The following is a 288,358-nucleotide window of genomic DNA, read 5'->3' as shown; positions in this document are numbered from 1 at the left end:
AAGTGGCACCCCCAATTTTTTTTAAGCACCTTTCAGCGGCTGCTGTGCTGCGAGGGAAAGGGAGTCGGAGTCTGAGCCGCCGGCAGCCAGCCCAGGGGTTCCCCTGGGTCAGCACGCCGCTGCCAGCACCCAGCCCAGGGGTTTGGGCTGCTGGCAGTGCACTGACCCAGGGGAACCCCTGAGATGCCTGCCGGCAGCTCAGACTCCCTCTCCCTCCCAGCGCAGTGGCCGCTCCATCCCATGTGATTCTTCTTATTGCTAGCGGTGGCGCTGGTGGCTGGGCAGAGCTCTGCAGCTCTGCTTAGTACATGTGATATGAGCCTGGTGACAGGCGCAACAGCAGGGCTTCTGGAGCAGAGGTGAGCTGGGGTGGGGAGGTGCCGGATGGCTCCCCAAGGGGGGAGCTGCTGCGGGTGGGAGGGCATCTCAGGGCAGTGGAGGGGGAGCAGCCGCAGGAAGGTGCCTCAGGGTGGAGCTGCTGCAGGGCTTTGGGGGGGGTGCAAGGTGGCAGTTTCGCGTAGGGTGCAAAACTTCCTTGCACCGGCCCTGATACTTGACATCTATCAGAAACTCTCCAGCACTGGGAAGGGGATATAAGAACACCTTCTGAGGTGACTGGAGCAGTTCATACATCTCAGAGCTATTGTTTTAGGCTATATTCATCCCCATTGGGTATTCTTTCACTGAGAACATCTCATTGAGATGAATTGGCCATTTAAGACTTCTCTGAGCCTGCAACTTTGAAGTTTGAAACCCACCCTAGACAGAAATGGTCTAGATAATACTTAGTCCTGCCGTGAGTGCAGGAAACTGGACGAGATGACCTCTCATGGTCCCTTTCAGTCCTATGACTTTATGAAATCTGAGAATGACCTGGAAACAACTGGGAAAAAGCTGCCTCTGTCAAGGTTTTATTTTTATTTTGGAGAAATATAATCTGAGTACAGCAGAGTATTCGGAAGGCACTGAAACTGTTTTTGAAAAGAAAATAAGTTACGCATCCAAATGCTTACTAGGAGGGTGGAGTAAGTAGGGGTGCAAAAGAAGGTAGTAATAGGGGAGGAGGGGTTTAGGTCTGCAGTGATGGATGGAGGTTGTTGGGGAGGGGGTTAAATGGGAATGGATAGTAGGGGGAGGGAAGAGGGTTTGGGGGATTAAGGGAAGGGAGTGGGGATGAGTGGGAAGATGGGAGGGGTTGGAGAATGAGGGGTAACAGAGAAGGTTGGCCTTTGAGCCCTGAATTTCTCCTCTTCCATGTGCATGCTAGGATCTAGGGGAGCCCTAGGTTACTGCAGGGGTCTGAGCCCCTCTCCCTGCCCTCTGTTTGGAATCTGGGATGTAGGTAAGGCAAATGTAAACATTTGAAAACCCCATTAAATATATATCAGAGGGGTAGCCGTGTTATTCTGGATCTGTAAAAAGCGACAGAGTCCTGTGGCACCTTCTAGACTAACAGACATATTGGAGTATAAGCTTTAGTGGGTGAATACCCATTTCGTCAGACGCATGTAGTGGAAATATCCAGAGGCAGGTATAAATATGCAGGCAAGAATCAGTCTAGACAAAGACTGTGAATGGGTAGCCAACTACAAAAGCAGTTTCTCCTCCCTTGGCGTTCACACCTCAACTTCTAGAAGAGGGCCTCATCCTCCCTGATTGAACTAACCTCATTATCTCTAGACTGATTCTTGCCTGCATATTTATACCTGCCTCTGGATATTTCCGCTACATGCATCTGATGAAGTGGGTATTCACCCATGAAAGCTTATGCTCCAATACGTCTGTTAGTCTAGAAGGAGCCACAGGACTGTCATAAAATATATAGTTAAGACAGATCATTACCCATATGTGGAGTGGTGGAGCTATCCAGAATGTGTGTGAAGGAGGAGTGCACTGGGTGGAATTGGGACATGGCTGGGGAAGCCTATATGGAACAGAGGCAGGAGTCTCAGCTGGGGGTGGGTAGGAATTTGAAGGGCCCAGCTCAGTGTGCAGCTTGGGCAACATAACCAAGGTAGTGTGAAGTCCTCATATAAGCTGCTGCCTGTGAAATGTGTACCAAGCAGCACAAAGCAGGAGCAACTTGTTACATGTTAATGGCTTCTATAGTGCCAACTAATGGCTTAATGGGACGAGAAGGGGAGGGAGAGCTGGAAATGTTGGTGTGGGAACTATATGTTGTGGGGAATGGTGGGCAGGAGGTGGAGAAGGAGACAGAAACACCAATCTTTTCTCAGACACTTTAAAGTTACCGTAACAACCATGTAATAAAACTGTCAAAATGTTGGGGATATGCAGTGTTGTAGCCATGTTGGTCCCATGATATTAGAGAGACAAAGTGGGTGAGGTAATATATTTTATTGGACAAACTTCTGGGACACAGATCATAGATGAAATTTCTCTCCTCAGTCCTGTTAGCAATGACACATTGCAAACATTTCAAAGCACAACTATTATCCCATTCACTATAACAAAATGTACTGGAAAGGCGAGGAACACGGAGGAAATACATAAAAACTGTGTGGTCTACTGGAAAGGCCAGTGGACTGGGACTGTTCCTAGCTCTGCCACTGGCTAGCTGGGTGGCCCTGGGCTAACCACTTCACCGTTCTGTGCCTCAGTTTCCCCAATCTGTAAAATGGGGATAGTAATGTCAACTTTGAGATCTAATGATGATGAAAAGCATTATTTAAAAGCTAGGGCTTTTGGTTATTACCTACCTGCAATAGCATATCAACTGCAAACCTAGGTGAGAACTATAAGTGCTTTTTTAACAAACTTTTTTTTAATAGAGAAAACCTTAGGAAATTAGATGGTTAATAACTTAGTTAACACTGAGTTAAGGTTGCCCAGTGGTAGCTTGTGCCTTTTCAGAATGCTGAAGTCAGCAAAACTCAAACTTCTGAAAACAAGAAAATACAAAGTTAAGATAAATGCCCACATTTAACTTTGCCCTTGTGGAGCAATGCCTATAACACACATACTCCCACTCAACACCCATCCATTACAATGAAGAGGCAATCTGCACTTGCCCTGTGCTCAAACTCTGTGTTCGTTCCCATGACAGAATACCACATTTGTGAAGTGATTGTTAAATTTTATACCCTTTTGCAACCCCCTTTGCTCATGAACACAGGATACCATCTACCCCTATACTTCCCCTCTATCCATCATTACATCCTCAGACTGCTCTCATAGCCCACCTCATTAGTGACATTACCTACGGCAAGGAGCCCCCAGTGCTCTGCTACTGACATAACCTGAACAGATCTGTGCTGAAATGATGCAGATTGGAGCCTCAGGTACACATGCACCTCTTTCCTCATATCACAATTACAGCTGTTCCAAGCTGCTTCAACATTCAATACAGCTGCACATCTAGCATTCAGTACAGCTATACTTAACACACTGAGTGCATGCAGATAATTTCCAGCAGCTGTTGCCTGTTGCAATGGGCCAGTGTTAAGGTTGGGTGGGTCTTTACCTTAACTCTATACTTCCTGGTTTTCAGAAGAGTGAGTTTTCCTGAACTCAACTTTCTGGAAGAACTTGAGCTATCACTGGGCAACCTTAATGCTGTGTTAACAAAGCTAGTGGCCATTTAATATGACATGTTTACTAGTGTACTGCAATGCTATGGGACAGTTTAAGACAGGAAGCCATGAAGAATACTATAACCAGTTGAAACTGTAAGGGAATCTGGGAAGGAAGAAGGTAATTATCTGAGCTGGAATTTGGAGTGGTAGGTTAAGAAAAGTGCCATTGAATCTTTTCTGATGATAAGCAGTTAGGACATCAGAAAGGCAGCACTTGCAGCACTAGTGTTTCCTAGTAGCACCCTGGTGCTATGGTTTGGCAGTGATTCAGCAGGAAGAGGCTACCTACTAAATGCCAACACTGCTTTCTGCAGCACCCACCTGCTTGTCTTCTCTAGAGGTTTCCCATCTAAATAGTGATTCATCCTAATCTTTTTACGAGACTGGGGGTATGTCTACACTACCTGCCAGATTAGTGGGTAGTGACTGATGTATCGTGTCTTCTCTAGATGTGATACATCGATCCCTGAATGCAATCCCCCTCAACTGGAACTCCACCAAGGTGAGAGGTAGAAGCAGGGTTAATGGGGGGGTGCCCCAGGTCCTTAAATGGCCCCCTCAAGGATTGAACTCACAACCCTTGGTTTAGCAGGCCCATGCTCAAACCACTGAGCCATTCCTCCCCCTTAATAATAATAATGATGATAATATAGGGAGATATACCTATCTCATAGAGCTGGAAGGGACCCTGAAAGGTCATCAAGTCCATCAGCCCCCTGCTTTCACTAGCAGGACCAAGTACTGATTTTGCCCCAGATCCCTTGGTGGCCCCCTCAGGGACTGAACTCACAACCCTGGGTTTAATAGGCCAATGCTCAAAGCACTGAGCTATTCCTCCCCTCTGCACAGGTTATCATCTTCATCTATCTTCACCTAGCCAAGGATACATTGTCACCCCAGGAGAAAGTAGCAAAATGGAAGATAAATTCCTTGCCCTGCTTGGGGTTGGCTGGTATCCATGTGTTTGTACACAAGAGGCCAGATCCATTGGTATATTGGTGCCACTCCTCTGAGGTAAATGGAACTCTGCTGATTTGCACCAGCTGAGAACCTGGACCAGCAGTGTTCATTTTGGTCCATTGTTATGTATAAATACTCAACAATTCAAACCTAGATTTTTTATTTTATTTTATTTTTTGATTTACAACAGATCTGGAAGTTGTCTTCTGGGTCATCTAGTCCAGTGATTCTCAATCAGGGGTTCAGGGCCTCTTGGGGGCCGCAAGCAAGTTTCAGGGGATCCACCAAGCAGGACCAGTGTTTGGACTCACTGGGGCCCAGGGCAGAAAGCCTAACCCCTGCTGTGCAGGGCTGAAGCCTGGGGCCCTGAGCCCTCCTGCCCAGAGCTGAAGCAGAAGTATGAGCTACTTAGCTTTGCTGGGGCTCCAGGCAATTCCCTGCTTGCTACCCACTAACTCCAGCCCTGACTTTCATATGCAGAAAATAGTTGTGGCACAGGTGGGCCATAGAGTTTTTATAGCATGTTGGGGGGGGTGGGGGCTCAAAAAGGTTGAGAACCACTGGTCTAGTCCATCCCCTAATACAGTAGTTCAGGATTGCCCTCCGCACTAATCTCCTGTTTCACAGATTGGGCTTTTAGGTGCACTTAAATTCTTGATAATATTTGATTGGGCTTAAAACAAAAAGGAAAAGAGAGAGACATGAGTATCTTATTTCCAAATAAAAGCAGCAAAGAATCCTGTGGCACCTTATAGACTAACAGACGTTTTGTAGCATGAGCTTTCCAAATGTTATGGACTCTGTCCAGGTATATGTATGTAGGGAGATGTACTGAGGAGGTACATTTTTGTTCTGGAAGGAACTGGAATCTGGACAGCCAGTAGGCACTCACTTTATGGTGGTGTAGGCTGATATTTTTTGAGAACTATTGGTAAGGAAGAATTCCACCGGAGAAATTGATATTGATATTGCTCATTCTTCCAGTAGGTGTCGCCTGGACAACAGTTATAAGGAGGATTTAGTAAAAGGCAGAGGGGAGGATTCCCAACGTTAGACAGTATAGTTGGTGTTGCCCTAGGGAAGTCAGATAATAGAATTGTGTGTGTAATGTAAATAATACAAATATATGCAAACTAAAAACACAGTTTAAAGCAAAAATACCAGGGGCTAGAGTATTGTGATGATGATGATGTGATACTTTTTTCTGTTTTTTTTGTTTGTTCCCCCCACCGCACCCCCAAGTTTGAACCTCATCCCCAGAGATGCTGATCACTTGCATCTTTCATAGTCTTGTCAGTCTCTAGCTCTCTGGCTCAGGTATTTTATCTGCCTTTAAATGTAAATATAGATTGAAAGCTCTTTAGAGAAGAGACTGTCTTATGCTATGTCTTTGTACAGCTCCAAGCACAACTGGGCCCCAGTCCTGACTGTGATCTATAAGTACTACTGCTGTACTAACACTGTGAATGCTTTGCAATAGAGATGCAGGTAAACTCATGTTTATTTCTAAATATGCATTTAGAAGAATGCTAAATGCATGTAATTTTTGCCTTTGACAATCTGACTCAACTACCAAGTTATGGTATGTAAGTTAATCAGATTTTACCAACCCTGACATAGCAGTAAGAACACACATACCAATAATGTTTCAGGGTCCTGATCCTCCAATTGGATCCACTTGAATGGGCCTTTACATCTGTCTGGAGTGCATTTGACTTCCACAGTTTTTGTGCATGCATAAGGGTTCATCTGAGCAGGACTGAGGTCTGTATTTGTTGGTAGGAAACATATTGCTTAACTAGTAGAAAGTATGTATGTTATGCTTTGTTTTGCCTACTAATGAATGGAGCTGCATTTTAACTAGGGTGACCAGATGTCCTGTTTTTAAAGGGACAGTTCCATTTTTTGGGGACTTTTTCTTATATAGGCACCTATTACTCCCATCCCCTATCCAGTTTTTTCACAGTTGCTATCTGGTCACCCTAATTTTAACCCAACTTTAGCATTAAGTACCATTCATTTTTTCATTGTGCACCTGAATTTCTTTTTCTTTAAGCAAATATTTTATGAAATAATAAAGAGTTAATTTATGACCATATATTTTTACCTAGACCTTTTCTTTTAATTGGCTTTAATGTAATTTGCAGACTGTGGCTAATTTAATCTGAACCCTGAAATGCTATGTTTATATACCTGTAGAAAATAATGCTGTAGGTAAATCATTAGTTTGTTATGGCATTCTAACATCATTTTTTGGCAAAAAGGTAAAAACATAAATGTCATGTGGTATCCTAACTTAAATTAAGTATAAAGGTAAACTGTTATCTTCTTAAGGCATTTAAAAATTATTCAGAGTTTTTTAGAAAATAATTGAAAATATTGTTTTAGAAGTTTTATGATTATTTTTTTCAGTGTTTTAAAATCTCTTATCCTGTGCATAGATTTTGATATTTAGACACAGTGTCCTGCGAAAGAGCATTTCAATCTCCAGGGTAGAGCTGGTTGAAAAATTGAAACATTTCCTATTTACTTGGAAAAATTGTTATGAAAATCAATAATTTTTCATTATAAACAAACTTTTTTTGTAAAAATTCAGGATTTGCGTTTAATATTTTTTTGTAACAAACATTGAAATTGGGAACATTCCCATTTTTTTGTAACAAACATTGAAATTGGGAACATTCCTACTAGCTCCACTGTGAATCTGGTATATTTAATGAGCGCTAAAAAGTAAATACTACCAAGAGAGAGACATGGTCGGAGGAAATGCCAGGCACAGTGAAAAGCAAAGCATAATAGTAACACCTTTCTCCTTATGGTTAGAAATGCAGGTGTAAATCCTGCACACCACAGAAATGTGTTATTTCTCTGAATATTTACTTGATTATCTATGGGATCCACTGAGGGCGAAATCCATCCTACTGTGAAGGTCTGGTGCAAAGTACTCTGCACCAGTTCAGCTCCAGGTGGGCAGTGCTTGAGGAGAAAGGGATTGCACTGCCTTAGCTGCTGTGCCTCTGCATCTCTTAAGATGTGCTTAAGAAAAGGTTCCCGCACTGGAGCCATGCAAGCTAGTAAAGGTGGCCATGCTAAGGCAGGCTGATGGAAGACGCCCCGCATCCACTGGCTCTAGTACACTGCAGAAGTGATAAGGAGAAGCTGTGGTCACTATTCTGATCTATAGGAGCATTTTACATTGGGAGGGAAATTGTTTGCTAGGGGCTGTTGGAAGAGGGGAAGCACTGGATTGGGGACAGTTCTGTTTCTCATGAAGCAAGTGCTTCTCAGATACTGCAGTCTAGCCTTACAAAAGTCCCAAGAGGCTGTCTTTTCTGGCAGCTTGTCGCCAAGCCTTGCTTTGGAGAAAGGGAGGACCTCCAAAGGGGCTGTATTTTAACTAGCAGCTTGCTTACAAGCGTCACTTTTTTTTGGTTTGGGGACAAGAAGGAACTTGTTTACAGCCTGGCTAGAGGCTATAATTTCCTGCCCTTAGAGCAGTGGTGGGCAACCTGAGGCCTGCGGTCCGCACCCAGCCCATCAGGGTAATCCACTGGCGGGCCGCCAGACAATTTGTTTACATTTGCATGGCTGCCCCCATCTCCCAGTGGCTGTGGTTCGCCATTTCCAGCCAATGGGAGCTGTGGGAAGCGGCGGCCTGCATGTCCCTGCAGACCGCAGGTTGCCCACCACTGCCTTAGCAGAAGGAAGGAATCCCAAAGATTCTCTTATAGCCTGGATGCAGCTTTCCCTTTACTTAACATTGAAAGAGGGGAAATAATTCTTTTGGGAGGGCCACAGAAGGGTTTTGGGGATGCAAATGTAAAAAGAAAAGAGCCAAGTCCTGAGTTCCCAGGTGCAGGTTGGGCAGTCAGGAGCTGTCCTGAAGTAGTGATGCATGAGCACCTGAGGATGTGCTCCCCTAGATTCTGAAGGAGTCGGCCTTCTGCAGTGGCAGCTGCCAGCCTTCTGAGGTAGATACAAGCACCATCTTATAAGAGAGATGCACATACACTGTTCTAATGTGGAGACTTCCCTTTATGATTTTCTTGCCCTGAATCTAAGATAAGTAATTTACACTGGAAGTGTATTGTTCTTTGGGCATCATCAGGTGCTCATTTACTCTATTTAACTTGCATAGTGAGGCCAAGACTCTTAAAAATAGGAGTCCAATGTTAGGCTCCCTAGTCCATGTTTAGAATTCTAAATAAGTGGTCTGATTTTTTCAAAAGTGCTGAGCACCCACTGCCTTCTTTGGGAGGTACTGGATGCTCAGTACACTTGAAAATCAGACCATTTATTTAGGACTCTAGCCGCGGGCTTTTGCTTTGGAAGATCCTGGCATTAATCTATGTCAGCGCACATGCTGATTTTTTTTTTTTCTGTTCTCGGTAAAATAGTTAGAAACTTTTCTCAAATGGTATTTGAAAAGAATGGAGACTGAATGTCATGCTTTAAAAAAAATGACATGTGAATGTTAATTTAGCTTCACATTTTACAAAAGAATGAATGTCTAGGCTGGAGTGCAATCTTTGCATAACTAGAATCTGAAGTACTGTACACCCTGAAATACGGAAACATTTATTCCCACACGCCTTCCTGTTTACATATGCCTTAGCATGACTTCCTGTTCTTAAAAAATGCTGGTTATCTCTGACTTCAAGGGAAAACACTTTATCAGGGCTGAGAGTCTTGTATCCCTCATGCATCCATTTCTGTATGCCATATTGAAAAGATCTAGTGCTCAATGTCATTTATAAGGTGAAATATGACTGTACCTCTGTGTTTAAAGAGGAGCAGAGCATTTAGGGGTTCCTATTTTTTCAAAATTCATGTATTGATTTATTATGTTGCTTCCCGTCTTGTCAAATCATCACTCACAATGCATGTTCACAAGATCTGAATAGGTATTTGTTGAATTTTGCCTATGTTTTAGCAAAGGTGAGGGAGAGGTTCACACAGCTACAAAGCAATTAGTATTTTTGATGATTAATCTGTTTGTACAATTACAGTATCAGGAGGTTATCCTGAAGCCGATCAATTTGGTTTCAAAAAGCAGTAAACATTATGGTGCTACATGTAATATTTGGAATGTGCTAAAGAAACCACAGATTTCCTGCCTTGACTAGCTTATGATCTAAAGTCTTCATCCAAAGCCCATTCAACTCAATGGGTGTCTTTCTGTTGACATAATGGGCTTTGAATCAGGCACTAAAGGTATAAGAATACAGTGCAGACAATACAGAGTGATACCAGCCAGGCAGATAAGGTGGGCTGTGATGTTTGGAGCAGGAATGGTTTCAGTTGTATGTTGGAAGAGAGGGAGAACATTTGGATATGTTAATTGGGATGTTGATCCCAGGGAGTGGCATGAAAGAAAGTATAATGGTGGCAGTGGGCAAATCAAGGGAGCAACTGAATGAAGCATGGGCATAGTAAAGAGGACATAAGGGGAAGTAGGAGGAGTTGAAGGCAGGGAAGGGAATTATGGAGAGTTTTGAAGGTGATGAGCAGACACTTGGACTTTATTTGGAAGAAGTTAAGAGGCCAGTTCAGCACCGCCAGGGCGCTGGGGGGTGAAGAGCTGAGGCAGCGTTACTGGAGATGAGAGAAGGGGAGGACACAGCTCAGAGGTTGCAGTATTGATGTTGCAGAAAACAACCAGAGGCATTAAAAAAGTTTGGAGGGAGAGAATAGTACAACAAAAATGGCAGAAAATTCAAAACTCCTCCCTTCCACGTTTTATGAAATGTGCTGTGAATGCACATCTTTAGAAAAATCCAAACAGGCAGGAATTGGTAGGGAGGGGAAGCATTTGAGTCCCAGGGTTCAGCAGCAGACATTTGCTCCTCAGACTGGCGGAGACATGCATGTGCTAAAAGGTGATATGTACACTCTTTAAAAAAAATTGTGAAAAAGCATAGCTAGCATATTTTGGGGTAGGGTGGAATGTTTGCTCAATTAACTAGTCAAAACAAGACTTCTTTGTATTTCTCACAGCTCTGCTAAGGGAACTCATTTTTATTAGAATCAAGTTCTTGGTTAATAGCCTCATTACGCAGCACAGGAGCTTTAGTAGCATTAGCTGATCCTGCTCTCTGCGATGAGGTAGGTCGCTCTGCATTATCCTGACCTGACAAGGTGAGGAAACCTGAGGCAGAGGTCAAATGACATGGGAGTTAGCATCAGCCAAGATTAGAACTCATGAATTCCTGGTTCTGAGTCATGTTCCTGGGGCACTAGACCACATCTGTCTATTGCTGTAATAAGAGTAAATGAGAAAGCTCAGAAAAAAATAGTCAAGCTGGGGTGGTTTTGAGAGCAATGACAGCACTGAATACAAACTTCCAAAGAAATAATATCTGTTAAAGAAGCTGCCTATTCTCACTGTGTGATAATGTTAAAACAAGGAGTAAAGATAAACACAGGAGATGGGAGGGGATTAGCTGAGGCATAAGGAAACATTGAGAGTGACTGGAGGGAGAAGGAGCACAGGTGGACCAGGCACCAACAGGAAAGATGTTTAAGAAAGGATTAGATGGTGCTAGAAGGAAGCAATTATCGAAATATCCAGCATGATGGAAGAGCTGGAATGAAATGTCTAAAAGGGTAACTTCTGGCCCCAGGAGGGTGTTTATCTTGATTCCTTTTATAGGACTGAGAGTCATAATGGCAGCTGGTTTAGTTACAAAGCTGCAGCAGGTCTGAATGTTCTTGCCATTATTCTGGGTACCTTTCTAGACAGATGGAAGTGGAAATGTGACTTCCCTTGCACTGGTCATGTTGCATTGCCGGTCAGTAGGAGATGGTTATTTTATGATAAATGACAAAGGAGGTAAGAGCTATTCATTTCCTTGCCCCTTCTGTCCACTTCTGAGACTGAACTGGTGAGATTGTACCCCAGGATTACAGCAGGGGTACAATTATTGCTCCATTATTGCTACTGTCTCAGTTAACTGTGTGGCTACACTAGGAAAAAATGGGTCCTTCTTACAGCAATGCTGTGGCTACCCTGATGCGAAGTGTTTGTAGAGACGAAGGTGTTTACTACCATGTACTGAAAATTGTGCTCTGAGTAGGTTTTCATAAATTATAAAGCCAGAGGGTACCATCGTGATCATCTAGTCTGATCTTCTGCATAATCTAGGCCTCTTATAGGTATTTCCTGAGCTAATTCCTATTTGAACTAGAGCATATAGTTTAGAAAAACATCCAGTTTTGATTTAAAAATTTCTAATTATGAAGACTCCACCACAACCCTGGATTAATTGTTCCAAGAGATAATTCCCCTCACTTAAAAACGTGCACCTTATTTGTAGTCTAAATTTGTCTAACTTTGGCTTCCAGCCATTGGTTTTTGTTGTTATATCTTTGTCGACTTGATTGAAGATCCTTCTATTATCAAATTTCTGTTCCCTATGTAGGTGTTTTAAGAGGGACTTGATCAGTCTATAACTTTGTCTTTGCTAAACTAAACAGATTTAGCTTCTTGAGCCTTTCACTGTAAGGGATGTTTTTCCAATCCTTTAATTGTTCTCATGGCTCTTTGATTTGTCAACATCCTGCATGAATTGTGGACACCAGAACTGGACACACTATTCCAGTCCTGGTCACAGTAGTGTCAAATATAGAGGTAACTCTACTCCTACTCAATATTTCCCTGTTTATATACCCAAGAACTGCACTGACCATTTTGGGCCAGCATGTCATTGGGAGCTCATACTGAGCTGATTGTCTGCCCTGATTCCAAAGTCTTTTTCCAGAGTTGTTGCTGTCCAGGTCCCCCATCCTGTAAGTATAGCCAACTTTCTTTGTTTCTAAATATGACTACATTTGTCCATGTTAGAACACACATTGTTTGCATGCTTATTTGCTTACTGAGCGATCCAGGTTGTGCTGTATTAATTACCTGTCCTCTTCATTATTTATCACTTCCCCCAATTGTTGAGTCATCTGCAGACTTTATCAGTCATGATTTTATGGGTTTTTTTGCATGTCAGTGACAAAAATAGCATGAGGCCAAAAACTGACCCACGAGGGACCACACAAGAAACACACTGACCTGATGATTCCCTGCTCACGATTACATTGTGAGACTTCTGTTAGGATGGCTGAGACTTGTCTATGCTGGTGCTTGCAGTGTTACGATATTGCTGGAGCAGGGGTTACAAATTTCTCCAATGAATACAAGGTTGGAAAGATCAATTTCTCTGCCTGCTTCTCTTTCCTCTGGAGAACTTCTTACCTGTTACCTTTTACATTAATAAATACATTGCTTATTCCATGGCTTTTTACTAGGGATGGCACCTGGACCAAAACTGGATCAAAACCCCACTTAATCTTGGGGAAAGCTGGGATTGGGATCTGGATCTGGTCCCTGAAGCAACTGTTCAGATGTGCCCAGGCCCATGAATCCCATCTAGTTTGTTTTGAGTGCCTGCCCAAGCTTAGTCTGACATAATCACTTCTGCTTGATGATTAGGATAGGCCTGATTAGCTGTTTGGCTTTTTCACTGCTGAATGCTGATCACAGACTAGTGTATTTCTGAGGTGCAGGCTGTGTGCAAGTGGGTCTTTAACGGGCATGCAAAGTATGGGCTGGGCCAGAAGAGACAATCGACCTGCCCTTTCTAAGCACAATGAGCTTGTTGCTCGTAGCATGAATGTTCTGAAGAATTGGGGCCCTTTGGGTATAGAGGGGGTGAGTGACACTGGGTTATGTTTCTCTTCAGTAAAAATAGTCTTTAGATGCTAACAAAACAAAATACATTTACAGACACCACTTTCATCCAGAGATAGGTCCAAGTCACAAAATTCAGATCAAGTTATGAAGTTTGGGGGGTGTCTGATTCTCGAGTTTTGGTTTCATCCATTAGAGAGAGAGGGAGCAGCCATTAAATTAAGGGTTGGGGTCAGGGTTGGGTTGGAATCAGGAAGACCATAGAGCAATGGTTCTGAACCCATGAGCTGCATGCGTCCCAGTTAGCACACAGCTGCAGCCTAGGGTGGTGGGGTTCAGGGACGGGGCTGCCATGTGGCGGGGTCCAGGGTCGGAGCCGTTGCCCACTCCTGCATGGCAAGGTCTGGGGTTCCTGCCACCCAGCCCTGCCACTGGGGTTCTGCTCCTCGCCCCACTCTGTGGAGGGGTCTTTGGGCTGGGGGCACCGCATATAGCAGGGTGTGTGTGTGGAGGGGTGCTGTGGTTCTCAAGCTGTGGCCCAGATAACACATTGTGGGCTGCATATGTGGACCACAATGATTAATAGGTTGAGAACTGCTGCCTTAGAGGAAGGATGGTTGCAGTGGTTAGGATGCTAGCCGGGGAGTTGGGAGACTGGGTTTCCCTCTGTCCCACAGACATCCTGTGTGACCTTGGGCAAGTCACTTAATCTCTCTGTCCCTCAGCATCACATCTGTAAAGGAAGGTTAATTGTACTTCCCTCCCTCACTGGGATGTTCTCAGAGTAAATACATTAAAGGTTAAGATGCTCAGATACTACTGTGACGAGGGCCATGTAAGCACACGAGGGCTTAGCTACATGGCAAATTACTGCACAGCAAGTCAAGGTGTGAATCCACAGCACACTCACTTGCTGCTCAGTAATGTCCTGTGTGGCTGCTGCTACAGTGCACTGGAAGTCCTGGGGTGCAGTTTTGCACACACTGCTTTGTCATAGCATGCCAAGCCGCATACTGGGACTTTCACTCTGCTGTAGCAGTATCCACACAGGACGTTACTGTGTGGCTAGCTGGCGTGATGAAGATTCCCACCTTGGCTTTCCGTGCAGTAACGTCTTGTGCAGACAAGCACTTAGAGGGAGAGACCCTGTCAACCCTCCTTCAAAATTCTGCATTGTCTGGATCTGAAGTTTGGGGCTCGTCCTGCTTCTACAGGACAAAGTGCTGTCGGTCATAAAGTGCCTTCAGCTTCCGCCCTGTGCAACTACACTTCAATCTCTGTAGACCCCACGTAGATGTGTACTCAGTGGGGCTGCACAAGATGAGAGCGATAGGGCAATCTCCCCCTGCCTCTCCTCCCCCTAAAATAGCAATTTTTAGCACAGTTCATCAAATAGCTTTAGCTACCGTGGAACTGGAGCCAGGGCTGCATTCCAGATTTATCTTGATCTGAAATTGTTACCAATGCCATTTGAAACTATGAGGCTGAGGGCCATTGGTGGCTGCTGACTGACATGGTGATAATCTTGTTGCTGTGGTTACTACACATTAATAAAGAAACCAAGATATTTCTCAGTGTCACTTTTGACTACAAAGAGCCTAATGAGGTACAGTGCTGTTTGATGAAGCAGTGACTGGCTTGGGATAGGCAGAGCCCCCTGTTTGGCTTGTTTTTCATCAGCAATGTGGCTTTTGACTTTACATCAGTGAAAACATGGGTGCCTCTGCCAATAGCCAGGGAACAAAATGTGAGGCATCTGCAGTGGGAGCGTTGGAGCTTTGGGTTAACCCTGTGTTTCACCTTCATGCAGCATGGAAAGAGGGTTGAATAAAATAGAAGGGCTTGTCTAAGAGGGCATGTAAGGGGGAAATGCCCTGAAAAAGTAGGTGGGAGTCTGGAGAAAGAACAAATTCCCTTGCAAAAATGGTGTGTCATTTGTACCCCTCTCTGCTCTCCCTTTCCCTTCCTTGTGTTGCCTTTCTTGTTCCAGTTAATGAGTTTGCACCTTGCAATAGCGAGGTGCCCCTGGAATTCCACCTCCCACTCAGGCTGATCTTGTGCAATCTGGCTGGCTGTCAAGAGAACTGAGGGTCAGGAAAGAGCTAGCAAACTCTGCCTTGCCTAGGAACCTGTGCCAGATAAGGTGCAAGAGGGGCCAGTGGGTTTTTTACAATATTCTGAAGCCAGAGCCACTGCAATGAAGAAATTGTGTGAGTGACTTAGGCTGGTAGGGATAGAGGGTTTGTCACTTTGCTTAGCATAGCAAAACTCCTAAATCCAGCCTTGCTACCTATTCTTAGCAGATACCAGTGGGAACCAAGATGACCTTACCAGTATGTCTTATAGTGAAGCAATAAGGAAGTTGCATCAGAGGTTATCTGCTATTGTGCCAAAAAAGGTGCTGGTGCTTTTCATTTCCTATGACTGACAGAATCCCATCTGCGCGGAGCACTAGGTTTATTTGGCCCTGATAGTAACTCCATAGTTAAGGTAATAAGTTGCTTTCCACGCCAAACCTGATTCTAAGCACTTGCTAACTATGCCACTTTCAGTCTTCCACTGGGCTTGTGCTGGATGAGGCTGTCTTCTGGAAGTTTAGTGGGAACTGGAAAAGGAGAAACTGGAATGGGAATGTGAGAAAAGGAGTCTGAAAAATCATTTCCTTGGCTGAAAGCTTTCTATTTTTTTTTTAAATATCAGAGAGCTGGTTTTGAGACATGACTTCCAGTTTTGGTTTATTCTGGGGAACACAATGAGAAGTGAGGCCTCAACATGTTTAGGGAGTTTGGAGAGAGGGGCTAATTTAGAACTTTTTGATTTGTAACAAAGACAACCTTCCGAGCGCTCCCATGGCACAGCTCAGAGTATGGTATTTACAGAGACACCCACAAGCCTTTCGCGGAACTACAGGGAGCAGCTGGATCTGGGACACCTGCAGTGTTACTGATAAAGCTTCCATATACTAATTGCCCAAATAGCCCCTCTTTTCCAGCTTTGTGTTGGACTTCCAGGGAAATACTTCCTGCTACTCCAAAGCACTGTATGTAGATATAAGCCTATTTGACTTACAAATGGGTCAGTGTATTTACTGATTTTTTTTATTTTTTAATACCAAGAGTCAACGTACATGAGTTGACGCTTCTTAGGATTATGAAGTGGTTCCCCTCCACCCCCACTCCAAGAAATTTAATCCAGAACTTTCACTATACAAGGTAGAGTTTTATATTTTTAATTAATTGCTATATCAAGTTATGCTGGAAGGTGTTATGGCTGCCATCACCAAGGTCTTTTGATCTATAGATCAGTCACAGACTTCATTAAAGCTAATGGGTATGCTAAGCTCCTTTCTTTCAGGCTAAATGGAAGGAGCAATTAAATGTCCTTTTATATAGCGATAGCTGGAAATAATAGGAAACCACTGCTCAAGGCAATGTGCTTCAGGGCCAATAAAACGTTAAGCTGTGTGGGCTGAGGCTTTTCCCTGGACTGATTGTAAAACACAGGGGCTAAAGGATTGACTGCAGCAGTGTGGTCTGAGTGTGAGAGAGGCAGAAAGCTGCAGACAGGGACAGAAGCAGTCATAAGCATGGCCCTGAGAGGGAAGAGAGAGACTGAGCAATTTAGGGCACAGGATTTGCTGAAGAGGCAGGCTCGGAAATTATAAAATGGGAAACTGCCTGCTGTTTGTTTCTACTGTGTTCAGAGAAACAGGACTTTTTGTACATTCTTCATAAATAAACAAGATTGCACCAAAGAAGTACCTGACTCATTAATCAATTTCTCCTCCTAATGGAAACAACCCAACAAGACTCTGAAAACTGGCGAACGCTCAAGCCAAAAAGGGCAACAATAACTTCCAGATTTAAATAAGTTTTGCAAATAGAAATCTCTGAAATTAAAAACATCCCACAAATAAATCTTTTGAAAGATAAGCAATTAGAATATTGCACTTTGTTCTTCAGAAAAAAAGTCTTCATATCTGGAAATATTCTGTTAAGGTTCTAACATGAGATTTAACTATGTCCTCCCTCAAGGACTGCCATGTGTGCAGGGTTCCCTGGGTGTCCCTTTTTTGAGGAAGCTGTTCCGGGAAATCTGTAGGGATGCTCAGTACACACTGTCAGCTGTCCAGTTTTATGGGCTCAGGATCATTCTGGATGTCCCAATTTTTTGTACCTCAGAGGTGGCAACCCTCTTTCTCTCACCACCACCCACTCCGTGTGTGTGTGTACGTACACACATCTTATTTTTCACTTCTACAAACCCTATTAATTGTAACCTGAGAAATATGTAAGCTTTCCCCATAAAAATGGTTTTGTTTGTTATAAATATTATAATCTAATGTTTTAAAACACAGATGATATAGCATTGAAGTTGTAAGTAGGTAATAACTTTTTTCTCTGTATTTTAATTTCAAGGACCAATTTTAATACTCCAAAAGCACTGAAAATAATTTGCTTTTATTGTGAGGATTTAGTGGTTACTGCTCGTGTTGCCTGCAAGACCTTCTATTGTTTCTTATATTTGAAAAAACCTTTTAGACTAATTTGTATTGAAAAATCGTCACTTGTTTAGTGCATCTTGATTTCTTTCTGCTTTTTGCATTCCTTTTGATGCTGCCCTGGCTACCTTTACAAACAGCAGTTACTCTGTTTTCAAACACAAAGAACAATAGTACCTCATGCTCAGTGAAGGACACTATACCAAATATTGATCTCTGCCTTGAATGCCAGAAAAGCCCAGCAGGAGGTACATAAGATATTTCTGAAAAACTATAGCTTATCACCTGCAGGCCTGGAGTTTGCTGTCTATTATTACAATGATTTGTGCTGGGGGGTTTGCTTGAAGGCTCAAATGACCTCCAGCCTTGAGATATTGTGCCTCTTCTAAGGCAAGAAAAAAATGCGGTTTGACCCTTGTGCCCGGCAGTGAGCTCATTTCCTATATCTCCCACCTAAGTTTACAGAGGTGCATAAAAAATATACCACCCACGGTGATGCAACGTGATCAAAATTCCCAGGGTAATGGTGGGTATTAATGGATAAGCTGTTTTTAGCATAAAGAAATAGTGGGCCAAATTCTGTTCTCATTGCACCCTAAGAATAGCATTGGCGCCAGCAATAACTTTTTTAACTTAGGTGGGGTTGCAGAATATGACACTTAATGTGCTTTGCTACGTGCTTGGATTCACTTAAGAAAAACCACTATATTCTTTGTACTATGTTCTATTTTAGGCTAATTATTTTTAATAAAGAACCTTGTAAACAATACTTAAAGCCCCTCCACCTCCCTCCATCAGAGACACTAACGTTGTTATAGAAACGGAGTCAGAGTCATCCCTGGGGGCACAGACAGGGTATCACAGGAGTCCTTTCCATAGAAGCTGCTTGGGAGAGGTGTTGAGTTTTCTGGCTACCGGAGCTCCTGGATAGCCTGGCCCCATCCCCTCCTGGACCTGCCCCTGGCTCCAGACCCTTGGTATGGAGGGGGATTGTAGGTAGTTTGCATTGCTGTGTCCCCTTCCTGGCAGATTTACCACCACTGGGACCTGCAGCCTCAGGTGGAATGAATCTGGCCCAACGCTTTTGAATAAAAATACTGTAAAAGTTTAAATATGGACCCAAAGTTCAGGGGCCCTTGAATCCAAGTTATTATAAAAAGTCATCTGTAAAAGGGTAGGTCTGGATCCAAACGTGTCTACTGCAGGAATATTTGGTTCCAGGTGTTTTGGGGAAAACACCTCAAATTACGCTGAAAGTTTCTTCTGTAACATCTTTCAGAAGAATGCTTGCATGACTTGAGTCGTCTTATGTGAATGGAATAGATACCCAGAGGACAATGCAACAGCAATAGAATAGTACGCACAAGTGTGGACCTACGGCTAAACTAGCCTGTTAAATATAATAATGACTATACAGGGAGTTAAACTTTAAGCAGGCATTTGTAAGATCTTGCAGAAACCTTTGTGAGAATTCATAGAAGCTATGCAGTATCTCTGAGAGGTGTTTGGGTTTTTTAGCAGCATTTTGGTGGATGAATATTTATAACCAATTTCAGCCTCCACATTTGAAATCATTAATATATTTTGAACACATTACTTTTAATGAAACAATTCCCTGTCCCTGCTAGCCTCTTGGCCATTTCATACTAGAAAGCCTGAAAATATGAAAAACAAGCTATCCCTGTACAGTAATATATAAGTTCTAATTTTTAGTGCTAGTGAACATGGGTGAAAGCAAATCTCTGTTTTGTAGCCATATCTACTTTATAATATAGAGGAAGGAATGGAGATGAGCCAAAATGAATTGGAATATCCCAGGGGAGTTTTGAATATGGGAGAATGAAGGGTCAGATATATAGATCAATAGAGTTCAGTCTCCCTCTACCATATATATAAATATTATTTTTCTTTGTACATTAATATTGAGCAGTAAATCTTTTTGGAATCAATTTGACTGTCTTCTATTATACTCCATCCACTTTCACATTCATATCATTAACATCTGTATTACCTTCTACTTCCTTTATTATAGAATCCTGCTTTGCACATTAAGAGATTGCTTTAAAACATCAACCGAATTGCTACAGTTAACCTTGCAGTTGTTGGACTCTGCTGCTACTCTGGTTTCATTTACTCCAGTAAATCCAGGGTTGTCCTTAGCGTTCTTGGATCTTTAATCAAAGTAACATTTCACAGACTCATAATTTGATTGAATTGTCTGCTTAAGTCAAACTGTAACTTTGGGTCACACTTATCCTACTGACTCCATTGAGGTCAAGGGTAACCACAGGTGAATGTAGCCTATTACGCTTAGAATCTGTCACTGAGAAAGGGTGATGAAAGGTTGTTGAAAACTGCAAAAGGAAGATGCTTAGAGCAGCTTCTGAAGTACTTGTCTCTGAGCTTCCTTGCTGTAACTTTCTGAACTTCAAACAACCATACACTTATCTGAAAACAACCCATCTTACTCTCCCCTCTAAATTTTTTTTTCTGTTAAATGGATCTGTACATTTTGAATCACTTTCTTCCCCATAATCGTTATTTTCTTCTGTACAAAACCCTCTGATACAAAAGTTTCCCTTCTTTCATCTTCTGTTTCACTACAGAGAGAGCTTCAAAATAAACATCTCTTGCTGTAGAAGAGGCTTAAAAATCTTAAAAAATGCATAAAAACAAAAACATGTGTATAATTCTCCGTTGGCTTCTAGAACTACTGGTTTCCAGAACACTTCAACACCATCCTACAACAACTCTCCATGCAAATAGAAACATGTTTCAAAACAGGGTCAAGTCAGCCTGTGACTCCATGCCTTAAGCAACCTTTTTCTTTCATTGATTGACATTTGTAGGAGCTACTCAGTAACTTGCCCCGGTGCCTTTTCTGTGAGTGGGTTATTTTGGAAGAGCCATGATATCTCCTTTGAGAATGTTAGGGGGCACTAGTGCAGGTTCTTGCCCCCTAACCCCAGCTGGCTGATCATTGTTTACAAAGTTTAAAATGCCATCTGTGTTTAGGAGGACTCTTCTATCTGAGTCAGTGCTGAACCTAAAATTTTAATGGAAAGATTAATTCATGTTGACTTGGATAGGAATAATGTGATATGGGTTTAAAACTGGCTGAACATCTGGTGGTAATAAGCATCAATGAACACAGTTGGTGTTGATGAGTGTTTGACAGGTCATGGCACCGGTTGCACTGAGAGGAAGGCTGGTCCAGTGGTTAGGCTGGGATTTGGAAGATCTAAGTTAGCTTCCCTGTACTGCAACAGGCTTCCTATGTAGCCTGGGAAAATCAATCTTTGTGTTCCTCTGGGATAAAGCACTTCTCTACCTCAGTGGAGTGTGGTGAGAATAAAATATTTTAAAGATGGTGGAGTGCTGAGACACTAGAGTAATGGGGACCAAATAAGTACCCTGGATATGTTATATCTAATCTTATTTAGAATCACAGACTAGAGTATCAGGGTTGGAAGGGACCTCAGGAGGTCATCTAGTCCAGAGCAGGACCAATCCCCAGACAGATCTTTACCCCAGTTCCCTAAATAGCCCCCTCAAGGATTGAACTCACAACCTGGGGTTTAGCAGGCCAATGCTCAAACCACTGAGCTATCCCTCCCCCCTGAGGATTAGCATTCTCAAGAATGGATGACTTTACTACCTCTGTCAGCAGAGTTTTTTTTTTTTTTCAAGCATTTTCCTATTAGAGCTAGCTGAGTAATGTTATTGACAAATCCAAAAAACTGAAAAAAAAATTGTTTTGGGCTGAACCAAAAACATTAATTTTTTTTAATGAATTGAAAAGTCAAATTTTGATTTGGATTAACTGAAACATTTAATTTCTTTGATACCAAAATATTTCCAGTTGTTTCAACCAATAATAAACTATTTGGGGAATTTAGCATGGATTCATGTATAATTTTGGGTCAACTAAAACTGTATTTTTTTGGCAAATAAACTATTTGGTGTAAATTTTCACCAAGCTCTAGTTTTGAATGCTAAATCTGAACGAATTTGGCCCTGTGTTTGCAAAGATAAACTGGAAAAATGCATCATTATAGCTAACATTTTAAAACATGACTGTCTTTATCTATGTTATGTGTGAAAATCATGTTTGTTGTGTTAATTCAAACATGATTTAATAGAATTTCTAACGGTGCATTTTCCCAGTACAGACAAGTTCCCAAAGAATCTTACAGTAAGAGTTTGTTACATGGCAGATCTTAGAAATGCCAGGAAGGCCCATGGCCAGCACTCCAGTGGTGTTAGCCCTTAAGGTATTTTTTAGTATACTTAGGAAAACGGAAGGTATACTAGGATAGTTCTCTGCAGCGTCCCTTTAAATGTTGGGGGGGGCGGTTGTTCTGTTTTTTGTCTTATGTTCACACACATGCTATTCTCCACAGTACAAATGCCACTAAAATGAGATACGTGGATCTTGCCACAAGATGACAATTCCTCTTACCAAATAGCATCTTTGCTAAGCTACAATATCATGTATAACTGTATAATCTCTGTAGGCCATACTTGCTGTTTTTCCATACCTGAATTTATTTCCCAAGAACAAAATCAAGAACATCTTTATTAGAAGGCAAATTTGCATTCTTGTTGCACTGTGGTACCACCTCACCAGGAGTCTGGCACACTCCTCCTGTGCTTTGCTAGTGTTGGAGCTAGCAAGAGCAGGTTACCTGACCTTAAATGTCTGCCAGCTAGATGCTGTTATTGATAAATCCAATATGAAAAAAACCCTTCAGTTTTCTACTTTCTGGCACTCGCATGTACAAATACTAGTGTGGGGAAAAACTAAAGGCCACGCTTTGGAAATCTGACCTGCTGTGTATACTGAGTCACGTGAGTAGCAGAACGGCATTAATATAAAGTTTTGAGCTGGGTCTACATTAGAAACATTCACTGGTACAGTAATGTCTGTTGGGAGGCAGGGGGGATGATTTTTTGTAACACTTCAATATGGGTAAAAAGGCTAGAGTAGACACAGTTATACCAACATAAAAGTACTTTTGCCAGTATAGGTTATTTTTCCTTGGGAGGAGCTGGTATAAGCTATACTGGCCAGTACACTGCACTAGGAGGGTTTTGTCTGTATAGATTCCAAGGCCAGAAGGGCTCATTCTGATCATCTTGTCTGACTTCCTGTGTAACAGGCCATAGAACTGCCCCAAAAGAATTCCTAGAGCTGATTTTTTTAATTAAAACATCCAGTCTTGATCTGAAAATGGCCAATGATGGAGAATTCACCACAACACTTGGTAAATTAGTTCCAATTATCCTCACCGTTAAAAACGCACACCTTATTTCCAGTCCAAATTTGACTGGTTTCAGCTTCCAGCAATTGGATTGTGGTATTCCTTTCTCTGTGAGATTTATGAGCCCATTATCAAATAATTTTCCCCATATAAGTTCTTATAGACTGTGTAATCAAGTAATCCCTTAACCTTTTCTTTGTTAGGCTCAAGGAGCTTAGTCTATTTAGTCTATAGCTAGCTATGGCTCCCTGATTCTTAAGCTGCCCCACCCTCAGTGTATATTACTGCATCCTGGGCGCTACTCTAACTTATGTCAGCTGCCAATTGGCATAGCAGAGCTCATGTGATGCCAAAGGGCCTGCAGAGGGGCCTGTACAGGGAAAGAGAATCTGACTCAATATTTTCAGCTGCCCTTTGGCGCAAACTCAGATTTTAAATGTTTATAGTGTTCTACCCATTCTTGTTTGCTCATATTATATGAGGTTTTTCTGTATAGATTGTGTATAGGCCTTGTTCTAGCTGATATTTCCATGAAATTGTATATTGTGTTTATGACAAAAAATGTGAAAGGTTATAAAACGTCAGACTGTAGACCTTGGATTTATTATGTGGTTTTTTAAAAATGTTTGTCACCTGTAAGCCTGGTGATAGAGTCAGATCTATGGAAACTGAATAAATAATTAAGTAAATATCAATGATACGAAAGACTTTATGTAGCTATGTAACAAACATCTCTTTTTCACATGCAGGCAGATGGCTGCTGCTTTACTTGAGATTATCCTCTCTTGCAAAACACTTTTCATACCACTGCTGGCTGCTCTAGAGACTGCATTAGTGAACTGAAAGCCAAAATATCTACAATAAAGTTAAAAAGCCGTGTATTTAAAATATATAGTATGATATCATGTGGCATAACCATGATGGTCAGTTAATAATAAGCAGTCAAAAACCTCTCTTTAATGACACTAAGCCAGCCCTGAGGACAACTAGGGGGTGTTAGATGCTACAGTCTCTAGGCTTTGCAATTACGTTTATTTCTGAGTGACATACAGAAATGAAAGAAAGGGTATGTCTGCTTTTTTGCTATTAAAATGGCCGCTTAGATTTGTATTTTCTTGCCCAGTCAGGGTGAGTTTGTTTGGCTTAGATTTACTGTCCCCAATCAGCTCAGTTTGGCCTAGGTCAAGCATACATTATTTAACTGTAATGCTTTATGTTGGGTCACTGTAGTGCAGTGTAAATGCTTGTGTACACACTCTTGTTTGTTAAAAGGTATCTTGTACGCATAATCACACAGATGACTCACGAACATGCCAGACTTGTAAGTACAAAATATAGCAATTTCTAATCACTAAGGGCCAAATTCTGACCTCAGGCACAATATGGAATTCCCTCTGACTTCAAACAGGAGTGAATTTTTCTCTGGATAGGGCCCTAGAAGCCCAGTTCTTATTGTTATTAGACAATTAGACAGGGAGTTTTGTCACTGATTTCAATACATGTAAAATCAGCCCCAAAGGAATTTTGGAATGGTCTATAAGTAATGTGTATATATAGCGTAACATCTCATCTTTCTTTAGCAAGCAATTATAAAGTACTTGCTACTAGGTAATAAGTGGCTCTCAAAATAAGGGCTAGTTTACATTTAAAAGTTTTGCCAGTATCTCTAATAAGGATGTTGATAACTTGGAGAGAAGAAGCCACAAGAATGACTGAAGAATGAATCACGATTAATCACACTGTTAAACAATATGATACCAACTGAAATTTATTACATATTTTGGATGGTTTTTTTACATTTTCAAATGTATTGATTTCTATTACCACACAGAATACAAAGTGTACAGTGCTCACTTTATATTATTACAAATATTTGCACTGTAAAAATGATGAACAAAAGAAATAGTATTTTTCAATTCCCCTCAATGCAAGTAAACACAGTATCATTGGTAAAAAGCAAAGGAACGAACTTTAAATTCCTCCCATTCCAATAATTTAAGGTGTTACTAGTAAAACATGAACATCATTTTCCTTTTTTAAACTATGATTTTTATTCTGACCATGTCCCTTTAAACAACAGCAAACTTCAAGCTTTCTAGCCAGTCAAGTAACAGAGAGAGATATTTATCGTGCAATCTCTTTATCATGAAAGTGTAACTTACAAATGTAGACTTTTTTTGTTACATAAATGCACTCAAAAACAAAACAATGTAAAACTTTAGAGCCTACAAATCCACTCAGTCCTAGATCTTGTTCAGCCAATGGCTGAGACAAATAAGTTTGTTTACATTTGCAGGAGATAATGCTGCTTGCTTCTTGTTCACAATGTCACCTGAAAGTGAGAACAGGTGTTTGTATGGCACTTTTGTAGCCAGCATTGCAAGGTATTTATGTGCCAGATACGCTAAACATTTGTATGCCCCTTCATACTTTGACCACCCTTCCAGAGGACATGCTTCCATGCTCATTTTAAAAAAAATGTGTTATTGACTGAACTCCTTGGGGAAGAATTGTATGTTTCCTCTTCTATTTTACCCACATTCTGCCATATATTTAATGTTATTGCAGTCTCGGATGGTGACCCAGCACATTCGTTTTAAGAACCCTTTCACAGTAGATTTGACAAAACACAGAGAAGATGCCAATGTGAGATTTCTAAAAATAGTGACAGCACTCGACCCAAGGTTTAAGAATCTGAAGTGCCCTCCAAAAGCTGAGAGGGACGAGGTGTGGAGTTTGTTTTCAGAAGTCTTAAAAGAGCAGCACGCAGATGTGGAAACTGCAGAACCTGAACCACCAAAAAAGAAAATCAGCCTTCTGATGGTTGCATCTGATGAAAATAAACATGCATTGGTCCACTCTGCTTTGGATCGTTATCGAGCAGAACCTGTCATCAGCATGGCCGTGTGTCCTCTGGAATGGTGGCTGAAGTAATGAAGGGGCGTATGAATGTTTAGCATATCTGGCACGTAAATACCTTGCAACACTGGCTACAAAAGTGCCATGCAAACACCTGTTCTCATTTTCAGGTGACATTGTGAAGAAGCGGGCAACATTATCTCCTGCAAATATAAAAAAAACTTACTTGTCTGAGCAATTGGCTGAAGTAGGACCAAGTGAAGAAGTAGTAGGTTCTAAAGTTTTACGTTTGTTTTATTTTGAATGCAGTTATTTTTTGTAGATAATTCTACATTTATAAGTTCAACTTTCATGATAAAGGGATTGCACTACAGTACTTGTATTATATGAATTGAAAAATATGATTTCATTTGGTTTTTACAGTGCAAATATTTGTAATAAAAAATAAATATGAAGTGAGCACTATACCCTTTGTATTCTGTGCTGTAATTGAAATATATTTGAAAATGTAGAAAACTTTCAAAATATTTAAATAAATGGTATTCTATTATTGTTTAACAGCATGATTAATTGCTTGACAGCCCTATGAATTTTAAAAATTAAATCTGTTCTTTATAGTTTGCTGGGATGTTCAGAAGCACAATTTCAGGTCAAGTTTCTTTCTTCTCAGTGACCTTGGTATGTTGCTTCTTGTGTAGCAGCTTCTTTTGCTGACCCCACAAGAAGAAATATTTGTGAACCCTTTTCAGAGAAAGGTTTCAAACCTAAACACAGTGCAACTGTTTTCATTGTCTTCTCCTGTGGAAACACGTCCATTTCTAGTGTGAAGCTCTTCACATCCACAGATCATTTTTTTTTCTTGTAGACTATCCATCTTGAAGACTAATCACAAATAGGGAATGTCCACATTGCACTTCTCATTCCCAAAACCTGGTGTGGCAGTGAGCAGGAGTTGGGGGGTTGGGTGGCTCCAGCAGTCATCGACTAGTGAGGCAACACTGCCGACTAGGAAGGTCTGGTATCTGCGGACAGATCTGTCATGCATCTTCCTCGTGATATTGGGTGAGTCACTCCATCTCTCCTAACTCTGTTTAACCTCTCACCCTTTGTCTGTCCTGTCTGTTTACACTGTCAGCTGGGGCAAGGGCTGCCTCTTCTTATGTGTATGTACAGCACCTCGCACTATGGGGTCTCAGTCTCAGTTGGGGCCTCAAAGAACTACCATAATGTATACAAAATTATAGATAATGATAGACAAATCAAAGTAGAGGGTGATCTTCAGCCTTGGTGGGTAATCATTAAAGGAACAGACATGCTTCAGAAAGAGTGAGTGTAAACATTACTTCATCCCTTTGTATGAATGCTTGGTGGAGCTCTACTTCTTTTAAGAAAGGGGAAATGTTTTACTATGTGAATTGGTGTAAAGTATTTGCTTGTGCCAAGATGCCTGGTATTTGACCTTCACACATGCTTGAAGGACATGGGTTGCATGTAAAGCAGGAAATGTGTAGAAAACTGGGACAATGGGTATTGGGGAGGAATAGAAAGTCAGATTGAAAAGAGATCTGGGAGACACATATGCTAATAGAAAATAATGGTAAGGGAAGGTCGAGTGCCAAAGCTGTATTACGTAGGGCAACAGTTTGATTAAGCAGAGGGGACATCACCATGTAGCTGCCTGGAAAATACTAAATTAATTTTGATTTCCTGGGAGTATTACTATTGATACTCGATTTTGTAAATACTTATTGTTACAAAACCTACATTTTTGGGCTTAAATTGACCTTATAATGCTCTTTATCCTTCTGTTCCCTCTGTTTAATTTTCTGCAGTAAAGTGAACAGGGGGTGATCCTATATAAAGATGGCTCTTCTCTTTTTTTTTTTTCCACACTTGTTTAAAGATTGATATTTAAAATCCAGAGGGCATGTCCCACATGTTAAGAGAGCTCAAATTTGAGGCTAATTTGACACTGCACTTAAAAAGTTAACTACAACTATTTTGTAGCTTTCTGTAATAAACAAACATCACGTTTGCTGCCGCACTCTGCCTTCTACTGAATTCCATAAATACAGCCTCTCTCTCTGTTGCTTGGCATGGATTCAGATTGCTCTGAGACTTGTTGCCTCTTGTCACCTTTTGTGCCATTCCTTGGTATAGAGCCGAACAGCCTGGTATAGAATGAAGAAATGAGGTGTAACCCCAAAATAGGTGTTTTTAAAAATACAGTAAGCCTGGGGGGGAGATCAAGTAAATTGCTTTCCTGTATGATTATTTTTATAGCTAATTAAAAACATACAAAGGATATACACAGTGGAAAGATTAAAACCAAAGAAAAACCAGAGACATAATACAAATCAAATATGAGCATCAAACAGCAAACTACTTGGCTCATGACATAGATGTCAAATAGAGGTGTCTGGAAAATCTTTGTTGAAACATTTTCCATCAGGAAAATACCATGTCAACTAAACTGACTTTTGTGTGTGTGTGTGCAAAATGGTCAATTTTGATGACATTCCCCATGAAAGCAAATTATCTGAAACAGAAACATTTTGTTTAGAAAATTTTTTCAGGTTTAAAAAAAAATCTTCTTTTAGAAATTTTTGTTTTTTTTTTAATTTTTATATTTGTATTATTTTTTACCTTTCACTAGCATTTGTGCATTCTATAGTATAACACAATAGTAGGAATATTCTGTTTTGTTTAAAGAAAATATTAAGGGCAGCTGCTACTTATTACAGATTTGAAACATCTTATCTTATTTGTTAGATCAAAGTGTCTGTTTGTGGTGTTTGACAGTTTGATACAAAGATACAAGAAAATATGTTTCAATCTGTACTAAGCAACTGCTCCTTATGTTTTATTAATAAATAAAATAGTTTTTTCCCATTATTGTATGTCAGGATTTAACATGACATGACAACTACTGTTGACATGTCATGAAATAATGTAAAAATATTATACAAATAAAAGATATCTATACTTGAAAATGAAATTTTCACATGTGCATTTCATAGGAAATTTAAGAAGTATTTGTTTTCATACTAGTTAGGAGTGGAAACAAATGTCAAAAATTTCCTGCAAAGTGGAAATTCTCAATTTTGACAAGCTCCATGGGTAAATGCAGTAAACAAATGTTAGAGATAAACCAACTGCCTTCTTAAGCAATACTTTGGGAAACAGTTACAGAAGATTATCAGTAGAGACATGGTATCTAATAGAGGTTAGCAACAGAGATGTAGCTTTTTCTTTAAAGGTGACTATTTTGCCTAATAGGAATCAGGTTTATACAAATAAAGAATGAATGAGGGATTATGTGGTATTTAGGTGACAGCTGAAATTGGTATTAAAAAAAAAAAGCAGCAGCAGCTGATAGACTGAAATAAAGATGCAGAAAACGTACTTCCGTGCTCTTGGATGTAAGTGAGGGTAGATATTGGAGAAGCTTCAGCAACTATTTTTATAAACTCACTTAATTCATAGTCTTTAGGGGAGTTCCTCTGAAGTGGTTGACATAATGACATTGTTACCACAGCACCCAGGGACACACCAATACACTCCAGCCCACTTAGCTTGATATCTGCTGTGGGGAAGATCGTAGAAACTGGTTTTCAGAAATCAAATGTGAAACTACTTAGAAAAGCTCAGCTTGAATAAGGATGCTCAGCATCATGTCAGGAGATGAAGGTCACCAGCATGATGGAATTCTTTGAAGATATTAATGCTGGAGTAGACTTGTGGGAGAGAGCGCTGTAAAGAGGGCATCCCAATATTTGTGAAAAGCATATCTGGAAAATTAAGATGCACATAATATGCCTCTCAGGGCTCTGTGCATTTCCTTTTGCCTTCTATAAAGCTGCATAATACAAAACACAACAAAAGCTAGGGTTGCAGGGCTCACTGCTCAGGACTCTGCATTCATCAGGATTTATAAATATGACTAGGATGACGTGTTTAAAAGCAAATTTGCTCAACATATAATGGCAAATATTGGCAGGGATATTATGCCAATCAACAGGCCATTTAGATATAGGAGGACATAAGCCATTAGATACAGTAGCAAGTATAGTTTTTAGTGCCAATACAAACAGGGAGAAGAGTTGGAGTTAAGAAAAACAGGGAAAATAAAAGGTAAATAAAGCTTAAGCCACAGGGTGGATCCATCTTTTCTGCTGAGTGAATGGATAGCTGAATCATCATCTCTGGAAGATGTGGACATGGAAGAACCATGACTGTAATATCATCCCTCTTCCCCTTGACCTTGTGGGTGACCTTCAAGAGCTGCTCTGTTGTGATCATGCTTGAGAGTGGGAAGGGAGTGAGGCTATGCGGACAGCAACTCTCTACAGAATTGTCCCCTCAACAGTCTTCCCTGCAGGGTGTCTCAGCACAAGATAATGTGGACATAGGCCATTTTACATGGTATGGACACTAGGCCATCACACAGGGCCTCCAGTCCACCCTTATAGTCCAGACAGGGGTAGCTGCCAGTGGAGCGGCTCCAGGGAGCAGGATTCCTGCAGAAAGTGAGCTCTCCTAAGCAGTGAAAAGCTACATGGAGGCATATGGCCCCTATAGATCTTGGGATATAGGTAGGTTTAAGGGACCGATCCCACAGCCAGGTCCACAGGAACAAAGCCTGGTTGCCCACCTTCTCCAGGATGGGGTAATTGTGATGAAACTCTGCAAGTAAGGATTCTGAGATTTCTTTTTTCACTGTGTGCAGTTTTTCCGTGGCAAACGTGAAACAGTCTAGACTATCAATAGGATAAAAATTGGACTAGTGCAAAATTCAGAAAATGGGAAAGCAAGATGATGTCAGAAAGGGTCTGTCAAGCTCTGACCTTCCCTATTCTGCCCTATCTTCACTGGAATGCCATTGCCAGATATACTCAGGTGTCCTATCCTACATAGGATACAGTCAAAGGGGAAAGGCTTGGGCCAAAGGAGAACAGAAAGAGAAGTGAAGAAGAGAAAGGAGAAGAGGGAACTGCCTCTAATGCAAAAACTGCACCAGCCTATGCATTTTTCAGAGATACTAAATATAACCTGACACTTACACAGAACAAACTCCTTCATTCCAAAAGCATATTAAATATAGAATGAAATTGAAAACTATGATGTTTGTACACTGCATTTATTTAAATGGAAATTTTGAAGGCTGGCAAGCTGAGTGTGTGTGTGTTTTATATAGATATATAAAAACTTGTGTATTAAAAATGAGGGCTAGTGCTATGTCACAACTGAGAAATAAAACCTTAGTCAGGAAGAGCAGAGGTAAGGCTGAAGCTTAGCCTGAACTGCCTCCCTGTGCTTAAAATATGTCCCCTCTTTATATATAGTTTGCCAATTGAATATATACAAACTAGACTTTCTTATACAACTGTACACTCAGTAAGGGACAGTACAGGCAATCTTCAGACATGTCTTTTGTAGTCTCATTTCAGTAATTTTTGAAACTGTGAACACAGATACTATAAAGTACCTTGAGCCCAATCCTTCAAATGCTTACACGCACACTTAACTTTATTACTGTGACTAAACTCATTAGTTTCAATGGGACTACTTCTGGTAGTAAAGTTAAACACGTGTGTCAGTGTTTGCAGAATCAGAGCCTTTGTGAACCTTAAATTATATCATTTTTCATTTGTGTAAGACTGAAATGTAGAGCCCTAGAGGATGATGCACCACATCCTCACCTAAAGAGAAAAGAAAGGCAAGGATGTGGCAAAATTCACCCAGCACTTACTCCTGATCAGAGATTAGTGTAGATACCATTCCTAGAAAGGCTTATTGATCATCTGCTGATGGGTGATATAACTAGAAGGGAAAAAATTGTGAACAAATTAGAAGGGAATGAAATATATTTTATCAACTCTGGTAGGAAAAAAAGATTGAGAAATAAATTTCTCAATTGCAATTCTGGTTAAGTAATTAAAGAAACAGATAAGGTGAGTGTTCCCATGGTCAGTACCCAAAGGGACATGAGCTGAGTGGAACATGACAACCAATGCTGTGCCTGATTATCATAAAAATGTGAAAAAATACGTCCACTCTGATGTCCGACTGGCACCACTTTTAAGGTTTAAAATTAGCATTGAACAGACTGTTCTGGGAGCCCACGTTTTTTAGTATGATTTTTTTCCCACCACAGCCAGCACTGGATTTGCTAGTGTTGCTCTGCTTGCTTAAAGTACTGTAGCCATTAGGTTACCAATGTAAAATTGAAGCAGAACAACCACCATCAGGAGGAGTTATTGGGATTAGCGTAAGAGAACAGAGGTGTTGACAGTTATACTTTAAGAATGAGGCTACTGCAGCTGGATAAATATTTATTGGATATCTCAAGCCCCTTTTCCCCCACCCCAAAAAAGCAGAATGAATCAAATGCAAGTCCAGCATAATCTAAAAAGTAATAGGTTTTGTTGAAGGAGATTCTATTTATCTCTGAGGTCAAAAAGGCTTGGCCTGGTTACACTCCTAGTTAGTATGATGACATTGTCAAGAAAAGTCTATCGAAGAGGGCATGAGTTGTAGAGCTAAGGACCACCCAGAATTATTGCTCCCAGGGAGCAATGGTAATACTATAGTATAACTCTATTGCCTACAGACTCAGACTATTCTTTTTATAATTTGAGTAACCATGGGAAACAGATTTTTTTTAATTGATCTCTAGTCCCTGCTGGGGATTCAGCCACCAACAAAATCACAGTGGTTGATTATAAAAAAACCAAACAACTTCAGCTGAAGAAAACAATTAAACAAAGTGACTGCTGGCCTATTGGTGTGTAGAGACTATACCAGGTGTGCCTGTGGAGACTGTGTCAGGGGTGGCTGTGATTAGCAAATAAATTTTACCTTTTTTTGGGCCTCAGTTTGGCTGACAAAGTATAATGCTGTCAAACCCTTTAAAGGAGCAGCATCTCTACTCTTTCACTATGTGGAGAACAATTTGTCCTCCGAAACATGTTGGGGGCCCACCTTTCCAAAGGAGCCTCGACTCAGCCTCTAAAATTATAGGCACAATTTTCTTTGAGATTTGGGGGTATATGTCAGATTTATTAATACAAACAGCACTCAGCTATCCTTACTCGCATCAGCAGCACTGAGTAAAGGTTGCAGGATCAACCTCCATATATCTACCCATGTTGCAGGTATGAATGCAGATAGCAATCTCAGCATTCACAGGCACCCAGAGTTAGGTACAAAAATTATGCACTTTTAGAGGCATCTTTGTAATTTGGAGGTGCGCATTTTCAGGTGCAATGCTGCCATTTAAGTCAAAAGGAGTTGTGCCATTGACCTGAATGAGAACAAGATCAACCTAATGGTGTCTTAGTATAATGGGAAAAATGTGTACATTTATGCACATAAGTGTTTGTGCCAATGCTAATTTAGACACACAATTAACAGTGTGCATAAGTACATATGTTTGGGCACCGTGGTTTGCAAATATTGCCTGCTGTGTTTTATGCTTTGTGGGTTGTTTGAGTGGCTTTTTCCCCTTGTATCAAATGCATTTTTATCTTGGAATTGCAATATTATACTATCATCTCTCTCTAGTTACATTGTAACATCATCCTTAATGTCTCTTTACCAGGAAATCCCAGTGGTATGACTATAAAATGTAGAAACAGTTTCTGTCACTTCACGAAGTCACAAGCGAGATACCATCAGTGAATCTTTTGATGCCCATAGATGGATATAAAGGTAAATCAACTTTGTTTTCTATAGAGCTAAATAATTCATAGAAAATATATTTAATGGATTTACCTTCTTTCTGTTTATAAGTTATTTGACATGCCTGCAGGTGGTCAAAGACCCGATCCCTTTCCTAGCCGTTTACTACATTGCAGAGAGAAGTCTAGTGTTACAGAGAGGTTTCTATGGGTGCAAGAGTTAATAAAAAACCTAGAGAACAAAGTGGCTTCTTCTGTGCAAATGACCCTAATAGTAAAACACAGGGCAAGAAAAATAATGACCTATGAGAATATATGATACACTGTACAGGCATGAAAGCTTCTCTTTAAAGCTTTTCCAAGAGGCATCAGTGAGTCTCTAAAGAGTGAAATGTACTGCACCGTTTCCTGTATTCAAGGATAATAAACTCCTAGGTTTTGGTTCATAAAAAATAACGTGGGCACTGGATATTGCAGATCTTCCCATTGGACACTTAAACATAGATGGTGGGCTTTTCTTACTGTCCTACTCAAAGGAGAAAGCTTCCAGCTATGTCTTTGCTTTAAATTAAAAAGTGTATTAATTTTTAAGAGAAGTGGCTGTGTGTGACTTGACTTTTTTTTTCTTTTGAAGAAATTAGCATTTTAAATAGATAAATGTCTATTTGTTGTGAAATATTAATAGTATCAGTTTCTTACAATTTAATTCACACCCTCTTAGAGAGAGAGCGTACAGCTGACATAAGCCCTGGTATAGACACCACTAGGTCAATGGAAGGATTCTTCTACAAGCCTAACTACCACCTCTTGACAGGAAAACCCCCTTCCATCACTGTAGCGTCTACACTACAGCTGCGAAGCTGGAGCTGAGCTGCTATAGCACTGGTAGTGTAGACATAGCCTAAGCAATGGGACCACAGTGAGTGGGGAGAGAAGATGAATGTTAAGATCAAATTTCAGAATGTTTTCAACTAAATTACTTTTAATTGAGATATGCTGTTTGGAGTTTTTTTTGCATCCAGGGTGGTGAAGAAAGAGAGAGCGACTCATACTCTTCAACCTGGTATGTGGGAGACTGGTTTCAAGTCCTGCTCTGACTGGGATGGGATGTTCTAAATCAGGCAGAGCAGAGATTTGAACATGGGCCTCTCATTGCCAAGGCAAGTGCCCTCACCACCCACCCACACTCTGGCACACATTTTGACACTTCTTCCCAAATGGACATTTTAACTCAACTCTGTTTTATCAAAAATGCCCAGGAAGCCTGGTTTTCATTGTAAGACTGGACTAAAAAACAAATTTCGAAAGCTGCTGTGAAATGGAATTGTTGTCATCCGGGCAGCTCTAGTTCAGATTGAGCCAAAAGCATCATTAGCTCTCAAGTCAGCTCTTCATCTCTCAAGGAGAAACGCACTTCAGAATTTTGTTACCTAGACAACTTTCAAGTCTTGATTTTAGGTTTTAAGTGGGGACCCAATTGCTTTGTGTTTTGTGCACTAGAGCCAGCTGCCAATTCGTTGTTGTTGTGATTGTCTTTTGACTCCTGTGAACCACACCTTCTGGATCCAGGGCAAGCTTTTGGGAAGGAAAAGCTGATGGAACGTGTCACTGTCTGTGCTTAAATAATTTGATGATGTAACTAGTAAATGTGGACATCAAGGTTGTGGCTTCCCTGGGTAGTGTGGGCAGGCTCATTCTCATGAGTCTATAGCTTTTTCCCCATTTCCTCATGCTACTCTAATTCTGTCCCTTGCAGCATCACGTAGCGAATAGAAGTCCTTGCTCCCCTGAGCTCCTCCTCCCATCCTCTAGCCTGTCTACTTTCTCTGCTGGAGCCAGAAAAGGAAAAATAAATGCCAAACTCTTCCACTGCTCACTATGTTTTAATTCCACATCTTTTTAGATGATAAAAAAAAAAAAGGGCGGATGGTCTTCTGGCTGAAACATGGGTTTGGTAGCCAAGAAACCTGTATTCTATTCCTGACTCTGCCACAGATTTCCTGTTACCTTGATGGTGGTTGTTTGATTGCACAATCACCAGAAGGCCCCAACTGCATTGTACCAGGTATTATATAAACATGGTCCGAGCCACTTACAGTCGAAGACTATCTCCCTGTCTGCCCCAGCCACTCTGCTCTAACTGGGATTCCTTACTTTGTTTTTTCACACTCCCTCGACCTATCTCTTTTCCTGGGCCCTCACAGAAGAATTGGATCCTATTTCCTGAGACTCCCACTTTTCCCCATGCTTGTGCTATTCTCCCTGCAGCTTATCCAGGTACTTTCCGTCACTACTACATTGACAGGTATGACATCGCTAAACTTACTGGGTTAATTTGGGTTATCTGATCAGCCACTTTTGAATACCAAGGTGGGTATTTTGGTGGGGTAGATTGTAATGGCTTTCAGGGACGGGGAATCTCGACTGACTAAGATCAAATCTGTGTTCTAGGAATTTCGGAAGCAGTGTCCTTAATGTCAGTCTTGGCTGACTTCCTTTTTTTATCCTCCTCTCCATTCCCAGGAGAGGCGAGTCCAATGCAAAGAATTTCCCTCGATTTTTCCTGGAAACGTTGCTGTGGATAGCTTCTTGGAAAGTTTTTTTTTTTGTTTTGTTTTTTTTTTCCATTTCTGCAAAGGAACCACAGAAAACCATATACATGGTTTCCAAGAGATTGATGAATTATCTTTTTGCTGCATAGTTAAAGATTCTCTGTTGTACTAAAAATGGTTATATAACAATGCTTAGCATTTATATAGTTAATTTTGTGTTCAGAGTGCTTTTCAGACATTTATTTATAGGCCTTTCTATGGTGTTTATCACTGTGGTCTCAAAACACCTCACAAATATCAACAAATTAGTTTATCGCCGTACCCTTCTGAGGTTGGTATTGTTATTCCTCTTCTGCAGATGGGAAAACTGAGACACAGAGAAGATAAATGACTTGCCCAAGGTAACATGGTGAGACAGAGCCAGGCAGAGAACTTGGAAGCCTTGGGCTCAGGGCTCTGTTTCAAATCACATAATTCAAAGGAACTGTCTCCTCAGGTGGTAGGAATCCATTGTTCCTTATAACCCTCTGTGTCCTGTAGAAACCACAATCTGCATCCAGAGAGTAGGGCTACTTAGTAAGAAATTTACAACTAAAAGTCTTTTTGCCCCTTGAGCCTTACTAATAGCCCAAAACTAATCTTATGGAAATCTCCATCTGCTCTGAACAGAATTAGAGGTGGGCCAAAGATTAAAAATTCAGATCTGAATTTTGTACCTCTGAATCAAAGTTTGTCATTTGGATCTGTGGTTTTAGTTCTGGCTCATGTGCAACGATATTGCATTTGTAAAGTGGCTTAACCACATTTTCAGACCTTTGCAAAGTGCCTGTCTGCAAAACATTAGGCTTTTTCCTAAGTAAATTTGGTCAGTTATCTTTATTATGTGTATGTTAATCAGAGATGCCTAATGTTCATCACTTTTCATTCCATACCTAAAAGAGCTGCTGCTATCTTTTCATTTGTTTTCTCATAACATCATTGATATATATTTGTGAAACTGCCCTGCTTTTTACCCTACTGTAAATATCTTCTCTACCACTCCTTCCCACATAGTTACATACCTGTTACTTTTATCCCATTCAAACTCTGTTGCTGTTGAATATTAACATAATTAAAAATATAGTTGAAGCTATAGTTTATGAAAGACAGGCAGTTCAATGTTGATAGTTGCTCCTTTCTTCAACAAAAGCTCAGCTCTATATATTAAAAAAAAAATCATATGATGAGATCCTCAACTGATGTAAATTGTTTTCACTCTACCAAGGCCAAATGGCCCAATATTATGATCTGATCTGAAGAATCACTTGTCTCATTCAGTATGGTTCAGTTACTGAGGAAGATACTCTGTAAAGCTCTCGTTAAAGGAATACAATGTTCTGGGGGTACATTTTACAGAGGAGCTAGCAGAAAAGAGACTGGCCCAGAGAATACTTCTAAGTTTTACACCAAGAGCAGCACATGTTGGGGAAAGGACTTTAGAACTGCTGTGTGACTACCCATATAGTGTATACGTGATTTATAAAGTTAATCCTTTAATAGCTCTTTGCACAGTGCCTTGATTTAACTCCCAGTTTATCCAGATACAATGGCTTCATAAACAGTATTAAGGAAGTCTGATCACACTGCCTAATTGACCTGGAACTCTGGACATCAGTGCCTGCTCCTTGACATTACCTATGAGAATCTGGTATGTCTCCTCTGGCTATAGGCCTAGTGGCTCCAAGTATGGTATAGTACTGAATAGCCCGGTACCAGTGCATCTTTGTTTTTATAGAAGGCAAATAGGAAATTTAGGGTTTTTCCTTCTCCCAGTAGAAATTATCAAGATGGTTGAAATTTACAATCTTGATGTAGAAGAGGAAGAATGAGCCCCAAACTGAAGGTTTCACATATGATTCCAGGGGGCTTCAAATCACTGAAAGGAGGGTGCTTGTTTCTTACCTATGTTCTCCATTTTTCTCTGATTGATTTAGTAATGGGAGAGGTATATTTTACACCATTTGATCCCTCCCCCCCCCCGGGATTAACATTTAACGTGAAGCTTCATTCAGGCTTTTAGAATCTGAATCAGCAAAATGAATGTGCAAAGTGAATGGAGAGTGATCTTGGAAGTTATGAATTTGACTCCAAATTTATTCAGAGGAGGGAGGAGTAGAAATGGGGAAAACACAATCAGGAGTGAAATATGAATAGTCTTAGGAAGCAAAGGCGGGAGAGAACCTCTTTCAGGTATGTAACAGACTTTGTTTCCATGTGTGTCATCAGAAATGTGCAATCCGCAAAACAGTCATTTTAGTGATGACAGATTCTTGCTGTTTATAAAACATTTAATCACACTCTAGCCCTATAACAGGATGAGGCAAATATTGAATTCATAATTTTGTGCCCAATTCAGGAAGGACTCCCATGATCTTAATGAAGCAATTTGCATACAACTTGCTTTAAGGGATAGAAGTCCCTCTCCCACATGATGGGAACAAGATTTGTTTTTATGGCCTAGCTGATGAGACAATGTGCAGTGGAACCTGTCTATCTGCATAGGGGATTATATGCAAAACTACAAGCAGGAGGAGAACAATGGGAAAAGGAAAGAATCAGCTAAAATCAGCAAAGTATGCCAATCTGTCAGCCATAAACCTTTTGGAAAAATCAGGTGTGCAAGTTGCTGCAGCTCCGGCTGGTCGGACTCGTATGGCACTTACTGACTGGCACAGCTCCAGGGATTAACTCTTCTTGAAAAGTGTGTCAAATGTGCCATGAGAGGTACAAACAGGCTTTCTTTCCACATCAGGCATATGCTGCGTGTCGTCTTGTTTTTCTCTTGCGCACATTTGCGGCTAGTGCAAGGCGATGCCCTTTGGCTCAAGGTGGCAACACACACAAAATATTTAGGAATAAAAATAAGGAAGCGGTCATCTGTGCACGGGACCTTCTTGCTCTGAAGTCCTCATCTATTTCCAAAAATGCTGTCTAATTGTCTGGGCAACCAGTGCACATACATATTTTGCAACAGAAAAACACCCTTTAGCAGTGCAAATGGAGTGTTTGTGTGTGCAAGTGGCTGCACATGCAGCCACACGGCAGCTTTATATTCTACATGCATACTAAGTTTTTGAAAATGTAACCCTTAGTGTATAATCCTGAATCCCTTCCCACCTCCTTCTGGCAGGTCAAAAGGGTCGCAGGATGAAAGAACATAGGGCTTGATTTTTTTCCCAGTGTTAAACACCCACATCTCTAACTGAAGGGATCTTGTTGGTTTGAAAAATCAGGCTCTTAGCCTATTTTGAACCTTTTGTGAGGCTCCAAGATGACAAAAAACACCAGTGGAAAAGTAGCTTTGTAAATGCATGGTAGCAATTTGCACCTTTAGGGCTGTTGTTCTAGAAGCAAGTGTAAGTCCCTGCAGGGACTGAGAGGTAGGAGTGAAATTCTGCAGGGAATCAAGTACATCTTTGACATGTTTTCCTGCAGAGAGGTGCTTGTAACAGTGGCGGATTAGTCACTGTGCGGCCTATGGCCAGGACCCCCCACCAACTCAGCGGGGGCGCGACACTAGAAAAATGGGCCCTGACCTGCTCCACCTACCCTGTGCTCCATCTTTCCACTCTCACTGGCAAAAATACTTAACTCTAAGAGAGGACTAGATGTTGTCCTGAGGTCCCTTCCAACTCTAATAATCTATGATACTCATGTACAGAATTCTAGCCAAGTGACCTTGAAAACATGAAGTCTATCTTGGGCCCAATTCTGGTCTCCATTACACTGGTGTAAATCCAATGTCATGGCACTGAAAGCAGTGAAATAAATCCAGATTTATACCAGTGTAATGGAGATCAGCATTTAAACGGAGGTCAGAATCTGGTCCTGAGTGTTCTTGCAGTTTCACACTGCCTACGACAACAAGGCTATCTCCTTAAAACATTTCTGTCTATTTTTTTTTTAGGGGGTGTACTGGTGTGGATAAGCATGTTATCTGGCAATAAGAATGATTTTTTTTACACTTCTAGAGATGTTGGGAACAAGGCCTTATATACGCAGGGAAATTGACTGACTGGAATAGCTATTGAAGAATAAACTATTCCAGAATAGCTCCTCAAGTGTTCCCATGTGGATGCTAGTCCAGAAGAAAGTGTCCTCATGGGGCACTATTACAGAATGGTTTGTTCCATATATTCCTAGGCGCTACCATAATACAAATAGTAACTAGCTCTGGTGGTCAAATTCCCTGCATAGGCAAGGCCCTAAGGCTTTTCCTGAGTTGCTGGTGCAGGGATAGTGCTAGCTGTCCATATTCTTACTTATCCACAAGTACCTACAATGTAATGCCAATTGACATAGTTTTGTTATGGCTGTATTGGGTTTTAGCACTAAACTGAGAGGCTCCTGTTAGGGATGTTAGGACATTAGGTGTATAGGAATGTGGTTATTTATTCTATAAGTATTAGAAGAATCATACTAGTTGAATAGTTTCAGCCAACTTCAGCTGCATGAGGTGGGCTATTAGTTCAGACATGCACATTTTGGTCAGGGATAGTAGCACTGAGCTTTCCCAAGTTGGTACCTACCTCCTCTACCCAATTTACGGTTCTTCTGGTGAGCGACTCCATTTTTTTCAGATCTTATCATTTTGGAAGCAATGATCTAAAATTGTATCATGACTTCAGGGTCTGCTTCTGAGGCTGTAGTGTCATTGCCTTGATTCTGGAATATGAACAACGGGATATTCTCCAGCAACAGGCAAGGTGGGCCTCCAGCTGTCTATTGGCCTCCTGCTCTCTCTTCTATTCAGCCCATCTCTAGAGCACCTTTTGGGGAACAATTAAGGAAAGTGGAGTGATAATTCTAACAAGAACAGTGATATTCTTCAGACTTTCAAAATAGCAATGCCAGAGAGTTTCTCATCTGAGAATGGAAGGATTCCTCTGATACAGCCCTTCCAAAATTCGTTTTAAAACTATCCCTCTTCTTACTTTTTTCTAAAAGAGAGAAATCTAGATTGTTGGCAGTTGTACCTATTATGTAATCATATGTAGGAAATAGATTTTTTCCCCCCTGAACTAACCATTTAAAATAAATTAGGAAAATGCTGTAATTCCCGTGAGAGAACACTTGTGGGGATCTCTCCTTTTCTACTAACCCATTTAGAATGAGAACATCGGTACTGACATTTTCATTCATGTACCATAACATCTAACCATTGCTCTGAAATGTTTCTAATCCTTTATCTTATGGACTGAATGAAGTGAAACTATTACTGTAAACACTGAAAACATTCAGCAATGTTCCCAAGTACAGATTTTTTGGCAATGGGAAGCCCTCCCTAGATAGCAGCTTGGGAATTTACAGATTGGTCACATATGAATCCATTTTGTGAACTTTTACTCAGATCTGCACCTGCTTCCCAGAAACAGAGAGAGAGAGGGAAAGGGAAAGATTATAGGTGTATTATCCAACTCCTGTTGCCTCATTACAGCTGAAATGAAGCAGCCACATGGTAACATTCCGATTAGTCACGCTGGGTGGCAAAACATTTTCCTTGTCTACTGGAGGTTAAAGTGTTCAGTGATTCAGAGTGGGTTTTCTGTAGGATTGGAATTAATTTAGTTTAAAATTAAGAACATCTCTTTGCAGATTTTTTTTGGGGGGATAAATGTTCAAATAATGGAGCCTGAGTCACTGAGTGGGAACAATTCTTGGCCCTGTTCCTTTTCAGCTGAGTCACTGGGGCTGATGTTGGCATTAAGAGAGCACTAGTAAGTCATGGCTGAAGAAGAGGAACTTGCAGTAGACAGCACTAAGAGTGCACAAGGCAATGTCAATGTAAGTGTAATATTATGCAGGAAACCTTGGAAGGATTGAATTAATGCTTATTTTGTGGGATGAAGCAACAATCTCTTTTGTGTCCTAAACATCAGCAGTGTTATGTTTTCATATGAAAATAGAGTCTAACAGTTGATGTTCAATTCAGTGATGTGGTCACTTCTTTATAAACAATAAATGTTTATGGGTAAAACATTTTAATAGTTTTGCAGAAAATGTGCAGTAAGATTTTGGCCACCCACTTGTCTAGATACATCAGTAACCTCAGCTCCAACCCCTGAAACCAGACCATCCTTAGAATTTTCAAAGCGAGTATTAATTTTCTTAGCTCAGCCGCTCTGCAGATGGAAGGTGAAATGCTGGGAGTTTTCCCATTGACTTCACTGGGGCCGGATTCTTCTAGAGGCCTAGGCAGTGAGAATTCTGTATACCACTCTACTGATATGCATCAATGTTGTGAAATAAAGGTGATTGGTCTCCAGGCTCTTCAAGTTAATTACTTTGTAGTACTTGTTTGTTATGAGCACCTGCCCACAGGAAACTGTAGTTAATCAGCAACTAATTTCATAGTCCAATACCATTAAACAGCTGTTGTATGGGAATAACTTTTGGTAGCTACTAGCTACCAACCCGAGCTGCATTACAGTTGGAGATCCATGGGCCTGAATTCAGCAAACATTTGAGCATAGATAGTCCTGTTGGCTTCCATGGAATTAATCACCTTTATAAAGTTAAGCACAAGTGTACATGTCTGCAGGATCTGGGCAGTCAAGTTGAAAGGCACCATGGCTCAGTAGCAATCACTTGAAGCATCCAGTCCCTAAGGGATTTTATTTTTTTAAACTTTATACCCTAAAAGAATGTTTCCACCTGTTTTTTTATCTGAATTTTGGAACACTTTTATTAAGATTGGAAACAAGATGATGATGGAATTTCTTCTTTTCTTTGTTACTTGATCTGATTGATAACAGATAGATAGTCTCTAGTGGTAATGGAGATGACTTCAATTCCTTCAAGTTCTCTCCCCCTCTGCCCCCCCCAACACCTCCACCCATAATTTATGTATACAATTTCAAGGTTCACATGTTACTTTAAAAACACTTCATTTAACTGACTTATGGATTTTGTTTCTCAATAATTAATATACAGTCATGATTTTTCCCCCAAATAATTGCATGACTGTATTGGCTGCTATCCTGTTTTATGGGGTGAATATCTGTATGAAAAATGTTGACTCAGGAAAATGCTTCAGAACAATGAGTAACAGGGAATTTCCCTCTGCAATGTATTCTATCTGCATGGCAACCTACAACAACACCTTCTTTTTTCCTGTCCATTCTTGCTCAATTCTCCTGATAAAAGCCTGCGCCTATCTGGGAAGGTATGAATAGCATCTCTTTCACACCTCAACTAAATACTAGTTTGCATGGCACCTTTTAAAAGCCTCCGCGTTTATCGGTGAAAAAAAAATACTTGGATAGAAGAGACTTGGTACTTAAATCAGTTTTATCAGCACATTTTTTTGGCTGGGACTTGTTCTCACAGAACTATGAGCTGCGTTATTTGTGTTAAACTTCCTGACTGAATTCCAAACAAGTCATCTTTCTCCACAACTCTGACCTTTAACAAAAGGCCAAAATAATTCAAATATTGTTTCAAGTTTCTCTTGTAAGCAAGAAAGAGAAGTCCTCCTCCTGCCATTATACACTCAAACCTGGTTAACTGGAATCAACTGGTAAGCTCTGTTTTTACTCAAATTCTAGAGAAATAAAAATAAGGTCAATATTCTAAACTGATGTCCAAAGTGTGCACATCTGAAGATTGTTAACCCTTTTGGGCACCTAAACTAGAGCCAGGGAAAATAATCACATGAAAACTATTAGCTCACATGACTTAACTAGCATGATTTTAAACTGGACTTTGCACCTGGTATAGGCTGGTCAAGTCATGTGTAAAATCATGTTGACTGGTTGTGGGCAACTGTAGGTGGGATCCTTGGAATCAGGGCCCAGTGATCTGAGGGGGCCTGAAATGACAGAGTTGGTGAGAAATCAAGAGCCTTACTCAGAAGAAAATATTGAGGATTCCATGAGAGGAAGGAAACAGTGAGGATGAGTCCATTGGAAGGCATGAGGAGAAGAAGTTCAACTTGATGAGGTTGGAAGCCCCTAAAATATTGGTGTATGCTGTCACTATACAATTTAGTCCTGCAGACATGGAGGAGCCAAGCATGGATCTTAGTTATTAAAATGTCTGGTGTATGTAGCTATGTAACTATGGTACCATTTTGTTTTCTGCATCTTGCACATTTACATTTCTAAGAACTCTCCCTGTGTGTGGAGTTCATCAGCTGTTCTGTTCTCAGAATTGCTGTGGTCTGTAACAGAGGAGAGATTACACTGTGCTTTGATGGAGATTTGGCTTTTGTTCTTTCTTGTCTGATGCTTTCCTTAATATAAAATCAGTCATTGTAGTGCCTTCTAGGGCTCTGAGGGACATAGAGTTATGAGACTGGAAGACTGATTTCCCAGATGCTGGCAGCTGCATGATGTACTGAAGCATCTTGCTAGAAGAAGACACAACAACCTGAGTTTCAAGACATAAATGGCCAGCATATGGGATACACTAGAAATGTGTGAAATGACCGTGAATGGGAGACTCTCGTAACTTTACTCTTCCTCTTAGAACACTCAGATCCCAGTGATCACAAGCCAGAAAGTCTGAATGCCTCGTTCAGTTAATGGTACTTAGGTCTGTGATACCCGGGGATGCCTTCTCTCCATGTGCCTTTATAATGCTAGTGATTCACAAACAACAAAGAACAGCATATAGGGACCCATCTTTTAAGCCAGGGGTCCCTGGGGGCAGGGAGGGGGCAGAGTTGGGGCAGGGATTTCAGGGAAGGGGTTGGAATGGGGGCAGGGAAGAGGTGGGGCAGGGGCGGGGCTTCATGGAAGGGTTGGAGTGGGGGCGGGGCCGAGAGCGGCAGGGGAGAGGTGTCAGTAATGCAACCCTCAGGCCAATGTACTAGTCTTCATGTGGCCCTCGTGGTCATTTGAGTTTGAGACCTCCGCTTTAAGCTGATCCCCAATACAGAGCCCAGATATGCAAAGGGTCCTACCCATAGACAGCAGCACAAAGGATACTTGGCATCACTGCCTCTTAGTTTTGTTGTAAATGTGGTTTGAATATGAATGTACAGTTGGGTTTAAAATTTTTTTTTTAAATTTGGATGGAAAGAAGTCTGAATATAGCGAATGTCCCTTGAAATTGTCACATGGATTTATGAGATACATCAAACCTATAACTTTTAAAAAAAAATATTAAACTGAAAGGACACTCTGTGCTCTCTCTCTATGGAAAAACAAATCTCCCCTTTACTTTCCCAGCCTGTTTAGGCTTGTTTGCAAAAATGCTGGTGAGGAGAATGTGTCCTAATCTATGGTTCAGATCCTCCCATATACTCTGTTTGGGCTGCATCAGTGTTCCCATTGTGTAACAGCATACAGCTGGCGTAGGGTATCTACCCTACCCTACCCTACCCTAACTCTGGTTCCCCACTGTACAGGGTGTGGCTGAAAGTGTCCTTGTGCTCTGACAATCTGTGGCTGCCAGAATGGCCCCTTTGGGATCTGCCCGGTGCTGGGGTGGTCTAGGATCAGAGGGGCTTAAAGTCCCTTTTGCACATGCATGTCTTCTGCAGTGGCACCAAGTGCCTCTCTGGTGTGGTCAAGGATCTGCACTTGAGCATAAATTCACAGCATTCAATACATTATTACTAATAGTGTTTCTGGATCTTCTAAAGTTTGTGTGTTTTGGTTTTAACTCTTCTAGAAGGCTGCCACTGCAGTCCTCGATGCACCACTTGTGACTCTCCTGTACCAATGCAGAACCAGCTGTAGGCTGCTAGCTGGGAAATTGGCTGAGTCCCTTCAGCTCCAGTGAGTGCAAAGTATAGATCCCTTCTCAAGCTGCTGTCTCACTGTGATGCTTCCTCAGGAAGTCTCTCCTTTCCAGCTGGTAGTTGGAATGTACCAAGTACCAGGCAACAAACTACATGGCCACAGATACAAAATTTAAAGAATCTTGAACAAAGTAATCTCCCCATCCTCATGAAAACTCTGAGCCAAGCCACTGTGGCCTAATGAAGCTGTGGTTAAAATCTGCACAAGTGATATATGCATTGCAACCCCTTTTAATGAAACTTCACCTTCCTAGTAACTTGTCTCATCTAAAAGAAGACAATGTGGGTTTCTTCCCCCCTTGCTGTACCATCATCTCATTTCACCGTTTTGTCACCCTTGATCCAGTCTTTGTATATTCTACTGCCTTCAGGGCTCTCATTAGCAGCCAAAGATAAAAGAGAATCTAGGTTTTAGCATAAAAGAGAATATAAAATCCTACTGTAAATGGATTGTAAGATTTGTACATGCATAAAGCCCGATGAGCCTGCACATCAGGGCTAGTCCATGCTGCCTTGCAGGCATTGCCAGTTAATTGCAAAGAAAGAACGCCTCATAACCTCAATCCTTTCTGTATTTGGGTTTCCCTGCTTGAATATTTTATAGTAACTTGCCCTACTGTAACTTTCCATGCTTTTGGAGCTCTCTGGAGCACAGTTGACACAACTCTGTCCCGAAAAATGACCGTATATACTAGATCATAAGCTGGTTTGTTTATAAGCCGCCCCGCCCCGATGGATAAGTAAAAATGGAAAATTTTTATAAGCTGACCCTATAATTCAGGGGTCAGCAAACTTTGGCTCCCAGGCTATCAGGATAAGCTGCTGGTGGGCCGAGATGGTTTGTTTACCTCGAGTGTCCGCAGGCACGGAGGTAAACCTGAATAAACAAAGTGTCCCGGCATGCCAGCTGCTTACCCTGACGGGCCGGGACAGCAACTAGTGGGGAAATCTTTTTTTGTGGGGGAGAAGCTGGGAGTCAGAGGAGTAACCCCTGTGACGCCCCCCACATGACCCCACCCCTAGCCCGGGACCCCTACACTCTCCCTATCCCATCCCTTCCCACCTTATCTGGGGAGGGCCAGGGGAGGATGTCTCTGGCCTGTCTGGAGCTGCTCCAGCAGGCTGAGCAGCGCAGCTGCAGCATGTTCCAGCAGGCTGGGCCAGGCGGCATGGCCGCAGCGTGCTCTGGCAGGCCGGGTGGCGCGGCCACAGCCTGCTCTCGGGGGGTGATGCCGGGCAGCACGGCTGCAGCCTGCCAGCCCCAGAGCTGCAGCTGCTTCGGAGGCTGGGGGGAGAGCAGTGTGGCCAGAAGTGGAGATACGTTGGCCCTGCCTCTTCCCTTCTGTCTCTGCTGGCTGTGCTGCCTCTCCTTGCTCCCTCTGTTGGGGCGAGGGGCTGTGTCCTATCTCTCCCACTCTGTAGACGTTCATATGCTGACCTCCGTCTCTGGTGCTTCCCTTTTTTACAAAAAAAAATTGGCTTATAATGAGTATATACGGTAAATAAAATGCATGTTGTCCCAGAGTTGATGGCAGCACTTGCACTTGTGGAGTGGATCTGGGTGAGGATTGGAGATCTGATGGTGAGGGGAGCACTGATAATGTTAAAGGTGGGTGATCTGATAAATTAGCAGTGCTGGGTTTAATGTTATTTGTTTGTTTGTCTGAGATTGTGCTTGGGACCCCCAGTCCTGACCAGTGCCTCTTTGTTCCAGGCATTGTACAAACACAGCAAAAGGTTGGTCCATGCCCCGGGACATTTTCTATGGCTATTTGCTTGAATATTTAAATGGTATGACTTTGACTATTCCCTCTTGTGCTTGCTTTCCATAAATATTCTTGCATGAACATCCCTGGAAAATGAATTTCAGTTGCATGCATGAGTATTTGTGCCAGAGATGTTTGCTCATTTATCCAGTTGTGGAACAGAAATACTATTGTGACTCATCTGACCAGTTACAGCTCAGGAACAATTTTTTGGGCACAGAATGTTGAAGGGTGGGCACTCACAGAACTCTTAAAGAGCTTAATCATGGAGTTAAAAAAAATCTTTGCAAAGAGTTTTCAATACTCTTGGATGGGTGACTGAATAGATGTGAGAAAATTGCAAGGGCTGATGTACCATGAGCAGAAAAAAGATTGGGTAAATTATTGTGAATTGTTTGTACAGCTCTGTTTTAGTTAAAGTTTATTCAGTGCTTTTAGAAAGATGAAAGGCACATGATTGCTAAATGTTACTGTTACAGAATGCTAAGGATTCTTGTATAAATGCATTCTGGAGTTATGAAATCCTGGCCCCGCTGCAGTCCAGGGCAAATCTCCCGTTGAATTAAATGGGGCTAAGATTTCATGAGTTTTGAACATTGCACTTGGTACAGAGGCTCTTTGTTCTGTTCCACCTGTGCAAATGAGTGATGTGACGTTAATGTCTCAACCTGGGACTTGGGAGACTAGGGTTCCATTTGCTCCTCCTCTAGACATCCTGTGTGATCTTGGTCAAGTCCCTCCCTTGGTTTCAGAGCCTGAGCTCCAGCCCAATCCTGAAAGTCTCCACAGCTAGTTTTAGTGCCATAGCATAAGCTCTGTGAGCTCGAGTCTGTAGACCCAGGCTCTGAGACATGCTGCCATGGGTTTTAAAATGCAGTGTAGACGTACCCAAAGTGCACACATTTCTACAGTAAATCAGAATAATAACTTTCCCTACCTCCCAGGGGTGTGTTATGGATGAATATGGCTGCTCCGATACTAAGGTACTGGGAGCCTATAAGTATATTAGATAGCTGAAGTGTGGCTTGCTAAGCAATACAGCATTTTCTAAAAATGTGGTAGGCATTAATTTAACAAAGTGATTTGCCAGAGTTTGGGTTTGGAAAACAAGTCAGTTTGCTTTGAATTTCTAATATTATTGTGAAAGCAAATTCTCTCATGTGCCCTCTCAAGTCAGCAGCAGAATCTAATGGTTCTCTAGGGGCACAGCAGAGCTGACCGGAAGCGCCCTGCCAGTATTGCTCTGGGATTTGTTTTCTTTTGATTATGGGAAAAATAATCCAAGATGTTTCTGTGCATGCAGAACATTCTTAACTGAAAAATCTGCTGTTGAACAGGGGCCAGCGGGGAAGCAACATCTCTAAAGGCAGCACAAATGTGTTTGGATTAGGTTAAGAACCCAAACAATTTTATTTTTAGTGACTTCCAGCAGTTTCCACTATAGAAATATTGAGACCGTTACACAGTTTAAAACTGGCGTGACTCCACTAAAATCAATGGTGGTGGTGTGGATTTACAGCAGGATAAACAAGAGCAGAATTTCACCCACTGCCTTTAAGCTATTACTTGCTGATCTCTTTCAACACACATTAGGGTGGAAATGTGGCGCAGGTGTTGTCAGGCCTTTTGCAACTTAGAGATGGCTCTTCCATCGCGAGCAGGATTTCAGCGGCTACTTGGATAGCCTTTTATCAGAGGGGTAGCCGTGTTAGTCTGGATCTGTAAAAGCAGCAAAGAATCCTGTGGCACCTTATAGACTAACAGACGTTTTGGAGCATGAGCTTTCCGTGGGTGAATACCCACTTCGTCAGATGCATGTAGTGGAAATTTCCAGGGGCAGGTATATATATGCAGGCAAGCTAGAGATAATGAGGTAGTTCAGTCAGGGAGGATGAGGCCCTTTTCTAGCAGTTGAGGTGTGAAAACCAAGGGAGGAGAAACTGGCTTTGTAATTGGCAAGCCATTCACAGTCTTTTTGTTTAATCCTGAGCTGATGGTGTCAAATTTGCAGATGAACTGAAGCTCAGCAGTTTCTCTTTGAAGTCTGGTCCTTTGAAGTTTTTTTGCTGCAGGATGGCCACCTTAAGGTCTGCTATAGTGTGGCCAGGGAGGTTGAAGTGTTCTCCTACAGGTTTTTGTATATTGCCATTCCTAATATCTGATTTGTGTCCGTTTATCCTTTTCCGTAGAGGCTGTCCAGCTTGGCCGATGTACATAGCAGAGGGGCATTGCTGGCATATGATGGCGTATATTACATTGGCGGACGTGCAGGTGAATGAACCGGTGATGATGTGGCTGATCTGGTTAGGTCCTGTGATGGTGTCGCTGGTGTAGATATGTGGGCAGAGTTGGCATCGAGGTTTGTTGCATGGCTTGGTTCCTTGGGTGGCAGGCCAGTCCTCACCCACAGGCAACCTGCCAACCTGAAACATATTCTCACCAGTTACTGCACACCGCACCATAGTAAGTCTAGCTCAGGAACCAGTCCATGCAACAAACCTCGATGCCAACTCTGCCCACATATCTACACCAGCGACACCATCACAGGACCTAACCAGATCAGCCACACCATCACCGGTTCATTCACCTGCACGTCCACCAATGTAATATACGCCATCATATGCCAGCAAAGCCCCTCTGCTATGTACATCGGCCAAACTGGACAGTCTCTACGGAAAAGGATAAACAGACACAAATCAGATATTAGGAATGGCAATATACAAAAACCTGTAGGAGAACACTTCAACCTGCCTGGCCACACTATAGCAGACCTTAAAGTGGCCATCCTGCAGCAAAAAAATTTCAGGACCAGACTTCAAAGAGAAACTGCTGAGCTTCAGTTCATCTGCAAATTTGACACCATCAGCTCAGAATTAAACAAAGACTGTGAATGGCTTGCCAATTACAGAACCAGTTTCTCCTCCCTTGCTTTTCACACCTCAACTGCTAGAAAAGGGCCTCATCCTCCCTGATTGAACTACCTCATTATCTCTAGCTTGCCTGCACATATATACCTGCCCCTGGAAATTTCCACTACATGCATCTGACGAAGTGGGTATTCACCCACGAAAGCTCATGCTCCAAAACGTCTGTTTAGTCTATAAGGTGCCACAGGATTCTTTGCTGCTTTTTTGGATAGCCTTTGCTTTCAACCAAGCATTGTTTTGTTTTTTAAAAAAAGGGGAAAGAAAGTGGGCTTATTTATTTTGGGCCAGGTTGCAGTACACTTGCACTGAGCACCTTTTTGTTGCAAGTAGCCCCCTGAAATTAATGGGGCCATTCAGATAGTAAGATACCACTCAGTATGAGTAAAGAGGGTAGAGGCCTGTAGGAATAAGGAAACCCCTGCTTTGATATTTCCATTTCATAGTTTTTTCTGTTTCATCATTCTGACCTTTATTAGTGCATGAGTGCTCTCTACAGCACCTTATACTTTGCATGAAGGTGATTTGAGAGCCCACTCTTTATGTACCCAAGACTCCCAGTGAATCAGGTGCTCCAGGAGTGAGTCAGAACTGACCCTTTGATCCTTCAAAGCTTAGCCCATCGCTAGCTGCAAATTCCGTTCCTACTCAGTTCATAGAGGAAGATGAAATTCAGATTTTATGCTCCAACTGCACCTATTTGGCCGAGTCCTTGTAACAATGTGCCATGCTACAGGCCCACTGGAAAACATCTTTCACCAAAAGTGGGCAGTTTGGCTAGATCGAACTATTTTGTGCATCAACTACACCACAGTTTGCTATATGACAGTCTACAGAGTAGGAGACAGGGTCCTGTGTTGGATACAATGAGCCCGTACTCCTAGGTTCTAGTCCAGGGGTTGGCAACCTTTCAGAAGTGGTGTGCCAAGTCTTCATTTATTCACTCTAATTTAAGGTTTCGCGTGCCAGTGATACACTTTAACATTTTTAGAAGGTCTCTTTCTATAAGTCTATAATATATAACTAAACTATTGTTGTATGTAAAGTAAATAAGTTTTTTAAAATGTTTAAGAAGCTTCATTTAAAATTAAATTTAAAATGCAGAGCCCCCCGGACTGGTGGCCAGGACCCGGGCAGTGTGAGTGCCACTGAAAATCAGCTCACGTGCTGCCTTTGGCTTGCGTGCCATGGGTTGCCTATCCCTGTTCTAGTCCTAGCTCTGCTGCTGTCTTGCTGAATGCCCTCGGGCGAGTCACTTAAATCAAGGCACAGACAGGTTACCCACGGGTAACATAAGTTTATTAATGAACCTTCACTTGGGGGTTATGAATGAAGTGAGCGTAATGTTGTTAGTATGGCTTCAGATGAAAGGTGTTAGAAGTGCAAGGTCTTGTTGTTTGTTTGCAAAGAATAATGTTGGGATACACATAAAATGTTACCTAGTGTTCTCCAGCTCTCTGCCAGAGCGTCACATGGGGCTGACTGGTTTGTCTGAACCTGGAACTCGCTTGCGCCACTCAGCATCAGCCCTTCAGCTCCTTCAGTTCTCCAGGTATTTGTGGAGTAGATGTATATGTATTTTCAGTGTGAACATCAGGGTCCAGATTATCTGATTTGGCTGAACTGTGCTTGCTGCAGGCGAGAGAGGAAAGGTGCCTTAATCATTGTGCTCCACTGATCCTGGGGGCTAGTCTGGCCCCTGGTGTATGTTAGAGTAGCCTCCAGGCTCCTCTAGAGTATGCTGTCTGCTCTGGATCCCTAGAGGCCATTCTGCTCATTCAGGGCTGTTGAGCACAGGTTGCTGAAGCCACACCCCCTCCTGCTCCTGACACACCCCCTCCAGTAGAAAAGGGTGGTGGAGAGCTGGCTATGTGAGCTCTGTACCAGTGGGGGAGTCCCCTAACCAGTGTAGAGGACTGGACCCAGAGCCAAGGCTCTGTCTCTAGATCTCTCATTCAATTCAAATGACACCTGCACCAGGGAAGCACGCTCCTAAGAGCTATGTGCAGTTCTGAGAAGGGAGCATTTTAAACAAAAGCCTGGTGGTGTAAAGAGCTGCATAGAAGCAGCAATTTGCAGCTCAGAGCAACACGTATTGGGCCTACCAAACCCAGGAACAATGCTGTATATTGTAGAGCGCCATCTATCTGTTAACTCGCTATTTACATCTAATCAGACATCTCTCTCTGATAGACCTCTCCTGGAACAGATGGAGGAGGCTCAGTACCAGCTGGGTCCCTTCCAATGCCATTTGAAATGTAGTACAAGACAATTATAACCTGCCAGAGAAAATGACAAAAGACAAGTTGACTCCATGCTAAATGTGCTGGTGAACTCACACTTCTGAAGAAACTTAAAGATTGGGTGTAAATGTGGCCATTAATAGTTTGGGAAAGATCTGATGGCAATTGTTCATCATAGTGCATTAGAAGCCTGGTTTCAGACTATTGTCTCATCAGCCTGTGAAAATGGACCCCAGCTTTGGAGACATGATGATTAATGCACAGAAACAATGTTCAAGATTAAATTATGTCATGAATACAAGTATGTTTAATCAAAATAATATCTGGTTGCTGCCAGAGCCATAGGTTTAGCAGGCTTCTCTGCCTTACGTTATAAAATAAAATGGGAATATTTATCTGAATTTCATTTAAAACTTAAAATATGACTTTGGAAACTGAGTGGAATTTTCTCTTCCTCTTTTGTCAGACCCTTCAGCACCATGTGTATCAGGGCTTTCTGTGCCCTGGGCTTCAATAAACTACTGGTCTGTCTCTGGAGCACATACAGTCTCTGCCATACAGACATTCATATTTTGCAGCCCTCCCTACGGGAATCGCTGAACCCAGCCAGCAATGCATTATCCACCTGGAAATATGTCCTTTTAAAGCATGTTTTTCTAGCCTGGCTCTTAGAATATATTTTGTTGAGACTAATGTAGGGAGCTGATTGAACAGAAAGCTACATGTAGAGGGTTCCAAATTCTACTTACCGGGAAAGCATAGTTTCTATATTGCTAACCCAAAAGGCAGCTCTTGCTGGAGCTGCACTAGTGACTGTATGAGTCTCCTCTACTCTAACTCCAGGATATAGTTTTTAAAACACAGTTTTGTCTAGCTGAGTGATAAAAGGAGAGCAAGCCTAGAAATCCTATTTTTGAAATGAAACATAAGGAGCTGGCTTTGGAACCCTGTGGCAAGAAACAAGCTCCAAATAATAAACAAGATATTGCTAAAATCATGTGCCTAGAGTTACTGTGATGCACAAAGTTCTCCTGCACGTAAGATCTATTCTGACCAGTGATACATGGGATGAAAGGCTTGATAAATGATTGACAGCTTGTCTATTTGTAGTCATGTATCCTCCACTCCATACGCCAGTGTCCTTGAGTAGCAGAATATTTCCTGTTCTTGGTTGCTCCTAGAAGGCAATGTCATGATAAGGAATGAAGATGTGAATCATGCAGAAAGCCATGGTTTATGCATCTCTCTTCAACATGTTGTAAAAAGGCCCCCCCCCAAAAAAGATGTTGCAAATGGAGAACTTTAGAGTAGGGTTAGCCCTGGGTTTTATGTGAAGGAGTGGGAAATGGAAGAGGAGGACTGCTGTAATTCTGTTGCTCCAAGAAGTGAACAGGAGGTTCCAAGTCCAGCTTATTGGCCATTTCTTCAGCAAACAGTGTCAGACAAACTTTGTGGAAATATATTGCAGGATCCAACCAGGGCACTTTCTACCTGGGGAGCTGGAGTAAAATGTACAACTCTTTGCTAGGAGAGTGACAAACCAAGGACATTTCTTGTCTGTTTTTTGAGCTGCACGCTTCCATTCCGCACGGTTCCTTTTTCTACCCTACTTCCACCCTGCAGGCTGTCCTTTGATGTGATGCCTTCAGTGACCTCCATGAAAGGCGCTAAAGTGAGACTGGAACCATATAATTGACCTTTGCATGTATGAGTTTACTGTAGCTCTTGAAATGTTTCTGCAGTTCCTCTTCGCCTCTAGCTGGTGAAATTGTCCTTGGTTCAACCATTAAGCCCCCCCATGCAGCAATTCTGAATTATAAGGAGCACCATTCAATTGATATCCCCCCTGCATCTAGTAGAATCCCCTGAGCTGGTTTGGCTTGTTTAAGTAAGACACAGTGCCTGCTTCTCAACTGGTGTAACTCAGAGTAGTTCCATCCTTCAATGATGCTATGTTGACTGACACTGACTAAGGACTGGGCATGTTATTTTCAGAATGTGCCAAGAGGAATAGTTTGAGTTGTCTCACTGTGGGAGCCAAGCCTGGATCTTTACAATACACAACTGAGCAGTTTTGTTTAACTTCGTTAAACCCATAATTTTTAAATGCCAAATTTTTAAAGGGCCTTTTTATTTTTTGGGTATATTTGCATCTTTGGTGCATTTTAATGGCCTTAGCCAATGCGGTAATTGCACTGCTAGGTGATTACAGGTCTGGATACTTAATGGCATGTACAAATTTGGGGTTCTGTGGATTTTTTCATCCCTTGCACAGACTTCTGAGAATTTTATCTTAAATGTGTTGCTGCGCAGCTTATGAGTTGACTGTTCTTTGCCACTGACAACCTTGCCTTCTTCCACTTCGTTAGCTTGCATGCATTTCTCAAAGTTTGCAAAGACCATTCTATGCTGTTTGCTTTCTACTGCATAAGAAACATGCAATCCCTCATATTTACCTCTGATGTGACTGAAGCTGGCAGCATGAGAACGTGCACAAGAAATGTGCAGCTATGACAGACTGACAGTTTAGTTGGCGCTTTAAATACAGGCGGAAGTACCTTACAATCAAAACGATGCAATACGACTACAGGGATGAAGGAATCAGTTCAGTTACAATTAGAATGAGCCCCTAGCTCTGCGTAAGTCTTAAACTAACTGACACAAAACACTGGTCCTTTCCGAAGTCTTGAAAAAGCTTGGTAAACGCTCTAGCTTTTCTGAAGTTGAGTGCAGCTCTGCACCGCCTTGCTGCTGCTGAGTCGGGAAGTGTTCCTTGAAGGGTGGCCAATGGTTTCCCCAAGACGACACTAGTGTCTTGCATTTGGCAGGTCGACTGTGTAGTTTCCAACTCAGCCTAATGTGTCATGCTTGATAAACAAGACAGTTGGCCAACTCTTTCTCCTAGGCTCCAATTTAGCTCCAATTTAGCTAATAGCTTCCCCCCGCCCCCCTGTTGGATAGATCTAAAGCTTCTACTATCAAAAATCTAATTAGCTGTAGAATAAGTAGTTTTGGGCTCTGGGGAGAGTGAAGCTGCGTGTAATGGATAGTGACCCCCACCTTTTATACAGGTTGCACCAGGCTCCTCCTCCTAGTCCTGCAAAGGTGTAGACTGACTTGCACTGAACACTGGCAAAATGTTATTTTGTGTGGTGCAAACCAGCCTTCTCAATTTACAAACTTTGACTCAATTGTCATTGGGAATAGAAAACATTAGCACTGAGCAAAAAAGGAGGAACTATTATAGGGTAAAGTAGGGCTAAACTGATGGGAAGAAAAGTTACAATTTCATGAGATAAGCTTAACAATGGGAATTCTCCTATTTCCTGCAAAACCTACAGCCAGAGAAGGGAACAGAATTTACTGCATTTGAAATAGTTTCAAGAGGGTTTCTATGTAAGTCTATTTCTTTTTCATTTTTCTTTTAAATGGGATGCGTCCCTTAAACTCATTTGAATTCTGGGTTTGTCTATGGGCGCTATGGTGAAGCTCAATAAGTAAACAGCAGAGCAGATTAGGGAGAATCTTGCCTCAAGCCTTTTTTTTTTTTTTAAATAATCCCAAGCCCTATGCCACTCAAAATAACTGTGGTGCCAATATTTTGTGTAAGTTTGGGATTTTTTTTTTTTTAAGAAAGACTTTGGACAATCCCTGAAAAATACCTTTAGCCTCAAATACAGCATCGCACCAGTACTCGTTAGGGGTAGGCAAGGCCCCCCTGGCTACTGCTCTTTTAATCTCTAAACAGCATTAGTTGACCACTGTGCTTAAAACACAAGCAGCCACCAGAGGTTTCACTTAATGTGTTTACTGCTGTTGGAGCTGAACCAGTGGTAGCAATGGGGGATAGTTTAGCACAAATAGCCTAGAGTAGACATGGCCTTAGCAAACGTTGATGTCAGCATGATGTTGTACAATTTGGAGAGCTCACACTAGGGCTGGGACTAAAGCTCGGGAGACACTGATTTCCTCTTTTTTTTGGTTTTACTTTATTCTCTACCTTTCCACTCTAAAATGGGAAACTCCTCCGTGTTGCTTGTTTCTGGTATAAAGGGAAGGGGCTCATCCTGTCTCATAAAACATCTGTAATGTGGGCTGAATCAAAGCTGGAGAATAGTCCCGTGAGCTCAGGGAAACCTGCCCCTCCAAAAGCCACAACTGAGGTCGGCAATTGCTTTATTATTGCCTGGCAGTAGCCCTCCTATCCTGGACTGAAGCTGAAATACCCCTAGGGAGTATAGCTAAGAGAGCTGTCCCAGCTTCCAGGCTGGCCTAGCAAAAGGAAGCCTCAATGCAGCTGCTTAAGTAGGTACCCATGGTCCAAGGTGGGCAGGGCTAGCCCATGCAGCTGCCAGTGCTGCCACAGCTGTTGTTACTCTCACTAGCTTTGATCTGCCTTGGGCAGAAATCACACCTCCCACCCGCTGTGTAGGTGCACTCTGTGCAGTGCTGAAGCCGAAAGGCTGGGGAGGTGGCAAGCAGGACAGATAGTAACTTGGCAACAACTGTCGCTTCCTGAACAATTAGGATCCTAGGAGTACATTAGTGAAATGAAAAAAGGGTTCTGCAATTATAAACTGACCCGATGTGTGAGTCTCCACATGAGACACATGAAATATCAGTGTGGGTCTGTTAATTAAGACTGTAACTTCCTACTCAGAGTTGGGCAGAAGCCCTGACTCATTCTCCCCCACAATTAATTTATATTAATTTTCCAGCATGTTTCCTGTAAGATGGACACAAGGGTAGGTTATTGTTATACGTATAATGGTCCTTTCAACGAAGCTGCATACACGTAGGCAAAAATAGTGGCTGTAACAGGAGTCTGGCTTAGTTTGTCTGAGGTTCTGAGATGCAGCCCCAATGATGCTTTTCCGTTAAACTCTTTGCAAGACAGTTATAGTGTGTATGAAGAATTTAACAAACACACACATTTACATCAAGCTTAACAGCAAGCAGCATGAGGTTATTGATGAATTCATGATTCCCCCTCCCCCTTCAAAATGGTGAGAACATGGCTTGGGAGATGCCTTTGCGACAGCTACACCACTGTTCTAAGCAATCTCTGCTCTTTCCTAAAGAAATGTGATGTTTTGTAAAGCTTGCCATGGCCACCTGTGCAACTGAAGACATACCAGTGAAATCTGCCAGAATTAGCAGTAGCTTAAAACCATCAATAAGGGAGTCATATTGTGTATCAGTACTTAATACATATGCCATGTATGGGGGCTAAATGACACTGTGTATGTCCCATGCTCAAGGCTGGAAGAGCTCAAGCTCCTGCTACTAGTGGCTCATACCATTAGGTCAACAGCAGCACTAAGTTTTGAAAAAGCTTCCTGGATGGGAAGGATAAATAAGGACAATAGTCTAGAGAGGAGGAGACTCAGGAATTAAAAATGATGGTCTGAAGCTTACCAGGGGTGGAATATCCAAAGTGTGGATGTATGTGTGGAGGGGGGATGACCTTGATCTGCCCCAAGTAGATGTGATAAAACAGAGTCATGCTCACTTGCCTGCAGGAGAGGGTGAGTCTAGAAAGATTAGCAAAAAAGTTAAATAAACTGATAAAACTCCCTTCTCTTCATGTGTCAGTATCTAATGCCTGTGTCTGTAATTTTCACTCCATCTGAAGAAGTGGGGTTTTACCCACACAAGCTTATGCCCAAGCACAAGGTGCTTCTGGACTCCTTGTTTTTGATAAAACACAATCGGTCAATGTGAGCAGCTAGCGTTAAAACTCGTGGACATGCCTATAAAGCAAAGTAACTGGGTAAGGAACTACAGAGACCTATCCAAACCAGAGCACTGATCCTGCTGAGCCTTTGCAGAATTATCGCCCAAGCCAGTGCCTCTCTAAAGGAAAGTGTGAGCATTATGAAACAGTAGGTACCCTGAGAAGGATGTGTTTATCTAAGCCAAGTGCTATAAATATGAGATAGCCAGACTGGTTAAGGTTTAATTACAAATTGCCAAAATTCTTTTCTAAGTGGAGCTGCAAAATGTTAGCTATGGGCATATTTTAGACCCTAATTATTTACACTTGCATTAAAGAACCAAACACTTTCATGAATACAGCTGTAATCAGTTAATATCAGTTGGCATTTCTGTAAGCAGCATAAGGATCTCTTAAAATGTTTTTACTGGCAAACGAATCAAAATAAACTCTTTACTGATAGGCAACAAATTACAAAATCAAAGTTAACTACAAAATGTCTTTATTGAAAAAAGCAGATTATAACATCTAAGGTTAAATGAAACTTCTGACTTTTAATATTAAATAATTTAGGATGATAGCAAGTAGCTTCTTCTTTAGATAAATAAATCTACATTTCCCAATCTTTTTCTTCAACAATCAAGGGAATCAAACACTGAAACATAAAAACCACAAGTCATTCTAGGGACTAAAAGACAAAGAAGCACATTTAGAAGTTTTACAAGGATATATACAAAAATAGTTAAACTAATGTGTATTTGCAGCATGTAAACTAGTTACATGATATACAAACCGGGCATTTATATATTTCCTACAAAATAAAAATCAACGTTGGTCCAAGTTCTTGGAAGAAACTATATTCTTTTAAAGAAAATGAAAATATTTCTCAACTTAATTTAAAACTTAATTTAAGTCAAATTATATATTCTAGTTATGGCATTAGTTGCATGATGAATCAAACTTTGAAACTTTTCTTGAAACACAAGAAAGCAGCTTTTGTGTGCCTCCTTTAGAGCTTTGGTTTACTCAACTGTTCTGGAATTTCTTGTCTTCAAGAACTCCTCCATTCAGACATTACTTTTGAAGCCCCACTTTACAAAATATACAAACCCTCCTTTTTGAAAGCTCAAATATCTGAGATTTCCTCCCCCCTTCCCAAAATTAGCATCATTTTGGTCATTTCTTTGGAACGTGTCTTCCAGTGCACGAGGGATTCTGTGAATCTTCTAAAATGGTTACATCCTTTTGGGACACTGTAGAAATCTTCCACAAAAATGAAATATGAAAGGTTTATTCCTGAGTTCTCATGATACAAATGAGAACAAGTTGTAAAACGCTGAAACTTTATGGAACTATTCTGAAAGTACAGCACACAGAGAAGGTTTCCAATAAATAATCATGTTATAAAATGAATGCTAGGAAGTTTACATCTGTGTTGAACTGACATAAGAATACTCCTTAAGCAAAGCATTAGATGCTTTCATTTATACAATTTCCCAGACAGGAGGTAAAATGCACAGGAACTGTCATTAATACTAAATTGTACAGCTTGTCACTTAAGATTTGCTTATAGCTTCCCCTTATTCTTCCTTAATAATAATAATAAAATAATAATAATAGGTGAATTATACCAACCATGCTCCAGCTCTCATATTAATGGTGTAAAAGCCAGCTGACCTGAAGAAGAGTTTTGTGTAGTTGAAAGCTTGTCTCTTTCACCTCCCTCACCTCCTCTCTCTCAAAGCCAGTTGTAATTTATGGTGTTTTAATAGAATGCCCCTCTCTAGAGAAAATACTGGAACAACAACTGCTGCTTTCTCGTTTTAAACAAACTGCTCCTTCTATACTGAAACATAATTTTCAAACATTTTACCAAGAAGATACTTAACACATATTGGAACTGAGTAGAACTACTAGAAAGAACTGAAAAATCAAAATGTGAAATTCGGTATTATTCTGTTCTAAAGTCTGATAGTTTTTGAAGAAGAATTGTATGTACAGGTTAGATAGTGCTGTCCACTGAAAAGTAATGCCGGAGTGAAAACTTACAAACTTAAATAGACCTAACACTAGTTAATACACTGCCAGACGGATGGTCTAAATGACCTTGTTTGGTGTCTCATCTCTTTTCTATGACGTTCTAGCTCCCAGTCACCTGGAGCAAATACACTTTTCAGTAGAAAGCACTGTTCTGGGTTGGCTTGCTCATGTGAACAGACCCAAATCTTCTGTATGTTTTAATATTTGTTTCTTAATGTGGGAGGTTTTATACATATATTTTTAACAATAACACATGCTAATACAATGCCTTGAAACCCAAAGCTGTTTTGCAAAAGTATTATGCTGTGACTAATACCAAATATTTACCTTTAAGCTTTGACACCCTCAATTTGATACTTTCATTACTAGGCAAATTCCTTGAGTTACTTAGATAAAGTCAGATTTGTGAGGTGGTTAATTTTTACTGCTTAGGTTTTAGGAATGAGAAGCCCAAGCATGTATTTGTAGGTCATCTTTGTGCATGCACTCATAGTAACTGTGCACACAAAGGTAGTGCAAATAAATGCACAAAGCTGTATATGGGCCTCTGTTCTCATTTTCCTAAAAATCAGAACCATTGTATCAACCACTGTAGGAAGAGGTTATTTATAGCATTAGCAGTGCTCCAAAACATGGCTTTCATATTAACTAAAGCCAGCTATTAATTATAAAATGACTGGTTAAAGGCACATTGGACTTACTGAGGCGCATCCAGCAGGGCAGATTAATCTCTGCCAACCAGACAATTCAGCAACAGTTTCTGAACTGTTGCATTCATCTCTTCCCATCACCAATGAATGTATTTTTTTTTTTACCATAACGATATTTTGGAATATCAAAGCTCTATAAAGGAAGTGAGAATCTCATGAGTTAATCATTCCATTCAGGAATCAGAGCCCATTGGTTGTCCTTGTGCTTTTCAACCATATCCTGAATTGCCTTATTGCATCAATGGAGTCTCTATGTACTACACTTCAATGGTGTTGCCAAGTAGCTATTTCCTTAAGTAGTTTGATGAACCTTAACATGTGACCATCTTAAAACTGATGGGCCAGATTCTTAGGTGGTGTAAATCTGTGTAACTTCGTTGAAGTCACTGCAGTTCTTTCAATTTACACATGTTGAGAATCTTGCCTGATATTTCCACCTAATTCACAGTCAAATAATTTTGTCATTTAAATACATCTGAGGAAGGGTGTGATGGCCATATTTCAAACTATAAAATAATTTCAGGAAGGGTAGGTCAATTCTCATGAGAATACATGGAATTGTTATTTAAACATACAGACATGTGATTGCATGTAAATCATCAACGCACAGTAGAAAACAAACATTAAAAAAGATTAATCTAACTTCCCATATGGAAGATATCTATTACCCCAGAGTTCTGAGGTTATTGTAAAAGCTTATGCAAAAGATGAAAGTGTGTACATTCTATGTACATCTAATACTTGTTATAAAATACCAATTTCTGTTTCAATTGTCTGAAACTCTAAATTATTATTTCTGCTAAATCATGCTTGGTTTTTAAATGAAGATGATCACTGTAATCATTCAAAATTACATCTGGAAAAGAACACATCAAACTGAAAAGATGACAAAACTGCTGCCAATTTTTAAAATGTAACAACAAAAAATTGCAAAGCAGTTTGTAACAAATGAAGTTTTGTACAAAACAAGTAGGATTGAGACATAGAAGTGTCTCCTTGCAGAGCCAAAAGGGCTGCTAAACCTAGTGACAAAAACAGATTTAAAAAATGGATTGCTTATTAAGTGCCAAATCGCCAGAAGAACATGACAAATGCTTTTAAAGCTGTGGTTGGTCTCGTGCCACTACAAGCTACAAAAAACCAAGCACATACGTGGCAAGTTATTATGGAAAGCCAGAATTTTCTTCATATGCAATAACCCCTTATGAAAGAATCTTAATTTTGCGAATGGACACATTCTTCTGTAATGTGCTTCCTATAGAAGACACCTGCCATGTTTCTGCAGCAGGCTAAATACTCTGTTGGATCACTGTGATAGCAAATAGGATGGAAAAGACACTGGCCTGATGCCTTTCCTAGGTGTGAATACCACCAATTTAACCCATGTTTGAAGATTTTTGTTACTAAAAATATATTTACTTTGCTTCCTATGAACTACTGCTGGGAATCTAAGTATTCCAGAAATGTGAGAATGTTTATTCTCTAAGACTAGGATGCAATGGGACTAGCTAAAATGCCAGTATTTAGCTTATCACGCTTGTTGTGATGTGTAGGTTGCTAACTTGGGGGGATTAATTCTACACTTCTTGCTCAGGCAAAACTCCCACTGGAATGAAGCAAACAAGGAGTGTAGAACAGAGCCTTTCATACCACTGTACTGGGAAATGCTGCTGCTTACAGTTAGTTCAGTGGTGCATTTTTTTTTTTTCAAGTAAGTGGTGTGTTAGTGAAAATGCTGAAGGTAAATGGAAACATGGACATGATCATAGAGGCCCTCTGACATACGATTTAAAAAAAATAAATAACTTAGCTGGTTTAGAGGGTTATTAGAGGAATTTCATCTTTAAAAACTGGAAAGTCATTTTTAGTTCTTTCATCTTCTCTCTAACGATTCATTGCTATAGAAAGTGTCTTTCAGAGTTCTGTAACATGCATTGGGTAACTTGGAGGTGGATGTGGTGGCACTTTGATATTGAGGCGCCTAATATGACAGCCATGACAGAGTAGGTGGCCCTCTAAAGGATAGCAACGATGGCCTTCTTCATCATTGAGCTGGAGACCGCAGTCCTAAGAGAGACAAACACACATCCACAAGTTAGCTAGTGACTGATTACGTCATTTCAATAAAACATCAGTCAGACTTTGAAGCCTCTAAGGAGTCTCTTGTTCTCTCTTTCATGTTAACTGCAGCAATCTCAGAACTATTTGGTAGATGGACATTGACTATAATGTATTAAATTAAGAGCAAGTCACTGAAATTTAAGGGAACGTGAAATTTATGCAATTTTGTGGCATATCTTCTCTGGTTGATACCTGCATTTATTTTCTTCTGTCCACCTCACTGGTCTAGCCCTGACAAAGATCAGACTAATCACATAGTAATGTAGCACACGCTGACCTCTTAAATGTGGAGTCGGTCAGACAAGCTGAATGATATTGGACTTGGAGTGAGGAAGAGCAGAGATAGTTGGAGAACCAGAGAAGAGCTGAGTAAAGAGAGACCATCATTTGGACAAGAGAAGCGCCATTTGAATTTTGGACTGTGATGCAGAATGGACTTCCTAAGATTGGTGTTCTGGTTGGGGTCCATCTTACAGATAATGAGGCAAGCTGAAAAGTTCAATGGGTGTCAGGCCTCATGTTCCAGTTCAGGCCTCTCACTAAATAGGTCTCTTCTTTTCTTCAGTCCGTTTCTCAGATTAAACTTAGATTAGATGAAGTAAAACTGACATATTTTAAAAGCAGTTTTTAAGAAGCGGGCAACTTTTTCTCCCTGAAATTCTAACTGACTCGCACAAAATCTGGGGGCGGGAGTCTGGGTCTTATTTACGTAATACCTCTATGGAATGGCAAATAATTTCAGCCAGCAGTGGCTGAGTTCAGACAAGAGTAGAGTGACAGAGGTAAAAAGAAAATAACCCAAGTAAAATAGGAATCTTCCTTGGTGACAACTGTGTGTGCTGCAGCCGCGAAGTGCTTGGGTTCAGAGCAGCCTCTTGGTTACTTATCCATGCCAGTTGAGGTCAGGCAAATCATGGAGGTTTTACATTTGGATTCCAGGATTTGGAAACAGGGTAGGGAGTACATAGAAATTCTGACTTCTAGGTAATCCTGATGAAGAAGTTGAGCAGTATGTGCAACTAGATAATTTTCAGTGCTCCTCACGTTATATTTTCAATATCAAAGATGAGGCAAAGTTTAATGAATCATATTTGAAATGTGATCTGTTAACTTTCATAGCTTACGTTAAAATGCTCAAATCTTGTCATATTTCTACAGTGAAAGTATAAAAAAGAATAAGGCATTAATGTGCTTTCAGGCCATGCAGGAGCATTTTATAAAAGTTTAGGGATCTTTTATTATTCAGATAATTCAATAATATATATTTTCTTAATAACTTTATATACCTTAACTTAAAAGATTTCAGGAATATAAGAGAACACTTCGGTAAAGGTAAAAGATCATTTGTCAGAAATCTTGTTGGTTTTGGGGGTTTTTTTGGGCCAGACATTGATAAATTAAGTGACGAAATACAAAGGTAACAGGAAGGAACTTGAGATTTTATGACTTCTTAGCTTCCATCACAGCTTATAAATGAATCTCTCAGATTCTTTCCCATTTAATTAGGTAGGAAATTTTCAAACAGTTCCACCATCGAGCCCTTTTAAAAATGTATTACGCTTCCCTGTAAAGAAATCACAGTAGCTGGAATATGGCAGGTCTTTTGTCAATATAGTGGAGTCTACAGAAAGACGAATGTTCTCCACAGTGTAGGTAAACAATGCAAACTCTGAATGCTCAATTATTTTTAGACCATCAGCCTCAGAGCTTCAATTAGAATCATGGCAGACTAGATAGCAGGCTCAGATTTGATGGGCCTGCTATCTGAGAATGAAACAAACCCTGAGAATGAAACAAACCCTGAGTGAGACATAAGAGTCTGGGCTCAGGCCTGTGAATTGCTAGCCAAGCACTGTATCGGATTGCAGTCATGCCAGCAGGCCTGCTACCCATCGGCAATGCTCTGTTAGTTCAGTCCTTTGTTCAGAGCTTTAATGACTTGGGATTCACTAAAGAAATGCCAAATGCTAATAACATGCTTAGCCCCCCACCTCTTCTTTTTCCTCTCATCTTGCTGCACAAACATACAATGTTGCCCTAAAAAAGGCTGTCCTCTTAGTGAGTTTCACTTTTAAATGGGGCCGTACTGATTTACAAACTGCGGTTTGGTTTGCAACACAGACACTTCTGCCTCTTTGCTCTTAGTGCCAAGACAGACAGACCATGCCAGGAGACGGGAACTACTCACTATGGACCACATCACCATCTAAAGCCCAGCCACTGATTCACTGCTACACTCAGGCATCTTCTGCTCCTAAAGGCCAGATCTTGCCTTGATGCAACACAGTGGCAGAGATGCTGCAGGCTTACCTCGCAGTGATAACATTCCACGTGGTAATCTCTGTCCATGGACACCACTCGAATGGTCTCCTCGGAGCCCTGGTTTGGAAAATAGAGAGAAAAATCAGACCAGGAATGTAGGTGGCATTTTGTCAATTTTCTACCTGTTGCTTACTGTTTGTACAACACTATTATTCTGGCACAGTGGGTATCCTGGATCTCTAAGAGCCCCCTGTTTAGACCCCAGCTGCACATGTGCAGTTCCCTTTGAAGTCATTAGCAGCTATCCCTGTCTATTCAAAGATCAGAATTTGGCTGATGGTTCACAAGGTCCTAGGACTCCCTTTGAAAATGGCTCATTTTCAAGGAGAACCCAGGATTTGGAGAAATTACCAACCAGAAATGACAATTTATTAAGCTGTTTGTTCTTTGCAGCCACTTTGCGCTTGACTTTCCACCAAGAGTTCACACACACACTATCATAGGTGCACCACCAGCTTGAAATTTGCATAGTCAGATAGCACAACTGTTATCTATGTCTGTGGCAATATCCTGGCCAGTGGGTACACATGCATTAGTGCACATATGAAGATACGTGCCAACCCAGGCCCTGCAAAGCAGCACATGCGTCACAGGTAACTTCACCGACTCCTTTTCTGAGCCACTGAAAATGAAGCTTCTTTAAAAATTTTGCCTTGAATTGTTTCTAGTTCCAGGTGTGCTTAGAGCCTGCGTCACATCTGATGCTCTATCGGAGAGGAGCGGCAGGCAAGTCATTACCTGACCTGCCAGACTTGAAGTAACACATACACCCTCCTTGGGAAACAGCATATCATGTGCTTGGAGGAGGTTTGCTACAAGTCTTGCTGACTGCCAGCTAAGTCAGAGGATGAGGTAGAATGGGCCAAGCTTTTAGGGAAAGGGTTACTCTGTAAATATGCAAAATTCAGGGAAGTAGATGAGAATAAAGAGAACGTGTGTAATCAGGGCATGCTATCACAGGCTCCTCTTTAGAAGCATTTCAAGTATGAGAGATGCAGGCACCTCACTGAAGCAGTATGGGCAAGATTGTGGCTTATATACCTGATGTGCATTGGAAGAGGAGCAGAAATGTGGCATGTCACATTCCCCTTTGTGCATGGCAGACACTGGCTCAGTGACTTATGGGGTGCACATGATGTGGCCTCTACAATGCGTACTATTAGTCTGGAAACATGGAATGTGCACCAGGAAGTGTGTGCGTGTAGAAGGGAGAATTGTCAGGCCCTGGACTATAACCTTGATCTGATCAGTCCCTTGATCTGATCAGTCACTGCCTCTTGGATGATACGACTGCTGCTGGTTCTATGCCACTTTCATGTCACTACCAGCAGAGTATGCATTAGTGTCACATGCAGCCAGGAGAATAACAAGGTATGTGGGTGAACAGATCCTCTCCTCATGTACAAATGTTGTTCAGTGCCAAAGTGCCACTTCCAGCTAAGATAAAACATATAAGTAGGGATCAAATTCCAAAGTATTCAACCATTTGGTCAAAGACAATTTAAATAAATCTGAACTTTGGCTTGGCTCAGTTCAGTCCTGCTGTTATTGGCTTGATTCTGCCACCTCTTTTCATGTTGCATAGTACTTTCTTGCAATCAATTTGCAGAGTAAGATGCTACTCAATATGGGTAAGCGTGGTCGAATAAGGCCCTATACAATTCATACATAAGATGCTTGCAAGGAGCTACAGTTGCAATGTGCTGAGCACCCCCAATTTTCATTGATTTCCAAGGAGTTGGGGGAACCCAGCACTTCCTGGGAGGGAGCTTGCAGGATTGGGCCCCAACATACATGCCAGATAGTTCTGGTATCATTATTGTAATTACTAGCAGGGAGACCTATAACAGATTAATTGAGCTGGGTTTGTGTAATTTTGGAAAAGTAAGCCCTTATTAAGTAAACAGCACATGCTCATGGGCTTACTGAAAATAAAAAGTCAAATCCCATAACTCCTCACTTCACATGGTTTGATAAGACATCTTTTCTACAGTTAATTTGCATCCTCACTGCTCTGTGCAGCAGGTTGAAACTAACACAAGGTCTGTGATATCCATCACCATGAACAGTGATGATAATCTGTCCTGAAAATCAGTTTAATGTTCAGGCCCTATTAGTGCTGCTTGTACAAGCTCCAAAGCCCTGTCTTCCTTGAAAGGTTGAGAAGGTTTTGTTCTGGAGTTCGGGTTTCAATTCACCAGACAGAGAGAGGCCCAAAGCTTGGTGGGGTTTGGAACCAGCGTTTTGCTTCAGATCCATCTCGAATACACAGTTCCCCAGCTCTGCCTCAAACATTGTAGCCAACTTTCTGCAGCACTTTCATCCATGGCACTGTGACATGGCTGTGGCCATGTGCTCTTTGAACAGGGCAAATGTTACCATCATCCCCTGTTTGGAGCCTGAATATCTTAACAGCTAACATCAGATGTAGCAATCAAAGTGTACTTCTTGAATGAATGGGAAGTTGAGAGATTCTAAAAATAAATGTTCTGTTCTCAGTTCTCTAGCCAGGACTTTGAATTAAATCAGATGTACAGCAACATTAATTAATACCCCTGAAGCACCACAAAGTGCTTTGGTGCATAATTGCTAAGTACTGTGATTATTATGACTCGGAGTTGTATAAGAATCATATTATTGCTGAGCTGTGTTTAATTTTGTATTAGATATGTAGTTCATTCTGGGGCTGGGGAAAGGGTCTTGAATAGCCAAGGTGTCTATTTCTTACTGTGTTTGAGCAGACCTTTGAAAAATGTCCATATGCAAACAACCACATTATCTAATGAATTATAACACACACACACCCCTTCATACCTGTGCTGGTAGAATTGGCTGGTTACAGGAAGCGCATTTTGGTGCGAAAACACTAAGATTCAAGAAGAGAAAATGTTCACATTAGAGTTAAAAAATTTTTGAACCCTGAGAGCATTTCAACCATAGCTTCTCTTTAGAGATGGGCTTTAACTGCAAAATATGGATCCACATCAGGAATTCAAACTCTGTGCAAGTTTGGATCTGAGGAAGGGGCTGATTCAAGCCTATGTCAGATCTCCCACACATCCATATGTGGTTCGATAGGTACCTGTTCCCCTCCTCCATTGATTACTGTATCCAACACTCTTATTAATAAATGCCATACACATTTCCTCAATGAACCTGTATATAGAGAGAAGTGTTTCTTGACTTGGGGATTGTGACCCAACAGGTATCAGAGTAGCATGACCATCCTGTCCTCCTCATACTGCTAAATGGGAGAGGGGTGGGTCCCAGGTAACTGGAGGGGGAGTTCCAGGGGCTCTCAGTATGGAAAAGCTTGGGAACCAAAAATCATTCTAGGACTTTGTCCATCACAGGGCTTGAACAGCTTTCCTATGTGGTTACAGCTCTAACAACTGTATCAAAAGCAGCGGTAGGGAATTCAAGAAAAGGTGTTGGCTACAAGTGGTTGTTGGGGCTGAAGGTGGAAAATCAGCTCATGCTGAACTGGTCAAGCAGTCTCCCCTACAACTGTACTATAGAGCAGTTGTGCTGATATTCACTCCACTCCTGTGCTGGGACGGATTGGAGTGGATCTGGAATTCTGTTGACGTCAGTGTGATTCCTCTTGGGCACAGTGGCCTGCATTAGCAGATCCTATGGCAGGACTGGGCATAGCATGGTTTGTGATACAGCGGTGACAGCGCCTGAGAGCCTTCACATTCTCTTTGACAGAAGGGCGTCCCAGAGTGGTTACTGGGCCTCAGCACAACTCAAAGAGTTGTCGTCAGGATGACACACACAATTCTAACCTTAACTGGAATATTAGTGGCCATTATATTCCATTACTATGATTAACAGAGCTAGGCTCTGACAGGAACAGAGGATTTACCGGTGTGCACATAAACACATACGCCTACGAGTCCATGAGAAACCTCAACAGCCCCTCAGGAGAGAATTCGTGCATAAGGCCTGATTCTTCTTTACTGCTCTGGCAGTATAAAAGTAGCCGTTAAGCAGATGTAAATGTAAGTGACTCTTTATGCTGTCAGAGTGGTGTAAAGGGGCCTTGGGGCAAAATTCCAGGCCAGAGTTCTAAAAGTATTTAGGCACCTAACTCCCATTGAAATCAGTGTCTATTGCAAAGATGATTCAATATGAACAACTTTTCAAAAGCAGTCAATGCATCTGTGTTCTTACGTGTGATAGTCTTTGACACAGTAAATATTGTTCTCCACGTCTACAGTGAAGGGGACTCCATCCAAACATTCATTACAGACCACGCAGCGGAAACAGCCAGGATGGTATGATTTTCCAAGAGCCTGTAAGATCTTAAGAAGAGCCAGACGACAAAATGAGACCATGTTTGTTTTCCAGACAACATTCCCCGTGCATCAGCATTTCTAGATTTTAATCACAGCATGCGCCTCAGGAAGAAATATTGACTTTGTGGCTTCACCAGCAAAGGGCCTGACTCAAAGCCCAGATTTTCATTAATTTCAATGGGCTTTGCACCAGGCCCTTGGTGATGTAAAGGGACTGTGAAAATTGGAAGTACACTGGGCAAGTAGCTTCAGCATTCACTATGGAGGGATGACAGTACAAATGGATGTGCATTAAACCAAAACTCTTCATGCACAACCAAAAGTAAAAATGTCTTCAGATGGAGACTGGATGCCTTTCTGGGAGATGTTTTAGCCAAACAAAAGTTACTGGGCTCAATACAGGGGTGAAATTAAATGGCATGTGACATATAGGAAGTCGTTCTAGATGGTCTCTTGTGGCCTTAAAATCCATGAATCTATGAAAAACGGTAAATTACAAATACAAAATTTAAATAATCAAATCCTTATTAGTTGTCCTATGCCACCACAAATACAGCCTGGCTATCATCTACTTCGCTGTCACAGAGATGGCTCTCTCTTTTACAGCCTGATCAGGTCTGAGTTTTCAGTTAATATAAACTGATATTAAAAATGTCACAGGCTTTTGAGACTCTGCCAATCAGTGTTTCAGCAACTGGCTTCCAGCACAGACACCTCTTTATCCCCTCCAAAAAAATCCTTTTGCTGCTGACGATCTTGCAAATAAAACCTTTGCATTGCAGCGCTGGTATTTCAAGGAGGCTGTGCCAGGCATATGGGGCAACACTGGGAATTTATTTTGCCTCCCATACATGGTACAGTTATGCAGCTCACAACAGGTTACATCAGACATTGCACATTTTTTATGGGTGACTGTCACCTTCTGAAAGCAATTTCAAATTGTATCTGCCAGTACATTTTCCCCAGCTCAATGTGGAGAAGCTAACAAGTTAAAGATCCTTTCCGCACTAAGGTCCTAAAGCCCTGTGGATATTTTTATGAGTAAAGTTCAAATCAATAAAACACAGTGCCTAGGAAGAAGTATGAACTACAGTCCAATTGTGTTTTTTAAAGAATACCCGAGGGTTATCTAGCCAGTGACTGGGTATCAAGTTTAATTTGATCTGTATGTCTGTTATTACTCAGAAACTACTCATTCTCTCTCTCTCTCTCTGTTTATCTGTGTTTTACCACATGCATTGCCTTGGTATCTGGCTATGAAGATAATAGACCAATTATTACATTGATCTGACTCTGCAGACATTGAGGGCACAGAACTACCGCTGAGTCAGCTGCAATTCCAAGTACTGAGCAGCTTCGGGCCCAAGTCTGTGGAGGTGTCATAGGTCTGAGCCTTTTTTTATTTTTTTATTTTTCTTTTAAAACCCTGTACAATGATAAGCAGGATTCCCACTACTGCACAGACATATTTGTTTTTCTACTCATTACTGGGGGAGGGCTTGAAGGAATTAGCCAAATAAGACTGCTTAATTTCTGGAGCTCACAGCAAAATTTCCTTTTGTTGTAGCATGCTTGCTAATAGGAGAAGGCAGATGATCACCTGCCAAGCTTCCAACTACAGCGCTCCATCAGCTAGATACACCTCTACCCCGAAATAACATGGGTTCGCATATAGCGTGGTAACCCCGGGGCTCTGGCAGTGGGTCTCCAGCGGCGCTTTAAAGGGCTCAGAGCTCTGGCCACTCTGGGGAGCCCTGGGCCCTTTAAGTCACCGTCAGAACACTGCTGCTGCAACCCCGGGGCTCCGGCAGCAGGGCTTGGGTGGCGATTTCAAGGGTCCGGAGCTCCCCGCAGCCGGAGCCCAGAGCTCTTTAAATCACCACTGGAGCCCTGCCGCCGCTACCCCAATATAACATGGTTTCACCTATAACACGGTCCTTTTTTGACTCCCAAGAATTGTGTTATATCGGGGTACAGGTGTATTATGGACTCCTGAAATGACCCTTCCCTTCCGTCCCAGCTCTAGAAATTTGTTCTCCGGCTAAAATGAACAATATCAAACCAGGGACACCCAGATAGGAGCAAGAATCCTCATTAGCTAAGTCATCCCAGCCAACTCTCATTTCCAGACCCACCCGAACATCAATGCTTGCAATTTAGTCGCTATTTAACAACTGCGTGCTACCATTTGAATACATTTTAAGCCAAGAGGAAAACACTAGTGTACTAGAACCTTATGAACATTCAGCTATAGTCTACAGAGTTCTTTAACATGCATTTAATCCATTTCATTTTGTTTGGGCCAAATTCACCCCTGGTCTCGCTCTAAAGGATGCATTTGGCCCAATATACCCCCTTTTCTTTCACTTTAAAATAAATCAGTTCTGGATGCTAGCTCCCTTCAAGCCACAGCTATAAGCCCCCTTCCTCATTAATAAAGACGTCAAACCAACAAATAGCTTTGTGGGCCGTACTGATGCTGTCTGCTGTGGTCTGTTCTCCCATCAATGTACAGAAGGGGGATTTATGGGTAGCACTTGTTTATTTTAATGAGTGTAAACTGTGCAAATCAATGGGAGAGCAAGCGCTGCTGATGAGCCAGCAGGGGGGGATTGCTGCTGTTACAGAAGGACAGCAACTAGCCCCAGAAAATAAGTGTCTGCTGTCAGGGGTATAACTCTTGTGGGTTTAGTACTAATTCATAGAGCTATAAATTGTGATTTTTTCCCCCTCCTTTCAGTTTTATTCTCCTGGACTGGTAGTAATAGCAATAACAGAAAACTTTGAGATCCTCCAGTGGAAATGTAAAGTCCTTTACCAACAATCATCAGTGCAACCTTATGTCGGTGCTGTGACCCAGTAAGTATTCTTCGAGTGATGGTCCCTATTTGGATTCCAAACCTGGGTGTGCACGTGTGTCATGTGCCAGAGCCGGAAGAAGTTCTGTAGCAGTGTCTGCTGACCCTTATATGCGTCAACCTTGTGCAGGTGAGGCTAGAAGAGGCCGTGTGGAATGCCGCCACTCCAGTTCCCTCTTACATGACCAGAGCTGGAACCCCCATTGCCCTGCCTTCTCGCTAAGAGAGTTGGCTGTCCATTCTCCTTTGTGTATATAGCAGTGGATGCTAATTTTTCTTGTTTTTGTAGTGTGCTAGTGTGAGGTTTCCTTTTGGACCTCTTCCTACAATGGGAAGATCTCCCCACCTGGGGATTATGTCCTGACAAGTCAACTTCCAAAACTGCTTATGGTCATGCTTCTTCTCTGCAAACGATGAGCATCAGCAGTGCCTTTACTGCCTTGGCAAAGCCCATGTTGTCATCCGTTGCATGGTTTTCTTTTCTTTCCTGTCCCGAATGCAGGAAGGCAGGGAACTTAGCCTCTTCCATCAGGAACTTACAGAGAGAATGTTCCCACATGCACAATCAGATCTGGAACCACCGGAGCAGTGTCTGGCATAGTCTATGAGTGCCCCTCCGACTTCTTCCCGGGTGCTGGCTTGGCTGGTACTGCTGCAATCTGACAAGCCCCGCCGTGAGCACAAGCACAGACATGCGCCTAAGGCTGGATCCTAGTCTGGGACAGCCTCTTAATGCAGTGTTGACTCCCCGAGCCGGGCCATGTCAGGTGAGTTGCATGCTGACTCGGCTGCTCCATCTCCCAAGAAGCCTTGGATGGAGCCCTTGATAGCTCACTCTCCCCACTGTCTTCCATAAGGCAAGGTCCCTTTATGCCTGCACCCCAAATTCATCGCAAAGGTGGTGTCCGCGTTCTACCTCAACCATCTGCTAGTCTTCTATCCCCAACCCCACAACTCCCAACACAGCCAGGACACTGCACTCCCTCAACATCCGCCATGCACTGGCCCTCAACCTCCAACGCATGCGGGCATGCCTCACCCAGACTCTTTGTTGCTGAATGCTGCGAGGACCCAGCTCGCTCCTCGCAGTGCATCTCCAAATAGATCTCCCGTTGCATTTACAAATGCTACACTCTTTCCAACATAACTCCACCTCCCAGAGTCACGGCTCACTCCACATGAGCACAAGCCGCTATGTTGGCCTGCCTCGTGGATGTGCCATGGCAGCTATGTGGAACTCCATCCACACCTTCACCTCTCACTACACCATTGCTCTGGGATCGGGGGCTTATGTGGCCATTGGTCATGCTGTTTTGGGATCTGTGACTTCTCGCAAGTCCTTGTGTCCACCTCCACGCTGATCACTGGTTGCTACTAAATCACGTTTGGAATCCATATAGGGACCATCATGTCAAGAAGAGGAGGAGGTTACTTACCTGTAACTGGAGGGTCTTTGAGATTCGTGGCCCCTGTTTGGATTCCAGTCCCTTCCCTCCATCCCCTCTGCTGCAGACTACATGCTTAGCGGTAAGAGGGCTCAAGAGCAGCATCAACCCGCACAGCCTCTTATACCCTTGGCTGGGCACACAAGGATGATGGACGTGCAGGTCAATGGACACTGCTACAGAGCTGTTCCAGCTCCAGCACATGGTGCACATGTGCACTCATGCTTGGAATCCAAATAGGGACTACACATCTCAAAGAACCTCCAGATACAGGTAAGTAACCTCCTCTTATTCACATTTCACAGAAGGGGATACTGAGGCACAAATAGGTTAAGTGAGGTGCACAAGATCACAATGCAAGAGAAGGGAAAAGAGCACTGAACTTTTGATGACTAGTTCCCCCAGCTCTGACCAATGACCATACTCCCTCTCATATGATAGGGTTCCTGCTGTTTCACCTGGCTATACAAGAAACAGCATTCCTTTGTTTTATCACTCTCCTCCAGAAAAGAGTCTATATTTTATGGCATGATATCAAAATGTACTACAGTTTTTTCACTGTTGGCTGACTATATCCCCTCCTCCCTGCTTGGTGGAACTCTCAGTAATGTCAGAATTCCACATGTTTAGATAGAGGAGAAGGGCCACTCTATGCATTAAGTGTTAATGGCAACACTATGTGAATTTATTTTCATTTTAATAGTGATACTTCCTTGATTAAAATGTCCCTGGCAGTAGTGAGGACGTGGCTATGATCTGACGAGGTCAAAAGCAAACAGCATATTACAATATACTCCCTGAAATGCAAACAGAAATATATTCCACAATTAAAGAATTAACTCTCTTACCATTTCCATTATGAGGTGTCCACAAACAAAACACTTGTCTGCTGTTTGTTGAAAGCCCGAATACTGTTCAAATGACAGAAGAGAAAGGATTGTTAGTAATTGCTAATCTCTCTTCCTTTCTTTCTGAAACTATACCTGTCTCATGAATGCTGTGTTGTTTTTTCCATCTGACCTGGGATGAAACGAACCACACTGCACTGCGTTGGCTTGAATACTTTTCTGATGGCCTACTTTGAACTGATGCAAAGGCCTTCACACTGTACTTTGAACATTTTCAGGTACTAGTCTTAAATAGCTTGAGTTAGTTTTGCCCTCTGATCCAGGCATGTAATTCCCATTGAGAATAATGGGGATTGTGGGCACAGTTACACGCTTTAAATCCTGAGTATAACTCCATTCTGGTTTTGGAAAGATGAAAATTTATTTACAAAAAGTTAAAAATTGGGTAAGGATGTATGAGTGAAATCCTGACTTCATTCAACTCAATGGCAAAACTCCCATTAAGTTCCATAGGGCCAGGATTTCATCCGGTCTTGTTTAGAGACTGAGAGAAGGGAGAACTAAAATGCACAATTGTAAACCAACTTATCAAGGCTATTGAGCCTGACAACTGACCTACCTGACTGATACCCTATAGAACAGAGTTTGCCTGAAGGACTCCAGACATGTAATTTTGAAACTGATATTTGCAGTAGCTGAACTTTATCCTCACCCTGCTCCGTCCAATATAAACAAATGGCTCCACGTGCATTCTTTCCTATCACAGGGAATGGTTGCCCAGTTGTTTACATTTGATTGCACAGTAAGTTGGACATTTGATTATTTGAACATTTTGGGGTTATAGCAAAGTTCATCAAAAACATGCTGTGGTCTTGGAGCTAGACTTGGAACATGAGGCCAAGGGTAGGATGTCAAAATGTAGATCATGTGACACAGCCCAGCTCTGTTGGCCTGGAGAGCACAGTGTGTCCTTACAGCCATGGATCTAAAAGAGGCTAAGGCCATGTCTACACTTACTGGGGATTAAGGTTGTTGCGATTGATGCAGCGGGGGTCGAGTTAGCTGGTCTAGAGAAGACCTGCTAAATCAACCACAGAGCGCTCTCATGTCGACTCCAGTACTCCACCGGAATGAGACAATTAAGGAAAGTCGATGGGATGCAGCATGGTGTAGACACAGCAGTAAGTTGACCTAAGCTACGTTATTCAAGTAGCTGGAGTAATGTAACTTAGGTCGACTTACCGTGGTAGTGTAGACAAGGCCTAAGAGCCTGATCCAACTGCCAGTGAAGTTAATGGGAGCAGTTTCTTTGATTTCAGTAGTCACTGGATTAGACCATTAACTAGCAAGACGTCCTCTTTGTTTTATTTTTCCAGATAAAGTGGCAAATTGGGGACACGGTTATAAACAATTATAAACTGAAGTCACTTTCAGATGCCACAATGGACAAATAAGCTATTTATTAAATAATATGCTATTTCAATTCTCACAGCCTTCTCCTTGTCTGCTTTAATATTTCCTATGTATTGGACAATATAGCACATGTAATGATAAAAAACAAAAAAAACCCCTTAGATTAAGTAAAGCTTTTAAATTGTAACAAATGACCATATCAGATTGTTTAGTATACACCAGTGTCCATAGACTGTTACTCACATATTTCTGCAAGTCATTTTGCTGCATTGCGTAATGGAATTAGTGTGAAATTGTCTAGTTCTAGAGAAATGGTTGGGATCCGCTCCTCACTCTACTGTCAGCAGCTCTAAGACCAAAATATTTGCTTTCTTATTTTTCTTCCAGCAGACAAAGACACTGCTACTATCCGGGAATCTCTCTGGTTCCACTGTATCTGAATGACCATCTGGCTAGACTGTTTCCTAAGGTTGCGACCTCAGGGGTTGCTGGAAACAGGTGGGGAGGTCCTAGCAGAGCAGACAGCAGAAGATTAACTATAGTATAAACCCAGCTAATTCCAAAATCCTGTCAGAATGAATTTAACAGTACCATCTGGCTGTCATTTGATAAAGAATGCAAAGGAGCATTTACCCAATTATTGATTAACAGGGACCTTATTCCCAAAGAACTGAATGGCTTGTGGTCAGGCTAATGTCATTTATTGCTGTCTGGATTGCTATAAATTACATTATTTGTCAGAAGGCAGGGTTTTGTTGACACACAATCTCTCTTTATCACTAAACCTATTAAATTAAAACCATAATTAGTTTCTAATGGGGGAATTGTATTTGTAAAAATGCAACAAGAGAATGATTACCCAATTTAAGAAAATGCTACAAAATGGCACCAAGTCCAATCACATTGACAAACTATCTTATGAGCTCAGTGAAATGACCCTCTTTACTACTATATTGTGCTCTTTTCTGATCATAGTATTGATCTGGAAAAGCCTGAAACCTTTTGGTTCAATGAGAGTTAGGATCTGGATTAGTCTCCCCTGGTGTCTTAAATCTATAGAGGATGGAGTAGAATGACAGCCTCTCATCTCAGCAGCATTTTTTTCTACAGTAAAGCAGCACGGTGGATACTGCTATCATTAAATCTATATTATCCTTCTGACAATAAATGGCTTTTGCCAGGTATTCATAACTCAACCCTGCAGTACATATTTTTATTCTAAACATGGAGGGCTCAAATAACAGTTTTAGGTTTTAAATTCTAGGAACACAGAGGACAAAGTAAACAATACTTTGAAACAGCAAAATACTTGGCACTGTGCACCTTTCCTCTTTAAAGTGATTTACTAATATGAAACGGCACAACTTTCCTGTCAACTAATATTTATCCTCATAGTGCAGGTGGGGAAACTGAGGCAGAAAAGGTGTGACTTGTTCAAGACTGAAGAAGGGCAAAAATGGTCTTGCACTTAAGGCATAATTCTAGGGCTCAAAAGAACTAGGTTCAGTTCTTGCAACAAAGCCCAGCACGCTTTTTGATAAGTCTCTCATTCCCACTAGGTGGGATTTTCAAAAGAGCTCTTGGTTGGTCTAACTTGGCTCCTAAGGAAGTCAATAACTTCCATAGGAACCATTAGGTAACCTCAAGTGCTTTTGAAAATCTCATCCTATGTTTTAGTTCCTCCATCTGCAAAATGGAGATAACATTTCCTTTCCTCATGTGAGTGTTGGGTGGATAAATGTCTGTAAATCACTCAGACTATAGTGATGGTGGATCTACAAGAGAGTCACAGGTGAGATTAGAACTCAAGTGTTCCTGGCTCCTGCTCCTGGGCTCGGGCTACTCCTCTGTGCCTTTGTTACAGACACTACTGGTTTCAATGCTTTCATTAACATGCAGCCCTGTTTTATTTTACATTTTATGTACCAAGAGTTTATAATTCTGACACTGCACATATTTGGCCATCTTTTAAAAATCACTGAGCCGATTTTGTTTAGCTTTTCTAAACGTGCCAGTAACTTTTTCTGTTACTGTTTCTTAAGCAGATAAATATAATTACATACTCATCTAGAACTAGAAATGTACTTGCATGGGCCCATGTACAGTATGTACCCAAGATAAATGAGACACATTTTTGAACATTCACAAACATTGAGGTGGTGGGTTGTTTTTTTTTAAACTAATACCATGAATAACACTGAACAATGTTAAAGTTGTTACACAAGCAGAGGAAAGCTCTGAAATTCAATGGTCAGCCTAAGGCATCCTCCTTCACCCCCACTCTTGTGACTTTAAAGGACAATATTCCTTACCAAAATACAAAGAAAACAAATGGATCCTGGAGATCTAACAATTTACTGTTCTGGGATCTCAATTTTGTCCTAACTTTCCTCCCACATTTAACTCTTTATTCACACCCATCTCTCCAGATGTTGTTATCGGATTTTCTGAGCAAGAGTCAATACCTTGTTTCAGGATCTTGATAATCTATGCATTATTTATCTCTAGCTTGTCAGGTAGGGCTTTTGGGTTTTTCTTACATATATAGACCTTAAGAACTATATTGGAGTTCAAGAGTAAAAGGAAAAGCCTTGGCTAGATGAACTTCCTTTTGTTTGCTGTCTCCCAGCCTTTGATTACCAAACAGGCAGAAATCACTAATGATTTTTCCCAAAAGCCTTTGTTTCAATGGGAGAAGAAAAACCTTCTGCCCAGATTACTTAGGTCTGTTTTGTGCCCTTCTTCTCCCCCGTGATCATCTCAAATTTTAAAGGACTTCTCTGTCCAACATGCAACATATTCTAAAGAAATTAACAATGCTTTTGGAGCATTTAATGGATAATTATGCATAGAGGGTAATCCCATCAAGTACTGGGAGAAATTTCTCCTTTGTGCAATCAGTTCTTGAACCAGCCTCAGCTGGATCTTTTAAACTCTGATGCTCGCATCAGGAGTTTCAAGAGCGAACACACTGAGAAATAATACATCTGGAAAAGGTTTCAGGACCTTCTTTCTACCTTAAATTAGAGACATGTTATTATGTCGCCTTAGCATGCCTAACCATGCCCAGGAAGTAGATGCTGCTGCTTCCCCCCACCCCCGACCCCGTGTACTTGTGACAGAAATTGCTTTCCCTCTGACAGATGCTTCAGACCCCTTTGCTTTCTCAATGGAGATTTAAAAAAAAACTAGTAAAAGTTAGTGGGAAGAGATCAACTAGCTTAGATTTTGGCAGATGCTGTGGGTGACCTGCCTGTAGTAATGTTACAAAATTACCAAAAATCACTGATACTGCACTGCAAAAGTTGCTGAATTTGATCCACTCAGCCTAGATTTGAGATTCCTTCTCTTTTATGCTTAAAAGGCCTTTGAGAGGGTAGACCAGGAGTTTTTGCCAAGATGCTTCAGGCATTTAATTCTGAAAACTCATTTCTGAATTGGGTGCTATGCAAATAATGTATTCCAACCCCAGGCCGTCTGTAATCCCTCACAGACTCTCTGCTCCTTGGTTTCCCATTAGCAGAGCATCTGTCTTCTCTCTCCTTTATTGTTTGCTCTCTGCGTGGGACCCTTAGTACATGGAATACAACAATGCAAGAAATTCATGGGATCACGTTCGGAGAGGGAAAGAATATAAAATTTTGCTTTATGCAAATAGTCTTTTTTATTTATTTTACACACAATTAAATGAGGCTGTTAAACTGCACTGAACAAAATGGGAACTTCTCAGGCTTTAAGATTTTTGGAGTCTCATGGCAGGTGGCAGGGGTTAAACTCAGGCGGAACGGTCTGGAACCGTGTTCTGCATTTTCCCTGACATACTTTATGTCCTGCTGCCTTGCCCTGTCTTGCTGACAGTTTGGCTCACGTTGCTCCCGCACTACGGCATCAGTCCTTTTTCCTGCTTTTTGGCTTCCGCTTTACTCCTTGCTCTACCCAAAGTGCATGGGCAGGGAAGGAAGGGAACTGAGCACTAATCAGAGAAATACTCATTCAAACTGTGCACAGACCTCTGCTGAAAAGCAGCTCTCCTTGGGAGCAGAATTTTGCCTTAGTGGTTAGGCATCTGGTGACCTCTGAAGACAGCATAATCTCTGCTACATTGGAGGCCTGAGGACCTCCATGTCCCAACACCCACTGAGGCTGTTTTTTGTCTTGTTTGGTAGAGGCCAAATTATTACTTCTTTCTTAGTTCTAAGTGAAGAATGTTCCATCGGTGTCAGTGGGAGTTTTGCCTGAATAAGGAATGAGAAAAATTCAATGAAGGCCTAAGAATTTGATGCTTCAGTACTCGCTAAGGGACAGATTGGGAAGTTCTTACTCATGCTAGGTAGCATCTCACTCCAGATGTAGTACCATTTACTTCAGCTACCCATCATCTCATGATACGTAATTTGTGTAAGAAGTTGTATATGTCAGAACTCATCTTCCTAAAACAGGAGTGGGCCTGGATCTGGCGCCTCAAGGCTTTGGATCTGGCCTGCAGGATTGCCCCCCCCCCCCGGGTGCGGCAGGCCCCGTGCTGCACTGAGAAGCAGCCGGCACCACGTCCCTGCAGCCCCTGGGCAGGGGCAGAGGGCTCCATGCGTTGCCCTTGCCTCCAGGCACCATCCCCTGCAGCTCCCATTGGCAGGGAATGGAGAACTGCGACAAATGGGAGCTTCGGGGGAGGTACCTGGAAGCATGGCAAGGGCAGTGCACACGGAGCCCTCTGCCCCCTATCCCCCAGGGGCTGCAGTGCTTCCTGGAGCGGCGCAGGGCCAGGGACAGGGCATGTACGCAGGGAGCCTGCCCTGGCCCCGGTACGTACCACTGGCACCCCAGAGCTGCTTTAGGTAAGCAGTGCCGGGCTGGAGCCCGAACCCCTCCTGCCCCCCAGCTCCCTGCCCTGAGCTTCCTCCTGCAATCCACACCCCTCCTCTTGCCTTGAGCCCCTTCCTGCACCCCGCACTCCCATCCCCTGCTCCAGCCCTGCATACAATTTCCCCACCAGATGTGGCCCTCGGCCCAAAAAGTTTGCCCACCACTGTCCTAAAACATTAATGCAATTTTATTCAAAACAGATGTCAAGAAAGAATTCAATTCAAAAGACGCACCAGCTAATACAAACAATTATTTCAGAAGTGGGCAAGCACCACTTTCTCACTAGCATTTTTTCCTGACTCTCGAACAGAAAAAATTACCGTGCTCTACTGACCAGTGTTTGGCATGAGTTATACACAACCACGAGAGCTTTATTTCCCTTTTAAATGCACTTCAGTTACACAAATGTACTTTTGAGTATAGTATTAGGAACAGGAAAAGATAACCTGGCCTTTTTATCAGCACCTTATCAAGGAAAAGGGTAGTGAAATGATGACTGGCATGCAATCAACTTGATTTTGCACCACACTCTTTGGGACACAGTAGAACAAGGAAGAGCACAGGACAGTTACAAGAACCTTTCCATAATGATGGCACAAAAACAGAATTTCATCTGTCCTCTTTTGTGTCTCTTCTGCAGATTCCCAGAGCATGATTCTTGGGATCCATCTTTAAACATTTACAACTTTTTCTACCTTATGAGGCAAGCCATCAGCCTGGTCTGAAACTTAATTCCTAACTGGATGACATACTTAAAAAAAAAAAAAAAAGTTGTCTAATGCTGAGTTACTCAGAAAATGGGGAGTTCTTTTTTTCCTTCATCCACACATTTCCCTGGCTTATTTACAGTATCAGGTCAATATGTGCAATTACCATTCTTTTCTGGACTTTGGAGATTTTGTTGGACTCTAGCTGTTCTCAGATTTCTTCAGGCCTGCAGCTTGACAATATTTCACCAATAGCAGCATTCATCATTACCTGTCCCAGTCTACATGCCTATGTTTTTATATGAACTCTTGTTTAGGGGTTTTCATCTTCAAAAATTTGTCCTCCAGGATTAACTCCTTGGGTAAAATCCTGGCCCCACAGAAGTCAGTGGGAGGTTTGCCACTGACTTCCACTGAGCCAAGAATTCACCCCTTTTATCATATGTATAAATGTCTCACATTGAGATGAACCCAAACAACAGCCAGCTCCACATGTCCAGAATTCTGCATTAAGATTCAGATCCAAAATTCACAGGACAAATCAAACTTCCAGATCCAAACACCTCAGGACACTAAGGAATTGTGCAGTTTGGGCCATCTCTAGTTCTGATGCAACACTCTAATGCAAGATATCCTGATTCATTTCACTACTGTCAAATCTACTTACAATATAAAACTGGGATCCCACTAGCATCTTGCAAGCTGTTGAGAAAAACTGAAGAAAACTGGGACAATCATTGGATTATTATTATTATTATTATATTATTTTTTTACCCCAAAACCGACAAAGTGGGTATTCACCCACGAAAGCTCATGCTCCAATATGTCTGTTAGTCTATAAGGTGCCACAGGACTCTTTGCTATTTTATCTTGTTTCCTCTCAAATGGATTATGCTAATACATAATATATCAGTTGTCTTTGTTTTCAGTGGTATCATCAGGGGTCCTAATGCTACTTTAACACAAGTGGCTTCTTTTCTTTTTGTTTCTAATATATAATTGTTTGTGTAGAATACAACTAATAGACCAGATCCTATAAGCATTCTCACTATGGGATGACTACAGGGCTTGAGAGCACTTGAAGAATTGAGTCCCGTTATGTAACATTAATAGATTAGCCGGTCCCCTTCCAAGCTTTATTTCCATTGTTTTCTTAAAGATTTTAATAAACACCCTTATCCGCCTTATGATTAGAAGGTGTATTTTAATAATTTTTTTAGGTAGACTGCATTTAAAAGTAAATATTACATTCACATACTTATCTAAACCTTCATTTACTACACTATTCCCATTAGCTGGGAGACTAACTAACAAGCTACAGCTTTCACCATTTACCTTTTCAACACGAGTCTATTTTCTGATTAAGAATCTCAGTTAGCAGAGATGGTGCTCTTTGACTAATGCACTGCTTCCAAAGCTCACCTCTCAAGGGAGACCTACAACTATTTATACTCACTGAGATGGAAAAATCAAACCTGAGACTCTAGCTGACACCAGCCTCCATTACACTAAATAAAAACTATCTTCCTAGGGCCCCAGCTACCAGGATGGGGCTTCTCTATCTTCCACACTGCCAGGCTTAGCAATAGCATATGCAAAAACTACAAAGAATTATCTTATTATTAGATAGTTACTATTGCAATAGTGCTTAGAGACCCAAATTAGTGTCTGAGCCCCATTTATACTAGGTGCTTTAGAAATGTACGATAACATACTCCCTGTCCAGGCTTTGTTTGGTAGGAGGGAGTTATTAAACAGTTTCACACATCTCTGTTTATAAGACTCTTGTCAACCAATCCTACAGATGAGAGTTCTATTCTATTCTATTCCATATTATATTAAAAACAAAAAAACGCTATGGTAAAGCAATGCTAACATTGCAAAGTCATGCACTCAAGGGTGAGGAAGTGCCAGAGGTTCCCTGCACATCTTTAATTTGGCCCCTCTGTGCATAGGCAGTATGATATACTCTTTAATTATAGACCCTTCTGCCCCTCCCCATCTCCTGCTTCTTATCCCTCTCCCCTTTACCACCTCCCTCCCAGCTCCTGCTCCAGTCCCCTTGGCTCCTACCTGTTTTCCCTGCTCTAATCCTTTCCTGCAGTCTCCTGCCCCTATTCTTCCTATGACCCAGTTCCTGCCTACCCAACACTCTATGCCTACCCCTATTCCTACCTTCTCAGGTCCTGCTCTAATCCCTTCATCCCCACAGGCTCCTGCCCCCGTCCCTTCCTTCCCTACCCTTCATTCGAGTCAGGCTCCTCCTTTCTCCCCTTCCATGCTGCCTCAGTACCAGTAGGCGGTGCACTGAGAGCAGAGGAGAAAGCTTGGTGCACAGCGGGTCCCTGACAGAGGGGAGGCGCACATGGAGGGACATCTCTGCTTAGCCCCAGCATTGTGGGCTGGTGCATTCTCAGTAATTTTATGGGGATGGTGCATTACAATCTGGACAGCATTAGGACCTGTGAGGGCCTGGAGCATGCTCCATGCAGATGGAATCTTTGGAACATTTAGCTGCCAAACTCTATTGAGCATCTGCAAACTGACTGGTTGGTCGAATCTGGTGATTTTATTTTTCAAACGGGGATGGCAAAAGGCACTGCATTTTCCCTAATTTTTTTTCACAGAAATGGCTGAACTGGGTGAGTTGCAACTTATTTTTTTATTATTAGCCTGAGGCAGACACCTGGTATGGAAAATTTCAGTGTAAATGGCTAAAGTTTGGCAAAGTTACAAGTAACTGAAAAAAGACCCTTATAATGGAAAGTCAGGTAACCTTAACTATCGGCAGTACTACTTGTGCTGCCTACACAAGTTCTTGTACAGCCCTCACTGCCATAGTATCGAGCACTTTCTACTAGTGTACTAAGTGACGTGACTAACATCTGTCATGTGTGGGTCATCTTCTCTCTCATCCCCTCTCTAGGGGGAAATTCTCTTGTCTCAGTCTCCACAAGATCCCCCTGCTTCTCCTCAATGCTACTACCTCAGTAGAGAGAAGGGAAAAAACCCTATCTAAAAGAATGACAAAGATGATAATAGATCTCAGACTTTGGTGACATTTTCTAAATCTTTTTGCCAAGAACAACAATAATTTATTTAAAGTTACTTTATGGGACTTTTAAACATTGAAGGGGAAAGACAAATTGGCCATGATTAAAAATTACTGAACTATTTTTCTTTCCCCTCCTTCCCCCCTCCCCAATTATACAGCAATTTATCAATAAAATGGAACAAGTATTGCCTGACTGGGATTATTTATTATAGCGGAAGGCATTTATTTTTACTCACTCCTCCAAGAACAGCACCCCTGTAATAGCTAGTTAGCCATGTGTGTTCTATGAGCTTTCAGGGGAGGATTAAACTGTCATTTGTTTTATCTCCTTTCATGAAGTAACTATCATAATAGGAGTGAGGCAAGAGCTACATGTTGCTAAGACTTGCTGCCTTAAAGAGAGGATAGGGAGCACTGGCATCTCCCCTGAAACCAAAGGAAATCTATATAATATTTTTTTTATGTTCAATAGTGCGCTGCATTAAGTGCTTCCACTGGAAATTAACAGAGATTAGTTATCTCAAGAATATACTTCTAGAGAAGTAGAATGATCTGTATTTTTTATCTGATTCACTCACTGCATTTAAGCAACACAATCCAGGTTTAAACTTTTATAGCGATGGCATAGTTCAGCATCTGCAGCGGAGAGCTGGAACTGGGATGTCAAATTAAAAAATGGAGTGAGCCATGCATCTATTGTGTGGCCCTGGCTTGACAGCCCTAGTCTTTAACATATACATTCATAACACTGGGTACAAGCAGGGCCGTTACTTGCTATAGCATCACTGCTGCCACAGCATCAGTCATTCTAGTAGAGGGCTTCTTCGTTTGTGTGGCGCAAACCAGAATGTTTCACGCTGATGCCGGGCCGACCAGGCCCAATTTGAGTGAGAAGCGCTGCTCCCACCCCCAGCGCCACTCACATAAATTTGGCTCAAAGGCGTCCCCCGTCAGGAGAGCAGGGCCAAATCCGAGCAGTGCTGCAACTCTGGAGATTGCCCTGATAGCCCCCCAGGACTGGAGCTGCAAGAGCTGCTCCCAGAGGGGTGAGTGCAGGGTGAACTCTGAAATCCCCTCTAGGTCTCCCCCCCTAGCCACTGGAGGCAGGACCTGACCTGCCCCAGAACCCCCTACTTGAGGACGGCACCTTCCTATGTAGTTGGCTGTGAAAGGCACTCATCGTTCCCATCATTCCTGGCCCAAAAAGGTTGGGAGCTACTGCTCTAGTACCTCTTTGTCCCACTCCATCCTCTCTGCCTTATCTGCAACTCCACCAACAGCACTAAAGACTTTCAGTGGTCCCTCTCCACAGGTGAAGACAGAGAGAATCCATGCTGTCAATAAGAGAAAACAGGTGGAGAACTGAGAAGAATATACCTACCCATAGTTTTGCTGGGTGTATCTATGTCCAGTGAGGTGGCAAAGTTTGCAGATGATACTCAGCTGCTTAAGACAGTTAAAACCAAACTTCAAAAAGATCTAACGACACTAAGTGATTGGGCAACAAAATGGCAAATGAAATTTAATGTGGATAAATGTAAATAAATGCATATTGTATGTATAGTTGGGGTTATTTTTTCCAATATGATGCTAGCTAATTTAGCTACAGCTAATCAGGAAAGAGATCTTGGAGTCATCGTGGATAGTTCTCTGAAGACGTCCAGGGAGTGTGCAGCGGCAGTCAAAAAAGCAAACAGGATGTTAGGAATTATTCAAAAAAGGGATAGAGAATAAGACGGAGAATATCTTATTGCCCTTATATAAATCCATGGTACGCCCACACCTTGAATATTGCCTACAGATGTGGTCTCCTCATCTCAAAAAAGATATACTGGCATTAGAAAAGATTCAGAGAAAGGCAACTAAAATGATTAGGGGTTTGGAATGGGTCCCATATTAGGAGGGATTAAAGAGACTAGGACTTTTCAACTTGGAAAAGAGGAGACTAACATATGATGGCGGTATGTAAAATCATGAGTGGTGTGGAGAAAGTGAATAAGGAAAAGTTAGTTACTCATTCCCATAATATAAGAACTAGGGGTCACCAAATGAAATTAATGGGCAACAGGTTTAAAACAAATAAAGTTCTTCTTCACACAGCGCACAGTCAACCTGTGGAACTCCTTGCCTGAGGAGGTTGTGAAGCCTAGGACTATAACAGGGTTTAAAAGAGAACTAGATAAATTCGTGGAGGTTAAGTCCATTAATGGCTATTAGCCAGGATGGGTAAGGAATGGTGTCTCTAGCCTCTGTTTGTCAGAGGGTGGAGATGGATGGCAGGAGAGAGATCACTTTTTCATTACCTGTTAGGTTCACTCCCTTTGGGACACCTGGCATTGGCCACTGTCAGTAGACAGGATACTGGGCTGGATGGATGGAACTTTAGCCTGACCCAGTATGGCCATTCTTATGTCCTGCCTTCAGGTTTGGTGGTGCAGTGGAACTCGCTCATAGTGAATAATAATGACGATAACATCTACATTTCATCCATAAAGATCTCTAAGTGCTTTACAAACAATGGGACACATTTTCAAAAAATGCTCAGCACCTAGCAACTCCCATTGTGACACTTATGGACAGACTTCCAGAGAGTTCAGCATCTGATATGCAGCCAGTATGCTGAGCTCTTTTGAAAATCTGGACATCTATGTTGTTAGTTAAATGGGAGCAGAAATCTTCTGAAAATATGGTCCAGAAATCGCATCATCACTGAAATGCAGATGCCTCTGGAGCAGAAAGAGCCAACGTACATCCTGCTGCATGACTGCGTCAGGAGGGGATGAAGTGGCCAAGGATGCCAGGGGAAACCTACATTCTTATGAGAAGAGCCATATGTTCTCCCAGATCAGACAGAATATCAGTTTTTTAGGGTCTTACTAAGATCCACAAACAGAAAACTGAACTGAACTCAAAGCTGTTCTGTTAAAAATAGCACCACTCTGGTTCATGATCCGACTGTGAGGGGTTCTTCACCAGGTGACAAGGAGACATCACTGTCCTGCTGACCCTCATTGTCTCTCTTGCTAAGAGGGAGACGAGAGGCAGCGACAATTGCTATTTCTAAGGGTCTGTGGGCAATGAAACATTGATGACCATGCAGCTGCCTCTGGGAATCAATGGAAATGTTGTCTATGCCACAAGCCTGTGTCAGAACAGGGCTTTCTGGCTGAGGAGTTGTTATTCGGATTCCACCTGTGGCCACAGGGTGCTAGGCACTTTCTAAACACAGAGGGAGACACAGTCCCTGCCCTGAAAAATGCAGTTAGGAGACTGTGCTCAACAGCTCATTTTGTTTGTCACCTGTACAGGATCACACCATTACAGAAGTGCTGCACTGTAGCTCAATGAAGCTGCCCTAGGATTTCCTAACATGATTTATAACCATATTATCCTGTTCACACTGCAGACAAAAGCCACGTGAGAACATGGGTGCCCAAGTTAAACAACTGCTTGTTGGCATGGCTAGAATTATAATATAGGCAGCCTGAAAGCAGCTCTTCAGTCATCGTCTTTTATGGTTGTAACAGAGGGGTGGGGCCAAAAATTGGCCTAGATCAGTGGGTTTTTTGCTCTAGCTCTGACCATAACGGGGCTGCAGTGAGCTAAAGGAGAATTTCCCTGGTGCAGGAATATCGTAAGTGTGGCAGATGTCGCCCTGCTGCTGTCCCCGCATCCAGCCTGGGGGTGGTTGGGGGCATGCTGTCATAGGAGGAGGAGTGGCCAGAGCACTGAGGGCTGTGCAGGTTCTGGGCTGGGGGGCAGCCTGCAGGCAGTTGTTGGAGGCTTCTGGATGTTAGATTGGCACCCTCTTCCTGAGCGGGGGTCATCTGTGTTGTGCCTGGCAAGAGGCGTAGCAGAGAATCTAGCCTAACACATTTTAAGCTAAAAACCTTAAATGTGACCATTTTTCCAAACGCATCCCCATAGGATTATTTCTGACTAACATCTGCTATTGGCATGGTGGATAGAAGCTCCTTCCCTTGGCATGGTTAAAACTAGACTGGACAAAACACTAGAAAACAGACTGTAGGAAACAATCTCACATTGGCAGAGAGGTGGATTGGATGATCTCATACTTCAGTAGTGTCCCTGTCTCTAACATCTCTACTTCAGTGTTACGGTGACATCCGGAGGGAATCCAGAGTTGAAGCTGCATGGAGATTCGTACCTACAGTGGAGATCAAGCACTGCATATTGGCTACAGACTTATAGCACTTACTCCTTAAGGGAATGACCAGATTTTCTAAGCAGCTAGGAGTAACTCTGTTCAATAGTTTAGAGGTCAGAAGCAGTTAAAATGGCTCCTTCTTTAAATAAAGGCTCACCGCCTCACCTTTCTTTTAGCTGCCTCCAGCTAATTAATGGCTGAGCTATAGCATTTCAAACTTTAGGCCCCATGTTATGCAAGTCTAGACTAAAGAACTAGGTTAGAATTTTTTATATATATAAAATAAAACAATTCCCAGCATTCTTGTTGTGATTTGTATCATGGGAAGCTGCTGGAGGATGTGTTCTTTCTAAAGCAATCGGTTTACAGCACAGGCAATGAAGGGTTCAGAGCTTCACTGTGTCCGCTGGCTCCCCAGCAGCCTCCCAAGGTCTGTTCCCGAGGCAGCACACAGCAAGCCAAGACCTTAAGACCTGTCAGAGCTCATCAGTAAATGCTTCAGCTTCACAAACCTAGTACTCAGGGATGCCCTGAGTGGACCAGAGTTCACCTTAGGATCCCTACAACCTCTGCTTCGTAGGGAGTGTTCGCTGCCAGCCTACCCATTCCAGGATCCCTGTAGCTAGAACAGAGGGTGGGGGTGAGTGCAGGAAGAGCAGCTGCTCAAAAAATGGTGGGGATGAGGGGGGTTTCAGCAGAAATGTTCAACTTTTATCTAAAACCTTAATAAAAGATTTTCTGCTGAAAACTGAGAAGTTTTGACCAAAAAGGTTTTTGACCAACAGTTCTGGGATTTTAGCTGAAAGGCTCTCAGGTTTTCAACAAATTATTGAAATGTTCTGAGGAAAGCAGGCACCGTCTGTGCACAATTTGTTTAGTCAAAGTCCCTATTGTCTATTGAATAACAGTCTCAATTGAAAATTTTCAACCAGTCCTAAGCATAAAGTAGGGTAGGGTTGCCAACAGTCCCTTATTTTTTTGTCGCTGTACAACAAGATCAGGAGTTGCTGAGTGCTGCAATAAGCAGCAAGAAATATCCCTGGAAAACATAGGTGAGTACTGCTTATTATTATTAATATAATATACATTAGAATATCATTAATATAATATTGTGAGGAGGGATAGGGTGGGGGGTGCTAAGAAAACAGTTCATTGTATTTCAAAAACAAGGCTGGCAGATTGGAAGGTGAAGGTATTGCAAAGAGTAATATAAAAACTGTAGGCTGTTTAAAGGAGAAATTACCAGGTCAGAATATAGGGCATGTCTTTGTATTTGAATAAGCAGGTGTTTGGCTTGCAGGAGAAGTAGGTTTTATTGGAAGAGAATAACATTTTTCAGCTAAAACAAAAATTACTTGAAATATGGTGTTTTGCAAAACTTTTCAGTGTAATTACAAGTATTTTGATTTCTCCAGAATTTCCTGTTTTTTACCAAAAAAAATCAAACAAAGAAATTCTGTTTATATTTTTTTAAAATATTGACATGTTTTGTTTGGTGGTAAAATCCCACTCACTCACTTTTTTTTTTACTTTCCTCCCCCTTCTTCCACTGGAAAACAGAGAGGGTAAGGAGTAAAAGCAATGAGAGCACATGGGATTTTCCCTACCAAAATTTCAAACGAAATGAAAAAAGATTCATTTCTTTTGAAATTTTTTTGCAAAATATAGTTACCTTTTTTCAACCGGTTCTAGTTCTGGTGACACATAGGATGGGACTAGGGGTGTGTACAGGTAGGTATGAAGGTAGATATGATTCCTATACCAGAGATTTCCTTGATTTTTATGGGCTGCACTGATGAGAAATGCACTTGAAGCCCTGGAACTGTCAGTTAAAGTTTTTGGTGTGGGACAAGCATTGTTTGAGGTTGTGTGAAGATATTAATACCCTCATGACATATGGATGTGGGGTAACCTCAGACACTAAGCCTCCAAAAGGATGTTGCTGTTTCAATAAATAGGGAGCCAGATGCTGTAAATTCAACATATTGATTCTTTCATTTGCTAACCTGTAAGCAAACATTTGACACTCCTCTCTGATTTCAGTTCTCAAACATCATCTCCTCTTAATCTCGATGACGTATAGAGTAACTGTCATTCAACCAAATCATTTTCTGTCCGTTGAATTACTTGTAGAATCCTCCCCTTAACTGAACAAATGTATTTTTGGAACACAGCTCAGCAGCTCCATTTTTCTTTTCATGAATCAGCCCCTAATAGCATACAGCACTTGCAAAGTCACTGGGTCTATTGAGAGAAAATTAGTTGTTCCTCCATGGTTGACAGTTTTCAGCAAACCACACTGCAGCTCCACACAGTTACAGAATAGTGATTAAAACTATGCCTTTAATAAAGCAACACTGTACACAGTGATGACACACTGCAGTCTAAGAAGTCTCCCTTCTTGTTATGATTGGTATTCCCCAGATGTTTGAGTTTGAGCTTAGGCTTGGCAAGCTTTGTTGCTGCAGTTCAACCCCAAAGCTTGAACAGCTCGTGTTTACTCTTGTAATTTATACTGTGAGATGATTTACAGACAGTTATGCACTTGGTTTCATGACTACCACTTCAGACTAAGGGCCCGATCCTGCTGCCACTGAAGTCAATGGCAAAACTCCCGCTGACTTCAGTTGGTGCAGGGACAGGCTCAAAGGCTAACTGGCCTCACACTACATATCAGCCAACACAAAAACAAACAAACAAACAACGCTCACTTTTAAAAACAAACGGAAGAAAGGCTGAAATCTTACTTACTAGGAAGTCTTCTTCACAGTACACTTTACCATTGACATTGTAGAAGGCTTTTCCTCGCAGTCTTCTCCCTGTTAGTAAAATATTTTACTGTCAGAGTCTTGTACTCCATTTCCATAGCAAGAGTCTCCAATACAAATGTGGGTTTTTTTTTAAACAGATGATGTACTGAACACCATCAAGAATGATATGTTCAACATTTGACCTCAGGGGCACTCCCTCCCCATTATTTCCCTTTTCTCATTTGCATTATTAGCTAATATTTATATTACGATAGTGCTCTGTACTCAGTGGAGATTGGGGTCCCATTGTGCTAGGCATTCTACAAACCCAGAAGAGAGACAATCCTTGCCTGTAAGGGTCACACTGCTTGAATGCTCCTTTTATTAAAGAACAGTTATTGTCCGAAAAGTATGAAATAAATGTCATATTCTTACATAACATCCCCAGACACAATTGCATCTGCTAATACTGCTGACAAAACGGCTTCTGTAAAACTCACAGGTGAGTGTATGTTATAGGTCCCTTGCTGTGCCACTCCATAGAGGTTATGAGTTGCTACACACACCTACTAGAGACTTGTGGCTTTTTAGCTCAAGCTGTAGTAGCTCTTAGTTTTAGTTTTGAAGTTCCAGGTTCAATCTCTGGTGTGTCAGCCAAGATGGTGGCCATCGCATTTGCTCCTCTTATCATGTCTGTGCCAATGCAGCTAACTGAGAGTGGTCTGGATTGTTCATCATCAATAAAATTGACAGCTAACTTCTAACTGCAGGATCTTTATTACTGGCCATGGAATCCAGCTTGACTTTCAGATCCCAGTATAAGAAATTAGAAACAAAAGCATCTTAACTAACTTGAAAAACTGAGAACATTTTATTAACACCCACAAGCACCTTAAACTGGCAATATGTACAGGTGATAGAGGACGGAAACAGATCTCAATTTCAACCTTTGAGGGCTTACTATATTATAGTAGCAGTTTAATTGTATTTATAATGTGTGTTCATCAATATGAACTCTGGACCTCTTTACAGTTTAAAAATATAGGACAGGCTTCAGATTAATCTCAACAAAAACCGAGATATATAGGAACTCAAAACACCCACAACCAGTCACTTAGACACAAAGGGTCTAAGTCTCCTCTCTCTCTCTCTCACACAGGCATAAATCAGGAGTTATCTCAGTGTCAAAACCTGTGTGCATAAGAGACAAATCAGGCCAAAGGAGCCAAACTCTTCCTGTTGTAACTCATCTCCTCGCCACTGAACTTTGTTCATCACCAGGGATTTATCTGGCCCAAGCTACCACCCATTCTAGTGTGCCCATCAAACCATTAAGAGGCAGTAGCTTGGGTAAAGAGATGGCAATATGCCCTGTTAAGAGCCACACACAAGAAGCCATTTGCAGTGCACAACAACGTGATTGAACCCACCGACCTATGAACAATGCAAGGTACCCTATGCTTACAGGCCAATGATGATGCTCTTCGAATACACTAACTATATATACTGAAACCACTTTTATTCTGTAAAACATGCACAATTCCTCCCCTCACCCGAAAGGAACAAACTTGGATACTCACAGACCCAGAAAAAGAGTAAGTTCCAGAGGTGAGGTGCTCCACCATAAACATGGCTACCAGCCTCCAAGAGTTTAAATCTGAGGGCTGTTCACTGGAGACTCAGTTAGCAGAATGCAATTGAGGAGGAGGGGAGAAATCTTTATAGTTTTTCTAAACAACATTGAGGAAAATGTGATTAATTTTAAATGTTTAAAAGTGTCTTTTAGAAACTGCTGCTGTGCTCTGACCATGGGAAACTATGTATGGCACAGAGACATTTGGACCTGAGCTGACACTTTTGGGTAATCACATGCTGTATGTGGTTGTCTGGGGGTTTATTAGCATAGCCAAAGGAAATGTTTCCTTTCAATACAGATTCCTGAAGTGTAACTCTCACAAGCTGCTGTCTCTTAGTGCTACTGGTAGGTGGACACTTGTGTTTAAAGTTCCTTCTGTAAAATGGGTCCATTCATGGAAACAAAGTCATTGCACTATCTGACTGACTTATAAACCTTCAGCCAGATTACTGTTCAGTAGATAGACCCTCAAGAGGACCATTTACAGGAGTGTTAAGGGACAATTTTTCAAAGGAGTACATGTGTTAAAGTGTGTGCACTGTCACTGCACCTGATTCTGCCTGTGTGCACAAACCGAGGCTCTTGACTGAGTGCAGTTACTCAATCGGCATGTGTGTGTGAATTCAAATGACCTTTGAAATTGGGTTCTCAATGTGAACTGAGTCCTATAGATCCTCACTCAAAATGCAACCTGCAGCAGATGTACTATGGTGTTTGGGAACAGGCAGGCAGCAATTTGGAAGATCACCACTGTGAGCACACAGACCATTGGTCTGAGTGACAGCAATAGGCTCTTTAGAGCAGTCTTATCTATTGGTTAGCTCTCCTTGTGATCATCTGAAATTTAACCCTTTAGTGACTGTGTGCCATGTAAGGGGTGAACATGCTGCCTCTTGGGGGTGTGCCCAGGTGTAAGAGCTGTCCTTCTCTCCCTATGTCACCTCCCACAACTCTCCACTCTCAGTGATCCGTGTCTTCTCCCCGGTCATCCTGGCTTGGCTGCTGTAACCCTCCAACCTGCCTCTCTGCTCTGGTTGCAGAGGTGGCTCCCAGATACCTCTCCCTGGCATGTTCTCCCCACCGCCCAGAGCCTCGTCATTCCCTGAAACCGGCTTCCTATCCTTGCCCTGAGAAGCCAGGGCACAGCTGTCACTGCTCTCCCTCCTCCCCTATTCCATGCCTCCTCCAGCAGCCACATCCAGGCCTGAACCCTCCTTCCACCCTACCTGACCCCTCAAGATAAGGGACTTGGCTCCTGGAGCCCTAGTGCCTGCTCCTCATCCCATCAGTTGCTGTCCCCTTCTTCCTTTGCAACAGCATCGCCAATCCAGCTGGCCATCTCATAGCCCACTCCCAAAATTTAGTGATCCAAGTGCATTCACCCTCCAGGGACAAAAAACCCGAATCACTGCAACCACTCAGGCTCCAGTCACCTGCCTTAGAAACTTTTTCAGGCCAATGTGCTTGCTTTGTGTAAAAGAGACAGTACCCTACTTGTGTCACCATCTGCCAAGGCAAGGATCTCAGCCAATCACAGCCCAGCCACATCTCACTGTATCCCCTTGTAAATGGCACACAAATCTGTGCTGACAGGACACAGCACTACATGAGCAGCTGCCTTGTTCCTTTCCACGCAACTCCTTCTCTCACATCCCTACCACTCATCCTGACAATTACTCACCTGAGTCCTGAGCTCAGCCTGAGGTCAGGGAACAAGGAGGCACTGGTTACATCCCATTCCCCTCCCCGCTTTCAAAACCACACAAAGCATGACAAAAATGATTTTTGTGGTAACATGAAACTCTCTATTTCGCTTGCATCTTTAATCACCTAGTAAAGCTCTTTACTGCCTCATACACTGTACTCCTCCACCATCCGTATTATCCCTTATTCACACAAGCCACTGGGATCAAGGCAACATCAAACCATGGTTTCCATGGGTCTCCTGAAGGGTCACTCTGGCTCATTCTAAAAAAGTGTTTTTGCCAATCCTCTGCCTTGCCCCTAAACACATGTGGCTTGTGCCAGCTTGTGGAGGAGTTACACCCACTGTGGGCCCAGGAGCAGGAAGCATGCGTTCATCCGTAGTCACTGGGAAGACGGGGGTGGAAGGGACTGGCAGGGAGTTACAAAGGCTCTTGAAGGACAGCAAAACACTCAAACGCTGTTGTCTGCCCAGACTGTGTTACCCAGCTCACAGCCAAGTGGCAGTCACAGATCTAATACCAAAAAAAGAGCTGCTGGGTGGTTCCTGACAGGGTGACATGGTTGTGCACACCCTGTGACTGAGAGCTGGTGGGCATAAGTACCTGCCACGTCCTTGCTTTCAGATGGTAGGAATAAAGTGGACTCACTACAGCCAGGGGCTTCTGCTTGTCCACTAAGTAACATTCCCATATTACACACAAGGATGCCCAAACCTGTGAGCCGGCGCAGAAAACTCACATTACTATTTTAAATGGTCATTCTCTCTTTCTTGCCCCCCCTACACTCACAGTCACTGTTACCAGCAGCCCAGGCAGTGAAGTGCCAAAGCCTGGACTCTGCAGAGCACAGCTCCATGGAGAGTCCCCAAACCCAATCCCAATTTTTTTCCTGTAGCAAAACACAACTGAAGCAGTTCCACTGCATCAGGACTCTCCAGAACTGCAGAGGAGGGAGCATGATGTGACCCAGAACAAACTGAGCCAAAAAAACCCCAAATGCACTTCTTTTACTGAGCACTTGACTGGCTGCTAGTTGCCCTGTGAAATAATATAGCTTCAGCAAACCAGAGCACAGGAAAACTCGATCGTTAGTGGCAAGTTTTCACCAACTGTACAGCATTAAATCCCTTGCAACCTGATTAGACACTGCTCTCAGAAGTTACCGTTCCATATGCCCACAAAGATGGCCACCTCAACCTCCCCTTTCATACAGCTGATGTAATACAAAATGTCAATTTCTAAACATGATTTTAACTCAGATTTTTATATAGCATCTTGTATCGCTAGATCTCACAGTGCTCCCATTTTACAGATGGGAAAACTGAGGCACAGAGATGAAGCGACTTGCTTAAGCTCACATAACATATGAATAGCATAATGCTTCCTCAGCTGGTAATCAGAATTCTTAATAATAACTAATAAGCCTAACAAGACTTTTACTTTGGAGGAGTTTATTTGGTCAAGGATAATATAATACTTAACTCACAAACAAGAAGTTATCATCCAAACACCACAAACTGCTACAGAACTTTGGTCTCTACATGTGTGTTTCAGAAAAATAAGCAATGATGTGCATTCCATTCACTGTCCTGAATAACTGAATTCAGTACAATTAAGCTTCAAAAAGTCAACAACTATTAGTCCAAAAAATAGCTGCTCAGTTTCCCCTTCCAATGACTATATCGGTGTGTCTCATTGCAGGTTACTGTCCTCTTTTGCAGTGTATCGTAACCACTTTCTAAAAGTCAGAGACTGATAAAACCAGAAGCAACATGCAGACAGATCACTAAATCAGTTATAATAAAAGGCCTGGCCTAGAGTCCACAGCTGCTTGTAGGACTTTCTGTACCATCACTACAGTTGTGTTTCATAAACACAGGGCTTCCTTCCTCCTTCTGTGGTTTTAGCTGGATAAAGACCCTGGCATGTCTACCTTGTCTGACCAGTTTTCAACAGCACAGAGGAAGTGACTCTCAGCTTCACACCTGCCCAGTACCAGAAAAACAACAGGTCAGCCTGGGACGCAGCCTGTTTGCAGTGCAGGTAGGCATACCTGCGGTCGCTTTAATCTCGCTAGCCTGGGTAAGAACAGCAGCATAGATATAGTGGCATGGACTTTATCGCAGGCTATCTACCAGAGTACAAGCTGCCAGGGTGCCTGGATATGCAGTCTGATTGCTAGCAGGTGCTGAAGCCTGAGCCACCATATCTACACTACCATTGTTACCCGTGCTACTTTGATTAGTGTGGCTATGCCTACCCATGCTACAAACACACGTTCACTTGCAGTGTAGACCTACCCAAAGAGACTGCCTAGTCAGATGCCCTCAGGCCAAGCACTGGGTTTGGACACAGGGGCTGTTGGCCTAAAAAGAGTTCAGATTTCCTACTGCACATGTTCAAAAATGCTGAGAGTAATGCTCAACTCAAGAGTCTTGATGTGGATTCTCTGGTAATTGAGCACATTCAGGTCAACAAGGCCCCCAAAATGCACGGGCGTACCTGCAGAGCTCACGGTCATATCAACCCCTACATGAGCTCCCCCCTGTCGTACTGAGATGATCCTCACTGAGAAGGAGCAGATTGTTCCAAAGCCAGAAGAGGAAGTTGCTCAGACAAAAAAAGGTCTCTCAAAAGAAGCCAAAGAAGCGAAAACTTATGGCTCGGGAGTAAATCTGATATAACAGATGTACATAAATAAAACAGAAAACTGATATAAAGTAAAAAATGAAAAAAAAAAAGATTATCTACTGTTGACACCATCAGCCCCTGCTCCCTCCTGACTTCCCCACACCTCACCTGGTGTGGACAACAGTCAAACTGTTAGCAGAGATGGGACAAAACTGTTTTTAATACTGTTACGGAAAGCATGATCTAGATCTAATGAAACAAAATGTGATTGAGACCTAGTTGCAGTAGGTCTCAATGAAGCTTTTTGTAACTCTGCTGAAAATTGTCCAGTCCCCTCTATGCTAGTAGATAAAGCATTTTCAGTGCCATTTAGGAAGGGAAAACCTGTTACCAGCAATGCGCTAGTTGTTCAGTGTAAATGTTAAGTTGCCTTTATTAAGTCACAAACTCTTAGGCCACATCTACATTAGCACTTATGTTGGCAAAACTTCTGCTGCTCAGGGATGTGAAAAAACCCCACACCCCCGAGTGACATATGTTTTGCCATCACAAGCAGTCATGTGCACAGCTCTATGTCAGCAGGAAATGCTGTCCTACCAAACACAGCTATCACTGCTCATTGAAAGCTCTCTTCCATCAGCAAAACACAGCTACATGAGCGCTCTTCCAGTGGCACAGCTGTATCGGTACAGCTGTGCTGCTTTAATCTTGTAAGTGTAGACATGGCCTTAGTGGGGCAGTAACTGAAATCAGAATTTGGCCCAGCGACTCAAATTCTCCTGTGAAATGGGGGTAGTAATAGCTCCCTGGGTCACAGGGCTGTTATTAGGCCTAATTACTACTTGTAGAGTGCTTTGAAATTTAGAAGTGTTAAATATTATTATGTGTGTAAATTTTTTTCATGAGTAAAAACATGCATGTTTTGGGAATTATAATAATTGACTACTGTCATGCTATGAGTGAGATCATATGAAAAGCCTGAATTGTTTGCCTGACTAATGTTGGTTAAGAAGACACCACTCTTTCCAAATAATGGGAATGTCATGCATCTAAACTTCAGCCCCCTGGACAACACGACACACCTCCAACACTATCTATCCATTTGGAAGAAAACACATGGCCACACTCCTCACAATCTAAAGTTACTGTTGGGTGGAACAAACCGCCTATATTTTGCTCAGAAAATCTAATTAGCACATCCTGGTGTGATGAACAGTCAGAAGTCAGATGTGCTCCCTAATTAAAGCAAATCTGATTATAAATGTCAATTGTTAAAGTTACCAACCTGGACTATTATGCAGAAAGCGAAATCCTCACCTCTTGTTCCTGTTGTCTGAAGGTACAATATAAGGAATACTCTTGTCTTGTGTGGGTCTGTGCACAAAGCTGGCAGCGAACTCCCTGAACCTAAAGTTCTAATACCATTTCTCCAGAAGAGGGCATCATGCATTCCCCTAGTCACCCAGAGAGCTTCTGCACTGTCAGCAATACAAAAAAAACCAAACAGACAGACAGACAGAAGTGCTAGGGAGAGCTGTGGCTTCTCTGTTGGAACAGCTGCAATGCCCCTGTTGCAACTAATGACCAGAAGTATAGAATGGGATTTCTCAAAGTATCAACACTGGCCCAACTCTGCTTCCACTGAAGTCAACGGCTGAATGGAAGCAGAGGAATGACTATATTGAGCACTTTGGAAATTGCACCTATAAACTACAGGAGTCCCTGCTAGAAGACCATGATTTTAACCATGGTGTCCAATTATAACTGACTCCTCTGGAGAACATGAGATACTGATGCAAGATGTAATGATGCATTTTTAGTAGGCATCTTTCCACTATTAATTTTATTTTATAATTTCCACTTCACTAGACATGGAATTACCACACCTCTCTGAGGGATACAACCACTAAGAGTTCTGATTCATGACTCACAAGACTTCCCAGGCACACAGTAATTCCTGGTTTCTCATGCCTGACTGATAAATGAATTGTGCATATTTGTTTTATTGAGCAATGTAAAACATGGATCCAATTGCTGGTTAACAGCTTAAGATGTCATCTTTGTAATGAATGATGTTAGGGCAGTATCATCCGGGCCGGTGCTTCCATTTAGGCGACCTAGGTGGTCGCCTAGGGCTCCAGGATTTGGGAGGGCGGCAGACTGCTCCGGTGGACCTCCCGCAGGTGGGCCTGCGGAGGTTCCGCTGGTCCCGCGGCTCTGGTGGAGCATCCGCAGACACACCTGAGGCAGGTCCACCAGAGCTGCGGGACCAGCGGACTGTCTGCAGGAACACCTGCGGGAGGTCCACTGGAGCCACAGGACTGGCGAGCTGGCCCTGTGCCTAGGGCACCAAAAACCCTGGCACCGCTCCTGAGTATCATTATAGGTTTCATACTAGCATTTGCATTTGGTGACATCTGAAGGTGTGCATGCTAACCGGACATGTAAACATACACACACAGCCAATTTGTAGCAGTAGATAACTGACTACACTGCATCTGACTCAAAAGAGAGAAGCAACGCTCTGGAGTGCTGCACACTGACTCTGGACTACACTAATAGCAGCATATATGTGGAGTCCAATCTAAAGTTCTATTAGCATTTCCATTGTAATCTTGGGGCCAGATTCTTTGCTGTCTGTCCTGGGAGACTCAGCCCAGAAGGTGCAGCCCAGGAAGAGGTGCCAACCTTTGTGTCAAAATGACCCCTGGCATTAGTATAGGGCTGCTCTAACTTAGAACAGCCTTACCTCTGTAGTGCAGGATCCGTAAAGCACTGAGCACTACAAACAGGGATGGATGCATAGCTCAGTGGTTTGAGCATTGGCCTGCTAAACCCAGGGTTATGAGTTCAGTCCTTGAGGGGGCCATTTAGGGATCTGGGGCAAAAATCAGTCTGGGGATTGGTCCTGCTTTGAGCAGGGGGGTGGGCTAGATGACCTCCAGAGGTCCCTTCCAACCCAGATATTCTATGATCTTTCTGTCCACCATGCTGGACCAACACAGGAGAACAGTAAATTGGCCCTGTGCTAGGGGAATTCTTCCCCAGTCCACTGTGTCTCCTTTAGACTCCTACACAATGTCTGAACAGCATATGGGCTCAGCATGGGCACCAGGTTCGGTGCCTTAGAATGTGTGCTCTTTGACACACGTGAAGGAGCAAGAGGGTCATTCCCGCTACCTCTCACAGGGTCAAAAGGGGGATATATATAGGAGCAAGATTTTATAGTTGTACTATGAGAATTAATGTATAATTTGATTTCATCCTGCCAGCCACCCTTTTTGAATGGCAGAAACGAATCACCCTCTGGGACTATATCTTTACTTGCTATGTAAGGCATCATGCATTCCTATGGTACCAGTCCTGCCAACCTCAAGTATTCAAAAATCATGAGGTAGACCTCAAATATGAGACTTTTACAAATAATAAAAATAATAAGTGTTGGGTATTTTTTATTTGCCTTCAGGTTTAGGGTCACATTTTCAATCTTTTTTCTGCATCCAGGCAGCTAGAAAGTTGCTTTAAAAAAGGAATGGAAGCTGAGATTCTCAGGTAATCGCAAGAGCTGGGGCCTTATATAAAACTCCAAATACCACAAGCACTCAATAGAAACAAGATAGTTGGCAACACTATTTATTAAACAATAACAAACTCATCAATATCAAGGGATCTGTTCCTCATCTCTAAATTTACCCTAGGATAAAACGTAGTAGACGGGTCTCATCCAGGAGGCCCGCTTTTTTTTTTACTGTCTTAAGAAAAGAACAATTCACCCTGTGTGTAAAATTACAGAAGTGCCAAGAGGAAACAAAAAGACTCAATATCTTTTTGAGTTTCTATTAAACTTGCCTGTGGGTTTGTGGCCTACACATCCACATTCCTCCCTCTGGGCTTAGCTGTGGACATCTGCCATGGAGATTTTCAGGGGGGAGGGCGGGCTCTCCACTGCTTTACCCCATGCCACGGATAGGAAGCTATAAACCTGCTTTGGGCCCTTTTGCACTCATATGACTTGTTAACCTTGGGAGGCACATTCAGTCCCCTGCAGAGGACCTGCACAAGACCCAGTAGCAATGTGAATGCTGCTTCACAGGGGTGGCGGCAAAGCAGGGAGAATTACAAGGATCCAGTGGGTGAAAAAAACCCAACAAACCAACCCCATATTGGGCCGTGGACGGCATCAGCAAGGGTTAGCCTAGCTCATAGCCTGCAGTGCAATCACGGTGCCCCTATAGGTCTCCCTCCCTCGTCTCCCTCCCTCTTCCCCCTCCTCACCCCCCATCACCAAGCTTGATTGCTCAGGCTTTGTGCAGGGAAGGGTGAATTTCTAGGGCTTTCGCTTATTTCAGGAAGGGAAAAAAAATAAGTGCCAAATTCCTTTGAAAAGAAGATACTGTATGTTGGCAGAAGCCACTTTTCACAGGCTTCAGCCGGTTGAAATTTGAAACACTGAAAAGTGGCTACTGTGGATGTGCTGTATCCTTCTTCTCAAATAAATCTGGCACAGAATTTTGCTCCCCTGTTTTAGGATCCAATCCTGCATTCCTTTCACACACAGACTCCCACTGATTTCAAGGAATGCAGGATCGGATCCTAAATGTGTGCTTCATGTATACAATAGTCCCTCATAGTTACGATCTATGGAGCAACACACTTTAAAAAAAACATTTGGAATTGCAGGCCCATCTGACAGGCCCGAATGGTTGTAAAGATCTTTCATTATTTCAGGAAAAATGCCTGGTGTGTGTATACACACATTTTTCTGGTTCCAGACTGAAGGAATGCCACCCGCCCCAAGCAACAAGATGCAGCAAAATATTTCAGAGCTCTGCCTTGATGTCTAATAAAGAAAGAACTAAATGTAACTTTGCTATTTAAAAAACAAAACCCAACATATGAGCAGCATAGTTTCACAGAGAACTTTTGTAGAGCTCTTTTTCAAAATATTTGAGTTGATTAAAACAAAACGAAGTCTTACATTGCTATTTTTGAGGATGCTGTATATTAAGTTACTAGGCTATTACCATGCAAATCTCAAATGGACAAGCTCCTTACTTGGCCATAAACACAAAACAGTATACATTGTCTTTTCAGAAGAAAAGGTTTGCTGCTAAAATAGCAGAAGCCCTACGTAAATAAGCAACATTCTTTCTGACTGAGGTCACTGACTTGCCCTATTCAATTTCAGCCTAGTCTGGGATTTGACAATCTAAGCAGGGGAGAGGCCGTTCCCTTTTTTTCAAAAGAATGCTGGGATTTTATTTGAAATTTAAACTCTTGCAAACAAAAGGTGGCATCGAACGCTAGAGGCCTGTGAAGGTGGAGTACAGGATGTGTATTGTTTTCTCCCTTTACATAGATTCTTTCAGGAAAGAGCATTCAGAACTTGTGAACAAATTCTAATAAAAAATCATCAGGTAGATAGAAAGAGTAGGATTTTTTTTTAAAAAAAATTCATGCAGGACAATCATAGCAAACATATTCGAGTTACAATATTAAATCATGTTTTTTAAAATTCTGAATTTAATGTACTCAAATATTCAGACTGCCACCTATAATTAACATTATTTTAATGTCTCTATGTCAGAATTGCAGATTAATTTTGATTTTGTGGTTGTATAGCTATTACAAAAGCAAGATTCATTTTGTATCTTTACATCAAGCCAGTCTTCCTTAGTGGGTCAGAAGTTTATCTGGGCTCTCTGTCTCTCTGTCCATTAGTGGTTTGTCCACACCATGATCTGGGTGTAAACAAAAGTATAAAATTATTTAGAACAAAATTCAATGTATGGCCTGTTGGCCTAACTGTCCATTGCCCTGCATTGTGTGTGGTAATTTTCAGCTGTGCAAAGTGATTGATAACTCCTACCACAAGAAAATGATGGTGTTCCACACCCACTTTGCAGGGTGTACCTGAGTCTACATCCGGGCTGAGCTGCAGCCAGTATAAACGATCACAGCTCTGCTAACACATCAGTGGAGCCATGACAATTTACACCTGCTGAGGGGCTCCCCCAAGGCAAATCTGGTCTTCAGTAGGAACAAAGCTGAGTTCTTACCATGCAGGCGCATGGTAAAATCCAAGTGAAGACAAGGGGGCTGTAGTATTAACACATTACTGGTCAACCAGATGCTCCCCCTAGGATTTACCTTGATGCGCTAACATTTTAAAACAACAAACTGTCTTGTTTTCACCAGGATTTTACCTCATGCTAGTGACCACAATGTAATTAGGCCAAGTCAAACCCTGGTGGGCAGTATAGTGTTCACTTCGCCTAGCTACATCGTGATAAAAACTGCCTGCGCGCTGTCTCCACTAGGATCATACAGCGAGACAGTTCTCACACGGCGGTTATCTTCCTGCAAAAGCCCACCATTTTTGGCAGCGCAGAAATAGCCATAGTACATTGTTTGCTTTCATGTGGAATTCTCTCTCCCTTTCCTACGCTCTAGTCACGTTATTAAACCAAACTAATGCAATGCTATTGGGACAAGAAGGAACTCTGTGGCCCTTAGGTGGGGGAAGAACGTCGTTATAGGTACATTATGAAACCAAGAGACATTTTCAATCTTTCATGCAATGCGAGAAGCTGAAAATTTGGCAGATGTTTCCTTTCTCTCCTTCTTATGTATTTATCCAGTCTATTCTACCCTTTGTTTCCAGCGGAGGACATAAATTATTTCCATGGATCTTAAACGGAAGAACTTATATTGAAAAAGAATTTATAAAATTTAAGTCAAGCATGTGTTTTACAACTGAGAAGTAACAGCCTGAGTTGATTTAATAGCTATTTATTTTATCCATAAAGCCGGCTGTATGCTAGTAGGGGGATACACTGGCTGAGAAAGGCAAAAAAAAAAAAAAAAAAAGCCTCAAACTATAGTTCAATTCAGGTCCCTTTCCACAGGGCCAGCTTTATTAATAACACAGAAGACATTAATTAATATTAACACCACAGAAGACACATTAAGACAAAGGCAAAGCAAGTCAGAACACTTGGTAACAACCACCAGAGCCTTTTCCAGCATTCTGCAATCCGGGAGAGGATACTCCTCCCCCACTAGGAAGCTCCCACTACAGCAGCTTTCCCTTTGCTTTCATAGCCCTGCCCTATCACCCATGTGACAGACAGGGAATCTGGGCTTTCCCTGTAACCCGCTACATGCTGGAGTTTAAGGGGTTGTCTTATATACTGCCACACCACCCAACATCTGAGTACATGTTGATTTTATATCAAAACTACAAACAAAATCAAGCTGGTGCTTTCCCAGCCTGCCAGACTCAGGAAATAAAACTCCGCCTCACCTCTCGACCTCCCTGCTCCCATTGATAATGCCCAGTCACCAGCCCCCTCCGTTTAACATGGGAGCTCTTAGTTCAAGCACACCAACTGATCGCAGCTGCTGTAGTGTCCTAGAGGGATAAGCCATGACCCAAACTATTTAGACTTTTGTAAGTCAAAGTCAACACCTTGAATTGCACCTGGAAATGAACTGGACGCAAACCTGAGTGGAAGCGCGTGCAAACCACAGAGCACAGATGTAACCGGTATTGGTATTGCGATAGAACCTCGGAGCCTCAGTCAGGAGTCTTGCTAAACGCTGTGCAGACAGCCCTGAAAAGTAGCCTCTGCCCCAAAGCTTTTACACTTCATGTATGTGCTCCCTGTGGGGAATACTGCTATTCAGCACTAGATGAAGTTTCCAAGTGGCCTTCATATACAGTTTACTGCTATAATCCACCCTCAATGTGACTATTGCAGTAGGTCTCTATCCAAAGAAAAAGGTTGCAACCTTCTAGTCAAGCACTCTTGGTCCCTGTTTGCTATCTGAATAGCCAGAATCAGCTCAGGAGCCAACACAGCCCCATGTTGCAAACTCTCTCAGCTGAGGTGGCTCCCGCATGGCCTCCAGTTCCTTCCCCCAGTTTATTAACATCACCTCTCTGTCACTTAAATCGAACCTCAAACTAGCTAGCTCTCAGCACAACTGGGCTCGTCTAGACAATGACAAATCTGATCAACAGCAGATCTGACGAAATAAAGACAAGGAGCAGAGCGTCACCTGCATACTCTGTACTCTGAAGGCTCTGCACCCCAGACCACCTCACTCTCTGCTAAGATTTTATATACACGCTGTGCACACAGGGTGGACATGACCAAATCTTGTGGCAAGCTGCAACAGAGATTTCTGAAGGCAATTGCCCAAAACTACCCTCTGAGTCCTCTGAGACAAGAACAGATCTGCACAAGAAAAAGCTTGCTTTCTTCCTGCCAGCAAACTTACGTGCGTCAACTCCTCACCATCAATGGCATCAAAAGCTGCTGCTGACAAATCTAAACGAATCAGTATGAACACTTTATTTGAGTCATATCCAGAAAGAGATCAGCAGCCAACACACCCAGTACAGTCTTTGTGTCGTATATATGTGTAAAACCAAATAGGAAGAGGACAACCACATCTGAAGATCCCAGGTGTGGCCAGAAGTTCTGTCACTGTCTCAGTACTCAATTCTCATTTCCACAAAATAGAACATCAGCAACAAGACAATGACGGCTGAGATTCTCAACCAATACCCCAGCCATTATTTCATTAACTGATGTAAACCCTTTCCCATCCTGAAAGGAGGTATTGACAATCTCCAGCAACAACAGACCTAATGATGCAGTGCTGCACTTTGCCAGCCACTGACTTGGGACTGCAGCTGTGAGCTAGACTCAAGCACCCCACACACTTCAGTGCGTGACACTGTTTGAAGCTCTGCATTTGTCCATTCCCATAGGCAAAGTTCTGCCAGCATGGAGGGTGGCGATCCTTTCCCAGACCTGGTCCACACTACACAGTTAAATCGATTTAAACAGCGTTAAATCGATTTAACTCTGTACTCGTCCACACTACAAGGCACTTTAAATCGATTTTAAGGGCTCTTAAAATCGATTTCTGTACTCCTCCCCAACGAGAGGAGTAACCCTAAAATCGATATTACTATATCGATTTAGGGTTAGTGTGAACGGAAATCGAAGTTATTGGTCTCATTCCTTTAATGTAGCTACCCAGAGTGCATCGCTCCGGAAATCGATGGTAGCCTAGGACCATGGACGCACACCACCGAATTAATGTGCCCTAGTGTGGACGCATAAAATCGATTTTATAATATCGGTTTTATAAAACCGGTTTTAGTAATTTCGATTTTATGCTGTAGTGTAGACGTAGCCCCAGTTTAAGAGGTCTTAACAAAGCAGATAGAAAGTTCTTAATAGTGTGAAATACTCAACCCTGAATCTGAATAGAGGCTTCCCAGATTCACCAGGGACTTTGTCACTCAAGCCAATTGCTTTGATTCTCATAGTAAAGGCAAAGCAATTTTCTTACCAGCCTCCCAGCTACCTTCCCACTCCCTTCCTCTGTCAGGACCCATCTTATACCATGGTGACATGGGATAGTGAAGCAGAGGAAGAAGGGACACCACAGCAATAGCTGAGCACAAAAGAGCCTTTGAGAATATTGATAGAGTGGTTTGTTAACGAAGAGCATTCTCATTCAGACCAATCTGAAACCGAAATGGTTAAGGAAGCTTAGGAAAGCTTCAACACCCTGATAAACTTTTGAAATAGTATCACGACAAACAGCGGAACAGTAAAACAATGTACAAGCTTTCAGAAACACATATTCTTAGTTACAGAATATTTACTACTAAGTCAATTATTTATTACTACATTTTAGGAAACAGACCGCAGTCTGCCAGCTCAGCAACAACAGAACAAACTCTTCTTTTATTTACACTGGTGTAAAGCTGGAGTAACTCTCTTGAAGCCAGTGATGTTATTCCAGATTTATACTAATGTAAATGAGAGCAGAATCTGGCCTATGATCTTTGATATCTATCTGATCATCTTTTTTGTGTGTTTTGCTGGGTCAAAAATGACTGACAACTATCTTAAACAAACATATTTTATGAGCAACAAAAAGAGAGTTGAAGTTTTTTTTAAATCAGAAAACTGTCCTCTAAAATGGACCATGCTCAAGTTTCTGTGAAAAAAAAAAATCCAGTCTTCACCTTTCTGGACGATATTCTGAGGTTATGTTAAAACTAAAAAACATTCAACTTTCAAGACATAGAATAAAGAGCTGCATAGGTAAGACTCTGATAGTATTCTCACTTCTTTTGGCACTCAAGTACAATAAGGATATTGTTTCTTTAATACTATTCTTTTCTTTAAAAAGTATGTGAGGTTTCAGCCAACTCTCCCTAACGATTAGTTCAGGATGAATGTACTTAACTCAGGATTCAGCTGGAAAGAACCCAAGTAGATGCAATCAATTTTCCACTAAATCCACTTCCTTCCTCTCTTCCCTACCCAGCATGAGCCATCAGCCCACCACTAGCTATAACCAGTCATGGGTGACTAAGACAATGAAAACCTCTGGATGTCTTTCAGCCTCTCTATCTAGCTTGGCCACTCCCTCTTTTGATTTTTCCAGTTTTCCATATTCTCTTATCCTATTCACTAGCCCAAACCAAAATGCAGATACACCTCTACCCTGATATAATGCGACCCAATATAATGCGGTAAAGCAGCGCTCTGGGCGGGGGGGGGCTGCACACTCTGGTGGATCAAAGCAAGTTCGATATAACACGGTTTCACCTATAATGCGGTAAGATATTTTGGCTCCCGAGGACAGCGTTATATTGGGATAGAGGTGTATTTACAAAACTACAGTAGCCCACAAACAGCAGACTTAATGGTTGTTATAAAACCATGGGGTCAATCATCAAAAAAATGTATGGAATCAACTTTGTAAATTCTACTAATACTGAAGTATCTTCTACCTTTATACAGCAGGTAGTACATATACAATCACCAAACATCTAAGGTTAGTCCAGTGGAAGATGTCAGTAAGAGTTCTTTATACACCAAACTGCTCTTAAAAATATGCTATCGTGTTTTAATATTATAAGCTGCTGGTGTGAATATGCTATTGCTGTATTTTAATAGCCCCTCCCCTCAAAAAACCCCCCAAATAAATATAAGTAAAGTAAGATTGCTGATGCTTTTCCCACCAAGTTCAAGTCCCCTTTGAGCCACACTGCCTGAAAGGAGAACATTTGTAAAGCCAGCAGATGATTTGCTACTAGTATTAACCCAGGGGTAATAAAAAATATGTTTTTGACTCTTTTGAAAGCAAGGCTTAGAAAATATGATATCTGGCTCTAATCCACACACCTTCTTGGGAGTTTAACTGGATGATCCCCCTCTCCAAAAAGTGTGCAAATTCCCCTTCATTACATAACTCACTGAAACAGCAAACTGAGTCCCTGTTGGCTATGTATTCTTTAAGCTACTTTCCTTTTTTCTTCTCAGAAGACTGCTGCGCCGGTAATACTGATCCAGCAAATTGTTTCCATAGGTTTGATTTTACATTACTGCAGATCTTAAGGTCAATAACCCACTGACTTTCTCAAAGAAATTATTTGGGCTATTTCCAGGCAGGAATTTCTCAGCGAACTCAGCTACAGTACAAAATACCTACAGTACAGAATACCTAGTCAGTACATTGAATTAAATGGTCATAGTCACATTACCATATCCAATCTGGTACTAAAAATGAGGACACACTTCTGCATTAAAATTAATCGATTATAATTTAGACATAGCTATCAATTATTAACAATAACAAACTACAAATCCATTCCTATTTTTGCCGGAGTGCTCACTTTAGATGCTTTTTGTTCTCCGCCGTATATGCAGAATTAAAATGTCTAGTGGACCTTTTGCTGTTGGCTTTATTCTACATATGTGCAGGACAAGTTTGAGTCACACAACACTTGAGTTAGTGAAGACTTTAGAAGCCAACAGACTAGCTGGTGATTTTATTTCTTCCTCCTGGAGACATCTGAAAACAGGTTCTTTGTTCCTTTCACCTGCTCTCACGGTTTATTACCCACTTGAACTCATAATCTTGCTAGTGCTATCACACTCATGTATTATCATTCACAATAATGTATTGTGCCCTAAGTTTCCATGATGCCTGATAAAGAAAGTCTGTGCCCTTAAGACTTTACAATTTAAGATGGATAAGTAAAACAGGAGACGAACCCTGGCACTATAGCCCAGGGAAGGGAGAGTGATGAAAATTTACTGGTGAGGAAAACAAGGAAGGAAGTGAGAGACTGTTCCCAAGCACAGGATTTAAGGTACAAAGCGAAGTACATGAAACAAACAAAAGGAGCAGTAACCTGAGAGGATAGTGAAGCATGTACAGTGTGAGTGGGTGAGGAGGAAGAAACAACACCTGAGATGTAGGTGCAGAGGAGACTATGTAGCGCCTTAAAGGAGAGGAGTATGAATTTGATGTGCAAAAACTGAGAGAAACCATGGAGGAATGAAGGAGGGGGTGGGAGGTGACATGGTCAGAGTAGCAGGAGAGGAAATAATTTTCGGAGTAACCAGGTTGGAAGAGGCTTGTCACATAAAAGTAGAACTTTGAGCACTGGCCTGCTAAAATCAGGTTTGTGAGTTCAATGCTTGAGGGGGCCACTTAGGGATCTGGGGCAAAAATCAGTACTTGGTCCTGCTAGTGAAGGCAGGGGGCTGGACTCAATGACCTTTCAAGGTCCCTTCCAGTTCTAGGAGATAATAATAATTAATTGGAGATACACCTATTTAACTTAATAGGGACATAAAACATATTGGGCCAGATCCTCAGCTGCTGCATAGCAGCACAGCTCCATGATATTCTCACTGTACATCTTTAAAGCCTCCTGGTGCCTTGTATTCTTGACACTTCTGCCTTTCCCTGAGTTCAGAAAGTTACAACTTCCTGTGAGACGTCACTTCAATCATAGCACAGTTTTCCTCCGATGAAAACAAGCCTCTTTAAGGCCGTTGTAAAACGATGCCGTTATCAGCATGACGCTGTCCAAACCCCACTGAAGCCAGTGGCAAGATTCCCTTCGCCTTTGGTGGGCTTTGGAGCAGGGCCTGTATCTAAGAACTTCAGGGCTTTTCTTTTTAAAAAGTAATTGGAAGACTTTTAGTTAGAGCAGCAGTAGTAGCAGTTACTGTCTTTGACCTACTGCCATCACTGACCCATGATGCTGAGGGCTCTCAGCATCTCTCGGGAGGTGCTCAGCACCTTGCAGGATTGAGCCCTACAGCATTAAAGATACCACACCTCATTCTGCTCTTTGTGAAACAAGGATGTGGTGTCAGCGCAGTCACGTTTCACTGTTTTAGTTAGTAACAGAATCATTTGATTATTAATGCATCAGTAGGTTAGTGGCTGAAAGTTTGAAATTAAATACCCGTGACTCCCAAGGAAGCTGGTGACAATTTACATCTGAGTTACGCCCGCAGGATGGAGGCCTCTACTTTGTGTATAAAGTGTATGAAATGTTTGTGCACAAAGAAAGCAGACCTGTGTGTCAATCAGTTGCTGAATTTCTGATTTGCAAATGCTGCACACTAAGGAGCAGTTTCTGCATTCAAAGTTCTTGAGATCAGTTGGAGTTTGGGGTATGCCAGGAATGCAGGATTAGCCCAGAATTACTGCATTTTATATTCTAACATCCTCCCCCCCACCTTTAAAAAAAATCATTCTCTTTCTTCTAATTTATTTAAATTTTAAATAATCTTGTGAGCGAGGACATCCCAACATCAAGATGACAGTTTTAGGATACAGCCTATAAAGTTCATGTATTAGAGATCATCTCCAGTGTGTTAGAATGCTTTCATCACACACAAAAGAACACTAATTTTTAGACGTGCACAGATATTCCAGTGCAGATCACATTATCTGTGTCAGCTGCCAAAGCACATTGGCTTAGTTAAATAAGACATGGGGGTTTTGCTGACTGCCAAATGGACTCAATAATGTATAGACTGAGTGGTACTGAATGAGGTCTGGACATTGGCCATGGAGGAGTCTCTAATAAAAGCTGGGATGAGAGGGGGAGGTTTTCTGGAGGTTTGTTTTTAAATTTTATCTAATGTACTTAATTGAGCACAGTGGGATTGTGCTTGGGGCATGAAGATTTAAAATTCCAATCTGCATCAGCCAACATGATGCAACCTTTCCAATGCATCTATGTACAAGGTTCACCCTAGGAAGACCAGGGGAGTTACTTAATCAGTAGCACCCGACAGGAATTTTCTTACCAGTATTAGCATAGCATTCAAGGTCAAAATAAAATAGTTTTACTTCAGAACTCGTCGTCCTCCATACAACTGAGTGGAATAGGTCTCTCTGGAGAGAGCCTGACCATATATCTTCAGTTCTGACTGTGCTCTTTCAGAGCCTGTTCATGCTTCACTGAAGTCAGTGGGAGCTAGATCAGACCTCTACTGAGCATGTGAGAAGCCAAGAGCCCAATCCTGTTCCCAGTAAAGTCAAGTAGAGTTTTGCCACTGATTGCAATTGAACCAATATTTGACTCTAAGTAAAGGTAACTCTAAAAGGCCTTAGCAGAAGTTCTGGTCAGAGGCAGGATTTTCAGGAAATGAGATAGTTACTTGTAGGAAAAAAAGGTTTGGGGTTGTTTTTTTTTTGAGGGGGGGGGACGTGGGGCTAAAATCAAATTTACCAACTTTCTTCCTGTGCCACTGATTTCTGGGAGAGTGTGTGGGAGGAAGGCAGACAATTTCTTTCTTACCTGAGCAATAGTCTTGCTAAACTCTCTAAGAAGTGAATGATGGGAAACAGTTCTGATCATTGGTAAATATCTCTGGAGAGTAACCTACACAGACGTCAGTTTTCCCCAAACCAAGCTGTATCCTGGTAATTTTATAACACTAAGTTTAGAAGTAAACAAAACATTCAACACATGTTAAATACCAGGGGTCAACTGAAGCACTTTCATTGGTGCTCAAGGACAGCCCACTGTAGTTATAATTGGCCAATCCTCCAGGGTCATTTCATTTAAATGAGACAGAATTTATAGCTATTTATGTAGGCCTCACGCCAACCCTGTTTCTCTGATAAGCTGCTCGGGTGCGTTTGTGTCTCACATCCGATTTAGAGAGTCCTATGGACATTGGAGACAGCATTCTGTGGATACTTAAAATAAATTAAAAACACAACCTTCAGCATGGACACAAGAATGAGAAAGTTATTCATGTGGCTCAGGCTCTAGGATCTCTGGGGAATGGTGCTGGGAAAATAGTCTTTTGAAAACCTTACGTTACTCTTCTTGCTTAATGACATATAATCTTGAAGATAGTCTTTTATAAACAGTAAATGTTCCTTATTTGAGCAAGCAATTATTTTCAGTGGCATACTGCAGCAGCTGTAGGGTCTGGCTGACAGAGACTATGAATGCTCCCTCCAGATAAAATACATACATCTAGAATACAATAATTATTATTACTAATAATGATTTACAAGACTTTGCACTTCTTTAGTTCTTCCATCTCAGAATCTCCAATTAGCCTAACATCAACCATATGTGGTAGGTAAGAATTCTTATTTCCATATGGGCAAAACTGAGGCACAGAGTTTAAGTGATTTGTTCAAGATTACATAGGAAGTCTGTAGCAGAGCTAGGAATAAAACCCACAATCCTGTGCTTTTACCCTTCTTAAGTCAGAAGCCCACCAATTCTGGGGTTAAGAATTTCCTGAGAATTTGCTAATACCCTCCACCAGAAAGAAAATAGGCCTGTATGACAAAAAGCTGGATGGCCTTCATTTTCATGATATCTTCAGGGACAACTAACAACAGGCCTGCTTTCACGATTTCATTTTATAAATGTAAGGAACTTTGCAAACTAAAGATCACTCAGTTTTTCCACCACCTTTTCCCCTTATATCAGGTGATAGTCTCCTTGAAAGAAAATTCTTAAAGCAAGTGAAAAACAAAGAAATACTTCCGTGGGCAATGTTACCTGGAGTAAATGGGTCAGGGAAATGGAGTGACCTTTGATTGTAAAGTTCTTTACATTTATAAACTTACACAGTAAAAACAGTCCTACTTTCCAGTGGAGAGTCTGAGCAAGTTTTCAGGACCAGCAAGGCACCTCCCCCTTGCAGTAAACTTTGTAAAGGAAAAGCAGCATGAAGACACTATTAGACAGGTATGAGGGGGACAGGACAGGTAGTAACACAAGCAGTTGCAAGAGGCACTGATGAGATGGGCAGGGCAATATAAAACTCTCTCTCTTAGGGGGCATATTTGGAAAAGGAGAACGGATTGTACAACAGAATTTAACTTTATAGTACTCTACGGGCAGAGCTGCACAAAATACCTTACAGCGAGTATCAGTCCTGAGTGGGACTGAGACTGCAAGTGACATAGGGCTCCAGAGGAGGGTGGGGTAGAGAAGTCGAGTTACTGTAGACGAGGGCAGCATAAGCAAAAGAGCAACTCCAGCCATGAATGGTTGTGGGAAGGGACAGAGGGGAAGTCGAGGCTGGGGACAGAAAGTAAACAGAGACCAGGAGCCAGAGTAAGTGGGAAAAGATCAGCAAAGGGTTGAGTTGAACAAGTTTGGAAAACAAGGAGGGCAGCCTCGTTAATGGGTAGAAGATCCTTCAGGTACCAAAGTTGGATGGTGACATGGTCGTGCTTCCTTGGGCAAGGCTAAGTCATGCTGCAGTATTCTGGAACCCTTAAAGTTAGAGAGTAGGGATTCAGAAAAGACACAAAACTGGCAATTACAGTAGTCATAAAAGGGAAATAATTAGGGCACAGTAAGAATTCAAACAATGACAGGGTCAAAGTGAGGACAAATTCTAGCAATTCTGCATAGGCAATGGGGTAAGCGGAATTACTGATGAGGCAGCTAAATTAAGGTCCAAGTTCAGGTACGTTCTAGTGTACATTTGCAATGAGGAACAAAGAAGAATTTCTAAACAGAAACAGGACCAAACTCTGAACTATTGTGTAGTAGAGTAAGTACCAGCCAGAGACAAAATAGGCAGAGGAGAGGGATCAGATAGCAAATCAAAGGAGACCAAGTTGGTATCCTCTTCATGGAAGTTGTATATCTAAGGTGGAAGGTATATAAAGAAAAGAAGTGGGCCATGAACAAATCTTTGGAACACCGCAGAGCAGAAATTATATAGGGAAGATGTCCACACATCCAGATGGCGGGACAGAGAGGTGAGCCCAGAATTCATGCAATGTGGTGGGGAACGGGGGCTGGGGTGCCCAAAATTCATGCATTTAAGGAAAAACCCCAAATGTATGAACTGGAATGTGTGTAAGAACTGAGCTTACCAGGGTGGAGATGAGGACAGAAATGATTAATTAGTGTCAGGAGGAAGCACTGATTTACTGCGGAGATCGAACTGATTTTATCTGAGCAGACAGAATTGATGAACTGGTATGTAGGGGGACAGGGATGATTCACTGGTGAGGGAGTCAGGATGTCTTAATTAGGAGTGGCTTCAGAAAGCCATGACCTTCTGGAGCGTGGCTATTTTACACCCAGGCTAATGCTTACTCCTCAAAGGAGGAGGGGCTCAAGGACATTTGGAAACCCTTGCCTGAGACATTTTTTGGAACACATAGGGACAGAAAATAGTACAGATTTAGAATAAAAATTACATGAAGTAAAAAAACCAATTTCCTGAGGCCGATCCTTCCCCTCTGTTAGTGTTTCTCTCTTCCAGACTTATCCTGATTGTATTGCTAATGCCAACTGACTTGCTTCCATTCCCCTCTGGCTTATCTGCACCTCTTCCACTTTGAGAAGTGGACTGTCTCTCTGACTGCGGCATAGGGAAATGTTTTTCCTTGGAGAAACTGAGGTATGTATTCCTACTTAGTTCCAAGAAAAATATTTAGAAAAGAAAGAAAAGGAAAAAAAAAATGAGTCATGAGAGAAGTGGGATTCAAACTCAGAGAAGCAAAGGCAGCACATACACCAGCAGCTACTAGGCAGATCCGATGCTTATAGGACAAAAGAGTTTCAGCAGAGTTTCCTGCCCCAGTTAACAAGAGGTGGGATTCCAAATACAAATTCTGCAAGGAAAATGATTACATTCTCCATGGCGTTTACCATAATTCTTACAAATAAAAAGCAGAGGCTAATTATAGCATGTTGTTTTTACTGTATGTCCTTGAGGCAATCATTTCCACATTAGGAATACAAAAAATACTGTGAGAGAAATACAAATGTGTATGTCAATGTAACAAGAAAAAAGTTTCCATCATTAGCTGCTAAGCAACCCCCCCCAATTAAAATAACCATCAAAACCTAGGCATTTAATGCTGGAATAATTAATAGCAGAGCACAATTAATATCTTTCACAGAAAGAAGGAGACAGAGGGTGTACCACCCGCCAACTAGTCATCACTTGCCTTCTACTAATAATAAAAAGGGACTGGAGGTGCTTTGCTTTTCCACTTTCCAGTAGTCTGGCTACCTAGAGACAACCTCTTACTGGGACTCTCTTCATTTCTGTTAACACTGGTTGTTAATATAGCCACTGGAGACAAGAAATGCCATGCATTAAGGTGCCTATCCAGCAAAGAAGAGCTTAACCACATGCTTAACTTTAAGCACCTGAGGTACTCCACTGAAGACAAGGGCCTTGCCTATACTAGGAAATTTGGTCATGTGTAAAAACATGCTAATTAATATGTTAACTCACATGTTTTTAAACATGTATGAACACCTTTAAAAACATACTGGCTAGTGATGTTTGTCCCTGGGAGGTGGAAGGGGCATGACCAAAAAGGCAGGTCACTTAAAATCAAGCATGTGCATAAGCTGTTTGCTGGGTCATAGCACAGCTAAGAAAACAGAGAGGTAGGCACAAGGTCTTAGAAAGCAAGACTGCAAACTGTGCTAGGGTGCAGGAGATTTTACAAGAATCTGTGCCAGTGTTGATCATCTGAAACACTTAACATTTCTGCCCTCTCAAATCTACCTATATGTTGCAATATTCTCACTTTTCCTAAAGCCAGAAATAATATCAGATTAGCAATGGGTCATAGACCAAGGAAACATTTTGAAGTCAATGGGAGATTAAGGTACCCAGCACCATATAGGAGGTGCTCAACTGGGCTTTTTATTACTGGAGAGAGGCTTCTGTTCCTTTGCTGATAATAATTCATGTTTGAAACATAAAATAAGCTAACGTAAATTACCTGCACTCAGCTGTTAGCATTACTATAGTATCTGTGTGTTCTGTTCTATAAAGATTTACAAAGCCTCAGAAAGACAAATCTGAGTGACTGGCTGATTGAGTGTCTAACACAGCCAAAGCCAATTCTCACCTTCATTTCCTTTTTCCAGGCTACCCACCAAGGTGCAATCAAGAGCAGGTCTAAAATGTATTATATTTTTCTGAACTCTGCCAACTACTTGTCCCATCCCCTCCAAGTGCAGACAAGACAAGTGTTGAGTTGCGTATTGAACTGGACCTATTCTATCGCTAAGAGGTTACAGTGATTCTTCTTAGCTGAACTCACTCCCTTCCAAAATATTTAGCTCCCCATTGAGTCCCACATCAATCATCTGCCTTACACCTATCACATTTCCAGGATGTGTCAAGACACACTGGGATTTCAGCATATGGCTAGGAAGCCTCAATGCATCTAGATGGCCATGGATAAAACCTGAATGAGGAGTCTGAGTATTAGATGAATAACGTTTGTAGTTATGCAAGTTATGCCTCCAGATTTCATACTTCAGGCCATGGAGGTCAGGAAGGAATGTTCCCACATATGCAGCACTGAATCATTGGTGCTTGCCTTTCTCTAAGCATCAGGTATCAGCTGCTGCCACAGGCAGGATCTCGGACTGGTTAGCTCAAAGGTCTGATCTGCTCTGGTTTGAAACTACGGGAATGAAATATATACACAGCGAACAGCCTTTCACGCTAAAGGGAGCAACGGAGCTAGAAACCCTTCCAACACCTCAACAGTTTATCCCTAGGAGTGGTATTAATTGGCTTGTCTTCTTTTCATGACCTCAGTGTGATCCTAGATGCCTAGAACAGTCCAGCTTGTAGTAAACATGTTACTCACAGCTACACCTGAATTACCCAAGTCAACCTTTGGCTGCTAAGCAGTTAAAAGCCAATGCTTAGATATTTTTATACCATAAACTCTGATTACTGACCTAATCATTATAGGTGGACACACAGTAAACAACTCATACCCTAAACAGGTCTAACATTGAATTATGTTTTATTCAACATAAACATCACAAACACTGGTAGGGAACTGAATTCAAGGCTTTAAACACACATACTGGCAAGATGCAATTTAGGTGCTGTGCGATTCACGCTGTACTTACAAACGTGTTGTGAGAAAAGAAGAACGTGAAATGCTGCTGGGAGTTCAAGAATTTTAAAGATCATCCGAGCTCACAGAAACATGCCATGAAGGTAAAGATATTATGGATATTACTACTGACAAAAAGTAAACCAAGGTTCATTCCCAGTTACCTAATATGAAAAAGAACTTTTTCAATCACTCTAGCCTTTGATAGACTCCCCTAAGCAGGCATGATAAGCAGGTGGATGGCTGTAATTATTTTACTACCCATTTATATTACAGGAGCACCCAAAGGGTCTCAGGTCAGGACTTAGCCCCATTATATTAGGCTCTATATAAATATAAATGTGGACGTGATCCCTACCCCAAAGAGTTTGCAATCTAAAGTCAAAACCTCACTCAATTTTTATACTGGCTGGAGGACACACACTACTTCAGGAATGGAGACTACGCTATGAGGGTGGCAGTGACCACTGTTGCGTGCAGACCCATACCATGCCTCTTGGAGCTGCTGCCAAGGCTGTGTGCTGCCACACTCCCCTATAATCTCACAATATAACCTTGTGTGTTTATACATGGTTCCAGCAATGAGCTTTCAACAGGCTGGAAATAGCCAGCACTGTCAGTCATCAGCTGGAATTGTGAGATCTTCCAAGTTGTCACTTTTATATTAAACTGCTGTATAAAAACCCAAGTGAGTGCTCCAGTCTGATCAACAACAGCTAGGAAAGAAACACTGCACACCTTTGGGATTATACCGTTTGCTGTAGGCTTCTGACTGATCTTGTTATGATTTCCTGGGTCTTTTAAAATCACCCACTGAAGGACAGATTAAAGCTAAATGGAACATTCAAACATTTGCCTCTATGTGAATGAGGAGAAAGTGTCAGTGGTGACATTTACGGAATTTAAACTTAGTTCTTTGGAGCTCATTTTTCTGCAAAATTACCATTATTATCTGAAACTAATATAAATATAAAATTGATATCCTTTGCTATAAAGATTCTTTTCCTATAACTCTTACAACAGGAGCATTTCCATTAATATTGGACTAAAACATCACTAAAATAGCTTAACATTTCAGCATGGTACTGCTGACATTAGGGCTTGAGTGCCTTGCCTGCTGAAGCCTGGTAACCCGTAACAGTAACTAAAGGCATTGTTACTTTCTGTAACGCGTATCACTAGCAAAGACAATCCATAAATATCTGCATCCCATCACCGCACACTTCAGAGCACACCAGCGCAAGGACACTACACTTTCAAGAGGGCTCCCATGTTCTGAAATACCATCAACTGGGATTAGATGCTGAGCATTTCAGGGAGAAACTGATCTCGTGTGCCCTGCAAGTGTTCCTGGCCATATGAATGCTTAATTCTAAAGAGAGAGCGAGAGCAGTGTACACTGCAGGGTAAATTCTCATCTCTGCAGCTTGAGGATAGGGTTGGCAGATGCTGATTTTTAAAAAAAAAATAATGTTGACAGATATCAATGTTTATTTTTAAGCAGTTTTTTAGATTTCTCTCCATTTAAATGTTCAGTTTTTCTATCTATGGGGGATGGGGGGTGGGTGGGAGGATGGTTTGTGTGTGCGCTGTGAAACCAAAGTTTCCCAACATTTAACAATAAAAAAACAACTAATCCTTCCAAGCCTACTTGATTCAGCAAAGCACTTAAGCATATGCATAAATGCTTTAGGTTACTCATGTGTTTAAGTGTTCTACTGAATTAAGGCCAAAATAAGGTTTCAGCACCATAACAGATGAGAGAAGATTTTTGGCCCAGGATTTTACAAAGAAAATCTTGACAAGCTGAAATTGTTTTCTCGGAGCGATTCCATAGGAAGGGTTACATTGTGCCGTCATACCCCATGGAAACCAGAGAGCTTTGGTTTTCACATTACCTGATGTATAGAAACCTGAGCATCTCTCAGAGGCAAGTCCTGTTATAAAAGAAGCTGACAGTCTGCACCATTCAAAAATGGAGCAATGCTGCACAAAGGTAAAAACCATCCAAAGGAGCCTGACACTGAGACACTGGAAGTCCTCAACTGCCACAGAGCTAGGGTTTAACATTCATTAAGTCCACCGATTCCAAGTATTACTAACAGAGAGGCAGAAAAGGTCATCATTTTACATTAAAAGATCTCTACTTCCCAGGTCTCTGGCATTTTTGCTTTATCATCCTCTCTATGCTCAGGTTTGTAAGCTTTTTTTATTATGAGGATGTCCCAGGCCTTCTGAATCAAGACATTATCAGGGGCCTCCTCCAGGGCTACTAGAAATGGCCTAACACGGTGGTGTATCAAAGAGTCACAATTTTCGGTGTTTTTTTTAAACAGGAAGTCCAAGGGCATCATGAGTAAGGCTATAATTTAGGCACGGGTATTTTTAGTAAAAATCATGGACAGGTCACAGGCAATAAACAAAAATTCATAGCCTGTGACCTGTGCATGGCTTATACTAAAAATACCTATGTTTAAATGGGAGTGTGAGTCCTGTATGTGGGGGGGGAGGGGAGAACTGCTGCTTGAGGGCACATGGGGCCGGGGGTTGCTGGGGGGGCACCTGGGCCCAGTGGTTCCAGCTGCCGGGGGCCGAGCTGCTCTGGCCCACTCACCAGGGACCACTGCCCAGGACTGCAGCTGCTCCAGGCTGCTTGCTGGGGATGCTGCTTGGGTGGCTCTGGGGCAACTACACTGGTCCCTGCAGAAGTCACGGAATCTGTGACTTACATGACCTCCGTGACAGACATGGAGTCCTAATCACGAGTAGTAATTTCATCTTTGTCCATCTTATATATTTCTAGAGCACCCTAGCCTAATGGGGCCATATTTTAAAAAGAAAATCAATACACACTGGGTGCTAAACTCACTAAAATCTGACCCTAAAACCTAATAATTCTGTGCTAGCCTTTGATGTTATTGACATAATCTGGGACCATATAGAACATGGTTGCAACCAAAGACCTATAGTGGCACCAAATCTTGTATAAAGGGGGTCAAATGAGGTATCTAAGACCAGGTTATAGGTTACTGGTTATGATTATGCTGTCTGCATGCGTCATTTTGTAGTTAAAGTTATGAATATTGGCTCTATACTGTCTGTATTTCAAACTTACGCTGCGCTTCTGGGTGACACTCCAGACAAGTTGGTATGAGCTCTGCCTAGCCTGCCTGAGGGCCCATTAAGGACCATCAGCTATACAACTGATCCATTGAGAGAAGGCAGATAGGCCTTGTAACTCAGCAAAGTATACAGGAACTTGCCCATGTGACTCCAGATTTATCACTGCTACAATGGTTAATCACCCTTACTATTAAAAATGTATGCCTAATTTCTAATTTGAATTCTGCAGCTTCCAGCCATTTGTTCTTGTTATGCCTTTCTCTGTTAGATTAAAGCAACATTTAGTACCCGGTATTTTCTCCCTCTGAAGGTACTTATACACGGATATGAAGTCACCACTCAATCTTCTTTGTGCTAAGCTAACCACATTGAGCTCTCTCACTGTAAGGTATTTTCTCCAGCCCTTAAATAATTTTTGTGGCTCTTTTCTCCAGCCATTCCAGTCTGCCAACATTCTTTTAAAAACATGGATGGCAGAATTGGACACACTATTCCAGTACTGGGCTCACCAATGCCATACAGAGAGGAAGAATCACCTCCTCACTCCTGCTCACTACTTCCCTGCTTATACATCCAAGGATCATGTTAGCCCTTTTTGCTAAAGTATCGCATGGGGAGCTCACATTCAGCTGTTTGTCCACTAAGCCCGCCTAAATCCTTTTCCGAGTCACTGTTTTCCAGAAGACAGCCCCCCAGTTCTGTACGTATGGCATCTGTTCCTTGTTCCTTAGGTCTGGATCCACTAGCCCTCCTTCCAGTACTGGTTTGCATAATATTTGAGGGGAGCTGGGTGGTTGTTTTTTAAAGCAATTCCTAAAATCACATTATCCTAAATAAAGAATGAAGCTGAGGAGTGGTTTGGTATAGGTAAAAATCTTGTCAAGTTGGGTTGGGTTTGATCCTATTTAGAAACCTTCCAAAGCTCAGGGAAGTGGGGTCCAGAGAAATGGTTCCATTTTTGGCTCATCTCTCTGTAAGTAACTGAATGTATGCTTTATTAAACATGTTTCACCTGCAATTAGATCTGTGTTGCAATATCAATAGCACAGCTACCATTCAAATGCACTATGTTAGAAAGAACAAAGGATCCATAACAAACTTTGTTTTAATGTGAATCTTGCAGAAATCAAGCTGGTAGACAAAAATACATTAAAGTATTCTTTCTTTCTGATCAGGGCTTGGGCATTCTAGCATAAGAATACCGTAATGATAGGCTCACAGAACAACATGGTGCATTGTTACCTAGTGTATATACAGTGACTCATAAGCCATACTGTGAATCATGGAATTCCGCTAGCACTGCTTGCGGTTCTCTGAGATCAAGTTCTACGCTGCATTCAGCTAGATGAACATCGGCCACACAAACACTGGGAGGGCAATCTGAAAGTTTACTGCTGCATTTTAACAACTAACCGAGAATTATATTTTGTTAATAAAATACTTTCCCCTGCCTCTAAACATTCTGTTGAAAAATCGAATGACTTACATAGAAATCTTTATGACAGTCAACGTATGTCCTGACTTCTTTTTTATCATTTGTGTTGTGCCATGTGGAGAGAGCTGTAATATGCTCTACGTAATTAGGTTAAATTTAATTTTGGTGATGAGTGGATAGATATTATCTGATATTGTATTTTGTCATCCTCTGCTTAGCAGGCTGCCCAAAGTACTTCATTCTCTTTGGGAGCCAGCAAAATTGTTGCTCAGTCAGTGGCATATTGGATGCACTCGGGAGAGCAAATTACCCTTAAATTTTAGGCAAGTTTATTTTAGAACCTGATCATGGTCCAAAGTGGGTTTATAAGGTTCCTTAAATTCCATAAACATTTGTTTTAAAAATGAGTATCTATCTGTACAAAGCCTGAGAGAGAAAAAAACCCTAAACCTACAGCTCTCCTTTCATAAATGAACTTTACAATCGTCTTTTCAATAGAAAGTTGTTTGGTTCTATGCCAGTGATCTTTTACTCTTTTCTAATCCTTAATTAATCCCTTTTAAAAACAATTTATGTGCTGTATATTCCACTGATGCTCAGCCTTCTGTCTGCATATATGTATCTCAACAAAATCTTTACAGCCAGACTAACATTTTCATAAATTACAAACTTAAATCCATATTGAGGCACTTCAGTAAAAATGAACTGATTGTCAGAGTTGATGACTGGCAGGTCCTATTGAAATCAATGGGAATCTGTGTGTGCTTAGCACTTCTTAAACACCGGCCACTGAGGTGCCTAAATACGGATCTCATTGCCTAACTTTAGGCACTCACTTCTAAGAGTTTTGGCTCTATTTTCTAACATTCATGATGTCTTCAGACCAAGTAGAATATCCTTCTTGTTAAAATACATCAATGTGTCACCATGAATTGAAAACAGCAGAGTTTCTCAGTAGCAAAGCCATGCTTTTTTTTTTGCTAAAAATCACATACAGTGTGTAGAGACCACTGTTCCCTCTAAGTTGTGCGCGTGTGTGCACGTACACAGATCCTAAACCCCACGCACATGGTGAAACACCACGCGCACAAAAATTTGCACAGAAGCACAACAATTTTCACATAGGAAATTTTTTGCACACACGACCTGTCAAAAATTTGCACAGAAGAAATTTTTTCCACACGCGGCCTGTCAAAAATTAGAGGGAACATTGGTAGAGACCATTCCTTTGACATGCCTGCAGATTCAAAGAGAAATCTTACAAGCTATTGGAAGGAGCGTGGAAAGTTCTGGAGGAAAGAATTAAAAAACAACCACCACCAAATGCTGTAGCAGTTTTAGAGCTGAATTTTCAACATGTGGTCTTCCATTCTGCACATTCAAACTTGCATGTGCAATTTTTGTGCATTATCATGTGTGCATGTACATGCTTGAATGCACAAACATTTGCAGTGCATAAAATGAATTTTGCCTGTATCAATTCTATTGTTTGTGTGCAAAAATTATAATGCACATAAAGCTCCACAAAAAGTGATTTATGTACACCAAGTACCATAGAGGCCAGGCTGAAGCCCCTTTGAAAACGTAACACTTAATGTCAACGAAGTATTAGATTTACATCCTCTTGCTTAAGAAAGTGCAGTTGGATGCTTGAAGATGGAGCATGCTCAGTGTCATTAATCACCAGCCTTGAAGCTTGTGACGTGAATGGGAATTTTGCCTCAGTAAGGAATGAAAGATCGGGCCTTACGCTGTATGTTAGATGTTAAAAGAATCCATACAGTGGAAGGAAGCCACTAGACACTGTAGATCTGACTTACCACAGGAGCAGCACGTGAAGCAGTTGGTATGGTAGAGGTTACCCATTGCTTGGCAAGCCTGGCTCGCTCCATATACGCCCTTTCCACACTTTATACAAATACCTAGGAAGAAGAAGAAAGACTTAACATCAGAATCCTCAGCAGTTCTAAAAAGCAGCTGCTGGGTATTGATTTGTAAACACTTATTGTACCCTCATCAAGCCCTAAAACAATGAATGAACGTTCCTGAATAGAATTTAGACACCAAAATTGGTGGCAGGCATCTTGAGTGAAATGACTACATGAAAACCAATCAAAAATAAAAGGCAGAAAATCCTAGCGTAGCTGGTGAAACAAAGTATGAAGAGCTAGGCTGGCCGAACAGCACAGAAATCCCCTGGAGACAGGTGAAAATGAGAAGGGACAGGAAATCTGAATGCCCGCTGGAAAGAATTCAGACTTTCAAAGAAAAACAGCGGAGGTCTTCTATACAAGGTAAGTGATCTTAACGCAGCATGTTACATTCAGCATTACCAATAAAAACAAACAATTTGGTCAGTATCCTAGAAAAAAAAGTGTTTTTTTTTTCTCTCCAATAAAGTAATCACCATATCAATAGTGAGCTGAAGTCCATAAGGAGCTCAGTCAAAATGACATTGGTCAGTCATATGTAATGTTTTTTAACTTTCTGTCATTTAGTAATACTTAGCCCCTGCATGCTGGGCATTTTACAAAACAAAAGGCAAGGCATCTACCCCCTGTAATCTGGGGTTTCAGATGGGATTCTACTCAGGCTACTTAGTGACTATTGCAGCAGCTACACTTCTATTTTTAGCAAGCTAGCTTGTTCAGAACTAGCACCCATATGTCTACCACTGAAGACAGACCTAAGGGTGCAAACCTGGCTGGGAGTTCTGCCATTGACTTCAGTGGTGTCAGGATTTTACCCTAAAGATCTCAGCATAGCTGTGGCAATGCCAGTCAGTCATTGCTGCTGCAGACCTCAGAGAAAGATTTGTGATTTGGGTAGATTCTACAAAGAGTGTGGTTAGTTTTCTCATGGATAGGTGGCTGATTACATAGAACTGGCAAATTTCCAATGTTCAGATACTTTTCCTGATGAGATCGTAACAGTTTTAAGGTAGGTCAAATGTGTCCCCTAAAACTCTTGAAACTAGATTGAATTAATCTCTGGCATGCTTTATTTTAACGGATTTGTGGCCATTTACACCAGAGATTAATTTGTCTCTGCATCTTTAATAAGGAATATATAAAACACTGGTACAAAATTACCTCCTTATTTCATACAGTTTTTGTTTTCTTGATATGTCCATTGGTCCATGGCTGGCCTGATTTAACTGTGCAGCACGCAGTGTAGCTGTATCCATGTTGGTCCCAAGATATTAGAGAGACAAAGTGGGTGAGGTAATATCTTTTATTGGACCAACTTCTGTTGGTGAGAGAGACAAGCTTTCGGAGTTGAGGAAGTGCTCTGTGTAGCTCAAAAGCTTGTCTCTCTCACCAGCAGAAGTTGGCCCAATAAAAGATATTTCCTTACCCATTACCTCTAATTGTGCAGTGTAAATTAATAATGTCAATGTCATTTTGAAATTGCTTTAGAGAACATAGAAGATAACTAAAGCAAAAGCGTATTTTATCATTAAGCTACTTGTACGCTGGTTAAGGCCCTGATCCTGCAAACATTTACACCTATGGGTAACTTTAAATCTTATTGGCTTCAATGCAACTCCTCATACTCTTAAAGTAAAGGACCTGCACAACTGTTTGTAGAATCAGTGCTCTAATCATCCAGATTTTTCTCTCCTTGTATTGAGAAAGCTTTGCAAAGATGATATCAATTCAAACCACCAGGAGGAGAAAATCTCACATCTCAGCTTGAAGAAACTGAACTTAACAGAGGGCAGGGAATACCAAGGTAAAATAGGAAAGAGTTCAGTGGTTCAGGTTAGTCTTTATTTGGTTTTAGAAAGACTTAGCACATTGACTATTCTGAGCAACCACACAGTAGAGAGAAATATTAAAAACAAATTACAAGTAACTAGGAAAATGGAGAAAGCAGACAACACACCATCTGCTGTAAGATTGCTGGTATCTGGTTTGGGACTCCAGTAAGAAAGGAGATGGAGGCTGCATTGCACACACCAGTTTTTCTGGCCTCCCCATATATCTCCAAAGAGTTTTTGGTTTTGGTACTAAAGTACCTGACAATATCCTTTTAACACCATCAAGTATCAATGCCCTGAATTAAACCTGTGATACCAAAACTCTTCCAGGGGGTTTGGCTACACTTGCAGGTGTGCAGCGCTCGGAGTTAAAGCTGTCTTCGTACAGCTGTGTAGGGAAAGCGCTGCAGTGTGGCCACATTTGCAGTGGTGTTGGGAGTGGTGCATTATGGGCAGTTATCCCACAGAGCACCTCTTCCCATTCTGGCGCTGTAGGTTGTGGGAAGGGGGCGGAGGGTGCAGGTCATTCTGCTTCCTGTCCCAACGCCCCATGATACATCGCTTCACATCCCAGAAATCCCTGTTTTTCCGTCCACGTTTGGCGCCATCTTGACTCTCTCAACGGTTTCTGTGCAGCGTGATTTCTGCGGGAAATGGAGCCCGAACTGCTGAGGAATATGCTGACGAGTCTCGCCAGCACATCATGTTTGGCAGTTGAGCTATTCCTTAAGATCCAAAGTGATGAGGAGTCAGACAATGAGAGCGAGTTGAGTGATGTGTACGACACGAAATTGCTTGTGGCATTCATGGAAATGCTCAGCACCATGGAACGCTGCTTTTGGGCTCGAGAAACAAGCACTGAGTGGTGAGATCACATCGTCATGGAAGTCTGGGATGACGAGCAGCGGCTGTAAAACTTTCGGATGAGAAAAGCCACTTTCATGGGCCTGTGTGAGGAGCTCGTCCCAACCCTGTGGCGCAAGGACACAAGATTGAGAGCTGCCCTGCCGGTGGAGAAGCGGGTGGCTATTGCAATCTGGAAGCTGCAACTCCAGACAGCTACTGATTGGTTGGGAACCAGTTTGGAGTGGGAAAAATCAACCGTTGGAATTGTGTTGATGCAAGTTTGCAGGGCCATTAACCGCATCCTGCTAAGAAGAACTGTCACTCTGGGGAATGTGCAGGACATTGTGGATGGCTTTGCACAAATGGGTTTCCCTAACTGTGGAGGGGCGATAGATGGGACGCATATTCCTATTCTGGCACCACCCCACCTAGCATCTGAGTACATTAATCGGAAGGAGTATTTCTCTATGGTTCTCCAGGTGCTTGTGGATCACCGTGGGCGTTTCACTGACATTTACTCAGGCTGGCCCGGAAAGGTGCATGATGCACGCATCTTTCGGAACAGTGCCCTGTTCAGGAAGCTGCAGGCCGGGACTTTTTTCCCAGACCGGAAGATCACAGTAAGGGACGTCGAAATGCCCATTGTGATCTTTGGAGACCTGGCTTACCCGTTGATGCAGTGGCTCATGAAACCATCTACAGGAAACATTGACAGGAGCAAGGACCGGTTCAACTACAGGCTGAGCCGGTGGCAAATGCCTGTGGAGTGTGCTTTTGGCCGTTTAAAGGGGTGCTGGTGATCTCTATATGGGAAGCTAGACTTGGCGGAAAGTAGCATTCCCGTGGTTATATCCACATGCTGTACCCTCTATAATATTTGTGAAGGGAAGGGTGAAAGATTCAGTCAGGCATGGACCTCCGAGGTTCAACGCCTGGAGGCTGAATTTGCACAGCCAGAGAGCAGGGCTACTAGAGAGGCCCAGCACAGGGCTTCAAGGATTAGGGATGCCTTGAGGGAGGAATTTGAGGCTGAAAACCAACAGTAATGTTTGGTGCCTTGCACGAGAGTGAAGTGCAGTGGTTACAATGTTAGTAGGAATCTGTGTTTCCTAAGCTGAGTTGCAGTGCCTGTTTCTTTCCTGGGCTAAGGTATCTTTGACTTTCTGCAATAATAAAAACTGTTTTCAAAGCCAAGAATTCATTTACTGAAAAGAAAATTACTTTATTGACAGACACACAACATTTTGGGAACCTAAAAGGGCAGGGGGGTGTGGTGGGAAACTGTACAGCCACAGGTTTGAATATGTCCTGTCTGGAGTGCTGTGCAATGACTGCTGCACTTCAGGATGCCTATACTGCATGGTGATGGGGGTTGAGTGCAGAGGGTAAGGGTCGTAGTTCTCACGGCTGGTTGGTGAATGTACAGGTGGTGGTAGTAAGAACCTGGATGCTGGGGAAGGGGGTTTGGAGCTGACATTGGGGCACAAGGGAAAGAGCTTGGGACGAGGGGGCGGGCGCGGTAGTGCTGTGCCTGCATGGCTGCGAGCGCCTGGATAGAGTCCGCTTGGCACGCCAGGATACTTATCAGCTGTTTTGTGCTTTTCTTCCTGTCCGCTGCATTTTTCTGGCGGATCCTGCTTTCCCTTTCCCTCCAGTCCTGCACGTTTTGATTCTCTGTGACAGAGTGCTGCATAACTGCTTGCAGCATGTCTTCTTTCCTTTTTCACAGCTTCTTCCGGAGGTTTTGTAGTCTTTGAGAGGTTGATAACACGGGCAGCCGAGATCTCAAGGTTGCTTCTGTAAAGGCAAAAAATGCAACACTTAACAGAGGCAGCATTGTTTATACCAGACAGTTATTCCCACACAGTTAAGGAGTATAACAGTCTTCACAATAGCATAATTTTCCCATCCCACAGAGTGCACATAACCCACGGGAGCCCCGAAAAGGTGAGTAAGCGGGACTGATTGCTTCAGGGCTCTACTGTTCTCGGGGTTTCTGTGCGTTGGGAAAAGCAAACAGCTGCCAGGGGCACCTACACTGAACACTATCCCAACATTTTCCACAGGAGTTGATCCTGGAAGATCTCTCGCTGCTATGGGTCACCTGGGAAACGCGGTAGGGTCTTCTACAGCAATGCGGATTCCACCCTGGCCCCTATGCAGCTTGTCTGTGTGCAATGGTCGCCCCCACCCCTCGTGGCACAGTGGCGCGGACGCGTTAGCCTGACTGGGACAAGGACCACAGTGGCTCTCCCAATAAACTTGCGCAAGCGCATTGCCCACGCTCTGACTGAAACTTCTGAAGAGATTACCGAGGCCGATTACCACGATGTGATAGACCACATCAATGCACTATTCCGCATCTAGGCATGCACGCATGCTGCCCTAACCCTCCCTCCTCTCCCGAAAAATTTCCATCATGAAAATAAAAGCCGCTTACCGGGAACCCGCTCCTTTGTTTGTCCTCCACCAAGTACCGGCTGCTGAGACTGGCTACCTTCCTCCTGGCTTGAGAAGAGTTCTTGGCTGCATGCCTCCTGGGACTCCGGGGTGTCTCCCCCCACCCCAGTACCCTCACTCTCGATTTCTTCCTCCTCCTCCTGCTCTGAAGTGTCCATCGTGGTCTTCAGAGTGGTGGGAGGGGTCACTCCCAAGTATCGCATCCAGCTCTTTGTAAAAATGGCAGGTCGTGGGGGCAGCATCGGAGCGGTGGTTTCCCTCGCGGGCTTTGCGATAGGCACTCCGCAGCGCCTTCACTTTAACCCTGCACTGCAGCGCGTCCCAGTCATGGTCCCTTTCCAGCATGGCCCTTGATATCTGCCCATAGGTATCGTAATTCCTACAGCTGGAGCACAGCTGGGACTGCACAGCTTCCTCGCCCCAAACACCGATGAGGTCCAGCAACTTGCCATTGCTCCCTGTTGGGGCTTGTTTGCCACGTGGAGCCATGGTCACCTGGAAAGACTCACTGATTGCACTCCACACCTGGCTGAGCAAACAGGAAGGGGATTTTTTAAATTCCCGGGGCATTTAAAGGGCGAGTCACCTGAGGCCAGGGCAGTAGCGTTCGAACTGATGAGCAGAGTGGCTGAACAGGCATTCTGGGATACCTCCGAATACCTCTGGAGGCCAATAACAGCGCTTTTGGTGGCCACACTGGCGGAGCAGCGCTGCATCAGCAGCGCTATAGTCGTTAATTCCCCAGGCCGAGGTGGAGTACAACCAGTGCTGTAGCCAGGGAGATACAGCGCTATATGTGCCTTGCAAGTGTGGATGGTGAGTTGCAGCGCTGTAAAGCCACTACCAGCGCTGCAACTCTCCAGTGTAGCCAAGCCCAGAGAGACCTATCCAACTGCACTGTAAACAAAATAGTAAGAAAATGTTGATGCTGGGGCTAAGTATGAAATTAGAGTTAATAAAATAAATTAGAACTTTACTGGAATGGGTTGACTACCTGCAGGAGTCCCACCTGCCTCAACTGTTACCTTCTGTAACCTTTGGTTAAAAAAAAAAGGTAAGAGGACTATTATTTACTGAAAGTTAATGATTCATTTGTTGGTGAAAGTTATTGATCCCTCTGTAACATTCTGATCCAAAAGTGCAAATACTTCACTCAACTAATATTGCAACACATGACAAAGCCACTGTTAGAGCAGTAACCAGTGAACCCCACTATCTTCCCTATAAAACTTACTGGGAACTCTAGAATCAATCCGGTCTCTTATGTCCTTACAACACCCTAGAGGCACTCTGGGGCAGGAAGGGTTGCATATACAATACACTAGCCACACATTCATTTTTGAAATGGACAGTTTGTTGTTTTAGCTTAAGGCCCTGTCACCACTACCAGCCATCTTCACCCATTCTGTCCACCCTTTCATAACATAAGTGCACTTGTGACTGACTGCCACTGGCATCTCAACTAGGAAGTGGAATATTATGCATACAGACACACCTTCACCCTTTTCCTGCTGATTTTTACTTCAAGGATGGCAGAAATCCATAGTCTACATTTTCCTGAAATGTCTATCTTTGGAGATCTCATTCACAAATGCCATTAAATGCCAGACCTACTACAGTCAGGAACCATTGTGGCAGAGCATAGAATATCAGGGTTGGAAGGGACCTCAGGAGGTCATATAAAAGCTCTCACCTAATTTTTTTTTTAAATCTGTTAACCCATTGGACCATCAGTAGGGTGACCATATTTCCCTATGCGGAATATAGGACACCTGGTAAAATTACTCATATTCAAGTGAGTTCAACGGCAATCAATCAGAACTATGCAGTACAAATGTTCGAACTAACATCAAGTTGATTGAGCCTCTGTTAAAAAGAAACGCTGCATAGTTGGATTCTTTTTATTTATCTTCTTATCTTTAAGGCTTCAGGCTTCACACAGAGGGAAACGTGACACACACACTCCCATACACCTCTCTCACACAGCTGGGGTGACTGACTGATCGATCGAACCCTCCCTGCTCAGCGCTCTCTGCTCTCCATTCCTGCTGGGCCTCTGGGACAGACCCGCCTCTCCTGGTACCGTGTCTTCCTGAGGCAATATGCTGGGGTGGGGAGGGGAGAGGAGGAATGCAAGGTCACATGTTCACCACCACCACAAAAAATTTCTGCCAGGGCTCACACCAGAATGTGGCCAGCAGCAACTTTTTAACACTGTGGGAGGGAAGGGATGGGAGCTGCTTCCAGTCACAGGGGATGGTGGGGGAGGCGGGGAGGATGACCTGGCATGTGACATAACCCACTGCCACTGACATAACCCAGCTGCCTTCTGGCCCCGCCAGCTACAGCGCAGGCAGGAATGGGTTAAGCCCCCAGGCTGCATTGTGCACCAGCGCCAGGGAACCTGACTGCAGGGGCTTCAGCGAAGCTGGCCAGAGAGGTGGCTCAGCAGGGGAGGGTGCCTAGGGGATGGAGCAGTCCCACGCTCCCTGGAGGCAAGACCCAGGGCTGGGCCATGAAGAGGATGCCAAGCCCCTGCCCCGGAGCTGCTGTTGAGCCTGCAGGTTTGGGACATGAACAGGCTGGAAATTTCACCCCCCTCTCGCCCCCTCCCCCCACCACTCCAGAGCTTAGCTGAGGGGCAAAGTCTTCCCTGTGCCAGTGCTGTGCAGGGCTTTGGCACATGCAGGTCTCAGCATCTCCTGGCCAGTGCCCCAAGCCAGAGGGTCTTGGGTTTTCCCATGGCACCAGCCCAGCCATAGTCAGTAGGGGAGGGAAGGAGCCTGCCGGCCAGGCTGCTGGTGTGCTCAGTGCTCTGACCACGGGATGGTTCTCTGCACAGGGCTGCGAGCGGGACAAGTCCCACGGGGGGGGGGGGGGCATATGGAGGACCAGCAGCAGGGGCTGGAGGGAAAAATGGGCAAAGCAGGGAGAGAACAGCAATAGGAGGAGCACATAAAGAGTTGATGGGTGGGCAACAGAAGGGACACAGAACTGGCTGCTGCCTGGCGCCTTCCTGCAGTCACCAGCCGCTGCAGCTCACAGCCAGAGACGGCCGGAAACAGGATGGAGCAGGGCCCTACTGGCAGAGAGTCTTCATGCAGCGGTGACTGCGCTGATGGACCAGCAGGGGGAGGGGTTGGCCCCATGCGCTGCATTTTCGCCCCACCACCAGCCTTGTACACCCAACCCCATTACCAGCCACTGGAAACCCCCTCCAACCCCCGCTGCCAATCACTGCTGGTGGGCAGGCAGCGGACGAGCAAGGATCTGGCCAGCAACATGATCCACCAGTAGTGATGGGGGGGAGATAGAAAATATGGGACAATTTGCCCGTTTTTAAGAAAAAGTCAGGACACCTGCAGGAGGGCTTAAATACAGGACTGTCCCTTTAAAAACGGGATGTCTGGTTACTCTAACCATCAGAAGCAAGTAAATTTTTTGACTGTGATTGGTTTATTTACACAGCCCTCCCCACCATATGATTCATTATGAGCCGCTGTCAGTTTGTTAGTTCATTTTCTCTGAAAAATTGGTCATTAATTGCAGGAATGAATGACCACAGAGATGACTAGCATTCTAAAAAGATTTCATGTATAATTCCATTTATATATTTTGAAAAATGTATATGCAGCTGTGGTGTGAGCTCATAACGCCCTGGAAAAATCACTAATGTGCAGGTTATTTATGATCAGTTTTCCACCAATCAGAACCCAGGCTGTATGTTATTAGTTTGGTAAGAGGCCATGCTTAATAGCAACACTGCATTTTGGTTCAGATTTATTTCTAATGCCTGCTGAATTTCCTAGGAAGAATGTGCTATTATGGAGCAAGCACATCACATTCTGGAATTTTGTTGTGTGTCACTGTTTGAATCTACCGTTTCCAACCTTTGTACAACTCAAGTGCTTTTCCTGTATCTCCTTTCCCATCAGTGTTGCTATTCCTGACCTAGTCGAGAATGTTCAGAGCTGCTCAGGATAGAGTTGAACTGATTGGGCAAAGTTGTCCTTTGTGCTCTGTCCTGGTGCCAGGCTCATTGTAAATTAGAGCACTTTATGGGTTGTGCTAATTTATGCCAGCTGTCAACAGCCTCATTAGGAGATCACAGGGATGTCCTGGGGGCAGAAAGCAGGGGTGAGATAGGCGCTGCCACCATGACTCTACCCCATCCAAGTATCCCTTCATGCAGAGAGAATCCTCCACTATCCAGATCAGGGTGTAGGGTTGCTTTGCACAGCCAGAGTGGTGCAAAGCAGTCCCAGCACAGCTGAGGATTGGGGCCATTAGTCTCCTCTGGAGGAGCAGCTCTGCTTTCAGCAGGGTAAGAAGGCAGTCAGTGTGACCTCACAGCCCATTAACATAGAATCGACTGCATTTTCACATGCAGATAATATAGACACACTGCAGGAGGAGATCAGAGTCTGTTAGACGCTTAGCTTCAAACTCTTTGTATCATCTTTATTTAAATATTCTCTCTTTAGCTGGAAAGACATCACAGGATGCTGTGTGTAAAGGCATTACTGGCATTAGTATAAAGGTTCTGTGGGCATGAGCATGGGATAGCTGCTCTCTGCCAGGGTACATCCTTGAGCTCATACTACATACACTTTAAAACATTGCTTGAAGATAAGGATAAAATCGAAGTAGAGAATAATCAAGCACACGTGCACAATGGACCTCGGCAAAAGAGCACACACGATTAACGCTGGAGACTTTTGATTGAAATTAGTTAAGCAAACTCCCCACTGCTTCCCAGATAGTATGAAACTAATCCTATTCCTCCTGATGATGAATTGCACATTACTTTCTCAGTAAGGCAGCTTTGAGAAACTACGATCTGAATGTGACTGGGGCAAGTCTTTCCAAAGCTGCAGAATATGCTCAATGGCTGCTTTTTTTTTTTTTTTTTTTTTTTAAGATCAGAACAGTGACACGTTTTCTGTCTAATGCACACAGAGATAGCTGCTGATTTAATAATTTTATCAACCTGCACCATGTTTTCATATATATTCAGTGACTTTGCTCCAAACTGAAATGGTAAGAAGACAGCACAATGTAATGAGCAAAGGTATCAACCACAGCCTGACAGACTCAGCATGAACTGGATAAATCCCCAGCATGTACTTTGACCAGAGATTGTTCCAGACTGGAGCCTGGAATAAAAACACCCCTGGACTTGTGAACAGCATGTTCTGGGCCCATCTATTCTTGACAGGTGTCTGAACTACTCTCTGGACCATCAAATTGCTGGCTGGAGCTCTACGTACTTCCAGGTCCCTTAATGAGAGAGAAACCAATGGGCCAGAATTTGGTACCATGTTTTCTGTGATCCAGTTAAAGGGTTAGCAGATGAATAAATACACTTTAGGTCCAACTCCATCCCCAGTTACATGCACAGAACTCTCCTTGGGTCCAATTCTGCCCTCACTCAAACTGCACAGCCCTATGTCACACAGCAGAGCAACAGGAGTCTCAGAAAAGCAGCAGAATTTGTCCTGCTGACTTCAATGGGAGCAGCATGTGTGAGCTGGAAGGGAGAATCTGGCCCTCTTTCTCTTTTCTTTAATTTGACAGTGTGCCATGAATCAGAGATGAACCGCAGCTTTCTTTTCCTTCACATCATCTCTCCCTGGGATAAATGCTACATACAGTGTACAGTGAGACATGCCCACACCCTGTCATCATACATTAGGGTAAAGTTAGCATTAACAAATAACACATGGCACAGATCAATCTTTGGCTACATGGTCCCATTCACAAAGCAATGGGAGAGCAAAAAGATTGGGCACGTATAACATTGGGTTATTGCAGTCTCCATTTTTTTTCTCACACTAGTTGAGAATTGTGTCTCTGCACGTCAGCTCAGAGGCGAGTCAGGGGCTTGTAGAAGGACAGGAGGCTCAAACCCACAAGGACATGGAGAGAGAAGCTGCATGGGTCAAATACATAGACTCATAGACTCATAGACTCTAGGACTGGAAGGGACCTCGAGAGGTCATCGAGTCCAGTCCCCTGCCCTCATGGCAGGACCAAATACTGTCTAGACCATCCCTGATAGACATTTATCTAACCTACTCTTAAATATCTCCAGAGATGGAGATTCCACAACTTCCCTAGGCAATCTATTCCAGTGTTTAACTACCCTGACAGTTAGGAACTTTTTCCTAATGTCCAACCTAAATCTCCCTTGCTGCAGTTTAAGCCCATTGCTTCTTGTTCTATCATTGGAGGCTAAGGTGAACAAGTTTTCTCCCTCCTCCTGATGACACCCTTTTAGATACCTGAAAACTGCTATCATGTCCCCTCTCAGTCTTCTCTTTTCCAAACTAAACAAACCCAATTCCTTCAGCCTTCCTTCATAGGTCATGTTCTCAAGACCTTTAATCATTCTTGTTGCTCTTCTCTGGACCCTCTCCAATTTCTCCACATCTTTCTTGAAATGCGGTGCCCAGAACTGGACACAATACTCCAGTTGGGGCCTAACCAGCGCAGAGTAAAGCGGAAGAATGACTTCTCGTGTCTTGTTTACAACACACCTGTTAATGCATCCCAGAATCACGTTTGCTTTTTTTGCAACAGTATCACACTGTTGACTCATATTAAGCTTGTGGTCCACTATGACCCCTAGATCTCTTTCTGCCATACTCCTTCCTAGACAGTCTCCTCCCATTCTGTATGTGTGAAACTGATTGTTCCTTCCTAAGTGGAGCACTTTGCATTTATCTTTATTGATCTTCATCCTGTTTACCTCAGACCATTTCTCCAACTTGTCCAGATCATTTTGAATTTTGACCCTGTCCTCCAAAGCAGTTGCAATCCCTCCCAGTTTGGTATCATCTGCAAACATGTCTTAATTCAATTCAGAGAAAGCTAAATGAACAAGTCTGAGGGTAAAAAGCCAGAGAAGGGAATATGTGCTCAGTGGCCCAATCAGCGAAGAGGAAGGACATGTGAGGTAGGGAGTTCCATTAAATGCTTGTGTATCACAGCCAGAGTCTAACCTGGATTGCAGCAGCCAGGAGATTCTGCATGGGCTGGAGAATAAAACTCCTCGTCCCTTTTAAAAAAATAGCATAGAAGGGATCTTCAAATGTACAAGTCACATGTCACTCAGAGGCTGAGAGGAAATATACATCCCCTCCCTACTCAGGGTCCAGTGGCTGGTAATGGTGGGTGAGGAGAGCCAAGCTTCTGGAACTCTCATTCTCACCACCTTCATCTGTCAAAACTACCTCTTGCCAGTAGCTTTTAATCTTCCAGTTACTAGGGGTCTAGTAAGTTTTCCCATCCCTGAATATACAACATAAATAAATAAAAGTCCAATTCCCAACACATCCAGCAGGAGGATACCCAACTGCATACATAGTAACCACACATGACTGCACAAAAATCAGAGCGTGCTCCTTCAGCATATATAAGAGAAGCATGATGCAGGAACCTGCTGACTAAGAGTACATCATACTGCTTTCTCCGATAGGGGGGAAGGTCAGTAGATAACACAAATGTGAATACCCTGAGAATGCAGAAGTTCCCCGCAGTGATACAGGAAAGAATGGAGACCATTTGCAGGTAAACATTTTAAATCCTTGTTTTAAATCACAGGCTGTTCATGCCAGGAATCTTGAGGCTTCCAAGCCTAACAGTGGTCTGGCTCTATTTAAACAACAGAAATTAGCTCTGTATGATACTTTCAAAAGTAATGACTCACCATGGCAGTGCATGCTAATATAACAACATCTCACAGAGCCCAGAGTGCGGGAACTGGCTACACTGAGAGAAGAAATATTGTCCAGGCTACACTGATACCTAGTAAAATTACTGTTTAAAGAAAGTCAAAATTAGAATTAGGTCACATGCCAGGAAATGAAGCATTTTTCATTATTAAACTTCCTCACCGTTGCTACCAACCTTGTTCTCTTTCTCACCTAGTAAAATTACTGTTTAAAGAAAGTCAAAATTAGAATTAGGTCACATGCCAGGAAATGAAGCTTTTTTCATTATTAAACTTCCTCACCATTGCTACCAACCTTGTTCTCTTTCTCACGGAAATAGTATACAGATATTTCCATTAACTGGCTACAGCCTCCAGATATCTGCCTATTTTATCAATCTACTAAGGGAATGTCTACACTATGAAATTAGGTCGAATTTATAGACGTCATTTTTTCAGAAATCGTTTTTATATAGTAAATTGTGTGTGTCCCCACAGACAATGCTCTAAGTGCAGTAAGTCAGCGGACTGCGTCCACAGTACCGACTTGCGGAGCGTTGCACTGTTGGTAGCTGTGGGTAGCTATCCCACAGTTCCTGGAGTCTCTGCCACCCATTGGAATTCTGAGTTGAGATCTCAATGCCTAATGGGGCAAGAACAGTGTCGCGGGTGGTTCTGGGTACATGCACTCCATCCTCATAGCATCTGTGCCTCTTATAAGAGAAATAGCTTGATTACTTTATGGGGGGGGAGGGGAAGTTGAGTTAAAGAGATGACTTTTGCTCAGTTTTATCTCTTGCAGAAATTAATTCTGCAAGAGATAAAACTGCAAGAGTCTCTGTCTATCGGCTAATAATTTCATTGTTCCACTAGGATATAGCTGTCATGGGAGATCATGGCCGTGGAAGGAGATGCTAGGCCAATCCCGTGAAGGACTTTGGATATCAGGCCACAGAACCTGGACTCTCTTTTATATTCATTGGGGAGCCAGTGCAGAGCATTTGTTCGTGGCATCTGCTTTGCTAAGTAGCTGGGCTGCTACATTTTATGCCAGTTGGAATTTTTTCAGGGCAAGTGGCTTCATATCTAGATACAGTAAAGATGATGGTGGGGAATCTGAAACTGCACTGCTGTAGAACGTCTAACACTGCATTTCCCTGGCTCTACATTTTAGCAGTTATAAGCCCAAAGAAGGATGGATTGAGCTATGCTAGCTACAAATCAAGTGGAATACAAGTGCAGCTGAGTGGAGGATGTCATAGGAGACCGTATCAGTTCTGATTAGCAGCTGTTGGAAACTGGAAGGCTTTTCTGCCATTTAAAATAGATTCATCCAATCAAATGAAAGTGAAAGACACTAAGATGATGGCACTAAGCTGGGAGGAGAGGTAGATACACTGGAGGGTAGGGATAGGGTCCAGTGTGACATAGACAAATTGGAGGATTGGGCCAAAAGAAATCTGATGAGGTTCAACAAGGACAGGTGCAGAGTCCTGAACTTAGGATGGAAGAATCCCATGCACTGCTACAGGCTGGAGACTGACTGGTTAAGTGGCAGTTCTGCAGAAAAGGATCTGGGAATTACAGTGGACAAGAAGCTGGATATGAGTCAACAGTGTGCCCTTGTTGCCAAGAAGGCTAACAGCATATTGGGCTGCATTAGTAGGAGCATTGCCAGCAGATCGAGGGAAGTGATTATCCCCCTCTATTGGGCAGTGCTGAGGCCACTTCTGGAGTACTGCATCCAGTTTTGGGACCCCCCACTAAAGAAAGGATGTGGGCAAATTGGAGAGAGTCCAGCAGAGGGCAATGAAAACGATTAGCAGGCGGAGGCACATGACTTATGAGGAAAGGCTGAGGGAAATGGGCTGATTTAGTCTGCAGAAGAGAAGAGTGAGGGGGGAGATTTGACAGCAGCCTTTAGCTACCTGAAGGGGGGTTCCAAAGAGGATGGAGCTTGTCTGTTCTCAGTGATGGCAGATGACAGAACAAGAAGCAATGGTTTCAAGCTGCAGTGGGGGAGGTCTAAATTGGATATTAGGAAAAACTAGTTTGTTAAGAGGGTGGTGAAACACTGGAATAGGTTACCTAGGGAGATGGAGGAATCTCCATCCTTACAGGTGTTTACGATCAGGCTTGACAAAGTTGGGATTGGTCCTGCTTTGAGCAGGGGGTTGGACTAGATGACCTCCTGAGGTTTCTTCCAACCCTCATCTTCTATGAAAGCCTGAAGCTAGTGCAGTAAATGCTCATTACTTCATATAGTACCTGAAATTACTGCTGTGACCCATGAAATTACTATCTGCACTGAGTTGACTCTGCATTACCTGTTGGGAAAGAATATATCTTGGGCGCATCCACACCACTGTCCTTTATTCTGCCTTTTGATGCTCATGATGCTGATACTGGTTCACTTCCGCAGGATGCATTTCACAGCCCTATTGTTCTGATCAGCACTGTGACATCGACCCATTGGTTTACAGTTATTCATTTTTCTACTTTTTGGCATGGTGTCAGGCAACGCTGGGGTGACTCATGTTTACTTGAGACTTAATATCAGTGGCCAAGGACCTTCCTTCTCTAAGCACTGGAAGACAGTTGTTCTGGGGGCCCAGTCTCTCAGCTGCAGCACTCTGAGCGGCCCTGCAGAGGAATCACAGTTTGGAGTTGGATCCCAGTCCCTCACAGGTTAGTCAGCAGGAGTTGAGGCAGCTCCACTGGTGATTCACTAACATGAGAGTGAAGAGAGGAGCCTTAGACAGAACACTCATAACGGCAATAATGACTCATGCTGGATAACAGGTGGGAGAGCGATGCTCTAGAGAGAAACCTCACAACTCTCCACTATTCTAACAGGCCCGTGGTGTTGCAGTGCTCACCATAGAGAGGGAATGGGAGATCCACTTACACTGAATACTAGGGTGATGCCCAATGGAATAAGCGAACCATGGTGGGGACGTAAGAGGGAAACATGCCCCCTTTAAAAATCTAAAGGCTCACCCATCCCACTCATCACCTGGGGCCCAAACTTTGTGTTTCTGAGACTGCCTCAAACCAAACTGAGGGAAGCAAAGAAGCCAGCCAAAAGGCTAGGAAGACAGAGTAAAGGGCCACTCTCACTCCAGCCCGTAATAGCAGAGGACATAACAGTAGCATATGCACGACTGACTCCTCTGCACATTTCTGGCTATGAAGCAGGTGTGCAATATAGCTGTCTGAGGATGGGAGGGGGGCAGTCAGCCCAGCTGTGCATTCACACAGATTTATGAAGACAGCAGTTCTTTGCTGTGTGCTCTCCAAAGGAAAGAAAAAAGTAGCAAAAGAAATGAGAATTCACTGGTCATGCTAGATAATGGAAGGGATTTGTCCAAAGTTTCAGACTACAATTGCACTAGTAGGGACATGAAAGTATAATCAAGTTTGCTTGGAAATGTTTGTTTTTAATTAAGAAAAATAAGGTAATACATTCCAGGGCTTTAATGTGTACAAGCTCATTTGGTTGTCTGCAGCAACAGGCAGAGAAGATCATCTGAGCTCAGAGTTAAGGCTACTGCTTGCTCTGGGCCATGGAGTCAGTCTACATTTACGCTGGCCTAACGAAGGCTAAAACCTGGCCTCCTGTCTCTAGTTTATGCTGCTGTCACTGGTAGCTTTGCAGACACCTTAAAACAACATGTGACTCTGCTTACTGTATTGGCTGCAAAAGTAAGCAAAGCAGTGAGACCTGGAGATGAAATTAGAAGCAATAATTCTGAATTTCCTGGCTTTGTGAGGGTTTCATGCCCTTTTAATATTTGCATATCTGTTTTGCAGGGAGAAAACCTGCATTATAGAGGCATATTTAAGAAGCCTGCTGAAAATGTGGCCCTTTGTGTTTATTGCAATTATATCCTTGTAATATACCCATCTAGTAATCACAGCACAGAACTAAGCTAGAAACACCAAAATTCCAATGCCCTTTCTGACAACGATTCCCATGATAGTCTTGGGCAAACAATTTTACCGCCCCACACCTCAGTTTCCCTATATGTAAAATGGGGAGCACAATACCTGTCTCATAGGGATTGTGAGAGCATTAACCAGGTAACATTTATAAAGTGCTTTGAAGATGCTAAATGAATTACTTTGCCCAATGTTTTGGAAAATGATGTGCAGATCTCCAGAGGACAGCCAGCTACATCTCCCAAGGGTAAAAGCGGGGAAAAATTGGAGTTTACATACCACATATTAGGGCATCTGTGAAACCAGAGATAGTAAAAATGATACCAAAAGTACTCACAATCCACCAGTACAGCCCCAAACTACCAGGCAAGTTGGAGATCTGAGAATAACAGTTGCACGCTCTTAAAGCTGGAGAGACTTTTTCTTTTTATTGCATTCAACTGTCATTTCAACTGTGAGTCATAATTTTAATACATGGCAGAAAAAGGTCATATTACAGCTGCCTTACTTGATATATTTAAAATGGGTTCATGATTAAACAGGGAGTCTAGTCTAAAAGTTTCCAGGTGCACTTTTCTATTTTCTTAGATAATGGTCTATTTCCAGAACCAGCACAACATGCTGAAAAAAGCATGTCTTACGTAACCATGTTTGGTTATAAATTAAACAGGTCATTCCATAAGTAGTGCTACCCAAGAGTTATACCTCTACAGCTGACATGTAATTCTGACACCAATACTATAAAGGCACTACAACTACTGGTTTGCCAATTGTGTGTGTGTTTTAAATGTACAGGAATATAAATAAGATAGTTAAAAATGTGTGTAAATGTACATAGATTATATATAGGCTTGGCAGAATTCAACTTTATGATTTTAATGAATTATATCGATTTTTTAAAGCTTTTTATCTATTTAAATGTTTAGTTCTGCAAAATTATGGGTTTTAAGCATCTTTTCAGTTTTATCAGCTTAAATTTTCACAGTTTAAATTATGGGAGGGTCACAATCATTTAATGACAGGATGTGCTGAGATTCAAAACATTAAAGCTTTATAACTGTTAAAATATTGTCAATATCATATCCAAATACACAAGGTAAATATCCTCAAATCAAACTCTTGAGTTCTCAAGCAGTAGTTTTCTTATTTTGCCTATCTGTAAATTTCTATTATTATTGATAGAAATTTGTTTTGCCATTTTGTGCGGAAGGTAAAAATCAATACTTGCTGACATTTACCGATTAAAAATATTATCCTTCCAGTTAAATTATATAGCTACATAGATAGATGGATGGATGGATAGATAGATCGACCGACAGATACGCATTCAAAGGAAGCTGATACACTACTGAGAAATGTCTCCTTACAAAAGTTGAAATCCACGAGGCTGCTGCAAGTAAAGTGAATCACTGAAGGTATGTCTACACTGCATAAACCACCCACTGTAGCGAGTGTCAGAGCCCAATTGACTTGAGCTCATGGGGCTTGGGCTGTGTGGCTAAAAACTGCAGAGTAGATTTTCAGGCTCAGGCTGGAGCCCAGATTCACCCTCTTCCCTCACGAGGATCAGAGCCTAAAAGTTTACATTGCAATTTTTAGCCCTGCAAGCTCGAGTCAGCTAGCCTGGGCCAGTTGCAGGTCTTTTATTGCCATGTAGACGTACTCTGGAGGGCCTGTAAATACTGTAAGGATGAACACAGGAAGCTTTATGACTTTCTGTAGGACACTCTGCATAAAGCAGTTTCAGAGCGTTGCTTTTCAGTACGAGTTTTGCCATCTACAGCTCAAGAAAGATTTTCATACTAAAATAACTCCCTTGACACTCGCCTTATTTTCCCTGAGCTTCTTACTGGACAGAGAACACTCTTCTCCGCCCTTGCAAGGCCCAATCCTGCGAGTGGCCCAGCACATACCGCAAGTACCGAGTGCCTTTCTGTCTCATTTGACTTGAGCAGGAATGGAGAGCTCACTGCTTTTTGCAGGATCAGACCACCAGAAAAGCCTGCCCCGATCCAGCAAGAGGAAAACCCATGTGATATTCAAATATAGCACTAGCAGGATATTCTAATTTTTACTTTTTCCCCAGAGAAACAATAAAATACATTGCAATTTATGCTGGATCATTTCCTTCCTATGGGTCCAGAGCAACAAAAAACACACAGCCAGCTTCCGTAGCACAGAGAAGGAATCTGTCGACTCGGCCAGATTCCCATGTGTACACTGTTGCTGAGCTGAGATCTAAGACGGATAATCTGTATTTATTGTTTCTCAGTTTTGTGTTTGTGATAAAAGTCTCACGAGGGGACAGCCTGGTGCTCAGTACAGCTATGAAGGGAATTGGGTTCAGTTTTTGTTCCTGGTTGCTTGCCCCATGAGTCAGCTGTCCTGGGAGCTGGGAGGGTTGCAAAGGTAGCATTGCTGAGCCCCTTGGAAAAGGACATGCCTCATTTTGCTCATGGTGAGTGGCTGTGGAGGAGGGGCCTGATTCACCACGCCCTGGCACCTGGCATCATCATTTACGCCGTGAAAAATGAGAGCAAAGTGGGTATAAAATGCTAGCAAATCAAGATGGTTTTACAGCCTCTTTCACCAGGTGAAACTGATGGCACTAGCTACAAGGGTTAAAAGGGTTAAAAGTTGGACTATGCCACTATCAAAGTCTAAGGGTACAGCTACACTGCAGCTCTGAGGGAGCCTCCCAAGCCCAGATAGACAGACTTGCACTAGCAGAGCCCAAAGGGCTTATTCTCCCTTTGGTTTGTTTGAGTAGCTCCCATTACTGCCCATGGAAATTAGCATGCCTGCTGAGGGGAGACCGGTGCAAATTTTCATCCCCAGGCACAAAGAGGTGTGCATAAACATGCATCCATGTCTGCTGTGCCACCCACATGTTAAATTTGCATTGACAGGCATCTGTGTAAGTGCAACTGAGTCTTCAACTCAAGCTATAGACACTTATCTCCTATGTGGATCAGGCACAGAGGGGGACACATAAGACCCATGGACCAGTGGGTTACAGAGGAAAGACCTGCAAATGCAACTTGCCCGTGGCCCATTTTTCCAGGTGACCTGTTGTGCCTGCAGACAAATCTTAGCCTGTAACCTCTACAAAGAAGCCTGTGGTCATTCTGACAAGTGCTAAACTGCTCCTATTAAAGAACATGTGTCGTGAACTAACCATTTGGCACAGAGAGGGAAACTGTGATGAACTCCTTGGGATTTCATGTCTAACATCGAAGCCTTTCTACTTTAGAGGAGAGGGAATTTCTTGGTAGAAATAAAACAGTCCTTTAAATTGAATGGAGCACTTGTGCAGGATTGGTCATCCTAGAGATGGAACTCCTGCTGCCCACAAGAGAGACAAAATGGGCAGCAGGAGTAAAAGCTACCTCACAGCATGGTCACCTTCACCGTGACAGACAGGGATCAGGTCTAGAAGCAGGCAATTGTTCCATCCTCCATATCCATTTGGCTCTCAGACTCTGTGCTGATACTGACAAAGGTATTTATTATCAATTGGAATTTTGGAATATGGACAGCTCTCTGCTTGGCAACAGACTGAGGATCTGGATTAGACTCACACTGGTAAACGAGAGGTGAGAAACCCTATAATCCCAGGGGCCACCACTGCCCATGCATTACTCACTTTAATGAGTAATTCCTCCGACACCAACGGCAGGCAGAGAGGAGCAGATGTGGCTAAATGTGTAGCAGGGCTTTTTCAGAAACACCACTTAACCATAGTGGAGAAAACCTCTGGGACAATTATTGATTTAACTGGAAGCAGCTAAAAGCAAACTCAACATTGCAAAACTACGGAAAGACTGAGCAGACCAAAAAAGGGTGAATTGTTAGGGAGGTTATTAGCCGCTTTGCTGGTTACAATAAATGTCTCATCCAGATAAATGTGATTTTATTCAGCTGTCACCGGTTTGAAAGGTTCTATGGAGTGTTGAAATATTTGTTAATTTATGATTTAGAGGATTGGGAAAAAAAAACAACAGAAATGCGTAATCCTACAGCAATTATAGAGTCAACACTTAATTGATCTGAGGAGCCTCTATTCATAGCAGCTAAAAGGAGCATTCATTCCATTTTACATCACCCCCTGAACATTGTGTGTCAATGCAATTTTCAACACCAGGGGAAATCACTGAAAAAATTGAAACAGTCTGAATAATTTTCTCGATCTGTTTTTAATTAAAAATAATTAGCCAAACACATGGAACTGATAAGGAGATGTAACCCTTTCCACCTCAGTGGTGCTGTTTATAAAATGGCAATATTTGTACGTATCCAGCCTTATAAAGCATGTTGAAAGCCTCTTACAGAAGGTACAACATTAGTGCAAAATATTATGAGTATTATTAAACCATTGGTTCAAATCCAGCTCAGGGTGGCAGCGAAGTTCTCATCTGATGGTCATTCAGTGACTTACGCGAGAGGAATTTAGGGATTCCAGTCCAGTTCCTAATAGTCAAATGTCCACATGGCCAACACCACAACAGGCACCATTTGGAATCCTTGCTAGCAGACTCAGCAGAGAGGCCAAGGACTGACTGGACATAGAAACTCAATCCTCTCACTCCCTACACATGGACTACAGTGCCGTGAGGCATGTTGATGGCACAGGGCGGATGCTTACCCACACTGTATCGATTCTGTCAGAGGGAGGACATCATTCCTCAGGGCTACCTACCCGGTATCTTTCTCGGGCACTAAATTCACACCAAAAAGTAAACCACCAATCAAAACATTGAGGAGCATCATACAAGTTAAGATTTCAATCCTAACCATGTAAATCATTACTGGCCAAACTAAATAGGATTATTCCCTTCACTTCAAAGTCCCTTCTGAATCTTCGCTTTCATTTACGCCATTATGGAATACATTTTCAAATGTCACTTTTCCCCTTTTTCACAGAATTTGTTCTGTTTAAAACTATTTAGGAGAACTGGTGATTTGGTTAATTACCAGAGTATTTGTCTCCAAGTGACTCTAGCCGCTACCATAATTATACCTATGGACATAAGGGAAGTTTTTGCTGAGTGAATAAAGAAAACACTGCTGTGTTGTTTCTGTAACAGTTAAAATCGGAGCACTGAAATCATGCCTACAGGTCCTCACGCCTCCCCCTTTGGTGCCTGTAATACTGATGATTCCATCATTTTGGGAAAGGAATTGTTTGTTGACAGAGCAGATCATTGTCCACTCACCATTCAACAGAGGCTATTTCAGTCTCGTACCAGGCACACAGAGGGTTCTCTGACTGTCCCTGACCAGAAACAGAGATGGTTTTTCAGGCTGGGTGTGAAACTCTAAACTAACTGTTCTCTTGAAACGGTAGTTCCCAGTGTGATAGTGTCTGGGGGAAGCCCTAATCTTTAGCTACCACTAGATTTCTATGAGTCACGCTAGCTTTATTGCTGGCGCACTTGACCACCGTGGGTTTGCGGGGAGGATTTACAAAGACTGACAATGAAGCCCGTTCCCCTACTTTTCCTGGGACAAACTCACATAACATAAAAACGTGCAATATCGATACAACATGGGTATGGTGCACCTCTGAAACACCTGGGTTCCTTATAACACCAGGCTCAAATCCTAGCAAAGGCAATTCAGCCCTTTGTCTTCTGCAGTAGGTAAACTGAGATCCACGATGCTCACAAATTGGGTGGGGGAAGGATGGGCAGGGCATCCTTCAGCTCAGCCCTTAAATACTGAAGTTCCATCAGGAGATCGAAAATCCCAAGACACTTTTCATAAGAATAGGGATGTGTCTTTTGACAAAGATTCTGTCGTCTTTCTCCTCTATCTCCCCTTAGTGCCCTATCTACTGCCCTCTAACCCAGGGGTTCTCAATCTTTTTCTTTCTGAGGCCCCCCCAACCAACATGCTCTAAAAACTCCACAGCCCACCTGTGCCACAACTGTTTTTCTACATATAAAAGCCAGGGCCAGGGGTAGAGCGAGCAAGCAGGACAATTGCCTGGGCCCCCCTGCCACAAGGGGCCCCACGAAGCTAAATTGCTCAGGCTTTGGCTTCAGCCCTGGGTGGTGGGGGGTGGTGGGGGTCAGGGCCCCAGGCTTCAGCCCTGAGTGACAGGGGTTCAGCCTTCTGCCCTGGACCTCAATGAGTCTAATGCCAGCTCTGCTTGGTGGACCGCCCAAAATCTGCCTGGGGCCCCACACCCTCAGTTGAGAACCATGGCTCTAACCCAGAGGGGACTGTTTTCCAGTGGCTGGATCCTGAGAAGTGAAAAGCACAGTTCCGGATCCTTTATAATGAAAGGTGATCTTTGTTCCTACTTATGATTAAAATGTGTGGTGCTGGCCCCTCTATACATCTGCACTCCTGATTCTGCCCACCCAAACAGGGTGTACCCCAGCTTTCTCTATAACCTCAAAGTCAATGCCCTGGCCTGGAGCAGTGGGAGGAAAATGCATCTGAGACTACTTGTTATGAAAACTATCACTTTTGATCTCAGAGACAGTTTATTCTAATTTAAATCTTGAGACAATGCTCTCTTTGTTCTCTCAAACCAAGCCCTTGGTGAGATTCTCAAGCTGTGCGATCTGACAAGTTCAATCAACAATTTGTTGTGGGTTTTTTAAATACCTTTTTTTACTAGTAATGACTTGGGGGGGAAGGTTTTGCAAAATAAGGTTACAGGATGAAGTGTTGTGCATAGAAAATTGATTCTCTGACAACGATGCTCTGAGGTCATGTTTGCTACCACTGTGAGCTGCTAATACTAACAACAACAGGACTTTGCACTTACCCAGCACTTTCCTTCTGAGGATGTTCAAGTGTTTTAAAGACTTAAATTGATTAAGCCTCACAAAAGCCCTGTGGGATAGGTACTGTTATTATATAAGGCATTGCTTTAGTTCTCATCACCACAGCATGAGGGTCCAGGTTATTATTTATCATATATTAATTTCCTCATTTTAGAGTTGGGGAAAGTGAGATGCAGCTGCGACTAAAGGTGGGATCCACAAAGGGACTCGGGTGTTGCATCACTGAATATCATGATGCCCAACTTTTAGACACCTGGAAAATCACAGGCACAAGATCACAGAAACCACCAAGCCGAGTTAGGTGCCCAAGCTCTCTATACAATGAATGGGGAGAGATAAGTACCTGTGGGTATGGGCTCAAGCCTAAACCCCTTTGCGTCTAGATTGCAATTGTGCTAACCCAGGGCTTGGACCCAGAGTCCCAGTAGGCTGCAGGACTGGAAGGTCCAAGTATGAGTTAAGCCACGATTCAGCCCTGCTTGATTCGGGTCCCAGGAATCAGCCAGAAATATCCTACAATTCCATGGGACAACTTCCTTAGCTCTGTGTGTCTCAACAACCTGCACTCCACTTTATTGAAAACAGAAGCCACCTCCCCTTTGCAAAGGGCAGCAGGTCAGGTCAGCGTTAATCCATTCTCTTCTGATCCCCAACCTGCGAGCACACGATCAGAGAGCCTTTTGGGTTTGCAATGGAGAGCAAACAGACCAAGCCTTTTGCAAAGTGAGCTGCTTCCTGGTAATGTACAGGGCAGGCAGGAAAGTTTTCCCACAGTGCACCATGGTCCTAGAGCTAGAGTAGCCATATTTTGTGGGAGCAAATGTGGGGAATATGGTTACTTTGACTCAGGTCTGTGCACTGCAGTCACAATGCCAGAGCCCAAGGTTCAGGCACACATTAGAAAAGTCTTAACCTAGAATTAAAATACAAGGGAGCTGCTCAAGCACGGCATTCCCTAACATGGGTCAGCTGACAAGTCTCACTTACTCTTCTCCACAACAGGAGCCTAAGTCCAGGCTACAAAGAGGCACCTAGTTCTGCTTAGCTATCCACAAATAGGAACCCCACTCCTGGAGTCAAGTGGCTTAGGTGCCTAAGTCACATCTTGAGGGATTGAGTTAGGCACCTGTCTTGGTCCACACAAAACGGCTGGAGGAGGTGCTGATACTGCCACCTACCTTGAAACGTTTAGCCCAGTCATAAGAGCATCCATCTGGGATGTGGGAGACGGATTCAAGTGCCCCCTCTCTGCTAGAGAGGGGAAAAAGGAGACCCCTGTTCAAATCCTACCTCTTGTGAGAACGCTCTGATCACTGAGCTAGGGGATTTTCTGTGGTGGGGCTCCCTCCACTCTGGATAGATAATGCAAGAGTGATTGGAGCAACTGTTTATCCACAATGGAATAGTCATGGGGCCCAAGAGAATACGACTGACTCTGTAGTCCAGTGGTATGGGTACCAAGCTGGGAGACCCTGGGTCTCATCGTCCTGCTCCTATCACGTTTTCATTATTTATCCAGAGAGGAACAGCTTCAGCAGGAGCAATGGAGGGAACCTCACATTGAAAAATACATACATACACATACATTCACAAAATAGAATTTGGGCCTACTCTACATGACAGCCTCCCTTTAAATTGCATCTTTAACTGGGGACTGTTTACAAACTTAGAACAAGGCAGTGTGTTTCCTTCAAAACGTTTTAAAAAGTGCTGCAGGCAGCAATCTGCAAACAATGTTTCTTGAAGGCACAAAAAACAAATTGTTAGGGGGGAACAGAGCGGAAGCCTCACTGATGAGATGAGCTTCTCAGCAGACTGGAGACATACAGAAGTTAGAGAAAAAACACACTTAATAAAAGCAAGCAGCAAACGAGGCAAGTAAGAGGGACAAAGAGTGTTCTGGAATATTACATTTGGAATTCAAAGTCAATGGCTCAGTGCACCTCAAACAAGCTGAAACTTTGTCATTCCCTCACTTATTTGCCCCTCCAGCCTTGTCCAACCAGCGATCTCCTGATGTGACAAAAGGTGCAGAGAAGGGCAATGCAAAGATGGCACAGAAACTCTAATGCAGAGGTTGCATCCTCCTCGTTTGTAATGGCAGCTGGCGCTGACAGGGTTCCCTTGGCTTTGCTCAGGTTGAGTCCAATACCGGTCACACTGTTTAACCTCGTTACTGTTGGCTTTGAATGTTTTTTGACTCCCTAAACACACATGTCAAACAGGTCCTTCCAAGCTGGCCCAGTCGGGGGTGGACACATAACAGTCACACATCCCTGGATAGGGGCCTATGCTGCAGTGGCTCCTGAAGAACTGCTCACTTTACTGTACTGTCGAGTGCTTTGTCCAGGCTAGTTTTAAACAACAAGAGAAAATTAACTGGAGCCTCCAGGGAAAAGGGCAGTTACGTCATGTGCAAAGGCTGGGACATGTGTACCAGGAGGCCCACTGCAGATCAATGAATTATGGAAATCTCCTGCATCAGGGCTGCCTGATTTTCAAGCACAAAACAAGTGAATGAAATTATTAGACAACAGACTATCTACCCTATGTTAGCCATGGTTATTCCCAGAGGTGGAACAAAGCAGTATACTTGGGGTCAGGCCCCCTTGGGTGCAGAAAAAGAGAGTCAGTAAGGGATTCAGTCTATGGGCCTGATCCTCAGCTGGTGTAAATCAGCCTAACTGCACTGACTTTAATGGAACTATGCAGCTGAGGATCTCGTTCTCCCTGGGGGAGCAGGGGGGAAGAGGAGAAAGAGAGCGGGAGGCTGGGGAGACAAGAATGTGTGGGATGGAGCCAACAAAGTGTCCAGCTGTGTGGAGTGAAGAACCATGAGTTATGTGTGGCAGGGGGAGGGGAGCAGATGGAAGAATCTGGAGTGTGCATCTCAGTGTTTTTTGCTCCCTTCCCCCCAAAATGTCTGTGGATCTAGGCCCAATCTAGTCTTAATCCACCCCTGTTCAGTTCCAGCTGTGGGCCAGATCCTGCCTTCTGCCACACCCATGCCACTCCCACTGATTTCAAGAGCCTGCTGGTGGGATTTGGCTCCATATTTACAAGGTTCGCAAATGACGGTACAACACAAAATACTGTGTTAGTTAGACAGAGGGGAGGCCTACTCGTCTGAGGAGAGAAGTAGGTAAATTGCAGTCGCTGGCTGACCCTAACTCCCTCTAGCCTTTGGCAAGTCATCAGCCTCAGGGCATCAGCATAACCGAGAGAGCAACTGCTTGCCTATCTTGCAGATGTGTTGTGCAGAGTAACCGAAGGGGAGCTGAGTAATTAAGATCAGTTTAGTGCTTTGTCAAACAGTATTTCCTATTCAGTATTATAATACCTCCTTTCTCTGACTCAGGAATAACAGAACCCTCTAAGGGCCCAGTAAGTCAGTCTTTAACTAGGGAAAATTCCCCTGCACTTCAATACAAATTTTGCTGAGTATGGAGTGCAGGATCTGGCCTTAAGAGACAAACTTGATATTAAGGTTTTTTTCCCCCATAAACTCGCTGGAAATAACCCAAGCTAAGGTGACCACAGCTTAGTCAGAACACACATGGAGTCATTCGGCAGTGCAGACAGCTGCTTCGAACTCACCCCTCGAATGTTCATTCCTCTCCTCCCCAGGAGGACACCAAGTAAACACCCTGCAAAGTGTTAAGCAGAGGCAGCAGGGAAGGGCAGTGCTGCACATGCTGGCCTTGCAGAGGGACTGCTTTGCAAGTCTGCATTTTGGAACATCTTCAAAGTTATTTGCTTTTTGTGAATGTATGCAAATTAGCCTCTGGAGATCGCCTCTTTCTGGGCCAGCTCCCCCCGGCCTGAGGCATGTGCTGAGGTGGGGAGGGCGCGGGGGATGCTAGTGCTAGCTTTGGGGTTCTCGGAAAAGGAACAGAAAGTTAACTTGGTTGGTAAATTCTGAAAGACCCTTTTCAGGAGTCCCTCCCCGTCCCCTGCAACAAGCCAAATCCTCTGTCCTGAGACAAGCCTTAGTGAAGGGGATCAGAACAGGGCCCTTCTTGTTGTGGTCTGGCAAGATCCAGGGATGAGAAGCAGTAGCAGAGCCACTCTGTGCCTCTACTTAAACCTCAGGGCTGCCCTAACCAACGTGGCCACTAAGCCCTCCCTCACCCCCTACCCCACCAGGGCTTGGTTAGTCAGTGGATGCACATAGCTGTGGATCACCACGCCTCTCCCACTCCTACAAAGAGTGGTGGGTAGAGTAGATAGCAAAAGACAAACCGTGCCATGCCCTGCCCTGCTCCAGGATCACACAAATCTCAGAGCCCTAAATATCACCGAGTATGCCAAGTCTTGGATTCGTTTTTCAGAATCTGCTAATAACCCATTTTGGGGGGTTGCATTTGCTGGGCCCAAGATTCATGATGCTCAGACCTGGTCAGTACGCTCTCATTGCTGCTGGCTTTTCCTCCACCGCTCCTATTAGTCACCATCTCTCCTTAGTAAAAAAAAACTTGTCTTGCCAAGGGTTGTCTCCAATAGCTGGGAAATGGGGGCAAATACAGCCCTGGCAGTACAACCACCAGCTTCAACACCTCTGTAATTGTCTATAGATCAAAGACTGATTGATGGCAGCCATTCACACCTTCCAGCACAACCACCCCCCACTTCTACCCATGTCCCAGGGGAGTTTAAAATGTTGACAGCATGAATGACTGACTACCTGCCAGACAGAAAAGAAATAAAGGGGGAGGGGGGAAGAGAGACATACAGAGCCTCTGGTATGGGGGGAAAGGGATATGGAGGAGGGGGAAGAATGAGGGGCACAAGGACCCTCTAGCATGGGGGCAGGGGGACACACATAGAGCCCCTGCCATGGGGAAGGAGAAAGAGGGACAGCAGGGTGTGTGTGTGTGGGAAATATGGATAAAACAGATCCCCTGGCATGAAGCAGAATGAAAATGGGTGGGTGCGGGAGAAGACTGGAGGACAATGGTATGGGGGGGAGGTCATGGGGGACACACACAGTCCCTGGCATGGGGGAGAGATGGGTACACAAAGCCCTTGGGCATTGGGGGGAAGTGAGGGATCCTGGTATGGGGAAGGTGACACAGAGCCCCTGGCACAAGGGACGGGGGAGGCTGCAGGGAGTCCCTGAAATACAGGGGAATGGATGGAGCTTGTACAGTGATTGGGGGGGGGCAGCAAATGGAGGAATGCAAGATGCTCCTGGTGAAGGCAATGAGCTAAGCCTACAGATGCAATGAGCTGTAAGACTCTCTTCTAACCTGCAGTAAAAAGTTAGGCCCAGCTCCACAAAAATATTTAGGCTCTCAAACTGCACTGAAATCAAAGAAAGCTAGCAGCCTAAATACCTTTGGAGATCTGGCCTTAGCCCACGTCCAGACTAACCTGCGGCATCGGTGGGTTAAAATCGATTGCTCGGGGATCGATATATCGCATCTAGTCTGGACGCGATGTATCGATCCCCGAGCGCGCTTACATCGATTCCGGAACTCCATCAACCCGAACGGAGTTCCAGAATCGACACGGAGAGCCGCGGACATCGATGCCGCGCCGTCTGGACGGGTGAGTACCTCGATTTTAGAAATTCGACTTCAGCTACGTTATTCACGTAGCTGAAGTTGCGTATCTAAAATCGATTTTAATACCCTAGTCTGGACGTGGCCTTAGTAACCAAACGAACCTGCACCATTCAAACGGGCACTAAAAGGAATGTTCATGAATCAGTGTGATCCTGGATTTCTCAAGGGTGAGTCTTCTTGGTATTCAAATTCATCTCCTGTCAATTCAGTTCCTGCGAAGGCAGGGAATGATTAGATAACTGAAAGCAGATAGCTAGCTTTGTATCAGCAGAGACAGGGCAGATGAATTTATTAATGCATCAGAATTCTCTTATTTACATCAGCTGCTCCATCTGCTCTTCCTTATATGTGTAGTAATTTTTAGGAAATCACTATGTCTATCTGTCAAGATCCTGACGGTTCAGACAAAAACTAAGCATAGATTTTCCCACCAAAGCCTGAAAGCAGAGAGTACTTTCATACCAGGTTACTCTGTACATCTAGCAAGGTGTATATCCACATACTGAAACGGAGCAAGCAGGCACGGCAGAAAAGAAGGTTAAAGATAAGCTGGAAGGGCGAGTTTAACTTATTCCCTGATCTCTCACAGTATAATACAAAGAAACAAAAATGTTTTCAGACTGACCCAAAACCAACTCCTACTAGCCCCAATGACACAAGAACGGAACTGTCAGCTATTAAGGAGGCCTGGTTTAATTTATCAAATTAAAGCTGCAATTTCAAAATAAAAGTTTAATAAGTTGGTACCTTGTGTAGAGTTTGTTTTATTAGAGAACAAAATCAACCTCACTGAGTTTAGTGTAGCTCGAAGTGGAAGCCTTGCTAAGTATGACTAATGTGACCATCTGTGTTTCCATTAAACATATCATAATTGTTTAATTGTTGATTCTCTCCTTTTCCAGAATTTTAAATATGTGATCTGAGCATTTATTTTTAGCACCACTTGGCTGAAATTTGTATCTAGCACTTCAAAATGTCCACAGTAAAACTACAGTACAATTCCCTGAAGTGCTGTTGCAAGAACTCCAAACACATCATATATCATCCACCAAAATACAGACACAGAAACAACATCTGAGAATGGCTGGGCGTAATAAAAATGTGTGCATATGAAAATTTAGTGTTTGATGTACCCCAGATAAAGAGACACTGGCCTGGTCAATAGGGCAAAGTTACTCTGTTCTCAAGGGAGTAACGATGCTTACATAAGATGGGAGTCTGGGGAATGGGCTAAACACTCTTTCCACTCTAGCCCAGACCCTGCCTTCCTCGCACACCCCAAACTTACCCGGAAGTATTATATATCGGATTAGGGCATCAGAGAAGATTGCAGGATCAGGCCTCAAAAGGCATTAACATTTGGTAGCTGACCTGTGCAAAATGAACTTGGTGGTGCCAGTCCATTTCCCACCAAACAGGCACTAACACAATAGCCCCCATGTTAGCCATCTAGGCCCAGATTTTCTCCGTAGCAGAGAAGGGTTGGGGACAGTGTAAGGAAGACTGTAGAGCTGGTGAGCTGCCTACTCTAGCACAGATTTCACATATTCTCTGTTCTGTAAAGGGCCTGCCCAATGCAGCTAAAGTATGTCTAGTTACAGGACTGGAGGGACGCTGGGCCCATGATACTTTATTCAACTGTATCACAATGGGGAAGGGGAGGGCTCCTACTAACTAAACAAACAAGAAGTAAGGGAGGAATGGGGCATGGCTCCATCCCATAATATGCTCGGTAACCCCATTAACCTTATCATGACCACTTTACTACACACTGGCAGGACCAGCGCTAGGGTTTTGAGCGCCCTAGGCGGACAGCAATTTCGTCGCCCCACACGCTGGTCCCGTGGCTCCAGTGGAGCTGTCGCAGTGGTGTCTGTGGGAGGTCCACCAGAGCCGCGCGAGCAGCCGGCCATCCACAGGCACCACTGCGGCAGCTCCAGGGGAGCCCCCTGCCACCCCCTCCGGACACCCTGGACTGCTGGCTGCCGCAGCGGCGCCCTGACCCAGGGTCAGAGCGCCTCCGCGGCAGCCGGCCGCCCAGGGTTTCCCTAGGCCAGGGGACCCCCGCCCCTGGGCTGCTGGCTGCCACGGCGGCGCCCTGACCCTGGGGACCCCCTGGGCTGCCGGCTGCTGCCGGCAGCTCAGACTCCCTCTCTGCCCCAGCAGCAGCGGCTGTTCAACCATTTAAAAATAAATTGAGGGGCGCTTTTTGGCGCCCTAGGCAACCGCCTAGTCTGCCTAAATGGTTGCACCGGCCTTGCACACTGGGTAATACAAGTCCTGAGGGCACACATGGCCATTATGATGCTGAGCAACATTAGGGCTTCAATCATTAAAACAGTAAGATCCAGGCTTTCCCTCTGCAGGGCTGTGAAATGGCACCTTCCCCCTTTTATCTGAAAAGCACTTTTAAACACATTTACAAAACTCCACCTCTTGCAGGATCCTAGCACATCCCATTCCCAAAAACCTGCCTGCTCATCAGCAGAATGCAGGGGTGTGACTCTGACCGCAAACAAACTAGCCAGTCATCAGGTATCCATCTGGGGCCTGGTCTACACAGGAGAATTCTTCTGTTGACCTAGCTACCTTGCAGAGAGGTGCATTTCCAACATTGACAGAAAAACCTCTTCCGAAGCATTTACACCACAGCAGCGTAGCTGCAGTTCCACAACTGTGCTGTTGTACTGCAGACATACCTGAGAAGCTGGGAGTTTTGCTAGCTAGCCCTTATATATACACACGAATCAGGATCGTTATTTTAATGTTGTTATTTTATATTAGTTCCAATTGCAGGTCTGTTCATTTTTTAACTGCTTTTGTGTGTCAATTCAAGGAATAAAATCAATTAGCTACTTAAAATGCAAGATACTCAGAACAAAATAGAAGTGATGTAAACAAGGCAGTTTGCCTTAAGTATTATACAACATGTGAATCATAGAATATCAGGGTTGGACGGGACCTCAAGAGGTCATCCAGTCCAACTCCTCCTTAGTTCTACAGCATCATAGCAAACACATTCTGGAAGCTGCGCAGCAAAATGCAGTACAAAATCAGTTGTATCACAGTACGAGATGTGACTCAAGAAAATCAGATGTTTCAGCCGTTTTTCGCACCTAGGGTCCTAAAGCTAAACATGGCCCAATCTATGTGTCACACTGGTTTTACAACAGAGTAACTCCATGGATTTAAATGGTTATTCCTGATTTACACTGCTGTAGCTGAGAAGAAAACAACCTGTACTGTCTCTGTGATTTATCAGAGGGGTAGCTGTGTTAGTCTGGATCTGTAAAAAGTGAGTCCTGTGGCACCTTATTGGAGCATAAGCATATTCACCCACGAAAGCTCATGCTCCAATACGTCTGTTAGTCTATAAGGTGCCACAGGACTCTTTGTTGCTCTGTGATTTATGTGAAGGACTAGGTAAAACAAATCTCAGTTTCTAAGGATACCAGCAATTTGGGCTTGAATAGATTATGGAAAAAATTAGATGCTGATTTCTCAGAGCAGTTCCAAGTTTGGAATCTAATACACTTGCCTGTTGTATAGCACTGTTCTCTCTCTGGTGTTTAAATCTGGAAAACATGGCCCTGATTAACAAATGGGCAGCACACCAATTATGGGGAATAACTACTTGGCATGAAGGGTTGCATGACTGCCATTCATTAAAACTCCTCTTTTGCCTCTGAGCAATTAGCTATTTCCCCATGCTGCACCTGAAGGTTGTGCAACCCACAAAAGGTTAAAAACCATGTCAACTGCCACAGCTCTAGGATAAACATTTTCTGAAAGGAACAGACTCCTCAGCATTGACTCAACTGTTCTTTCCAACTGTCCAGTAGAATAAGACGCAATTTTGTGCAACTCTAGGTTCCAGCGCTCTTCTTAGAGCACGTTTTGCTTCTTTCCATTTTTCTTGGTTCTGTAAAAGGAAGTTTAATATTCCTTTGGGGCGGGGGTGCAAGTGATTTAATGATGGATTCTGTGTAGACTGAAGGAGCAAATCCTGCTCCTGTTGAAGTCAATGGCAAAAACAGCTGAGCAAGCACCTAGATAGCAAATGGCCAGGTAAAATAATCAATGTTTCTTTGGAATCCAAAGACAATACTTGAGTATACTCTACATTAAGCTAATCCTCTAGGGTACGTCTGCAGTGGAGCTGGAAGGTGTAATTTTCAGCTTGAGTAGTCATACTTGCTCTAGAACAGGGGCGGGCAAACTTTTTGGCCTGAGGGCCGCATCAGGTTTTGGAAATTGTATGGAGGGTCGGTTAGGGGAGGCTCTGCCTCCCCAAACAGCCAGGCATGGCCCAGCCCCCACCCCTGCTTCTCACCCGACACCCCCTCCCCAAGGACTCCTGCCTCATCCAACCCCCCACCCCCATTCCCTGATGGCCACCCCAGGACCCTTGCCCTATCCACCACCCCCTGCTCCCTGTCCCCTGACTGCCCCCGTCACCTCCACCCCAACTGCCCCCCGTCACCCCATCCAATTCCTCCTCTCATTCCTGACTCCTCGCCCCGGGATCCCTGCCCCATCCAACCCCCCCCTCCTTCCTGACTGCCTCCCAGGACCCCTGCACCCATTCAACGCCCCCATTCCTTGCCCTCTGACAGTCCCAACCCCTATCCACACCCCCGCCCACCACCCTGAACTCCCCTGCCTGCTATCCAACCCCATCTGTTCCCTGCTCCCTTACTGTGCTGCCTGGTGCACTGGTGGCGCTACAGCCATGCCACCCAGAGCCCCAGGACAGGCAGCCGTGCTGCGCAGCTGGAGCCAGCCATGCCACCGCGCAGCACTGAGCACCGGGTCAGGCTGCAGCTGTGCTGCCCAGCTGCCCAGAGCATTGCACTGGCAGTGCGGGGAGGCTGTGGGTGAGGGGGAACAGCAGAGGAGGGATTGGGGGGCGAGCCTCCCGGGCAAGGAGCTCAGGGACTGAGCAGGATGTGGCCCGCGGGCCGTAGTTTGCCCACCTCTGCTCTAGAACTAATCAAGCTAGTGCACTAAAAATAGAAGCAGATCCGGAGCAGCAGGAAGGGCAGGGGTAAGCAACCTATGGCACACGAGCTGATTTTCAGTGGCACTCACACTGCCCGGGTCCTGGCCACTGGTCCAGGGGGCTCTGCATTTTAATTTAATTGTAAATGAAGCTTCTTAAAACATTTTAAAAACTTTATTTACTTTACATACAATAGTTTAGTTATATATTATAGACTTATAGAAATAGACCTTCTAAAAACATTAAAATGTATCACTGGCACACAAAACCTTAAATTAAGAGTGAATAAATGAAGACTCAGCACAGCACTGCCGAAAGGTTGCTGACCCCTGGGCTAGCCACTACCACTAGTACATACCAAGCATCTTGGAAGGGATTGTACTTGGGACAGCTAGTCCCTCCTGCTGTGCCGCTACACTTCTATTTTTAGTGTGTGAGCTCCGTTAGAACTAGCACAGGTACGCCTATCTGAGCTGGAAATTACTCCTCCAGCTCCAGTACTGATGCTCCCTTAATCAGGTCACTTCAAACTTTCATTTCTGATCAGTTGCTCTGGGGGACAGTCAGACTTGCTCCGCACACACAAATGGATCTCAGGAGGAATTCTATATGAGGAGCAAGAACATATGCTCCTTAAAAGGCTTCATTCTGTGCCCATGACCACCAGATGCAGGATTGGGCTCTAAAAGCCTAAATTCCAACTGTTCCAGTTCAGGAAAGACTGTCCATATTTTGCTTTATTTTAGAAAAATAGCACTTTCCACAAAACATCTCCGCAAAAGCTCTCCACTTCCACTACCTTTCAATGGTGTTAAAAAGTATGGGGCAAACTCTGCTCTTAGTTACATCAGTGCAACTCCATTGGTGTCACTAGTATTAAATGCAAGCAGAACTAGGCCCATTGCTCCTATTGTCCCCTCAAAGGCCCCTATTTCAAACGCTGAGAAAGCTGCAAGGTACATTTCAGGTTGTATAAAAACAAACACTACATTTCATAACACCTTTGAGATACTAAACCCTAGAGCCAAATGTTCAGAATGCAAATGGTTATGCCCAAAAATTCCATCCATTTTCACATGCATCTGCAGGTGCAAAACACTCAGATATGCTTGGGAATGCTATCTGTGTGATGACTTGGAGTGCATGTGCAAATGCAGTGTAGAGGTGTGTACCTAATTTTTGTACATGCATGCAGGTCTCAAATGATCAAAGATTTAGCTCAGAACATTCAGTGTTATCACTGTTGTAATTCACAAAGAATTCCATGGATCACTTGGGATTAACAACAGCTCCTGCTGACATAATGGGAACCCAAGTTCAAGAGTGACCTTGTTACGGATGCTGCTTGTGGCAATGGAGGCCAGAATCCTCGTGGTAATGGAGAAGAAAGCCAGCTGCAGCATCTATTACCCTCAAACCCCATTTTAATCCCACTCCATGCTCTATTGATGATGTCAGAGTTGTCAATGCACTAACTATGAATGGGGATGAGTCTGTAACAGACGGGAAGATGCAGACAATGACCACAAAATGCAGGGGCAGGGCAGGGGAACTTTGTCTGGACTGGCAGGAAAAAAAGGGTGGAGGCTCCTTTAAGGTTCCCCCCACCCTGTGAATTGGGAAGAAGATGACTGGGAAGGGGTTTGGGGGGGGGGGGGAAGGATGGTGGGGTGGGGTTGGTTAGTCTGCTGTGGGCATTGTGCTCCTTGCCTCACTTGGGACTGGGAAGGGATTTTTCCCTCACCATCAGAATGGCCAGGGCAGGGAGGGGTTTTTCACTTTCCCTGCAGCAGCTGCATGACCTGGTGGTGTATATCAGGAGTTCCGGTTCAAGATGTCACAACGCAGCAGGTGGTAGATGTCCAATGCAGGCACTCATTCCATAAGGGGTCCAGTTCCCAGATAAACTGGACTGGAAGTAGGCTCAGGGAAAAGCACCGCCTAAAGAGGCTGGGGGATGGAGTCAGGTCTCCTAATGTCTGGTGCAGCAGGGAGAGAATTCCCTGCTTGCAGCTCCTTACCCCTCAATATGGAGGGCGAACAGCGGGATTCCAGCAATGGGCTGGGACCATCTGTAGAGGTTGGGAGGCTGATGACTATCCCTCCCCAGGTGGAATTGATTAAGGAAGGAACTATGAGCTGCACTGTATGGATTACTCCCTGTTAGTTCCCAGAGGAGTTAAATAATAAAGTTGTGGCCTAATTAAGCTACATCCCTTGAATTATGTCTCTCTTTCCACGTGTCCAGGCAATGAAAGGATGGGTGTTTCCTGTGCTTGAGAGGCGCCATGGGGTATCCATGGATCACCAGAAGCAGGACCCCCCCATGAATCAGTGTGACTGTTAAACTGATCACACCTGAAGGGCTCAAACTGTATTTGAGGACAGTTTTTCTCTTTATTTTAACTGATTTCCACTTTCTTTTTTAGTAACCACATAAAAAGAGAGAAAACAGCTTGTTTTCACTTTACAGAATTTCTGCAATGCCTGCAGTGAAAATGTTTGCCAATTAAGCAAAAGTTTGTAGGGCTTCAAAAATGTCTGAGAAAATTCCCAGCAGCTCAACTTTCCACAAAAATGATAACATTTGTAAACTTTTGAATTGAAAATCTGACTTCTATGACCAAGCAATAAATATAGCTAGATATTACCTTGTGCGCTACCTGTCTATTTGGCATGTTAATCATAACAGCAATATTAATACACTTTGCATTTCTACAGTGCCTTCTGAGGAGCTGAAAGCATTTACCGTCATGAGTGAATTAATCCCCACAACACCCTAGTGACATAAGTAAGTAAGGTTGCCCTAATTCAAATACTGCTGACAAAGATGAAAGTCTTAGGAACATGTTATGCACATTCAATCTTGTCTACACTAGGAAATGGATCTGGTTTATCACTCCCATCAAATCCCAGTCCCACTTTTTGAAATGGTATTGAAAATGGTTTTGCCCAATCTATACTTAGCACTTTCCCCATTTTCAAAATGAATCCACACGGAGTCATTGTGGAAAACCATTTTCAGCAACAGTTTAATTTCTTTAGAGATAGGGCTCTGAATAGTCTATTCATGTTTGATAATATTGTTCTAACTCTGCTCCCAGACCAAAACACCCTGGTCACAATGATCAAGGAAACTGCACCGGTCTACGTGTTCGTAACCAATTTGGGTTTGCTCCCACTTTGGACAGGGACAAGCCAGATAATCTGATTAGCTGCATCCATATTTAATTACAGACAATATGAATGTTTCATATAATCAGAGATATTTATCAACTGAGACTGTTTAGGAATAAAGATAAATACAGTAGTTTGTGGTTGATCACTAAATGAAACCACATTGATGGCGGGTATTTTTCCCTTATGTGTCATAAGGTCTTTTCTAAAAGTTTGCTGGCATGCATCAGTGGTGAAATTACTGATATAATAAAACCATTCCAAAGAAACCTGGGATTAGGTTTTAGCAGAAGTGAAATTTTCCAGTAGGAAGAGAATGCCGTGCTTTACTGCACTGCAAACCAGTATAGCACTGAATGTCCTTTTATGCTGTTGTCTTAGATTTCAGATGATCAGCAAGGCACTACTGAGCTATGCTGATCAAAAATTAAAACAAAGCATGACAGGGTTAAATCAACTGTAGTGCAAAATGTAGCATGCACTGCAGAAGAAACATCTGTTGAAGTCTAGAAACAAGGACACCAAAAAGGTGGTGGGTTTGGTTTTGTTTTTAAAATGAGTTGGCATTCAGCTTAAACTTGCACCTCTCCCTGGAAATACTGTGCCTACTCTTGGTATAAGATGCCTAACTATTAATGTGTGCACCCAAACTCCTTATCAGTTCAAAAGTGGGGGGCACAAAACTGTACCTGCAAAACAGGATAGGTAAAATTCTGGCCTTGTGACTTCACTGCAGGACAAGCAGGAGGAAAAACTTTGCAGAGGGGAATAAAAAAAAAAAAAAGACTGAAGTAGGTGAATACAGCACACAAGCCAAGGCCAGGAATGAGGAAGAGAGATGCTACTGTGAAAATACATCTGTGGGTCTTTGGGGGACCAGGCTCCTATATACATTACTAGGAAAAGTGAGGGCATAATCCACAGTTAACAATATGGTTGTTTCAAACTCTTCTCTCGTCATGAATTTTCCATAAAAGATCAGTTTCCTCACGTGCTATTAGATTAAAAATTTTTTTTGAACACTTTCCTCTCTCAGATAAATTCTAATTTGGAGCTGTGTTGCTCAGCTGCAATTGGCCTGGTAAAGTCACATGGCATTCTTTCTGCTTCACCAATTGGATGCGCGTGTAATTGCTTCTGGCCCAAATGCTGAAATTTGCTTCCCACAACATTTGGATTGCACAAAGGTTTGATGAAAGGGGCACAGGGCAAGTTCATTTCAAAATTCAGCCAAATTCTCCTGGACATTTGTTTGCATCATTCAGCCACTTGTAATTATTAGCAAATCTTTACGTCTGTCAGCATTTGGAGTTTGATCCCACTCCCACAGAAGTCAATCCGAGTTCCACTACCGACTTCAAAAGCAGCAGCTCACGGCCTCAGGATATTTCCAAGGGATGCCACACCACACAGGTTTTAGGTACCTATTTCCTGTTAGAACTTGAACATTTCAGGCAGTTAAATACAGTGCTCTGACATGAATGGCAAATGCCTTCTGAAACTACTAACAACGCTTAGAGTCACCAACCATTTCAGTGAATTCCTTTATGCTGTTTCAGTTTTGCTCTGTATAATTTATTACCAATTCTAGTCAAACATATTTTTAATCCAGGGTTTGGCATAAGTCAAATACTGTATTATATCATTTTAAATGACATTCGTTCTCTCCAGCCACAAATTAAGAAACGGTATTGGATCCAAACTAATTCAGAAGGCAGAACTGTTGCATCATTATACACTATAAAATAAAACACATGGGCTTTGAAAGAACCTAACTGTAATTTACTGAAAGATCTACTCCTATACAGCCACTCCACGTTTTCCTGCTGAGACATGGAATGTCAGGATATGAGATAAAAGAATCCCAATAACTTACTCCACAGGGAAAGAATCAGCAGCCTCACAATATCGGATTCATACTAATCCAGCCTGCTTTCTCATCCTATGTAAAAAGGTCATAATCTCAACCCAGCACAAACAGGACACTGTATGTTTCCCAGGAAATGAACACAACCACCTTAAACACAGCAAGGTTATGAGGAAATAGAGCACTATGGTTAACTTCTTGCAGAGGATGGGATGGTGGATGAAAAATATAATGCAATAATTCTGTTGCAGTGTCGAACAGATGCTGTCCAGTACAGACCTTTATACCTTTTGGGATGTAAAACTGTTACTAGGCCAAGTTCAGAATTCACTATTTATTCAGGCAAAACTCCAGCTGAAGTACAGGGGAGTTTTACCCAGGTACATTTCAGATTTTGGCTCACTGCCATTACAGTTTGATTTTTGTTCGCAAAATCCTTCTAGAAACTTGAAAATAAAAATGTCTTCTCCTGCCAAAATTGTTGTTTTATTATTTGGCAAACCCTGGTGCATTTTTTTAATAGCCATTGAAGTCAATATGGTTGTTCGTTTTTTTCCTTGTTCTTAACTATAGATATCAATTATATTAGCACAGCACTGAATATAGGGTTTGTCAGTTTGCTGCTGCTGCAGAACCTGCATGGGGGAAAAACACATTTTTTTTTTAAACCTGAGTCACACACAAAAAACTGGCTATTGTTTCTGAAAATAGAAATGTACAATCTGGAAAAGATTGCCTTCCAAACTGTATCAACTTTATTCGCACATTAAATATAGCCAGTTAGACAGTGGCTCTTTCATGCAGAGCTACGTTCCACTCTTAGAACGTACTTCATAAAATGATTTACTACTAATGTGTGTGAATTGTGAATGTGTGGTAGGTGATTTACCACCACACTGGTTATATGCACCTACATATCTCTGAGGAGGCTCACGCACAAAGACTATACCAATAGCTGCCAACAGGAGTTAAACTCAGATGGAAAAAAAATCCTCACTTTGAATCTTTCTTAAACTGTTAAAATGTTTCTTAAGATGTTTCCTTGACCATCTGAGAAGGTGAATCCTGCTGTTTGTTTTTTGTTTTTAAACAGAGAATGCTAGAGAAGAGTCTGAAGTAACATTCAGGTATTTGACCACCACCCTCGCTCCACCCCCAATCAGCTAGGAGCAGAATATAAATCTAGTTTCAAACTAACGACTATGTCGTCCTAGAGATTAACAGATCTAAAACTACTCAGTGTTTTATACACAAGAACTTGTCACTTAGGAATTAACAACAACATAGGAAGCTTAATACACCCCAAAACAAAGCAACTTGAAGCATGGACTGATCTTTAGTCTTTATAAGCTCACTTCTCTCTAAAGATACTAATTGTCAATGATAAGCAGAAAAGACTCTCTCTCCCCCCCACCCCCCACCCCCACACACACACTCTTCAAGTATAAATGAAAATCTTTAATTCAGATCTACAGGACTAAATGGCTCATTCCTCCACCCCTTTGACACATGGCCTGCATCATCATGTGGCTTAGAAAATCAGCTACAGCATTCGCAGACATGTGTGCTGGTAGAATTTCCAAACCATATGGTGATAGTAGAGGGTGTCTGTAAATTCTAAGAATTAAACCGAGACTTACTATGGTGTGGTAGCTCACATGCCCATAAAATGCTAGTCACAGTCAACTGAATCCAAATCCCAGGATCAGAAGCCCTAAGTCAATGTGTGACTATGACTTAGAAGTGGCCAGTACCCTCTGTATCCACATTATACCCATTCAAAATATAAATCACGCAATCAATAAGTTACAGAACTGTGTTCAGACTTCCTTGGGGGAGCAAGGAGGCAGAACCCCAACCAGGATTCTGACTCTGATATGGTTTTAGCCAATTACTGCTCAGCAAATAGGATCTGGCCTCTTTCATGCCATGGGGCATGGATGCACTAAATCAATTGCGAAACAGTTAAGCTTTACTACTACTGTACACAGAGCTTTAAAAAACACTTTGTATGCTTTTCTAGGGTGCTCATCGCTATAGCATCTGAGCACTTCACAAACACTAATCAATTTAGTCTCACAATGCCCCTGTGATGTAGGGAATTATTATCTCCATTTTACAGATGGGAAACTGAGGCACAAGGCGATTGAATGATTTGGCCAAGGTCACACAGACAGCCTGCGGTAGAGCCAGAAAACTGAGAACCCAGATCGTACACATCCTGTTCCAGGGCCTTAATCACAAGGCACCTTACTGGCATTAACTAGCTACCCAATAATTTCCTTGAAGAAAGATCTACTCAATAGTCACTAGCCTGAGAAGTAAGCTTACTAAGACAGAGGAAAAAATACTTGCCTTGTGACGCTTCCCCGCCCCAAAAAAAAGCCACACTCCCTGCAATTTAAAGGAATGACAGTTGTCACTGTTTATAGTATACACTGTCAATTGTAAAGTATGGTCACTTGACTAATATATTTTTAAATGCAAGTTACCATCTTTCTCTTGATTTCCTCAGCACTTCTATTCCTTCCTAGCTTCACTCTACTTTTTATCCCATTTCTTTCCTGCAGTCTCCATTCTCTCCCCCTTCATCTTTTTATCCCTTTCTCTCTTTCCTTGAGCTGTGCTCTGCCTCCTCCCCTGTGTGTACTCTTTCTAGATACTTACCCTACTTCTCTCTTCTAATTTAGCCCATCAGTCATCCCCTCTCTCCCACCCATCTAGATCCATGTACTTCATCTCACACACCCTCACCCCATCCACTCACTTGTCCACACCCTCAGACACAGGCCCAAATTAAAGTGAGCCACCTCCCCCAATCCAGGAGTCTCACCTAGGTGCAAAGTCAAATCTCCTCTAACCCCCACTGGCTATGAAGGGGGGCGGTAATGGGATTGCTACCAGGGGGCTCCACAAGCCCTACTTTGGGTTCCATCTTCTGTTGTCTCTAGGTGGAAAAAGCGTCTGATAAATGTGAGCGTCCTTCTGGGAGAGAGAAGCAGCATTCACCCCTCTCATGGCTATTGCAGTGGTCGTGGTGGGTCTCTGATAATCAACCACTGCTGCAGCTCCCCTGCATCCACCATCTGCTTTTTTGGGGGCCTCTCCTGTGAGCAGATCCAGTGTCTGACTCTACTGTTGAGAGCTTTCCAAGCTGTGGCAATGTGAAATTGATACAATTCTGCTCAGTTTCATGGGTACCCAGAGGATTTCCAATAGCAGCAGTGAGACACCCTCTGTCTGCTGTAGTTTAGAAAAGTTGAGAGCAACCCAGAGGCATTAGAGCTACCACAAACTTAAATAAAGTATAGAGCTATGCCATGCTTTATGTTTGGAAGGTTATTGTTGTAACCATAATGTCTAGACACTCTTTTAAAGGAATGCTTATATTACGTGGACATTGATGGCACTCACCCGGTAGCTTCCTAGTCAAAGGACAGTGAACTTTTCATGCCCTGGATAAAAAAAGATTAATTAAAGAATAATCCTCAGAATAAATTCTGCTTAAGAAGACAGCTAAAGTGTATCAATTATTATCTTTCTGTGTTGGTGGGAATAGGAGAAATATTATAGTTTATGAATAAAGCTTCCTAAGGGTATGGCTACACTTGCAACTTCAAAGTGCTGCTGTGGGAGCACTCCAGCGGCAGTGCTTTGAAGTGTGAGTGTGGTCACGGCGGCGCTGGGAGAGAGCTCTCCCAGAGCTGCAGGTACTCCACCTCCCCGTGGGGATTAGCTTACAGCGCTGGGAGCCGCGCTCCTAGCGCTGGGGCACTGTCTACACTGGCGCTTTGCAGCGCTGTAACTTGCTGTGCTCAGAGGGGTGTTTTTTCACACCCCTGAGCGAGAAAGTTGCAGCGCTGTAAAGCACCAGTGTAGCCAAGGCCTAAGAACTTAGGATCTGTAGAGTAATATTTTAGCAGAAGTGTTCTAGGCACTCAGATTTACAAATTGGGTTGGTAAGTGAAACAACATCTGGGGCCTGAATACCACTATTAGGGTATGTCTACATCTACAATTTTGCAGCGCTGGTTGTTACAGCTGTATTAGTACAGCTGTATAGGGCCAGCGCTGCAGAGTGGCCACACTTACAGCAACCAGAGCTGCAAGTGGTGTTAGATGTGGCCACACTGCAGCGCTGTTGGGCGGCTTCAGGGGGGGTTCGGGGAACACGAGAGCAAACCGGGGAAGGAGACCAGCTTCCCTGTGGTTTGCTCTCGCGTTCCCCGAACCCCCCTGCAAACCGCAGGGAAGGAGACCTGCTTGCTCGGGGGTTCGGGGAACGCGAGAGCAAACCGCAGGGAAGGAGACCTGCTTGCACTGGGGTTCGGGGAACGCGAGAGCAAACCGGGGAAGGAGACCAGCTTCCCCGCGGTTTGCTCTCGCGTTCCCCGAACCCCCCTGCAAACCGCAGGAAAGGAGACCTGCTTGCTCGGGGGTTCGGGGAACGCGAGAGCAAACCGGGGAAGGAGACCAGCTTCGCCGCGGTTTGCTCTCGCGTTCCCCGAACCCCCCTGCAAGCCGCAGGGAAGGAGACCTGCTTGCTCGGGGGTTCGGGGAACGCGAGAGCAAACCGCAGGGAAGGAGTCCAGCTTGATTACCAGAGAGGCTTCCTCAGGTATGCTGGGATACCTGCTTCTTCCACAGAGGTCAAGAAAAGCGCTGGTAAGTGTCTACACTTGATTACCAGCGCTGGATCACCAGCGCTGGATCCTCTACACCCGAGACAAAACGGGAGTACGGCCAGCGCTGCAAACAGGGAGTTGCAGCGCTGGTGATGCCCTGCAGATGTGTACACCTCCTAAGTTGCAGCGCTGTAACCCCCTCACCAGCGCTGCAACTTTGTGATGTAGACAAGCCCTTAGTCTCAAACTAGCTTCCACTTGTGCTTTCTTCATATTAACACCTGTGCATGCAGGTGCCTGCACAAAACTGATCACAAACAAATGAAGTCTGAGGCCCCCAAGTCAGTCATTTAATGTCTCAGTACATATACAAATACTAAAATAAGGTTTGAAATGTGTCAGAAGATACAAAGTAACAAATACCTTAGTGGTCTTAGTACGTTTTCAGAGCTTCATACATTTCCCATGGCTTTGTTCAACATTGCATCACATAATTCCAAAATTACATTACACACTGACTGAGGGAGCCTATTTAAGCCATCATTTGAAGGAGACTGCGCTTTCAAGGAATGCACTCTCTGCCGGAACATGTACATGTTACGTGCCACATATTCCAGGATTACATACAAGCTGTCTTAGGTATATGGATTTCTATTACAAGAACAATAAAAACAAACAAGTGTCTTAGGGCTTGTCTGCCTGGCAATATTACATTGAGCTAGCTTGTTTGCTGTAACTGCATTGATTAGATACGTGAGCTGAAACGCATCCACACGACTTCATTATGCTGGCTTACGGTGCTTTCCTTGTTAATCATTGTGTCTGCACAGCTCCGCATATGTTCAAATTAACCACACAGCATTCTGGGTAGCTATCCAATGTGGCAATGTTCCATCACTCAGCCATGCTCTGGGATTTTTCTCATGAGGTCTACCAGAGCCTACAAGAATTGTGGGACTTACAGGTCAAACTAATAAACTCCCGTGATTCCTCTCCCAGCACCCCATAATTCGTCCAAATTTTGCCACTGCCACTTTCCAGCTGCTGTCAGACAGCCTAGATGACACACAGCTGAGCACTGCAATCATGAGAGTTATTGAAAAAAGCAAGCATTCTGTTGGCAGTCACGCAGCCAAATGGGTGGCTCAGCGGCTTCGGACAGCTTGAGATGTAATACAGCTAGAGGTAGAGGAGAAGCAGGAGGGTGAAATCGAGCAGTTACGTCTGCAGAGCATTTATCTGGAGCAGCTTCACTGAGTGGAGCCATGTTCCTGGACTTAGCCAACTAGAAGAGACTGGTGGAATGGGAGAGTGATGCAGAACTGGGATGACCAGCAGTGGCAGGAGAACTTCACAATGCAGAAAGCTACTTTCCTATTCATCTGTGCAGCGCTCACCCAAGAGCTGGAGAGGCAGAACACCAATGTGAGAGTTCTCCTCAGCATGTTCTAGCACCATCTCGCAGCTCTCACCCCCAAAGTGCTATTGGTCAGCAGCTGATCAAGTTGGTATTGGTAGATCAAGTGTTAGGGCTGCTGTCATGAAGATTTGCAATGCCCTGTGGAAGGTGCTGGTGGGCTGGGTCATAAAGCTTAGCAATAAATAGGAGGTTATTGGTGGCTTAGCATGGATGAGGTTTGCAAACTGTATAGGGGCTACTGATGGGACACATGCCTATTCTTTACCCCAACACCAGGCCAAACATAACGGGAAGGGGTATTTCTCCATGGTGCTGCAAGGCCTGATTGAACCTTCCACAATGGTCACCAGTATCAATGTGAGTTCTAGAAAGGTCCATGATGCCAGTTTCTTTAAAGAATCAGGCCCATTTGCTGGAATGAGCTAGGGAATTTATGCTCCCCTGACCACTATGGACATTAATGGAGTTATGATTCTTCCCATCCCTTCGGGAGACCCAGCTTATCCCTGCGTCCCTGGCTGATGAAGCCTTTTACTGGACACTTGACAAGAGAAAGGAACAGTTTAATAGAGCAGCTGCTGAATGACAGTGGAGCATCAGCTTGAAAGACTGCAAGGCTGGATGACGTGACATGACATGACACTTCTCGCTATGTGCCTTGTGGGATAAGGGCTTGCTATCTCTTGCACCTCACCTGTGAGAGCCAGGAGCGGGAGTCTGGGTGGGCGCAGGACATGGAACGGCTTTCTGATCCTTACAGGCAGCCAGAGAAGGTGCCTCTGACAAATGCCCCAAGTGGCCAGGGAAACAGGGTCAGGGATGCATTATGCTCTTACTTTGAGGCTCGAGAGTAGTTGTGAATAATGAACATGCTGTAACCAAAGAAATGACTGAAATGTGCGTGTGTACCAATTTTATTAGGAACTGATCCTATGGGGGGGATGTTCTATGAAAGATGGGGGGGGGAAGCGGTTCCTAATGACATTTTTCAGCTGAGTGGCACCAAAAAAAAAAAAAAAGTGAGAGTTTTCCAGTAGCACAGATAATAAATAACGCCGCTTGAATTAAAAGAAAAGAAAAAGAAAGCCGACTGTCGTATGGACTTCAGACCAAGAGAACTGTGGCCTGCCCAAAATGGAGAAGGCTCACAAAGACCTGCAGGTGAGACGCAGTCAACTTTTCTTCTCTCTGGGGTTGGATTGCTGGGGGAAGGGCCTGAAATGTGGTTGATTGAAAGGGAGGTTACAATACATGATGTGTTTTCCATAGTGTGCAGACCATTGCCAAGATGGGTGCTGTGCTTGACCTTTGTAACAAAAGGTGCTCCCACACTGAGATTTGCCTCCGAACTGTGTCCCCGTCAAGACCCATATCCTCCATTCCAACTGCTCCTGGAAACTGTCCCTCCCTGGCCCCATGTCAGGATGCTGTTAGTACCTTGAAAGTTTCCTCTCTTGTCTTTTTCCTTTCTTCCAAGGTCTGTCAGCTTCTCAGCAGGGCCGTGGCAATCACGGAAACCAGAAAAAGCACAAGGACTTTTTGTCCCAATCCTAGTCTCCATGCCAACGATCACAAAATGTTGCTTTCCCCACAATTTTGGAATGCCATTCCCCACTCTGCCGGGGGTGGGAGGAGGGAATTCACTTCAAGGTGTTTAGACATTTTCCAGATTATTTCCCCTTTGTAAGGGACCTCTGTAAAAATATGCTGGGTGGCTGTGGGGGTTTAGGTGGGCGGAGGGCAGCAGAAGGCAGGTTAGTAATTGCATATGCACCCCTGCAGGCCAGCCGTAAGCTGGAGGATGTTCCCTGAGGCAAATCCTCAGGAGACATAGAAGGGTCTTGTTAAAAAAGACAATGGGCAAACCAGGAAGATATGCAGCCTGGCTATTAGGTGTCCCTCCATCTGGAGCAGGCGTGGAAGGGAAACGGTAGCTACGGTCAGTCCCGGGCGAGCTGCACTGCTTTGTAACGCATGTGCCAAAATACAAGCTGTGCCTTAAGTTCTCTTTTTATGACACTGGCAGATCACCATAAAGTGCACTACAAAATAAACAGAACTCTGCAGTCATTGTTCTGAATCCAAGAGTGTCAAATACCCACGAATGCCGTGTCCTGCCTATGCATTTTGAAATGTCTGTGAAGTCTGATTTGGGTTCAAGCTGAGGACATTTACAGAACTGGGAGCCAAATTACTTCTTCTGTTGCTCTTTTCTCTTTCCGGGTCTGTAGTTACGATAAGCATCCCTGCCATGCAACGCCTTTGCTTGTTTTAATCCCTGTGCTGCTGCTCCCTTGGGTGGGGGAGGAAAGGGGGTGGCAAGGAACAGGGGGAAAGGAAGGAGAGCAAGCAGGAAGCCATTTGAGAAGGGTGCATGGAGGCAAACCTGGCTGATGGGTGTAGAATTTGGTATGGCCAGGAACTAAAAGTATAGCTTTACATCTCCAGTGCAGATGTCATGTTGAGTACAGCGCGGGAGTGAAGGGGTTAAACGTCCCTTAAGTGGGGAGAGGCTTCTAGCCCCATCTAACATGGCAGCAGACAGCCAGAACCCAGAAAAAAGTAGTTTAAATCCCCCTATGCTGTTGTCGTGTAATACAGCACACACCACTTCCTGAACAGCTCCCCCCGGGTGCGTTTTCAGGCTGGCTGATAGTAGGGGTCCCCTGAACAGTAGTAGGGGTCTAGCTGTCCCGGCATGGGATCCCCATACCTGATAGGTCACGCAGTTCTTGGCCAGCCAGAAAAGCCTGCTCCTTGTCGGACCCCACGATCTATGCGGGCTCTAGGGTGCTTGCCACGTTGTCTGCGGTGCCTTCTGGAAAACTGTCCACCACAATTCTTGAGCACAGTGGTGGCATCACTTGCAAAAACATGGTCCAGGTCCTCATAGTCTGGGCAGGGAGTGGAGCATTACCAGAGTGGCTGTGCTTGTCCTTGTCTTCAGGTTCTTCTCTTGGAGCTCCTTTGCTCGGACTCGGCCCTGGGCCCAACTCTGGGCATGCTCTGACACAGTCTCATACATGCCTGCATTCTGGAGACAGAGGAGACTGAACACAGCTCTCCAAAGAGGGCAATCAAGTCCAGGAGCTCTGCAGGTATCCATGTGGTGGCTTTAGGGTGCAGCTGCTATAGTGGGGATGTGACTGTGGAGGGGTGAACTCACCATTACCTGGCACTGAGAAGGGGCTCACCTGACGAAATGCCAGCATGTAAATGGAGAAGTGACAAGATGACCCTGGAGTAGTGGTGTCCATACAAGCACACAGACAGAGCAGTCCAGGTGAGAAGCAATGCAGCATGAGATAGCAGTGGGACGACTGCCAGCAGCAGAGTCATGGAATCAGCTAAACCTTAAAGCAAACTCACTGCAAAGTGGCGTTACTCCTGTCCCAAGGAGGATTACTTAGGGTACATCTATACTACCCGCCACATTGGCAGGTAGTGTTCGCTGTATCGGGGCTTGATTTATTGCATCTTGTCTGGACACGATAAATCGATCCGCGAATCGACGCCCATACTCCACCGCAGCAGGAAGCTGCAGCACTCGACTCGTCACCATGAGGACGGCCAGGTAAGTCAAACTAAGATACTTCAACTTCAGCGAATAGCGTAGCTGAAGTTGTGTATCTTAGTTCGAACACCCCCCCCCCCCCCCCACAGTAGTATAGCCCAGGCCTGAGGCTGTCTGCAGTGTCACTTCCAGAGCTAAAACTTTAGTCATTCAGGGGTGTGAAAAACACACACCCCTGAGCGACAAAAGTTTTAGTGCTAAAAAGCGTTAGTTTAGACACCTTCATTCGAGGTGGGTTGGTTTTTAAATCTCCGGTAGAGCTCTCCCCCACCGATAAAGCGTGTCTACACTACCCATATCACAGAGCTACCACGGCCGTGCTGTAACATGGGCAGCGTAGACATACTCTTACTGCAGCAGCCAAAGATGACAAATAATTCACTTTAAAAAATATTGTGTGTGTACACAAGGCACCATCAGGCATATAAACTAAAGTTACTTCAATGTAACATCCCCATACAGATAAGCCTTCATTCTGAACAGAGGTTATGAGGACTGGTGTTGAGAGAGACTAAAATTAGCAATGTCACAAGATGTAAATGTACTTAGTAGATATTTAGGCTGATCCAGTTAAGGAGCATTAAACCATTTGCCCTGTTTGTTACACTATTAGGGCTAACACTTTCATTTTCTACTGGTAAAATTATAGCGTGCCTAAATACTGCAGGTGTTTGAAGGTCTTCCAGACTAATCTGATACTTCTTAGCGGAGTGCTCCTTTTAAGTACTGATCTGGGTACAGAGGCTATGGTGACTAGGTAGCCATGCCTTTAAGTTCATTTATATGGGTGTATGCCAGATGCTTAGTACTGTGTGAATGCAGTAGTGTATTTCTATTGCCTTTGATTTACTATCAGTGAGCGATAGGAGAAGCTTCCAGAGACTACTTAAGCAGTGTCCAAGTGACTAGCCATTATATCTATCAGAAGAAGACAGCTTCCTGCACCATCACTCTGAGCCTCTTGCAGCTCATAGTACTGCTCTGATTATGTTTCTTTTCACCCTTTCAATCTTTAGCCACACAGGGCGCAACCCTGAAGTGCTCACTCAGACAAAACTGACCCTTCACTTCACTTTGACTCAAAGAACTGCACGATCAAGCCCACAAAGTCCTATTAAAAACAGGAGTAATTTAAATAAAATAATAGGTGCTACAGAACACTGATAATCTGTGCTATGCTGTTTTAAACCCTATCTGGTGTGGGTCCTGGCTACCAGAGAGACTTCTGTGTGCCACTGCAATAGCTAAGGTCTGCTGGGAGGTTTGCAAACTCTCCTAGATATTAATTTCTGAGCAACGGGGGCCGGACATTCTTAACAGAGGGTCTTGGACTCTGAAATGTGCTTCTCCCATCTGTCTGACAGAGCCTCAGTCTGTTGATCTTTAGGGCATATTGTAACGTGTTGTTATAGATTATACATGCACCTCCCGACAGCTGCGAAAGACAAATTCTTATAAATTAAAAAGTTGTAGAGTAGAGCCCCCTCACACATACATCCCACCACACACTCTGTGCCTGTCTCTTGATGGACTCTTCCATCCTCTCTGAGTTACTCCCATGGCACCAGGGGCAGCTCTACGTATTTTGCCACCCCAAGCACTGCAGGCAGACTGCCCTCGGCAGCTTGCCTGCAGGAGGTCCCTGGTCGCGCGGATTTGGCGGCACGCCTGTGGGAGGTCTGCCAAACCCGCGGGACCAGTAGACCCTCCGCAGGCATGCTGCTGAAGGCAACCTGCCTGCCGCCCTCACGGCGACCAGCAGAGCGCCCCTCGCTGCTTGTCGCCCCAGGCACGCACTTGGCACACTGGTGCCTGGAGCCGTCCCTGCATGCCACTTCACTGCACCAAAGGCTTTTAGAGGGCCAGGGCTATCAGGCTATGTCCTCTGCTCTGGAAGCATCTTAGTGCTGGCACTTCCACTGAAATCCACTGAGATTTGCAAGGCAAACATTTACTTTGCCTAGTGTGATCATTAACTTCACAATTCAGCATCCGAGGATACTTAATGAGTCACAATAATTATTATGATCGTTTATATTGTGGTAGCCTTTTCAGACCTCCAACCAGATGGAAGCTACTGTATAACTATGCAGTGAATGACAATCTTCTCCTCTCCTACCCATCTCTGTCTCCTACATGTGTCTCTTAACCCACTTCCTATTGCTCACTCTCATTTCACCAGTATTAAAATTCCTGTTTAAATTCACAGGAGTCTGAGAACCACAAAGCAACAAATTTACAAATAGCATAAATATCTGTGCAAGACAGGTCCTTTCTGCTGCTCTGGAATGTTTTCAACTACCACAGCTGCCCTTCTCGGGTCCTTTTCTGTGCCAGCCAGCCAGCACCTCATTGGCACTCCAACCTCTTGCACGGATGTGGCCACGAGTGTCCCTCTTTCAGCTCCTACCTCTCCTGTGGAACACTATCACACAATCCAAAATGCTCATTAAATCCATTAAAATAATATGGATCCTGATCCTCCAGAACATTCACATGAGGTAAAAAGAACACACCTAATAGGTAAGGTCTGTCTCTCCTCTGCGCCCAGTCTGAGTAAAAGGGCAGGGCACTGAGGGGGGGAAAACCTTCCTCTCAAAGGCCACAGAGTGTGTCTCACTGTGCCACAGGGGGCAATGACCAGCTGACTGATGCATCAGTGCATCCACTTGCCTTTCCCTGCCCCATCTCCAAGTTGCAGGGCAAAGGCAGCTGGAGCTCCAGGAGAGCTCTTATGTAGCCTGCTATGCACAACCAAGCAGGGCACCCTCTGCAGAACCTGAATCTCTAATCCATATGAGTGCATATGGTCTATGAGGTCTTCCAAGATCTTCCCTCCCTACCCTACACCCCATTTGGCTGCATTGGGAGATCCCCAGTACCTGTAGGGAATGAGACAGTATTTGCAAGTTCTCTGTAGTTGTCTTTCAGATGCAAATATCTTGGCCATTTCCTTTCATTTAAAAGCAATATACCAAATGGGCTTAACTTGCACTGCGGACTAACTGCAAAATGCATTCATTTGTTTCACGGAGCTTTTATTGTTCAGAAAGACAGAAACAGACAGCGAGGAAAGGAGAAGATATGCAGGCAGAGTGACTTAGCTGCAGCCTGGCAGGAAAGGATCTCATCATCTCTTCTCGCTTTCTAGGTGCAAATCCAAGCTGTGTCACACTTGTGTGCGGTGAAGAGCCAAGGAAGGCCTTGCAGGCCAGAAACAGCATGTGCCAGAGGGTCCTGTGAGCATCTCTCATGTTGAATCGGGACAAAGATTTTACTGAAGCAAGTCCTAAAACTGGCTTCTCCAGTTTGCCCATGGTTTATAAAAACAAAACTATGGCAGCTGGGCCAAAGACTTCAAATGTATCTATTTCAAATCACATGAACTTTAGAATACAAGTTTGGGAGTCCTGAAAAGTTTGGTTTAGAATGGAAAGACAATTAACCATACCATACCAAACTATGCTGGCACAAACAGGTGCTTCTATAATACTTTATGCATTGTTTCCAGTCACACCAGGGAGGGGGAAAAGGACAAACTGCAGAAGGGATAAACACAAGGGGAAAGTCTCCAAAACAAACAAACACAGATCTTTGACAGAGGAACAGCATGAAAAGCAGCTTTTTTAAAAAACAGATCGAGTGTAACTAGTGGAGTAGACCAGGAGAAATGCAATCTAAAGCCAGAGGAATACAATTAAGAAACCTTTTTTTTTTAAATTGGTCCTTTAGCTCTGGACTACAGCAGACTTTAACAATATACCCCTGGGTAAGCAATCTGGATGGAAAATGGCCATGAATGTCAGTGACTATTTTCCTACAGGTAAAACTGTTAGTAAAAACAAGGTCTTATAAGGGATCGGCTTTGAATAGTTGGACTCTTACAGGCTAATGTTGGGCCTTTCAAGACTGGATTCCCCCTATGCCTGTCTGGAATGTACACAGCAAGTCAGCTTTCAACCAGTTCTGCTCATCGTGTGCAGCGGAACATCCACGCTAAGCTCCAGTCTGCCGTGGGACAGTGGCCATAGCAATGCGATCGCCTCTCCTTCCCCATATAGCCTCCTGGGCCAGGCACTAGGGTGACCAGACGGCAAATGTGAAAAATCGGGACAGAGGGTGGGGAGTAATAGGAACCTATATAAGAAAAAGACCCCAAAATCGGGACTGTCCCTACAAAATCGGGACATCTAGTCACCCTACCAGGCACTCCTAGAAACAAGCAAGAGGATGCCACTTACCAAAATATTCCTTCTTCATGTGCATCTCCAACTCCTTCTCCAGCTCCAGCGTCAACGCTTCCAACCTCCTCTCTGCCTGGCTGGGTCCACTCTCCCTGGACGGGGTGACCTGATACGGAAGCTTGAATTTGGGAGCTGAAGCGGACCCTTTGGTTGGGCTGTAAGTGTAGGATGCTAACGCCCCTGAAGCCGAGTCGGGGTTGGAGGCAGCGGGATGCTGCTGCTGCTCGTGCCTGGGATAAGCATCTCCATGCTCCTGCGTGGGATTTTCCTCCTGTAAACCTGGTCCCAGCATGGAAGAGCGGGGCGAAGGCAGCTGGAGCTCCGGGTACGCGCTCATGGAGCCTCTGGAGCTTCTGGAGCTATGGCTGGAGATGCTCGACCTGGGGCTGACCACAGACGGGTTGCAGCTCCCCACCGCCCCTGTCCGACCATCCTGGCTGCAAAGGCTGGACCTCGGGCTAACCATGGGGAGCCCCGGCCCGGCAGCCCCATCCAGCTCGGGATTCCCCGGCAGGCCGTAGCGGGAGTCCGAGTAACTGGAGCGGGGGCTGGCGGTGCTGGAGCGGGGACTGACGTGCCGCTGGTCGTAGCCCATGCTGATGCCACTGGTGCGGTTGCTGCTGGGCTTGCTCCCGCAGTCGTAGCTGGTCAGGCTGGCCCGGGGGCTGGAGTGTTTGCTGGTGTCACTGGCCGTGCTGGCGTAGCTCGACCTGGGGCTCAGAGCGCCGCCTTCGTACTGCACCAGACTGGCCCGCGGGCTGCTGTATTTCTCCTGCCCGGGCACCACCAGGCTGGCCCGGGGACTGGAGAACTTCTCGTAGCCCGGGGCGCCGCTGCTGCCCAGGCTGGACCTGGGGCTAGAAAAGCGGCTGAGCTGCTCCTGGCAGGAGGCGGCCAGGCTGGCCCGGGGGCTGGCCGCGTTGTATCTGCCCTCGGGCCCGGCGTGGGCTCGGCTGCTCGGCGGGCCGGGGTAGGAGCCGGCCGGCTTGGGCACGTAGACGCCCTCGTAGGCGCTGCCGGCGCTGTGCCGGGCGCTCTCGGAGGAATAGCGCCTGCCCTTGTCCGCGAAGCCGCCGTAGCAGGGCAGCGCCACCTCGGAGCGGGTGCAAAGCCCTTCCTCGCAGCAGCCCGGCTCCGGGCCGCCCCCCCGGCTGCCGCCGTTCAGCGAGCGGGACTGGGGGGCGGCCGCAGCCTGGTACACTTTGCCGGAGGGAGCGGCGGGGTGGGCGTCCCCCGGGGGGCCCACGGTGCCATTCATTTTCTTGCCTCTCGGCTCCGCCGTCATGTGGGCTGCGATGGCCAGTTGGGCGTCTTCCAGCAGCTCCCTTCGGCTGCCGCTGCAGCCCCGGCCGCTGTACAGCCCATCCTGGCAGGGCTCGTAGAGAGACAGATCTTCCATGAACTTGCTGGCTCGGGCAATGTCCTGCTCGTACCTCTCCATGCTCCGCCGGCCCCGAGCCGGAGGGGTAGCGGGGAGAGAGAGGAAAAAAAGTGGGGGGGGGGAGGGCACGAAAGCCGCCGGCCGGGAAGTTTGCAGCAGGGCAAGGCACTTTTCTGCCCAGGCTGCTCCCCCTGCCCCAGAGATCTGCAGCCAGGTGACCCAACAGCTCCTTGCACCAGGTCACCTGGAAGGCATCCTTGCTCCACAGCCCGTCTCACGACCAGCTCCCGTGGCAGAACGAGGACAGGCGAGAAGAAAAAGCCCCCGTGTGTCAATTTCCAGCCTTAAATAAGTTGCTCAGGCCAGTCAATGGCGCGCTGCGCGGAGGAATTTGCACTCAGGAGCTGCCTGCCTTCTCCCCCTTTCCCGGCAGAGTTGCACCTAGACCCAGCGCCGGGGACAAACTCCGAGCCTGGGGGCAAGTGCAGCTCCCGGCTCCCAGAGTCTTTGTGGCGCTGGAAGAGATGCACAGAGGCTAGGCGAGGGAGGGACTCCTTTGTGTGGGGCAGGAATGCGAGGAAGGAGACTGGGCGCTGCGTCCCTCTGGAATGTAGTTAATGCTGGAGCCAAACAATGATTTTAACCAAGTCAGCCAGAGAGAAAGAGAGGCTGAGGCTGGAGGAGCTGCCTGGAAGCAGCGAGGTTGCAGTGTAGTTAGCATTCCCTTCATGTGACATTGTTCCTGCTGCTCTTCTCCAGTTTCACAGCCCAGGGGAGGAAGAGGGGGAGCACTGAAGCTCGAGCCTCGAGGAGGTGGGAGCCCTATGCTTCACACCTTGAGGGGAGTTCAAACTTTTCTCCTGAACCTGGGGTCTGCAGGATATACATGTAATCTCCTCCCCAGATCTAAATAAAATCGAGCTTGCCAAACAGAGCCAGGAAATTTCAAAGCTGAGGCTGACATGCTTGTCCTGAATTCACACACTGCATTTGCTCCATCTCTTCCCCCCACAACCGAGTGAGTGAGTTTAGGAAGTGGAGTGCCAGCTTTCCCTCTGGATTTACTGGGTTTTGTCTGTTTGTGCCACACACTAAGCTATTCTTATTACTCAAGTTCTTAGGGATATTATTTTGTTTTCTTTTAAAGAAAGTTCTGTGCAAGATTATATAAAATGTATGTTACTGATCTATGTACTGAAACAGAAGAAAAAGTAATGATTTTTTAAATAAATGTTTCCCTTTATTTTTAATTTTATAAAGTCTCTTCTGAGGTGGATGCACCTGCAAAGCAGAAAATCTTAAATAATTAAGTATGAACTGCTCATTTAAAACAAAAAACACACTAAAAAACCCTGGCTTTGAGGGAGCCATTCTTGTCTACTGGGGAATTCCATGAGGGAGTTTGAGTTAGAGACTTTATATATAACCCTCTCTTTTCACTGCTTCGCTACTTCCTCAGAGCTCTTCTTTCTGCCTGGAACTTTCCATCACTGGTTTTAGCTCTAATATGAATATTTCTGGGGCAGTTTAAGACAAACTCATTCAATCATTTTTGAGTTAGCTAACCATAAAAACTGTATCATTCCCATTTTTAATAATGCACCTTTTGCTTGCAAATTGTATATATTTTTGTTAAAATAAATGGACCTGAACTGTTTGCAACTACTGCTTCAGAGGCACCGCTTTCAATCAACAAATCTGCATTTAATAGGGTGTTCACATGGATTGCTTGTTTGTTGATGTGTCATTCTAAACCAAAGAAGCAGTTCCTGTAATTTTTATTCAGAGCAGGCGGCCCACTAAGTTAAAGTGTTTTAAGTCTTGTCTACAACCGAGTGTTTTAGGTAGGTCTCCCCTGGTTGCCTCAGCCCCAGTGCAGTTGCTCATGTGTTAGCAATGGAGGGAGGGACAGGCCATATAGTGGCATTTTTGCCACTCTGTGTTACAGCAGTGCTGGTAGAACTCTCAATAAGGCCTAAAATCATTTGATTTTGATAGGGCTCCTCAGGTGCTGAGTCCCAAGATTGCATGCCAATTCTGCAGTTGGATTATTGCAGACTGACAACCTGCAGCTGTGTGGAGCTGCACAGGGGTTTGCCCAGGGGAATCTAATTGCAAATACAGTAATTTTTTCTCAGATATTTGTTGAGACTGTACATTTAAAAAAAAAGGATACATATGATGTATATATTGTGGCCCAAAACAATTTCTGAATCAAGATGAGTTTTAAAAAAAAATCTATTTATTAGGGTTGTATGCCTATGCAGAAGAAGTTTCTACCCAATTTTATTTTATGTGATGGTCCAGTAAAAAGCATAGCACTACTTGCCATTTAAATTTAAATTTGTGTGACTTAAAAAAGGGTGGATAATAAAGTCTAAAAGCATGTTAGAAATTGTTATTGGCCCGAGACCTTGGATACAAAGGTGGAGCCTAGAGTACATTTTTGCAACTAAGTTATAAGCCCCTGAAAATAGCTTGTGTTTATCATGGCTACGTGAATGTTGCCACTATACTACTAGATGTTTAGTTGCCTACAATCAGTGGAAAATGTTGCAAGTCTGAGCTGTGGGCACTGTACAGTGCCAGGAACATTTTATCCTGTTATCATACCTAATTAAACATTAAAAGCAACTGTGTACTTGAAAAAGTCCCTAGCCAGGGAGGGTGATTGGCAATTTTTGTGTGTGTAAGGGAAGTAGAAACAAAGAGAGAGAGTGTGTGTGTGTGTGTGTGTGTGTGTGTGAGGCAACTTGTGGAAGACAGAAAAACTCAGTCGGGGGGCAGGAATAGGGTTCCCTATTTGATATCATTGCCAATGTAAAGTTTAGTTCCAGGGATAAATATGTGCAAATACTGTAAGTCCTGTCAGTAAAACACATTTTTCTAATACCTTTTTATCTACCTAATTTCTTTATTATGCTTTTTGTTGGGCTCCTCAGTATGCTGTTGCCATGTGCATGTGCTATTGATTGCGTTCCCCCTTCCTTAAGGTGTATTGTATCTTTAGGTGCAGTTATGTACTCCTTGTAAATGCTCCCTGCAATGTTTTGTGCATCTGTGATGGCTTACTGTCCTTGTTCCAAACATCAAATATATGATTGCCAACCCTCCAGGACTGGCCTGGAGCCTCCAGGAATTAAAGTTTCATTAGAAACTATATCATGTGATGCAGGGGTGAAGGAAGCTCCCTAAAAGTGGGGGTGCCACTGGTGCCAGAACTGTGGCCCTGCCCCTTCCCTGAGGCTCTGCCCTCAAGTCACCCCTTCTCCCTGAGCCCCCACCCTCACATCACCTCTTCACCCTAAGACCCCGTCCCCCACTCCCTCCTCTCAGCCCACTCACCCGATCGCTCACCCTTATGGCTGGTAAAAGTGATGGGGTCATGGCCCCCCTGATGTGATGAAACTTCCAGGAATATGTCCAACTAAAATTGGAAACACTTTCAGCACCATTGGGCAGCAGTAGTATAATCTTCCCTGCAATTGTCCTGCAACTCTAACCTGGAGGGAAACCCACAAAGGTTGAAAGGTGCTCCAACCCCTGGCCCATTCATACCTTGGGCTTCCTGGGGGGCTCCCAACAAATATTCTAACTGTGGTGTAATGTGGACAGATATCCACCAATAACTGGTCTGAGACTACTTATCTCATGCAGACCACAGAACAGCCTTCAAAAGATAACAGGTTCAAATCATTGCTAACTTGGGCCCTGCACCCGTATCATGCCCAACTGAAGTCCAGTTGTAGGACTGGTCACTTGGGTTGTATGATCCAGTGCCCTACAGGTGGAAAGTTCCATATCCTATTACCAGTATGTCCTATTTATAATTATCTTGGCTTTTTTCTAAGATCTTGTTTTTCTGTTGATATTTACTTATTTGCAAATATGACACCATATTCTCCTTGGGTAACCATGGAGTGGCAAGGGCCATAAGAGTACTTGGACAGATAATTTGACTTACTGAGTGACAATTTTTCAATTACTTTCCCCCATGAAATAATCAACATCAGTACTAATATGATATTGTGGACAGGTTAGTGTGAAAGTTCCTTCCAATGACTTGGGGTCATATCATGACCCTTGCTGTGTGCTCATGCAAGGGAGTAAAGGATGGTAAGGAGCCCCCTTACTCCCTTGTATTTTCCTACCTCTGTTGTGGGCAACAGGATAAATGAGGAGAGCAGACAGATGGTCACTTCTCCATCACCTGCACAGGAGATGGTGGGTGTAGACAGGAAGCTACAAAGAGTAGTTGCAACCTTGGCTTTGCCTTCCATCATGCCAGCTAGCAGAGCTGAGAAGATAGCATGAAGCAGGGTAGTAAGGTGTGGCAGGAAAAGGGCAAGTGGAGCTGATTGCTCTCATGAAGCAAGGGTGTCTCTGAGTCACAATTCAGTCCCTGCTCTGCTTCTGGGGCAGCAAAGTTACATGCTACCCATTGCTCAGGGCAAGATTGCAAGATTATAGTCTAGCCTTTGATGCACAAGGAGTTGAAGCATATGCTTTCTTCTTTAGTATGAACTCAGCAAAAATATTTGGAACTAACATGGGAATCTGGGAAAAATCGCCCCTTTTGGAAAGCATTTTGGATTAATTAGATTTTTTACAAGCTTTCTATAGTAAAAGTAAGATTACACTCAATATATAAATCCGAAAGCTAGGCTTGGGTCATGATACTGCAGATCACTGAACTCCATTGTATATATGTCAGCACAATGGTCTTCTCTCTGTCCTTTTATAATAAGAGATGCTCAAGACCAACTCTTCACAAGTAAATTGTACTGCTGTAGTACATGTAGTGGAAAATACTTATACACACTAGAGTCACAGATGTGGCCCACATGGGTGAAATAAATATGTTTGCACTAGTATATAACATGCCTGAATGTTGTTACATTTTCTCATAAACCACGTGTTGCGATGTGGAAACACAGAGGGACTGAGCTGAAAGTGCTGTAGCTATTATAAATGCTCTAGTAATTCTCTCCACTTTTTATATTTATGAAAGAAGCCAAGCAACAGAAAGAAGCCAAGTAACAAATTATAATTTGATAGTCTTGGCATTTTTTTCTTCATCCTAATTTAGGCATATTTGCCTAGGTTTAACAGCGAATGGAACCAGCTGTAAAATATATGTGTAGCTATAAGGCTCATTCCTGCACAAAGGAAATTCTTCTTCAATAGCTTTCATAGAGCTACCTGGCAGTATTAAAGTTAGATCAATATAGGGATGAATTTAGCTGCTTTATTTGGTATGTTAATCTTTACGTTTGATTTTTAAGCAATACCAGTAAAACAGATATCAAGGAAAGCCACCTGCTTCTGTTAAATAAGCTCCTTTGTCTAAGACTTAAAGGGAGGGAAAAAGCCAGGTGGAGTTATTGATCTGTGAATATCAGCTGGCTGGGCCTGGCAGCCACTGGACTCCTATTTCTGTTAATTGCCAGTGCGCCTTTGAGGAAACCCTGGCCAAGCAAGATCGTAGAAATAAATTACTCTGTGTGTGTGGTGATTTTGTCTCTCTCGGCTGCAAATAGTTTACTCACAGAAAAACTGAGACTCTGTAAAGATAATTCATGGGTGAAATCCTGGCTCCACTGAAGTCAATGGCAAAACTTCCATTCGTTTCAGTTGGCCAGGATTTCACACCATATGTTTTTACTATGATGATGATGCAAGGTTGCTTGTTTTGATTTTGACCTCCTCAGTTCAAGAATCTGGAAATGGTGAGAACTTTTCTGAGATGCACTTTACCAGATTCGATGCTACCCAATATTTAATTTTTGGCTACATCTTCTCCCTGCTTCTCTGTCTCCCAATACTGAGTAAAATAATTAAATTATATTGTTGCGCACACCATTGTAGATTAAATAATATATAAGTTTACTACTATATTTTTCCTTTGGAAAAAGCAGCTCAAATTTTTGGTGGGGAGAAGAAAGCTAATGATTATTCCTCCCCCTTTTCTGTCTTGGGCCAAGATTTTTCAAAATTAGCGGTGATCATTTAGAGGAAAATTGGTTTGTTTGTCTCTGGGTGAAAGTTAAAAATAAATAAATACACAAAGAAGCCTTTTCAAGTCTGAAGTTTGGGACATAACCATGCATCGTTTAGATGAGTATTAATTGCTTGCAAAAAGGTTATTTAAAGTAAATCTATTTCTTCAGGATAATTTAAAACAGAGCAGCTGTAATAACCTCAATTCTACCAGTCTAGCCACTTGACTTTTAGTGGTATTATAGATATCTATTTTTACACTGCTTTGGGGTATCTGAGAATATAAGCATCATAAATGCCACATTTCTTTCCTTTTGAGGATGAAAGGCTCTGTGAATCTTGTGCTAACGTGTTTATAAAAATACTGGAACTCAAATTATTATGGCTATTAAGTTCTGGTTATTATTGAACATATTTTAGAGCACCATCTTCTGGGAGACAGGCCACATTGCACTCAATCAACTACATTTAATTGCTAGACAAAACTATTTAAAATATTTTTGACTAACACTACTCTGCAAGCTTGCAGATCATTTTTCATTCTAAAGATGCATTCAACAATGTTTAAAGTATTTTACATTCTTCTTATTCTTTTAATATTTCAGTGCAGATGCAGCTAAGCATCAAGCTATATAACTCAGGACAACACCTCGAAAATACCAATGACTGGTGCCCTTAAGCTTAAACCAGCAGAAAAAGTATCTCCAAGGACTTCACTAGTGTATTTCACTATTTACATATAAAATAAACATTAGCCAGTGTTTCTCATTTAAGAACATAAGAATGGCCATACTGGGTCAGACCAAAGGTCCATCCAGCCCAGTATCCTGTCTATCGACAGTGACCAATGCCAGGGGTCTCAGAGGGAGTGAACCTAACAGGCAATGATCAAGCGATCTCCTGCCATCCATCTTCACCCTCTGTCATATAGTTTTGCATCCCACAATCCCCAGGGAGTTTAAATAGTAAAATTACTTTCTAAAACAATTTGTTTCCTAAGATTTTGGATGGCTGCAACACCAGGTCTGTCTTATTCATAATTATTTACAAACATAGCACATATTTTCAACATAATCAGCTGGCTTCAGACCAGACACTTCATTTGCACATACACAAACCTCACATTTACTAATTCAAATCAGTTAATTATGCATCTGACAAGTTTATTTAGATGCGGGGCAAAATAAGAGGCCTTGTCTGAAGGCCACTCATTGCAGAGATCTTGGGGGGGGCGGGAAAAAGGACATTTACAGCTATATGACTACAGTTTATCTTTTAATGATAAAAAGAAAGTCATGAAAGGAATACTCCAAAACTTTATTCATTTAGGAAATCCTGATGCTCTTACAGTATCTGAGCTAAAACACAGTCATTACATAGGTGTCAATCCACTGTGATTTTTCCTCTTATTTTTTTAAAATGTCAGTTTACAGTTGGTGCAACACCATACACCGTTGACTGAAGTCTTTACTTTATACCCACCCAACAAATATAGCAGGCTAGTAGAAGTGTTAATTTGCTGATATTGCCCAAGCAATGTGCTTCGTCCATGACCTGAGGGATCTTTTCTAGAAGTGAAACGGGACTCCAGTCTCTGTTGAGATTCCTACCTTCAATCACGATGGTACTTTCTTCTAAACAATTATAACTACCAATTAAATGATTATGTTCAATGCAAGTAATAATGCAGTAAGTAAAAACATTTTTCAACCTCTCTAATACATTAGTGAAATAATACACAGGTAATAATGACAAATAATATAACAACTTACATTCACATAGCTTTGTTTGTTCCATAATACATACACTGGGATCTCTTCATCCAGAACTGAAATGTAGTCACCTAGCGGGAGAAACAGTAACACAGCAAAATTACAAAACTATGATATATAGTACAGGAAGGGAGGAACAATGTTACCAATAGGAACATCAATGGACTTCAGGAAGGAAGAAGATACTTACCATGACTTGGAATTTGCTCAGGGCATTGGAATCAAGCTCCTAACTTATGAAACGTGTAGTGGGAACTTCCTTGACTACAGTTGGTCAAGGAACTTGGTTTTACAGCTAATTACAAAGATTGCTCCATCAGCAGCACAGCACTCCCAACATGATGTTGAGCCATGGCTCATTGATTAAGAGTATGTCTTTACTGGAGCTTGAGGTGTAATTACCCCGATAGGTTTGATCAAGCTACGGTGCTAAAAATAGAAGCGTAGCAGCAGCAGTGCAAGCAGCAGGATGGGCTAGCTGCCAGGAGTAGGGTAGCATCTGAAACCCTCGGTAAGTACTTGTGGGGAAACTAGCCTCTCCTGCCATTTGCACTGCTGTAGCAACATTTCCATTTTTAGTGCACTAACTCAGAGCTAGTACAGGTACAGTATGTCTACTGGAGCTGGAAATTACAGCTCCAAGGTAGATGTACCCTAAGAGAGAAGAGTGTCACCTACTCTATCACTATTGCTTTCTGAAGATATCCTTTTCCCTATGCTCTCCCCAGCCATGACCACCAGCCTTCTTCAAGGCCCTCTCTTACTTTTGTTGCCCAGTCTTCTACCAGTCTAACCAGCCTTCAGCCTCTCTTCCTTCAATTCTTTCCTTAAAACACCTTTCTCCCAGAAAGCTGAGCTATCTTATACACCCATCCTTCCTCAAAGAAGTGTCACTACAACAAAGCCAGGCACTAAACTGCCCATTTCACCATTCTACCACTTCACTGTTAGGTGCATGCCATTCCCCTCTGTTGTATGTCAATCTGCTTAGATTGTAGGCTCTTTGGACACGGACCACATCTTCTCAGCTGTCCATACAGACCCTAATACATTGCTGATGCTATACGAATGATAAATAAGTGTTACTGACTCTTGCAGTATGTCTTGTTTTTCTTAAAGCACCAGGTCCTGAAATCAAAGGGTTACATAAGAATCACAGCACCATTAAAAAAAAAACCCTAAGTACTCAGCTTTCAAAGTTGCAGAACAAACGTTGAAAATGTAAACCAGTGTGTACCCAAAAGGCTCAACTCACTCCTCTCCCCTGCAAAAAAAACCCCAAACAAAAAAGGCAAAGAAAAAGAACCCAGAGTTTATAATTTTTTTTTCAAAAAAACAACATGATTTTAAGCCAGTCTTATGATTTTGTGGCCTGATTCACATTTGAATGTTTGAGATAGGGCAATACTGACGGTGTCATTATACTGCTGACAGAGCCTAAATCTGCTTGGCTTACAGGATCCAAGAAGTGGTTGGCAATATGCCTTACTGTAAGGATCACAATTTGAAATTGTAAATTAGATGCTACTTGGCTGCTGTGAAAGTCAATAGGCATTGACCAGGAGTTCATTTATGTCTCTGGATGGCTCATAATTGTCACAGAACAAAATTAAGGTATCAGCTGGAACTACTACAAGTAGTAAATTAGCAACACCAGTTTCAAAGCATATTTTTCAGGAAACAAGCCAGTGAATTGTTGTCAGTTGCTCAACTTAGACTTTCTCCCGGCTGAAGGGGACAGGAAAAAAGTCTCATTTTGACAGTTCTGTGGAGGGGCTGGTTAGTCCACCACAAAACATTTTCAGAGCCAAGTAGTTCCTTAAGTGCATGGTTGGGAAGGGAGAGAGAGTCCACAAGAATCTCTTCCCATAAAACAGTCCACAGAACAAAGGAGCGTGAGCTTCCATTTTAATTTCATACTAGTTTCCATTACCCAGTTTAGTAAGGATGTCTACGGTGGAAGCAAATGCATATGTTCATATTTAATTATGGTAAATACTTCACTGTATTTGTACACTGCTTTTCATTCCAGCACCCCAAATAGATAATTAGGCTTCTGAACATGCCCATAAAGTAACAAGCATTAACTACTAACCCTCTTTTACAGGCTTTGTGGCTACTTTCCAAAGTAACTACATTAGGTAAAATGGCATCAATGTAATAAATATCTACAGCAAGTTGCACCAACACAAGAACTGCTTTACATCAGTACAATTAGCAGTTTGCACTGGTGTAACCACACTGAAGCAATTATACTGCTGCAAAAATCTCTAACGGAGACAAGGCCTTACTTAGCATCATACAGTAACTCAAGTGAGAAACTGTGAAAGAACTTAATCTCTTGACTCTGCCTCTTGTGTTTTAACTATTAGGCCTAATCTTCTCTTGAGTATATTTTCTTACTTTTTAAAAGCACCTGTACAGAAGAAGAGTTTAACAACTGAAATTGTCATAGCTGAATATGGGAAATTTCAGAAATTCTTTGTTCAGTTTTCTGTTAATTAAAAAAAATCTACAGCTGTCAGAAGCAAGATAAAGTTTAGGTGAAAAAACTCCTACTGTAATATGGTGATGATAGCCAAAATAAGGCGATCCACACTTCCATCATTCTGAAATTTAGACTTTCATTTGCTCTCAGAGCCAGTTTGCATATTTAGGGTTTCATCAAGTATTGCTGAACTTAATAAAGGACCCATGAGAATAGCCAGCACTAAATGAACAGCACATCTGTAGAAATAGGTGACTTCAAGAAACAGCCTATTTAAGGGCAGTATTTTTATAACTCCCTTTTTAAAAAATTTTAAAAGAAAGAAAAGTCTCAGAACTTGTTTAGTCACCTAAGTATTGATTACCCAAAAGAAGAGCTCAACTCCTAAAAACACTGGTGGTTTTTTTTGAATGAGCAGTGTTAAATTTAGGCTAGATTTCAAGTTGTAAATCAGACAGTGATGCAACGGTTAAATGGAAACTTCACTCAGCAAATACAAGATTTTAACTGAATTGTTCACATATAGGTTTTCACATCTAATAATTTAGTTAAATGAGGGTATATGTTGCTTCTAAGCAGTAAAGAAAAACCACACATTCACAGACAGGTAAAATATTTACCACATACACAAATGCCAGGCTCTTAACTCTTACGATTCAAAGTTTAGGGCCAACTACTACTACATTTTAGCTCCCTACTGCAGATTTCTGGAATCTGGTTTTATAGTGGTTTATTCAAGGGACAGAACAAGCTGGCAAGGCAGGTGGCAATGTGCAACACCAAGCGGAGTATTCCCCACCAACTTTGGGAAACCGCTGTAATACAAAATACAGCATTTCAGTACTGTACAGCAGACAGAACACCTAAGCGTTTGGGACTAGTGACCCATGAAGCATAGAATGAGGGTTTGAGTTCTCCTCCCCCTCCATTTTCTTGTCTCCCCTCAGCCTTCCAATCTGTGAGACTGATGCCTTTGAACATTCCTTGACAATGGAACAAAATGAATAGTGGTGATAAAAAGTCCCTCAAGAAAGTAAATCTAATTGTTAGAGCAGAGGATTGAGAGCCATGACCTCAAAGTTCCATTCTGCGAGAAAATCCTGTTGCAAAGTTGCTTATGTTGTTTAGAGGAAAATCTTAGCCATTTGGCTCATACCTAATTAAAATTCCAAGAGATGAAAAGCAATCCTCAACATGAGTAAACTTGATATCAGAAAGTTAATCAAAACTGCAGCTTTCCCTGATGGATATAAATGGTAGATATTTCTCTAAGGTCTTGCATACCAGTCATTGCTAGCAAGCATTTATGTAAAATATGAGACAAGCTTACAGCATCTTGGATACACGCTGTTAGCCTAGATGCATGAGGTTCTGATTGTGGCATGACAGCAAAGCTGTAATATATGGATCACAAGCAGTAGTAATGAAGCCATAAAGTTTCTTTTAAAACACGTACACAAACCTTGCAAAGAAAAAGTGCATTTGCCTTAATTTTCTGGAAGTACTGAACAGTTGAGTAAAGGAAGATTTACATCTGAACATGTATTCATGACAGTCTATAGATTCTTTTTAAGAAGGGCTGAAGAGACACATTATCCAAACTTTTGTACCTGAATTCCCCACACACAGAGAAAGCTATAGAAGCAAAATATCAAGAACATTAGTCCTCTGTCAAAATTTCTTTTCTCTTTTCAAATTGATGCTACTTTGGCATGATTAAAAACACTTTTGGAACATGTCTTCATTTTCAACTTGACATCAAGTCCAGTCCTGCCCTGTCAACAAAAGAGAAAGACTAAGCATCTAGACCTGGAATTTCATATTTAGATATTTGAATTGCAAAACCAAAATTACAGTATGAAAGATGACTAAATATACAATTGTGGAATCCTGTACTTTTTGTCTTGTTGGCATCTGTATCGTTTGCTTTGTTTACAGTTGAAAAAGTAGCTTATGTAGATGCCACAGCCCGGACCCTCTTCCAGGAATCTGAACACTAAGTAGGGTTATTTCTGTACTGCACATCATCACCAATAGATTCTGTTGAGAATTTCATTTAAAATTCGGTTGGTGTGCAAGCCATAATAATAGAACTCATCTTGTCAGTTTTACTGGCTCTGTAGGGCTAACACTAGTCATACTAAAGCAAGCAGTGTTGGTTCAGTACAATTAGTGGTCTTCCATTTTGAAAATAACTTTGGTAAAATAGCAGTAATCCTGATTTAGGTGCAAAATCTTGATCTCAAGTTGAAATATGTTGCAGACATATTGCAAACTTTGGGCGCTACTAAAATGAAAAATTAATACTTTAAAAATATTGTTCCAAAACTTACACATTTACCACCCAGTAATTTTTCAAATACACCTCTACCTCGATATAACGTGAATTCAGATATAACGTGGTAAAGGGGTGCTCGGGGGGGGATGCGGGACTGCACCCTCTGGTTAATCAAAGTAAGTTCGATATAACAGTTTCACCTATAACGTGGTAAGACTTTTTGGATCCCAAACTGAACTACTGAACTTCTTGTTAGAAAGAAATCCATAACAGTAGTTTTAATGTAATCTAATGAACCACATGAAGACCAGTGCCAGCCCTTTCCAAAGCCATTAAATGGTAATATTCATTGGAGATTACAACCTGGAAAAAGGTGGCTTAAATGCCCACATTGAATAGGCCAATAAATTGGGAAAAAGGTTATTAAAAAAATTCCCCTTCTACCTCAAACAAATTATTTTTAAGTTCTATACTATGAGATTATGTTTAAAAAATGAAAATAGTACAGTATTAATTTCTGAAGACTGTATACACTAAAAAATATCCTAGAATTCCACACAAACTTGGACTGTGCAAGCAGATATAGCAAGTATTTCAGATGTCGTTTATTTGGTCCATGAGATGTACAGTATAGTAATAGTATTTGAGTCTTACAAAACAGCAAATATAAATAACCTGAAACTGTAACAATACACAAAATTTGCTTCTTACATTGACATACCAGGCAGTACGTGCTGAAAAACTTGAGTAAATTAACATTGTTTTACAGTAATGTACACAGTGCCAGCTGATGTTTAAGATCAGAGAGTTTAAACACAGCACTTCTTATTTCCGTTTTTAAAGAATCTGCTATCTCAAATTAGTTGAGGGTGTGAAAAATGGTTAGATCTAGGCTAAAAATATTTTTTGTCTAACGAAAATAAAAATCTAATATTTATAAATCTGGGTTTCAAATGATGACCCTTTACTAAACAAGAGTAGTTTTTTGTTCTAATGAATTATATCTAAACGTATTTACATAAAAATAACATGCTTTGTTTTCATGACTGTTTAAACAAATACTTATGTTTAAGTATTTATAAACTAAGTTTCTACTACATTTAATATAGAATATTGGAAAACTTCTAAGATTCTATTGAAATGAGTGATTTACCATCAAGAGGAATGGACACAAATTCTGTAAGCCAGTGGTGTGATTCTCCCTGGGAACAAAGGCCATAAAAATAGTCTAGTTCTGGACATTTAACACACCCCAAAGTAATATCTTATTGTATTACATTATCTATATCGTTCTATCATTGGGTATTTGCACTCAGTCTAGTGCTATTATGTCATCTTGCTCTTCTGTCTGGTCTGTACGCATTCTCTTTGTACTGACATGCTCTCTATCTTCTAGTTTTCTCTTGCGGTTTTTATTTTCCATATCTTCATCAGTATTGCTCGAAGGACCTTCATCATCAGAGTCAACAATCAATACATCATCTTGATCTGGAGCTAAAAAAAAATATCAATTGGTATACTCTAAAAACTGACTATTTCATTTAGCACAAAAATAGAAAAATACTTTCAATGCCAAAAATGCAGAGATTGTTTTTTGATAAACCATTCTGACCCTTGAATGTCCAATACTTTTTTGTTGGGATAAGGGTTAACTGGCAAGATCTCTGTGCACGTGCAAAGTCAGTATGAAATGTACATATGCCCTATGTGCAGGTGTTTTAAGTCAAGAATAATTGCACACTTGAGTCCCGGTCCATCTTCAACTTTTACTCGTAGTGAATAAACTAGAACTTTTACTAACAATCATATTCCATAAGAGTGATAAAGAACCAGGAATAGAGAAAAAGAATAGACGGGAAGCTGTGTGCACAAAGAGCTAAAAGATGACAATGGAAAATGTAAAGAGAACAGAAAGGATACATTAGAAAAGAAGATTTAACTTTTAAGAACCTTGTTTTCTATATGAATATACTGTAGAAACTTTTTTCGACATATTTATAAAAATTGCCTCTATCTAAATTTGAAATAATTCTGACCATGTTCTAATGCTTATTCTTAATTTAGAAAAAGTAATACATTAAGTGGCATGGGAAAGTGATCACTTTTTTGCACATATATTTTGGGTAGAACCACGAAAGTCACATGAACTTCCCAAAAAACTATAAAACAGAATACACGTATAATAATTTCTACACAAAACAAGTTTTCAGTTTCATATAATCTGTGCTTCTGTGACACCTCTAAGTGCATAGTAAAAAGTTTCAAATATCTTAACTCAAATTTTAGAGTCTCATATCCATTTGAGTTATTTCTTAAACTATTTAGGATACCTACAGACAGACAGACAGACATTCTAAAACTGCAGGAGAAGATATGGATATTTTTTCTGGTTAGCACATACTTCTTTCACCGCGCAATGCTTAGAGTCAGAAAAAGGATGCAGTGTGTCATAGTGCCCAGAGCACTGGACTTGGTTTTATACCCAACCCTGGTACTGTCCTAATGGCTGACGTTGGGCAAATCACATCCCTCCCAGTGCCTCAGTTTCCCCATCTGTAAAATGGGGACAATACAACTGCTTTGAGATCTGCTGATGAAAATTTAAAAATTTAGTAAAATTTAAGAGCTAGATATTATTAGTGTGTGTGTATATCTAGCCATACAATTGATTTTTTTGATCAAACTACCACCAGCATCAACTAGTTCAAAAGTGCAACAGAAGTAGTGTTTGCTTTGTGTGAGTTCATAAAAATAATTTTATTTATTCACCAACATACAGCATGACGACATGATGAGTCTATTTTATACAATCATTGAAAATGACACTCTAGTCCTTTAACTGTCCTGTCTGCAAAATCCTTTGCCGTTAAACATCTTCCTTATAAGAAAAACTATTCAAGTAGTTTAGATTTTTAAAAGTTTACATTTAAAGATAAAATAACATTTTTAATGATAGTCTCAAAGTTTCATTTTTTACTATTTATATGTTATATACACATAAGGTGCCTTCATAATAGGTATCTTGGGCCCCACTGCCATTTCACATTAGAAACACTGACTTAGCTTTAAGTCATCATGTAAAGGACACTTATGTTTTAATTGTAGTGCACAATCAAACAGGTAGGTTTCTAGTAAAAGGAGCATTTAATTCAATTGCATAAGTATTCTTTACCTGTTGAAGTTGATGGCTGTGCTCCATCATCACTACCATTGGTAATGTTCTTAGAAATAGGTTCTGATGGTTTGGGGCCAACTTTTTCAGGACCGTCTCCAACAACTTCAAATTCTACATCTTTTTCTAGATCTTCACTGTGGAAAAACCCATAGGCTTTTAATCAAACACGTAAGCATCCACACTGGTCTTTTCATAAACAAAACCACATACGACTCCATTACTAAGAGAGCAACATGTAATTATCAGAATGATAATAAACGGAAAAGCTGTTCACGCTCCCTCCTGACTGATATGCTTTTTGTATTCACATACACACCTTGCTTCAATGGCCTGTTTGGGAATGCCTCTTCAAATAACAACACTGAGGGAAACTGTCATTTGAACTTTTTTCCTCTCAGTTTCCTTCAATTTAAATGCCCATTTTCTGTGTTCATCACAAATGCCGAATGAATGAATCTATTTTATAAGAATGTAAATAATTTACTCAGCTTCCCCACCACATAATTATGTTTACCTTAGTTCTAGAAGCATTCTATACAGATAAAAAAAACAAGCCAAGATTTTCAAATGACTACTGATTTTGAGCACCAAATATGCAACCCCTTATTCTGATCACAGGTAGTTAAGTAGTCAATCAATCTTCCATTTAGTTAGTAGTTTTTGATACGATAGTCCAGAAAGCAATACCTCTTTTCTCCTTTGAGATCCACTAACTGTATTTATTTTACACATACATTGTATTCTTGTTTGTGTATCATAAAATTGTTTAATTAAATTAAGATCTTTCCAAGTTCCTATTCTTGCAGTAAAACTGTCAATTATTTCAATCCAACAGTAAGACAAATGTTCCAAAAGTCTTCATATGTTAGTCACTTAATGTTTTAAACTTGTGTGTTTAAAATTCTCCTTAGAACAATTCTATAGAATATACATTACATGTAAGAAAACAAATGTTCCAAAATCCTTACCTATGAAGCACATTGATTAACAGCGTATAGTCCTGCAGGAAATCATCTGCTTGTAGCCGAGTGCCATTCCGAATTCCAAATTCTGATAGCTTCCTGTGGTTATTTGCTATGAAAATAGTGAAATATTGTACAGAATTTATTTTTACAAAAATTCTGGTAAGAACTAGAATTAGTACTAGTACTTCACAGAATATTAGTTTGCTTTTTAAAACCAGTAATTCGCTGTAAAAATGAGACGGGTAAAGTACATTTGATTTCTTTAAATAAAATTATACCTATATTATAAAATAATTTAAAAAGGCACAAATATACATTACAGTTGTACAGGTAGCGTTTAAAGCATAAAGCCAGAAGATTCAGCCTTCTCATTCATTTTCGTCCCATTTTCATATACATGCTATAACCCTTATGATCTTTCCAATACCTTGGCAAAACAGAATAAAGGAACTGAGAAACATTTTGATTCCGTTTCCTGATTGCTCTGCATCCAACTTAACCCTTAATATCTTTTAATACATTTGTGCATAACTTCTGGGGAGGTTTTTGTTTTATACACAGGATTACTAATAAAAAGGTTAAAGCAACACTATACTAAGCCATCTGGACTTAATGCAGTTTCAAACAAACCAGAATCTTAGTATGGATATACCTTCTGTTTCTCCTTCCTCTGAAGATATGAGAATAGTCCCTTTTCCATCATCTATCTGTACATCTGGTGCTACCATAGCAAATTTTTCTTTCACTATCTGAAAGGATAAAAATGACAAATATTGAAAACTCTATTTTAAGACCAATAATTTCTTCTTGAGGCATTTGCATTTAAAGCCTATTAAACATATATCTTATTCATTTGATCAAATTAAATTCCCCCACCATAACTGGAATCTCAAAGACTCAGTCAATACAAAAAATGTCGACAGTATGTAACTGGGGCCATCTATTTTAGGTGTTCAAGTAGGTTTTTTTAAAATCTAATTTTGAGATACTCAACAAGAGACAGGATGTTATAATGGATTTTATTACTTTCACTGAAAATTTACAAAATTCAAACGTTCCTTATACAATGACAGTATTGCATAAGCAGCTTTTTGTGGTAGGATTTAACAAGTCAGTTTTAATAATCTGAGGTATTACTAGCAATACAGGTAGGGAATTCTTTTTCATTTTCTATTTCTTAACAAAATTAATTTCTGAAACTGACATTTGTCTGTAGACTTCTCTTAGAGTTTGAAATGCAAATTAAAAAGTATATCTAATCAGTTTGTGTTCCCCTTTCTCCTCTTAGTACCATAATTGCTAACCTCAACATACCTTAATAAAAAAGGTTCAAATATCAACATTTTGTAGTATAATAAGTGTACTTAACCTCAGATTTAAATTTAAATAAAAAAAATGCAAAGGCTAAGTAAAAAATGACATTCAAGGTTTCAGAGTCTTTACCTTATCCTGTAATGTCAACACAGTAACCTTGTGTACATTAAGTTTCACTGTAACTTCTGGTTTACTTGCACACACATAGCAATTGGGATTTGGAGGATCCAAGGAACAAGGAACAAGTAGCTTCTTTCTTGGGTTTGGTTGTTTGTTCAGAAAAATCTTTGAGGAAGAAGAGGGTAAAAAATTATGGTCAAATATATAATGAATAACTTAAAAACAAAAGCAAAAATGTTATCTCACTTACCGTTCTACAATGCTCTATTTTTCCTGATAAAATCTTCAAACCCTCCAGCACTATCAAACCAGCTATCACTGCATTAGTTGTAGCTATAGCAGGGATTATATTTCCTGCCATTGCTGCAAAAAAGCAGAAGTAGGTAATTTTTTCCAGTGCATAAACCTTTTGAAGAGTGCTAGAGAAAAATACTTCTTTTAATGAAGTCATTATTAATTTTATTCTTACACTTGATATCAAATCTGCTCTTCATATTCATGCTGAAAATGTGCATCCTGAGGTTTGCAGCAGAAGTAACAAAATCCATTGCAGATGGGTCATCCTGCCAACAAGTTTAACAAAACATTTTAGAATAGATTTTAAATTGGAAGAAACATTTGCAAAAGCCTATTACATAAATACAATTTGAGAGATCTTGTACAATACTCAGTAATTCAAATTGATGCATTTCTTCTTTCAGATAGTATTGTTTCAACTTTTAGGCAGCGTGGTACTTTAAACAAATATAAATACTAAGTATTTTCATTTTGTAAATGTATTTACATAATGCTTTAAATGTTCAAAGCAAATTCTAGACCTGAAAGGTTGCCGACCCCTGAAGTGGTGTGCCAAGTCTTCATTTATTCACTCTAATTTAAGGTTTCGCGTGCCAGTAATACATTTTCAGAAGGTCTCTTTCTAAGTCTATAATATATAACTAAACTATTGTTGTATGTAAAGTAAATAGGGTTTTTAAAATGTTTAAGAAGCTTCATTTAAAAATTAAATTAAAATGCAGAGCCCCCCGGACTAGAGGCCAGGACCCGGGCAGTGTGAGTGCCACTGAAAATCAGCTCGCGTGCTGCCTTCGGCACCCGTGCCATAGGTTGCCTACTCCTGTTCTAAACACTAATCCTCACAGCATCCCTTAAAGCAGGTGAATGTCTTATCTCCAAAAACAGATAGGAAAACTGAGAAAGGGCACGTGAGGTGACTTGCCCAGGCTACAAAGCAGGTCAGTGACAGAGCCAGGATTAGAATTCAGAACCTCCTAATTCCCAGATCTGTGACCACTCCTCTACTACACTGGCATCTCATGAAAAAATAAAGGTATCTTTCTCCTTCACGTCAAAGCCAAATCACAGAGTTCAGGATTCTACTTTTATCAAATAACTGCCAAAATGGAAAGACTCTAAAATACAGCATAAAGCATTTTCCTGTATTTGGTGTTGGATGTTTTCAACTATGAAGAAAAACAAACAGTCTTGAACTTATGGCGTTTAAGTGAAGATCCTGATGGTATGCTGATGCATAGTAGCTTGCAGGATTAGCACTTTAGTGGGATTTTTTTTAAAAAAGTGTATTTTCAATTAAGACTTTATATTATCTATTACTAATTTGACATCTTAACTGCTTTTTTTTTTTTTAAATCTGTGTTTTATTGAATGCTGTGTAGTTGTAGCTATGTCAGACCCAGGATATTAGAGAGACAAGGTGAGTGAGATAATATCTTTTTTTGGTCTTTTTGTATAATATTGGATTCAATGATAATTAAGTCTGAAATTTGACTCTTCTTATATGTTGTTTCTATTGACAGCTTTTTGTTCCAACCATATTTTTTTTCCAGAAATGGCAGTACAACAATCCAGATCTTTTACTATACAAGTTTACTGCAGAAAGACTATTGTCCAAAAAGAGGACATGAGACACTGGATGTGGTTTAATTAGGCTGCAATTTTATTCCTAAATGTCTGGAAGTACCTGGCAGATAAAATTGTATAGTGCAGGTAATTCCAAAATCAAGTACATATACCTGGCGGGTACAGGGCTGCCGTCCACATTCCCACTTACCTATCCTGGCCCACAGCAAACCCACTGCTAGGATCTTGCCCCCTCCTCCCGAATAGAGAGTGGGGGGCTATAAGAGCGCAATAGATTTGTGCTGTACCAGTCAAGAGTCCTGAACCCCTGCCCCTGTTTCCGCTCCTTTAAGGAGTACCTCCTTTAAGTCCTGTAACAATTTTATCTGATCACTGCATCCCTTCCCTATGGAGTACTTGCATAAGACAACCACTCCAAGCTTACATACCAAGTTGCAACATCACAACCTAATCCCCGCTAACATTTTTTGTCCCCCAACAAAGCCTCCAACCAGCTTTGGGGAAGGCCAAAAAATAAATAAATCCCCCTTGTCTAGACCAATCTGCATGGACATAAGTAGTCCCGCCTTTCTTCTGGTCACCTGGGGAGGATGGTTAACATCCCCACACTGACCTGACATGAACCTGCCTCCGGCCTTTTCTGATTTAAGCAGTGGGAGCCATTGTCTGGCTTAAGTGTAGTGTCATTTTAAAAAGAAACTCTCCACTGTTCATTTCTACTCAGATAGCCACAGCTCACAGACAAGATCACATTATTTCTGATGTTCAGACAATAGCCAGATCAACTCTTCTATAGTTTCATAATATATCAGATGTCTATGGTTAGAGTTTTGCACTAGCTTTACACAATAATTGGCTCCATCTTTATATCTCTATGTAAGGGCCTATATTGGTGAGGAATTAAATGGATATGACTAATAAATTCAGTATCTGCCATTGCTGTTTCAAGTGCTGTTGTTGCCGTGTTGGCCCCAAGATATGAGACACACAAGGTGGGTAAGGTAATATATTTTACTAAACCAACTTCTGTTGGCAGATGGGACAAGCTTGGTAGAAGCTTGAAAGCTTGCCCCTTACACCAACAGAAGTTGGTCCAATAAAAGGTATTACCATATCTCTCTTCTGACTAACAAAGTAAAATTATTTAAAAGCCACAACTGGAAGTGGCAAAACTGCTCCACATTGCTCTAGCAGATGTGTCAAATTTTACTTCCAAATACTTGATCCTTCTGCTTAATGTGTGACCATGGGTAAATCCGTTGCTCTTTTATATCTGCCTCTCCATTCAGGAGGGAGGGGGCAAGGTCCCACCAGCGCGTTGGCTGCAGGCCAGATGGGTAAAGTGGACAGCAGCCCTGCACTCCTCCAAATATAAGTACTTTATTATGGAATTAACTGCACTGTACAATTTTATCTGTCAGACTGTTTTAACTATTGTTGTACATTTCTGTTAAAGGCTAAGTACAAATAGTCATTCACACGAGTAGCCAGATCTATTTTTTGTTCCTAGAAGTGCTGCTCTACAATCAAATTTAGCCTTTAATAATTGATTAGCATGTTTACTTAGCATATGATCAGTTCTTATACATCTTTTGAACTAACCTTATCCCATATAAGCTCAGCTCCATCACCCTTCTCAGCTAGGTGAACTCTCAGAGTTTCAACACTCTTTGAAAACAGACGTGCATAGCTCTTGACATCTAGAACCTGTTGGTCTTTCAGGCCTAAAGAGGAGTCATTCTGTTGATCAGACATGTTTTTCTCTTCAAAATGAAAGAAAAAAAATTTAGATTACAAATATTTAGGAATTTCACAGAAGTCTTCTTAAAGACATCAGATTTGCCAATTTTAGTAAAATTGTACTCCATTTAGAAAACATGCAATTATAAACCACAAACTAGAGTGACTGAAATAGTATATAACAAATCTGCACTTACTTCTGCATTTTCAATAGCTAAATTGTATATATTCTCATCAGTAAGAAAGCTGAAAACTCAAAACTGCTGTAACTAAAACAAACACAGAAGGGAGTCCGAAGACAATCTCAGTATGAGCCATTTTTATTGTCAAGAATGAAGTATACACAACACTTGATTGTTACAGCTGAGGATATCAGTGTATGATATGAGGCTTCACCTGAATCATAGAATATCAGGGTTGAGAGAGACCTCAGGAGGTCATCTAGTCCAGCCCCGTTCTCAAAGCAGGACCAATCCCTAGACAGATTTTTGCCCCAGAACCCTAAATGGCCCCCTCAAGAATTGGACTCACAACCCCAGGTTTAGCAGGCCAATACTCAAACCACTGAGCTATTGCTGACATACAGTTTTTAAAATGAGAACTACAGAATTGTGTACTTAAAACCTGAAATAGCAAATGCAAGTCAAATTTAGAAATGCATTTTTATTCTCCATAGAAATAGCAAATCTTTAAAGAATTAAATAATGTCAAAATCAATATTTTTAAATAGTTACAATGATATGGGAAGTGCATACAGTTTTATATGGTTGAATTCTTAAAGTATACCATACAAGAACAAACGGGGGGGGGGGGGGGTGGGAGATTACCTTGATTCTGTACTTCGGTCCAGTCCAATGGTACAGGAGGTTTCCTTTTTTTCCACAGTTTATCCATTGTCAACAGATATCTAATATCATCTTTGAAAAGCTATAAAACAATATGAAAAATGAAAAGTAAAGTAAAGATATGTACCTTATTTTACTTCATTTTAAAATCTACTTTAAGATTAAGAGTTTGTGTTTCTCTACCAGAGAGCACTTTCAGCCACAGTGATTATAATTATATAACAATTCCCCTCACTTCAAGAAGGCACAAAGGGGAAACAGATACTGAAAAGTTACTCCCAATCCCTGCCTTCTAAAACATTAACTATTTTATGTAAAATAGAAATAAGCTGTGCTTAGCACCCAAAATATTTTACCATCCATGAAGTGTCAAGGGAATAGTGATACCACACAAACGTACACTGAAGTAGTCATTGCAAGTATTGGCACGTGTGCTGAAGGGCATTTTTACCTATATGTCAACTTAAATAGTTCTCTAATTCTAAGGACCATGGTAACTGCCTGCACTGCTTAACATCACAGTCCTTAACATGCCTGTTCCTAACTTCTGTCCACTAGGCACAAGAGTTTGGGGAGGGACTCTAAAACAGCATATACATCCCTGCTCCTGGGACTGGTTGCACCCAGAGCACAAAGGAGAACCTTCTCATACTCAGACTGGCATCTGCTTATGTCGGAGGGGCTCCCACAGAGCTCAAAAATAGTTTTTGAATTTTTCCTTTTTAAAAATAACTTAATCAGTTGTAAATTTAACTATCATTTTGTCATTACTCTGGTGCAACAGAGGCAGCTGGTAACTGTCCCACCACTGGAGCACAGAGAAAAGGCAGGACCACAATGCTACACTAAGAACTACTGTCAGGATATGTCTTCGCTACCAACGTAAAAGTGCTGCCACGGCAGTGCTTTAACATGGCTATGTGGCTGCTGCACCAGCGCTGGGAGACCTCTCACCCCCACGAGAGAAGTAGTTCCCAGCGTTGGTGCACTGTCTACACTGCCACTTTACAGCACTGACATTTGCATGACTCGGGGGCAGAGGGGTGTTTTCTCACATCCTTGAGTGAGAAAGTTTCAGTGCTGTAAAGTGGCAGTTTAGAAAAGCCCTCAGTGTCATATCATGATTATTATTTTTCTTAAATAATTAGATTTGACTGCTAACTTAAAGCATCCAAGTTGAAAATTTTTGCTCAAGTTTATAATAATGCACACACTTCAAACAAAAACACATATTCGGAGCAAAACTACTACCTTCGTGAAAAGTTTAACTGGATCATATCCAGTTGATTTAGCCCATTCCTTAGTTGAAACACGTTTAATATCACCATCTTCATTAGATGCTCTTGCTCTGGCTTCTGCTTCTGTTGGCTCCCCTATAAAATAAAAGGTTGATTATGTTTTTGAATTTAAAAAAAGCAAGTTGTGAGCCAAAATATTTTTCACCGTGGATAAACTAAAGCTATCCAGGGAATAGAACTGAACATTCACCTGTCTTTGAACTATTCAGAGGTTTTTTCTCTCTGCAATCCGTTGGCCTATCAGAGAATCCAAAAGGAGAAGGGAAAGTAGACAGTCCTCAGGATCGTCTCTTAATAGACTAATATTAATTGAATATCATACAACTAGCTGTAAAACTGAATAGGACATTTTGATTAACATAACTGATATACAATGAAGTTACTGATTTATGTCACTCACAGGCAGCTTCAGGATCAGCTCTGTCAGGGGATACTTCCTGATCAGCATCTTCTTCACCAAACAACTGACTGTGTATTTAAAAAACAAAACACAAGATTATCATAAGATAATTGTTCTGTAAGTAGTTACTTATACCTGTTTTTTTAAAGCCTGTCATAAAAAAAATTAGTGATAGATGCTTTAATAATTCCAGTCTATTCTACTTGATCATCACAGCTGTGTTAAATCTAGCATTTATATTGAGAAAAGCCACCACAGCAGCAGTGGGCAAACTACAGCCTGCAAGCAGTTTTAAGCCAGTCCCCGAGCTCCCACTGGGGAGCAGGGTCTGGGGCTTGTCCCGCTCCAGCTGGAGAGCAGGGTTGGGAGCCGCACCATAAGGCTTCCAAAAGCCGTGGCATGGTGCCCGTCCAGCTCCTACTGGAGCTGCAGGGGCGGTAGTCTGCAGACGGGGCAGCGTGCAGCTGCCTGGCTGCACCTCTGCATAGGAGCCAAAGAAGGGACACGCTGCTGCATCTGGGAGCAGCTTGAGGTAAGCCTGCACCTCTGAGCCTCTCCCCATGCACCAACCCCCGCCCCAGCTCTGATCCCCCTCCCGCCCTCCAAACTCCTCGGTTCCAACCCAGAGCACCCTCCTACACCCCAAACTACTCATCCCCAGCCCCACCCAGAACCCAGAACCCTCCCCCGCCCTAACCCGGAGTCCCCTTCCTGCACCCTGAACTCCTCATTCTGGCCCCATCCCAGAGCCTGCACTCCCAATCAGAGCCTTCACCCCCTCTCCCACACGCAACCCCAGTTTTGTGAGCATTCATGGCCCACCATACAATTTCTCTTCCCAGATGTGGCCCTTGGGCCAAAGTTTGCCCACCACTGCACGATAGGATAATTTATCAGAGCTTCTATAGCATGGAAGTGTGATGTATATACCAAATTTATTTGGACCTCAAAAATGATACAGAAAATATTCTGAGAGGAGCATACTTTGATAAAAGAACAGACTAATTAAAAGTAAGCCATACACAGTGTGACAGTCAGTACCCCATATTCATTCCTTTTTCAAAACTATGACAAATTTTGCACAAAGTATGCCTCAAGAGGTATCATTGGAAAACTCAATTTGCTGATCATTATCATCCCAGTACAATGTGTGCCAAAATTGTATATAAAGTTATAAGATTCTACTGAATGACGTTACTAAGACATATTCCAAATTTGGGGAAGCAGTCACAAACCAGTTCCTCAGAGACGTGTCAACAAAATCAAATAGACCATCACCTGGTTAAATGGCCATTCTTTGGCAGGAAAAAGGGTGAGTGAGAAATTTACATGTTGGTAAAGAAACAGCTGGAGATTCCTGTCCCCACAGACTCTCTCTCTCCTGAATCTCTGCTGGAGATGATTCTCAAAGAGGAGGAAAAGAATAAGAAATGAGAAACAGATGCCCCAAGTTGTTCCTTTCTCTCTCCCTATGGCAAGCACAACACCTGAGGAATAAAGAAACAGCTTTGGACTGAGTGGGGAATCCTGCCTGAAAGGAATTCTGCCAGTATGACTGCCAGAACATGTGGTGAGAGACACCTTTTACTTTGAATTCACTTACCTTGTTAAGTTAGGTATTAGTTCCGTTTTTACCTTTTATTTCTTTGTAAACAATTCTGACTTTTATGCCTCATTACTTGTAGTTACTTAAAATTTTTATTTCTATAATTAATAAACTTGTTTTATTATTTTATCTAAACCAGTATGTTTGAAGTGTTCAGGAAACTTCATTTGGGATTTGTGCATTTCATTTTCTATTAATGAAACGGACTTTATACGAGCTTGTGTTGTCCAGGAGAGGGCACACTTTTGGGGAAAGTCTGGGACTGGGAAATTGCTGGTGTTGCTCTGAAGAGTAATTCAAGAGCAGCTGGCCATAGCACTCATACAATATAGCTGGGAGTAATTTACATGCTGGAGGCTGTGTGGGGGCAGACCAGGAGTGACTGCTCTCACTGCGAAGCAGGGTAAAAGCACCCAGGCTGGAGAATTTAGGGGACACAGCTGTTAAACAGTTCAGATTGTACCCTGGGTAATGTCACACACAGTTATAGGGCAAGAAAACAAAATGCCCATAGTCTGGACTTCTATAGAGTTGATATAAAGTGAAGAATGGAATTATAAATGGAAAGTTCTTGCAAACATGGACTGAGATATTAACTAGTCCCATCCTGCAGTAGAGCTATTTATCTTTCCCATGAATAGAAAAAATCCAGAATATAAAAGTTCATCTCATGGCAATTTTGTTTTAAGGCTGCATGACCTAAACTCTTGAAAGAACACCAAGACCTCTGACTGGGAACGTATATTTGAAACAAAAGGCAAGAAACTATCAAAAACCATCTCTCTGTTCTGGGTAAACAGGAAGCTAGACTCATCTATCATGTAATGCAGTTTATAACTGAAAATAAATTAAGGCACAGAGGGAGTTAGTATTAGTTGCCTTTCAAATGTCTGTTGAGAGGGTACTGCCTTTAATACATTTCCCTCAAAGCTTACGATCTTTACTGCTATCAATCAGTCAACATGAAAGGAAGAGAAAATGTTTGTAATAATAAATCTCCAGCTCAGAAATTTAGTCCTGAGGTCATATTGAGATCTTGCAGGTAACATCTAATATTAAATTATGTTCTTTTCAGCAAGACAATATAAAGCTAAATGGCACCGTTGTTTCCTAAATGGAAACAAATGAGCTGTAAAGCCAAGTTTCCCTTAAATTACCTCCTCATTTATATAACTCAAACAATACTGTGTCTATCCCTTTTATTTATACTGAAATAAGCCGGTGCCTCTAAAAAGACAGCAAATTTCTTCAACCAATGAAGTAATTATGGTAGCAAATGCGCATTGGATTCCCACAAAACATGATTTATAATGAAGCAATAGGCAAACTCACATCCAATCAACTCATATCAATGTGCCTAAGAATTTTTTTTGCCAGTTTCTCTCTGTGATACTAGAATATCAGTCTGTTTTTAGAGTTTGTTCTATCATTATGTTAAACAGATTGGGCAAGTTATCAATATGTTTTCAGTGCATTCCTCAAAAGTGCTAGGAGTTTGGAAAAGAAAAAAGAATGCTGTAAAGTAATTTTTAATTTGCCTATTTTAATTTTTTGTCGATGGAGATACATTTAGAAATTAGAAAATAAGTGTGCAGTGTGATAGCTATTTTCTTAAAATATGTTTACTTACTTGAACAAATACTTTGCCCACACAATGCAGTGGATAGGTTCTGATGGAGTGTTGCGAATTGTGCAGCCTGGAAAAGTCTTCTGAGTTGGTTTAGGATGACATTCATAACACTCTGTCACTCCCTATAGATTCAGGCAAAGATAACTATTTCCGTAAGTCACACTGTGATGGCTTTGTTATGGTATTCATCGTTAAAAAGTGACAATGTTAGCAATATCTTGATAAACATAAAGGACATATCCAGCCTATGCTATCCAAAGAATCAACGAATCAAACAACAACAAAACGTTATACCAACTAACCTTTTTGATAACTGTTACTTGTCCAAGGTAGCCTGCAGTTCCACTTTCTATAAGAGGAACATCAGCAGCCAGACACATCCTGTTCACATGGTTACGTGCAGCTAGAAGAGAAAGCATTCAGGATTAATTTGAATATTAACTAAAAAAGAATGTTTGACTTTGGAAAGGCTGGAGACCAGTTTTCTGCATAATATATATCTGCATTTACCTCATTTAATTATACACACTACCATGCCTCTCTCATAACACCAATCTTTCAATTAGTACAATATATTAACAGCTGTTTTTCAACAAGAAACCTCCAACTAAAATGCAGTTATGTATATACATCAAGGGGACCTTCCTATCATAGAGGGGACACTTAATTCTTAGCACTTACCATATACGCCACTGTTCATTTTCAAAGTCCAAACTGTACAACCATGAAGTATATGTTAAAGCCGCCCTAGTGAAGTAGGTAAGCAGTATCTTCATTTTGCAGGTGGCGAAACAGAGATAGAGCCTGAGTGACTTACCTGAGGCTGCAAAGGGCATTAACGTCAGAATTGACATCAGATCACTGTAATTTTTAGCTTCTATCCTTATATGTGCCAGTCACATTTCTTTCATCTCAGAAATAAAGCCATAAAAAAAGTAGGAATCTCACCTCTGTTATCCAAAGCATTCATAACCAATGTAAACTGCCGGAAGAATTCTACATTATAGTCAGGGCTGTAGAAAAGAAAATTTTTTAAAACCAGCTTACTATATGGCTTTTGGTTATTATGGCACAGCAGAAATTCTACAAATACGAACAATGTAAGCAGAAATGATATCCATGTGATAAATTGCACAGACATAAGCTAAGTTTACCACTCACCTTTAACTACTTCACCTGTCCTCTGTCCAATTTAAAGTATCATATTCCTCAACCCTGTGGGGCTAGGAATGGGAACACTATACTACTGGAAAAGGAGCTATTCCAAGCTTCCCTACTGGACTTAGAAGCCCAAAACAGTGGGCTTTAAAGATATGACTTTTTTTGTTTAAAAATGCTATTAGTTATAAGTTATTTTGGAAGGTTTTTTTCCTAAATTTAGTTTTAATTTCTCTCTGGGATATGGTATTATTACTCAAAGATCTTAAGCACACAAACTTTTAGAAATGTTTAGAATAATATACATAGAATATAATAGAATAATATACAAACACAATATATGCACAAACAAAATACACAACCACCGTTAAAAATAAAGAACTATTTTTACTGAACACCGTTATTTATTACTTCTCCTATTACTACTGACAATTAGTCAGTCTATAAAATTATTGTCTGATGGTAAATGTCCTCTGTAGCGCCACTTCAAAAAAAAAAAAAAAAAAAATCACACCCATGATCCAAAGCCGAGTGAAAATCCTCCTTTTAAATTCTGGAGCAGTAGTTAACTCACCAATAGTATTTCCAGAACTGTGCAAATTTCTGCCAATATTAACCATTATAACTCACAAAAACCTTTTCAGCCAGAGTGGGACACAATGCACTACATATCCAATAAGTCCCCATTTAATAGCTATGAAAAAACTTGTAAACAGAAAGCATGATGTGCATATAAATTCAACTGGAAAAAGGGGGGAAATAATGTCTGATAGCGAAAGAGGCAAATTTAATACGCAAAGAAATTTTCCAAATGTTGAAGGGTTTTACAACTAATAAAGGGAGGCAAAACAAAAAGTTGAACTATAAAAATGTATTTGATGGCATCTTTTAATTCACATGTTAACATTCTAAACCAAATACTGTAGTGATGTTGATTTAGTAAATGTTATAACATTAACTGTTAACTCGTTTATAACATTTGAAACCCAATTAGAAAACACTTCCATTTTTACTCAAGGCAGAGAAAAGGGGTTGGTCGGAGAAAAGAAGTATATTCTGGAAAATACATTTAATGGTTTTTAAATTTTAGGAATGAAGAAAAAGAGTGAAGCTTATAAAGATTTAAACGTCTGTGAGCCAACAATTAACATTAACACAACATAAAATGTGGTATTGAAGGAACTGGAAAAACACAAATGAAACCATTAGAATTACTCCAGAAAGATGTATTTTGTACTGTATTGATCTAGTACATTAAAGACGTTAACTGTTAACTACATTTTTAAATATGTTAACTGTTGACACACAGAGCTAGGATTAAAGTATGATTTTAAGAGTTTCACAGGTATAAGAGTAGAATATGCAAATGTGTTAATCTCCATACGTTAAAGTGTTCTTCTGATTTTTATTAAGAACTCAACATACTTTTAAAAAATATTCGAATTACACATTTATCCATTTAGTACATGAGGCTCAAGCAGAATTCCATGTTCTAGAACAGTGTTTCTCAGTGACCAGTCTGTAGACTAGTGCCAGTCCCTGTGATCTCCCTGACACGGTTTAGGGAGGCAGAAAGCTGGTCCCCGCTATCAAAAAGGTTGAGTAACACTGTTCCAGAAAACTTCCACAACGGTTGACAAAAGGAGAAAATGGGTACAAATATTTGAATCAATATCATTAAAAGAAAATTCATAAGTTCAGGCCCAAACTCAAATCACTCAGTTTGCTCTAGCCTCACATTTATAGCTAATTTTTAAATATTTAGTAATTTTATAAAATCTCCTCAAGCTACCAACAAACATTGTATGTTTTAAATAACTATATATACACATATATGAAATTCCTAGTAATAAGAGTATTTAAATAAAATTTAAGACAAACATACTTCATGATACTGTCATGATAAGCTATAATATTAGCTTCTGGGTAAAACTGTAACACACTTTCCTTGGCAACCTGGAAAAGAACAAAACAATTGGTAGTCCAATATTTCTACCTTACATTCAAGATCCAACAAATCTGCAAACACTATGCATTAATACTGGGGTTTAATTTTTTAAAATGAAGAAATAGTATATCAACTAATACTTACTCCCTCAATTATTTTAGAAAGCAGAAAAGAATATTACAAGCTATATATGAACCATACATTTTCAACATTGATCTAGTACAGGGGTAGGCAACCTATGACATGCGTGCTGAAGGCGGCACGCGAGTTGATTTTCAGTGGCACTCACACTGCCCTGGTCCTAGCCACCGGTCCAACGGGCTCTGCATTTTAATTTAATTTTAAATGAATCTCCTTAAACATTTTAAAAACTTTATTTACTTTACGTACAACAATAGTTTAGTTATATATTATAGACTTAAAGAAAGAGACCTTCTAAAAATGTTTCAATGTATTACTGGCACGCGAAACCTTACGTTAGTGAATAAATGACTCAGCACACCACTTCTGAAAGGTTGCTGACCCCTGATCTAGTATGTACAGTAACTATTTTAATATTCCACTAATAACATGAAAGATGTGTATTTTATTTAGAAAAGGGTAAGTTTTCAAAATTTTCTCCTTACCTGTGCTTTTGACCTCCCAACATGTTTCTTTTGAAACAAAAACTGCCTGTTCAGGTTGCTGACATCAATAGTATCCAAATCAATCTGTAAGTACATAAGAGGCAGCCATTTCACATTTACGAACTAAACAGATCAAAAGCAGCGTATGCAACATTAAAATAGAGCAGTTCTTCATGCTATCTCAAGAGAACTCAATTTTCAAATCCACTTTATCTAGTAAAGTGCAGAAGTGAAAGTTCTTAAACCAATATTAACTCAGTCACATCAGGTATGCAGTAGCTTCTATTTCTCTTTTTCCAGATGAATGTGTAGCATAGTATATTTCAGTTTACATCATGACACAGTAGCCTTCACTATAGTCTAATACAGGGATTACACAAACTAGTAGTTCCATTGAGCAAGTTTGCATACCAAAAACTGATCACATTTGAACAGTTTTGAAAAACTGAGTTAGACAAAAATGCTGACCATAACTTAGCAATCAGCATAGAGGACAAATCATATTCAGCACGTCACCTAACTTGATTGTTCAAAATTATGTCCAACATTAAAATTCTGTTAGACAAACCTGCTGACATCAATTCCTACTCATGTCATGAGACAGATTAAAACTATATGCCAGTAAATATCCAAAATATGCAACATGCCCAAACTGACACAGTCCTAATTCCTAAGAAACTTTACATTTTCATTTTACTGATATTGGACAAAAGAAATTTCTTTGTAAAATAACAAAACTATTTTGCACAATAATTATAGCTTTGCTCTCATTCTCCTTGTCCACTCCTCAGCCCCTTTCTTCATGGTCAAATTTTGATACACTCCCTCAAACTGCTGTCAAAAAAAGAGAGAGAAGAGTAAAGGGAACAAAACTAAGGAACAGATCCAATCACTACTTATGCTAATAGAGTTGGACAGGGTCCTAAAACAGGGGTACAAGCAAAATACTAAACATGCCAGTGGAAAATTTACCTGTTTTATAGCCCTTGATTTTCCAAAGCAGCGACAACAATCTTTGGAACAAAATACTTGCTATTTTTTTTAACAAGAGTCCAATAATTACAAAGAGGAAAACACAAAAAATGCCTCACAATGAAGAAAAATGTTGTTCTTTGTTCTCTTTGCTAGGCTTGGTTCACTGATACAATATTACTGTTAACTCCATCTGGAACATACTGAAATAAATGGGACTACATGTGGAATAATGTACTAGTAGCTGAACCATGGCCATGGGTCTGGAAACCAGTTGCCAAGTGTCAAAACATGATTTCAGATAAAAGCTCCTAATTTGGTTTGTTAAGCACATTTGGACATGAACAAAACTTATCGGAACTAAACTTAAAATCTGTGTTTTCCACACATTTTCAAACTTTGTTTATGGCCAAGGTCAAAACAGTGATAGATATAAGAAGACAGGTGCCTAACAGACCTGCTAAATTTATAATTTGCCTTTTTAAAAAAAGTTTCTTCACAAACGCATTACATGACAGTAATGAATTAAGAGCTGAAAACCGGGTTTATTTGGAGACATTAATTTTCTGCCCAAAGTGCTAACAGTCCTTTTTTTCCTTCCCTTTTGCCCCTTCTATTACACTCCTGTGTAGAGATTAGCATCAGGAAACAAAAGTGAAAGCAACAGCCCGAAGTAAGTATCAGGATTGGATTTTCAAGACTGACAGTTTTACAACTCAGTATCTAAAAATACAATTTCACCACCCCCGTATTTCCCTTTTAGTGTCACCCAGCAGACTACAACGGCAGTCTGTTCAAGATATTAACATCTCTACTAAAAGACAACAAGCATTAAGCAAAAATTAACACTAAGATTTTAAGGGGCAGCTGAAAAGTGGCAAACATGATATGCTATTCCCCACATGAGTTTTTGTCTACCAGCTTTCGGAAAAGTGAAGCTTCTACTTCGCATGTGACTGTACAATCCCTGTGGGGGAAAGACAGACGGCGATGCCTTCCCATGCAGGTGGGATTAGTGAATTCTCAGATTTCCTAGAGAGCGAGAGCTCTCACTTTAATCTGCAGTATTTTCTGGACAGCCAATCCCTACAGTACGCCAAGCGCACGCCATCGTTACACTGGATTTGATATTGGGGGTTCCCAGGCTCGGAACTTTATTTATTTTCTGTCAGGGTTTCTTTTCACACAAGCGGGAACTACTCCCCATCCGCCCAACGCAGCCCATCCCCCTTCAGCCCGGCCAAGCCAGCTCCCACCTCTGCCACCCACTGCAACCTCTTCCCCCTCCAGCCCCGTGCAGCCCCTCCCTAGTGCCTGCAGCTTTGGCGGGTAGGAGCAGTTTGAAACACACAATGAGGGGGGAGGGGAGCACGGCGCACGCTCCGCCGGCGGCCCCGCGAGCTGCTTCCACCCCCGCAAAGCGGGCCGGGCTCGGCTCCCTCCGATCCGCTTTCCCCAAGCCCGTATCCGCTCCCCGGCCCCGGTTCGCGCTCCCCGCCCGGCGTTCGCTCCGGCCCCGGGCCGCACCACGTCGATGTTGTTGAAGCCGGTGAGCACCAAATCCTTGAGCAGCTCGCAGCCGATCCCTCCGGCTCCCACCACCAGCAGCCGAGCCCCGGACACTGCCTCCGCCAGCTCCCTGCGCAGGGCGCCCGACACCGGCACAGACATGGCGAGGGGGAGGCAGCGGGCGGGCAGCGATTCCGCGCGTCTCTCCTCAGCGCCGGGCCGCGCTCGGGACAACGACGACGACGACCCGCAGCTCACACTGAAGCAGCGTCCGCTGCCTGTAACTGTCGCAGCGCCCCCTGCCGGCGGGGAGGAGAACGCGACGCTCTGAACGCTAGGAGCCCATAGCGAAGGAGCCTAGCGTGGCTTGATGGCCAACTAGACAGAGGAGGGTGGAGACGCAAAAGGGCCGGGTTCAGTCCCTGTATTGTACACGAGTCTACTCTGGTGAAGAGCTCAGAAAAATGGCTCGTGGTGGGCTTAGGTCACGTGCTGCTGAGGGTGACAATGGCTTCTACCCTCAGCCAGCTGGAATCCAGTGACTGTAGTCCTGTCCTCCTCCCCCCCCCCCCCCCATTGTGTCTTCACTGCAAAAACACAGATTGGGGAGGATTGCTATGTGCTGTGAAAACCGCCTTATTTGAAGCATAGGCAGAGAGGGTGCTTTTTAATCTCATCTGCCTGAGGTTTACTCCATCTGTGTTAAAAACATATTTTCATTTGGAATCATAGCTTAGCAATGCTTATCTACAAAGGAATAATGTTTTAACATGTGTTAGCCTTAGAAGTGAGGCTAAACTGTGCCTGTATGTGCTAAATACAAACAGAAGACGTGCTGTCTGTACTAACTTTTTAAAAGATATTACGGGTTTAGCTAACATTTAAAAAAAAGCCATCTTGCATCATAGGACTTACCCACATGCAGAGTTGCACTATTTTTACTTACACTATGATAAACTAATGCAAAAGACTCTTAATTCAATATAAACCAGGCCTGCTGTAGTTTAGTTTTATTGGATTAAGAACAGGGTTAAGCAAACCCATCAAACTAAAATAAAGGTGTTCACAGAAGGATTTAACTAAACCCCTGCGCATTTGTATACAACAAAGGCCCTAGGTTAGAGAAGCACTTATATCACAGACGTTAGGATGTATCCATCCTCACAGAATCAGAAACATATGGAATAAGCCCTAGCACTGCATTCCAAAGCCAGCCTCCTTATGTGTGTTAAAGCAAAAATAGGTAAACAAGAGATTGAAAGAGGATTAGAAACCCCTTCTATGAGAGGTAGTTTTAAACCCTTCATATCACAGAAGCTTCCCATACAAAAACATTTATGTGTAAATGGAACAGGACTCAAACTTCTTATATCCCTGTTTTCACAATCAACCCTGTACCTAACTACTACTGTGCTCCTTGTTAATGTTTCTTAACAAAGCTCCCTGCAAGAAGAGGTCATGCACCTGGAACTCAGTGTTAGAATCACAGCAGAAATTCATAAATAGACCATCATCCCTAGTGCAGTAGTCATAGTAAGAATGCATTTTCTTAGATCATAAACTCCATATTCACTTAATGCCAATTGAAGACAAAGAAATGCAATTGAAATGCCTGCATTTTATACTTAATTTGACTGGTATATAGAACCTTACAGAGGGGGTCAACTTTTCCTGCTGAACATTTGCAGGACTCTAGAATGCTGCCTAGCTAACACAAACCAAACAAAATAAAGCTAGAGCAAGTGCAATAAGAACAACCTTCCTCCTTTCCCCTCCCATCCCTGACAGTTTCAAAGTAGTCAGAGTTACTAGCTAGAAAATGTACTACTAAATCACTATACAAAATTGTGTACATAAGCAAAAGTAGCAAATCTTGTACACATACCAAGTTTTATGAAAGTGTATTAATATTCACTTCCCAGCACAGCTGTTTTGGAGTTTGCTTTGCAAGAATTACTAAAAACCCACACTATCATGTGACTTCAAAATGTCATATTTTCATTAGGTGACATTTTGCTGCACAAATACCTTCATTTTACTTAAATAAGAACTTTATTTAAATAAAACATTAATTTTCTTGAACAAATAATTGCTGATCTGGATCTTCTTGTATAAAAATAAATTCCTCCAAGGGATTCTGACGATTAGCTGGCCAACAGCTTCTTTCACACGTGTAAACTATAACTGTTCCAAATTCCACTGATAGATCTGAAAAAAGTAATATTTAAGAGTTTACAACGTGTAGTATTAGTGGTTAACATATTAAAAAGCAGCTGTTTATAACTGCATTCACAAAAATGTATAAGCAATATGCAACAAATAGCTATGTACATACCTAACTGGCCATTTGTTGTGTGCAGTTCTAAAAATATAGCCCTTTCTCCACAGGTAATTAAAATATCTATTTAGAGTGGAGCAGATAGGTAGACTGGTATAATTTTAAACAACTGTGAGATGCTAATTAGTGTCTCAATCTGGCAAACACTTATGCACATGCTCCACTAAGCATGTGAGAAGTCCTAATGACTTAATTATAACTCTTGTAAGCATATGATGGGGTAAGGGGGCACTGGCAGTAGCTAGGCCAATGGACTATTCACATGCCTAAAGGTAAGCAAATGTGTAAGTGTTTACAGGATACTGGGCTTAATTGAGTGCTAAGTTTCTGGACCCTAGAAGGTTCCATTTAAACTTAGAAGTTCCTTGATATTATTAAAAGAAACAAATAATCTAAAACTCATATTCACTTCATTCATTCAGGATTTCAAATACTAATGACAGGCTGAGAGATATTAATAATTCAGTATCTAAAGGAAAGTTGGACTCCAGAAGCCCAAGAAGCTTTAGTTAAAATTGATTTATGTTTAAGGAAGAACTATATGGTTTTGGTTATACCTGTTTGTCATTTACACTGCAGAAATGTTCCATTGCTTCATAAAACTTAATTTGAATGTTAATCATTCTGTGATACATATATAATTACACAGTATCTCTCCTATCAGATGCCTCTAAAATATAATTATTTTCTAATGGGAGAATATACATTATCCACCTCATGTACAAAACAGCATACAGTAATTTAGAAATGAGATTTTTCTGTCAGTTACACAAAATTACTGTAATAAGTTATAAAATTCAGATGGAAGTGTAATTTTTTTTTAAATTGTCAATCCTTTGAATGAAATTCACAAAAGAACTTTAAGCAGGCCTTGAGCATATTACCTTAAAATGTACTACCATTAAAAAAAAAAAAAAATAGACAGTGGGTCAAATTCTGTTCTCACATTTGTATCAACCACTATGGCATCAGTGAGGTTGAATGGGTATAAACACAAAGAATATAGTTCAGTATATATTTGGAAAAATCACAATCCAATTTGTCTGGAACATCTTTACCATAATCCACAGTGTAGAAGGTTGGTTTCAGTGAAGCCTAAATGAGCAGTGTTATGAACTACATTTTGATATAAATCATGGTTTTGTTTAGTAACTGAACTCTCCTCACCTCCAATACTGTTAACTTGTAGGGCTTGTCTACACTTGTTGTGCTGCTGTAGAGTTTAGTGAAGATGCTACCTATGCTGATGGAAGTGGTGCTCCTGTCAGTGTAGGTACTCTACCTCCTTGAGAAGCAGTAGCTATATCGATGGGAGAAGCCCTCCCAGGGACATAGCACAGTATACTCTGGGAGTTTGGTTAGCATAACTGTTGCTCTGGGGTGTGGATTTTCCACACCTTGGAGTGACATACTTATACCAACACAAGTCAGTCGTGTAAACTAGGGTTTAATCTCCTAAGTAAACATGGAGTACTTTGTCACTTCAAGGTTTTAAAGAAAACTACTGAGATTTTTAAATAAACAAAATAAAGCTGCTTTTATGTGGCTGCAGTTTTGTTTGTGATGAAACAGAATTTTAACATTTATTCAGTTCTCAAGTCTTCAGTTTAGACTATTACACGTTAATTACTATTTAGGGACCAGGAGTTTTCTGGACTTCTCTTATTGGAAAGGCACTAAGGAAAATATGAGGCTTTGATCAAACAGTCCCAGTAAATAGGAACAAACAGGAAAGGGAATGCTGCTTCTCACTAAAAGGAAAATGAACAGCTAAAACTGAACAACAGTGAGTCTTGTACAAGATGCTGTCCTCACAAGACCCCAGAAGCATTGAGTACAACCTAACAGAAGGCTATCTCCAATATTAGTTGGCTTAATGGTATTAAAAATGGTTATTTCATTCACTGTGTATATTTTGCAAGAAGCAGTCTAAACTCCAGGCCACTTTAATCATAAATCAACCAGCAGATTGACTAGTATTCAGTTAAAGCAACAAAAGATTTAACCTGCATCAACACTCTTCAGCATGCTGACCAGTGCTGGCATAAGTTGAAATTCAAAGACTTTGTTACTTCCACAACTGTTGCAGACTGGAACCATTTTATTAATGTTAGATGAAGGACATGTTATAAATAAAGGCTGGCCACCCCAGGAGTATCTAGAGAAGAAAAAGACCCCTTATTTACATTTTTTGCAACTAAATCTCATTGACAAAGACACATAACAATGTCACATTAGTACTTGGGATTCTAAAGCTCAGAATCTGCTTGCCATACAAATAGGCAAAGATTCTGATTCTTGCTGATACCCTAAGTTTTAGAAGTATTCATCCATTATTCATAAAGGTTAAAAGTGGGGGAAAGACTTAGAGGGTCATATGAGAGAGCTGGATGTGATAAATAATGCAGCCTCTCAATATTTAAAAGAAAGAAGCCATTGACTGATGCCTAAAAGATGTACAGTACTCTCAACTCTCCCTAAATGCAGCCATGTAATTCCAGTTAATTGGGAACAGAGGGCTCTTAAACATCTTGCAATACTGTGGTCAATTACAGTAAAGCACATTTACTGGTACAACAGATCCATCATCTCCCAAGAGGCCAAGTATCATTGTTAAAAAGGTAGCTTCTGCTTCAGTGCAACATGTGGGATACTGTTCTGCACGTCTGAGAAGCACAGCACAGAAATCATAGTCCAAAGATAATGAAACTAAGGGGCGCCTCTCCATTTCTGGGCTGCTCTGGGGCCTGAGATGGAATTACAACAGCTGATTATCAACTGCCTATGGACAGCACTGCTGCTCAAGAACTCCAATGATCTGTGTACTAAAGTTTCCACCACAAGACCTGTTGCACACGCACTCCCTCACTCTCGTCCTCCCTTGACCAAAAATCCAGGGCTCTTTGCTCCTCCAACCCTTTTTGCTGACATAAAGGGATCAGAACAGGGGTGAGAATCTCACCTGTTCTGAACATGGTTTGTTTTTGTCATCTATACTGTATCCCACACTTAACAACTCTTACAAAATTAAAATAATTTAAATAACATTACATTTTCAGTGATGTCAAATCAAAGACTTGTTCATTCTCTGACACAAATGACTGACATTGCACCCCACCAAAAACGTGTCTAGATTATCAAAATACCTTAGAATTTGTTCATGACAGGCAGAAATTCTCTTCATAAATTTATGGAACACATGGTCCCTATTTTTGACTTCACTCTTTTCATACTTCTCATTGTCATCTTCACCTACAAAACTAGATGAATAAAGGGGAAATGTTGCCAGAAAGCTGCACAGTACATTATACATATTCAAAAATAAGTATGGTTACTCTGAGGGAAAAAACAACACACTTTTGAAGTTTCTTGTTATATTACCCATAATGAAATGACACCTGTTTCTTAAATTAGAGGCAACCCTTTAATAAAGTGTAATTGATCAGTTTGGTCCAGATTCATAGATATTCACTGGCTCACAATCATTAAAGCTATTTCTAACTAACCTGTAATATAATGCATGAAATCAAATCAACCACATATTTGTTTACATCTAGTGTCACTCCCTTCTGTGATCTCTCAAAGCCCTTCCAGTTTTTAAATTTTGGTGTTGTTTTTATTTATTCCCAATACAAAATTGTAAGTCCTCTAACATACTCTTTCAAGAAGCTCCTTTCAAATGAACATGAAAATTACTTCAGAGAAGCATGTACGTATACCTCTACCCCAATATAACGCGGTCCTCGGGAGCCAACAAAATCTTATCTCATTATAGGTGAAACCGTGTTATATCGAACTTGCTTTGATTCGGTGGAGTGCACAGCCCTCCCCCCCGCACCACCCAGAGCACTGCTTTACCACGTTATATTATATCGGGGTAGAGGTGTATATCCTGCAAGTGACATCATCTTTCATACTTAAGTACCAGATTAAGCCCACACTTTACTGTTGTGGGAGCCTATTTTACATTGTAACAGAGTGGCAACTGTTCCCGGTACAAGTGGTCAACTACACAAGTGTTCCAGCAGCATACAATAACTCCAATGTCCAAAATCTATTTTTCCGACTACCACCTTCATAAAGGCTCTATGGGTCCATCTCTCATAGTTATCCAATTCCCATATTCAAATCCACAGGAAAGGAAGTTTCAATACTAATCTAGGGAACTACGAGTATACTGGACATAATCCATACATCAAACATAATTAACTGATAATATATAATTAAGATAGCATAAAATTGACTGATGCTCTAATGTTTTAGACTCTGAATAGTGATTTAACTAATTTGGAAGAGGTCAGCAGACAGGAGTTTATCAAATGGTTTTCACTTAACAGCACAGACTATAAGCCTATTCTCACCTTTCTGACATCAACAATTCCAAATCAACGCCCTCCCTCTGTTGATATTCCTTTAAAAGTTTGTGTGCATGATCTGTATCAAGGTAGTCAGTGTAGTCTTCCTCATCCACAACGCTGATATAGTAGGACTGGAATCTGGGACAAGAGGTAGGCATTACTATCCCATCTCCACATGGAACTGGTCTATGTAAGGAATCAGAGATATCTGTAGTTTCTGACAGGCTAAGTCCTTGAAACTGGGATGCACACTCTGTGGCTCTGGACAAGGAGGAACTGCTCACTGTGTTTAAGCCAAGTAAGTGACTGGTGGTTTGCACAGGGTATTCTGTTTCATCACAAATTCCCCAGTCATCTGCTCCATCACACCAATCCTTTGTTGCAAAGTTATTCTCTTGTTTCTGAGAATAAAAAGAACCATTTTCAAGAGCTGTGTCCCTAAGACATTTCAGACATACTTTTACTGACACACATGAAGGAACTAAGTTTCTCAGTTTAATGCTTAATTTAATTTTTCCCCAATGTTAGACACTGACACTAAAACTGCCCATAACAAAGAGAAACGTGCCAAACAAGTGTATAACATCCAAAGATTTATCTATGGAATAGAATACATTATAACTTAAGTTTTTAAAAGTTGAATCCTTGTGGGAGGTAGAACAAAGGTAGGACTTACTACAAAATTATGGGTCACCATTTCTGTCAAAAAACAAATCTGATTCGTTTATTGCCAAGTCAAATTAATCAATAACTGTACAAACAGACTTCAAGTCTACCAGCATGAAAACCATACATTTTTATTCTCACTCACCCACAGTTTAAAAAAAAAAAAGCTGTAATAGGAAAAATATCCCAGCCGCGAAGAAACTATACATTTTGTTTGAGGTTACTAAATATTACACTCTATATATCGCACTTAAAAAGAAATCATACTTGCAAGATATACCTGCTTTAATTTGCAGTCTTGTGTTTCTTTTCCTTGCATCTGCAAATACTGGTAGCGTAACACTTTCCAGCTTTAAAGTGAAATATAAGAAAGTGACACATAAGAAAAACAAGTAATTAATGTGATAAAGGCAAATGATGATAACAGGATTCATTTTTTGTATTACAGTAGCACCCACCTAGAAGGTTCAGAAGAGAAATGCAAACCATATACATACCTTTCTGATTTTCCCCAGCAGCCTTTCATGGCACAAGCAAATACATTAATGACACGGTGGAATAGTGAGCCTTCAAGGGGGCAATATATCTGCACTACGTGCATCAGTGTGGTACCGCAGATCCCACAAGAAGGATAAATCATGGTTACCGAAGGGGCACAATTCTAGGAGACACAAAACAGTGACCTTGATTAAGGATGATTTCAAGAAGCACTGCGCAGTGGTATTTAATGCATTGAGACCTGCTAAGGCAGGATATGAGAGGGGGATATCAAATTATGGTGTGGGGAAAGTGAATATGGAAGTGCTATTTATCCCTTCACATAACACGTGAACCAAAGGTGACCCAATGAAATTAATAGGCAGCAGGTTTAACACAAACATAATGAAGTATTTTTTCACACAGCACATAGTCAACCTGTGGAACTCACTGTGAGGGGAAGTTGTGAAGGCCAAAAGAATAATTGGTTTTAAAAAACAATTAGATACGTTCATGTAGAACAGGTCCATCAATGACTATTTGCCAACATGGTCGGGGCACAACCCCATGCTCTGGATATCCCTAACTTTCCTGCTGCCAGAAGCTGGGACTAGACAACAGAGGATGGATTGCTCAGTAACAGCTCTTACTATGCTCATTTCCCTCAGAAGCGTCTGGCACCGGCCACCGCGGGAAGCTAAGTTAGGCGGCCACAGGTCACAGCCAGTATGGCCTGACTTAACATGGCGATGCAAAAATCCTTCAAATACCAGCCCGTCTGCCAGCCGGGCTGACAGGTGCCAGGCGCATCTAGGAGAACGGAGCACGCGGAGGTCTCCAGCAGCCTTTTGACATCCCTGGCTAAGCTCGTTACACTAACTTGAGGCGCAGCTCCTGCGGCGAGCTCGGGCGGGCAGAGCCCGGTGCGTGCCCAGGGCTGGCTGGGCCTCTCCCCAGGCAGAGGTAAGTGCAGGATCCGGGGTAAAACGCCGCCCTGCAGGGGACCCCGCACGCTGGATTTTACCAGCAGTTCGCTTTGCTATTGCCCTACAAAGCAGCACAAACCTCGCACCGCCCTCAGGGCGCCCGCAACGACCCGGGCTGGCAGCGCCAGTGAGCGGCCCGCGAACCCGCCCTCCCCCGTCGGGCACCCGCAGCCACCCCCGTGCGGGACCCCCTTACCGGGGAGCCGCCCAGCGTGCTGGTGGCCCAGGACGGGGGCTGCAGGCTGTCCCGGGCGGGGTCCGGGATGGCGGCGTCGCGGAGACCCAACAGCACGCGGGGCTCCGGAGCGCAGCGAGCAGAGGCGGCCATACCGGGCTGAGGGGGACCCTGGGCCCGCCCACGTGACTACTGCGGCCGAGAGGGGACAAATGCAGGCAAGGGAGTCAGAGCGCCTGGCTGGGCAGTGTGGGGCGGGCGAAGAGCGCGTGTCGCACGCGGCTGGGGCAGGAAACCCGGGGGGCGGATGGGGGCGGGCGCTGTGCGCCTATTGAATTCACAGGCGGGCCGCGCCCCACCCCGTGGGCTGGTCGCCCAGCGCTGCCTGGGCCGGGCTGCCGAAGGAGCGGCCCCTGCTGGCCAAGCCCGGAACGCTGCTGCCCGGCGCTTCGCGTCCGCCCACCGTCTGCAGGCGCGGGGGGGCTGAGCGCGGTCACCGCGCCGGGACCCACCTCCGCTCTGCCCTTGCACTAACATTTGGTCCAGCATTTTCAGATCCAGGTGAGATTTTAGTCAAAGACCCTCAGAGCAGAGTGGGGCAATTCTTATACCATTGGGGGAAAGGCCTCAGTGCAAAAACGTTGTGGCTGTGTCAGTCCCAGGCTATTAGAGAGGCGCGGGGGGGGTGTGTGTGAGACAATGGGGTTGTCGTTCTCAGCTTTGTGATTGCAGAAAACCGAACACCAGTTGCCTTGCCCTGCACATTCTGTGAGACCCCTCACCCTTTCTCACTCCATCCCCCACCCTCGTCTACAGACTCTGGGTTGGGGCAGGAGCTTGGGGTGCAAGAGGGAGTGCAGGCTCTGGGTGGGGGGTTGAGATGCAGGAGAGGGCTCTGGGCTAGAGCCAAGGGGTTTGGCGTATGGGAGGGGGCTCAGGCAGGGCCGGCGCTACTATCTAGGAGACCTAGGCAATGGCCTAGGGCGCCAGAATTTTGGGGGGGCGCTATTTTGCCGGGGGGGCGGCACACGGGTCCAATGGACCTACCGCAGTCATGCCGGCAGACGGTCCGCTGCTGGAGAGACTCCGGTGGAGCTGCCGCAGTCATTTTGGCGGACGTTGCGCTGGTCTAAAGGCTCCGGCGGACCTACCACAGTCATGCCTGCGGCAGGTCCACCGGAGCCTTTAGACCAGCGAACCGTCCGCCAGCATCACTGTGGCAGCTCCACTGGAGCCTTTCCAGCAGCGGACCGTCCGCCGGCATGACTGCGGTAGGTCCACGGGACCCGCAGGGGGCAGCGAAATGGCCGTCCGCCTAGGGCGTTAGAAACCATGGCGCCGCTCCTGGGCTCAGGGCTGGGTCATGGGACTGGGGTGCAGACTCCAGAAGGGGGTGTGGGAAGGGCTCAGGGTTGGGGCAGAGAGTTGGGGTGTGGGAGAGGGTTTGGGGTGCAGGTGGTGCTTTCCTCTGTGCTTTCCCCCAACCCTTGGCTCTGCCCCTGCAGTTCCTGGCCAATGGGAGCTGCAGAGCCGGCACTCAGGGTGGTGCCTGCACTGTGGGATGGGGCAGCATGCGAAGCCACCCTGGCCACCCCTGTGCTTAGGAGCCGGTGCAACATGCCCGCCACTTTCAGGAGCCCTTTCAGTATCCATTTTCAACTGGGCGTGCTCATCAAAAACCGGATGCCTGACAACCCCATGAGGGATTAGTTGGTCCAGTAAAAGATATTACCTCATTCACCTTGTCTCTCAGTCCAAAAAAAAACAACAAAAAACACTACATCAACAAAGAGCCCCAAAGAAATCTGATATGACTAATGCAACTAAATTTTACATTGGTGTAGGCGCTTAACAGTAAAAAGACCTCAAAATTATTTATCTCACACTTTAATGTGCTTTATTTTTCCCCCGTATTATATTTTTTCACATAATCTCAGAATTTCCCATCAGTCTAGGTTTCATTGAGGCGATAGAATAAGAAATTCAAAAACTGAGGGGTTAACAGTTGGGTATATAACATTTATAGGAAAAGGGGCGAAAGAATAAAAAAGTGATTATAGGTATTCAATGTATTTATAAATGATCTGGAAAAAGGGGTAAACAGTGAGGTGGCTAATTTGCAGGTGATACAAAATTACTCAAGATAGTTAAGTCCAAAGTACACTGGGAAGAGTTACAAAGGGATCTCACAAAACTGGGTAATGGGGGCAACAAAATGGCCGATAAGTGCAAAGTAATGCACATTGGAAAACATAATCCCAATTATAAATACAAAAGGATGGGGTCTAAATTAGCTGTTACTCATCAAGAAAGAGATTTTGGAGTCATTGTGGATAGTTCTCTGAAAACATCTGCTTAATGTGCAGCAGCAGTCAAGAAAACTGACACTATTAGGATCCATTTGGAAAGGGAGAAGTAATAAGACAGAAGATATCATAATGGCACTATATAAAGTGATGGCATACCCACACCTTGAATACCGCAGGCTGTTCTGGTTACCCTATCTCAAAAAAGACAGATTAGAATTGGAAAAGGTACAGAGACAGGCAAAATTGATTATGGGGTATGGAACAGCTGCCATATAATGTGAGATTAAACACTGTTAATCTTGTGACTGTTCATCTCGGAAAAGAGAAGACTAAGGGAAGATATGATAGAGGTCTGTAAAATCATGAATAGTGTGGAGAAAGTGAACAGGGAACTGCTATTTACCCCTTCACATAATATAAGAACCACGGGTCACCTAATGAAATTAATAGCAGGTTGAAAACATAGGGGAAGTACTTTTTCACACAACACATAGTCAACCTGTGGAACTCATTGCCAGGGGATGTTGTGAAGGCCAAAACTGTAACTTGGTTCAAAAAAAGAATTAGGTGAGTTCATGGAGAATAGGTCCATGAATGGCTATTAGCAGGGATGCAGCCCCATGCTCTGGATGTTCTAAACCACTGAGTGCCAGAAGCTGAATGGGACGACAGACTAGATCATTCAGTAATTGCCCTGTTCTGTTAATTCCCTCTGAAGCATCTGGCATTGACCACTGTTGAAAGACAGGACACTGGGGTAGACAGACAGTGGGGCTATCTGATAGTCTTAGGTGTCTGGATTTGAGGCATGATCCTGTAAGGCGGTGAGCACCTGCAAATATTTTCATTATAAGGACCTGGAGAGCACTCAGCACCTTAAATTGAACTTGCATTAAAATCAATAGCAAAACTCATAACTTCTGTGGGAGCAGGTGCGAGGCCTATGAGTGACTAATGTCTCTTGAGAGAGAAAATTAAGGGGGAATAAAGGACAACACTGCTACTCACCATCTGCAATGTGTTACATGTACCATATATTATCATGATACTGTATTGGAACTTATTTGTTGTAGAATTTGTTGACAGTGACATACCAAATCACAGTGTTGTACTACAACTCTAGTCAGTATTATTTTGTGAGCAAACATCACTGACTCTGTTAAAGACTGAGTGGTCAGCCTGTTTTCTGCCCGGTCTGCAACACGGCAGCTCAGTTCCTCCTGGGATTCAGTTTTGCTCAGGTTCTTCTCTAATGCCTCATACATAAAACTAAACTACATTATAATGAATTACAAAATGAGTGTTAAATGCCTCCCATTCAGATGAAATGATCTTGTTTTATTTCACTGCACTAAAAGCAACCCATATGCTTCTCAGATTTCATAACTCTTTGTACTTTCTCTTTCCTTCAGCCATCTTTTTAGGAAGGGTCTTTGTCCAGAACTCCACTCGGTTCTCTTTCAATTTCTTTGCTGCTTTCTGCTTTATGTCTATTATAAGGTATTGTTCATCCACATTATACACTGGCCACGTCACCAAACCTTCACCATTAGGATTTCTAGAAAAAAAATACAGTGAAGAATCATCTTGCCACTTTTCTATCATTACGACCAAAACTGCACAACACAGTGTTTGTTCATTAATTGTCCAGAGTCGGAGTCCTTGGGGATGGGGAAGGACACTACGGTGGTTAATTCAAGCTTTGCTCACAACCCCACAATCTCTGGATGTTTCTGCTAAAATGATCTGTTATTAGCAGTGAAACGGATAACGTTGACATTTACATTTTCTTCAATAGGCTTTAGCTCTAATAGTTCATTATATGAGTGTGATAGCTCAAGCCCTTGGACCTAATTTTTCTGTTCATCTGCAGGTTCAGTCCGATGGTCCTGCAGTAAATCACATTTGGCATGTTTTCTTTGGAATTTGAAACTAGTTTGTTTTGAAATGAAATCTTAAACTCTGCAGAAATATGGGGCCCACCAGAAAAGTGCTGGCATAGTGTTTTCAGTAGCAATGACAAAATCCGTCCCCTAATGAATGTATTATAAGTCTCACCCTTTTCGAGCAAAATTAGCCCAGTATTTCATAATTGTTTTGCTGAGTTTACCCTCTTCTTCTGTAGCATCACCTGCAGGCAAGATATGAAATGTAATGTCAGCACAAAGATTATACTAATATAGGTGCACTCAGAATTGATTCCAATTAAAAAGTATCTATAGTTCACTACTATAAGACAGGAAACAAAGATCACATCTATATTTTTACAGCAGTGAGCATGCAAACAGGACTCAAATAATAATAATGTCACAGTTACTGGGCAAACTGCACCTCTGACCCTTTCCTGGTTCTCTGCCCACGTCTCAGGCCTTTAGCCGTCACCTGCTAAGGGGGAATCATGCAATTCTCAAACTCTGAGATCAGATCCTTGGTAGCAGTCCCCTGGTACTAATTATGATTGCTTCAGCAGGTCTAATCTAGGATCGGACTCTACAGTCCTGTTCCTGCAGGGGCAATTACAGTGGTAATCATTACCAACCAGGTTTCTTAAAAAAACCAAGTATTATTAGAACAAAAAGCATTTTGGAGAAAACATACTTTAAAAACAATAAAACCGACTATATGCATATCAAAGTTTACAAGGTACCAAACTGCTTTTCACACTAGGACCCTGGTAGGACTACTTCCTTCAGCAGAGCCTGACTCTACGTAAGCTTGTTTCCTTGTCAGAGCTCACTCCTGAATTTACAGCACAGTTTTTATCATCTCCTTTCAAAGGAATCAAGTCACCTTTGAACTGTTTATAGCCCTTTGATCTGGTAACCTTCAGCTCTGGCAAAACCAGGTTTTCAATTTGTTTTGAGACTGAACAGAGTCCTAGAAGCTAACAACTTGCCCCGTTGTCTTTCAAGTATGTGCTTGGGTGTTCTTATTTGGGAAGCCATAGTGCTGCCTTCATGCACAGACTGACCCCTATCAATTTGAGCATTATAGGCGGATAGTAAACATTCCACAACTCCCCCTATAAATTTGATCAATGCAGCCGTACAGAAAATTCCAATAACCCAATATACAATAATTTCACCTCACTGACCCAGACACATACAGTGTTCATACAACTGTTACATTTTAGTATTCACAACATTATTAGACATCAGTTCCACGTGTCACAATAATGATGCTTTAATAAGAATTCTTTAGCAAGCATGGAGACATCACCAGCTAAGAAGGGCTTTCCAAAAACATAGCCAATTTCATCGCCATGATCCGCTTTTACGAAGTCTGGTCTAACACCTTCATATGAACTTGATCGATGATGAAAATGATAAACGTAGACTGGGTTGCCAGAATCTGATAGAAAACAAAGTTAAGAAGAATTCTAGTAGTAAAAATATATTCCACACAGAACAATACATTTTAATCAAGAGCGACTTTGATAAGATGCTGGCAAAATGATAGCCATTTTATTGATTATTTATTTGATTATTAATACTAACTGGAATTCAGATGCAAACATACATTACCAAAGATTAATGGAAAATAGTCATCTGCAGCACAATGAGCCCCCAGAGAGTCATAGAGCTGGGGCCAATAGAAAAAGTTCAGAAGTTCATCTGATACTAAACTATGCACTTGATTGTCCCTTAGACAGGACAATGTGAAGATCAGGAACCCTCTGTATTCACTTCCATGGGCTTTTACTCTGTCATACCTATTGCAGGAGGTATGGGCTTGCACCTTCCCTGCAAACAAGAATGGGGCTCAACCCCCGAAACCCGCAGCTCTTTAGCTTTCCTGTAAGGGACCATTTCTTCTACCCTGTGTTCAGCTCTCCTGGATTTCATGGTAACATGGTTCTTTCAGGATCCATGAAAGACAGAGCCATGGTCATGCATTTTTCTAAATAAAGTTTCATGACAGCAGGAGATTGGGGCTGAAAAGCTGTTGAGATGATCCATTACAGACACAGGAATATAGACAGGAACCTACTTCCTGGTCAGGCTTTGAACAAGGAAATTGGTAGGATGGAATTTAAACTTTTTTTTAAAATATGTACTTAATTGGAAACTCACCCCTGTGATATCTAGCTCTTTGAATGACTGGAACAACAAACACTGCATCTCCCATCAATTCAAAAAGCCTATCTCGTAGCTGGGTAGGCTCCTCTATATTGCTTAGATATTCATTAGTTAATAGATAAGTGAACTCAGCAGGAATATGCTAGAATGAACAATAAAGATATTTGTTATAATGATGGTATTTATTGGAAACAACTGCAACGTTTAGCAAGCTTCATTTTTCCTAGAACCCTTCAGCAGTCATAGACTCATAGATTTTAAGGTCACAATGCAGGCCACAGAATCTCCCCCACTCACTCCTGTAACAAACCCCTAACCTATGTCTGAGTTATTGAAGTCCTCAAATTGTGGCTTAAAGACCTCAAGGTGCAGAAAATCCTCCAGCAAGTGACCCGTGCCCCACGCTGCAGAGAAAAGTGAAAAACCTCCAGGGCCTCTGCCAATCTGTCCTGGAGGAAAATTCCTTCCCTACCCCAAATATGGCGATCAGTTAAACCCTGAGCATGTGGACAAGACTCATCAGCCAGCACCCAGGAAAGATTTCTTTGTAGTAATTCAGATCCCACCCCATCTAACATCCCATCACAGACCACTGGCCATATTTACCTGCTAATAATCAAAGATCAATTGCCAAATTAATTGCCAAAATTAGACTATCCCATCATACCATCCCTCCATAACCTTATCAAGCTTAGTCTTGAAGCCAGATGATTTTTGCCCCCACTGCTCCCCTTGGAAGGCTGCTCCAGAACTTCACTCCTTTAATGGTTAGAAACCTTTGTCTAATTTCAAGTCTAAACTTCCTAGTGTCCAGTTTATATCCATTTGTTCTTGTCACTAGCTAATCCTATGTACACTGGACCACGTTACCTCCTTCGATAGAAAATCCCACATCATGGGGTGTGTGGAAAGTACTCAAAACTCTGACTTAGAAATTGTGAGGTTGCCAACTCATGCTATCTTTGGGAGGAAGAGGTTTGCAGGAGGGAGCAGAGATCTCTGCAAAGGGGGCAGAGACCACTATATTAATATCCACACAAGTATTATCAATCAATAATGCTGATGAACAAACAGAAGTAGTGACACTAGCTCTAGTAAAAAGAACGAGTACTTGTGGCACCTTAGAGACTAACAAATATTTTTGAGCATAAGCTTTCGCGGGCTACAGCCCACTTCATCAGATGCATAGAATGGAATATATAGTAAGGAGATATATATACACATACAGAGAACATGAAAAGGTGGGAGTTGCCCTACCAACGCTAAGAGGCTAATTAATTAAGACAAGCAATTATCAAAAAAAAATTGTGCTCCTCTCCTCTTCCTCCCTGGCTGCAACACAGGCCTAGGAAGAGGGAAAGTGGATAAAGAACCCACAGAAGCTACAGAAGGAGAAGAAGTGTGCTGAGCAGCTGGGGGTGGATGTAGGGCAGCGGAGGGAAGTAAGTAAATTAATGGCTGGGCTGGGGGATGGGTACCTGTGGGGCTGAGGTGGGGCGGACCACAGAATTAATTAATTAGAAGAGTGAGATTTGGAAAGAAGCTGGAAGTTCCATGCCATTGGGCAGCAATGAGATCTCTGGCAGGAGGGGCTAGAATCACCTCACTGTATGCATTTGGGGGAGTTGGCAACATGGTATCTGCTACACACATTGGGGACTTCAAAAAACTAAAGACAGACCAAAAATTACTATGTTCTCTTTAAAACAATCTAATGATTTTGGGACCGATCACATGATTTTTGAACTTTTGATGTTCATGATACTCAATAGGGACCTATTCTCCTCCACATGGGAATAACCTATACAGGTGAGCAGAAATTTCATGAGTTTCCACAGATTTCTCCCACTGGGGAAAGGAACCAAGGTTTACCCCCACTCCTTTCTGTCAGAGGCCAAGAGTTTGAAACCTTCAAATCTCTGATGGATGTAGGTGGACCTCAGAGATAAACTGGAGATATACTCCCTCTTCAAATCCCTCACCTCTGCGCTGCTGCCTGGCCCTCCCAACTCCCTGCAGCCCCATGACAATGCAATACCTGCAGGAGCCATGCTGCCAAGGGCTTTCTGGCCTGCAGCTGCCCATCAAACCCCTGTTAAAGAATGGGACTCCACCTCATGCAGGAGGAGGGGGAGGAAGAAAAGCATAGGTTATGGGAGATTTTGTGGGATGTCTAATCTCAAGAGGGAGCAGGATTGTGCTTCACTTCCCCTTCTGCCTGTTTGGCACATTTCTGTCAGCAATGTCTCCCTCTGTTCAGAAGTTTTAGCTCAGAATGAATTCCCACCCCCCATGATATATACCTCTTCCCAAGATGAAGGTCCTAGCCCAGCAATAGAGCAGTATGGTGTAAAATGTTCTTGCACACTGTATTGAAAGCTGGGGAGGGAGATCTCACCTAGGACTATACCCATCATATGTGAATTAATTTGAAATAGTCTCTTACTGTAAAAAACTCTGAGGCCAGTAGCAGTGAGGTTACTGTTTCTTTGTCCAACCCTTCAGTGAAAGCAGGATATTTGAACATCTGCACAGTAAAAAGAACATGACATTGCCCATGAATTCCTCTATTTCTAAAGAGTTAACAGACTGGGCTATAAATAAAGCTATTACAATCACTTACATTAGGAATTAGCCATCCAAATTCATGGGTATTTACTCCTATTATATATGGGACTGCATTGATTGCTTTTTCAGCCAGTAGCTCCTCAGGGCTCTTAGGAAAAAATACACCATCCAAAACTGTGGAGATTAACAGGGACTGCAGAAGGAAAAAAATTCCTTTGTTATTTATGTTACTTTTGCCTGTAGAAGATATTTCAAGATTCCCACTGCAGACCTCAACCAAGCCTAAACAAGTGCCTAGGTGAGCTCACATGTTATTAGTGAAAGTGTAAGATGTGTACGTAAGAGATGAATACATGTTTCAAGTCAGGTTCCGAGTTTCTCCTGCAGATTTTCTATCTGGCTTAACAATGTGTGTTCTGCCCTTTGTATGTCAAATGCTCTTGGCACATAGATAAGTCAGTCAAATTCCATCCTTGCTTAGACCATTCCAACCCTACTGGGTAGGGTGACCATATTTCCCTATGCTGAATATGGGACACCTGGTAAAATGACTCATATTCAAGCGAGTTCAACAACAATCAATCAGAACTATGCAGTACAAACATTCAAATTAACATCAAGTTGATTGAGCCTCTGTTAAAAAGAAACACTGCGTAGTTGGATTCTTTTTATTTCCCTTATCTTTAAGACATTAGGGTTCACACAGGGAGGGGTGACACACACATCCCTATGCCACCACACACACACATAGGGAGAGGTGACACACAAACACTCCCGTACACCTCTCTCACACACCGAGGGTGATCGACCAACCGACCAGACCCTCCCTGCCCAGCGCTTTCCGCTCTCCATCATGCCTGGCTGGGCCTCCAAGATGGGCCTCCAGGAGACTCCTCTCCTGGTACCTGGCACTGTGTCTTCCTGAGGCAACATGCTGGGGGGACATGCATGGTCACATCCCCCCGCCGATTTCTGCCAGCACTTACACCAGAACGTGGCCAGCAGCAGCTTTTTGGCACTGTGCAGGAGGGAAAGGACAGGAGCTGCTTCTAGCCTCAGGGAAGGAGGAGTGTGGGGAATGGGTGACCTGGCGTGTCTTTGCATAGTTAATCTCTTCTGCACTACCTCCCTTTCCTCCCCCACCCCCTGCCTGCGCAGCATAAATAGGGAGCTAACACTGTCAGACAGCTGCTGGCCACTGACATAACCCAGCTGCCTCCTGGCTCCCTGGCTACAGTGCAGACAGGAATGGGTTAAACCCTAAAGATACGTTGTGCACCAGGGCCCAGGGAACCTGACTGCAGGGGCTTCAGCGAACCTGGCCATAGAGGTGGCTCAGGAGGGAAGGGTGCCTAGGGGATGGAGCAGTCCCACACTCCCTGGAGGCAGGACCCAGAGCTGGGGTGTGAAGAGGATGCTAAGCCCATGTCCCAGGGGCTGCTATGGAGCCTGCAGGTGTTCTGACCAGTGGCTGGTTCTCCACACAGGGCTGGAAGTGGGATGGGTCCCACCGGGAGGGATGTGGAGGAGCAGCGGGACTGGGTGGGGCGAAGAGGCAAAGCAGGGAGAGAACAGCAAGAGGAGGAGCACGTAAAGGGCTGATGGGTGGGCAACGCATAACTGGCTGCTGCCTGGCGCCTTCCTGCACTCACCAGCCACTGCAGTGCACAGCCAGAGATGGCCGGAAATGGGATGGGGGGCAGAGCCCGGCTGTCTGAGAGTCTGCATGCAGCAGGAACTGCGCTGATAGACCAGCTGAGGGAGCGCACTGCATCTTTGCACCAGCCTTGCACACCCACCACCATCATCGGCCACTGGGCCTGCCCTCAATCACTGCTGATGGGCGGGCGACTGGCGAGTAGGGATCTGGCCAGCAGCAGGACCCACCAGTAGTGATGGGGTGAGGAGATAGAAAATACGGGACAATTTGTCCTTTTTTAAGAAAAAGTTGGGATACCTGCAGGAGGGCTTAAAAACAGGACTGTCCCTTTAAAAACAGGACATCTGGTCACCCCACTACGGGACATGCATATGTGTAAGTAAGGGCAGAATTAACTTATGTTGGGGTACTGCAAAACAGTTCAGTAAGCTAATGTGGTAAACCAGGTAAGTGGGGCAATAAATTGCAATTCTGCAGAAAACAAAAATGTCAGATGTTCTATACTTTGTACAGTTTTGATTAATCCTTAGTAAGATCCCCAAATATGCGGTGACTACTTCCTGCATGCTAGGTTTGAAATCCATCCATCCAGTCCCAATGGATACATTTGGCTGATGACCATGGTGGCACTGGGAGCTGTGAAAAAATGGGCCATTTTCCTTTTGGACATTTTCTCATTTGCTTGAATTCTCAAGCCTACATTTTTTGTGTTTCTTCTCCCTGGGAAATTGTGAATTTTGGTACATTCTTGCTGTGATTCCATCTCCCTTTTGAAAATGGGTTCATGACAGGACACAAACAGTTCAAAGCCCAAACAGGAAATCAAAAAAAGTGTCACCTTGTCAGAGTCTCCAGATGATGTAGCATTTAACTTTACTGTTGTGAAGTCCTGCAAAAGGCAAGGAAGAGAAGAAAAGGGTGAGTTCTGCGATGGCTGCCACTTTTTCTAATGTTACAGCATGCATTTTGTTTATTTTATTTCAGTAAAAGTTGCAGTGTCATTGCAGACACGAGCTACAGTGTCACTAATCATCTTCACCATTTCCGCCTGTCTTTTCCCTATGTCTGCATCTGCTTAACAACAAGCTGGACAGGGGTCGGCAACCTTTCAGGAGTGGTGTGTCGAGTCATCATTTATTCACTCTAATTTAAGGTTTCATGTGCCAGGAATACATTTTAATGTTTTTAGAAGGTCTCTTTCTATAAGTCTATAACATATAACTAAACAATTGTATGTAAACTAAATACTGTTTTTAAAATGTTTAAGAAGCTTCGTTTAAAATTCAATTAAAATGCTTAGCCCCCCAGGTCAGTGTGAGTGCCACTGGAAATCAGCTCATGTGTGCCTTCAGCACACGTGCCATACATTGCCTACCCCTGCTCTAGGAACTTAGGAACTGCCAAAGAAGAATAGATCAGTGGTTCCTCTTCTGACCTTCTGTGAGAATTCAATACATTAGAGGAAGGTGCAAGACATGAGAGGAAGGTGAGTATCACTAATAAAGCATCCTATGCAATTATGCTACTTTATGGGGGAGGTGGCAGTTCAGTCCTGATCAGCTGAAGAATAAGGATAGGCAGGCCTCGACATTTTTATATTTTTCATTCTAATTTCAGATGCTACTCTTACTATACTCTAAGTAGGGGCTAGTTGTTTAGCATCACAAATTATATAAAAAAATAGCGTGGTCGTGGTAAAACAAAATCTAAGGTCATGAATGTAGAGAAAAATGTCCCGGTTATGTTATTCATAGCCAGATGGTCTTTGTTTTGCAATACAATTTTTTAAAGCCATGCAATAACATTTAACAGATAGCTAGGATTGGGGTTTTTAAACGAGTCCAAGGGTACCCAAGTTTACTAGGAGTTGGACATTGAACTCCCATAGGGTGATTTGAAAATCCCATCCCCAAACTATTTGAAACTGCCATCCTAGTTCCTGCCAGTTCAGTCAAGGAAAGAACCACTCTCTGGACTGCTTCCATGACTGTCTCTACCACAGCTGCAGGGACAATAGTGCTGCCCTGGTGCATCTCACACGTGCCCCATTACAGAAATCGTAGAGTCTGACACCTTTCCCCAGCACAACAACCGCTAGAGCTCCCAATTCCCTTGGTTGGCAGGCTTTAACGTGATGACTCCTAAGATTCTCAGGGAAATGAGGTTAGTTGTTTACTGCCATCTCCACCACATGGCAAAAACCTCAAATGTCAAAAGTTGTGAAAAAATCACAGAGGCTTTGATTCTGACAACAGCCATGACAGAAAATGTACCTTTAGTCAGACAAGTCTAATCTTCATTAGAAGCTTATTAAGATACTGTATTTGGCTCATAATTAATATGCACCATGTAATAGCACTGCTTTTTATCTGTTACATTTGTTTCTTTTAATAGCGAGTGCACTCGTGCTCTGGTTATCAGCGAAGGTAAACACAAATGGCCCACTGTCCTCTCTGTCACTTGTCACTTTATAAATGTCTGTCCTATCTCCTTTTACTCATTTTCTTTCCAAGGGCAATCACCCAAGTTATTAGGTATGGTTGATAACAAGGTAGCACTCGGAGACCCCACTCACAATCAGGGCTCCATTGTGCCAGGCAATGCACATGCAGATGCGTGGTTCCCTGTCCCAAAGCACTTATAATCTAGTGTCTTTAATTCCTCCTCTGATGCAAGCAGAAAGGGAAAATAAGCACACTCTTGGACCCAAGGTTGAAATCCTGTTTGTTTGCAGTAAAAGATGAACAGTCGCCACACACAGTGAATTACAGTGCCACCTACCATCTTCAGCGTTATTTCCATCATTTCTTCCTCTGTCTTTTCCCTCAGACAATGAACCATTGCAGCAGAGCTGCTTGATTGGCAGCCAGATACCTTAGCAATTTTCTGCAATCAATTTAAAAAAAAAGTCACTTTTAGTAGCTCTGTATGGAGAATAACAACAACAATATTTAGCTCTTAGATAGCACTTTATCCCTTCAGTGTGCTGTGTACACATTAAGTTTTGGGTGAGTCTGGGATTTTTCTCCACTGTAGGAGAAAGAGCTCCGCTGTACATTCTGGACTTTGTATGTTTCAAAAGCTTTTCAAGGGATGATGCTGCAAATAAATCATACAGCTCTGTGCACTTGCTGGTTTCATTTACTTTCTTAGAGCTTTACAAACATTAACTCCTCATCACAAAACTCCTCCCAGGAAGGAAGATGGGAAAACAAAGGCACAGAGGTTAAATGACTTGAGCAAGACATGGAAGGTCTGTATCAGAGCCAGGATCACAACATATAAGTGTTTCAGTCAGTCACGTGCTTAGTAAACTACATTAGCTTTTCTCACATCTTGCAGCAAGAGGTCACACTTGTTGCTCAGCAGTGGAGTCAGCTGAGCCAGGGCAGCGGAGCTATGGGCAGCTAGCTGGGAGGGAACCCATGGAAGTCCCTAAGTGGCCAGTCCCAGAGCACCTCAAACTGGCCTAGTGGAATCCTCCAAAAGCTCAAGTGTCTACAAACTATAGATTTCATTGGTTCCAGTATTGGATACTAATCGTATAAGGTGATATTCTCTAGGACATTTCTGCCTCCAATAAGTTCAGTTCCAGTTTTGCTATAAACTCTTTCTAATTTGATTGTTGCAGGATGTAGTAACAATACTTTGCATTTTTACAGGGTCTTCCATGTGAGGAAGTCAAATAGCTTCACAGACATTAATCAGCTAAGCCTCACACATATCTGTCAGGCAGTGAGGAGGCACATGTTTCTTGGGGGGCAGGGCAAATTCCAATTCTGCTCCCTGTCCCTCCCTTCCCAGCAGTGACCCCATTCCAGTCCCCACACCATCCACAGGGACCAAGTCACTCCCTCAGCTGCGGAGTTTCCCCTCTATCTCATCTGCACAGTGCATGAGGGCTTCCTTCTCAGTGGACTCTCCTACGCTGTGCTGTAGAGGAGAGAGCACAGAGCTGCAACACCATTTGGCCCAACCACCCCTCCATATCTGGATGGAGGGGCAGCCAAGCCAAATTTAAATGGCACTTCAACCCAGCATGTCAGGTTGCAATGCCATCCACTGAAATTTGGCCTGGCTGCCCCGTCATCTTTACAGAGTGGCGATCAAGTCTAATTTCAGCGGTGTTATGACAAGGCATCCCGAGAACCACTCCTAACTGTTCTGGGAGCAGCCGTACTGATTTGGTACAGGTCTAGTGCTTAAAAGTGGTCAGGCCATGCTCCCTCCCAGCTCTGGTCTATGGAACTTGGAGTAAATGCAAAATTCAGTGAGAAGGGGACATTCATCCGTTCTCAAAACCGGTGCCACTGCTGTCAGGTAGGTAAGTATTATCCTCTCCCTTTTTAACAACCGGTTAAATGGCACAACTGGGAATAGAGCTCAGGTTTCCCACTGGCCAGTCCTGTAATACAGAGGTAATCAATTATTTTTTGACAAGGTCCAAATTTCTTGTTTAAGGTATAGTCAAGGTCCAGACTCCAGAGAAAATAAAACAAAATTAATAGCAATAATGATAATAAATAAGTTAAAAGATTTTGCCGTCTCTTCAAAAGCATCTGGAGGTCCAGATTTGGCCCGCGGTCTGCCTATTGACTACCCCTGCTGTACTCTAATCACAAAAGCCACACTACCTTCCTTTACAATGGGATGCTGGGTGCCACTTTTTTTTAAAAAGTGGGAGTGAGACTAAGCCAAAAATATGTGCGTACATGTGCATCTGTGGGTTTGAACATGCCAATATGATAAGTGCACATATACATGGGTATTTGAGTATTAAAATATCAAGTATGCACACAAGTTTTCTTATTTTCACACAAAAATGTCTAGAGTTACTGTACATTTTTACAGGCGCAAGTCAGGTCCCAGCTTCTAGAAATACAGTCTCGATATTACCAAGAACCTACATTAGCTTGTGCTTCAGGATGAGCAGTAAACAACCCCTTGATTGTAACTCCACTCTCTGAGATGGCCTTATGGAACAAGCCCTTTGCCAGAGGAGATAAGACCTGAAAAGCAGGAAAAGAGGGAGAGCACAAACAATCTATTTTGACCACTGAATCACAAACTGCAGTGTCACAAATTATGTTTTAACACCATTATTTCACTTTTAAAAGCAAATATTATTAAACTATGTCAAATGCTCTGTAGACTCAAGGGCTGATTTACTTCCAAACTCACAGCCTGGTGCAGATGATTATCCTCTTGATTCCAAATATGCTGAGATAAAATAAAAAAGGGGGGGTATGCAATGCACCCCAAATAAATGTCTATCTGTTACATGCTGTTACCATGGCTGCGCACCCAGATTGGGTGACTGTATGTGCAAGTGACCCTTAGTGCAGATCTTAAGTGGGGCAAAGGCACTAACTTGGAATTTTTACACCTTGGTGAATTATACTCTCTCTGACCACAATTTTGTTTCCTAGCACAGCTGTTTCAAGTAATTCAGTACTCAAGTTAATTAAAGAGGAATCAACACTTGGGCTCCTAAAACAAATAGGCGATTGTATGAAAAGAAGAGTTTCATTAATCAGAAAATTCTTTAATACCAAACTCTCCCCTCAGAGAAGGTTGATGTACCACAGTTCCCAGCTGCTTCGGTCTCCAATAATACTCAATCCTGTCGTTATCTCCCTGACTTTTCACTCGCAAACTCACAATAAAAATATAGGAGTGTTTTTAAAAACTCATTAGTGATCACTATAAAACCTACAAGGGCAGAAACGCTGACTCCTCCTGCAGACTCTCCAAATATAGTGACAGATCCTGGATCTCCTCCAAAATGTTCAATATTTTCTTGAATCCACTGGAGAGCTGCCACTTGATCCAAATAACCCCAGTTTCCACGAGCATGTTCATCACCAGAGCTGAAAGCAAGAGCATATAAAGGGAAGTAGATAGCCTGGAGTTTTATAACATACATTGTGTTATATAAAATATATCCAAGGATTGTATCAAAGCTGGTAATGGAGCAACACCTGAAAATGGAGGCCTTGGCAGTGTCAGAAAACAAGTGAGAAAACTCTGAAAAACTCAGGTCAGGACTAGCATCAGTTATCTAAATAGCACTCTTAGCCCTGGACACTAGTGAAGCACAATCCAAGGCTATGTCTACGCTGCCGTCAGAGGTGTGATTGCAGCTCTTACAGTTATACCTGCATTAGCTTTAATCTAGCTGTCAAATCTAGCTAAAAAGAACAGTGAAGACACAGCATGACCCTGATGTAGGTTAGCAGCACAAGTATGAGCCCAAGATTCCAAGAAGGGGCTTGTACAGCTGGGTTCCATGTCACCATGTCTTCACTGCTTAGCTGTGCTAGCTAAAATAATGCTAATGCAGGTATGTCTACCTGAGCTGCTGCAGTCACACCGCCAGTTGCACTATAGATAATGACAATGGCTTTTGGTGCTCAGATACTATAGTGATGAGCACGGAATAAATGACAATAGCTCTAATGCCCCAATTCAGCAAAGAAGTAATGAACTTGGTGGGACTACTCATGGGTTTAAAGTTAGGCACAAGCTTAAACATCCTGTTGAACTGAGGCTTGAATACATCAGTGCATAGTACAAAATTAGATTAGATAAACCTGCCTAAGAATTAACCCAGACTCCTACAAGATGATATTTTTTCAGGTCAGATTTTCCTCTCCTCTGAGAGAAGGGCTGATATTTTCTTCAGCCAGCCTCACCTGAATTAGAGTATAAAAAGAAAGCAGATAATCAAAGAGATCAGATTATAACTGTGTTCAAGATATAATTGAAAAATGGAAGTTTTCAGAGGGTTATTAGTATGCTTACTGGTAAATTTCACAAACTTGGGATGCAGGTGTAAAATGTGGAAAAGAAGAATGGACACTGTTAAAGGAGAATTAAGCATGTGGCTTAAGGAGAGATGGATGTGCGATCAATCACTAAATATCTTTGGAATTTCTGCTGTGTGGATGACATCTTTATAATGATCCTGTCCTATTGTGGCTTTCTGGTCTTTTTTCCTTCCATGTATAACCCACTGTCTGAAGCCCTACAGACGGGCATCATGGTGGTTTTAGTTCCAGGTAAATATATCCATTCTCCAATATTTATTTGGGTGCATTGGTGTTATCCTATACTTGTTTTCCTTGTCTTTGGGAGAGGGTATTTGCAGGTACTTTATTTGTATCCTTGATCTTTGGTACTCAGATCAATCCTATTGTGTAAAGAAACATGAATAGGCTGAAGTGTAAGTTCACACCCAAACTTTCCCAACGTTCACGTAATGCTTAGCCAGGCTATGGATCTGAACTCTCCCACAATTTTAGGGCACTTAGGTCCAGGGTTTTGGTTATGGCCAACTCAAATTAACAATAAAACAAATATAAATAAGAAACAAAAACATATAGTCCTTTCTCTTTTAGGCTTCTGCCTATATGCAGCAGAATTCCTGAAACAGCTTATTGGTTAGGTGGCATTAGGGTTTTCACTCAGGTTTCCCCACAGGAGGATGAGTTAATTTGTTATGGCTTGTGAGTTAAGACACTTTATACTGGATTGACATATGCTTGTCTTTTTCAGACTCAACCAATGGGAACATTATCCTGTGTGCGTTTAGGGCACAATGTCTTACCTAAAATATCCAAGGATCCCCAGTCTGTACTGAATTGTTACAACCACCACATTTTCAAAGGCTGATAGTGCTGACCCATCATATGTTGAAGCTGCACCAGTCACTAATCCACCTCCATGGATCCATACCATGACCTGAAAAAAGCAGGAAGAGTTAGTCACCTACATCTGTAACACCCTGATATTACCTCAGGTGTAAAATTCAAACCAGAGGGTTGCTACTTTTGCTGTGATAAAGTACTATTTTGTGCTATTGCACAACACAACAATTCTTGCTCGCTCAGCTGCTTGAGAGTATAGTAAAAAAAGTGGTAAGACTTTTTTGAGTCTGTGCTTTAAAGAGTCAGCTTTAAAGAGAAATGATTATTTTATTAAATATTTATATTGTTATTATGCTGTTTTGTAGGACTTAAATCTAAAGATACAAACAGACAAAGGGTAGGGGATGGGAATAGAACCTGCAAGCAGAGAAATATGGGGAAAGATTGGCCCAGATTTGTTGGTTACAAATTGTAGGGAGTTTAGGTTTTTTATTTTTAATTGGGGGAAGAGATAGAGAAGAAGGGAGCAGGAAAAGGAAAGAAAAAGAAAGGGAATAGTTACCCCTGTTTCTTCAATTCCAAGTGTCCTTGAAGAGTACTTCATACACTAACAGAGATTCTATTTTCAAAGGACAATAAGGTTTTTCTTAGCTTACTTAGGAGAATAGCATGTACCCCTAGAAACTGGCATGATTTAGCAGGCTCTTTGGATCTCAGATCTAAGAAAACTCACATGTATGAAATATACAGAATGGCATGAAGAATAAAATAGATGTTCATGAAATGTGGAAAATAATTCTGAGTAACAGAAAATGGGAAATAAAATAAGAAACCACCAAACTGAGGCAGGTGCCTTTAAGTCATCAAGTTCTGACAGGGCACATTTTTACTATTTACTTAGGTCCTCTCTTTTCAGAGTTTTGTGAAGGAAAAGTGTGTCACATACACACTTATTTAACATTTCAGTAAATTAACTATTTACATAGTTAATTACAAAATATTAGAGGGTTTTTATGTGATAAGTCTTCGGCGGCACTCAAGGACCCATCGCCAAAGACCCAGAGTGAGTGAAGGGCCTGCTGCCGAAATGCCACCGAAGACCCGGAGCGCCGCCCGGTGAGTAAAAATTAAAAAGGCGCCAGCGTGGGGCCCTCTTAAGCACCAGCGCGGGGCCTCTTAGGCACAGGGCTAGATTCCAGGGAATTGGGCGAATCAGCCTAAAGCCGGCCCGGGAGCCCTGCAGTGTGTAGGCACTGATCTCCCTTACTGGGAGTTGTGCCCACTTACACTAAGGTATAATTTGATCCACGGAGTTACACCAGGGCTGAACTCATGACACCGATTTTGCAGTAATGTTGCTTACAGGTAACATGTCCTTGTCTGAGCTGGCAGGCGTGTACACGTTTAGGAACAAACAGTCTTCGGAAACTTGGAAAGAAAGTTTTTCTTTTCTGTTAGTAAATGCATCCGATAGATGCTGCCCAGCCACTGAGTCCTGTAGGCACCTTAATAATTAAAAATATAACAATAATATTCAACAGAATCATAGTAACAAAAACATCAGACGCTCCATCCACAATAAATACAGGAAATCACCTGTGATTAGTTTCCAGATTGTTGGAAACAGACTCATATCACTGTTTTCCATTTTTAACATAAAAGCATTTTCTTCCCTGTGACTGCCAGCCAAAAGTGCATTAAGGAGTCATACAGACAATGGCCACAGCCTCCAGCAGAACACACTTACTTGCAGACTTTTTCAAAACACCATAGCAATCTGCCTGCAAATGGGCAGGAGCTAAGACATATAAGAGCCTCCTTGCAGTTGCTGTCATTCAGTGGAAATGCAACTGGATTCTTTTGCACCTTATATACCAAATCATGTAGCATATTATAGATATTAATCATGTCACTTAATGCACTACTGGAAGGCACGTTGACACTACAATGATGAGGGCAGAATAAGAACCGCAACAGAATAGACTGCCCTCAGTGTCATATATGTAGCACTGGGAATGTGATTCATACTGCATTTATCAGAGGGGTAGCCATGTTAGTCTGGATCTGTAAAAGCAGCAAAGAGTCCTGTGGCACCTTGTAGACTAACAGACATTTTGGAGCATGAGCTTTCGTGGGTGAATACCCACTTTGTCGGTTGCATCTGACGAAGTGGGTATTCACCCACGAAAGCTCATGCTCCAATACTGGATTTAGTCCCTCCAACATTTCTTAGCTCCTTTTCAGTTCTACTCCTGAGGCATACGTTTCAAAAACATTACTAATTGGAGATTCAAAAGCCCCCCAAGGGAGAACATCATTGATGAAGAATGGGAGTGGTACATTGCTAATACCAAATAAATATCCTGAGATGTACCTTTAAAACTCACCTAAGTTAACAGTCTACAGGCATTAACAGACCCCAGTTAAATGGTTCTACCAGAGCTCATTTTGCTAGATTTATTTTGCCATAAGTGACAGTATTGTGTTCCTCCATATTACACATTCCTACCCATCCATATGTTCATGTCATTGTCTTACATGGGTGGGTAGATAGTTGCATTTCGGAGACCCTTCCACGGCTCAGCTGGCGCTGGTGGGGAAAATCTCAAAGGTCCAACAGGTGGCTTAGCAAAGGGAATTCCCAGGAAAACATCTACATGTGTCTCAGCTCCATCAACTTTGATTCGCTGCCCTCGGAGTTTCCCATATTTGGTAACCACTTCTGGGGGTGCAGCATTTTGTCCTGTGAAACATATACATACAATCAGATTATACATCGAGAGGTTCAAAATGACCTGACAAGTTTCTAAGTGCTTCAGATGTTTATGCATGTACCTTTGATTTCTTTTAAACATTTCATACAGAATATTTCAATAAATATTCACGAGCAAGTAAAAAAGAACCCCAAACTGTATCAACTTTTAAGTCTAACCATGCTTATGAGAGTTCTGTATTAGGGTTGCCAATTTTAGTTGGACGTATTCCTGGAGGTTTCATCACTTGGCATAATCTTTAATAAACTATTAATCTTTAACGGACCAGTTAGTTTAACTTCTGTGCCAGGGAAGATAATGGAGCAAGTAATTAAAGAAATCATCTGCAAACACTTGGAAGGTGGTAAGGTGATAGGGAATAGCCAGCATGGATTTGGAAAGAACAAATCGTGTCAAACCAATCTGATAGCTTTCTTTGCTAGGATAATGAGCCTTGTGGATAAGGGAGAAGCGGTGGATGTGGCATACCTAGACTTTAGTAAGGCATTTGATACCGTCTCACATGATATCCTTATCGATAAACTAGGCAAATACAATTTAGATGGGGCTGCTATAAGGTGGGTGCATTACTGGCTGGATAACCGTACTCAGAGAGTAGTTATTAATGGCTCCCAATCCTGCTGGAAAGGTATAACAAGTGGGGTTCCGCAGGGGTCTGTTTTGGGACCGGCTCTGTTCAATATCTTCATCAACGACTTAGATGTTGGCATAGAAAGTACGCTTATTAAGTTTGCAGACGATACCAAACTGGGAGGGATTGCAACTGCTTTGGAGGACAGGGTCAAAATTCAAAATGATCTGGACAAAGTGGAGAAATGGTCTGAGGTAAACCGGATGAAGTTCAATAAAGACAAATGCAAAGTGCTCCACTTAGGAAGGAACAATCAGTTTCACACATACAGAATGGGAAGAGACTCTTTAGGAAGGAGTATGGCAGAAAGAGATCTAGGGGTCATAGTGGACCACAAGCTAAATATGAGTCAACAGTGTGATACTGTTGCAAAAAAAGCAAACGTGATTCTGGGATGCATTAACAGGTGTGTTGTAAACAAGACACGAGAAGTCATTCTTCCGCTCTACTCTGCGCTGGTTAGGCCTCAACGGGAGTATTGTGTCCAGTTCTGGGCACCGCATTTCAAGAAAGATGTGGAGAATTTGGAGAGGGTCCAGAGAAGATCAACAAGAATGATTAAAGGTCTTGAGAACATGACCTATGAAGGAAGGCTGAAAGAATTGGGTTTATTTAGTTTGAAAAAGAGAAGACGGAGAGTGGACATGATAGCAGTTTTCAGGTATCTAAAAGGGTGTCATCAGGAGGAGAGAGAAAACTTGTTCACCTTAGCCTCTAATGATAGAACAAGAAGCAATGGGCTTAGACTGCAGCAAGGGAGATTTAGGTTGGACATTAGGAAAAAATTCCTAACTGTCAGGGTAGTTAAACACTGGAATAAATTGCCTAGGGAGGTTGTGGAATCTCCATCTCTGGAGATATTTAAGAGTAGGTTAGATAAATGTCTATCAGGGATGGTCTAGACAGTATTTTGTTCAGCCATGAGGGCAGGGGACTGGACTCGATGCCCTCTCGAGGTCCCTTCCAGTCCTACAGTCTATGGATCTATAAATCTATGAATTGCTTGAGATTTCAGGACAATCCTGGAAGATTGACAACCCTAGTCTGTATATTGCATTCATTTATTATCAAAATATATGTTGTTCTTAGAGGCAACTTGTTGCATAATAAATGTATGTCTGTAAAGTAGAAAGGTTTTAACATTAAACTTGACCTCAAGGCATGTGTAATACAGAAATCATTATGTTGATTAATTGTTGGCTATGTGTTAAAGATATCAGCAGCAAAATAGTTGCTTATACGTCTTTCAGTAGTATGACCATTGTGCTATTTTAACAAATGGAAGTATTATTAAGGAAAACCTGACAGTCATGTTGATTGCCATGTAATGGCAACACCGTATTAATATTATTTAAAAAAAACAACAGTGTTTCTCTAATTATCTTGACAAGAAGTGAAGGGCTGGCCATTTCTCCCCTTCACCTCTTCCTCGGGGCATCCTTTCTGCCTCTTTATCAGCTTTGGGCTGATGGGGGTGTGACCTTATCTGACTAAAATATGACCATATAGATCATAGTGGTTGCAACCACTGTTATATATTTGCAGCAAATATTGTACAAAGGTTGTCGAGTAAGGTGTCGATGAAAAGGTTATGATTATGCTATCTGTATGCATGTATCTTTTTTTTATGTGAAATTATAAGTATTGGCTCTATACTTGGATTTCAGATGTTTGCTCCTGGGGTAATGCCCACAAAGTAATTAGCCAGCACATCTTGGAGGGCCTATTCTAATTGAGTGGCCCATCGAAAGAACATTTAATTGACAATGACCCTGGGAGATGCCTATCTACACTTAATGAAATTTCCTGCTGTGACTAGGCGAAATGCATGGGCATGTGACTTTCCCGTGTAACTCCAAACTCCATCTTGTTGCTGTGATTTTCCACAGTAAAAACAGTGGCATGCCCTCCACATGGCAAAAACTATAAAAGGCCCCAGAAACACCTCCATTGCATCTTCAATCCTGCGTCTTACCTCTGGAGGAAACTTGCTACACACTGACGCTCTGAACAACGGACTGAATGACTCATCCAAGCTGTGGATGTACTCCAGAGACTTGACTTAAGCCAGCAGTTTATTCCATCACTGCTACAAGCCTGAACCAAGAACTTTGCCATTACTGTATGTAATTGATTCCTTTAACCAGTTTGAACTTTTTCTTTCTTTCTTTCTATTTATAAATAAACCTTTAGATTTTAGATACTAAAGGATTGAAAATAGCGTGATTTCTGGGTAAGATCTAAGTTATATATTGACCTGTGTGTCTGGTTCTTTGGAATCAGGAGATCCTATTATTTGATGAGACGGGTTGTAAAGAACCACTCATCTCTGAATCCAGTGTTTCTGGTGGTGATACAAGAACTGAATGCCCAAGGAAAATTGCCTTTATGTTTTCTTGTTAGCTAGTGTATTTTTAAAGTTTGTGTATTTAATGAAAGGAATTGAGCAGCCTTAAATCCATTTTGGGGCAGGTTTTTTAAATATTTTATTTTGGATAGTAGTTTGGCTAAGGCAGGAATGTTTACATCCATATTCAAGGTAGGTTGGGATTTGGGTTAAAGACCAAAATGGAGCTTGGCTTTGAGTTCAGCAGCATTGAAATATCACAAGTTGTTCACATGAGATGTCAGCCCAAAATGGTTTAACATTTGCAAAATCAGTTGCTCGTTTAAGATTTCTGCCACTTTGGATGAACTTAAGTTGGATCCAGAAAATAGGACTCTTCCAGTTTTACATTCCACCTGGAACTGAAACCACAGAGAGAATTTACATCTAGGGATTTGACTCCACACCCTGAACTCCAAAACTGAAGGGACTGGATTTGAGGATTTGTTATACAGTTATATAATTCAGTTTATAGAACATTCCGTAATTATCAAAACTAAGAAATGAGGCTGAATTTTACTATTATTATTATTTATTAGTTATACTGCCATAGCATCTAGGAGCCTGAACATGGATCAGGATCTGATTGCATTCACCCATCCATAAACTGAGTAGGGAAAATTTAATCTCCAGAGCCGGACAGCTTTATATACAGTGTAACGGGGAAAATTTAGTCAGTAGTTGGTAATATCAACAGTGAATTAATCACCCAGCATGCCCTGGATGTCACAGTGTCTCACTACACAGGTTTGATACGCAGCCCTAATACAAATCTTAAATTTTACGAAAGGGTGAAAAGCAGCCAGAGCAGTGCTTAAAGCGAACTGAAAAAAGCGGGGGCAGGGGTGGCGCTATCATAATCTGGGAGCAGCCACTTTGGTAAAACAGTGTTTATAGTGCAGGCTTCCACAATATGGCTTGATTTCTTTTCGGAGCCTGTGACCCCTTGCAATCCCTCTCAATTTAAGCACGGGGCCAGGGAAAGCATTTTTAATGTGTGGGAAAGTGGCAGCAACTGGAAGTACTGCCACTGCAAGTTAGTCTGGTCTCGGGTCTATTACCCTGAACTGAATCTAAACCAAGAGAATGCAAATGTCAATCCTGTATTGCACTGATGAAACAGAATTCTGCTTTTAACTGTGCACATAGGGCCAGATTCATATCTAACACAACATCAGTAAGATCCTGCCCGCACTACAAGTAGAACCACTCCTGGGAATTCAGACACAGCCCTGCTTACACTAGTTACTATTGCTACCATGGTTGCAGGGTGTTGTGCAGAGTAGACTTTCATAACCTGCAATCAGACCAGGCTTGCAGTACAGAGAGCCCCGGTTGTGTCATTGTTCCTCCTGCTCCACGATGCCACCTGCCTCTGGCACAAGTGAGGGGATAAGAACTTTCTGAGCCCTTTGAAAAAGTGCCCAGGGTATAATCCAGATGCAATTGAAGTCCAGGTTTTTTGGGAAGGAAATGTAGCTCGCTGTTTAGAAGGCTCTGTGTACATTTGTAGCGCTAAAGAAGTAGTTTTATTGCTGCTCAAGCAATACTAGTTAATACTAACGCAGCTGTACCTCTTCCACTAAGAAGTGTCCTTCACAATCACATGGGAGTAATGAAGACACTCTTAAGAACTAAAGTTGCAACAAACAGGCACATACTTGAAAACAGGAAAATGAAAAGCAGTGAAGAACTTTCTGTTATTCAGACTGCCATATTTCTTCCCAACAATGTATGAGTGCCCAGCTCCTATGTTAAAACCACACACACACGCCATGGTGCTCCCAACAAACCGTACTTCAATTGTTCTGTTCCCCCAGGAAAGGCAACAGTGTAAAATATTTTAAAATCTTACCGTTAACTGTAAGGGTTGTGAACCATGCTGCAAAGATCAGGGACAGCAGCAAGGTATTCTCACCAGCTGACATTTTACAGGGTGCTCGCATAGTCAGGGGGCCAGTTCCTTGCTTTAAATAGTCAGTACAGTGCAAAGGTTACATAAGAGTAACATCTGACATCTTACACAATTTCAGACATGAATCATTTCCTGCTTAAAGTACACTGAAGTCACTAACCAGTAGCACTCTGGGGCTGTCCTGAAATAATGGCTTCACCTTCTTTGACAGTCAAGAAAGAACTTGCTTGGATTATAAACTCAAACATTACAGTATAAGAAGGCGTGACATTCTGTAGACTGCCTGGATCATTTAACCCTATACAGAGATTAAGCGGCAAATTGAGTTGGATGTTTTGCTTAAAAACTGGCAGCTATAACAGTCAAAAATTTTCTGATGGAACAGTTTTCCATTAGAAAGTTCTGATTCAACTAAATCAAAACATTTTGCAGGGATGTATCAATTTAATTGAAATTTGCAGTGGGAAATTATGGAAATGTTTTGTTTTATTGTCTAAAAGTATAGCTAATCATTCATTATTATGAATGTTTAAGAGACCAACTAATCAAACATAGCCAATTTTTTTGTCTAGAGACCAACCAGTACAAAAAAAACCAGACACATGTACCCTCTTTCCAGAAAGCATGGTTTATTTTGTAATATGTTCACCACACAGAAGGTGTGCTTCCAAATAAGCCCCCGCCCCCCATACCACTTATACTTATAGCACAGTTGCTTACAGGTTAGAAAGCATTTTATATTCAACTAAGAACACTTGAATATTGTTTCCCATGCCGGTTGTCCCATCTCATAAAAGATATAATGGAACTGGAAAAGGCTTAGAGAAGGGCAAGAGATGATTAAGGGTATGGAACAACTTCCCAAAGATTAGGGTTGTTCAACTTAAAAAAGAGCTGACTAAGGGGCGGGGAATATGATAAAGGTCTATAATATTATGGATGATGTGAAAAAAACGACTAGATACGTGTCATTTCCCCTTTCACACAATTGAAAAATCAGAGGTCACCCAATTCAATTAATAGGCAGCAGTTTTAATATAAACAAAAGAAAGTACTTTTTTTACCCAATGCACAATTCACCTGGGGAACTCTTTGCCATGGGAAACTGGGATGGTCAAAAGTATAACTAGGTTCAAAAGAGAACTGGATAAGCTCGTGAAGGACAGGTCCATCAATGGCTATTAGCCAAGATGGTCAGGGACACAAAGCCTCTGACTACCAGAAGCAGGGAGTGGACGAAAGAGGTGGCTCATTCCATAGTTGCCTTGTTCTGTACATTCCTCACAAAGCGCTAGATGGGCCAATGTTTGAGACAGAATACTGGGCAAGCTGGACCATGGCCTATCCAATATGGCAGTTCTTATGATCTTATGGTCCAAGAGCCAACCCACCAATTGGTACTAGTCCCTTAACTTGTTTCATTATCTCTGTTTTGGCTACTACATTTTAAACCAGTTGCCTGGGAAGGCACCTGTATCAGGACATAGAACATATCTTGCCTTTGACAAGCTTTACATTCACTAATGCCAAAAGCTACAATTAACTTTGCAGACAATTGTGGGATAAATAAGAGAGCAAGGTGGACAGAGTTGTGGGAAGGACATAGTATAATTTGGTAAACATACTTGCCCATATAATGGTTATAATACAATATTAATATGGTAAGCCCTATGCCTAACATATGTATTGGCTAACAGTTTCAACGTTATCATTTTGACTTATGTTATATTGTATTATAATTTATAATATACAGTAGACCCTCAGAGTTATGAACACCAGAGTTATGAAATGACCAGTTAACCACATACCTCATTTGGAACTGGAAGCAGCAGCGGCTCCAGCTGTTGCAGACACAGAGGGTGCCTGAGGCAAGCAACAGTGGTTCGTGCCCGGAGTGCTTAGCGCCAATGAGCACACAGCAGGGTGGAGAAGCAAACAAAGTTTATTTGAGATCTCAAAACGGTGCTGGGAGACTTGACATGCCTCAGATCCAGCACACCTACACAAGCGGCTTATCCCTTTTTATAAGTTTTTTTTTTCATCTTTCTCCCCCCCTCCCCTTCCTTCCCCTGTAGCAGTTACGTAAGAGCAGGTGCACTAAGTAATCTTGGCCACGGCAGCTCATTAGTAAGTAAGTTATCTTGTCCTTCTGCTAAAGGTGCACAGGCCTCATTATTTCTGCTTTAGACCAGTTAGAACTGTTGCAACTGATAATGGCTGTTACACCTGGCCTTTTAGGTCGATTAAAGTTCAAACATGGAGGGACTCTTGTCTGCTGAGGCCTAAAACCAGGAAGGCTCCATATCCTTGTGGCCTTCCACCCTCCCGAGTTACTTAGGGTTATGCTTAGTGACACCAACACAGCCACCAGCGCTCCAATGTCCCCAGCCAGGGCCAGCTCTACCATTTTTGCCACCCAAAGCTGAAAAAAAAAGTGGCCCGAACTGCCGAAGCCCGGGCTGTGTCGCCCCAAAAATGGATGGACTGGCGCCTCTTAGCATGTGCCGCCCCAGGCACATGCTTCCTCCGCTGGTGCCTGGAGCCAGCCCTGTCCCCTGCTCCTTCTGCTTGCACCCCCTAGCACAGCCATAAGTTGCTGCTTCTGGTGTTTTATCCTGTTCAGGCTCCTAAATGAGAGGTGAGCAGTGAAGCCAGGTAGGAAAGGCGGGTCAGGATGTGCAGGAGACCCCCTTACAGATGGCCATAGCACACTTTAAGTTGACATAACATGCAGTCAGAAAGCAAGATATTTCCATTTCCTTTACTTGGTTTCTAACAAATAAATCAGGGGTAACTTTCAGCCATACTAGCTGGCTGTATTCAGGGGGGATGTGTGTTGGGGAGGAGGCGGGACAAGAGGTCATGTTCATATTTGTTAAAAGTCCCTGTCATCCTTTGCAGTGTTTTGTGATCTCATGGGGACTGGAGTGCCTGGGGCCAGCTTACTGATGGCTAAGTACTAATTTCCTCCTGGAATATTTAGTATTTCCATAGCTAATACTGGTTTCTAAAATGGAGACATATATAACCATGTATCAAGAGCTGGGTGAACAAGTGCAGTATTGCGCAAATGGCATGAAAACTTTGCACTATTGCTGAACAAGTATTATGCAAGCAGCTCTGGTCAGATCTCATCTCTGACTTGTTTGTGACATTTTACCCTGATGTTATCGGATTGACTGATATAGTGGGACTAAAGGACACTCAGCACTTTGCAGAGTTGGGCTTTGAGTGAACATTCAGCATAGTTTAGACCATTCCAGTCCTATAAGTGTATTATTAGAGAAATAACCACGGTGAAGCGGAGAGAGAAGAAAGCAACGTGGCAATTTTCTTTGCATTAGTGGTGGCAGCACATTCTATCAACTAAGAGCTGCTTTTAGTTTGTTTAGTGGTTTTCAGTAGCTCATTTTGGGGTGTACAATAATTCCATGATATCAAAAACCCTCTTAAGACCAGTGAAATCAGCAGTTGCTTCTGACTTTGATTTTGTCCTCCAAGATAGTCTTTCCTCCTCACTAATTGTTGTGGCAGTGATTCATCTGGCCTTATCTCCAAAAGATCATTCATTCTGGAGCACTGATGTCAACAGATAATTTTCTACTTCCCAGGGCAGGCTTTCCATAAATGATTTGACTTCATGCACTTGTGTTTATTTAAGTGGTCCGTCTCTTTCAGTACACTAGGAGAAGTAGATTCAGGTATTTTGAGAAGTTGGCAAACTGCCCTTGAGTTTCTTTTGCCTTTCCCTAGATGGAATGGACTGATCCAGTGAGATTCCTCCTCAGGTACATTTAACAATTTAAAGGCCCAGTTTTCAAACATGTGTGCCCTGAGTTCATGGCCTACGTCAGTATTTAGCTTCAAGTGCTGGGTCAGAAGTCAAAAGTCCCCCAGGCAAGGCACTTCAGCATGTGTATAAAATTACACACAGAACTAGTCCCACGGATTATGTACCTACTCATATTCATGCTGAATTGTCCCCTTAACCCACTGTTGCTCAGGCTCATTTAGATTTGCTGATTCATGTATTTTCCCAAATGTTCTTACAAAGGTTAGTACGCATGGTATGTTTTTAGAATGGAAAAACACTGTAGATTTGAACTTTTGGAAAATAATGTTTTTGCATAATAGCTCAGTTATAGCAGATTTTTATGGTTATGTACACATTCTCCTTGAGAGTTTTATTCCTCAGACTTTTGGAGAGGATTCTTGCTGACTTTGACAGTGGTGAAAATGATAAAGTTGCAATTAAGAAAACAGAGGGGTGATGTCCTTTTCTACTATTTCTGGATGGGCAAATAGACTGAACAGAGACGGTTACCTCGAATAGCAGTAATAAATCAAGTTGCTATACCAGGCTATGGTGGCACATGGAGAATATATGTATTGTTAGATTAGAAATTGTAAATAAACCTCAATGAATAATTCTTCTTTTATTTAAATGTCTCAAGTTCTGGCAGAGTTTTAGATTTTCAGTCTTCAGCTTTTCCATTTTTTCTGGGATTGCATGCATCTCTTACTGTTATCAAAGTTGTGCCCAGAGGTCCCAATGGAGACATGAGCCACATTGTGCTAGATCCGAAGGTTGATTTTATAGGGCAACTGTTCTCATTTACTTTACACAACTCATCTTGAGGGTCCCTCACTGAGTGCTATACAGTAAAGGTGGCCTCTCACAGACCTGTGTGGTATATAATAAAATCCTCCACTTCAATTTTACACAGCTGAATAAAAGCATCTCATGGTACCAATCCTGCACTCACATTTTCAATACAGTGGCAGAAAGGAGAGGAGAGGGGCGTTCATTTCCCCTACTCTGCACTGGACCCAAGAGCAGGATTGGTGAACCAAGAGGAGCAATCTGTTCCATCTTGATGCATGGAGCAGACTGTGCAGGTCCTGTGTGTCACATGCATCCTAGGAAAAATTGTGCATCAGACTAGCCTTGCACAGTTTAGTGCAAAAGAGCAAATTGGTGGAATGACTCAGCAGAAACAACACACAGTCAAACAAGTCTTTGCTCTGAACGGATGTTTGTAATCTGAAAAGGTGAACAAAAACATAAAAGAAAATGAAATAAAATGCCCCCAAGATAGGGGTCCACCCATTTCAGAAGCACCCAATGTACTGTCCTTCCCAGGGGCACTTCTGCAAGGGGAGGAGCTGAACTGATGTTAAGTCCTCCTCTACTGGGGACTCTGCACCATAGTTCACTCTTGAGCACCTTTGGTGATCCTACTTCAGTGAGTTATTTTTCCAAAGAATGACTTTGATGTCAAAAATCTATATTAGTGCCTTGTTTAACTTACCTGGAAGATCTCCCTGCTGGAGTGAGCAATGAATCCTATGGGTGTCAAAGCATTCTGCAAACTGATCCCTTCCACCAGATACATGAAACAGTATAAAAAAAATCTCTGGATAAGACTCCGGAATTTGTTAATTTCTCACATTTAAACCAATTGTATCTGATTGTATTTTGTGACACACATACATGCCCTTTCTGCCCCCACATTATGAATTATAATTCTGCATGCTCTCTCTTTTCCTTCATTTTCTTGATTTTTTCAGGCAGAGTCTTTGTCCAGAACTCCACTCTGTTCCCTTTCAGTTTCTTTGCTTCCTTCTGCTGTAAACTCAACTCCAGGTATTGTTCATTCATGTCATATGCTGGCCATTCCACCAAACCTGCGCCATTAAGATTTCTACACACAATTGAATGAAAAGGTGATACAGAGGTGATATAGACTGGGAATGGGATAGTCCATAACTTCTAGGCCTTCAGTTTTAATCCTGCCCAGACTAACAATGCCTCTTTTTTCTGACCGCTGTTTATTACCATGTGAAATAAGTTAGTGGGCTCAGGTTAGTTTCTAATACAAACCCTTCCATAGCAGAGAAGTCATCACAATAATAGGCACTGAGGTGGTGGTAGTGTGGTGTGAAGGATAGTGTGTAGAACTGGGACACAGGAGACTTTGGGTATGTCTAAGCTACTGCAGCTATGATGCTGTAGCAAAGATACTTGCTATAGTCACAGAAGGGTTTTTTCCATTGATGTAGATATTCCACCTCTTTGAGAAGCAGTAGTTATGTCAAGGGAAGAATTCTTTCACTGAGCTAGCGGCGTCTACTGTGAGGATTAGGTTGACATAACTACGTCACATAGGGCACTAGTGTGAGATGTAAATTAGGCCATGGGTTCCATTCCCAGCTGTCAAGATGGTCCCAGGTCATTCCTGAGGACACTACAAACAGCCTCTTAATTATGGCTGCTGTGACCCTACAGGGTAGGCAACCTACGGCACAGGTAACCTATGGCACAGGTGCCGAAAGCGGCACGCGAGCTGATTTTCAGTGACCCTCACACTGTCTGGGTCCTGGCCACGGTCTGGGGGGCTCTGCATTTTAATTTAATTTTAAATTAAGTTTCTTAAACATTTTAAAAACCTTATTTACTTTACATACAACAATCATTTAATTCTGCATTATAGACTTATAGAAAGAGATCTTGTAAAAACATTAAAATGTGTTACTGGCATGCAAAACCTTAAACTAGAGTAAATAAATGAAGACTCGGCAGAGCACTTCCCAAAAAGTTGCCGACCCCTGCTCTACAGGGACATGTGACCAAGTCACCTGGTACTGGACTCCATCTTGGAATACCAGTGTTTTTCCACTGAAAAGCATAGGAACTAAGCCTGGAGACAAAGGGTTCCCACATAGGCAAAAGCTATTTAAGGCAGGAAAGTAACAACATCATGGTTTTTCACTGACTCCCTGCCCAAAGAGACTCCTGTAAATACCTGAGGAAGAAGGACTGAATTTCGGGGAGGAGGATTTCTAGCCTGTGAAAGGACTACCCACGGTTTTAAACTGCAAGCAACTGCAGTTTGCCCTTTAAGAATCTCTGCAACTAGCTTAAATGATCATTTAGGGTGAGAATTTGCTACTCATATCCAATCTCTTGGTAGATTAAGTTTAGATTGTGTTTTGTTTATTTGCTAGGTACTCTGCTTTTATCTGTTTGCTATCCCTTATAATCACTTAAAATCTATCTTTTGCAGTTAATAAACTTGTCTTTGTTTTGTCTAGACTCAGACTCAGACTCTAGGACTGGAAGGGACCTCGAGAGGTCATCGAGTCCAGTCCCATGCCCTCATGGCAGGACCAAATACTGTCTAGACCATCCCTAATAGACATTTATCTAACCTACTCTTAAATATCTCCAGAGATGGAGATTCCACAACTTCCCTAGGCAATCTATTCCAGTGTTTAACTACCCTGACAGTTAGGAACTTTTTCCTAATGTCCAACCTAAATCTCCCTTGCTGCAGTTTAAGCCCATTGCTTCTTGTTCTATCATTGGAGGCTAAGGTGAACAAGTTTTCTCCCTCCTCCTGTTGACACCCTTTTAGATACCTGAAAACTGCTATCATGTCCCCTCTCAGTCTTCTCTTTTCCAAACTAAACAAACCCAATTCCTTCAGCCTTCCTTGATAGGTCATGTTCTCAAGACCTTTAATCATTCTTGTTGCTCTTCTCTGGACCCTCTCCAATTTCTCCACATCTTTCTTGAAATGCGGTGCCCAGAACTGGACACAATACTCCAGTTGAGGCCTAACCAGCGCAGAGTAAAGCGGAAGAATGACTTCTCGTGTCTTGTTTACAACACACCTGTTAATGCATCCCAGAATCATGTTTGCCTTTTTTGCAACAGTATCACACTGTTGACTCATATTAAGCTTGTGGTCTACTATGACCCCTAGATCTCTTTCTGCCATACTCCTTCCTAGACAGTCTCTTCCCATTCTGTATGTGTGAAACTGATTGTTCCTTCCTAAGTGGAGCACTTTGCATTTATCTTTATTGAACTTCATCCTGTTTACCTCAGACCATTTCTCCAATTTGTCCAGATCATTTTGAATTTTGACCCTGTCCTCCAAAGCAGTTGCAATCCCTCCCAGTTTGGTATCGTCCACAAACTTAATAAGCGTACTTTCTATGCCAACATCTAAATCGTTGATGAAGATATTGAACAGAGCCGGTCCCAAAACAGACCCCTGCGGAACCCCACTTGTTATACCTTTCCAGCAGGATTGGGAGCCATTAACAACTACTCTCTGAGTACAGTTATCCAGCCAGTTATGCACCCACCTTATAGTAGCCCCATCTAAATTGTACTTTCCTAGTTTATCTATAAGAATATCATGCGAGACTGTATCAAATGCCTTACTAAAGTCTAGGTATATCACATCCACCGCTTCTCCCTTATCCACAAGGCTCGTTATCCTATCAAAGAACGCTATCAGATTAGTTTGACACGATTTGTTCTTTACAAATCCATGCTGGCTATTCCCTATCACCTTACCACCTTCCAAGTGTTTGCAGATGATTTCTTTGATTACCTGCTCCATTATCTTCCCTGGCACAGAAGTTAAACTAACTGGTCTGTAGTTTCCTGGGTTGTTTTTATTTCCCTTTTTATAGATGGGCACTATATTTGCCCCCTTCCAGTCTTCTGGAATCTCCCTCGTCTCCCATGATTTCCCAAAGATAATAGCTAGAGGCTCAGATACCTCTTCTATTAACTCCTTGAGTATTCTAGGATGCATTTCATCAGGCCCTGGTGACTTGCAGGCATCTAACTTTTCTAAGTGATTTTTTACTTGCTCTTTTCTTATTTTCTCTTCTAAACCTACCCTCTTCCCGTAAGCATTCACTATACTAGACATTCCTTCAGACTTCTCAGTGAAGACTGAAACAAAGAAGTCATTAAGCATCTCTGCCATTTCCAAGTCTCTCGTTACTGTTTCCCCCTCCTCATTGAGCAGTGGGCCTACCCTGTCCTTAGTCTTCCTCTTGCTTCTAATGTATTGATAAAAAGTCTTCTTGTTTCCCTTTATTCCCATAGCTAGTTTGAGTTCATTTTGTGCCTTTGCTTTTCTAATCTTGCCTCTGCATTCCTGTGTTATTTTGCCTATATTCATCCTTCGTGATCTGACCTAGTTTCCATTTTTTATATGACGCCTTTTTATTTTGTAGGTCACGCAAGATCTCAAGGGTAAGCCAAGGTGGTCTTTTGCCACATTTTCTATCTTTCCTAACCATCGGAATAACTTGCTTTTGGGCCCTTAATAGCGTCCCTTTGAAAAACTGCCAACTTTCCTCAGTTGTTTTTCCCCTCAGTCTTAATTCCTATGGGACCTTACCTATCAGCTCTCTTACTGATCTTACCAAAATCCGCCTTCCTGAAATCCATTGTCTCTATTCTGCTGTACTCCCTTCTACCCTTCCTTAGAATTGCAAACTCTATGATTTCATGATCACTTTCACCCAAGCTTCCTTCTACTTTTAAATTCTCAACTAGTTCCTCCCTATTTGTTAAAATCAAGTCTAGAACAGCTTCCCCCCAGTAGCTTTTTCAACTTTCTGAAATAAAAAGTTGTCTGCAATGCAGTCCAGGAACTTATTGGATAGTCTGTGCCCCGTGGTGTTATTTTCCCAACATATATCTGGATAGTTGAAGTCCCCCATCACCACCAAATCTTGGGCTTTGGATGATTTTGTTAGTTGTTTGAAAAAAGCCTCATCCACCTCTTCCGCCTGATTAGGTGGCCTGTAGTAGACTCCCAGCACGACATCACCTGTGTTTTTTACCCCTTTTAGCCTATCCCAGAGACTCTCCACCCTTCCGTCTCCTATGTCCATCTCCACCTCAGTCCAAGTGTGTACATTTTTAATATATAAGGCAACACCTCCTCCCTTTTTCCTCTGTCTATCCTTCCTGAGCAAACTATACCCATCCACACCAACATTCCAGTCGTGTGTATTATCCCACCAAGTTTCAGTAATGCCAATAATGTCATAGTTGTATTTATTTATTAGCACTTCCAGTTCTTCCTGCTTATTACCCATACTTCTTGCATTTGTATATAGGCATCTAAGATACTGGTTTGATCTTGCCTCCCAGCTTTGCCCTGACCCTCCTTCCTCTCTGCCATTATAGCCCGTGCTCCCTCCTGTTTCCAACCCATCTCCCAGGTCTTGTTCCCCACTTACCTGTGGGCTTTGCTCACCTGTCCCCGTCGAACCTAGTTTAAAGCCCTCTTTACTAGGTTAGCCAGTCTGTGCGCAAATAAGGCCTTTCCCCTCTTCGAAAGGTGAACGCCATCTGTTTCTAGCAGTCCTTCCTCAAATAGCATCCCGTGGTTGAGGAAGCCAAAGCCCTCCTGGCGACACCATCTTCGCAGCCAGGCATTCACCTCCACGATGCATCTGTCTCTGCCCAGACCCCTACCTTCAACAGGAAGAATCGAAGAGAATACCACCTGTGCTCCAAACTCCTTAACCCATACTCCCAGAGCCCTGTAGTCACTCTTGATCTGCTCAGTGTCACACCTCGCAGTATCATTTGTGCCCACATGGATGAGTAGCATGGGGTAGTAGTCAGAAGGCCGGATAATCCTCGACAATGCCTCTGTAACATCTCGGATACGGGCCCCTGGCAGGCAGCATACCTCCCGGGATGAACGGTCAGGGCGACAGATGGGTGTCTCCGTCCCCCTCAGCAGAGAGTCTCCAACCACCACTACCCTACGTTTCTTATCAGTGGTGGTAGCAGACCTCCTAGCCTTAGGGGTACGAGGCTTCACCTCCTTAACTGTTGGGGGTGATTTCTTCTCTCCTGTATCAAGAAGAGCATAATGGTTATCTTTTACCACAGCAGGAGGGTTTGCAGCAGCGGTGGAGCACTGCCTGCTGCTAGAAGTAACCAGCTGGCTGTGTCCACCCTGAGCCTCCTCCTCCACTGGTGTGTTAGATACACCCTGAGGCATCTCCTCCTCCACTGGAGTGTCGGTAGTCCTGTCAACTGGGACAGCACCGTCAACTGTCTCCTCATGGATACTGTCCAGGAATTGCTCAAGGATATGGATGTTCCTCAGCCTAGCCACCTCCTCCTGTAGCTCTCCCACCTGCTGCCTGAGAGATTCCACCAGTAGGCACATTTCACATTGGATGCCACCCCCAGCCTGGATATCAGTAAGTGGAAATTGCAAATTACAGTCTTTGCAAGCCCACACCAGAATCTGGGTAAAAGCATCCATGCTTTGGTACTCTGTCTGGCTACAGGCGCAGGTGGAGGAGACAGAAGCAGTGCTGGCACAGGTGTTGCGGGTCCTCCTCACCATTGTAAGCCTCCCTCTGTCAAACTCTCTCAAAGTCCCGTCTACAGCTCCCTGTCCGCTCTGCTCTGCTGTAAACAGAAAGGTTTTGGATGTGGCTCAGTTTACAGGTTCAGGGGACCAATGGGTCACAGATGAGACCGACAAGGGACCCCACCTCCCTTCCTACTCCCCTTCCAAACTCCCTTGCAAAACTCCCTGTTAGCAGCTCCTGGTCGCTAAGCTCTCTGGTTGCTTGTGCGCAGCTTTATAAAGCCCTGGCCTGAGTGAATGCCCCGCCCACTGGTTAAGGCTCAGCCAATTACCAGAGGCTTCTAGCTTTCAAACCTTCCTAGTAGCTCCACCTCCAACTGCCAGCTACAGCACACGGTCCTTCAAACAAACAAACCAAACAGACTGACAAACACAAGCTCAGCACACAGCAAGTAACCCCCAAACACAAACACAAACACTGCAGACAGTCACTTACCCCACAAATGCTGTATGTGCTCCTCCTTCACCTGGAGAACTCCCTTGCAAAACTCCCTGTTAGCAGCTCCTGTTCGCTAAGCTCCCTGGTCGCTTGTGCAGCTTTATAAAGCCCTGGCCTGACTGAATGCCCCACCCACTGGTTAAGGCTCAGCCAATTACCAGAGGCTTCTAGCTTTCAAACCTTCCTAGTAGCTCCACCCTCAACTGTCTAAAACTAGTTGTGTGGCAATCATAACTTGGGGCAGAAAGCTGTTGCATCTCTCTCTCCACGTTGCGGGAGAGGGTGAATTTTATGAGTTTACACTGTATAGTTCTCTGTGCAGAGCAAGACAGTAAAAATCCAGAGGGGTGTGTATGCCTGGAAAGCTGGTAAGTGTGCTAGCTGCATAGACTTCCCATGCAGGGGCTGGTCAGAAAGCCTGTCTGCATGTTATTACAGCTGGGGGGGTGTCCCTATCTGTGTGCTGGTTAAAGTGTGAGACCGGGAGCATTTCTGCAGCTTGTGACAGCATTACAGAGTGAGTGGGACCCCAAGCTGATGGGTCGGAGGACTCAGTGGTACTCCAGTTCCAGGCAGCGCCTTGGGGGGGACCTGTCACAAAGCACATTAAAAAGTGACCCAATGATCTTCAGTAACGAATACAACTGAGAATGCTTGGCTGCCACCTACGTAGAAAGAGCAGTGACCAAACTGAAGTCAGATCATGTGCATATTAAGCGTGCCATCCGTAGTCAAGTGAGAATTGAGTCTTGGCAGGTTTGAACTTGTGACCTTTTATTTAACAAATAGTAAGTAGAAACTAACCTCTGTGATAATTAGATGTTTTTATAGCTGGAAGTAAAAAGATTGCATCTCCCATCAAATCCAGAAACCGGTCCCGCAGGGCGACAGGGTTGTCTGTGTCTCCCAGATACTCATCTGTTATCAGAGACACAAATTCAGCTGGCACAGACTGGAAGGAGAAGGAGAAAAAATTAACAAAAAACCATTAAAAAGAAGTGCCAATCTCTAGAATTCCATGTCAGCAATTAGCTTGTAAATACTTTTTTTTTTATACCAGAACCAGACAGCCCAGCAATAAATGCAGCTTTTGAGAACACTACCTATTTGTGCGTAGCTTTGTGTTAAGTACATGCAGACAAGTAGGTGCCCAGCTGTGAAAAATGCACATAGGCCCTTCAACATCTGTGGGATTTTATAAAAAATGTATGTACTAAAACCCCCCCCAAACTCCTCCAAGTCCTAAATATTCAACACATCTGAAAAGAAAGAGAGAGACATGGGAAAATCTGCAGTTTCTTACCAAGAGTGGGTGCAGCATTTGTAAGGTAGAGAGGATGGTTTCTTTATGCATGCCCTCCTTCAAGCCAGGTATGTTGGATGACTACACAGGAACATATTACAAATAATCGTTTATGTTTATATAGCCCAAGAGCCTTAACAACTACACAGAGATTTACAAATAAACCCACAAACGAATGGTTCTGTATAACACAGGAACTGCCATTCTGGATCAGACCCAAGGTCCATCTACTACACTATTAGGTCTTAAACAGTGGTAAAGACCATGTGATTCAAAAGAAGGTGTAGGAACCGCACAATAGGCAGATATAGGTAATCTGCCCCCAACCTCCTGCCGCAAATCAAGTCTCATCCTGATCTCTAATAGTTAGAGACTGAATTAAGGCGTGAAGCATGAGATTTCATATACCTTCCAAAATGATGACAACAACTCTGGATACTCTTATCATATGTGTGTCCAATCCCTTGTTGAGTCTTGCTAGTTAAGGTTAGAAAAGTTGATACAATATGTAGAATAAGTAAAGCTTTTGCCAAGTTTTTAGGGAAGGCAGATCTAGATATAAATCCCTAAAGTTCTGACTATAAGGTAAATCAAACTCAAGCTATGAGATTTCTCCTAGTACAGGAGGCTCTCAGTTTGGAGAAACCTGCAGCTGGTGATGTGGAGGGAGTGAGGTTGTAAACTCCTGAAGTTGAATTGCAAAGCAAAAAAAGTTGGTTTCTTTGTGTCACTACTCCTTTGTGATGTATGGATGCCTCAAAAGTTTTATTAATTAATTAACAAAGACAGTGGTTTCCCCTGCTTGATTTAACATTTGAATATCAGCCTAAATTTTCAAGAGAGGCTAGTGATTTGGGGTGCCTTAATTTATTTTTGGATGTCCAGTCTGAGGTGGCCCCTTAAAGGCGTCTGATTGCCAGAGAGTGGCACTCAGTGCTTTCTAACAAACAAACAATCTGGGCATCCAAAATCACAAGTCAGTTATCAAAATTCAGACTATAAGATCTTCATTTCCCTCTCTTTGCTGGAGGACCATGGCAAAATACTTAGAGGACTTCTGCGGCGACATTAGATAGTCCTATAATCTGAGCTGCAGCTCCCACTGACCAGGTGTGTGTGTGTGTGTTCAGAGGGGAGCCAGGTGAGGAATGTTGATCATTACTTCAATTTCCAGTCTTTTCTGATTCTTAGACTTAACTTTCCTCTACTCTACCCTCCATCCCAGAGGTGGTCTGTAATGACTTTGGGATCCTTCAGAATGAAAGGCCCTCTGTGAATGTAAAGTTATTTTTTGGAAAGGGTGAAAACTCCCATAAAATGTTCAGGGGGAGCCTGGGGAAGGGGACGGGGGTAGGCCTAGCCTAGCCAAGCCAAAAATGGGTGACCAAACTTTGTTTTTAATAGGAGAGGAGGCTGGTGTCTTGGTATAAAAAGGTTTGAGAAACGTGCCACTAATATGCAGTTAATGCTGTAGAAGAGCCATTAGAAATTACTTACGAATGGAAGTATCCAGCCATATTCATGATTATTTATTCCTATTATATATGGGACAGCACTGAAGTCTTTGCCAGCCATTAGCTCTTCAGGGTTCTTCTGAATAAACACACCATCTATAACTGCTGGGATAATTGAGACTTGCTGGAGGAGAAGAAAAGAACGCATTTTTAGAGCCCTGTGCAGATACAAAATTTGTATCTGATCTGTGACCTGCAAGAATGGTCCACGGATATCTGTGGATGTGCAGGGCTCTACACATTTTCAATTGTTATGCAGACTTACTGGATTTCCTGCAGATGGTATTGCAAAGTTTCAACTGAGACCAGACTAAGAAATCACACAAATAATAGCAACAGTGTGATGGGGTGGACTAGGTCCTGGGGCCCCCTGCTGGAGGCCTTATGGCCCAGCCACACCTCGCCCCAGAAAAGGGCAATGGAGAGGGTCCTCCGAGCTGCCTAGAGTGGCTGTGTGTGAAGCAACCAAGCAGAGCCCAGCGGCTAGTATAAGAAGAACTGCAGGGCTAGACTAAGAGCAGTTCGTTGCTTGAGCTGGAGGAGAGTGGATTGTATTCTGAGCTGGCTGCTGGCACTCCACCAGGACAAGGCCAGAGGTAAGGGTGAAGAATGTGCTGGAATCACAGGGAAGTGGCCCAGGGAATTAAAGCAACAATGCAGATTATTTAAAGGGTACCTCGAGTAGAGGGCGGGCCCAGGTTCCCCCCGCCCAACCACTGGGAAAGCAGCCTGGACTGTGAGGCACCCCAAAAGGGGAACTGAGCTGTAGTGGCCCAGCTGAAGAGCAGGGGCCAGAAAGGCCTTGAGAGGGCAAACACACTGCCTCCAGGGAAGGAGTCCTGGGGCACTGCTCTATTCTGGAGCAGGGAAAACTTGAAGGTGAGTGCGACCCCATTACAAACAGTTATAAGAAAACAGAAAAAAAAAGATTACGATGCTGGGCCCAGTTCAGCCCAGAGACACCTCTGTGGATGTCAGTGCTATTATAACTGTGCACTGTGGCTTCATTTGATATCTCACAGTTAGCCTCACCCACCTGTTGTTGTTGAAAGTTCAAAATCATTTCTTCTTCTGGTTTTTTCCTTAGGCAATGAACCATGGCAGCCGAACTGGAGGAGTCGCAGCCAGTTATGTTAGCGACTACCTGCAATTATTTACAAAAAAAAGTTAGAACTTTTAAAATCTTTTAGGTTCCAGGGAGATTATGTTAAACAGTAAAAATAAAGTGTTACAAGGAATAGAATGTGGAATTTGTGAAGCTAACATAGCACACACACTTACAAGTCCATCTTTAATGAGCACCAATTTTTCCATGATAACATGCACTTGAAGACATAGGGTGGGACTGTCAAAACTGCTCATTGTTAGCCCAACTAATTTAGTCCTAGGCTGGATGCTTTTGAAAAATCTCACCCATAGCATAGAATACTAGCTGAATGTGCTTACAAATCAGCTCGGTAGGTCTGGAATCTAAACAAGAGACCAAATGATAAGTGTAACAAACGTTATTTTAAAGGGACATTTATAAACCTCACAAGAAATTAACAAAGCCAAGATCATTACTCTAGTTTCACATAACTGATCATCTTGTCTAATCACTGACATGAGTTCAGAACAAAGTATCACACATCTCTTTCTGAACTTCTTGGTTGCTTTTGGTTTATGGAACATATTTGAAAAAATATTTTAGTTTGGGCCAATAAAACAGCAATCAATCTCTAGAGTTCTCATATTCCACTGAAGCAGACTCACTTTCCCCAGCATGAGCCCTCCATGAGCACATATGTAGGGGTATAAGGAAAAAGGAAGATAAAACTTTTTGTAAGTCAAAAACAGAATCTGAGTGGGAATCATCGATTCAATAGAATCACTGAATATCAGGGTTGGAAGGGACCTCAGCAGGTCATCTAGTCCAACCCCCTGCTCAAAGCAGGACCAGTCCCCAACTAAATCATCCAGGAAGGGAAGGAGGAAACTTGCAAAAGAGGCAGATGACAGTTTCCACGTAGGAAAAACACTATGTAACATTTGAAGGATGGAATCTGATCAATGCACATGCCCCATGATGAAGCTTCAAAGAATCTAGCTGAACAAAGAAAACAATGTTAACTCCTCTGCAATGAGACACAGAACCGAGAGGGCAGATGATGTGTCATCATAACTTTGCTGCTCCATTAACATAGCCAGTAAGAATGGGTATATCAGAACCTTAGCAATCACTTCAGGATGTGAACTGAACATGGCAGAAAGAAGTGCAACTCCACTCTCAGAGATGGCTTTAAGGAACAAGCCTTTGGCCAAGGGAGACAGAACCTGGAAGAGATGGAAAAAAAGTAGAATTCAAACATTATAGTCAGTTTACAGTAGAGATGGACCCAAGCTTCCAATTTCAGGTGGACATGCAACCTTTCCCAGAGTTTGGGGTGGTTGTTCCTATTGGGGGACTGGTTCAGTTGTCAGACTTAATGCGATATAGGACTGATACTCATTGTTATTCCCAACATAAGGTAAAACCAGGAGTTTGAGATTATGTGGGGGTGGGGTGGGGTTCAAAGCCTCATCAATATCCATTAAAGCATTTGAGGGAAGGGTGGCCTTGTGACTAAAGGGAAGTCAGGAGACAGGAGGTCTGTTTTTGGCTCTGCCACTGGCCTGCTATGTCCCTCAACCTTTCTATAACTCAGTTACCCCATCTGTAGAATAGGGATAATACTTCCCAATTTCTTAGCAGCATTATGAGACTCAATCAATCAATGTTTGTAACACGCACTGAAACCCATAGATGGAAGGCAGCAAAGAAATGCAAAGTATTGTATTAGTCACTATAAAACCTACTAGGACAGAAACGCTGACTCCTCCTGCAGACTCTCCAAATATAGTGACAGATCCTGGATCTCCTCCAAAATGTTTGATATTCTCTTGAATCCACTGGAGAGCTGCCACTTGATCCAAAAAGCCCCAGTTTCCACGAGCATGTTCATTACCAGTACTGAAAGCAAGAGGATTCTAAGTAAGTTCCAACAGACTTTGTTTTGCTGTTATTAAGTTTATGGTTCTATCTCCAGAAAACAAATATAATCACGTATGTACATGGTTTAGAATAACCTTACTGAAGATATGTATTTCTATAAACCTACCTCTACAAATACCTCCAGAGAATGCACCTAATTCAACCCTGGGGTAACTTCACCTTAGGTGAGCAGAGTAACTTCTGGTATGAATTTGGCCCAAGTTAACTAAGATACGTAAACTTTTCCCTGTTTGTGGTTTGACTTTTGGCTATAGGTTTCTATGCATTTCTGGGTGATGAAAACAAAGAGACAAAATAGTAAATAATTCCCCAGAAATGCAGAACTTGAAAGGGTTTATGGCAGGTCTATACTTAAAAAGTTGCACAGATGCAGCTGCGCCTCTGTAGCTCTAAAGTGAGGACGTGCCTACCCTGACTGGAGAGAGGTCTCCCATCATTGGTGTAGTTAATCCACTTCCCTGAAAGGTAGTAACTCTCCCACCAACATAGTGCTGTCTACACAGAGGGATTAAGGTTAGTGTAACTATGCTGGTCAGGTGTGTGAATTTTTCACATTTCCGAGCAGCCTAGTTATACTCGATCTTAGTGCTGTCATTCAAGGGAATCTCTGACGGTTAGGACCACATTCCGGCCACGCATTAAATGTACATTATAAACATTGGCTATTAGCATCACCCACTGTCAATGCACTATTTGTCTCCCAAAAGCTAAAGCTGTTTCAGCAGATATAATTACATTTGCTGTGGGTTTAAAACCTTCAGATTAATGATAATGGTACCAAACCTACTATGTACAATAAGCCAGTCAAGTGGAGAAAGTCACTATGTAGTGGGATCCCATGATTATAAACAGAGGTACTTGAAAGAATGAACCTATAAACAAGCTCCTGTATCTCACATCAGCTCTGTGTTTTAGGACTTCATGGAGGGTCATTTCAAGAAGCAGGCATGTAAAATAGTTCTTTTAAACAAATATTTAGAGGAATGCAGCAGAACAGTGCTCCTACTGTTGATATTTAATATTTTATATCATTAAAATATTTCACCAATTATATCCTTGTATACAAACTTTGTATTTTAAGCGGGATGTGATGATACAAAGACTCACCTAAAGAATCCAGTGATACCTAATCGATATTGTATGGTTACCACTACCAAATTCTCATAGGCAGATAATGCAGACCCATCATACATTGAAGCTCCACCCATCAACAGAGCTCCTCCATGGATCCACACCAAAACCTGAAAACAACAAATCTGGTTACAGCTCTCTCTAGCTGTGACATCTCTGATCTCATATGTAAAAACCCAAATCAGTACATTACAGATTGAAGTTCTAATGCAGATGCACAAGCTGAATATTGGACATAAGCTAGTGCTCATGTTACACAGACTGTCCTGGAGACTAAAATCCATCCAATAGGCAAAGCAAGGGCAGAGGCAGTGCCACTCCTCTTCAGGTGTGGTGAGTTACATAAAGCTTAGATAAACATGGGCTACATTGAGCCCTATTCTGAGATTTAGACTGCTAAAATGCAGACATGAATTATACGAAAGGGAGGTATGGTCCAATAGAGCTAGGGATGCTGGCTCTCATACAGATTCCCTTTGTGCCCATAGGCAAGTCATTTAACCTCTTCTGCCTTATCTGTAAAATGGGAATAATGACAAATAGCAAGCCAATCCCCTCATTACTCCTAGGAGTTCATTACTGCTTGTGAAGCGCTATGTAAGGCCTGGTCTACACTACACATTTAAACCGATTTTAGCAGCGTTAAACCAATTTAACGCTGTACCTGTCCACACTATGAGGCCCTTTATATCGCTATAAGGGGCTCTTTAAATCGATTTCTGTACTCCTCCCTGACGAGAGGAGTAGCGCTAAAATCGGTATTACCATATCGGATAAGAGTTAGTGTGGCCACAAATCGACGGTATTGGCCTCCGGGCGGTATCCCACAGTGCACCACTGTGACCGCTCTGGACAGCAATCTGAACTCGGATGCAGTGGCCAGGTAAACAGGAAAAGCCCCGCGAAATTTTGATTTTAATTTCCTGTTTGCCCAGCGTGGAGCTCTGATCAGCACGGGTGGCGATGCAGTCCCAAATCCAAAAAGAGCTCCAGCATGGACCGTACGGGAGATACTGGATCTGATCACTGTATGGGGAAACAAATCTGTTCTATCAAAGCTCCGTTACAGAAGATGAAATGCCAAGGTGTTTGAAAAAAAAATCTACAGGCTACACAGTGCTGTGTGACAAGCGTAACAGGAAGCCAGAGACTCAAATGGACACTCATGGAGGGAGGGACGGGGTACTGAGGACTCCAGCTATCCCACAGTCCACAGCAGTCTCCAAAAAGTATTTGCATTCTTGGCTGAGCTCCCAATGTCTGTAGGTTCAAACACATTGTCCGGCGTGGTTCAGGGAATAGCTCGTCAATTTACTCCCTCCCCTCCATGTGAAAGAAAAGGGAAAGAAATCGTTTCTTGACTTCTTTCAATGCCACCCTGTGTCTACTGAATGCTGCTGGTAGACGTGATGCAGCAGCAGTGAAGAGCAGTATCCACTTCTCTCCCCTGCCCAGTGGCAGACGGTGCAGTAGGACTGGTAACTGTCCTTGTTATCAACCCGTGAGTGCTCCTGGCTGGCTTCAGGTGAGGCTGGCCAACAGCGCCTTGGTGAAAATAGGAATGATTCTCGGTCATTCCCAGTAGATGGTACAGAACGGCTGGTAACCGTTCTCATCATAGCAACTGGGGGCTGAGTTCCATCAGCCCCCTCCGTTTCCTGTGTAAAGAAAAGATTCTGTCCTGCCTGGACTATCATAGCAGCGGCATGCTGGCTTTCTCTCCTGCACCGCTTAATGTCCTGCCTGGACTGTCATAGCACCGGGAGGCTGCCTCCCCCTCATTTTATCTCACTAACAAGTCACTGTTTCTTATTCCTGCATTCTTTATTACTTCATCACACAAATGGGGGGACACTGCCACGGTGGCCCAGGAAGGTTGGGGGAGGAGGAAAGCAATGGGTGGGGTTGTTGCAGGGGCACCCCCCATGAATGGCATGTAGCTCATCATTTCTGCAGGATCTGACACGGAGCAGCTGTGCTGTCCGATACACTGGTTCTCTAGTACTCTTGCCCCATATTCTAGGCAGGACTGACTCTATTTTTAGAAACCATAAAGGAGGGATTGACTCAGGGAGTCATTCCCAGTTTTGCCTTTGCGCCCCCAGCCGATCTCAGCCAAGGGCACCCATGATAGCAGGAGACAGTACAGAAGGACAGATAATCATCATCTCATTGCCAATTTACACCGGCAGCAGATGGTACAGAACGACTGATAACCGTCTCTGCTATCATGCAAAAGCAAATGAATGCTGCTGTGTAGCGCTGGAGTATCGCCTCTGTGCACGGCATCCAGGACACATAAGGTGACTGTAAAAAAAAAAAGCTGAACGGGCTCCATGGTTGCCGTGCTATGACATCTGCCAGGGAAATCCAGGGAAAAAGGGCGCGAAATGATTGTCTGCTGTTGCTTTCCCAGAGGAAGGAATGACTGACGACATTTACCCAGAACCACCCATCACAATGATTTTTGCCCCATCAGCCACTGGGCTCTCAACCCAGAATTCTAAGGGGCAGGGGAGACTGCGGGAACTATGGGATAGCTACGGAATAGCTACCCACAGTGCAACGCTCCGGAAATCGACGCTAACCTCGGACCATGGACGCACACCGCCAAATTAATGTGCCCACGTGCACTCGACTTTATACAATCTGTTTTATAAAATCGGTTTATGTAAAACCGGAATAATCCCGTAGTGCAGACGTACCCCAAGTGATATGGCAGGATGCCGAAAGGCTTTTGAAAGAAAGACATTAAGAAGGAACCTGTAAAAGTTTAGAGCAATGGTTCCCAAACTTGTTCCGCCACTTGTGCAGGGAAAGGCCCTGGCAGGCCAGGCCAGTTTGTTTACCTGCTGTGTCCGCAGGCTCAGTCGATTTCAGCTCCCAGTGGCCACGGTTCGCTGCTCCAGGCCAATGGGGGCTGCTGGAAGTGGCAGCTAGTACATCCCTCAGCCCGTGCCACTTCCAGCAGCTCCCATTGGCCTGGAGCTGCGAACTACGGCCACCGGGAGCCGCGATCGGCCAAACTTGTAGGCACAGCAGGTAAACAAACCAGCCCGGCCCACCAGGGGCATTCCCTGCACAAACAGCAGAACAAATTTGGGAACCACTGGTTGAGATCTCTCTCTCAATTATGTCTTTCCAACAAAAACACACTTCCCTCCTCAACTCTTAAATAACGAAGGATGTGTAAAAAGCTTGGAGGGGTAGATCTAGGGAAAGGACCTCTGTCTCCTCATCTGGAGAGCTGCCAGAAAAATTACTTCCAAAATGCCTTTCTTAAAAACTACTCTTTAGCTTGGATTTTGGCTTTAGTGAGCACTTCCAGTTCTACAAAATTAAGGGAATACAGACATTGTCTTGGCTGCTGCCCAGGACGATTGGAGGAGATCAATGAGCACTTGTAATAATTGCCCATGGTTTAGAAACATTACTTTTGTACAGTAGCTTTGCTTACAGGTAACTTGGCTTTCTCATTAGAATGGGCAGGGGTATAAATATTCAGGTACAAACAGTCTTCAGAAATTGAGAAGTTAAGTTGTTTAGTTGAAAACATTTCTTCAAATTTTTCCAGCATCGCCTGGTCTTGTAAGCACCTTAAAGAACAGAAAGGAGAAGAATGTTTTCTACTGTTATGGTGACAAAAATATCCATTATCAGTTTCACTGGAGGATGTTACAGTTCATCATACATTTAAAAAAATATAATTAAAAAAATTCAAATCCTGATTCTTTTTATTTAAATCAGATTTTTTAAAAAAGTTTACATGCTGCGAGTTCTTTCTTCCCATTTTAGTCTCAAATTGCTAATATGGATGTTTTGTACTTGTTTCATCAACTAGACTGCTGATTAGCAGAATTTCAGTTTTTACATGGAGATTTTTTTCTTGTAAAAAGTTTCATGCTGAGGTCCTGATTCAGCAAATACACAGGTGGTTAACTTCACTATTTAGGTAGTCTCACTGAAACCAACTGAGCTACTTATGGGAATATGTTAGTGTTTGGCAGGGTCAGGGCATTAAAATGCTCATCTCTGTTGAAAAAGTCAAACACAGGGCCTCATTAATATCCTTATTGTGATAACTCCACAAACCCAACCCCAAAACTGATAGCAAATAGCATGTGCTGTATTTTCAACCAACACTATTTTCCAATATATGGAACTTCTACAAATCAAGAAGGCTGAAATTCTTCAAGGCTATACTCCTCCATTATAGTTTGCACTCTGAAGTCAAAGGGACATTTGCTCACTTATGTCTAAAACGGTCTTCTATTTTTAAGGATTTTGTGTGTGTATAAAAAAGTTCACAATAACTTGGTTCATGCAGTGAAAATCTCTGCAACTTTTGAAAGTCTCTGCAACATTGTTAACACAGGAGGAATTTTGTTTTAAGCCACTAATAGATTTTTTAAAAATAAAAATACAGTTTTAGCTGCTAATGTTGCAAACACTGTTGCACATGCTTAACTATAAACACATGATTAGTCCCCTAAAGTCAATGGAACTATTAACGTGAGTCAAGTTATGTTACCACTTAAATATTTGCAGAATCAGGATGTTAATTTTTCAAATATCTGGGTTTTTTTGCTTATAGCAATTTTGTAAAATTCAAATAAGGTACCCTACCAGTAGTACCATTGTTTTTAAAACAGCACTTAGAATTTAGTTCATCATAAATTTAAATCTAAAATTGCAATTGCACAGGTTTTCAAATGAGTTTGACAAAGCCTCAACCCGCTTTAAATCAATGATTTAAAAAAAAAATCAAGTGATTTAAATTTCACCACCCTGTTTCATCAGCAGCTCAATTTTCCATTATAAAAATGGTATAAAAATTTGACATCAGTTAGGCCATTTTAGAAATTTAGGTATTTGTAATTCTTCCTTCATCATATTACTTATTGCTAAATACAATAGTAAAGAAGAAAAGAAAAAAGTGCCATACCAGTTTCTCTGCTCTTCCTGTGAGCAGTAATAGTTATTACATACTGCATTTCACAAGACCCCACCAACAATGCGGTCTAAAAATTAACTGTTTGAGGTGTTAACATCTAGCAATGGTAATAGTTTAAACTTGTATTGCACCTTCTATCCAAGAATCTCAAGCAAATACTTATTAATTTCAGCTGAGTTTCCTAGTTAGCATTTAGGTGTGGAGGACTTCTATGAAACTGTCTATATGGTCTCCAGTCACATTCCATAGGATTATCACATCTGTAACTGTGTGTCCCATTAAGACCAGCGTACCTTAGAAAGCTAGGAACCCCAGCACTGTTGTTTGAGGGGTTTAGCGCATGAGCTGTGCAAACAGCCCTTGCTAATAAAACAGTATTAAACCTACACCAGTCTGTGTGACTAGATTTACCATCAGGGCAGTTTTTCTTTATTGTGAAAGTACCCTCATTGGGCCAAAGTTCTCCTCTAGGATAAACGCCTTTACACAGTGAATAAATTCAGTTTATTTCAGCCAGTAATGCTACATTTAAAAAAAGTAAACGATGCATAATTTGGAGCACAAGGATTCTTACACTGGTGGAAAAGAAGTTGCGTCTCTCAGCGCACGTCCAGACTAACCCGCGGCATCGGCGGGTTAAAATCGATTGCTCGGGGATCGATATATCGCGTCTAGTCTGGACGCGATGTATCGATCCCCGAGCGCACTTACATCGATTCCGGAACTCCATCAACCCGAACGGAGTTCCGGAATTGACACGGAGAGCCGCGGACATCGATGCCGCGCCGTCTGGACGGGTGAGTACCTCGATTTTAGAAGTTCGACTTCAGCTACGTTATTCACGTAGCTGAAGTTGCGTATCTAAAATCGATATTAATGCCCTAGTCTGGACGTGGCCTCACACTGATCCATGGTTCAGCTGGTTGTGGTGGGGAAAATCTCAGGGCTCCCACAGGCGGTTTTGCAAAAGGAATTCCAAGAAACACATTTGTAAGTCTGTCAGTTCCCTTGACAGTAACCCATTTTCCTTTCAGTCGCCCATATTTGGTAGCCACTTCTGGTTGTTCGATTTGTTGTCCTGTATAACATAAAATAAATCAATAACCAGACAAGTTAATGGCCTGATTCAAATTCCTGCTGACTTAATGGGCTTCGAATCAGGCCCTACTAGCACCAAACACTAGTACCCGTAAAATTTGCTTTTTTTCCCTAGGGCTGTCATTAACTGCAGTTAACTCATGCGATTAACTCAAAAAAATTAATCATGATTTAAAAAATTAATTCGATTAATCACACTTATAACAATAGAATACCGACTGAAATTTATTAAATATTTTGGCTGTTTTTCTACATTTTCAATATTGATTTTAATTACAACACAGAATACAAAGTGCACAGTGCTCACTTTATATTATTATTTTTTATTACAAATACATGCACTGTAAAAACGATAAACAAAAGAAATAGTATTTTTCAGTTCACCTCATACAAGTACTGAAGTGCAATCTCTTTATTGTGAAAGTGTAACTTACAAATGCAGATTTTTTTTGGTTACATAACTGCAGTCAAAAACAAAACAGTATAAAACTTTTAGTGCCTACAAATCCACTCAATCCTACTTCTTGGTCAACCAATTCCTAAGACAAACAAGTTTGTTTACATTTATAGCAGATACTGCTGCCTGCTTCTTATTTACAATGTCACTTGAAAGTGAGAACAGGCATTCGCATGGCACTTTTGTAGCCAGCGTTGCAAGTTATTTAAATGCCAGATATGCTAAACATTCGTATGCCCCTCCATGCTTCGGCCACCATTCCAGAGGACGTGCTTCCATGATTATGATGCTTGTTAAAAAAATAATGCATGAATTAAATTTGTGACAGTACTCCTTGGGGGCAGAAGTGTATGTCTCCTGCTCTATTTTACCCGCATTCTGCATACATTTCATGTTATAGCAGTCTTGGATGATGACCCAGCACATGTTAATTTTAAGAACACTTTCACAGCAGATTTGACAAAAAGCAAAGAAGGTACCAATGTGAGATTTCTTAAAATAGCTACAGTACTTGACCCAAGCGCTTTCCAAAATCTCAGCAGAACGATGTGTGGAACATGCTTTCAGAAGTCTTAAAAGAGTAATGCTCTGATGTGGAAACTACAGAACTGAAACCACCGAAAAAGAAAATGAACCTTCTGCTGGTGGCATCTGACTCAGATGATGAAAATGAACATGCGCCAGTTCGCACTGCTCTGGATCTTTATCAAACAGAACCCATCATCAGCATAGAAGCATGTCCCCTGGAACGGCGGTTGAAGTACGAAGGGACATATGAATCTTTAGCACATCTGGCACGTAAACATCTTGCAACGCCAGCTACAATAGTGCCATGCGAATGCCTGTTCTCACTTTCAGGTGACATTGTAAACAAGAAGCAGGCAACATTATCTCCTGCAAATTGTAACCAACCTTATTTGTCTGAGTGATTGGCTGACCAAGAAGTAGGACTGAGTGGACTTCTAGGCTCTAAAGCTTTACATTGTTTTATTTTTGAATGCAGTTTTTTTTGTACATAATTCTACATTTGTAAATTTAACTTTCATGATAAAGAGATTGCACTACATTGAAAAATACATTTTTGTTTTTTACAGTGCAAATATTTGTAATAAAAAATAAATATAAAGTGAGCAGTGTACACTTTGTATTCTGTGTCGTAACTGAAATTAATATATTTGAAAATGTAGTAAACATCCAAAAATATTTAATAAATGTTATTCTATTGTTAACAGTGTGATTAATCACATGATTAACTTTTTTAATCACTTGACAGCACTACTTTTTCCTCTTCTCTTCAAAGCTTTCCATTGTTTTCATTGGTTACAGTTAAGTGTAGCTATCACAAATGCTGATTTCTTCCATTGCAGTGTATATTCCCCCCAATATCAGATATTTTCCCATCATTAGCTTTCTCAGTAGCTAGGAAGAAAGAACCTTGAAGGCCACAATTTTGCAGTGAGATCCAGAAATGGGCCCCAATGAAAAGCGCTGATCCAAACCATCACCAAACTTTTGAGTGTTTGAAATCTGGATCCAGTGAGAATTTTGTGACGTAAGTCTTGAGTCCATCCCTATCTACAGCATATGACTAAAAGCAGGCTCTAAAAGTTAACTAGAGTACACTTGTTATCCTATCAATCATTATATTCAGCCCTGCCCCTGAGCAGCCTAGCACACAGCACAAAGTTCAGTATCTTGTGTAATCTGGTAAATTTCCCCTGTCTTTGAAAGCTCTAATATTTAGAGCTAACATTTAAAGAAGTGCAGCAAAAATATTTTATGGCTCTGGTCAGTACTAGCCACACTCTCCCCAGACTGTCAGCAAAAGAAACACTCCTTATTTTCCTTGAAAAGAACCTGCTCTGAAATATAGGAATGTCAGGATTTTTTTATTTTTAATTTTTTTTGGCACTCCCTCCATTCTACTACCTTCAGCTCTCATAAGCAGTGAGGTGCTGTAAAAGCACAGCAAAAACAACCCTGGAGTATGTATACAAAAACGACTAGATTTAAAAAGAAAAAAAAAATCTAAAGCGGTGTGCAGAACACAGCCAGCCTAAGCACTGGAGATCAGAAATGAGCCTGCAAACACAAGATAAACTCAGATCTGATGTAAGCAAGTGAAACTCTGTCATAACTTAGTGGATAAACTTTTTAACTGGAGCTACAGCAAATAGGAATTTGACCCAAGACCTCTGCTGTAAAACAACAATTAGATAAAAGCTGAAGTAATTTAGACTGCTGATCCAACAGAGTTAACCATCTAATGAGCAGCCTTCATGTGTGCTCTGGATAGATTTTGATAGTCAACTTAACATTTTGATTTCAGACCATGCAGATTTCCTTTCAAATATTTTATGTACTAAAATTAAAATTGGTCTTAAAAAAGACTGTGGTGACAAATGACCAGGAAATTTACATACTCCGTCACACATTGTCTCTGTAGAAGTGAAATAGATCAATTCCTGAGAATAATACGCCTTTGTGCCCAGTGCAAACTAGGTCTTGCAAACTCTCTGCCAACTTCATTTGGGGGGGAAATTAAAATAAAATAGGATTTTGGTTAAAAAACCCAACACCACAGAACCAGACAGAACCTGACTGGTGGAATCCCTGAATCCCACTCAGTGATTGCCTTTAGAGTAAGACGTTTTATTCCTTACCCTCAGCTAGAATTGCGATCACACATGCTGCACAAATCAGGGACGAAAGCAGGGAACTCCGACCAGGAAATGACATTTTCTTCTTCACTTGAACACTGTGTTATCTTCCTTGTTTTAACTGCTGAAAAAGCAAGCCCAAAAGTCACACTACCAGGGCCCAACTATGAGCTCACAATTACATTCTCTTTCAAACACATGGTAGAAATGTGTTGAAATCTGTTTTTAAAACTCAGTTTTGACCTAAACCCTGACTGAAAATGAGCTAGTAATTTTGGGGGGAAGTCAATATGGTATCTGTCACAGAAAATCACTTGGGAGTAATGATCACACTCCCTGCCCCGCCCCCATTTTGAACCTGTGTCACAATCATTCTGAGTTTTTCTTTGCCTTCTGAAATGCAGGGTAGAAGGGCAGATGAAGCAGTTCTACAAACTATTTGAAATCAGTTCAGCAAGGAAAAACTGATAGAACTCACTACAAAATTAAGTTGGTGCACTGGGAGAGTGTATTTCAATAAACCTGCACTTCTTACTGGAGAGGGGATATTGTTCAATATAGTAGTTGCAATGCAGATCTGTGAGAGGAGTGCACATGTGGCTGCTTACACTCCACAGACCCAGACTCAGAGTGGCGGACAAGGCAGGCAACCTGAACCCCCAGGTCCAAATGCCTGTTGTGTACCATCACTTCCCCCCAAGTTGGCAGCACTTGATTCTCTAAGGTAGAGAGTCGACTCCTCCTCTTCTCTTCCCCTTGCAAGGGGTGAGGATCTGTCTGGAAAGAGGGTCAGTCTCTCAGACAGCCCCAGGACATTCAGTTTGAAGGGTTTGGTCTCCCAGAGTCTATTGCCTCTTCACAGGGTTTACCTGCAGTGTATTGCCTCACTATAAGTCAGGGTGGCCTTGGGAGCGGTGCATCTTGCGGCTGTCTCCTCGTCAGCTGGACGACCTGTGTTACCAGCAGTCTCTAGATGAAGCAGCCTTCTTCCCGTTTACCACCCCTTCCTGTAGTAAATTCCCCCTTTTAGGCTCCTTCTCCACCAGGCTGAACAAGCCTAGCAGATAGGTCTCCTTAGTGTGGAACAGGCCCAGAAGAGCTTGTTAGCCTCTTCCATACCATTGTGAGTGTTTTTGACCCTTCACATATCCAACCGCTCAGGATGGGAAGGCCGTTCGTGTTGGGTTGAAGCCGTCCCTGATTTCCCATGAAAAGAAGTCAGCGTTAGTATGGACCTTTCCTGTTTGGTATTGTACTCGGAAACTATACTATGGTTGTAGTGCAAGATACCATTCTATTACATGAGGGTTTGTATCCCTCATGGTCTGGATACAATGTAGCTGTGTGTGATTGGTGATCAGGGAAAAGGGGCTACCCAAAAGGGTATCTACTGCCCATTTGATAGCTAATGCCTCTTTTTCAATAATTGACTACACCTTTTCCCTAGGAAATAGCTTCCTACTTAGGTATAGGACCAGGTGTTCCTCTCCTTTGAAGTCTCCTGAGATGACTGTGCCGAGACAGGCAGGCATCCATGTGTAGCATGAATTCTTAAGAAAAATCAGGACAAGGCCACCTCCTAACTGGTACCCCAGATAAGTTACTTCATTCACAGTCAACTTACATTTCCCTGGATTGGTCATAAGTCCCACCTCTTGAAGGGCTTTTAACTCCACTCTTAAATGCCATAGGTGGGCTTTCCTAATGGGACTATAGACGATGGTGTTATCAAGATAGGCCACTGCATATTGATGGTGTAGGCTGAGGTGGTTATAAATAAGTCATTAGAAGATAGCCACAGCCTCATGGAGGCTGAAAGGCATGGTCTTAAACTGGAAGTCTCCAAAAGGGATGGAGAAAGTGGTTCTCTCTTGCAAGGAAGGGGAAAGGGGATCTGCCAATAACCTATTGTCAGATTGATGGTGCTCAGGTGCTTTTCCAGTCCCAACCATTCTAATAACTCATCCACCCTTGGGACTGGGTATTGAATTTCGTGATGGCATTGGCCTTCCTGAAGTTGATGCAGAAAACAATGGTACCGCCTGGTTTGGGGACAAGAACCATGAGGCTTCTCCATTTACTTTTGCATTCCATCATCACCCACATCTCCAGCATCACTTGTACCTCCTCTTGGACCATATCCCACATCCTTCATGGCGACGATCCAGCGTTCTCTCAGAGTGCCTGCCCTGGGGTAGTCTCTAGGGGATGTGGGATCTTGGCAGCTGGAGAACACCCCTGTAACATTCCCAATTAGATGGCAAAGTTATTTCCTTTGTGTAGTGGAGCGCTCTTCATCCCTTGGTACCACTGCTGGAGCTTCACCGCTGAGCACCTGAGGCACCTGGTTCTGCCGGAACAGAGGTTATCAACAGGGGGTCCTGTGCCCTCCAAAGTTTGAGAAGGTTCACATGGTTTCTTTCCTCATCCTGGGTAGTCTTATCTCTAGACCATACATCCTACCTGCCTGACAATCTTGAACAGACCTTGTCAACAGACTATTAATTTAGACTTGACTGAGGGCAGTAGCTGAAGAACATTGTCACCCATGTGAAAAGTCCATAGTCGTACTTCCCTCATTGTAATTTTGTTCCTGGGTGTGTTGGGCCTTCCTCAAATTCTCCCTGGTGAACATCCCTACACTTCTGAGTTGCTCACTTAACTGTATGATATATTGGATTGTGCTTAAGGCCCCCACATCTTGTTCTTCCCATTCTTCTCATCACAGATCCAACTAAGATGCTTTGCAGTTGGGAACCATAGAACAACTCAAATGGGGAGAATCCTATACAGGCTTGTACGACCTCCTTTATGGCAAACAGGAGTGGTAGTGTTACCCCGAAAAATGGATTTTGGGGCACCCCTAGAATAACCTGCATATTGCCCCTTTAGCCTGTCCTTCCCAAGATATGGGTTTCCAGGGCAGTTAAGGAAACACCAAAGGACGTGGCTATAACCTTCCAATAAAATGACTGACAGAGGCAGGATTTTTTCCTAAATAAAGTATCTTTTATTAATGTAACTAATAATCCCTACCACTGTATAATCGACAAATAAAAATCAGGCACAAATCCCTTATTGCAAGCTAAAAGCAATTAAACCGCAATAACATACAGTTTAATGATACTGAGTGGATGCACTCTGTAACAGCCAGTCCATTGCAGATCACTGACAGCAGTTCTTAAATGTACTTCAAATTGTACATAGATAATTTGTGATTAACAACAGAATTTTATGCATCTTTATTAACACTCATAATACTATACACTATGCTATACTATGTCATACTTAAATGTATACTATAATTAAAACTAACGGGCTTACTCTATCCACTGACTTTAGCCGCTACTGCTGCTGTTGCTGGTTTTCCAGATTGTTCTGTTCTGCTCCTTCAGGTCAATTCTCTGCTTGATCATGCCGTCTGTTCTGCTCCAGCAGCAGCTCTCCTAACTCCTCACTTCTTCTCTCTCAGCTGTTCTAACCCATTGGCCTTTTATACTGTGCTCTCAGCTATCAGAGCTTTACTGCACAAGCTTATCGCTAGTTGTATGCCACAGAGTTATGCTGCACCTATTTGGCTTTGTGACAATTCTATAGAGTGTTTTGTTTTTTTTTCCTTTTCAGCTGAACTTTAAACTTTCTGGCCTACTGTCAGCAATGAAGTATTATGTGACCTGCAGCTTCTAATAGTGGACTGACTTTTACCTATTCAAAATGGGAGCTAGGGACACAAAATGGAGTCCAGGGAACCTCTCCAGTATTAGTGGAAGTAGCTGGTCCCACTGCCTGGGTTTGTCACTTCAACACTCCATTCAGGGTCTTATTAAACCACTCTACTAGACCATCAGTCTGCAGGTGGTACACTGACATCTTCAGAGACTTGACCTTCAGAAGGGAGCATAATTCCTGTATCAGTTGGGAAGTGAAGTTAGTCCTGTGGGCTGTTAATATTTCACAGGGAAACCTTCTGAGCTCTGGAGCTATAGCTGTTGCTTTTGGGAAGCGGAGAGGCACAGCGTCTGGATACCTGGTTGCATAGTCTACAATCACTAGTACGTACTGATGCCCTGCTGCAGTTTTTTCTAGGGGTCTGACCATGTCTACTGCGATCCTTTCAAAAGAGGTGTAAATCAGGGCAGAAGCACAGGCACTGACTCCGTTGGTGCTCTGGGGCTGGAGCACCCACAGGGAAAAATTAGTGAGTGCTCTGCACTCACCGGCAGCCAAGCTCTCCTCCACACTTCCCCGCCTCAGCTCCACCTCCTCCCCTAAGCGCACTGCATCCCTACCTCTCCACCTAGCTCCCGGTGCCTGTTGCTGTGAAACAAGCTCTGGGAGGGAGCGGGGAGGAGTGGCAATGCGGCATGCTCAGAGGAGGAGGTGGGGCCAGGGGCAGGGATTTAGGGAAGGAGTTCAATAGGTGTAGGGAGGGGGCGGAGTTGGGGCAAGGACTTTGGAGGAAGGGGTTGGAATGGGGGTGGGGCAGGGGAAGGAGGGGGCGGGGCAGGGTGGAGTCAGAGTGGGGCTAAGGACAGAGGGGGGTCGAGCACCCCTGGCACCAGGATAAGTTGGCGCCTATGAGCAGAAGGACCAACGGTGCCATGAGAATCCCTGTGCTTCTAGCTAGTTGACATTCTGGGCAGGAGGAACAGTATTCTCTCACTTCATGGTGTAGCCTGGCCAATAGACTTAAACTAATATCCTGGCCAATATCTTCTCTCTCCCCAGGGGACCCATGCACGTACCAACTGCAACACGGCCTGGCAGTACCAGCACGGTACCAGCAGCTGGTCTCTCACCAATCCAGTTTGCTGAGTCTTCTCAATTTGGTGTAAGTGCTCCTTCCTGAGTGCAAAGTGGGGGTACCATTCACCTTCCTCAGACTCTGTTTTAATGGGGACTAGTTGCTCACATGCACAACTTAACATAGGGTTGCTCCTCTGTTCTAACAAGAAATTCCCATTCCATAAGAGGACTTCCAGGTTCTGGTGGCCTGCTTCTTTCTTCCGGTGAGGGTCTGCAGCTGTGTTGCTCAGGATGTCCCTTCCCTGGGGTCACTGGCTTCCCCAAGGTTTGCCAAGCTCTGGTGAGCTGGTGTCAACACTTGACCCTATTGCAGCCCAGGCCAGAGTATTAATAACCTGCCAATAAAAGGACCAGTCTAGGCCTATAATCATGGGGTAGGCCAATTTTTCGGCTAAGGCTGCAGTTATTATGCAGTATGGGCTCCCACCATCAGATGTAGCTGCTGGCTGAGGTAGGTCTTGACATTGCCATGGATATGCTGAAAGTAGATTGTGGTTTTGGGAGTGGTGTTACTTCCCACCAGGGAAGCCTAGACCACTGTCTGGCTCAACTTCCCTTGGACCATCACTGGTGCCATCAACTTGGGGAGAGGAGTGTTTCCATGCCCAGGTTTCCACCATCCACATACTCTCACACCATCAGTGGGCACTCCCCCTATATGTGCCATCTGCCCACAAGAATAGCATGTTAATGGGTTGGGGTTGCCAGCCTCTTTCCTAGACTGAGGACAGCTCGCCTGTGGGATGTTGGCCAGACCTTCATCTATGAGCCAGGTTTCAGTTGTCTGGGGTGCCTGGCAGCCTACTGGCAGCGCTGCACTCGTACTCGGCCTCCTTGCCCCCCTTGGGCTGACCCAGACATAAGGGATGTCCTGCCCATTTGGTAGCAGGGCTGGCCTTAGGCACGGACGAACGGGGCTGCTGGTAAGAGGTCAGTATTACCGGAACCTGTGGCTGAAAAGCTGACCTGGAGACATAGGCACTGACTCCGTGGGTGCTCCGGGGCTGAAGTACCCACAGGAAAAAATTGGTGGGTGCTCTGCACCCACTGGCAGCTCCCTGACTTGCCCTCCCCACCTCACCTCCTCCATCTCCTCCCCTGAGTGAGCCACCGCGTCCTGCTTCTCCTCCCTCCCAGTGCTTGCACCGCGAAACAGCTGTTTCGCACGGCAAGTGGTGGGAGAGAGGGGGGGAGTAGGAGGAATGTGATGCGCTCGGGGAAGAGGTGGGGCGGGGCCGGGGGGTGCGAGCCCCCACCGGCGTCAAGGGAAGTTGGTACCTATGCCTGGAGACAAGACCCAGTAGGCAGCCAAAACCCAGCAGAGAAGTCTGGGCCAGCATCAGGTCCACAGCAGTGGACATCGAATACAGCAAAAATCCATATTCTGCACTCCGAGCTTACACTGTAGAGAGACTGGGGCTAGGGAGTTTTGGACTCAGAATCCATCTGTGGTTGATCAAGCTGATAAAACTGAGTGTTTGTCCTGATAATGGCATTAACGTGATTTGTGGGTAAATTCCTGCCTCCCCAAAGGGTAGTAGGAGGGTTCTCCACTCCAAGGCAAGGGGTAGGAGTCTGGAACCCACTACTAGCCAGGGAACCCCCACTTTAATGACATAATATTAAAAACCAATATTGGAAAAACCATCCTACTACCCTTTGGGTTGCTCCAGGTGATCCCCATAAGAAAAAAAGGAAAAGAAATCTTGCATATTAGAAAATGAGAAAATGCAGTGTTAAGGCTGAATTCTAGCATTATCATTACACCGGTTTTTTGTCAGAATATTTAAAAAACTGTAGCCATTGACAACTGCTCCTAGGTCATTTGCGGAAGTGGGAATCTACAGACAGAACATTCTCTTAATGCATTTATTTTCATGACCAACATTTCTCTATGTACTACGCTATGTCACTTTATACTAATGTAGCAGTTCTCAATCTAAGGGTCATTACTACTGTTGGAGGAAGGGAGCAGAATGGGGGTGTAAACCTGCATCTGTCTGAAGGAATAATTTCATTGCAGACTTTCCCCCTAAAGCAGAGAACTTCTCAGAGGGAACCACTGGCAGCCACACTGCCCCCCCAATACAGTAGATCAAGAGCTTTGACTGGAGGCTGCATAAAAGCTATGAGAAATGCTCCTCCCTGTCTTTCATAGGATTACATGTAGAGAGATCTTCTGTCTTGATGATGAATTAGGGCAGATCTCAGGGTAATTACTTACCTTTCTGGTATTTCTTGTGGGCTGAGTACCAGCATGTTTGAAAAAGCCCGGAGGTGGGTCACACCCTAGGAATGTCAAAACTCCGACAAAGTGCCTTACATTCCATAGCAAATCAAGATTAAGAAAGAGTAGACAAGAAAGCTGGGAGAGAAATGGAGAGGATTGGAATTCACTCCATGTAACTCTGTACATTACAGAGTGGCAGCTGGCTCGTTGGAAAATTCTATGAAATCATGGGGAAGAGAGAGAGGCCTGAGTTTGTGCATGGCCACAGGCTGTGAGAAGGGGTTGCTTCCCGAGCAATGACAGAACCAGCAATTATCAGAGTCTGTAAAATGTCCATTGCAGACTTGAGATCAGACTAACTGCCAAAGGGGTTTAAGCGGTCAGAGGACTAAAGTATATGACATCGATGGGTGTCATGTTGTAATGGATATTTTGTACAGCAGCTTTGGATGGATGGCCTGAGTCTCATACAAGTGCATGTTGAGAAGTAGTTTAAATGTTTCCTTGTTCCTACATGGAGCCCCTAGTTACTGCCTCTAGGTTATATTAAAACACATTCATGCCTGGGATTCATTCACAATTTTGGAGGCCTCTGGGTAAGGCTAGAGCTGATTGGAACATAAAATAAAAGATATTGTGAAGATATATCTGAACATGGTTGAAGGGGAGATTTTTAATTGGAATTTAAAATGTTGAGAAAAAATAAACTGCAAAATCAATTTTTGGAAAATTGCAATGAGGTTCAGGAAAGACCAAATGTGAATTCTGCAGACAGCTGGAACCTAAGTTTCACAATTCTGCAATTGCACTTCTGCTGCCATTTGGTAACAGGATATGTTATAACTACATGGAAGAAAACTTTCACCTTCCTGTCTTGTAGCACTAAAGAGGATCTTCTCCTCTGCCTTGTCCCTTAAGCCATTGCAGCTGAACTGGTTGCTGCACAGCCATACAAACTGGCAATTTCCTGCAAATTATTTAAAGACATGAACTTTGTCAGTCTGTTATATAAACTCCACGAAGTCTGCCTAACAAAAAACTACTCTGCATGCAGTGCTGTAGAAGATCGTCTCAATGAGCTGATATGGCAGCTGGATCGACACAACAATTGCTGATAAGTCTATCCAGTGTATAATACCGTAGTTAAAAATAAAGAAGCATTGAACAGTTAACACTGTCAACTCAAAAATCACATTTGTCTGAAAAATGTGTGATTTCTATTGTTTCTTGTAACACCTGAGGTTACTGTACACTGAAAGGAGTGGGGGTGGGGAAGAAAGCGTCTCATTTGTTTACTTTATGCATATGATAATACTTTGGGAATAGTCTGTGTCACTATTTCCCCTGTACAGCTAGTTGGCTACTGATGTCTGCTCCCTTGCTGAAAAGGAGAGTAGAAAACCCTCAGGGATTAGAAAACCTTCTTTAATATAAATAAATGTAATAAAAATAAATAAATAAAAAATCTCAATGTAGGCTGCTCTGTCAGAAACATTTTTTTAAATTAGTCAATTAAACAAAACTGAAGTTGGCAGTGCAGTTTTACTTGACTTGTATGAAATGACGTGTCCAGTCAGAGAGATGAGATGGGTGAGGTAATATCTTTTATTGCCCCAACTTCTGTTGGTGAAAGAGAGAAGCTTTCAAGCCTACATAAGTCCTGAAGACCTGTAGAAGAGCTCTGTGTAAACTCATACGTTTGTCTCCTTCACCAACAGAAGTTGGTCCAATACAAGGTATTTCCTCACCCACCTTTTCCCTCTAATATCCTAAGACCCACACAGCTGCAACAATATTGCAAATGTCCAGTCAGTGACAGATCTGGGAGTAGAACCCAAAAGTCAATCAGTTTATCCATCAGAGAAAGTGAATAAGGAAAAATTATTTACTTGTTCCCATAATATAAGAACTAGGGGTCACCAAATGAAATTAATGGGCAGCAGGTTTAAAACAAATAAAAAGAAGTTCTTCTTCACACAGCGCACAGTCAACCTGTGGAATTCCTTGCCTGAGGAGGTTGTGAAGGCTAGGACTATAACAGGGTTTATTCATGGAGGTTAAGTCCATTAATGGCTATTAGCCAGGTGGGTAAGGAATGGCGTCCCTAGCCTCTGTTTGTCAGAGGGTGGCGATGGACAGCAGGAAAGAGATCACTTGATCATTACCTGTTAGGTTCACTCCCTCTGGGGCACCTGGCATTAGCCACTGTCGGTAGACAGGATACTGGGCTGGATGGACCTTTGGTCTGTCCCAGTATGGCCATGCTTATGTATCAGCTTTAGGTTTTCTATAGTTCCCATCACCATAAGATCTAAGCAGTACTGATTTCTTGTCCCTGCTGTGAAGATGAAATTTACCCAGGTGCAAAGGGGTCCCTGGCCCTTTATAAGTCCTGATACCTTGCTTTGGGTGAAGGTGGGTTAACAGTGCCTCTAGGAAATAGGCTGCAAAGGGATCCCCTACAACCCATCGTGTACAATGGAGAAATGCTCTGACCAGTCCCAAACAGCATCTTAATTGGGGGTTGCAATGAACTGGTGGTGCAAACAGTAGAATTTAACGGCAGGACCATCAGATGGTATAAACTAGTAGCTATTCTGACTGTGATGCAGTTGTGCTGATCTACACCAGCTGGGTGAGCCGGCCCTGAAAGTTCAACTAATTGACCAATCAATGTTTTGAATATGTTATGAATATTCAGTAAAGAATAAAACAGAATGTCTTACCAAAAGAATCCAAGGAGACCTATTCTGTACTGAGTAATTACCACGACCACATTCTCATAAACTGACAATGCTGACCCATCAAACCAAGACGCTCCACCAAATATAAAATTGCCTCCATGAATCGACACCATCACCTTGGAAAGCACAGGAGGAGAAATGCTTTTATGTATTGCTCTGCAGATTTTGTTTGATATGAATACTTTGAAAATTGTAATTTTTTTTATAAATGACAAACATTATTATATATACATTTATTCATCTGAAAATTATTGAAGGATGTCAAAGATTTAATCACAGCCATTTGCAATCTAAAGGAGCATAAACCAAGACTCATATTCTTGTAAATTGATGAAAATATTAAAGGAGCCTATAGAAATATTTAAAAGACCCTAAGAGAGTTAGGCACTCAAATTCAATGGGAGGTGAGTGTCTGACTCCATTAGGTTGCTGTGAAAATCTCATCATACAGTTCTTAATATCAAAATAACACTTTTAGTTTGTGTTAATTTTTTTTGCTGACTCATTTCTGAAAAATTATCAATTTAAAATCATCATTTACATTAGGCAATGAAGCTTCATAATACTCACATGAGGTAGAGAAAGATACATGGGAAATTCCTCACTCACCACTGTAACAGAGACATCTCTGGAGTGGAACACAACAGCTGTGAAGCACCTAGTTTCAGCAGACAGAATACAAGGAATTGGAAATTGTCCACGGGCAAAATTTTCATTAAGTGCTATGATGGGGTCAGGCCAGACAGCTACAGTAGAGTGGAGGAAGACAAGTATATTAGACCCAGAATAAGCAGGTCCCTTGGTAAGTGAACAGGGGAAGCTCTGTCACAGTGCCCAGGTTACTTAGCAGCCTAAGTCCCATTTTCAGAACTTACTTGGGAGCATAAGGGCCAGATATACAAAGATATTTAGGTGCCTAACAATGCAGATAGTGCCTAATGGGATTTTCAGAGTGTCTACGCATGTTACACACCTAACCTGACATAGATGTAGACTCCTAAGTCACTTTTGAATACTTTCCCACCATATCACCAGAAGTAATATTCCTTTTCTGAGTTCTGAAGTTCTGAGACAGTCAAGAGTACCACCAAGCCCTGCAGCTACAATGATTTTCTAATAGCACCAACGTTTGTACAACAGATTTGCTTACAGGTAAGTTGGCCTTCTTGTCTGTCTAGGCAAGTGTGTAAACATTCAGGTAGAAAAAGGCTTTGGAAATTCTGAAGGCATGGTGTTTTTCTTTCCTATTTTTCTCATTTCTTTTCACTGTGGCCAGGTCCTCTGGGCACCTACACAAACAAAAGGAAAATATAAACAATAGATAGTATAACTGTAGCAGTAACAATACATTAGCTGAGGGGAAACAGTCTCCCCTTGGGCTGAAATTCCATAGTGTCTTGCACATGAACAGCAGAGAGCATGTCCCCTAACTTGTAAACACTTTGAATGATCAATTCTAGGCTGGAGCAGCATGGACCAACAATGCTGGCTTGAATTACAGTGGAAAAGGTCACTTGCATGTTCTATACCACCCGTAATACAATGACCTGGGCTGCTCTAAATAGCAGCCGGGACTGGTCCAATGACTAGGATGAGTGGCCCAGGAACAGGATGCTATAAACAACTTTACAGACATCCCTCAGCTGCAGCCAGTGGTTAGAGTGGAGATGAGAATCTAGGCCTAAGCATCCTTAGCCCGATTTCAGATGGGTCAAACAAAACATTTTGTTTAGATAATTCTAAATTTGTATGAAATATTGACTCCTGCATCTAGGAAAAACGCAGTGGCAGTGTGCTTCTCCCACCTCTGAAGCTAGAGCCGTTACTAGACCGATGAGCAAACAGGAAGTATGCTCCAGTAATAAATTCTGACTGTGTTTTGTCTTCAAGTGACATTTACTTGGGAGAAGAGCAAGAAGAGAATATCACTGGTGAAAAGTGGGAGCAATTTATTGCCAGTGACCAAAAAATACACAGAGATTCATATTTTAAATTTGGATAATATAAAGTATTGAACAGTCTGTAAAATATCCCAACTAAAAGCATCAGGGGTTTCTTGCTACTGACTTCAGTTACAAAGATGCTGCTGACCTACTTGACAAATTGCCCCATGTCCTTTGTGGTGGCCCCATGCTCATCCGAGTTTACTGGACATTAGAGCACCTTAGTTACATATAATACCCAGTACATGTGTGGAGGGTCATTCTACATATATGATAGTGATTGTGAGGCCTCCACATAATACTTATGATATGGAGAGCAAAGAACTCAGTGCAGAGGACAGGTGCACTTTGCTAGTTAGGAGAAAAGCTCAGACAAAAGCCATGGCTAAACTTGGAAAACGTGTCACCTCTGGGACCCTTGTTTTGTGCTCTGCAGAAGTTACTTACATGGAGCTAGAGAACCAAGTGCAGAAGTACGGCTTTCCCTGCACTGTTGCAGTAAAAGAAAGGATTTTAGGAAGAATTCTTTGTATATTTCCTATTCACGTGCTCCTTATGAAATACTTCAATATTGTCAGCAGATTGCCAGCCAATCCAAACTCCTCATTGAGGGCAAATTCTTCTACATCTTTCATAAACAAAGATAAACAAAGCAAGCCTAAGATAGGAGTGAATAACTGTATACAGATCTTACAATAGTGGTTAGGAAGTTGAGTCTCTCAGACCATCCCATGGTTCAGTTGGTTGTGGTGGGAAGTCTCAGGGCTTCAACATGTGGTTTTGCAAAAGGAATTCCAAGGAAATTCCATTCATGAGTCTGTCTGTTCCCTTCATGTTAGCTTGTTTCCCTCAGAGTT

At 42.6% G+C, this 288,358-nt stretch overlaps 5 protein-coding genes and 1 long non-coding RNA gene across 8 annotated transcripts; 1 reads left to right on the top strand and 5 right to left on the bottom strand.

Annotated features, from left to right (window-relative positions):
- Positions 1-59,012: 59,012 nt before the first annotated feature.
- On the bottom strand, positions 59,013-179,580 carry WTIP (WT1 interacting protein). Its single transcript, XM_050922819.1, has 8 exons — positions 177,893-179,580; positions 124,715-124,816; positions 92,130-92,197; positions 75,173-75,235; positions 69,897-70,027; positions 68,535-68,586; positions 65,709-65,777; positions 59,013-63,344 (listed from the first exon to the last, which is right to left on the bottom strand). Exons 1-8 carry the CDS (start codon positions 179,334-179,336, stop codon positions 63,192-63,194), a joined length of 2,082 nt encoding a protein of 693 aa, XP_050778776.1. The 5' UTR covers positions 179,337-179,580; the 3' UTR covers positions 59,013-63,191.
- A 12,817-nt stretch (positions 179,581-192,397) lies between these two features.
- UBA2 (ubiquitin like modifier activating enzyme 2) lies at positions 192,398-213,254 on the bottom strand. The gene is made up of 17 exons (XM_050922821.1): positions 213,020-213,254; positions 210,521-210,604; positions 209,832-209,902; positions 207,737-207,801; positions 207,091-207,191; positions 206,789-206,910; positions 203,553-203,620; positions 203,106-203,227; positions 201,837-201,936; positions 200,872-201,032; positions 197,858-197,951; positions 197,639-197,751; positions 197,398-197,553; positions 196,607-196,703; positions 195,958-196,063; positions 194,987-195,123; positions 192,398-193,308 (listed from the first exon to the last, which is right to left on the bottom strand). Exons 1-17 carry the CDS (start codon positions 213,161-213,163, stop codon positions 193,127-193,129), a joined length of 1,923 nt encoding a protein of 640 aa, XP_050778778.1. The 5' UTR covers positions 213,164-213,254; the 3' UTR covers positions 192,398-193,126.
- A 724-nt stretch (positions 213,255-213,978) lies between these two features.
- PDCD2L (programmed cell death 2 like) lies at positions 213,979-222,316 on the bottom strand. Of its 2 annotated transcripts, none has more exons than XM_050922842.1 (7): positions 222,023-222,316; positions 220,861-221,024; positions 220,644-220,713; positions 219,701-220,098; positions 218,486-218,599; positions 217,346-217,497; positions 213,979-215,209 (listed from the first exon to the last, which is right to left on the bottom strand). In XM_050922842.1, the coding sequence occupies exons 1-7, from the start codon at positions 222,152-222,154 to the stop codon at positions 215,070-215,072; spliced, it is 1,170 nt and encodes a 389-aa protein (XP_050778799.1). In that variant the 5' UTR covers positions 222,155-222,316; the 3' UTR covers positions 213,979-215,069. The 2 variants fall into 2 exon arrangements, with proteins under 2 accessions (XP_050778799.1, XP_050778800.1); XM_050922843.1 differs by lacking the exon at positions 222,023-222,316 and adding an exon at positions 221,906-221,974.
- LOC127034237 (uncharacterized) lies at positions 221,667-233,926 on the top strand. Its single transcript, XR_007769332.1, has 3 exons — positions 221,667-221,803; positions 229,733-229,831; positions 233,602-233,926. It is a non-coding gene; the product is annotated as an uncharacterized LOC127034237 (long non-coding RNA).
- On the bottom strand, positions 225,628-248,102 carry LOC127034215 (fatty acyl-CoA hydrolase precursor, medium chain-like). 2 transcript variants are annotated; one of them, XM_050922823.1, is made up of 14 exons: positions 247,913-248,102; positions 242,805-243,009; positions 241,630-241,771; positions 240,227-240,360; positions 238,334-238,487; positions 237,525-237,626; positions 235,399-235,503; positions 233,456-233,506; positions 231,013-231,150; positions 230,836-230,916; positions 228,384-228,531; positions 227,530-227,661; positions 226,369-226,441; positions 225,628-225,868 (listed from the first exon to the last, which is right to left on the bottom strand). In XM_050922823.1, the coding sequence occupies exons 1-14, from the start codon at positions 248,001-248,003 to the stop codon at positions 225,691-225,693; spliced, it is 1,734 nt and encodes a 577-aa protein (XP_050778780.1). In that variant the 5' UTR covers positions 248,004-248,102; the 3' UTR covers positions 225,628-225,690. The 2 variants fall into 2 exon arrangements, with proteins under 2 accessions (XP_050778780.1, XP_050778779.1); XM_050922822.1 differs by lacking the exon at positions 247,913-248,102 and having other exon boundaries at positions 242,805-244,393.
- Positions 248,103-252,989: 4,887 nt separating this feature from the next.
- Positions 252,990-286,774, bottom strand: LOC127034481 (fatty acyl-CoA hydrolase precursor, medium chain-like). The gene is made up of 14 exons (XM_050923364.1): positions 286,709-286,774; positions 286,129-286,216; positions 275,782-275,902; positions 272,461-272,641; positions 272,138-272,161; positions 270,067-270,205; positions 266,586-266,719; positions 265,283-265,436; positions 264,656-264,760; positions 263,484-263,591; positions 262,431-262,571; positions 260,934-261,014; positions 260,435-260,582; positions 252,990-253,720 (listed from the first exon to the last, which is right to left on the bottom strand). The coding sequence occupies exons 3-14, from the start codon at positions 275,855-275,857 to the stop codon at positions 253,494-253,496; spliced, it is 1,518 nt and encodes a 505-aa protein (XP_050779321.1). The 5' UTR covers positions 275,858-275,902; positions 286,129-286,216; positions 286,709-286,774; the 3' UTR covers positions 252,990-253,493.
- Between the last annotated feature and the right edge of the window lie 1,584 nt (positions 286,775-288,358).

The sequence above is a fragment of the Gopherus flavomarginatus genome, chromosome 14 (genome assembly GCF_025201925.1).
Source record: "Gopherus flavomarginatus isolate rGopFla2 chromosome 14, rGopFla2.mat.asm, whole genome shotgun sequence".
Lineage (NCBI taxonomy): Eukaryota > Metazoa > Chordata > Testudines > Testudinidae > Gopherus > Gopherus flavomarginatus.
The sequence above is the reverse complement of the archived record's forward strand: the minus strand, read 5'-3'. Positions and strand labels throughout refer to the sequence as shown.

What these genes read in the sequence shown, in the direction of transcription:
- LOC127034481 (XM_050923364.1), bottom strand. Translation starts at nt 275,857, where the DNA reads ATGTCATTTCCTGGTCGGAGTTCCCTGCTTTCGTCCCTGATTTGTGCA. An exon ending in GAGTCAGCGTTTCTGTCCTA is followed by an intron (nt 264,761 to 265,282) that starts GTAGGTTTTATA and finishes CATCTCTTCCAG; the next exon opens with GTTCTGTCTCCCTTGGCCAA. An exon ending in ATGGCTGGATACTTCCATTC is followed by an intron (nt 261,015 to 262,430) that starts GTAAGTAATTTC and finishes GTTCCTGTGTAG; the next exon opens with TCATCCAACATACCTGGCTT.
- PDCD2L (XM_050922842.1), bottom strand. Translation starts at nt 222,154, where the DNA reads ATGGCCGCCTCTGCTCGCTGCGCTCCGGAGCCCCGCGTGCTGTTGGGT. An exon ending in GAATTGTTGATGTCAGAAAG is followed by an intron (nt 218,600 to 219,700) that starts GTGAGAATAGGC and finishes TTATTCATCTAG; the next exon opens with TTTTGTAGGTGAAGATGACA. An exon ending in GCTGAAGAGTGTTGATGCAG is followed by an intron (nt 215,210 to 217,345) that starts GTTAAATCTTTT and finishes TACTTTTTTCAG; the next exon opens with ATCTATCAGTGGAATTTGGA.
- UBA2 (XM_050922821.1), bottom strand. Translation starts at nt 213,163, where the DNA reads ATGTCTGTGCCGGTGTCGGGCGCCCTGCGCAGGGAGCTGGCGGAGGCA. An exon ending in TTGGGAGGTCAAAAGCACAG is followed by an intron (nt 209,903 to 210,520) that starts GTAAGGAGAAAA and finishes GTTCTTTTCCAG; the next exon opens with GTTGCCAAGGAAAGTGTGTT. An exon ending in ACAGCCATCAACTTCAACAG is followed by an intron (nt 193,309 to 194,986) that starts GTAAAGAATACT and finishes ATTTTTTTTTAG; the next exon opens with CTCCAGATCAAGATGATGTA.
- LOC127034215 (XM_050922822.1), bottom strand. Translation starts at nt 243,121, where the DNA reads ATGTTTAAAAGAAATCAAAGGTACATGCATAAACATCTGAAGCACTTA. An exon ending in TGGAAATAACGCTGAAGATG is followed by an intron (nt 233,507 to 235,398) that starts GTAGGTGGCACT and finishes TGCCTTTTGCAG; the next exon opens with GACTTCACAACAGTAAAGTT. An exon ending in GCTAATTTTGCTCGAAAAGG is followed by an intron (nt 225,869 to 226,368) that starts GTGAGACTTATA and finishes TTTTTTTTCTAG; the next exon opens with AAATCCTAATGGTGAAGGTT.
- WTIP (XM_050922819.1), bottom strand. Translation starts at nt 179,336, where the DNA reads ATGGAGAGGTACGAGCAGGACATTGCCCGAGCCAGCAAGTTCATGGAA. An exon ending in GACACCTCATAATGGAAATG is followed by an intron (nt 70,028 to 75,172) that starts GTAAGAGAGTTA and finishes GCTCTTCTTAAG; the next exon opens with ATCTTACAGGCTCTTGGAAA. An exon ending in TGGAATGTTATCACTGCGAG is followed by an intron (nt 63,345 to 65,708) that starts GTAAGCCTGCAG and finishes TGTCTCTCTTAG; the next exon opens with GACTGCGGTCTCCAGCTCAA.